General features: G+C 36.8%; 2 protein-coding genes, 1 long non-coding RNA gene and 2 other non-coding genes across 12 annotated transcripts; 3 read left to right on the top strand and 2 right to left on the bottom strand.

Moving 5' to 3' along the window:
- The first annotated feature begins 20,787 nt into the window (after positions 1-20,787).
- Positions 20,788-29,569, top strand: LOC103098357 (chromosome 6 C9orf57 homolog). Its single transcript, XR_008913660.1, has 4 exons — positions 20,788-21,023; positions 21,262-21,328; positions 26,590-26,712; positions 28,496-29,569. It is a non-coding gene; the product is annotated as a chromosome 6 C9orf57 homolog (transcript).
- Positions 26,921-27,022, top strand: LOC130455728 (U6 spliceosomal RNA). The gene has a single exon (XR_008913823.1). It is a non-coding gene; the product is annotated as a U6 spliceosomal RNA (small nuclear RNA).
- Positions 28,848-56,985, bottom strand: LOC103098643 (uncharacterized). Of its 2 annotated transcripts, none has more exons than XR_469997.3 (3): positions 54,112-56,983; positions 51,913-52,052; positions 28,848-31,751 (listed from the first exon to the last, which is right to left on the bottom strand). It is a non-coding gene; the product is annotated as an uncharacterized LOC103098643 (long non-coding RNA). The 2 variants fall into 2 exon arrangements; XR_008913661.1 differs by lacking the exon at positions 28,848-31,751 and adding an exon at positions 33,537-42,692 and having other exon boundaries at positions 54,112-56,985.
- Positions 56,986-76,861: 19,876 nt separating this feature from the next.
- C7H9orf85 (chromosome 7 C9orf85 homolog) lies at positions 76,862-174,574 on the bottom strand. Of its 3 annotated transcripts, none has more exons than XM_001373348.4 (4): positions 174,304-174,574; positions 131,434-131,540; positions 78,904-79,017; positions 76,862-77,350 (listed from the first exon to the last, which is right to left on the bottom strand). In XM_001373348.4, exons 1-4 carry the CDS (start codon positions 174,403-174,405, stop codon positions 77,155-77,157), a joined length of 519 nt encoding a protein of 172 aa, XP_001373385.1. In that variant the 5' UTR covers positions 174,406-174,574; the 3' UTR covers positions 76,862-77,154. The 3 variants fall into 3 exon arrangements, with proteins under 3 accessions (XP_001373385.1, XP_056662230.1, XP_056662232.1); XM_056806252.1 differs by lacking the exon at positions 174,304-174,574 and adding an exon at positions 132,002-132,524; XM_056806254.1 differs by lacking the exons at positions 78,904-79,017; positions 174,304-174,574 and adding an exon at positions 132,002-134,029.
- Positions 174,575-175,266: 692 nt separating this feature from the next.
- On the top strand, positions 175,267-214,771 carry ABHD17B (abhydrolase domain containing 17B, depalmitoylase). Of its 5 annotated transcripts, none has more exons than XM_056806250.1 (6): positions 175,522-175,654; positions 185,748-185,845; positions 201,189-201,250; positions 206,514-206,988; positions 210,814-210,993; positions 213,202-214,771. In XM_056806250.1, exons 4-6 carry the CDS (start codon positions 206,522-206,524, stop codon positions 213,419-213,421), a joined length of 867 nt encoding a protein of 288 aa, XP_056662228.1. In that variant the 5' UTR covers positions 175,522-175,654; positions 185,748-185,845; positions 201,189-201,250; positions 206,514-206,521; the 3' UTR covers positions 213,422-214,771. The 5 variants fall into 5 exon arrangements, with proteins under 5 accessions (XP_007498622.1, XP_056662228.1, XP_016279450.1 ...); XM_056806251.1 differs by lacking the exon at positions 175,522-175,654 and adding an exon at positions 183,119-184,985; XM_016423964.2 differs by lacking the exon at positions 201,189-201,250.
- Positions 214,772-288,358: the final 73,587 nt, after the last annotated feature.

Here is a 288,358-nt window from a genome sequence, read left to right as displayed (position 1 = left end):
ATAAATCAATGTCTAAAATTCTAGGATACATGTGAAACTATTCCCAATACTCTCCACCGTGCACTCTACCTTGGGTATATGAATTTCTCCAGAGATAACTGGATAGTTATCTTTTGATAGTGACAATACTACCCTGCTTCCCTTATGTCCAGTTTGCCCCTTTTTGAAAAGGTAATCCCTTCTATTATCATACTGTATATTTCATTTCCAAGGTAGCTAAATGGTGAAGTAGAGAGAGCACCAGGCCTAAAGTCAGGAAGACTTGAATTCAAATTTGGCCTCAGACACTTAGTAGCTGTATGACCCTGGGCAGGTCACTTGACCCTGTTTGCCTCAGTTTCCCCATGTGTAAAATGAGCTGGAGAAGGAAATGGCAAACCAGTCCAGTATCTTTGCCAAGAATATCCCAAAGGGGGTCACAAAAGTACAATCTGACTAAAAATAAAAATAACAACAATCTGCTATTCCATTGTTGAATATAATGTAACTTGAAGCTCTAGCATCTTTCCTTCAAAATATCTCTGATAATGTTCCCTAAGCCTGTGCACTGCCTTCTCAATCTTGTTTCTGAAACTACTTGTAACCTGGGAGGGGATGTTGCCCTATCTTTCTTCTGAAGGTCATTAAAATCAGAATAACTACAATTGGAGGAGAGTTTGGATATTTCGTCAATGAAAAATAGAGGCTTTTTCTAGAGTCCTTCTAGCTTTGTGATTTTTGCCTCGTAAGGATAAAAAAGTCATCCATTACTTCTAATTATCATAGAATTGCCAACCCACAATACTCCAAATGTGGAATACTCAATGTAGAAAAATATAAAAGGACTCTATTTGTAGAGACACTATCCTTTTATTAATAGAGCCTAAAATCACATTAGTCTTTTCTGGAAGCCACAAACTTTTATTGTTAATTCATGCTAAGCAGGTAGTCAACTAAAACCCCTGGAGAATTTTGCATTGAACTACTATCAATTAATGAAATAATTAATTAATTAGTCCTATGTTCTGTGCTGTTATATTTTATTTTTGATCCAAAAACCAAGATTTTACATTTATGCAAAATTTAGTATATTGATCTAGTCAAAACAACTTAAATTTCATTTCTGCTCTTGAATGTATTGGTTCTCATTATCAATATTATGCCATCCAGAAACCCATTAGGTGTACCATCTAGTTGTCCCCAGGTCCCCAAGCCACAAATAAAAATGCTGAATGGGATAGGGTTGAGGATACAACCATGTAGCATGAGATCTATCTATCAACACTCCTCAGGTAGAAATAGCACATCAATGATAACTCCTAATATTTTTCTCTTCTCGTCAGTCTATGTAGTCAGGCCCTTCTCACTTTCATCCCTTGTTTCTGAAGAGGCCCAGTGACCTCACAGGGCAATCTCTGGACTGACACGTGATCAGGATTTGAAGGAGGCAGCCACACTCTCTCTTCCGGTCATCAAAGTCCAGCGGTAAGACAAAAGCCAGATTGGCGGGCCCCTGATGGGTTGGATGACTGGTGGCTTTGCAGACATCCCCCTAAATGAGGGGTTTGAGGGTTGTCCATCATCCTCAGCCTGATTTAGCCGGTCTGATGAGATGTGGCCTTTGGGCAGGCTTCTCGAAGCCACAGGCAAGAGTTGGGTTAAAGGTGGACACCAAGGATGGACGAGGAGCCCTCACACCAGGGATATTAGTCCTGGAACACCCCACATATACCCCTAGGATAACACTTTGAGTTGGAAGGGACCTCAGAAGTCAGCAATGCCAATCTCCTTTTTTTACAGATGGTGAAACTGAGGCCCAAAGAGATTAAGTGACCCAAGGTCACAGGGGAAGAAGGTAGCAGAGCCAGAATTGGAACTCTGATTAATTTTGATAGGAAAACAAACAGGATTAGCCTCTTGGTGAGTTTTCATCCTGGCATGGAAACCCTAATCAAGTGGCTATCTCCTACTTTGTGATTCTTCCTGGTAACAACCAGGGCAAACGGCCTATTTGTTTGGTCTGTTTGCGGAGAGACCAGGCTCCCAGTTGTCTGGAGAACCGTATGACCTTATTCTCAAGATACTTCCCTAACTCCTTTTTCACTACTTGCTATTTCCAGCTATTAGCAGAATGTTTCCAGTTTCACTTTTCCTTTGTACTCAACTGGTCCTGATTAATCATAAAACCAGAAAGCTTAGCCTTAGAGAAGAGTTGGGAAAAATGCCCCTCTCTCCTTTGTTGTGGAAGTGGACTTTAGGCATGAGAGATTGTGGACAATGTCAGACTGATTTCATGTCTTGGTTGGTTTTGCTAAAGGACATTTTTTCTCTTTTTTAAAAAAATCTTTATTACAAAAGATGGCTTGATTATAGTATATATATGGCCCAGACCACCTCCAAGTGGGGAGAGGGAAGGAAGATAAGGAGTCAGTTTGAATCTTATAATTTTGGAAAACACATGTTGAAAATTATTATTACATGTAACTGGGAAAATAAAATATCTTTGAATATTTTAAAAAGGGATGGCTTGATGGTTAGGGGAAGGGAAAAGGGATACATTTGAAAAAGAGGAATCATTAAAAGAAATCAATAACAAAATTTGAAAAATAATCAGTGCATGTATGGAAAATTTGAAATACTCCACAAGTGCATACAAGTATACATATATGTAGCCATAGCTTTCTATATGTACATGGTAAGCGCACAGTGCTATTTGCTCAGCCAAGGCTTTTCCAAGACCCTTAAGCAATCATTAGACATAGTGCACTTAGTGATTGCAGAAAAAGCTGACCAGAATACTGGAAGATCACTTCCTCTCACCCTTTTCCACCTCTTCAGTTTTCCACTGCTTGCCCAGACTGTTCTCCATGTTGCTAGACTCAAAAAAATACACCTAAAATTTGCAATTAGACACCTATTAATTTGCAAAATTATTGCAAACATCTTGCAATAAATGGTGAGGACCAAATGATTTGTGTCACTGCTAGTAATAAATACATAGGGGGTGGTCTTGGAAAGGGACAGCCACATTTATTTTGCTACCTCCTACTTCTGGCCCAAGTTATAAGGAAAATAGTCATGACAGGGAACAGAGGTGTGGCTAACCCCCCAAGCTACTTGCACCAGAGATACAAACTCTTGTTATTAAGTTGATTAAGCTAGCCAGCCATTAGAGTAATCAAGTTAAAGTCTAGCAATTATCCTCAGTGAGTGAGAACACATTACCACATTCCTTTTAAAGTCAATATCAATACTTATGACAGAATAAAAGCAGCATATAATAACAGATTGTGATTTTCTTTTTACCAGCCCAACTCCCAAATATGAACTAGTCTGACTATATTTTAATTAAAATCAATAAATATCTGTCAGGTACCTACTATGTGCAAGGCTCCCTGATATACAAAAAGAAAAACTATTATCTGCCTTCAAGGAGTTTGCATTTTACTTTTTACTTATTCTTTTTTTTTTAATCCTTAGCTTCTTCTGTCTTAGAATCAATACTCTGTATTGGTTTCAAGGCAGAAGAGTGGTAAAGGCTAGGCAATGGGGGTTAAGTGACTTGCCCAGGGTCACACAGCTAGAAAGTATCTGAGGCCAGATTTGAACCCAGGACCTCCTGACTCTAGACCCAGCTCTTAATCCACTAAGTTACCCAGCTGCCTTGCATTTTACTTGGGCAATGTGACAGATACACAGATAAGTAATTATAAAATAATTTGAGGAGGAAAAACATATTAATAGCTTTAAAAAATTGGGAAGGTTTCATAGAGGAAGCCTTAATGAATCCAAAGTCAGAGTATCTGTCATTTTTTTTTGTCTTGTTTTGTTTTAGCAAGATTGAGTTCAAATATGTTGGAGCACCTCGCTGCTCTATTCTCTTTCATTTCTGTCTCCAGTCACCTAGGACAAAGCCCAATACACAACAGGTGCTTAATAAATGCTGGTGGATCAATTGATTGAACTATTACATTTCTATTTTATTTATATATGTGTGTGTGTATATATATATATATATATATGTATATATATTACCTTTCTAATATTCCTAAGTTCCCATAGGAAAAGCTAATTCCTTGAGAATTTCTCAGTTCTATCCATTTTGAAGACCATTCAAAATCTCCTATTTAGGAAGGTTCGCCATGTAAGCAAGGTGATGGAGCTACCTCGTTAATTCAATGCAGCGTGTATCACTCAAGGTACAATGAAAACGAGAATGGTGGGTGATGGCAAACGATAACACACTACAAACAAGGAGTTACAAAGCAGAAGCCATGTGAACAAAGGCTGTTATAAAATAGTATATGTGAGTTAGGTTGGGCAGATCACCAGGTAAGAGATAATGGAGAGATGATCCATGCCCTCCAATGGCGCTCTCTCCATGCCAGAAAGATCCTCAGAGTGTTGGGACTCCTAGAAGGACACAGACAAGAGTCACACTGACTTGAGTTACGAGTGAGTTTTTCTCTCCATCATGAGAAGGAATTCTGAATTGATGAGACCACCGAATGATTAAAGCATCGTACCTGAGGACGGAGGACAAGCAGAATTGGAAGAGGGGATGATGCAAGAAGTGAAGGTTCAACAGGAAAGAATGAATCAGTCACGTAGTTCTGAAATGGGAAAAAATCTGATCGTGACACCATGAAAACGTGTGCCTATTTTTCAGTCACTGAAGTCTGGTTGCAGCACAGGGGCTGGGGGTGCTCATCTATGAAGTCTGAATACTTTTATACCGGAGGAACCGACGCAATCCAGCAGGCATCCCAATTTACAGATACCCAACGGGCACCATGTTTTGTAAGGAGACTCATCACCGGGGAAGAAGAAACTCCATGAAACCCTCAGCCTCTTTTCCTAGAGGACTCTGGGAAGAGCAGCAAAGGAGATTCCAAAGTGCAAAAAGCCATTCATTCATGCTTAATTTATCTGAGCACTGTTAGATATCAGGATATGGGTGTTTAAAACGATATGGAGACTATCCAAACTCCTTTCTAAGGCATAGTTGGCCACTGAAGTGATGGTGCTGAAGACATCTGCTAGCGGTTAGTGACTGAGAGATGGGGTAAGGATAGCACGTACAATCTACTAACCCTTATTTCTGCCAGCCACGGGTACTGAGGGTCGGGAATCATGGAATCATGGGTCAGACTTCATCTAAGGGAGGAGAGAGCAGAGGATGCTCAGGTGTAACTATCTCTAGAATGCAGCAAAATGGGGCACTCCCTGGGGACCAGAACTTTACACTGGGGTGCTGACTCAAGGAGGCAGACAGTGGAGGAGGAAGAGATGGTTCCATGAGCTAGAGCTAAGAAAAGACCTGAGCTTTTTATACACACAACCACTCACTAAGCAGCACCAGCACACCCACCTCTCAAGCTGCCCTTTTGGGATGTCTTTTCCTCTTTGAGCCTGGCTTAGGTATTCATTTTTAGACTTATTTCATCTACTAAAATGTTAGAAGTAGAGAAAACACTGGCTTACCCTGAATGCACAGGGAATATTTCAATAGGGTGTGTACTCAGAAATTTTATTTTCTAAGGCAACTAGCTATTGGATTTTGTTGTTTACTTGTTTCAGTGGGTCCAATACTTTTCGACCCCATTTAGGGTTTTCTTGGAAAAGACACTGCAATGGCTTGCCATTTCCTTCTCTAGTTCATTTTACTATTAAGGAACCTAAGATAAGATAAGGCAAGAAGGGTTAAGTGTCTTGTTCAGGGTCACACAACTAGTAACAGTTTGACCAAAACTGAACCCATTTGCTAGTTCTACAAATAAAGAAAAGAAAAAACAGAAGAATTTTATGATGATGAGATACAGAATTTGAACTCAGGTCTCCCTGACACCAGACAGCCCTCTATCCACTGTGCCACATAGGTGCCCTAAATATTTATTGGATACGGAATCATAAAGAATATTATTTTTAATTCATCCATTAAATAAAAGAAAAGGAAACTTAACTAAATTTGTTTTTTGATAAATTAATAAAACTTATAAAAAATAAAATTAAAAAAACATGCAGAATACCAAATTTTGTGTGAGGTATTAGGGAATGGTTAGCACAGAGTACACTCTGCATGAATATCTATGTCTGAGTTCAAACTCTAATTGAGGTGGCCTTGTTGAGACTACAGAGGCCAGAGAGACTGAGGCTATTTATTCTAGTTAAGACAACGCAGAGGCATTATTGCCTCGACAAACTCACCCACATATGGTTAGGGCAGTTAGCTGGTACAGTGGATAGAGAACTGGGCCTGTCCTGAGGAAGACCTCAGTGAGAATCGGGCCTTAGATTACTTTCTCAGTGTGTGATCCTGGGCAATTTCCACATCTGTGAAATGGGGCTAACCAGAGCACTTATCTCCTAGGGTTGTTGTGGGAATGAAATGAGATAATTATTGTAAAACAATTAGCATCGTGCCTGGCACACAATAGGCACCATATAAATATCAGTGATGATGATGATGATAATGATGATGATGATGATGACGACGATGATGATGACAACGACGACGATGATGATGATGATGATGATGATGACTATGGCAGCTAGGTGTCACAGCAGTTAGAGTACTAGGCCTTGAGTCAGGAAGACTCATCTTCCTGGGTTCAAATCTGGCTTCAGACATTTTCTGGCTGTGTGACCCTGAGCAAGTCACTTAACCTCTTTGCCTCAGTTTCTTCATCTATAAAATGAGCTGGAAAAGGAAATGGCACACCTCTCCAAGACAGGGTCATGAGGAGTCAGGCATGACTGAGAATGGTTGAACAACATTATTCTTACAAACCTGCTCTCCCCTATTGCTAGGACTTTGTTCATTATTTGCCAGAGGGAATACAGGAAAAATGCAAATTCATTCTGATCTTGGCTTCTGAGGAACATAATACTTTCAATAATTTTCTTTGGCTTGTTTTGAGCCCTAAACTGGTAATCCAGCAATTCAGAAAGAGAATTTCCTTCCCTCTATGTGGATAGCCAAGCCTAACCCATACTTCATGGTGCCTACTTTCCCCCCAAGGACACACATGCATACAGTGAACACTATTTTAGAGAAACTGCTTTCCCCCCATCTTCAACACTTGGCCAATATAGAAAGTCAACACTTCTTTTTTTAAAGGAAACAAGAAATGTAAAATAGATCTCAGTAAGAAAGCCAGGACCAAGTAGGAAATGAGGAGGCAGGCATTTCGCTCTTGCTGTTCCCAACTATCAAGGAGCAGCTACAGTATTTCTCCTGAGGTAACACTGGCTACATACTCACTGTCTAACCTTCTGGCAGATCATCTAATCTCCATCTGCCTCAGTCACTTTATCTGTCAAATGAGGATCAAAATATCACCTCCCTGACAGGGTTGTGGCGAGGTTGAAATGAGATAGCTAGCAAGCATTTGAGCACAATGCCTGAAGATAGTAGGTGCTTAATAATTGCGTGTTTTTTTTCTTTCTGATTCTTCTCTGCTTTTTCCCCCTTACAAACTCCTTTCCATGACATAGCCATGGAGGCAGGCATTCTTCCATCCTCTTCTTTCTTGGTCTCTAGGCAGAAGATCCAAGTTTACCCAGAACATATTGCTTGTCTCTTCTAAGACTGGGGCACATCCTTCCTTCAACATGAAGGGAAGGAGCACATATCTTTTCAAGTATAAACACAGTCCCTCTTGGTTTTCAGGTGCTAGCTAGGGGAGACATCAAAATCCTCTGTTTAACAGAGTAAGGAACTAAATGAAGAGTTTGACTAAATAGGTGAGAATTCTAAATTAATATTGTGGTCACTTATTTAAAAATATTATAGCTCAAGCCAAAATGACTTTTAGTAGCTTTATTTACAAAAAAAGTGGGAAGAGTGAAAGTAGAGGAATATAAAAAAGGTTAAAGAAGATGTCTAGCCTATCAAGGCTTGTTCACCCTCAACCAAAGGACCTGGTATTCCACCTACATGGTCTCCTCCAAGAGGGGAAGGCCTCTCTAGAACTCATCTCTTCAGAAGCCAGGAAAGGAAATCCATCTACTCATTCACCCAAGATGAAGTCTAAGAACCAAGGTCCCAAGTCAAAGCTGAGGTCCAAGTCCAGAGTCACCTCCAAGAGGCAGGTGAAGTTCCAAGCTAAAGATTCAAGCCAAAGATAACTCGAAGACTCAAGCTGAAGACGACTCTCTAGCCAAAGAAGATCAGGACTTTTATAGTCCTTTTTTTTTCCCTTCCCCTTTTCACAGGGGCCAATCACAGCTTCCAATTTGCCTAGCTAGCATTGCCCAGCGGGGCTCGTCTATGGGATACACTCCTCATCCTCTGAAGGTGTAAACTCCTATCAAAAGGATTCACAAGTTACTGACTGAATGAGTTTCTGGGGCTATGAACTTGTGAAATCTCTTACTTGTTGGGTTCTGGAGTTATCACTCATTTTAGCAAGTGACTTGAGAACTCCTTTACTTAGTGTCTGGTGAAGTACTAAGTAGGGGTACCAAAAGAAAGTCTGATTCACACTTCACACCAGTAAAGACTGAATCTAGTGGCCAGCTATATTTTGATAGGTTAGTCTTAGAACTCAGAATGATGGGGCTTGCTAACTATCCAATCTCTTTTGTTAATTACTTAGTATTATTTAAAAATTAATGACTAATTATTGTTATTATTTATATGTCTGTTTATTTTAAACTTTACACCAAATAAGACCATGTGCAAAGAAGAACAATGTGACCACGAAAATGTGGGTTTCAAGACTGTGAATTGCCAAAACTGTAAAGATAATTTTTAGTGTCTTGATTTAAATAAAAAATAAGTGGTCGCCATGGGAAAAATCCCAAATATGAAAATACCCAAGTCAGCTGGGTTTTGTGGAGATTTTAATTAATACTAATGAAGGAATTAAGGGAAGAGAGAGAGAGAAGAGAGAAAAATAGTAGGAAGGGCCAAATGGCCTAGGCCTGAGCCTTAAGAGAGACTAGTCAGTCTTTTATCACTCACCACAAGATCGTCCTAAAGCAAAACTCCTTCACTGAAATCCTCAACTCCTGAACTCAGTTCAGAGACCCAGCTCCTCCAAACTAACTCCAAACTCCAACCTCCATGGCAAACTCCCAAACTGAACTACGAACTCCAACTAGTCCGAACTCCAACTCACTCAATTTCAAACTCTCCTTCTTTTTAAAGAAATTTTCTCTTGTGTCACCTCCCCTAAATTTTCACATCTACCAATCACAGTAGACATTTTCCCCAGGACTGACTATTCTTAGTTCACATCTTCTTTTGTTATCACCTTCTCTGATTAGATTATATCTTCTGAGTATTTCACATCTCTTTGCTAAGCTTGCCCTTTGTAAGTTGCTTGACCTTTCAGTTATTAATTTAGCCTTTATAGGTACTTAGTATCCTTTTGTATTAGATCTAAAAATAGACCTAGCTTAAGGTTCTAGCTTTACTATAAGTATGAGTTAGGGACTTTTTCATTGTTCCATCAGGAGTTTACAACTTTATCTTCCCCTAAGGCACTGTCTGAGCAGGGTGAGGTAATTTTAAAGTTCTCAATACATTCCTGACCAAGTACCTATATTGTTACAATAGGGAAATAGCTTAACCAAATCTTCGAAGGTATAGTCTGAGCAATTTTAAGATTCACAACAACAAAATGGGTTGTTCATCTCATTGTCCTCAAAGAATGTGCCCAGGGGAAGCTCTCACAGGCACTTTTTCCCCTTTCCCCCATGAGAAGAGATTGACAATATCTTTTATTAAAATGACCTTCCAAAATGGGAATTTTATGTTCAGTCAAATCATATCAGAATAAATCATGACAACCAGTAGGGAGATGAAATAAACCTTGAAGTTTTATGGGTTTGACCTGATATTAGTTAGATAAATAGATAAAAAATTAGGGAAAAAAACGAATGGGCTATACATTATACTGTTACTTCTAAAGTATTCAATGCAAAATGAAATAAAACAAAAAAAAAAGTCAAAGTGTACTTAAAAAATGATCTCAATCTCTTTGTCTAGGCTGGCGGTACATCCCTGTAATCTCTGCTACCAGGGAAGTTAAAGCTTTTGCATCATTTGAGCTCGGGAGTTTGGAGTTGTAGTTAAATAAGCCAATTGGGAGTTTGCACTAAATCTGGCACCAATATAGTGAACCTCTAGGAGTAAGGAGCTCAATAAGGGGCCATCACAAGAAGAGCAGCACTAAACTCCCATGCCAACTAATAGTGGGAGTGGGCCCATAAGACTCCTTTCTACTTCTAGTTTGGGTGTGATAACAAGATAGCTTCTGTCAGTGATACAGTAGATAGATCGCTGGGCCTGGAGTCAAGAAGATTCATCTTCTTGACTTCAAATCTAGCTTCAGACACATTAATTGTGTGACTCTGTCACTTAACCCTGTTTGCCTCCGTTTCCTCATCTGTAAAATGAGCTGGAAAAGGAAATGGCAAACCATTCAGTCAGAATCTTTGCCAATAAAAACCTAAACGGGTCACAAAGAGTCCAATACAACTGAACAAGAAGAGATAGGGGAGGGAAGGGAAGAGACTTCTTTTCTTATAATCATACTACTATTAGGCATAATTTATGGGAGCAGAGATGATTGGGAATCTATGCTCTTCAATAAGTTATTGTCTTGGCCAGGATGATTCGAGATTGGAAAGTCTTGACCACTGTTTTATGTGGGTGCTTGCAAAATGACAAATTGTTCATTTTGTCATCCTCCCTCCTGCTTTTAAAATTCCCATATATTCAATTGAATACTATAAAAATATACAACACTATTGAAATACTAATGAAGGGCTCTCTAAGTTAAGCAACAAATAGAAATGTTAGAGTTTTTTATTGTGTCCTTACCTAGATTCCCACCGCCCAATGCTTTCCTTCTCTTTCTTTGCATCTTAGAATCTTTTTAAAGACACAGTTCAGGTGCCACCTCCTCTAAGAATCAATTAATCAACAAGTATTAAATCAGGGACTGAACTTGTCACTAGGGATACAAAAGCCAAAATGGCCTTTGTCATCCAGGAGCTTACATTCTACCTAGGGAAATACCATGGACATGAATGTATGTAGTTTTTGAATATGTTTTACAGACTACCCTTGTGAATGAGGCAAATAGTTTTAACATTAGCTCAGTGTCCTGGTAGATATAGTTCAAGGACTTAATGGAACTAATGAAGACTTCCTTCTACCAGGAAATGTTGCAAAACTGTGAGAAAAGCTTAAATGAAGAGGGAGCTGAGCAATGGGAAGAAGTATTGTGGGGAGGCAGCACGAGTGGAAATAGCAGTGATGACTGGGTTCTTCTTGCTCCCTGCCCCATCCCACCCCTGCCAGCCAGGAACAATAGGGACTAAGTGCTGCCCAGAATGGAGGGACAGTCATGAGTCCTGGGAGGAAGAAAGTTGGGGACTGGAGTAGAGAAAGGAAAATCATGACAGTATCTCCCCTTCCCCTACCCTACTTCAATGTGCCTTCAGTATGGCTTGTTCTTTTGCTGTGACCTAATTGTTTTGGCGTTCTTACCCAGATTTCTTTTAACATTAAACATCTGTGGTTGATCCAGGCAGCATTGTTTCCTATTCTGGTTGTGGTCTTTGGTTCTTTGAACGAAAATGAATGACTAGGAACTTTTCTTCCTGGTTTTGGGGAGAGATTCCAGGCTCTAACAAGGAAAGGAGCCTAGTCTAGGAAGTCAACCAATTATGTTAGCTTATTTTGTATTTTTAAAATAATCCAGTGAACACTTCAAAGAGCCGCCAGAGAATTTTATGTGAATCTGGAGTGAATGATTATTGTGAAGGGGTTTAGCAGATTAAATTTACAAACCCAGCTCCAGGAATGAAGGGAAGGAGACCATGGTCTGTAACCCCTGAGGCTACATGTCTTCATCCTGAAAGGAGGAGGGTGGCTCAGAAAAGACCTCAGCTGACCCCTCGTGGGTAAGTCCTCAACTAAGTGCATTCTATTCTTGCTCTTCTACTGGTTGGGAGGAGGAGCCAGTTTTCCACCATCAGCCCATCTTACTTTGCTCTCCACCAAGACATTCATGGAATTACATATAAGGAAATACAAGATAATTTTGATGGGGGAGATACTAGCATGGGGGGAACAGGAAAAGACTCATGTAGTATATGATTGAGTAAAAAAAGCATTTACAAAGCATCATCTATGTTCTAGGTAACGTGTTAAGCACCAGAGAAACAAATCCAAAAAAGAGACAGTCCCTGCACTCAAAGAATTTGCATTCTAACAGGAGAAGCTAGGTAGTGCAGTAGTTAGAGCAGTGGGCTTGGAATCAGGAAGTCTCATTTTCTTGAGTTCAAATCACTGAGATATTTACTAGCTGTGTGACCCTGGGCAAGTTTCTTAATCCCATTTGCCTCTTTTTCCTCATCTGTATAGTGAGCTAGAGAAGGCAATGGCAAACCAATCCATTATTTTTGACAAGAAAACCCCAAATAGGCACAGAGTCAGACACTACTTAACAATAAGGAGGAGGTAATACCTGAAAGGGAACAGTGACCAGGAAGGGCAATTTTTGACTGGGGAGTCATAGGAATGTCTAGTGAAGGTATGGGAGAAGTTGATTTGTTTGTATCATTTTCAGAAGCAATGATAGTGTTGATTTGATTACTGTTTCTAGAGCAGTTTCTCCCTTTTCTACTAGTAGAGGGCCTTGTACATAGTAGATTTCTAATGAATATTTGTTGAATTAAATCAAATCAAATTGAATTGAATTGAATTGAGATGTTGGGAATTTCTGGCTTGACTAACAAAAATCAAATCAACACACAAGGCTTGAGAGTGGCCCAAAGCCTTTTTTTAACCCTTACCTTCTGTCTTAGAATCAATACTGTGTATTAGTTCTAAGGCTGAGGAGCAGCAAGGGGTAGGCAATTAGGGTTAAGTGACTTGCCCAGGGTCACACAGCTAAGGAAGTATCTAAGGTCAGATTTGAAGCCACAGACCTTCTATCTCTAGGTCTGTCTCGCAATCTACTGAGCCATCTAGCTATTCCCTCCCAATGACTTCTAAACAGCAGATTTCTAAAAGCCTGGAATAGAAAAGGATTTTCTAAATCTGGAATCCAACCTTGAAAATCATCAACAATATTATTGTAGTTCTAAAATCATTTTTATTCATCCTTCAGTGTCAAAAGAAGAGTAGAAGGATGATCTTCCCTCTGCTGAGGAGTATTATAGACTAGATTTAGCCATGCTTTGATCCTTCCAACAAAAAAATGAAGATTAAACACTTAAACATTTTCCAGCATCACCATATCTGCTGGAAAGTATGGGGGGAAGGAAGGAGAGAGCAGCCAAAATGTGACTCACTATCACCATGCTACAGTATGTGAATCTAGGTACTGATAATGGCAGATACACTACATTTTTATTCATGTAGTCATTTTCTTATTTGAGATAAGGAAGATTCCTGGGTTTATAGAACCCAAAAAGGCATTTTTTCTGCTACTGAGAACATTTTCTGGGAGCTGTTTCTAAATGCCTTTTGCTTTATGAACCATTCCTCTTTTCATCTAAAAGCATGAAGTAGGTACACCTAATTCATGGATTGTAAACTTCAAAAATATGAATAGTTGACAATCCTGACTATACAAAATATACCCTGCCATATTCTAGATGAGTCAAAGGAAATAGGGTGCAGTGTAAATTTGGTTAATCCTTCATAATATCCTGCTTTGAATACCTTGAGTGGACTTGTACCTTTGGCCTCCAGTGCCCCAGTGTTGAGAGAAAGCAGGTGGTGGTAAAGGAAGAGAGAGATGGAGGGAGAGAAAGAAAGAGAAAAAGAGAGGCAGACAGACAGACAGACTGACTGACAGACAGACAGACTGACTGACAGGTAGACAGAGACAGAGAAAGAGACAGAGACAGAGAATTGCTTGACAATGGGCAAGTCACTTACACTTTGGATCACAGCAATCTTTCCTGTAAAATGAGGGGAGCAGACCAGTGGGCTTCTTTGGCACGAGCAATATGTACCATGTAGGTTACACAGAAATTAAAAGCATTTTTGAGACTTAAATAACTCCAGGGACTAAAGCTTGGACTATTGACATAGCATCTTGTTGGCTTAAATACAAAAATTCAATACACGAAGAGTCAGAATTCTAACCAGCAAACTAGCATGACTAATGTGGAAGCAGAGAAATGATGCATCTCTGCTAAATATCATTTTCCCGATATGGAGAAGCAGATCTCTTTTTGTTAGCTATTAGACAGTCTTCAACTTTCTTATTTGTTTCAAATTCAGAACCTGAAGCACCGGACTAGAACGAATTGGGTCAGGCCTGTAATTGCTTCTGGGAGCTCTGGTTCTACATCTATTATCCTGTGATCCTTCTACCTCATTCCTCCTAAAGCTGAGCTTGAGGTGAACTTCCCTGTGATACACTTGCTGGTCCCTCCCTCTTTTTCAAGTCTATCACCTTTGCTTTCACTTCACCTCCTTCTTTCAGAGGCAAAATATCTGGGTTCATATCCAGGCTTTGCTATTTACTCCTCGCATGACACTGGGTAAAGTCTTGCCTTAAGTTTCTCCTTGGTTAAATTATCTCTAAAGTTACTTTAGCTCTAAATCTACAATCCTATGAAATGTGTATTTAAACAAATAATGATTTTTAGGGGGCTGAGGAAGAGGGGCCCAGAAACAAAGACTATCTAACGAAGACAAAGATATTGATCTGCGTCAGTGCGTGGAGTACCCATATCAACAGAATCATGGACTAGATAGCATCATACTGTGGAGTCAGAGAACCTGGGTTCAAATACTGATTCTGCCCCCTACCAATCTGATAAATATTACACAAGTCACTTAAGCTTGACAGGCCTTGGCTTCCTCATCGGTAAAATGAAGGCTTGGACTAGATGGCCTTTCAGGCCACTTCCTGCTCCAGGTCTATGATCCTTAAAGTAAATACTAAAGGAATTGACTGTTGCAAAGGTGTTTAATGTACACCACACAGGTGGCAGTATATCCCACATATTCATAAAGCTTTTCATGAATAATCCATATCGGCATAAATAAAAGATAAGTAACCTGAAACAGAACTTGGACAAACCTCAGGTACCAAATGGTTTGCCTCGTCATAATATTGTCGTTTCCAGTGTTTTCAGTGCATTCTTAGAAGAAACTTGGCGTATATGGAGGTGCTGAGGAGGACTAGAACTTGTGGCTTACTGAGCCCTTTTTAGGGCTGCTCATCCATGTTTGGTGTCCACCTTTCATCCAGTTCTCACCGGTGACTCCAAGAAGCTGTAACATGTACAATGGCTAATGTCTAAGTGGAGGGGCTAAACCAGATTGAGGGGAACCAACAGACGTCAAACTCCAAGGATGTGAAGACTTCCCAATGGCCATGAAAACAGCTGAGGCAGGCACTGTGGACCACTTAGAGCTTGGTCAGAGCCCAGAGATACCATGGTCATTCACGGCATCCCTGGCCATCGCCAGTTATCCTGACTTCTGCCTTGCCACTGCACTTCTACTCCATGGCTCTAGAAAAAAGAATGAGGCTAATGACTTTGTGTAATTCAGCTTCACTTAAATCCAATTCCCTTGAGAAGCATCATTCTTTCATGTCATTTGTCCTCTTCAAAAAGTAAAGACTAATAACTAGAAACTTCAGATAATATTCTCTTCTTCTCATGTTTAGTTTTCATATGAATGTTATGATCACGTCATGGTCACAGCGAAAGGCAGTGATTGTCACGAACTCCAGTGACTGTTAGTAACGTACTTATTTCCTGAGTTTTGCTTTTCTGATCAAGCTGCCAATTTTCCACAAAGCAGTTTCCTGTAGCTCTTGCTCCTTCATCTTCCTAGACATGAAGGCCCTTTGCAACACTAAATAGTTCCTGTCTCCAAGGAAGATATTCTACATAAGGTGATATCAGGAGAGGAAATCAAATAATCAGGCTGAGATCAGATTTATTGATACTCATGCCTGACCAATTATTGTTTGGGATGATGGATGGAATGTGGTCCTATACTTTTGTTTTCTGGATAAGACTTATATCCTCCTAATTGTTTGGTGGGGGTGTTGGGATAGAGAATAGGCCTATTATTTCATTGCTTTGGGGAATTTTCAGTGAGGAAAGTCCCTCTACCAATAAAGATTGATACCTTGTATTTAATTGATACTTATAGAGTGGACTAGGGCAATGAGTGGTTAAGTGATATATCCAATGTCACATACTCAGAGTATGTTTTACAAGTGGAATTAAATTTCAGCTCTTCCTGACTCTGAGGACATCTCACTTCACCACACTGCCTCCTTTTCTAAATATTACTATCAGTAAAATTTATTCATATATGAACTCAAGATCATTTGCTGGCCCAGTGGGGGATTGACATGCATGAACTGGGGCTTATGCATAATTGGAATTCTTGGCTTTGAAGTGGGTTATCAATGACAAGTCCCTTGGCTACATGTATGATCTTCAATGACAAATATGGATTGATAATCAACTGACATATATTCTGACTAGCATCGGATTGAATTAGATGGATCTTTCCAGAAATGGGTAATGGCTTGAACCTACCATGATTTCAGAAAGCATTAAAAGATAAGAAAGATGAATATATATGAAATTCTTTGTCTTATAGGACACAAGAATAGAAGAGATGGTACATATGAAAGTAGTGAAAATGACTTGTGAAATGAAAAGAGATGATCCACAATCATATGAAAATTTAGTTGAGAGTCTAGAAGTCTTAGAAGAAAAGTGTGACATCAGTGTCAGGTCCTTTTGTCTCATCTGTCTTTGGGCTTCTGTTGGAGAGAACACTTGAATGAAAGGGTTAAGAGAAGGGATGTAAGTGAAGAAGCTAAAGTGTGACCCTTGAGAAGTCAAGCTTCATTCAGGGGTTCTTGACTTTTTTTGTGTTAGTACTCTTTGCCTGTCTAATGAAGCTTATAGGCCCCTTCTCAGAAAATAATTTTAAAATAGTAAAGGAAACATGAAATTCAATTAGGGATAAATGAAAATAAGGATGCATTTTTCCATTTAAATTCATGAACTTCCTGCAATATATCCATGGACCCTAGGTTAAGAACCCCTGACAAGAGGGCATCTTAATTTTTAAAGAAATGTGGTACCCATTAGAGCTATGCAATAGAATACTATTACTATTACTGTTACTTAAAATATATTACATCTATAATAGTTATTAGGTATCATACGATATTAAAATATATAATTATATTCAACATATCATGCTACAATTGATTCCACAAATGGTAAAAAGAAGAAGTTAATAGTTCTGTTATCTAAGGCATTTCACTCATCATATAAAAAGTCTACATATTGACTTTGGATACTTGGGGTCATTTTGAACACTTGTCTCATCATTGGTCCTCCTGACTACAATTGTATTTCTGCACAGTCAGGACCAAAGAGGGGCAGTATAAGAAAATCAATCTAATTTCTTAATAATCACACTTTCTTTTGCTTTTTTTTGGGTCTCAGTTTGATCAACCCATTTTTTCTTGGACGACTTGGTTCTGAATATCTTTTGCTTCATTTGGAAAGCGACTTCACCTTCAACACCAGTGAAATTATTCAGAGGAATGTGTTGCAAGGTCCAGACCATTCTCCAAACAAAGGATGTCAAAAAGGGTCTGTCTGAACAATGGTAGTATCAAAGCAAACAGTGTGGAGTTCAAAGTGGACAATACTCATTGGAAAAAATAAATTTTGACAGGTTCTTTCACATTATTTTGCTTCTCCATCTTCCTTTCTTTCTTTCTTTTTTTTTTAAATATATTTTATTTGATCATTTCCAAGCATTATTCGTTAAAGACATAGATCATTTTCTTTTCCTCCCCCCCCCCACCCCCCATAGCCGACGCGTAAGTCCACTGGGCATTAGATGTTTTCTTGATTTGAACCCATTGCTTTGTTGATAGTATTTGCATTAGAGTGTTCATTTAGAGTCTATCCTCTGTCATGTCCCCTCAACCTCTGTATTCAGGCAGTTGCTTTTTCTCGGTGTTTCCACTCCCATAGTTTATCCTTTGCTTATGAATGGTGTTTTTTTCTCCTGGGTCCCTGCAAGTTGTTCAGGGACATTACACCGCCACTAATGGAGAAGTCCATTACGTTCGATGATACCACAGTGTGTTTGTCTCTGTGTACAATGTTCTCCTGGTTCTGCTCCTCTCGCTCTGCATCACTTCCTGGAGGTTGTTCCAGTCTCCATGGAACTTCTCCACTTTATTATTCCTTTGAGCACAACAGTATTCCATCACCAACATATACCACAGTTTGTTCAGCCATTCCCCAATTGATGGGCATCCCCTCGTTTTCCAGTTTTGGGCCACCACAAAGAGCGCGGCTATGAATATTTTTGTACAAGTCTTTGTGTCCATTATCTCTTTGGGGTACAGACCCAGCAGTGCTATGGCTGGGTCAAAGGGTAGATATTCTTTTAGCACCCTTTGGGCATAGTTCCAAATTGCCCTCCAGAATGGTTGGATCAGTTCACAGCTCCACCAGCAATGAATTAATGTCCCTATTTTGCCACATCCCCTCCAGCATTCATTACTTTCCTTTGCTGTTATGTTAGCCAATCTGCTAGGTGTGAGGTGATACCTCAGAGTTGTTTTGATTTGCATCTCTCTGATTATAAGAGATGTAGAACACTTCTTCATGTGCTTGTTAATAGTTTTGATTTCTTTATCTGAGAACTGCCTATCCATTTCCCTTGCCCATTTATCAATTGGAGAATGGCTTGATTTTTTGTACAATTGATTTAGCTCTTTATAAATATGAGTAATTAAACCTTTGTCAGAGGTTTCTATGAAGATTTTTTCCCAATTTGTTGTTTCCCTTCTGATTTTAGTTACATTGGTTTTGTTTGTACAAAAGCTTTTTAGTTTGATGTAGTCAAAATTATTTATTTTACATTTTGTGATTCTTTCTATATCTTGCTTGGTTTTAAAGCCTTTCCCCTCCCAAAGGTCTGACATGTATACTATTCTGTGTTTACCCAATTTACTTATGGTTTCCTTCTTTATGTTTAAGTCACTCACCCATTTTGAATTTATCTTGGTGTAGGGTGTGAGGTGTTGATCTATTCCTAGTCTCTCCCACACTGTCTTCCAATTTTCCCAGCAGTTTTTATCGAATAGTGGATTTTTGTCCCAAAAGCTGGGATCTTTGGGTTTATCGTATACTGTCTTGCTGAGGTCGCTTTCCCCCAGTCTATTCCACTGATCTTCCTTTCTGTTTCTTAGCCAGTACCAAATTGTTTTGATGACTGCTGCTTTGTAATATAGTTTTAGGTCAGGGACTGCAAGGCCCCCATCATATGTGTTTTTTTTCATTATTTCCCTGGATATCCTTGATCTTTTGTTCTTCCAAATGAACTTTGTTATGGTTTTTTCTAAATCAGTGAAGAAGTCATCTTCCTTTTTTTTCTTGAGTTAATTTTCTTCAGTTGTCAAATATTTATTTTCTCTTCCACCCTCAATTTCCATTAAGAAAAGAAATAAAGAAAAGTAAAAACTTCATTATACATATAGGATGTTCCAAAAGCCTTACTGTCATAGCTTAAAATTGCCCTTAGAGGTTTGGAACAGCCTGTAGAATGAGTCATGTTATTTTGTGGTCAGGACTGAATTCTCCCTCCTATGGTATAGAATATTAAAACTTCTCTTGTAAACTAAAAATTAATTGTTTTACATGTTGATAAATATAGATAGGAAGGCATGGATTCTAAGAGCTAGTCTTAAAATAAAAAAGACCTTGGTCAAAATCAGACCTTTAATATTTGCAGTGTGGCTATAGGGTTGGTCAATCAAACTCTCTAAATCTCAATTTTCTTATCTGTAAAATGAGGATTATAATGCCTATATGAATTTCTTTTGATTTTTATGGGAATCAAATGAGATATTGTCTATAAAGTACTCTGCAAACTTAAATTGACATATACATTTAATTTTTATTACAGAAAGTATCATGTTAGAACCATGTGATTAAAATAACTTTGCAAGTCAGTATTTTTTCAACCATATTAACACCTGGACTAAAAGGCTTTGTAATTACTTCAATTAGTTGAATCATACTACATATATTTTATTTGATATATTCGCTTCAAAGAGTTGGTGTGTGTAGTGAATGGTTGGAGTGTTGGATTGGGGGTAAAAAAGAACCGAGTTTAAATCTTGCCTCTAATATGTACTAGGTATGTGGTCATGGAAAAGTCAACTGTGCTGTTTAGTATTTACTTTCAAGTCAGTGACTGATTATACAATCTGTTTGGGTGGGGACGGATGTAATGGATATTGGGGACCAGAGTGAAGACAGGAAGACCTGGATTTAAATCTTACCTCCCATACTTACTAGCTATTTGTTTCTGGGTAATTTACTCATGGGCAAAATGAGTTGGGTTGAATTCATTGGCCTCCAAGCCATCTAACTCTAAATCATATCCTATAATCCTTCTGTGTGGAATGTAACCTTTCTGAGTTTCAGGCCACTCTCTTAAGACTGTAAGTGACAGGTAGGGTGTGATCTGCATGGTTGGAGGGAGTTTTGACAACAGCTTCTTAATACATTATATTTAATTGCTAGTTAAAGTATAACTATCACATTTTAGAAGTCCAATGCCTCTGCTATATGAGATACATACAGGTAAAATTTCATTATTAAAAAAAGTAACTTGCAAAGCTGTGTTTGTTACAAAATTTGAAGTTGCTATTTAAATATATAGGTTGTTATTTTATTGAGTTCCCTTGTCAGTTGGTTGAGGTGGAATTTCACTGTTTAAAAAAGAAACAGTTTGGAATTCAACAGCCCCAAGACTGACCTTGCCTTTTTTTTTAAACAGACTTTCTTATAAGGGAGGTTTCATTCATTTTCATTTTTTTAAAGAAACCTAAACGCCAAATGACCTGCAGAACAGCCCTCTTGAGGCTTGCTGCAGAGACAAGCTATGGCAAGAGTGACTGAAATGGGTTCTTTATGAAGCCCCTTGTCAATGCTTTCCCTGCATTTAAATATTTTTTGATCGTTCAACAAACTACAATTTTAAGGTAGCTTGTTAACAAGGAGACCTAATCTTTTTTCTTCAATTGACTTTATTTGGGTTTTCTCTCTAAAACAAACAAAAAAGGGCTGCCTTTATGGAGGATGAAGCAGAAAAGTATAATGTGGTCTATTTCCATTTGAAAACAAACTATTTTAAGAAAAAATTGTCAAAATGACTTCATTTTGACTTCTCTGCAGGATGGAGTCTTATTTGTCATGTTTGGTTTTTTTCCCCCCTGACAGGTTTCAGAGACAAGGATGGGAAGGATAATTTCTGTTACAATCATTATTCTGCTCTGCCTTCTAGTAGGTAAGTGAAATAAAGCATTAAACAGGGAATTTGTGGAGCATTTGAGTAATTCTACTAATAATTTCAAATGACTGTGAGGCAGGTAGAATATGTATCCACTTTTCTTCAGCTTTGTTTTCCAAACGCGGTAAAATTTCAGATTTTATTTCAAGATTTCTTTATTTGCTTTCAAAGGGTGTAACAAACCTCCTCTAAATGGGATGAGTGTTAACAGGGAACTCCCATTTAGAGTATAATCTCTGATTAAGAACAGGATGCATTTCGGTGATACATTTATTACAGGAGAGATTGTAGGATGCATTCTATGATGTCAAATGGCAGGGAGAAGTAGGGAGAGTTAAGGACAAGAAAATGTCATTAAATACACTTTCATACTCAGGACATGTTGTTTCGTAAGTGTAAGAATGACTTCTGAAGATAAAGATAATAGCCTTTCTATACCCTTTCATTCTGTATAATTTCCCCCTGAGACTTGCCATCAGTAAATGATCCGCAGAGGATCTAGTGAAATCACTGGAGGCTTCTCCTCTTGCTTTTTTTATGGCTCTGAGATACCAAGAGAGCTCTTCACAAACCCATCTGTCATCTATTCTGATTACCATGACTAGCCTTCCTCTTTTCCCAATTATAATCACTAAACACTTATTAGGGTTGGGTTAAGGTTATTAAAATAGGAGTGAGGCCAAACCTATGTTCATATAAAGAAAGAAAATGAAGGGGGCAGGAAGCCTGGAGGGACACTTGGTATGTCTGCCTAGGCAGGCTCTTGATTCTAGAAGAAATAATTTTGAAAGAAAATACGTTCCTTCAGGGGAAGCAACTTCATCAATAAATTGGCACTTGTCGTCAGTCCCTGGCGTTTATTTCCAAGAACAAAAGGAAAAATATGGTGGTGAGACATGTGATTTTAGCTCCTTGACTTTCATCACAAAACCTACCTGCCAGCTCACTGGTATCTCTAAGAAAAAAATCTTTCCTATCCCTTCCTCGTTGAGAGGGTGGCAGGAGATAAAGAGAGCAGAAACCACTGGGTTCCTGGAGGACATCCCACCTAGGGGAAATTCATTATTCACCAGATGGATCAAGGATTCATGGGAGAGGTAGCACTTGAAATGGGCTTTCCAATAGGAATTAGATTTCAGTAGATCAGACCAGTTGGACTAGGGCACAGAGTGCTTAGAGAGGAGTAATTTATAATTAGTCTAGAAAAGTGGGGCGGCATCACATTATTAACTGAACTGAGTTGAATGAATACATTGAATGAAGGCCACACATTGGAATTTGAATTTTGCTCTGTAGGCAGTGGAGAGCCACAAAATATTTCTGAACAGAGAATGACCAGATCTCTCCATAAGAAAGATTATGTGGGAAACAGTGTGAAGGACTGATTGAAAAGAGAAAGAATATAGGCAGAAACACTTTTTAGGAGGTTCTTGCAGAGTCTTGGCAGAACCAATTGACGTCTGTAAAATTTAGGTTTACAGAGCACAGAAAAGACATTATCTTATCGGATCTAGTTCACCTAAGGCTCAGGATGGAGAGGAAGAATAGTATATAGCCTGTGCAGGGGTGATGGCCTGGGATTGGAGGTCATGGTGAAGATGAAGAGCAGGGTTGGAAGGATCAAGGCAGAGGTGGAATGACAACAATGTATGATTAGATTATGGAAATTTTGGAATTCATGAACATTAAAGTGGAACATTTAAGGGTTATGACAGGATGAATGGTATAACAATCTACTTATATAGCTGAGGTGGGGTGGAGGTCATGAGAAATAAACTAAGGAACTGGGAGGTTAGAGTATTTGAGAGTATGAATATATGTGTTGAAGCCTCCTAATATTAGGGCAAGAGATAGGAAGAAGAGAAAGATGATGATCCAGGCATTATATTTATTGAGGAAGGAAGAGGGAATTTTCTAGGAATTGGTTGATATTACCAGGATTTTGAATAGGTGGTAAATATGATTGAGTGAGTCCCAAAGGAAGATGGTGGCAGAGGGAGAGCTTAAAAGTGGCAGCAAGAACTATTCCATCACCATGATCAGTGAGATGAAAAGATATGATGATATAAAATTTATATCATACAGTAGGACATGTCAATGTAGATGCAGTGCCATACCAATCAAACTACAAAACTACAAAAGTTAAAGTATTAGGCAAAATTACAGCAAAAAATTTTTGGAGGAAATAAGGTCAAGAATTTCAAGAGCATAATGTTTAAAAAGTGGGAAGGAAGACAGTCTCGACCTGCTGAATATCAAACTATGCTATTACAAAGCACTCATCATCAAAACAATTTATTTTGGTTAAAAAATGGAAAAGCTGATCAGTAGAATAGATTAGTTACAAAAAATACTGAAGCAATTGAACCAGTAGTACGGTTTTGATAATCCCAAAGGCTCCAACTACTAAGCTTGCTAGCTGACAAAAAGTGCTGGGAAAATGGGAAAGTAATCTTGGAGAAATTATTTTTAAATCAACATCTTATACTATATACCACCATAAGCTCTAAGCAGATGCATGACCTAGATATAAAAGGTCATGTCAAAAATCAATAAAAAGAACAGTGTGCATAAGGGAGTTATCAACCAAATAAGGAACAGAAATGGAAAAGATGATAAAATAAACACTTTTGATTATATAAAATGGAAATGTTCTAAACACAAAGTTGATGCAATTAAAAATAGAAGAGAAATAGCAAAACTGAAAAAACCCTAAAATAAAATTTCTCTGATAAGAATCTAATATCCATATTACATCAGAAATTGATAGAAATATAGAATACAAGAGTCATTTTCTTAAGAGTTCAATAGTCAAAGGATATGAACAGGCAACTCTCAAGGAAAGACATAAAAGCTATTTAGTAACCATATGAAAAATACTCTAAATTACCAATAATTAATACTTATATAGTGCTTAGTATGTGCCAGGTACTATGCTAAGCATTTTACAGTTCAATTAATCTTCACAGAAGCCCTGGGAGGTAGGTGCTATTATTATTCATATTTTATAGATGAGAAAACTGAGGCAAACAGAGATTAAGTGACTTGCCCAAGATCACACAGCTACTTTAAGGCTAGCTTTGAAATTGTGTCTTCCTGAACAAGCTATCTGCTGTGCCACTTAGCTGCCTAATAATAATAAGAGAAATATAAGCTAAAACAATTTATAGGTTCACCTCATACCCATCAGATAAGCAAAGATGACAAAAAAAGAAGAGGGCAATTGTTGGAGCATCTATGGGAACACAGAAATACCAATTTACTATTGGTGGAGCTGTGAAATGGTCCAACTACTCTGAAAAGTTTTGGAATTTGGAACTATACCTTTCCTCTGACCCATTGTTCCCACAATACCACTACTAGGTATAAACTTCAAATCAAAGACACAGGTAAAGGCACATATGCACAAAAGTGGTTATAGCAGCACTTGTTGTAGCAAAGAAGTGGAAACAGAGTGGTCATCCATCTACTGGGGAATGGCTGAACAGATTATAGTATACAAATGTAATAGAATATTACTTTACCACAAAAAAAGATTTTTCAGATGACAACTAAAGAAACCTTAGCAGATTTGTATGAATTGACGCAGAGTGAAGTGAACAGAATTAGAAGAACCATAATGCTGTAAAGGAAAACAACTTTGAAAGACTTAAGAACTCTGATGGATTCACTGATCATTTAGGCCTCCAGACAATAATGAAGCATACCTCCTACTTCTTGTGGAGGGGTGAAGGACTGTAAGGGCTGAGAAGATTAAGGCTGATCCTATATCATTTATTTATTGATCCTATTTACAATTGATTACTTTTGTCCTGTAATGGCTTGTCATGGTTCTTTGTCTCTGAACTTAGTTCAGATTTCAGCTAGTCTGTCATGATTTAAGTTTATTTTTATTTTTTAAACTAATTTTTAATTTTTTACCAATTACATGTTATAATAAATTTCCACACGAGTTTTCTTAAGTTATATGATCAAACTTACCTCCCTCCCTCCCTCCTTTCCTTCCCCCATCCCAGTGCAGGCAGGAGAATCAATCTGGGTTATATGTGTATTATTGTGCAAAACATATTTCCATATTATTCATTTTTATAAGTGAACAATCTTATAAAACCAAAGCCCCAAAATATAAACTCAAACAACTGAAAAAAAACATATGCTTTCATCTGCATTCTGACTCCAACAGTTCTATCTCTGGAGGTGGATGGCACTCTTTGTCTTAAGTCCCTCAGAATTGTCTGGGATATTGCTGAGAATAACTAACTATCACAGCTGATTATTCCACAACATTGCTGTTACTGTGTACAATGTTTTCCTGGCTCTGCTTATTTCACTCTGCATCAGCCCATGAAGGTCTTTCCAGCTCTTTTCTGAAACCATCCTGTTATTTCTCGATAGTATTCTGTCATGGTTAAGTGTAGAAATCCAATTCTCCTGCTCAAGCTTGGTGAATGTGTGAGAAAGGAAGGGCGTTTGGGCATGATATCTTTACATGACCAAACTATTCTTCAAGGATGTCCAAAAGTCTGGGCCACTATCTTACACTTGGATTCCAACAAAGAGCACACCTTAGTCTCGGGAAAGAGGAAAGGACATTGCTAGCTGTCCGAGGGATCGTCAGGGTCTTTGGTACCAGTGGAGGTAAGCTACTGACCCATTTATTGACAGGCAGCATGCCCCTGCGAATAAGTGTTATCTTGCTTAGAGATCTACCTCACATTACTCTTTTGTTCAAATTTAATTAAAACAGCAGAGACATTTTCAGACATGACTAATAAAACCCAGATTTGTTTCACCGGACTAATGATTTGTTATAAAGGAGGGCTTTAATTTGGGTTGGGGGGAAGGTTATTTGTGGAACATTGAACATAATGAAGTAAAACAAACAAATGCACAAGACTGTCTCTGAATATTTTTTTAAAAAAAACATGGAAGAGAGCAGGGGACTTTGGTCAGTGTTGGTACTATCTACCACATTAAATGAAATGGATGTTAAAAAAGTAGCTGTATTAATAGAATCTTGGTTTCCTATACAATCTTTTCCTGGCCTTCTTTATATATGGACATTTTCATATTTGTTGGTGGTTTTGTAATTTTCAAGAAAAAAAATTTAAATGAAAAAAACTATAATGTACCATGTAGCACTTTGAAGAGGAAGAGGGTCTGTTATAAAATAATTCCCCAAATACTAAGAATCATATAAATGTCTTTGTTTTTTTCCTTTGTCTTTTCTCTTTTTTCTCCCTTCCTTGTATCCTCAGGTAACATGAGTACAATATGTAAATATTGCAATCTCTCACTCCCCTTTCATGGCTGCATTTTGGATGCTGGCACCTGCTACGTCAAGCCTGGTCAATTTTGTAAACTTGAGTACCACGAGCAAGGTAAGTCTGGCACTGTACCTGGTCCCCAGAGCAAAGGATAATTTCCTGATTCTAGCTCAGGTGCTGGCTGTATGGTTCCTTAGATGGAGAGGGGAAAGGTATCCCAACCCCGAAAACTTCCTCTCTATTCTCCCACGGGGCTGAAAATACGGCCATTTAAAATGGGTTTGGATTAAAGAAGCGTCTGTCTTCAAGAGTTTTCTATCAAGTGCTTGTTTTGGCAGCACATACACTAAAACTGGAATGATTCAGAGAAAATTAGCAAGGCCCCTGCACAAGGATGCACATTTGTGAAGTGTTCCATATTCTTATGAAAAAATAGAATATGAAATATCTCAAGAGTTTTCTGTCAAAATGGCAGTAGCCTGAGAAGACACGACAATTAAAGCAATCATCACCTAAGAACACATTAGCCTGGATTACTTCTTTCATATTTTTCTTTTCCAATGGATGGGGTGGGACTATCAAAGAGCAGAAGAGATAGGTATTTTCTTGAATGGATCCCATCTAGCTCATCATAAAGGTAAACCCCCATGTGTGCCTTTTCTTTTTATCTAGTTGTCCATATTCTTCCTAATATTTTCCACAAAAAGATTTAATCAGAGTATAGCAGAGGCTTTCCTTTAGTTCCTTTTCCATTTAAGGGCTCCTGATTGGAATATGTGGGCTTTCATCATTTTCCTACATTTCTTCCTTTCCTGCACTTCTTCCCTAAATGTTCCTATTCTTTTATCTTGAACTTGACATACATCAACAAACGTTTCATTCATTCACTTATGAAGAAAAAGAGAGGGGCAGTTAAGTGGTTTATTCAGTGGCTAGAAAGCTAAGAGGACCTGGGTTCAAATGTGACCCCCAGACACTTTCAAGCTAAGTTGCCCTGGGCAAGTCACTTAACCCCCATTGCCTAGCTGCTACCATTCTTCTGCCTTGGAACCAATACTTAATACTGTTTCTAAGACAGAAAGTAAGGGTTTTAAAAAAAGAATCAGATATGAAACTGAATATTAAGCATAAACTATTTCTTCTAGAAGTTCATATTAAACTTAACATGGTAGTATAAACACCGTCTTGTTGGTCAAGGCTATCATGAATATTCTGTGTATTAAAAAAAAGTTTCACTGACACTAACACTATTTGATTTCTTAAAAAAAATTTTTTTTAGATCTCTATCAAAATGTTCTCTCCAAAGCTCTTCTCTCCCTCTTTTTTTGCCCCTTGTTCCCACTCTGTCTTTCCCCCCATCCCCTCTCAGAAACCAATGGTATTGCTTTGAGGAAATGTTATTCCTCTCAGATTGAGAAGACCCTGACCATATGCCACAGGGACAGTTAACACATGTTCAACATTGTCTTTCTTTTTTTTTAAAAACCCTCACCTTCTATCTTAGAATTGAAACTGTGTATTGGTTCCAAGGCAGAAGAGCAGTAAGGGCTAGGAAATGGGGGTCAAATGACTTGTCCAGGGTCACACAGCTAGGAAGTGTCTGAGGTCAGATTTGAACCCAAGATCTCCCATATCTGGGTCTGGCTCTCAATCCACTTAGCTACCTAGCTGCTCCCCCACCCCATTAAAAACTTCTAAAAACATATACAATCATCATGGTAGTCATCATTATCAGTGAGAGGTTTTAGAAGGGAAAAGGAAATAAAGGCAGAGATCTAGTTGAAGTGACGGGATTTCACTTGTGGCAGGACTCTGAAGCAGCTGTGTTAGGACAGGTTACATCTCTCCTGGAACATTTCCCTCCCCAAACACACATCTCTCCTTCTGATTTCTTCAGGTGGCATAGAGTGGTTCTCCATAAAAGGCTGCACTACCAACAGAGAGGTATGCCATTCAAAGAGAACAATCAGCAATACTGTGCACGTCATCAAATGCTGCCACAGTAACATGTGCAACATCTGAACTGAAATCCGCAACTGGAAAATCTGGGGTTTGGAAGGGACATGGTTCTATTTTCCCTCGGGTGGGTCAATCAGCGTCCAGGGGTTGATCACAGGACCTGCTAGATTGTTGAGCATCCTCTGAAACGGTCCTTTCCTCTTCTCGTCCTGTGAGGTGGTGGGCAGGGGAGCAAGAAAGGCTTTCTGCAGCCACTCTCCCCACACCTACTCAAAGAATCCCACCGGCCCCCCCATCCCCCTCGAGCAATTCCAAGGGTTTGGGGGAAGGGAAAAAAGACCCAGCAGCAACTCTTCCTCCTGCTACTCTCCCCCTAAAGAGATGGGGGCCAAATGACTAGCATGGGTCTTGGTCTTGGTTGATATCCTTCCATAGATTGCCCAAATCCAGTCATACTACCCTGGTTTCTTCTTCACATTCACAATGGTTCTAATAATGGTAATAGTGCATTAATATTAGTATCTTGAAAGTGTTAATTTGGTTTCCAAAGTGCCCTAATTTATAATAGTTTATACAGTTGAGGAGAATCTCGATGTCTTGAATAACAAGCGTCTGAAAAGGCAAACTCATGGCTGTTATGAGATGAAGCTTTACAGTGGAGGACTGTCACTTGCAAACATGGCTTCTCCCAATGACAAAACACTGCAAAACTCGCCTTTTCCTCTATAATGGGAGTTTTAAACACATAGACTTCACATAAAGGTAGTCGGGCAAGGCAGTCCAAATGAAACAAAGCAGATAGGGATCTGGCCTGAAATCATTTCAGTTTTTTGATAATACAGGTCAGAGCACTGCTTTTGTTTAGTGTTTATATATACATACATATTGTTGAGAGTGGTAGTATCTTTTAGTATTTAGCTTTATATTGTTGTTTTTTTCTGATATAGATCTCACAAGTGCTTGAAAATTTTTTGTTAAAAATAAAAAAATAAACGTTCAACTTTTATTTCTCTTTCTGCTTTCAGACTCCTTTCTTCCTCCCTGGTCCCCATCAATCGCTTGCCCAGAACAACCTTCCTACACTTAGAGAGAAGGAATGTATCAGATCGGGTCTTAGCCCAGCTTTCCTAATCTGCTCGATTATCTCCTTCCACTCTATGCCTGAAAAATGGCTTTCCTCCAGTCACTTGGCTAGGTTGGCCATGTTTTTCATGGTGACAATTAATTAAAAGAGTACCTCTTTTAGAGGTGAAGCATGTGAGGCAGAGGGGAAATGAGATTTGACTAAGGTTCCAAAATAAGCAGATCAAGCCAAAGGAACTCAATCCTATGGTGTGGCTTTGGAGTCAAAAGACCTGGGTTCAGATCCTGACTCTGACCTTTGTTACCTTGTTAGCGAGGACAAGTCATTTTAAGCCCTCGAGGCCTCATTTTATGAGTAAAATGTGGAGTGTGGATTAGAAAGTATCTGAGGTCCTTGACAGCTGGAGATCTATAATCCTACTGACTCCCAATCATGTACCACACGGCACCAGAGTTTCAAAAGAAGACGGCAAGATGAGCAGAGTTCAAGTGGGATGTTGGGTAGGTCACAGCTCTCCTCCGGTTGTACTTAGCTTTCTCTTATGTGAAATATTGGAAGAGTTGGGCCAGATAACGGGGGGTCCTTTCCAGTCCTGGGGCTGTACCTTTATTTCCATTTGTGTCTCAGTGACTGCTGTTGATCTGACTCTCTGCTGTGGCCCTTCTCTTCCTAGGAGACAAAAGGCTTATGTTGAATAAAGCCTGTATTGTGTGCTAGGGAACACCACACAATGAGAGCATGAGTGCTGCCCACACAGCTCTGCAGGCATGGAGAGGGAGAAGAAAAGGAGAAATACAGATGTGGAGAGGATTGGTTTGTTTCTCATCTAGTCACCTGACAGGGCTGCTGGCCTCCAAAGTCCCCGTGGGAATAAAATGGGTCTCCCCACCCTTAGACAGGAAAATGCTATTTTGTTGCCCTCTCTCCCCTCCGAAGATTGCCGTGTCTCCGGGGTCTGGCCTACTCAGGATGGCATTTCAAGGAAATACACTCTGTGTATTTTTACTCGAGTTTTGTTTTTTTCTCTTCAATCTGAACACACAGATGGCCTAGTAATGATGCAATCATATTTCAATTTACACTTCCCAAAGAGGTCTCTGCCATTCAAGATTCTTCTGCTAACACTTTGATACCGTTCCGACCTTTTGTCCACAAAGAGAGGGCAATTTTGTGTTGACTTGAATGCAGCCTCCTTCCTAGCTTGTGCAGACCACAGACCAGTGGATTTTAGGCCATATATAATGCTCTTGTTCATTATTCTGTATCAGTCATTCTTTCCACCACTATCTGCAATTAAAGACTTTCTACTGGGCAGTTAGGATTAACCACAGGTAGGGGGCTGCTAGGTGGATTGAGAGTCAGACTTAGACACGGGAGGTCCTGGGTTCAAATTGGTTATAAAAAAAAAAAAGGTTGTATGATCCTGGACAAATCACTTAATCTCCATTCCCTAGCCATTACCCACTCTTCTATCTTAGAAACAATATACAATATTGTCTCTAGGGTAGAAGGTAAGGGTTAAAAAAAGCCTCCCACAAATGAATGTTTTTTAAAAATAATTATTAGTGATATCTTTTGTTTTTAGACCATCTAAATTTCCCCAAGTACCCCTTCTCCTCATAAAGTGATCTTTTTTTAAAGAAAAAGAATATAGACATTAAAACCAATCAACACAAAAAGTCCGACAATATATGCCATGTTCTCAAAATCTGCAAAGTAGTGGAGGGAGGTCCATTCTCATTTCTTCTTTGGGGCCTTGAAACAAAGAAAACAAGTGAAAATTTCTTTGTAGTTTGAGTATTTCTTGATTCCATCCCTCCAGCATCTGAAGTTGTCTCAGGTTAATTAATGCTCATTTTCACTTAATCACCATCGTGGGGAACAGATATGTTCCTTCATCCTGGTACCAGAGATGACTAGGGCATCCAGGTTGACTGCTAGCAGAGGAACTCGCATCTCCTAGTGGCTCAATCCTAGTGCTGTATACATTTTTAGGGCTCCGAGATACAGACGGGTTTTCTTGGCCTCCTGAGATAGGACGTCTTGTTGCCTAACAACATGAGTTAGGGCCACCCTTCCTGCGTCCTCCTGACCCAGGCACTGGTTTTCCCTAAAAGGAGACAAAGTTGTAGGTGATCAGCTCCTGTTTTGCTGATATGGCTTCCTGGTCATCCATAGGCATAGAAAGTTCTGAAGACTACATTAATGACCATATTCTTCATGTCTTACATCCTCTATCTGAATACTTGCATTTATGAAATAGTCCATTCCATTTTGGGATAGCTCTGCATATTAGGAGGGTCACTCTTGTACTAAACTGAGATCTTCCTAAAATTTATCTTTATTGGCCCTAGTATTAGATAGATAAAGCATTTGCTAATCACTGGAAATACAAATACAAGTTGAAAAAAGGCAGTTCCTACCCTCAAGGAGTTTATATTCTTTTTAAAAAAAACTCTTACCTTCTATCTTAGAGTTAATACTAAGTCCCAAGGCAGATGAGCAGCAAGGGCTAGGCAACTGAGGTTAAGGGACTGATCCAGTGTCACACAGCTAGGAAGTGCCTGGGGCCATATCTGAATCCCGTTCTCCCACCTCCAGGTTTGGTTCTCTATCCTCTGGGCTACCTCGCTGCTCCCAGGGAGATTATATTCTAATAGGGCTTGAAGACAACATATAAAAGGGATCTGAGAAGTGAAGGGAAGTTATGGAGGGAAGGGAAGAGGTAGGAAACTCCTGAGAATTAGGGTGGAAATGATCACTACTGGCTTAGAACTTCCTCAAATGGAGGTTCCAAGGAAAAATTCACAAATCTGAGGAGGAGGCTACAGGGGGAGGTTATAGATATGGAGATGTCGCCATGGTAAGGAGGCAATTGGAATGGAGGTGGGAAAGGAGAGAAGTCATGGGCTGAGCCAAGTTTGAAATCCTGCCCTCTGACCAAGTCAAATTATGTCTATTTTCTCTTCTGCACAGCATTCTCTAAAGTATTTGATGAAGAATGTGTCATATTGCTAGAGTCTACTAACCCATCTGAAAAAGGAAGAATTTCTGAGTATCAGGGATTAAGCTTTTGCTGAACTTGAGTCATGGACTCATCAAATTCAATTCCTTCTAATAGTCAACACTGTCTACTTGACTGATAGAGAGCAGATGTATAAAACTTAACTGGGTTAATGAAATACTCTTCAGGCAACTTGCACATGGTAGTGTATGATTATAGATGATCATTTTGGGTAAGGGAAGTGAGGAGGATCACCTGTTGAATGAAGTACTTTTTTGTGTTTGTCATGGACTCCTTAGGCAGTTTGGTGAAATCTTATGGACCGTTTTTTAGAAATTTTTAAACTCATAAATTAAAATATACAAGATTACAAAGGAAACCAATTATATTGAAATAGGGTTACAAAAACATTTTTTTAAGATCATGAACTTCGGAATAAGAACCCTTATTTTAAGGAAAAAGGAGGCATCTGAATCAGGATTCAATTGAAACTGAAAGTCTGGTTGGGTTAAGAACCTGCATTTCTCCAAAGCACCAAGATCCAAGGGACTTAGATGAGTAAGAAACCAAGTATAGTAGGCATCAGGAATTGAGACAAAGAGATTAGTACCAGATTAAGAGGCAAGATACAACAGGTTCTGGTGATCTGGCTTTACCAGCTTCTGAATGCCTTTATCCTTTTGTGGAAACCCACTTGTGTTCCCCATTCTCACATTAAGTAATAGTTAGAGTTCAGATCCTTATACTCTCTTCTGACTTGGTTGCAAGTAGGTAGGACCTTTCCCTAGGGAAAAGGTGTCGTGACTGGGCACACACACAGAAAAAAAAATAGAGAAGGAACTTGAGAATTTTCCAGACTACCACAGGCACATGATATTATTGACCTGGAGTCCTACCCAGGTCCGTATCTTATTCTCAAACAAGTGTTTCCTTTGCAATCTGTGAAATTGGAATCTGTTATCCTAAAAACTAAGATTCCCAGTAAAACTACAGGAGCCCACTTGCTTCCTATCATTATCTGCTGATGTAGACAGGAGATAAATTGGGTGGATTTCTCTGTCAAGCCTTCTTTCCTTTCTGTTGGCAGTTTTGGTGGAGCAGGCACAAAACTTAGTCATGTGGTTCTATTTTGTCAGATAATAAACTTTATAAAAATAATACTTGAAGTATTTGATATTAATTTAATTCTTACAAGTCATTGCAGAAGTGAGGGTGCTAATTTCAAAATTATAGAACCAATATCACTATTGATAGCATCTTGTAACTTAAATATGTTGGCTAATCACTACCTGGGGAAAACAGCCAAGATCTTTGTAGTAAAACTGCATCTCTTCTATCCTGTTCTCACATATTGTCTGCATCGTTTTCCTTGTTGTTCTAACAGTAATCCCAAGTGGGGTTTGTTGTTATTCAGTTATGTCCAATTCTTTCTGACTTCATTTGGGGTTTTATTGGCAAAGATAATGGAATAGGTTACCATTTCCCTCTCCAGATAATTTTGCATATGAAGAAACTGAGGCAAACAGAGTTTCATGACTTTTCCAGGGTCACATAGCTAATAAGTGTCTCAGGTCAGATTTGAACTCAGGAAGATGAGTCTGACTCCAGGTCTGACACTATCCAATACACCACAGTTCCAAATGATACATCAGTGAACTGGAAATGAAATAAGCCCTGTGGGAGTTCATAGGAGGGAGTGACCTCCATGGAATAACAATATTGGGAGAAACTTTACAGAGAGAGAAGGACTTGCTTCAAGCCTTTAAGGGAAAGTAGGACATCAGTAAATAAGAGCGGGCAGGTCATGCAGATGAGGGGAAGACTCAAGCACAGTATTCTGGAGAGAGATGAATAGCCCAGTTTGGCTGGAGTGGCGAGTCAATGAAAGACAAGAAAGACAAGGTTGGTGGAGTAGCAAGAGACCCGATTGTGAAGACCCCTGAAAGCCAGTTTAAGTGATTCACTTTATGGTAGCCCTCTTTCCCTAGAAGTAGTTGACTCTTTTCAGAGGGTGTTATTTATATTCTTAGAAGGTTCTTCTTTGAAAATAGAAATAGGAAGTCTCAAGACATAGTCTCAGACATATCCAAGATTGTTTTTAAGCAAGCTAGAACTTCATAAGAGCCAACTGGTAAATTTTCAATCTGAACATTTGTACCTTGGAAACTGGCAAACTATAAATCAGGGCATGGTTTTATTTTTTATTGCCTAGACTTAAAAGAGTGATGGAGGAAAAAGTTAATAATGCAAATTACGTGTAAAAATATATTGTGTACACATTAAAATCTTTTTTTTTTTTGGAGAGTAGGTTGCTAAACATTTGCCAGGATACTCGTGGTCACAATCTGAATGAGCTAGGTCTGGGGCAAGTTCTCATCAGTGATCTGATCAGTCCAATTTACCAACTCATTCCATATAAACACATTCAGCTACCCACGAAAGGCTCTTCTCCCAGAAGTTCGTAGTCCCTGCCTTCTCAAAACAGAAGGCTATGCCATGTTTGCCTTGCCTCAGGAGACACACAAAGTGTGTCTACACCAAAGGGTCTGTCGAGGAAGGAATTCCAGACACCATCATGGCTTAACTCTGTCTCTCTCCAAACTCTAGCATAAACATTCTAGCTTTAGAATGGTCCTAACATGACAAACACTTTCCTATACTGATTTCATTTTTCAGGAGTGGCTGCTGGGTGCCAGCTGCTCAGCTGCTATGCTTTGATGTCCCCATTGCCTCTCAGTTGGGATGTCTGGGCTCCCCCGATAACTGCTGATTTGTAGGTGCGGCTTCAGTAGAGCCGGTAAAGAAAGATCTGTTTACACCCTGTTGGGTCAGGACGTCTGGACAGGGAAGCTGTCAGCAGGACTAATCCTAGACTGCTGACACTGATGAGAGGATTTAAGGTTGGGAGGGATTTAGGCCAAACTCCTCATCTTACAGATGAGAAAACTGAGTCCCAGGCAGTTGGCTTGACCAATGTCCCACATTATACACAGTAATGAGATAGCTTGGAAATGACAGATCTTATTTCTATTTATTTCTTTCCTCTTGGAAATTAGAGATCTAGGCTGCCAGCTTTTACATGTAGGGAAGTTTAGGCAAAAATATAATGTGATTTCAGAAGCATCTCGAATAGAATGGGATGATAAGCAATGTCATTTTATAAAGACAAAGGGATTCCCAACCAACATAGCTTCTTTTTAAGAGAAGATAGATGAATAGATTAATGGATTAATAGATAACTTATACATAATATAATTAATAGATTAATGATACTGCATTACACAAAGTCTAAGATAGGAGATAGAAATGTGTCATGGGGCAATCATCTTCAAACCTTTTGATCACATACCTTGTCTCATTAAAAACAGAATGTTATCCTATCTCCAGTGTTTGTTTATTTACTTACTTATAAGTTATAAATACTATAGTTTATTAATAGCTACATATATTATAAAATCCACACAGAAAAAAAATTTTAGAAAGATTCAGATAAAATAAAATGATCTTGAGGCAATAAGGAACAACTGGAATTTACTGAGTAGGGGAAAGACATATTAATACCTGCATTTTAAGAAAATCTTGTTTTAGGGCAGCTAGGTGGCTCAATGAGAGAGAATTAGGCCTGGAGATGGGAGGTACTGGGTTCAAATCATTCAAATTTGATTGGTTCAAATCACTGTGGATATTAGCTAGTGCAGTGTTACCCTGGGCAAATCACTTAACCCCAGCTGCCTAACCCTTACCACTCTTCTACCTTGGAACTGATACTTAGTATTGATTCTAAGACAAAAGGTAAGGATTTAAAAAAATCAGTTTGGCAGTTGTATGGAGGATGGTTTGGAGACAGGAGACGCTTATGGCAGTGATAGTAATTAGGAAACTATTGCAACTGTGGTGGTAGTTTTGTAAGTAGTGAGAAGGGCACAGGCAAGATGTGGAGGTAAAAATGGTAAGATTTGGCAACTGAATGACCAGAAAGATGTGGCCTTTAGCAGTAGTGGTGAAGTCTGGAAGAGAGGTGGTTTTTAGCTTCATTTTATTTTTTCCAATTATATGTAATAATAAATTTCCACCAAGTTTTCCTAAGTTATATGATCAAACTTATCTCCCTTCCTCCTTTCCATTTTCCCTCCCTGTGCAGGCAGGTGATTTGATCTGGGTTATACATGCATTCTCATGTAAAATATATTTTCCATACTGTTCATTTTTTAAGTGAGTAATCTTATAAAACCAAAACCCTAAAACATAAATTCAAATAAACATGTGAAAAGTCATATGCTTTCATCTGCATTCTGAACCCAACTGTTCTTTCTAGGGAGGTGGGTAGCGTTCTTTGTCCTAAGTCCCACAGAATTGTCCTGGATCATTGTATTGCTAAGCCTATCACATTTGATTGTTCCAAAATATTGCTGTTACTGTGTCCAATGTTTTCCTTATTTCCCTCTGTATCAGTGAGAGGTAGTTTTTAGAGGAGAAATAAAGAAACAAAATCTATAATCTGTCACAGTCCATCTATGTCTGTCCCACTCAAAAGGAAAATGAGAAAACAGAGCTCTTACTAGCCACAGGACTTGAAGGGGATCTTTTATTAATTGAAAAATTTTAAATATTTAATTAATTGATAATTGCACGAGGGTGATCATTTAGAGTCTACATCCCCAGTCATATCCTCATCAACCCATGTGAACAGGCAGTTGTTTTTCTTCTGGGTTTCTACTCCCACAGTTCTTCTTCTGGATGTGGATAGTGTTCTTTCTCAGAATTGTCCTGGATCATTGCATTGCTGCTAGTAGAGAAGTCCATTATGTTAGATTATGCCACAGTGTATCAGTCTCTGTGTACAATGTTCTCCTGGCTCTGCTCCTCTCACTCTGCATCAATTCCTGGAGGTCATTCCAATTCACATGGAATTCCTCCACTTTATTATTCCTTTTAGCACAATAGTATACCATCACCAACATATACCACAATTTGTTCAGCCATTCCTCAACTGAAGGGCATCCCCTCATTTTCCAATTTTTTTGTCACTACAAAGCATGGTTATAAATATTGAAGGGCATCTCTTATAACTAAAAGGTGATCTGCTAAAGACTTCGTTGCTATGGTGACTGGGGAAGAGGGTTAGGATTTTATAACCTTTAAACTCTAGAGTTTTGTTTTCATAATCTTTAATTAGCAAAGTGCTTTTTAATTGGATTTTATGATTTGTGAATAATTTAGTTTTAATATTCAACCCATTGTAAAATTATTACTACCAAAATCCATGGCATTATCAAATAGTAATAATTATGATTTTTTTATTTTTATTTATTTTATTATTTACTTTTATTTATTTTTATGGTTATTATTTATGATATCAGTGGAAATGACACTAAAATTAATGCATCATCATCTGCTTTGCTACTGTACCCTAAAGATCATGAGAACTTTCTATCTATTTTATCTATTATTTATTTTTATGTATTATCTCCCCCATTAGAATGTGAATTCCTTGAGACTAGATGGGAAGGTCTTTTCTATTCATATTCACATTCTGCATTTAGCATGGTGTGTTTTGTACATAGTAAGCAGTTCATAAATGCTTTGGCATTCATTTGCAATAAGAATCTGGCACCTAATGAAGAAAGCCTCAGGTGGCATTTTTTTAGTTAGAGGAGAGTGGGAAGCTTGCTTCCTACAGAGTCATCATCCTAAAAATGGAAGTACTTTGTTGTTGTTTTTTTAATAAAGATACATATTTTTACTAATTATATGTATTACAAATTTCCACATAAGTTTTCTAAAGTTATATGATCCAAATTGTTTCCCTCCCTCTTTTCCTTCATATATTATCATGCAAAACATATAAAATAGAGGTACTTGGGCAAGCTTATGGAGTATGGATAGAAATTCTGTAACGAGTTCTAGTCATTTAATTATGACTCTTGGATTGGGCACAGAGTCATTAAAGACACACACACTCACACACACACACACACACACACACACACACACACACACACACACCAGTTACACCTTATCCAACCAGTTACCATTTCTACCTATACAAAACTTCCTGCATGCTTTACATTTCTTTGTTCCTCTGGTCACCCCTTGTTGCCTCCATGTTCTTGTTACAGACAAAAGAGTGGTTGCCATAAACTGTTACAGACAAAAGAGTGGTTACCATAAACTGTGACCGTGAAAATATGGTTTCAAGACTGTGAATTGCCCAAACTGTAAAGATAATTTTTAGTGTCTTGATTTAAATTAAAAATAAGTGGTCGCCATGGGAAAAATTCCCAAATATGAAATACCCAAGTCAGCTGGGTTTCATGGAGATTTCAATTAAGACAAATAAAGGAATTAAAGAAAAGGAGAGAGACAGAGTAAGAGGAAATAATAGGAAGGCTAGGGCCTAGGCCAATGGCCTAGGCCTTTCTTTTAAGAGAGAAAACTAAGTCCATCTTAATCACTCACCACAAGATTGTCCCAAGCAACTCCAGTGTTCAGAGAGACCCTCCAGTTTAGCCACCAATTGACCCCAATTTAGCTTCCTAAGCTGAACTATTCTCAACTCCCTTGAACTGGTTCAGACAGCTCCTTTTAAAGAGAATTTTCTCCTATATCACCTCCCCTAAGTTTTCACATCTACCAATCACAGTAGATGTTTTCCAAAGGACTGACCATTCTTAATTCACATCTTATCACCTTCTCTGGGTAGACTAAAACTTAGCAAAGAGGTATTTCACACCTCTTTGCTAAGGTTGTCCCTTGCAAGTTGCCTGACCTTTTAGTGATTAATTTGACCTTCATAGGTACTTAGCACCCTTTTGTATTAGATCTAAAAATAGACCTAGCTTAAGGGCTTGGCCTCACTATAAGTATGAGTTAAGTACCTTCATTGTTCACTAAGGAGTTTTACAACTTTATCTTCCCCTAAAGTATGCCTAAGTATGGGTGAAGTAATTTTAAAGTTCCCAATACATTCCTGATCAAGTACCTTCATTGTTTAAAATGGGGAATAGCCTTAACCAAATGTTCTAAGATAGAGTTTGAGACAGTTTAAGATTCACACTCTTCACCTTTATTTGATGGTTCTTGCTCAGAGCCATGTTGAAATACAGCTACGTTTTAAACTTACTTTTCTAAGTGGTATAAGGGAGGAAATGTATGTACTTTGTTCTTGCCATAGAAGTAAACAGAGCTTTGTAAAAGCTAATCAATTTGAACTGGATATGGAACTAAGTTGCTAGTCCCAGACCCTCAACAAAGGATGTAACATGACTGGTGGGGGCTTAAGTTTAATAGAAAACAAATACCCTGGAGTTGCTGGGTGGCTCAGTTGTATGGAGAGCCAGGCATAGAGGTGGGAGTCCTGAATTAAAATCTGACCTTAGACCCTTCCTAGATGTGTGACCCTGGGCCAGTCACTTAACCCACTCTTCTGCCTTGGAACCAATACACAGTACTGATTTTAAGCCAGAAGGTGAGGGTTTAAAAAAAAAAGAAAACAAACACCCTAATTCCTCAGGGTACCCCACTGGAACCCTGAGGGCAATGTAGTAGGCTTGGCTCTGAGAGAGAGACTTAGTGTGTACATTATATACTTATTCATTCATATTATGTCTACGATATTTCTCTGACCAATCAATTTCTTCAAAAGAATTAATTCCAAAAAAACTCAGAATAATTACTTGGGGAGAGGAATAAACTCTACTATTTCAAGATGAAGAAGAAGTAAATATGGATGGATAGAAATTACAGAAGATGACTTGTGGTTGTATTCCAAATGAATTATAACCTCAACACGAGTAAAGATAAGCAGTATAGTTTGAAAAGGAGATATGATACAATAAGTGAAACTAATAATTATTAGTCTGGGAATCATTAGGAAATTGACTCATTGGAATAAAAGTGTGACAAATTTTAGCAAAATATTTTGTATGGTTCTGGAAACAATGACTAAAGAGGGATTTTTTTTCTATCTTGGAGGTTTCAGAAGCATGGTACAATACTCTAACAGCAAGATCCAACCCAAGGAAATGTAGAAATAACTGAGATCCTTCTTCAGGGAAGAGAATCTGAGAGGTCATCAAACCATTTTGCTGCATATTAAAAATGCTTCTACAAAAGATGGTGGTGATGTTCTTTATCTCTACTGAGGCCAGAACAAGAGGGGATGATGACAAATTTCCTGCCAGTAAGTCTGGCTAAACACTGGAATAGAATACTAAAAGAGGTCACAGATTCTTCTGAAAAACATTTTTTGAACAAAATAGATTTTTGTGTCTGGGATGGTATAAGCTTGCCTGGTTTGAAGATGGGAGGAGGGGGCTGAATCAGCTCATAAGAGCTTTCTCATAAGAGCCTTTAAGATCTGTGACTCACATTTGAATACACAACATTCTTTTGAGCACAGCTGTAGTTAAGAAGTTATTTGATCCAATCCATATTTATTTTGCTATCATAAGTAGTAAATCAAGTGAGTTTGTTTTGTTTTGTTCTTTATATTTGTGGATGCTTCATACTATATTGAAAGTGGGGTTCACAGAGAAGGATGATCATTTTGCACCCAGTGGAAAGAAAAGATTGAATAGGTAGAGGAGGAAGGAAATAGATGGATTATTACTTTGGATGCAAAATGGAGGGAGAAGATACAAGAATGGGGTGAGAAGTTTGGGAGGAGCTTTCTAAAATCCAGAATCATCTCATTAGACAAAAAAAGAAGTAATGACAGCCTCTATTCTATTATATCCTGGTGACATGATATAGGTACACCCAAATGTGAGTCCTTCCTGGAGGTGAGTTGGCAAAAATCACTGGTTGGTAAATTTTGACCCATAAGTGACCTTATTGATCACCTGATAAATTTCTTTATTTTATAGAAGATAAAACTGATTCTCAGAGAGGTTAACAGATTTTCCCAAGGTTACACAGGTATTGAGTTGTGTACAGAGCTGAGATTTGAACTTCAGTCCTCCAATTACAAAACCAATATCCTTTCCATTAGAACACGTCCTTTCAGTGAAAGTGACTCAGTACCACATCCACTTCTTTCTTTTCTCTTGTTACTTTCTGTTGTTCATTCTGTATTTGGAAGAGAACCAGTGATATCAAGGGTGATGTCCTGACTTGGCTTGAATTGGATTTAAGTAAGGTAGAGTTGCTCAAAGTCATCAGCCTCACTCTTTCTTCAAGTGCCATCAAACTCCAGTGGCAAAACCAAAGTCAAGAGGACTGGCAATGGACCGGGATGCAGCAGATAGCCTCAGTGTCTTCATGTCTGACCAAGCTCTAAACATTACACAATGCTTCTTCAGCTGCCTTCATGGCCATTGGAACAAACCATTGTTATTTTCTCATTCTGACATGGGACTTCTTCACCTAGTTGTTGTAGTAGGTAGACATCCCACTAGCCAATGGGTTTGAGGGCTCTCAGTTATCCTTAGCCTTGGTTAGTCCCTCTGCTCAGGCTGTGGCTGTTGCCACCAGCTTCTTGGAGCCACAGGTGGTCACTGTATGATTGAAAATCTGTTACCCTAAAAAAGAACAACATATCCCAAGAGCCCACTTACTTCCTGTCATTACATACTTCCTGTAGAGAGAGGATAAAGGGCATGGGCTTTGGAGGCTTGCTCTCTCTGATATAGAGTCCGCATTGATGGTGGTGAGTAGCGTTGACTAAAAAAAAAAAAAGGCTAACCATCCATGGGCACGTGGTCTTTATTTTGTATCTTCTTTATTCCTTGATTTCTAATGATCATTAATAAATCTCCTAAAATATTATTATTACGATTTAATTTTAACTTTTACATGAGCAGCCCTGAAAAGTGTTGGGGGTGCAGCCTCAACAAGGCACGTGTGGTCTACTGACCTAGAAGGGAAGCGAGAGGACTGGAAAAAATGATGGGGGAAATCTCAAGGTAGAAATTGTAGGCACATAGAGAAAGGACACACACACACACACAGAATTGTGAAATCAGTCAAAGGGCAAACTGATTCAAAGAAGTCAGTGGTCCAGAGGGTTTATTTAAGTGTAAATGAATCAAAGAGAGCTCAGTCAATCTGCAAAACAAAAGAATACAACAAATGTTTTAAGCATTGATTTACAAGTTCCTTCTCAAAAAAGCAACTAGTCAGGTGACAAAAGAAGATGATTGAAAATGCACTTAGACTTCAGCAAGAACTATCTCTGATTTTTATCAAGTATCTCAGGATTTCCTTTCTACTTAATCAGATAATAGAATCAAGCTTTTGTGATCTCTAGGCACTTTACAGTCTGCCTGTCTCCCTTTCCCTGAAATGAAGTCCAAAGCTCTGGGCCATCTCTCAAAGGTCACGGGAAGTTCACCTCCATAACCAGATAATTTCCGTCCCAAACCAACTTCTCATTCAGTGTAAATCAATCCTGTGAATTATTAATTATATAGATATTAGACTGACCCAAGAACTCCTTGCTCACTGGAATCAGCTTTTGAATGCGTATTTATAACTCCCATGTCTCCTTATGTCTGAACTCCTTCAAAAAGGGCTTGGCAAGTACTCACATCAGAGGTGCTAGTTCTCCCTGAACCTTTGTACACTTGTCACGTACTCCCTACCCAAAACCTTTACTCCTATCAGATGCTGCTCCAGAAACAATAATAAACTCTAACATTCATATAGTGCTTTAAGGTTGGCTTTACATACATTATTTCATTTTATCTCATAAAAATGTTGTCTGATATTCATAGAATTATTGTTTCCATTTTGCAGATGAGAACACTGAGCTTGACATTCACCCAGTATCCTACTTCATACTCAAGTTTTTCTGGGCTTTTCAATGCACCAAACAGTATAACCCATTGGAAAACAGCAAAAAAGGTTTTAGGTTTTATTCCAAATCTTCAAGACTATGCTCCTAAGAAAATTACTTTAATCCAAATCTCAATTTTTTCCTCTAGAAAAAAGGAAATATGACCATTAGTTATCTGACAATCATATTCATTAGATTATTGGTTTACAGGTTTATAAACTTTGGAGTACTTTAGGCCCCTTGGAGATTAATTTTAAAATAAGTTCATAATATTTAGAAGCATTGTTTGTTTTTTGAAATAGAAAAAACCCATATTCTTTACATCATATTTTAGCTCACAGAAAGGGCCTTTAAACTTGGTCAGAATTACTCATCACAGCATCATCTGGTGGCTACAAAGAATTACTGCAATGAGCCTTTTCAGAAGCTCCTTTTTAGCCAACTATTTCCTTAGGTTAGTCAACAAATGTTCATGAAGTGTCAACTGTGTGCCAGGCACTGTGCTAATGGCTGAGGATACAAAGAGTTCTTACTCTCAAGGAGCTCACAGTATGAAAGAGGAAAGTTTGCAAACAACTATGTAAGAAGAAAATATAGATAGGGTAAACTGGAGAAAATCTGAGGGGAGGCACAAGAATTAAGATTTAGGAAAGGCTTCTTCTAGAAGGTGAGATTTTAGCTGGGCCTGGAAGAAAGCCAAGGTCAGGAGGTAGAAATGATGAGGCATAAGCATCTCGGGTGCGGGGAAAGGCCAGTGAAAATGCTTTTTGGGAACTGGGGTATCTTGTTTTCCAGATTTTGGGCAGGGGGTTGGAGGGATGGGGCTCAGGGCAGGGGTAGAGGGCTGTTTAGTTATGAGAAGACTGGAAAGGCAGGTAAGGGCCAGGTTACGAAGAGCTTTGAACACCAAACAGAGAATTTTATATTTTATTCTATAGGTAATAAAGAACTATTGGATTTTATTGAATGGAGGTGAGGGTCAGGGGAGGTGTATGTTTGATATGGTCAGAGCTTTGGTTTGTTTGTTTGTTTATTTGTTTGAAACTCTTACCACCTTCCATATTGGAATCAATACTGTGTATCGGTTCCAAGGCAGAAGAGTGGTAAGGGCTAGGCAATGGGGGTCAAGTGACTTGCCCAGGGTCACACAGCTGAGAAGTGTCTGAGGTCAGATTTGAACCCAGGATCTCCTGTCTCTAGGCCTGACTCTCCATACAACCGAGCCACCCAGCAGCTCCAGGGCATTTGTTTTCTATTAAACTTAAGCCCAGTCATGTCACATCCTTTGTTGAGGGTCTGGGACTAGCAATTTAGTTACATATCCACTTAAAATTGATTAGCTTTTACAAAGCTCTGTTTACTTCTATGACAAGAACAAAGTACATACATTTCCTCCCTTATACCACTTAGAAAAGTAAGTTTAAAACATAGCTCTGTTTCAACATGGCTCTCAATCCACTGAGCTACCCAGCTGCCCCCATGCTCAGAGCTTTGGGAAGATTACAGAGGGCCACAAACCTATGTGAAAGTTGGCATGAGAAATTGTTAAGTGTGTTTTTTATTAGCATTTTAAAAATATGTGAATTTGAGAAATATTCCAATAGGTCTATTATAGCCCACTGTTTGAAGTGTAAATTTTATTGGTATTTAACCTAAGATCTCAGAAGACTGCTTCACATATGGTGCAGTGAAAATTCTAACATGGCCATGAATTAGTCATCTGACATTCTCCCTTCTGCTTAAAATCATTAGGTTTAATAATATATTCTGAAGCATATCGCTGGAAGGAACAGCTTTGCTCTTAATATTTAAGGCACATCAGGAATATGAAGAAACATTAAAATAAAAACTTGGCCAGAGTCAGGGAACTGAAGAAATTATTTTCAGATAAGATTCTTTAGGCAAAAAAAATAAGCGCCAATCATTATTGTCTATGGAACCAATCCAGGAGACAGATTCATACCTGTGTCACTCGAGGGGTTGTACCACCTGTCCTCCCATCCCCACCTTATCAGTGGTTACTGTTATCACAAGCATCCTGCTTTTGTTGCCAGCATTTAATGCCATCCTATTGCTTCCCTCTTTGTAGTAGTAGTCTCTCGGTAACCGAGGATGACGATTGTCTTTATGCGTTTTCATCTATGATAGATGAGTGCGCACAAAGACACTTGTGCATGAAGATTTAAGTGGAAAAGTCGATGCACAGAGACAGTCTTACTCTCTCGGCGTTGGAAGCCTGGGTCCAGTGGCACGAAAAGTCGTTACACCTGGAGACTTCCTCAGCTGCATTGGATGGCCGTGTTGACCTTTGTGCTCCAACACGCCCTAAGCACTCCACAGTGCTTTGCTGTGTTGCCATCTCAGCCGTTGAACCTTCTTGTTGGTTTCTTCCACCTGTCCGCTGAAGCAGTCTTCTCATGCTGGGTGAGCAAAGCCCTGGTTCATCAGGGGTCGACGACCCGATGGCTACCCTCACAAGGTTTAGCCGGCCTGTCAAAGCTGTTGCCCAGGGTGTGGCCGCTGCCACATGCTAGCAGCTACTGGGAGCCACAAGTGAGAGCTGGGTGTCAGATGAGGGTCAGAGGCTGGAGAGGTGCCCTAGAAGGGCACAACAAGCCCTCCATACCAAAGATATTACTCCTCCCTGAGCACCCCATTCCCTCTTTGTAGTAAGTCATTAACAGTACACTGTCATGCAAAATCACTATGATACAGATGTTGAGTTATTACTCCACACAACCAGGAAATTACAGATACAAAATGGAAAAAGTCATGTTTTCCTAGCTTGCTCTTATGTCCTTTAAATCCTCTCCCTGGCTTCTTGAAAAGTCTGGAATTCTCTCTCTCTCTGTCTGTCTCTGTCACTTTCTTTGTCTCTCTGTCTTTTCTCTATCTCTATCTCTGTCTCTCTTTCTTGGCATGTAAGGCATTTGGTGGATAGAGCACTGGGGTAAGAATCATACTTCAGAGACTTACTAGTTGTGTGACCATGAACAAGTCACTTAAAATCTCAGCACCTCAGTTTCCTTATTTGTAACACAAAGGGTTGGGATCTAGGGACCTTTAAGGCCCCTTCCAACTTACAATCTTGCTCCTACCCTATTGTCAGTTTGATTTTGATAATCACTTCTTAATCCTGACCATTGCTTCCTAAGAAGATTACTATCAGAATCATTTGGCTGTTTCTTTGGTGGACCTTCTGTCTTTCCCATTCCAGTCTGTTCTGTATTCTAAGTATGAACTCCACCTATCCTTTTCTTGGCTTTGGCACTCTGAGAACAGCCTGACTCTTGGATTCTTCATATGAAAGGATACTATCCTCTCAAGCAGATTGCCCTCTCAGTCATCCTTCTTCTCTGTGATCTTCAGCTATCTATGGGTTCCTTGTCTATTCCCTTTAAACATGTCCAAATCTCTCCTACCTTAAACAAAATTCACTGATCCTCATCATTCTTTTAAGCTTTACATATTTTAATTCTTTATTTCTGTTCCTTTTCTCAAACTTTGAAAAAGCTTTCTATACTCACCCTCTTCACTTCTTTCCCCAGTTTTTCAATTTGACTTCTGATTTCATCACCCAACTGAAATTGCTCCCTCCAAAAACATAAGTGATCTCTACATTGCCAAATATGATAGTCTTTTCAGTTCTCATTTGGCTGAACTGTCTTTTGAATATGACAGTGCTGAACACCCTTTTCCTCCTGGATATTCTCTGATCTCTGGATTTTTGTGACATTACTCTCTTGATTCTAAGTTTCCATTGCTGGCTCATCATCCTAATTATTTTTGTGTGCCTAAAGGCCCTATCTTGGGCTCCTTTTCTTCATCCTTTATCCTTTCTCTCTTTCTAATCTCATCAACTGCCTAGAGTTTAATGACCAATTCTAAATAAATACTTCTTACCTCCACATATTTAACTCCAGTCAGTTATCCACTTCACATTTGAATCACCATATGCCTGTTGAACATTTCAAAATGAATATCCCAGAGACATATCAAACTCAACAAGTTCAAAACAGAGCTCATTCTCTTTCCCTCTGTAAGTCTTCTCCCAAACTCCCATATCTCTGTGAAAGATATTATTCTGCCAGTTTTCAAAATTCTTAATATTAGTGCTATTCTTAGTTCCTCATCCTCCCTCCCTCTACATATTTAATTGGTTGCCAAACCTTGCTGTTTCTTTCTCCAAACCCTTTCTTGTCCAAAACCTTTTCTCTGCTCCCACAGCTACCACATTGGTTCAGGTTTTCATCACCTCTTGCCTAGACTACCACAATTGGCCTTTTGCTGCCTCAAGCGTCTTCCTGGTCAAATTCATTCTCCACAATTTTTCCTTAAATGCGGATCTCACTGTTTCACTGCTTGCAAAAAAAAATTTTAATGGCTCTTTATAACTTGTAAGGTAAAAAACAAAAAACCCCAAACCAAAAACTCTTCCAATTTTTTAAAAAAAGGATTAAGTGATTTACCTAGGGACAAATAGTTAGGAAGAATCTGAGGTCAAATTTGAATACAGTTCTTCCCAATTCCAGGCTTGGTGCTCTATCCACTGTGTCCTGCCTAGATGCTTCTCTTCTATTTAGTTTTTTTTTTAAAGCCACATGCTAGAGACATGGAATTAGGGGTTCTCTTTACAGTTCAAAGCTGAGACAGACACACATTCTACACTGGGAGAACAAAGAGGCTTTTCTCATTTCTGAAATGTTTTTAATGATCAAATATTATTTCTTTAAAGTAATGACATTTTACACACAACAATGGAGACACATGAAAACAGGAACATTCATACAATTGTGTCATAAGCGGGTAATATGAAGATCACATTCAATTAGAAATTGTTTTCCATCTTCTTTTTCTTCTTGATTGGTCAGCTGGCGAGACAGGACTCTCTGGCCTCTCTTTAGGTAGGGCATTCACAGGATTCTAATAAGTCTTCTTAGGGAAAGAGTGCTCCTGTTCTATGGCATGAGTAGGATGAACTGGCCATAGTGCTGGGAGTTGAAGATAATGTCTATGGCAATTCTCCTATTGACCATGTCCATGAAGACATGGAATTCATCCAGGAATCTGAAGGGTGATTCTGAGATGGACCACAAAGGCAGAATGAAACAAGTGGCTGAAAGTGTTCCCCTCTGGAAAGGGACTGCATATCACTAAAAGCAGCTTCACACCTTCTTTAGCTGGACCATGATGGCTGGTTCTTGTGGTTAAAGAGCATCTTCCTGGAGTAGGTCAGCTAGGAGAGCAGGTTGTCAAAATAGAATTTGTATTGTAAGGTGAGACATCTTCTGAACTGCTGGTCGATTTTGTATCTTTGCATCATGACTTCATCTAGTAATTGAATAAACTTCAAATTTTTCTCTTTGCCATCGAGATCCTGCTAGGTCTTTTGGATCTCCTTGTATGGCTTTCTGATCTTGTCCTTGTCCCTAAGACTGTCATTTTCTGTCTGTATCTTCTATCTTAGGGGAGAAATTTGTTAAGAATTGAGAGAGTTTTCTTAACTTCTATTCACCTGGGGTGGATCCTTCTGACCAGAGCAATCTTCTCCTTGAGTTCTTTCTCCATCCCAACCAGGTCCTTCTTCACCTGGATAGAGCACATATGTTGTTTGAGCCTGCCCTTATAATGGTGTGGGAATTGCTTCTGGGTGTCCACACAGGCCTGCTTAAATTCTTCTTTCACTGACTGCTAATTTTGAAAATGAATGGATTTTCATCTTGAAGTTTTCAGTCTTCTCAGCCTCTGTTCTGTTTTCTTAAATTCACCATTTCTTCCTTTTGAACATTCAAGCCTTCATCTACTTCTTTCATACACTTTTTAATTTCTTTGTCTTCCTCTACCAGAACTGGAACATCCATCAATTGGTTTTCTTCTTCATTCTTAAGATCTTTTATTTTCGGAAGGATTAAATTTTTTTTAATATTTTTTTTTTTGAAATGTTAGTGGTGATGGCTGCTGAGCAATGCCTGATTCTTCCTGAGGTCACTCTTCAGGGAGTATACCTCATGCTATAATCCACCCAAATTGGCTAACTCCTTTTTCCTTATGAATGACTTCTCCCATCTCTATGTCTTTGCACATCCAGTTTTTGTTTTCTTCTCTTCTCTTCCACACAATTCATGTGTGGAAGATGGGATTCATGTAATATTTTACCCCCAAAACCTTTCCTTATTCCCTGCAACTACTACTGTCCTTCCCTAACTTCCTTGGATGTGTGTGTGTGCGTGTGTGTGTATGTGTACTTATACAGGTATATGTAACCTCTGCTAGCATATAAAATTTTTAAGAGTAGGATTTGTTTCACTTTTGGTATTTGTATCCTCTCATCATTTCTCACCTGGCTATTTTCTTGGATGTCATCATCTCAGAAACTCATCATTCTGCGCCCTGCCCTTGGTGCCCTTCCCTCCCTCTGGCTAGAGAAGGTGGTGAGAAGTGGACATGTAGCAGCTCATCCCTAATCCTCCTAATCATTTAAGGATGGCACTCATCTCCCTACCATGCCCCCACAAACTCCCCACCTACACGACTTAATCATGTAGCCCCCAGGCTGTTTAATGAATGTTAATAGACTGGTTCTATAGTGTCCCATTGTGCCTAGGACATCGTAGGTACTTAATAAATATTAGTTGATTGAAAGGGATTTTAGAGATCATTTAATTCGCCCATTTTACAGATGAAGTATCTGCAACTCAGAGAGGACATGACCACAGTTGCTAAGCAGAAAACCTGGGATTCCATCAAAGGCCCTCTAACTCCAAATCAAGTATTCTTTCCTGCTGATGGCCATCAAACCCACGTTGTCTGACACAGTCACATGTAGATACCAGAGTTGCAAAGCGACCTTCTGGAAAGATGGAGACACCCACTCAGGCCCCCTCTATGTGACTTCTCCCACTACCTTCCCTTACTAATGAAATTGTTATGATTATCATTCTCTCCCTAACTTCAAGAAAAATAATATAAGAGCAAAATACTCAGAGGATTAATACACATATCCCATGCTTAATCCCCTCAGAATACCACCTCAGAGATCCACTCCAAAGCTCTTAATCACAGAATTAAAACATCTTGTACCCACTACCTCATCCTCTCTCTCTCTCCCCCCCTCCCTCCCTCTTTCCCCCCCCTCCCACCCTCCCTCCCTCTCTCCCTCCCTCTCTCTGTCTCTGTCTCTCTCTGTCTCTCTCTCTCTCTTTCTCTCGTAGACTTCAGCCTCTAGCAGGATCACATCCAGGTTCTCCACCCCCATTACAAATCAGCTTGTGAAACTTTCCACTATAATTCAACCATCTTAGTCTAATCATAGAAATCATCTGTATTCCTGCCCTCTCTCCTTCAAATGGCAATACATAAAAGGTTCTCAATCGAAAACTCTAATTCATAGATCCTTCAAATACACACATGTTCCTTGGATGCCACACCCTTCTGACCTACGGTCACAGTTAACTTCTGCTGGCAAGGATTTAATTGTGTTAATAGTTCAAAAACCAAAACCATTTCTGGCTTTACAACGTGCTCACTATGTGCTAGGCACTGTGCTAAGTACTTTACTATTATTATCTCATTTGACCCTCACAATAACCCTGGGTGGTAGTTATTATTATTATTCTCATTTTATAGATGAAGACACTGAGGCAAACAGGGGTAGGTGACCTAACCAGGATCATATAGTTAGTGTCTGAGGCTGGATTTGAAATTAAAATTTCATGACTCTAGGCTCAGAGCTCTATCCATTTTACCACCTACCTGTTTCCTAACTCCCTCATTACTTTGTAAATAACTACTTTGTATCTACTTTATTTTCATTCTATATTTACATGTATATCTGTTTATGTGTATATGGTTAAGTCCATAAAATCCTTAAGGGTAGGAAGGGTTTCTTCCTCCCTCTCTCCCTCCTTCCTTCTGTTCTTCCTTCCTTCTGTCCTTCCTTCCTTCCTTCCTTCCTTCCTTCCTTCCTTCCTTCCTTCCTTCCTTCCTTCCCTCTTCTTTCCTTCCTTCCTTCCTTCCTTCCTTCCTTCCTTCCTTCCTTCCTTCCTTCCTTCCTTCCTTCCTTCCCTCTTCTTTCCTTCCTTCCTTCCTTCCTTCCTTCCTTCCTTCCTTCCTTCCTTCCTTCCTTCCTTCCTTCCTTCCTTCCTTCCTTCCTTCCTTCCTTCCTTCCTTCCTTCCTTCTTCCTTCCTTCCTTCCTTCCTTCTTCCTTCCTTCCTTCCTTCCTAGTACTCAGCACATAGTAGGTACTTAGCAAAAGCTTGTTGATTGACTGATTCACTGATTCCAGAGACAAAATCAATTAGCGGTAACAGAAAAATAATGATCAGGTTTGTGACTCAAGCATATGTGCAAATAGCTTGGAAAGAATAATTGGTCCGAGGAAGTGAAGTTGAATTTTGAAGAACAAGATGGTTTTTTGTACGGTCAACTCTCAATTATCTGTGGACACCTTCTGTGACACCACTGTGCTTCAAGCTGCCTGCCCTACCCACCTTGGCTGGAGAGAAGATTTCCATTTTTAAACTTGATTCCCTTTTGTCAAGGATGCTTCTTCCTTGCAGATGCTATTGGCAGGCTCCACTGGTCTGTGTTTGATAGTCATTTTGCTTCTCTGATGACTGAATATTGCCCTCTGGTGGAAGATAAGAAGGAAAGCATTACAGGAAGGAGAAGAAATTCAGTCGTCCCAAACTGGGACATTTTCTATAGACAGTTTCCAGTTTCCTTTTCTGCACTCTATATATGTCTTCGGAATTTGGTAGAAAAGTCCCTGGGTAGATGTTGCATGGCCCATACAAATTTTCTCTACTGCTTGTTCATATAATTGAGCCTTGCCAGAGCTGGCAACATAGTGCACAATTATGAGGAACACAACAATTGGGAGCTGAAAAAAACTGGATGGAACAGGAGATACACATCTAGCAATTAGAAAGATATGCCACATCTCTGGTGTATATGTACCCAGTCTATCTTGTTGCTGTTAGCTATTTATTTTGTCTATCTCTCCTGGATGCGTATATGAATGATTCACGATTTGAATACTGCCCTGTCTGGGCACACAAAGGTGGGAAACAGGTTCCACAGAAATCCAATGTATTATTTATCTCTAGCTACATAATGGATCGTCCTTAGGTCATTATCTCTCTGAATATACTCTATGAAACATAGTCTTGACATTTAACAATAAAAGTGACCTATATTTAGTTATCTGCATAATTTTCTCTATGTCAGTTTATGGTTTTTAAAGAATCATTGTCCAAGATTGCCTCCCTTAAATGTGATTGATTATTCACTAGTTTTCTTGCATCATTTATTCCTAGTCTTTTTAAAAACTTAAAACAAGTTTCTCTGTTTATTCCTTCCCTTCTTCATGTATTTTTTATGATCACCTGGTTCTTTAAGAAGCAGTCTGTTCCCAATATTTATTTCTTTTTTCTTTTTCCAGTAGGAATATTTTCAGAAGAAAAGGAGTCAGGAAACACAGAACATAAAGGCCCTGTGGGTATTGGAGTCTGCTGAAAAGCTCTGATTCATCATGTCCAGACTGCCTTACTAGCCCTATCCCTTTTCTTCTGGTTGACTCCAACTCAGATAGTCTGGCTTGGGACGAAGCCATAATACAACTGAGCCAAAGAAAAAATGTAGCCTGGGAAAAATAGCAGCAGTAAAACAGGTTGGAGATTTGGGGCACAGTGGCTTCTAGTCCCACCAATCCTCCTCCCTAACCTGGGATAACCTCAACATTAGCTGTGGAAGAAGAGAGGGTTCAGAGGATCATGGCTGTAGAATTGGAAGGAACCACAGAGACCATCTAGTTCGAGCCCCTCATTGTATAAATAAGGAAGCTGATATTGAAAGATATGAATGATTTGGCCAAGGTCAGATGAGTAGCATCAGAGATGGGATCTGAACCTAAAATGATTTAAAATAGCTTTGTGGAGTCTTAATAGAGTGGATAGTTTTATAATCTCTGAAATTTAACTATTACAAATAGGGGAGATGAAAGTTTTGGCATCCAAAAGAATTTCTCTCATTAATATTAGAAAACAATTCCTACTTGCAGTTTACACTAAAATTTGTACTCATTCATATCAAAGTCTCACGGTGTCAAGGGGGGATATGTATGTCTTTTTCCATGCTTTAAGATGAGCAATTAAAATCAGGAAGGAGAACAAAAAGCAGAGGTGCAATTTGAAAATAGCAAACAAATCAACAACAACAAAATAATGGAAAGTCTTTTTTTTTTTTTAGTTTCTAAGTTACTTTTAACCCTTGCCTTTAAAAAAAATTTAAACAGGTAAAAGTTTGAAAAAAAAGTTTGAGGGCCCTCAGGGGTGGCAGGGAAGTCTTCTCTACCAGGAGAGGTATGAGGGACTTCAATCCAGGTATGTGCTGCTTTGGGGCACTCACAAGCCTCCCCCTGGAGTCTTCTTGAAAACTGGCAACAAGATGGAGTCTGCCAAAGGGCTTACTCTCTAGATAAAAATAAATGCTATTTTTAGCATTTAATAATGTTTATTTAATTTAATTTAATAAAGCATTTAATAAAATAAAAATGTTGACTGGGGCAAAGGGTTGAGGTTAGAGGGGTTCTGGTTGCCCTAAATCTCTTTCTAAATAAAACTAATTACTGAAGTACAAGGTTTTCTTGTACCCAGGGGAGAGGTAGAATAGGGGAGAGCATTGCTCACCAATTTGAGTCCAGTATCTCAATGGTTCATGGAAATGAAAGTCTTTGAAGAAATTAGGTTTCTTGACAGGAATCCTCGATGCTTTAAACAGGTTCCCTCAATATTAGGATTTCTGTCAGTGACAGAAATCTCCACAGGTATCTTGAATGGCCCCGAGAAACAGCTCCTCCTTCCACTCTCTTCTGTGTCTCAGCTCTCAAGAAACTGCTCCTCAGAGAATTTCCCAGAAGTTCTTGTTCAGTTCCCAACTGTCATTCTTGCCTCATGCAACTGCCAATACTCAACATTCCATTTACCCCCATCAGTTCTCTTTCCTACTCCCCATCATTACAATGGTAAATTATGTGGGAGGCAGAGACAATGTCTTAACAAAACTTTATATTTCATTCAGGGCCAATGCTCTGTACACAAGAGGGATTGAAGTCAACATTTGATGAATGAATGGAATCTAAAAGTATAGCTTTATCCTGACATTGGACAGAAATCATCCCTGTCAAACTTGATAGGAAATTAATGAAATGTCTTTTCTATATGCATAAAGCTTGGGTAATGGTCACTTTTCTTTTAAAAAATAAATTCTAGGAGCAGAACCAAGATGGTGGAGAAGGTACACAGACCCACCTGATCTCTACCAAATCATTCTCCAAAACACTGTGATACAATGCCTAAAAATGAATTCTGGAGCACAATAACCTACAAAAAGATGAGGTGAAATAATTTTTCAGCCTCAAACAACTTAGATGACTGGCATGTCTATTACACCAGAAGTTGAACACAAAGCAGTACACCAAGGCAGACCCTCTGTGGCTTCTGTAGTTCTCAGTCACAGATGGTAAGAGTATGGGGTCAGATAATTGCTCAGAAGGCGATTACAGGGGACTCTTTGTGGCTTTGGGTGCAAGACTCTTGTCTCATTGCACATAACCAGATCTAGGTTACAGTCGTGGTTTTGGTTGCCATTGCAGGGTGAGAAGGAGCACCAACACATACCAGTGCTTGTGGCCACAGGGGAGTAGGGGATTGTGGTCACAGTTTCAAGGCTGAAAAGAGTGTTCGTGGTTATAGATCAGAGCACAGGTTGGAAGGAACATTAAACAAACTTCTCCTTACATCATATCACCTTGGAAGAACTGAAGAAAGATAGATTCCCAGAACTATCTCTGAAAGTATCTATACATAGAACCTCAAGCCTGGAATAGTGCTCTCTTCATCACAGTTATAGAGCTCAATTTAACAGTTTTTTTTTAAATGAGAAGAAAAAGGAAAAGGCTGGAAAACAAGCAAAAAACAATAACAACAAAAGAAATTCAACATAGAATGTTATTTTGGTGACAGGAAAGACCAAAACAGGAAGACAAAGTCAAGCCTCCTACAGTACTACAAAGCCTCCAAGAAAAATATGAATTGCTTTCAAACTCAAAAAGAATTAATGGAGGGGGCAGCTGGGTAGCTCAGTGGATTGAGAGCCAGACCTAGAGACAGGAGGTCCTAGGTTCAAATATGGCCTCAGATACTCCCCAGCTGTATGACCCTGGGCAAGTCACTTAACTCCCATTTCCTAGCTCTTACCACTCTTCTGCCTTGGAACCAATACCAAGTATTGACTGATTCCAAGATGGAAGGTAAGGGTTTAAAAAATAAAGAATTAATGGAGAAATTAAAAAAGGACTTTAAAAAGTCAAATAAGAGAGGCAGAAAGAAAAATTGAGAAAAGAAATGAGAGTGATACAGGAAAATCATGAAAAAAATCTATAGCTTGGTAAAGGAGGCACAAAAATAATAAAGAAATTAATATCTTATAAACAGAATAGGCCAATTAGTAAAAGAGCCACAAAAATCAACTGAAGATAAGAACTCCTTAAAAAGTAGAATTGGCCATATGGAAAAAGAGGTACAAAAATTCACTGGGGAAAAGAATGCTTTACAAAGTAGAATTGGACAGGTGGAAAAGAAGGTACAAAAGTTCATTCAAGAAAATTGTGCCTTAAAAATTAGAATTAGGCAAGTGGAAGCTAATGACTCCAGGAGAAATCAAGAAATAATCAAATAAATACTGCAGGTAGCCAAAAAGAAATAATTAAAATATCATGGAGCTATAGTCAAGATAACACAAGATTTAGCAATTTCTCCATTAGAGGATTGGAGGGCCTGGAATATGATATTCCAGTGGGCAAAAGAGCTAAGACTTCAGCCAAGAATCACTCACCCAGCAAAACTGAATATAATCTTTCAGGGGAAAAAATGGGTATTCATTGAAATAGAGGACTTTCAAATATTCCTGATGAAAATGCCAGAGCTTAAACTCCCAAATACAATATTCAAGAGAAGTATAAAAAAGTAAACAGGAAAAAGAAATAAAAAGTCACTCAATATGGTTAAACTGTTTACATATCTACATGGAAAAATTATTCTTATAACTCCTAAGAACTTTATCATTATTAGGGCAATTAGAAACAATATAACATAGACAGAGAGCAAGGGTGTGAGTTGATTATGATAGGACATCTAAACAAAAGATAAAATTAAGACATGAGAAAGAGGAATGCACTGGGAGGAGGTAGGGATAAACAAAATGGGATAAATTATTACACATAAAGAGATATGAAAGAATTCTTACAGTAGAGGGGAAGATGGGAGAGATGGTGGGGGGAGCATGTGAACATTATTATTTGAATTGGTTCAATCAGGGAAGAACATACACAATCAACTAGGTATAGAAATATATCTTATCCTACAAGAAAGTAGGAAGGGGAGAGGATAAGAGAAGGTCAAGACAGAAAATAGGGCAAAGGATGGTGTAGTCAGAAATTAAACAGAGAGAAAAAGAATGAAGAGCAATACATAGTAATCATAATGCTGCAAAAAAAATTTACAAATCTTTCTAATAAAAGCCTCAACTTCTCAAATACATAGAGAAATGAGTTGAATATATAAGAATACAAGTCATTTCCAAATGTGATATTGAAAATTAATATTATGCCAAATGTAATATGCTAAATGTAATATTTAGAAATTGGTTTGGAAATATAATATTTGCTAAAAATATTGTTGTGGTTGCCATTTATAAAATATGTAACCCTTAAGTCATGAGGATAGTAGCTTTTAACAACTTAATTTTAATATATAGTCTAAGAAAGACATAAGAAGGGAAGGAAATAAAATATTTCTTCCTAGCCTGCCATCCTAATCTTACCAGCCCACAAAAGTGTCTTCCACCCTAGCCACCGAAGCTGAATCACAGAAAGACCCCCAGTCAAAGACCTCCGAGAAGAACCTCGGAGAAGAGCCAGATCTCCTCTATGGTCTCATTTTTTATAATCCTCTTTCTCCTTGTCATTTCCTTTTCCTGTGAGCTGGCATCTCAGAAGCTAGTCAAAGTCTCTGTTTGGAGTGTTCCAGACATGCTAATGGGCTGGCTAGTGGACTTGCTCAGAGGAACAGAAAGTTCATGACTCTGGGAGGAAAGCGTTCCCTTTACACATCAGTTGATAAATGGGCAAAGAATGTAAACCAGCAGTTCTCAGATAAAGTAATTAAAACTCTCATTAATCATGCAAAAATGCTTCAAATCACTATTAATTAAATTTAATCACATTTAAATATAAATTAAAATAAATCTGAGGTACCACCCCATACCTATCAGATTAGTTATTATGAAAGAAAAGGAAAATGGCAAAACTTAGAGAAGTAGGAAAACTGAGACACTAATGCACTGTTGGGGTAGTTGTGAACTGATGCAGCCATTCTGGAGAGTAATTTGGACCTATGCCCAAATTACTATAAAATAGTACATCCCCTTTGACCCAGATAATACCATTACTATATTTTTATCCCAAAGAGATAAAAAACAGAAAGGGGGAGGACCTATATGTACATAAATATTTAAAGCAGCTCTTTTTGTGGGAGCAAAGAATTAGAAAGTAAACCGAATGGCTAAATAAGTTATGATTGCAATGGAATACTATTGTGTTGTAAGAAATGATGAGCAGGAGGAACTCAGGAAAACCTGGAAAGACTTAAATGAACTGAAGCAGGATGAAGTACGCAGAACCAGGAAAACATTGTAAACAGTGACAGGAATACTGTACAAGAAACAACTGTGAATAACTTGACTATTCTCAGCAATACAATGATGCAAAACAAACTCAAAGCACTCATAATAAAAAATGCCCTCTGCTTCTAGAGAAAGAAATGATAGAGTCTGAATTTGGACTAAAGTGAAGTTTTTTTCAATTTTTTTCTTAAATTTTTTTTTTGTTCTAGTTTCTTTCCACAAAAAGGATTAATATGGTAAAATGTTTTACATGATTGCACATGATTGCAAAATGCACAAGATTGTTTGCCATCTCAGAGGGGCAAAAGAGGGAAAGAATTGAAGACTCAAAATTCTTTTTAAAATGTTAGAAACTGTTTCTTACATGTAATTGGGGAAAATAAAATAGAATTTAAAAAGTCAATTCTAAAAAAATAGGAGAATAAAATGATATTAAAAATGTTTTCCCACATTCGTGGAATGACGAAGTAAGCTGTGGTACTTGAATATAATGATATTGCTGTGCTATAAAAATGGAGTCAAATGAACTGATGTAAAATGAAGAACCCCAAAAACAACATGCTGATTGTCTACAACAATGTAAATAGAAATAACAGTAAAAATAAAGAAAAATAATATTATAAAATGATAATCATCAAGCTTGTCCCAAAAGGAAAAAAATCTAAGAAGGCACTTCCTCCATGTCTTTTCATAGGTGAGGGATCAGAAATGTAGGACACTATATATAAATGTTAATATTTTTTCATTATTAGTTTTGCTAAGTTGGTTTTCTTTTCACCTTTTTAATTCTTTATTATTAGGATTGGTTGAGGGTGGGAGGTAAGAGCAGTACAATGGGAAATATAAGTAATATAAAAACAAAGAGAGCAATAAAATGATTTTAAAAAGAAAGAAAATATATGTTCAGGCGCTTTATTATAGCCAAAGTGAGGCATACTTGGATAGAATGATATTTTTTAAAGTATCATCTGCCACTCAAAGAATTCAAAGGATTGATAACAGTCATATCATTAAGACTTACCAGCATTAGCCATATAAGTAGAACTCAATTAGACAGAGCATATGTGGTACAATTTCAGAAATACCTAGAAGTCTTTAGTATTCCTAACTTGCTGGTATCTAGATTTTTGCATTGTTACTGCATTCTTTTGACAAACAAATCAAAGACAATGTAATCAATTAAAATGTTTAGTAGACCATTAAATTTTATCAGTCATGGGACTGTGATTTAGAGCTGGCAAGGATCTTGGAGGTCATCTAGTCCAATTCCTTCATTTTACAGATGAAGAACTGAAGGCTGGGGAGGTTAAATGACTTTAGCCATAATTGCAAAGGTAATAAATAGCAGAGCTGAAATAGCAGGTCTTTTTTTAGTCCTTGTTCCACTGTACCATCCTTCCAGAGCAGGATGATTGGATATGGAGAGAGAAGAAGAAGATGGAAAGAAAATGAGGTCAGTAGGTTTGTTCTTGGTTGAGGAAATAGTGGGAAGAGGGTGACACCAAAGAGAACAAATACTGAAGAAAGCAGAGCTTTAGGCACTCTAAACAAACATTGTTTACTTTAGACTTTTATAATAGTAGACTCTAATCCTCAATGCATCATTCTGAAGGTGAATTTCAGTCCTTTAGAGATCGATGATGTAACTGGCATTACCTCTATTTATGAAAGTTATGACATTTTATGCCTTAATGGTCTTCAAAGGCTGTCAATACTAAAATAAGATTCTTGACAGGATGACCAACCTTATAGTGAAGAGTTTCCTTGAATTTAGCTAAGCTCAGTTGACATAGTTTTTTAACAACTTTGTAAGACCTTTCAGGACTTATGTTTGCTGGCATAGACTGTGAGAAAAATAAGATCATCTCCACACCATAATGAGGAACTAGAAAAGGATGTAAGGGGAGGACTCTAAAGATAGATGGAAGATTTTAACATTATAGGCCAATTAAAATATCTTAATAAACCTTTTGTTTTTATAAAAATATAAGTTCCTTGTGGATTGAGACCATTTTATTTTTTCTCTTGGTGTTTTATCACCTGGCACAATGCCTGTTACATAGTAGGTACTATATAAATGCTCATTCTCTTTTGTCTGGGCATCTTATTACTTAGCACAGTGCCCAGAACATAGTAGTTACTTAATAAATGCTTGTTGACAGACTGATTGTTGAAACAAGACTCCTTTATATGAAGACATACAATTTGAGGGTCACTGCAAAACCCTTCCTAGCTTCTCCCCCTAAATTTCCATTCAATAGTGCCTCAAATGCTGATGAGATTTGCTCAATTCCATTAATCAATTAATCATTCAAAAGTTATTAATGGCACTGCAATATCCCTGAGATTCTTTTATCAGACAACACTCCAAAGAAGGACATCTGTTGATTGAAGAACACCAATGAGTCAAGTATGTTTATTAGATTCCTCCATAACAAAAAGGTCTGCAAATGACCAGCACCATTGGGGTCCTAGGCACAGAGGCAACTGAGGTGGGTGAGTGGGGGCGGAGGGAGGGGATACAGAAGGAAAGGAGGTAGGAGGGGCATAAATTAAAATGGCCTTTTCCTCAGTTTTGTCCATGGCTGGCCCTTTTGTTGTTCACAGGATATTGTCTCTGGGGGAGGGGAAAATTCTGGGTTTCTAGAATTGTCGGATTTTTCATTTTAGTCTGACTAGAAATAAATTAATGGGCAGGCTTCTCCTTTCTTTTGAAGAAATGAAAAATTACTAAGGACCACTTGAATCCTTTCCAAAATATGATGAAAATAATGATTGCTAATAATAACCGCAGTATAATGGCACTCATGACCAACAAGTCACTGATTGGTCAAGGATTATTGTGAACTATTCTTTTTTAGAATGCAAAATGACTCATTTTTCAAGGGATATGATCTCCCTAGCCAGCTTGAAGTTCATTTTCCTGAACTATATATTCCAGTCCTACCAAAATTATTATAGGTAGTCACTAACAACTGTAAGTCCCTTCTAAAAGCTCCTGATACATATGCAAGCTACTCGTTTCCGTTTCTTCTCCAAGTTATGTATCAGGGGGAATTGTCAATATTTCCTCAAAAGTCTCCTTTCCTCCGAGTTTCAGAAAAACCTTTAGACTCCTCTCATTGAATCTTAGCTCTCATCACCTTTTTGCATCTAATTCTGCTTCCCTCAATACCTTCAATGCCTATTCTTATTCCTCACCTTGTATTTCTTTATTCTTCCCTACTCTCTGAAACTTTCCTCATCCACCGTTCTCTACTCCAACTCTTTCGAATCTATTCATTCCAATGCCAACAGAGATGCAACCCTGCTAGCTCCATCTTAAAATTAGAATTTTAGAGCAAAAAGAGACTTTTAAGGATTTTCTAGTTATTAGAAATCTAAACTAGATCTAAAATTTCATTCAACATTTCATTTTACAGATGAAGAAATTGAGGTCCAAGAGAAATAATGTGACTCAAATTAGTTCACTAGGATAACACCAGAGAGATTAAGTAGCTAATTAAAATTACACCCATTCCAAGACTTGGGAATACCCTCTTGTGCCCTATAACTAAGGAAATTCTCAGCAAGTAGGGGAAAAAAGACAAGAAGACGTAATTCTTGTTGCCAACATTATACCAGGGTATCTTAAATTTAAATTTTTGTCAGTTTTTAGGTATTACATAAAGTATTTAAGTTCAAAGTACATGTGGACTGGCCTGGGAATTTAATCATTACAAATAAAGGAATTCAATCTGAATTCCAGTCAACTAATATATAATTTTTAGAATATAACCTGTTCCATTTCTTTTTTTAAGTGCCTTTATGAAATTTCTTTTCACGACTCTTTTACAATTTAATTTCTTACAAGATCAGAATATAATGTCTTTTGATTCCAGCAAATTTAAAAAGTTTCTACATAAGCAAAACCAAATTAGAAGAGAAGCAGAAAGTTAGGGAAAAATTCTTTGAAATAAGTCTCTTTAATGAGCATCTAATTTCCAAGATATATAAATAACTGATTAAAATTTATGAGTCATTCTCTGATTGACAAATGGTTTAAAGATGAGAATAAGCTGTTTTCAGAGGAAGAAATCCAAGCTATCAATAGCCATGTTGATTTGGATAGATTTACAAATTAATTCTATCAAATGCTTCAAAAACAAATAATCTTAAGCTATTTCAGCTATTTGTGAAAACAGAGATATAAGTACACACACATTTATAATCCCTTCCATCTTTCTTTACCCCAAAAAAGTTACCGAAAGGTTTAGGGTTTGAAATAAGGAAGATAAGTTTACTACTGAATCCTGACAATAGGAAAATGGGATAAATTGCTAAACTGTGGTTTTTCATTTAGGGAGGACAGCAAAAATATGGGCTGTTGCCAAGACACAAGAAATAATTACTTATAATATGCCATTGGAAAAAGTTCCTGAAATATAAAAAACCTCTAGGAAAAAGGCCACAGTACATGAAACACTGGACCAGTAAGATGGTCAAGAAGTTGACAACTATAAATTTTTCCCAAACAAGAGAAAAGAAATGTGTACAAAATTTATACTGAATTTTAGACTAAGTAAAAGGTAAATTTACAAGCCAAGACAGAACAAGGAAAAGGTGAAATCCCTATGTAGTCATAATCAAACTTGAATACTTTCCATTCAGCAAACATTCAATAACAATAAAGGCAATATCTACACATAAGCCAGAAACATATGTATGGAATGCTGTGGGGAATGAATGCACACATCCCAGTGATACAGGGGCAAATGCAGCTGTACTAAACTTATTCCCAGAAAATAAGATCATAGAGGGAAAGGTTTCTATCTCTACACAGACAAAAGAGAGTGAAGATGAACAAAAACTTCAGGCTGATGATGGGGTAGAACCTAGGAATTTTAGTAACAGCATTGCATATCTGCAAGAAGCAGTTAACCCCATAACATCAAGTTTATCACCTCAAAACATGAATCTAAAACTTATGGAGAAACAACCAGAAACAGATTTGGGGAAGACAAAAGTCGGTGACATAGGGTTAGATCAACACAGAAAACCAGAGTTAACAACATCTGACACAAGTTTACATGGTACAGAACAAAATCCAATGAAAAACATAAGGATTACAGAATTCAGTGACCCAGAATCAGAATCAGATCTAGAAGAAATACAAGATGGTGTAATAATAATAGACCAAAACAGTGATCAAGAATAAGAACCCTATGGATTTTATAAGCTTTATAAAGAGGTTAACAGGGATGTGTGTGACACAAAAGAGGAAAGTGAATACTTGGAACCAGAACAATCAAAATCTAATGAATATGATGATGATGATGATGATGAGATCTTTGGTCACAGAATAAGTTCTTTATAATTGGAGGAACTCTTTGCTAGATTAGGAGTTGATAATCAGGAAGACTTTATACAGAAATTGAATTACGTGGCTTATACAGATAGCGATTATGAATGAGAAGAAACATACTAAAGAACAAATTGGAGGGGAGATAGATATACAATTTCACATCTATTCTCTAACTTCAAAAACATGAAAAATACCAGCTTTGGAGAAAGATTGAAACCAAGATTAGTTTGAGTTCCATAGGGTAACACACAACACAGAACTTTGTGAGAATAAAGACTAGTCTTGGGTATAAAAAGAAAAAAAAAGAAAAATATTCTGGCAAAGGAACAACTAAGGAATTTAATCACAACAAGTAAAACTCCTAAGCTTTTAGTAGCAAACTCCAACTTCATAATTATGACAAATACAAACCCCTAGGATGCTATTGAAGCATCTGCCCACATTGGAGAAGTTCTTATCAAAGACTTTTACACCAAGTTATAGATGAGAACTGAAACAGGTTACCCATATCTCTCAACCTTCATCCTAAAAACAAATCTCTACAGGGGAAAGGAAGAGAGGGAGGGTATACCATGAAGATATTACCTCATAGTTTCAGATATCTCACAAGACACAGGAATGTGGTCAGGTCATCAATGAAGATACATAAATATGACATCTGACACAAATAGCTCTAGTCATAATCAACAACACAAATAGCCCTAGCAATAATCACCAACAGTCCCTATGAATGGAAACCTATGAATGGAAAGCTATGAAATGAAACATAAAGGAAAGCACATGAGAGTACAAATGAAAACAGAAAAGCACTTCTAAAGCAAATGAAACTGCTCCGGATAGGAACACAGACAGTAAAACAGACAGGAAGAAAAACATGCATTTAAAAAAAAGGTAGCTCCAAGGAAAAGTCTCTACATAATTTATACAAAGTCTCTGTCAACAATATTAACAACAAAAAAGTAACAAAGTTATTTCACATGAAAACATAACTCTATTACCAAATGAAATGCATTATATCAAGATGCTATCTCCAAGAAACTTCAAAAAAGTCAACATATCTTACCATAAACATTAAAGAGAGCAAACAATAAATCCCCTTGTGAAAATTCAAACATCAAAAGATGGGAAAACTTCAAATTCATATTCTTAATATAAATCTAAGAAATTATACAACATTATACATACACCCACTCATGAGATGATCATACGAAAAGCTTACTTCCACACATGAAGAACAACTCATGAACACTGCCAAGCACACATGAAAAATTCATCTTACTTCCATGCACAATGAAAAATTTCAATCTTACATACATGCACATGTAAAACCTTACACATATGCATGTTCCTGATTGTTTCAGTATGTTCCTGAATGTTAAAGGACACAGAACTTCAATCAAGAGTTGACAACAGACAAAACATGGCATGCAGCACAGATGAAAAAAACCAAAACACAATTTTCTACGATCAACATCAAAAGACATGGAAAGACTTTGAAATTTTGGACTTGTGATCATGAGGTCATGCAAGAAAGCGACATACATGTAACTTCACATATATACATAAATATGCTACACATAAATACAATGTGGAAGGTAATCTCATTGACTGGTAAGATGCATAATTGCACACAAAATTCATACTGATATATAAATTTCTGTGGAAAATTCAAAGAAATTTCTTATCTGCATGAGTTTGCACAGAAATCAAAACATATTCTATTTATACATATGTAAATCTGTATAGATATAACCTATGTAGATATGTAAATACTAATGTACTAAGACACTAACTATATTAGAACAATTTATTAATGTTCTAATGACTAACAATAGGGACAGTTTAGAAAATTTGTTAAATGTCTTAGGGAATGTAGGACAGATAACACGTATAGAAGTTATATTACATTATGATTTTGTTAATAGTGATAGAAAAATTTTACTTAGTTGAATTTATAAACATAAGGAGTTAAGACAGTTACATATTCAAAATACTGTTGAAATTGTTTAAAAGTGTTACATGGTTTGTTATTATGTTAAAAAAAACTATATTCATGTAAAATCCTTACTTACCTAAACCATTTTCCTATACCCAAACTTAGCATAGAATTAGGTAGACAGAATAGTTAAGATAGATTAGGATTTATTATTTTGGGAGAGTAAAGGAATGTTAATATAGTATAGGGTTAAGATTTAGATAATTAGAAATTGAGATATACCTAAAAGGTAAGTAATGTCAATACTGGATGCAGGTTGCATCCTTTACAAAGACAAATGGGGGATTGTGGAGGAAAAAAATTGACAAGCCTGCAACAAGGCTGGAAAAGCAAAGACTCCAGAACTGTCATTCAAGGAGAACATTCTATTTGGAATGAGGACTGGAAAAGACAGTTAATAAGGAGGAGTCAAACTGACAGAAAGGAAGAAGAGGTCTCTTTTGCTTTGGAGACAGAAAGGAGAAGGGGTCTCTTGGCTTGGGGACAGAAAGAAAGAAGGACAAAGTCCAGCTCTCTCTGATTTCTCTGCTGTGTTACAGTGACTGAATTTTCAGACCTGTTAACCCATTTTCTCAATATGAACTATATTTCACCATCCTCCAACCTAGGAATTAATCTAGTGTTTAGGGAAACCTCAAAACCCTCTTACCTTCCATTTCCTTATCATTCTCTTCTTCCCAATAAGCCCCTAACTTAATCTTAAAGAAGAGAAATAGCATTTTATTTGAGACATCATAAAACTTACCCTGAGTTGATTTAGAGAGATCAACAGAGGAATCAACAGGAAGGGCAGGGAGGAAGGGAGGAGGGACAAAGAGGGAGGAAAACCAGGGAGGGTAAAGGGAGGAAAAGGGAAGAAGGGAGGAGATTGGCAGATCTGATCTTAAGTTATCATTTATCACTCAAATAATCCTTTATTACACTACCCCTAAACACATCCATAAACCTAAATAAGTGAAAAAACAAGAAAATTGAAAGAATAAAAACTCCTAGGAATATTATAGCCAAATTCCAGAGCTCTAGGCCAAGGAGAAAATATTGTAGGCAGTCAGAAAGAAACAATTTCTTTATGAAACCATAGTAAAGACTACACAGGATTTAGCAGCTTCTACATCAAAGGATCAGAGGAATATGATATTCTGGAAGGCAAAAGAGTTAGGACTACAAAACAAGAATCATTTACCCAGTAAAAATGAGTATATTCCTTCAGGGAGAAAATGGGTATTTAATGAAACAGAGGATTTTCAAACACTCTTGATGAAAAGACCAGAGATGAACAGAAAATTTCATGTCCAAATATAGATGCAAAAGAAACATAAAAAAGGAAACAGGAAAGAAAAACTTAACACATTCAGTAACACACTCATGGTCTAGCTCATTATTGTCTGTGCCAGTGTCTGAGTAAGATATATTTGTACTGATGAACCAGATCATCATTGAGTGTGGACAACAAACATCCATTTGGTTTTCCCAATGTTTTTGTCTTTTCCCAAGATCTAATTCTTGATTATGAATCTCATTTAGGAGGCTCTGCAATGTTTTTAACATTTGTGTTTAAAAATTTTGAGTTCCAAATTCTCTTACTCTCCTCACCCTGAAAAGGCAAGTAATTTGATATAGGTTATTCATGTGAAGTCATGTGTAACATTTCCATATTAGCCATGTTGCAAAAGAAAATGCAGACCAAACATAACTGCCCCATCCCCAGAATAGTTTTTAAAAGTATGCTTCAATCTGCATTCAGACTCTATCAATTCTTCCTCTATAGGAGGTGTGAAGATGGGATTAACAATCCCTGGTCCATTTTTAGATTTAATCACCAGAAGAGTATACACCTCACTTACACTTGAGTGCATGAGGTCTGTGATCCATGTGTGCAATAGTGAGTGATGAATCAGAATTGACTGACCGCCCCCTGGGCAGTCCTAAGAAAAGCTTTAGCTGTAATTGGTACATGTAAAATGGAAGGAATTCACAGGAAGTGATGAAAAGGAATAGTCTTTAAACATGCCAAGAACTTCCTGTGAAGTCATCTTTCATCTTGAACTTGATCCTGAAGGAGCTCCAGCTTGGGATATCAGACTGCTCTTGGATTTTTCCCTTAGAACTACCATGTGGGGTAAGTGAAAAAGGCTGCCTCCTTTACTGGATTTTCTGAAGGGACTAGCCTCAGGAGAGGCCTACCCTCTTGAGAGAGGCTTCATGCATCCCCAGTCCTCAGCTGAAGGCTGAAGCCCCTCCGGTTAAGGACTAATTAGCCGTGCCCGAGTTGAGCCAGAGGTCAGAGCAAAATACTTAGTGTTTTAGGTTAGATATCATACCCTATCCTCTCTTTGATTTTCTTACCTTCACTCTTCCTATATTTTATAAATAAATTGCTAAAAAAAATTATTTTGGAATTGATTAAATTCCTGGAGACCCTATTCTTAAATAATCTAGTCCAAACTCGTAACATTCTGGCCCTTACAGAGGATAGCATTTTTCATCACAAGTCTTTTGTAATAGTTTTGGATGATTTTTTGCTGAGAACAGCTCAATTACTGAAAGTTTTTCATCCTTAAAATATTGCTATTACTATGTACAATATTCTCCTAATTCTGATCACTTTGCATGAGATCGTGAGTCTTGGTAGGTTTTTCTGAACTCATTATTTCTTATAGCATCATATACCACAATTTGTTCTGCCATTCCTTAGTTGATGGGCATCCCCTCAATTTCCAATTCTTTGCTACCACAAAAAGAGCTGCTAGAAATATTTTTATTTGTATGGGCCTTTTCCTTTGATCACTTTGGAGTATAGACCTAGTAGTGGTATTGTTAGGTCAAAGGGTATTCACAGTTTTATAGCACTTTGGGCACTGTTCCAATTACTCTCCAGAATGGTTGGATCAGATCACAAGTCCACCAACAGTGCATTAGTGTACTGATTTTCCCACATCCCCTCCAATATTTGTCATTTTCATTTTCTGATTCAAGTCTCTCCAAGCCACGGTGCAGTGTGAGATCAGGAAAATGCAAGACCGATGGTGGGAAAAAAAGGCAGAAGAAATCCAGCGCTTTGCTGATATGAAAAACTACAAACAATTTTTCAGTGCCCTCAAGACTGTCTATGGGCCATTAAAACCCACCACCACTCCCTTGCTATCCTCTGACAGTGACACTCTCATAAAAGATAAAAAAGGCATCAGCAACAGGTGGAAAGAACACTTCAGTCAGCTTCTCAACCGACCTTCTTCAGTCGACCAAAGTGCCCTTGACCAGATCCCCCAAAATCGCACCATTGAACAACTTGACATCTCTCCTTCAATAGAGGAAGTCCAAAAAGCCATTAAACAAATGAGTGCAGGCAAGGCACCCGGTAAAGATGGGATCCCAACCGAGATGTACAAGGCCTTAAATGGAAAGGCGCTCCAGGCATTCCACATAGTGCTGACCAGCATATGGGAAGAGGAAGACATGCCCCCAGAACTCAGAGATGCCTGCATCGTAGCCCTATACAAGAACAAAGGTGCAAGAGCAGCCTGTGATAACTACAGAGGCATCTCACTACTCTCCAATGCTGGAAAGATCCTCGCCCGTGTTATACTCAACAGACTCCTGTCATCTATTTCAGAGCAGATCCTGCCTGAATTACAATGTGGCTTCCAACCAGATCGCAGCACCATCAACATGGTCTTCACGGTGGGGCAAATGCAGGAAAAATGCCTTGAGCAGAACCCGAGTCTCTACATTGTCTTCATAGATCTGACAAAGGCGTTCGATAAAGTGAACAGGGATGCCTTGTGGGTGATCCTCAGCAAGCTTGGTTGCCCAGGAAAATTCGTCAAACTGATCCAGCTCTTTCATGTCTACATGACAGGGGAAGTCCTATCTGGTGGAGAGACTTCCAATCGCTTCAGCATCTCCAATGGCGTGAAACAAGGCTGTGTCCTTGCTCCGGTACTATTCAATCTATGCTTCACCCAAGTATTACGACATGCTGTGATGGATCTAGACCTGGGCGTCTACATCAAAAACCGACTAGATGGCTCACTATTCGACCTTCGCCACCTGACTGCAAAAACAAAGACAACAGAGAGACTCATCCTGGAAGCTCTCTTCGCAGATGACTGTGCTCTCGTGGCCCACCAAGAAAATCATCTTCAAATCATTGTGGACAGGTTCTCCACCGCAACAAAACTCTCTGGCCTGACTATCAGCCTCAGCAAAACAGAGATGCTGTTCCAACCTGCACCAGGGAGGCCAACGAACCAGCCGTGCATTACAATCGATGGCACGCAGCTTTCTAACGTCAACACTTTCAAGTACCTGGGCAGCACCATCGCCAACGACGGGTCCCTAGACCATGAGATTAATGCCAGGATCCAAAAGGCCAGCCAGGCACTTGGGCGGCTGCGCTGCAAAGTCCTCCAACACAGAGGTGTAAGCACTGCGACGAAGCTCAAAGTGTATAACGCAGTGGTCCTCAGCTCGCTCCTGTATGGTTGTGAGACATGGACACTGTACCGGAAGCACATGAAACAGCTGGAGCAATTCCACCAACGCTCTCTCTGGTCAATCATGAGGATCCGATGGCAGGACCGAATCACCAACCAGGATGTCCTCGACAGAGCCAACTCCACCAGCATCGAAGTCCTGGTCCTCAGAACCCAGCTACGATGGTCTGAACACGTCATCCGCATGGACCCACAGCGAATACCAAGACAGGTATTCTATGGTGAACTGTCAGCTGGACTCAGGAAACAAGGTCGACCAAAGAAAAGATTCAAGGATCAGCTCAAGTCCAACTTGAAGTGGGCTGGAATCACACCAAAGCAACTAGAACTTGCTGCCTCTGATAGAAGCAGCTGGCGAACCCACATTCACCATGCCGCCACCACCTTTGAAGATGAATGACGCCGACGTCTTGCCACTGTGCGTGAACGCCGACACCAGGCCACAACCGCACCTCCCGTAACAACTGGCGTCCCATGCCCCATGTGCCACAAACTCTGCGCCTCAGTCTTTGGACTCCAAAGCCACATGAGGGTACACCGTAGATGAAACTGCACAAAGACAATAGTCATTCTCGGTCAACGAGAGACTATTATATTCACATATCTTAGCCAATCTGATAGGTATGACATGGCACTTCAGAGTTGTTTTAATCTGCATTTCTCTAATCAGTAATAATTAAGAACATTTCTTCATATGACTATAGGTAGCTTTGATTTCTTCTTCTGAAAATTGCCTATTCCTTTGACCATTTATCAATTGGGGAATGATTGGTACTTTTATAATTTTTACTCACTTCTCTATATGTTTGAGAAATGGAGTCTTTATCAGATAAACCCCTTGTAAATTTCACTCCCACCCATTTCCTGCTTTCCCTTGTAATCTTGGCTGCATTGGTTTTGTTGGTGCAAAAACTATTAATTTGATATAATCAAAATTATCCACTTTATATCTTGTAATGCTCTATATTTTGTCTGGTCAGCTTGGGGCAGCTAGATGATACAGTGGATAGAGAGCTAGTCTAGAACCAGGAAAACTAATCTACTAGAGTTCAAATTGGCCTCATATAACAGGCTGTGTAACCCTAGGCAAGACACCTGCTCAGTTTCCTCATCTGCAAAATAAGCTGAAAGAAATGGCAAAACAGTAAACCCTAAATGGAGTCACAAAAGAATCAGACATGACTGAAAACAATTGAATGGCAACAACCAGATAATTTTGAGGATTACCACTCTTTAATACTATTCGAATCTGGTAATGATAAGCCAATTTCCTTAACATTCTTTTCATCTGTTCTCTTGATATTCTTCCAAATGAATTTTATTGTTTTTTCTGGCGCTATCAGTACATGTAAATTTATTGAGGGCAAGTACTGTCTCTCTTTTTGGTTTATATCTCAAGCACCTACCACAGGACCAGGAACATAGTAAGGATATAATAATTACCTAATAAATGTTTTTTTTTCATTCAATTCATTCATTCACTCATTTATGCATTCATTCATTCATTAACCCATGAGAAGGTCTTCTCTGTCCTCTCCCATATTCAGATTCTATTATGTCTCATCTTCCTCTAGAAAAGGTTTCTTGAAGGCAGGGAATTGTCTTTTCGATTATATGTAGCATATAGTATTTTTATAAATGCTCATTGACTTGACTGACTTGTTTTTATGCCTCTCATAGTATTTTATTAATCACTTGATCATTTAGATAGTAATCTCCACTACTTTCTTTTTTTTTTAAACCCTTACCTTCTGTCTTAGAATCACTAGGGTGTATTGGCTCCAAGGCAGAAGAGTGGTAAAGGCTAGGCAATGGGGGTCAAGTGACTTGCCCAGGGTCACACAGCTGGGAAGTGTCTGAGGCCAGATTGAACCTAGGACCTCCCATCTCTAGGCCTGGCTCTCAATCCACTGAGCCATCCAGTTGCCCCCCAATCTCCACTACTTTCAAGGAATTCTAGTCAGTTTTGACACATACACAGCAGATAGCTTGTTAGACCTTTTAGCTGAAATTCTGCTCTATTGAATTTATTTTTTTAAATAGTCAATAGACAATAAGCAGCTAGATTTTGAAATCTCCACACCATTCAGTCAGTGGTATGAATGTAAAGATAGAGGTTGATGTGAAATTTTACTTACAAAAGTCTGCCTTTTCCTTTCGTGTAGCTGTATTGTTTTGGCCTTGAGGCAGAAATAGATTATTTTCAAAGATTTTGTGAAATGGGAAAGTAAGCATATGAATCAATAGGCAATAACATATTCTCCCTCTGTTTCCCCCTCTCCATGACCTATGATCTTTTCCAAGTGTTCAGCATTGTCCTCACTTTCAGATAACTTGAGAATCCATCTTTTAATTCTCCCCCATATGCTATCTCTGGTATGATTTTTTCCATTGCATATGCTTGTACTCCAACAAATCTTTCCATTTTTGTTTCCTTTCACAACCTTACTACTCCTTGTGTTAAAGGCACATTAGGGACAGTGATGTGGGGATTCCACCATGACTGACTAAGCAAATTATGCAACACTTTCACCATTTTATGGATGAGGAAACAAACTGTGGGGAAGCTCAAACAGCTTGAAGAAAACAGGAGGTTAACTAAGATCTTCTGAGTCTAGGTTCAGTGTTCTGCATCACATAGTCTTGAAAAGTCTGCAAAATACTTAGAATCATCCAGGCTGATAAAAAGGAAACAAGTGGCCTCAGGTGCAAAGGCCTGAAAAGCCTGCTTTGAGCTCCACTGTTGGGATGTTGCCTCCCAATTGACAAATGACAGATAGCCTGAGTCACTGCCATTGATAGGTTATAAAAACAAATACAGAAACAAACAACTGTTTCTTATAAATGATTCAGAAACAATTTCAAAATTTAGTTCTTGCCAGAGTTGAAGCCCGACTAAATAACTGATTTATGTGTGGGATGTCCCTGACTAATTGTACTGGAAATCTCTAATGCTGTTGCATCCTTTTTGGTAAAGATGACAGGAAATCCTACAGCAAGTGAAAAGCCCCAAAGGAAGGAAACTACACTGCAGGGACTAGCAGTCTCTGCTGGGTCATAAAGAATTAATCCAAGGCTGGTGCCAAAGGGGTATTGGGGACACAACATTGTGGTGGAAATGGTACCACTGAAATAAACGGGAGACCAAAGAGCAACACAAAGGAAAAAAATTGAAGGCCTCCTCATGCAATTTTGTAGTCATGCTAACATTATTATACTTTTATGGTCACACAGTATCTTCCTGCTGTATAGTTTACTACTTCAGACTTTCACATAGAATAGGGATATTCTAAAGCAGAATTGCAGGTCTTTAGGGCCAACCAATCATGTGTATCTGAGGTGGAATAATCACTCTTCTACCTCCTACTATGTCATAGGTCCTATTCTTTATTAAGGTAATCAAGATCATTTCTACATTAATTACTAAAATTGTGACATCTCTCATTAAATGATCAATCTGAGATGTCTTCATCAATTTATGTTACTTACATATATATATACATATATATAATAAATGTTACTTAATAATGAAATAAATTATATTTAATAAACTGGAGAGATCTCTTTTCCCATAAACATTTGTTCATCTCTAAATATTGAATTCACTAATCTCCTAGGCTTAAATAAACATCAAGGCTATTGGCTATACTATATATTAACAGGGTAACAAATAATATAATAAATGTATAAATAATTATTCACAGTATCTTAGCTGTGAGAAGGATCACAGTTACCTTTAATGATCATTACAAATACAGCCCTCCACAATTCTGGAAACACAGTTTCACCATTCTGTTCTTAGGAAACCAATTTCAAGGCCCCAGAGGCCTGGATTAGTATATTACTGGAAGCAACAAAATGAAAGGATCAGTACGTTGAATAATTAAAAAAAATCTAACATGGTGTAATGGAAAGATGTTTTAAAGGAGGTGGCTGGGTGGCTCAGTGGATTAAGAGCCAGGCCTAGAGATGGGAGGTCCTGGGTTCAAATCTGATCTCAGACACTTCCCAGCTGTGTGACCCTGGGCAAGTCACTTAACCCCCTTTGCCTAGCCCTTACCACTCTTTTGCCTTGGAACCAATACACAGTATTGATTTTAAGATGGAAGATAAAGAGTTTTGTTTTTTTTTAAAGAACATTATCCTCCATATGCAGAGGAATCAATGAATTAACAAAAAATTATTACATCTCTACTATGTGTGTGGTATTGTGGATACAAAGGCAAATATCAAAGTCCCCACCCACAAGGAGTCTACATTCTATTGGGGAAGACTATATGAAAGGGATATATGAAATACTAGATAGATAGTGGTGATTGGAGTGATGAGGGAGAATGTTAGTAGCTGAAGCAAATCAAGAAAGGCTTCCTGTAAAATGTACCACTTGAGCTGAGGCTTTAGAAAAACGAAGGATTCTATGAGGCAAAAGTAAGGCACAAGCATGAAACTTATACAAAGGTACAATGACAAGAACAGGGGTGCTATGTGCAAGGAAGAGCAAGAAAGTCTGTTCTGCTGCACCACAAAAATGTGTAAAGGACAGTAGTGTGCAACAACACTAAGAGGTGAGTGGAGGCCAGATTGTGAAATGCTCATTTCTAAACACAAGTATTTATTAAAGTACCTACTATATATCAAGGACTCAAATGATAACTGAACCTGCTAGCTTAGAATATTGTTTCAGTTAAAAAAACACAAAAAACTCGAATAATATGGAAATGGGTATCAAGTGGTAACAAATGTATATATAACCCAATGGAATTGCTTGTCAGCTCCAGGAGGGGGGAGGGAAGGGGGTGGGAGAGACAATGAATCAAGTAACCATGGGAAAATATTTAAAAATAAAAAAATTTTAAAATATTGTTTCAGATACCTACTTCCAATGTGACTGTAGATAAGTGACTTAAGTTCTCAAGACTCTCAGGAATTCCTTTGGCATATACATTTCATTTGAGTTGCTCCTCTGATAAAAAAAGAAGGCAGTTTTCAAAACCATAGACAGTGCACTAGACTTAGCTTTCATTTAATACAAGTTTGTTGAATTGAAGTCATTTTTTTCATTTGTTATATTTTTATGCTTTTTTCTTTGGAAATGTTTTGATACCTGTCTTGCATAATATAGGCAGCTAAGTTTGTAACTTTAAATCTTGATTATTTATAAATCAAAGTTTCATATGAGAATTAGCTTTGGTCATACAATATATTAGGCACTATGGTGATATTTCAGGACATGCAGTACAAAGCCCTGATGTATGGCCACATAGTGAGCTACCAAAATAAATGCTTAGCCATCACAGTGAAAAGAAAAACGCCTTCCCTCCATTTCTACACACTGATTCACACTCTAGAAAATGGTTTTAGGTCAGGAAAACAATTTCTATATAAACACAACTAAACTAAATGACATAAATTAATTCTAGGTTACTTTAATTTTTGATGTTTTGTGGCATACAACTAAAAGAATTACAATTATAAGAACATCCACTAGGTGATGCTCTATATTAAACTTCCCTTCAGCAGAGTAATCTGTGTAGGAGGAACCATTCTTTAAAAAAATAATGCAAAAAGAAAGACATTTCATAAATTGGATTATATCCTACATGTGTTTTAAATTATTGGAATATAAAGTCATCGCATTAAAACATATTCACGCCTGAATAGAGGGAAGTTGAGAAGGAAGAACGTTATTCCATTAAAATGCTGGGCATATGGCTCCATAAACTTGCTTTTAATTCACAATTTTCATATTTAAGTAATTTTATATTCACAATTATCCTGTAAGGTAGATATCTTGGACAGTATTGGCCTGGGAGAATTCAGGAGACTTTTGTCCTAGTCTCTGGTTCTTCCACTATTGGTTCCATGCAACAGAGGGTAACTCTTACTCCATCCCACAAGAACCTGCTTGTTTATCTGCAAAATAAAGGTATGAGATGAGAGGAACTCTATGGTGCCTTTTGCTCATAATTCAAAGCAGAATAGCTCTTACTAACTTACTTCATAAAAAACTGAAGATCAGAAACACTGAGTTAACCAGCATGTGATGATTTGCATGTGGAAGAACCAGAGCCAGAATCCAGTTTTATTACCTGGCCTCCTTGCCTTAAAGTACTATTTTATGGATGACACAAGATAATATATATGAAAAGGCTTTTGTTTATTGTATCATAAAAGTGTTTGTATCTAAGACCTCTTGGGAAAAGAACTGAGTGATACTTAAGAGACTGTCTTCTGACTTTTCACAAATAATATCACTTTTTTCATGTCAAATATAAATTGAGTTCTTTATAAGAAGGGGAAAAACGGAAAATAAATCGGTATCATTATTCTTATCAAGAAGAAGAATCTTACATAATTCTTATGAATGACTTACAAATCACATAGTTCTTTAAGGTTTACAAAGTGCTTTCTTTATATCAACTCTGCATAAAAGGTATTTTATTCCCATTACCCAGACAAAGAACTTGAAGCCTGAAGAGTTTAAATGACTTGTCAACAAAGTATTATGGGACTTGAACTTTGTTACCTCTTAACTTAATATCCATTGTTCTAACCCCAATATTCTATTTCTATAATAAAGGCAAAATATGAGATTATGACTTTCAATGTGAATTATCTACTTGAGGTCAATTACTATTTACTGAAGCTTTACCTTAATTAGAGCAACTCATTTTACAAACGAGATTAAATATTCCATTAATACTGAATATTGTTCAATCTTATGACTTCTGATCATGTAAGCTTTCTGAATAATATTTGGTTTATAATACTGAAATTACCCAATACTTGATTTGAAAAGATATTGCATGAGAGAAGTCAAAATGGAAGCATGAAAATTAAAAGATCAGTATGTTGAATAATTTTTTTAAAAGTTCTTTTTTATTATTCCAAGAGAAATTTAAACATAGATTCAGTTTCTGATGAAATCCAAATCATAGAAAACTAGGGCAGGAAATACACTTCAGGTCATCTACTGATATCATTTCCAGATGAGAAAAATAGACTCCAAGAATGCAAGTGATTTGACTATGTTTACATAATTGGTTAATAACAAAGGCAAGAACAGAACCAGGTACCCTTAAACCCAGATCAATAAGCTTTCCACTTTCTTGTATAGACTTGCATAGGTCTTTGTACAAGATCTTTAAGTTGGCTAGGTTTTTGCACTTGCAGATTTGTTTTTGGTATAGCTGTTAGGATTAGTTTGCTCTTCATCTTCTGATTCGTTTAAATCAAGATCAAAATCCAATTCATCACTGCTCTGTTCTTCAAGTCTTCCATTTCTTCTCCTGGAGTTAGATATTTCATCACTTTCAACATCTGCTGTCTTCTCTAGCCTGTTACTGATCCTGATGGAGGGAGGGGAAAAAATCTAATTATTTGTCAGGCTTTTATTTTACTTAGGCAGTAAAGGTAGAGGAAACCTTTTCTACAAAATTCCACATTTTTGGTCCTAATCAGCAGGAATTTCAATGAAACAAATATGAATAGAGGTCCCTGAAGATTAAGTCATGAGTCTAGCCAATAATGATGTTTCTGGTCCTATGCTGAACCCAGTCAAATTAGTATAGGACATTTGGTCCAGAAAAACTGCTTAACATAAAAATAATCAAAACCATGAAACCACTACAGTACTTGATAGTAATCTATTTTAGGTTTCTGTTTGTCTACAGGCAATCTAAATTTTGTTTTGATGACAGCAAAATTTTAAAAAGTGATTTTTTTCTAAATATTGTCTAAGTATCATAACTTATAAATTTTTTTTAATATTCTCTTGTTACAGTGAGAGATCCACAGATCCCTACTGTGAAAAATGGGGTTTCTAATTAAAAGCAAATAAAAATAGTATGAGAACTGCATATTTACAAGGAAGTTCTACTTTATTTTATTTTTTTTTAAACCTTTACCTTCCATCTTGGAATCAATACTGTGTATTGGTTCCAAGGCAGAAGAGCAGTAAGGGCTAGGCAATGGGGGTTAAGTGACTTGCCCAGGGTCACACAGCAGGGAAGTGTCTGAGGCTAAATTTGAACCTAGGGCCTCCCATCTCTAGGCCTGGCTCTCAATCCACTGAGCTACCCAGCTGCCCCCAGTAGCTCCACTTTAAAATGCTTAAAGAGGGCTAAAAGTATATTACATAGGTGAGTAACAGATGTAGTCACTGACTGGTTATTTTTTTCCACTTTTGCAAAGGAATTCTGACCTAAAACCTTTCTAGGGAAAAGCAGATTTGACTGGAAGCTAAGCAGGAAAGAGAAGTTGGGACAGAAGAATGGATGATGGGTACCTGGGTTTGATGATGGAAAGTGCTGTATAAAGAACAATAAAATAGAGTAAGATTTGGACACATATTGACTTACCCACTCAATAAATATATAACAAGTAGCAAATGAAATTATAAACCAAATGCTTATACCATAAAGCTTTTAAGTTAGTCTGCATCCCTGGGGGCACCATTACAGGAATATTACAAGGGCAAAAGCCAATATGTTCCAAACAATGACATGTGGTTTTCTATTTATTATAACAAGGCAAAAAATGCATTATATCTAATTCACAATGACTTATTTTCCTTTCTGTATGAGGTAAGCTGATTTTACCTGAATCTGAAAAATGACCTCAGCCCGAGATAAAGGAGGCTTGGCTTGAATGAAATTGTGCTATGAATAAGAAGTTTAAAAAATTCTTATTAGGGCTGATTGATATGAAAAAGATATTGTTGAAACTGATATGGGGAAGAACTACTGAAAAATTTGCAGTCTAAATTCTCTTATAATCTTAGTCCATTGTACACTTATACTGAAATAGAAGCCCTAATTAGTTACCAGAATGCTTCAGAGAAAGAAAACTCATGTGCATCAGACCCTACAAGAGTGAAATAAACTTTCACGGAAATACTCACGGAATAACAATTTCTTCCTTCTTTCCACATTTAGCACAAACTTCAAGTTCATAAGCACATGGTCTACAAATCATGTGATAGGAATCCTTCACTGTCTTTTGTGAACATTTGACACTAAAGAAGGGAAAAAAAACCAAAGCAAAATATTGATACCATTTCGATTTATCTGTTTGAACTTCCTCTTATCAAGTTTTTCCTTTTCCGGCTCCTTCCAATAGAAAACTTCATAAAAGCTAAAATTAAAAAAGGAAGTCTATTTTCACCAACCTCATTTAACAAATGTTTAGGGAGCACATGGAAGGTTAACTAGTAGAGGAGTAATATGCACTAAAATAGATAGTAAATGCAAAGGAATACAAAAAATGATATGAGAATGCCACAGAAATAAAACTACTTTTGTATAGAATGAGAGGGAAGGTTTCAGAGAAGGTTGTCTGAATGGGGCCCTAAAAAGTGGGCTGCCATTCCACAAGTGAAATTAGGAAGAGAAGGAGGGCCTTAATTCCAGACTTAGGGGATAATTCAAACAAAGTTATGGAGGTGCAAGGAGACAGAATGAATGACAATAATGACAAGTAGTCCTGTCCAGCTGGAGAGAAATCATATGAAAAGAAAGTTCATAGAAGGAAGGCTAGAAAAGTGGATGAGAATCTGGCCTTAATTTTAATACACATGAGGAACATCCATTGAGAGGGGGTAAAGTAATATTAGTGGATACAACTTAACTTTAGAATCAGAAAGACCGATTTCTGAAATATATGGCTATATGATCCCAGGACAAATCATCTCTTCCTACTCCTGATAACTCACTAAGATTCTAAGTCTCAGCAGACTTGCTGAACTACATTGGCAGAGGGAGTTCTTTCCCCATATAAATGAAGTAACAGGTCCAAACAAAAAAGGAGGAAGGGGGAACGTATCATTGAAAGCTTCTGAATTTGGGAGTAATGTGATCAGCTCTATCCATTAAGACCATTTACTCCAGCAGATCAAAGCTGGAAGGGCATTAAAGTGGGAAGGGTCTATGAAGAACTACAGTTGAGCATCACCTAAAGAGCAATGAAGAAGCACACAGTAGGCGGGGATGGGCAGGTGCCACACTGTACAAATAAGGAATTATGATGGAGAAGTGGTGGGTTCTTTGTAATGAAATGCTGGGCCAACAGGGATGAGTCACAAGAAGGGCAAGTAAGAATAGGCTCCGATTTGCCTTATTAGAGAAATACCTACAATGGCATAATCTCAGATCCACTGAATATCAAAGTAAGCACTGACAAAGTGCTTTGAAGTTTGCAAAATGCTTTACAAATATTTCATTTGATCCCTACAACAAATTCTGTGAAGCAGGTACTATTATCTCTATTTTCACAGATGAGGAAACTGAAGAGCAGAGAGGAAAAGTGAATTCATGGTCATGAAGCTAGTTAGAATCAGATGTAGAATTAAAACTTTGCTCTTTCTGACCATTTTGTTGTCTACTATTTTTTCCACTATGATACATCATACTTCTTTATTTTATAGAAAAGTAAACTAAAGACTAGTTAAGCTGAGTTGACATTGTCACAAAAGTAGTTAAGAAGCAGAATCAAATTTTAATCTTAAAACCTTCTATTCCAAATTTAGTTCTTTTTTTCAATAAACTATGTTATCCATAATGGAAACTCTGCACAAGTAATTGTACCAGGATTTAAAAAAAAATTCCTACCATCCGTCTTAGAGTCAATACTGTGTATTGGTTCCAAGGCAGAAGAGTGGTAAGGGCTATGCAATGGGGGCTATGTGACTTGTCCAAGGTCACACAGCTAGGAAATATCTAAAACTAGATTTGAACCCAGGATCTCCTGTCTCCAGGTCTGGCTCTCAACCTACTGAGTCACCCCGACGTCCTCTTTTCCTTCATTAGAAATGTCTTTTAAATTAAGCAAATAAAATAAAATAAATTAATTAATAAAAAAGTCTAAATTAAAAAAAAATTTAATTAAAATTAAGATGTACAATTGACCTAATATGTCATGAAATCTGGGGAACATCTTTACAAATATCTTTTAGATTTTTTAGACACAATTAAGAGATTTTTTTAATTGAAAAATATTTTTAAAAAAGAAGAAAATAACAAATTGAGATTTCCTCTTTAAAATACACTAGGATAATGATACAGTGTTTGTATCTAATTTTAATTTCCCTGGAAATGGCCACAATTTGAACTTCTTGCAGGACTTGAATCATTTGTCTTTATCCACTTTGTGTAGTAACCACAAAATAGATCTTTAACATCCACATCTGTCTAACCTTTAAGCAAAAACAATCCCTAAGAAAGGGTAAATGATCTTTTATTTTGACTAGATTTTGCAGACAAATATTAAAGTTGAAGCTATAAAGGAATAAGAATAGTCATTTTTAATGTCATGTACAGAAGCATCACTTAGTGAAGGCAGTGATTATACATTCATAATAAAAATAAAAGCTCAAAGAAAACACAAATATGCCATTTCTCACATGGACACATTATAGACATAAGTATATACATATATGAACATATATGAATAAAAAGGCAAAAATTTAATTAATGAATATGTTAATCTAAATGGTAAAAAAGATAATGATCAAAAAAGACTAACAAATTTTTAAAACACTAGAATATATGTAAATACAATAAAAAATACCAAAGCAATAAAAATTAACCCCCAAACCAAATTAGCTACTGAGTGCCTACTATGTAAAAACACTATGCTAGATTTTAGGGAAAATGGTCAAATATAGCTTACTAGGGGCTAAGATATAAACATATAGCTAAAATATTCAATATTACATGTTAAGTACATTCAAGAGTAATAAAACATTAGATGAGAGAGAATTTATCTCATTACCAACTGTGAACCATGAAAAGTTTCTAGGAACAAGAAGTATTTGAGTTGGACTTCAAAAAAATGGGCAGAAAAATTAATAAGAGAAAGGAAGTAAATCGTTAAAGGATAGGCAGTTTTGATCAACGTAAGCATGGCGGCCAGCTAAATGTGGCTTACTCACTCTCCCCAGCATACACCGATAAGGATCATCCCAAAAGACCTTAAGAATCTTTATCAGAGGAGCAGAGGAGCTGTAGAGCAGGGCTCAGCCATGAAGGTGCATGGGATCGGGGCTTTACCAGCCTATAAGAGGGGGAAAGGGCGAGTGGATCCACCCTCCCCCACCCCCACCTATAGGGCCAGAGCTAGGGCCAGCGAATGCTGAGATGAAGGAGCAAGGGGAGCCTCTGAAGCAAGGAGAGGGCACTTCTGCGCCCTTGGGAGCTGACTAGGACAGCAGGGGACCTCCTGCCTGAAGGCAGCTAGGCAGAAAAACTCACGAACCGAGAAAGCACAGACTGCAGGTGTCCAGAGCCAGCTCGCCTGCCAGAGCCAGGAAGTGAGACAGGAGTGCCTCAGGAACGAACAGGGAGTGTTTTTTGGGTACTCGGGAATTGACTAGGTCTGCAGGGGACCCACCCCCGAAAGTACCTAAACGGGAAAACCAGGAGAGCAAGAGAGTACAGATACTGAGTGCCCCCTGGAGGAAGGTACCGAGAAAAGCTGCAAAGGACTGAGGAAAATCTAGAGCCTGCTCATTAACTCCATACACAAAAAACCTCCTCAGCAGACTCTGATTTCTGACTAAACAGGGAACTGAAAACATCCAGAAAAAATTGCTAACTGTTCACAGGAGCCTCAAAATCCCACCAGAAGATCAAAAAAGAAAGCTGTCACCTCGAAAATTTTTATGGAGGAAAAACCCAGGCTACAGAGGAAATACTGGACAAAACTTAAACAAAGGCAAAACTGAAAAAAAATGAAAATTCTCTACAAGCCCTGGAAGAGTCCCAAATGAAGCTTATCATCAGAAAGATGGAAGCCCTCTGGAAAGAGAAGTGGGAAATGTTTCAAAAAGAAAATCAACAAATTATATTAGAGAAGCAAAAAATTACAGCTGAATGCCAAAAGATTAAAGCAGAAAACCAGGCCTTAAGGACCAGAATTGAGCAACTGGAAACCAATGATCATGCAAAACAGCAAGAATTAATAAAGCTAAGTCAAACAGAGGAAGGAGAGACAACTTGAGAATCATTGGTCTACCTGAAAAACTATGCCATACTACAAGAAATCATCGAAGAGAATTGCCCTGATATTCTCAAACAAGGGGGCAAAATAGAAATAGAAAGGGTTCATAGAACACACTCTATACTAAATCCCCAAAAGACAAACACCAAAAATGTAATCGCCAAATTCAAGAGCTTCCAAGCTAAGGAAAAAATCTTACAAGAAGCTAAAAAGAGGAACTTCAGATACAGAGGACCACCAATACGGATTACACAAGACCTAGTGACGGCCACGCTAAGAGACTGCAAAGCCTGAAACACGATATTCAGAAAGGCAAGAGAACTGGGTCTTCAACCAAGAGTCAGCTACCCATCAAAACTGTCTATATACTTCCAGGGGAAAGTATGGGCATTCAACAAAATAGAATATTTCCAAGTATTTGTAAAGAAAAGACCAGAACTCAGTGGAAAGTTTGACATCCAAACACAAAGAGCAAGAGAAACATGAAAAGGTAAATATGAAAGAAAGGGAAAAGGAGAAAAGTGTTTTTTTTTTCTTTTATTCAAACTCCCTTCTATAAGGGATACAATTAGATCAAATTATATATACTAACATATAGGGGAAATGATATGGGTAACTTTCAAAAATTGTATGCAATAATAGAGTAATCAGAAGAATCACTCATAGGGAAAGATCGGGGCATTAACATGATTTGGAGGGGGAAAAATAAAAAGAAAGAAAAAGGGAGGGGGGAATAAATGATGGTACTAAGATATACTTGAATAAATAGAAATAAATTAAATAGAATAATCTTTGTCACAGAAAGATACACAAGGGAAGGGGAGGAGAAGAATTCTCTTATGAGAAGGAGAGGAAAAGAGTGCTAATTGGTATTACTTAAACCTTAATCTCAGTTAAATCAACTCTTGAGAGGGAAGAGCATCTAGATCCACTGGGATCTTGAATTCTATCTTATCCAACAGGGTAAGGGAGAGGGGAAACCAAAGGGGGTTGGGGGGGGGGGGAGGGAGTACAAAAAGGGAGGGAAGGAGAGGGGGGAGGGGAAGGGAACAAAAAGGGAGGGGTCAGAAAGAGAAGAATAACAAGGGAGGGGACTAGGGAGACTGATCTAAAGTAAACCACTGGTTTAAAAGGTTATAGCAAAAGAAGAAAGGTCAGAATCAGGGGAATATATCAAAACGTTGAGAAATTCACAAATGATAATCATAATATTGAACGTGAATGGGATGAACTCACCCATAAAATGTAGACAAATAGCAGAATGGATTAGAATCCAAAACCCTACCATATGTTGTCTTCAAGAAACACACATGAGGTGGGTAGATACTCACAAGGTCAGAATTAAAGATTGGAGTAAGACCTATTGGGCCTCAACTGACAGAAAGAAGGCAGGAGTTGCAATCATGATATCTGACAAAGCCAAAGCAAATATAGACCTGATTAAAAGGGATAGGGAAGGTAAATACATCCTGATAAAAGGGAGTATAGACAACGAGGAAATATCACTAATCAACATGTATGCGCCAAATGGTATAGCACCCAAATTTCTAATGGAGAAACTAGGAAAATTGAAGGAAGAAATAGATAATTAAACTATACTAGTGGGAGATCTGAACCAACCACTATCAAATCTAGTTAAATCAAATGAAAAAATAAATAAAAAAGAGGTAAAAGAGGTGAATGAAATCTTAGAAAAATTAGAGTTAATAGATATATGGAGAAAAATAAATAGGGACAAAAAGGAATACACTTTCTTTTCAGCAGCACATGGCACATTCACAAAGACTGACTATACACTAGGTCATAAAAACATGGCATACAAATGCAGAAAAGCAGAAATAATTAAGGCAACCTTTTCAGATCATAAGGCAATAAAAATAATGATCAGTAAGGGTATATGGAGAACAAAATAAAAATCAATTGGAAACTAAATAATATGATGCTCCAAAATTGGTTAGTTAGAGAACAAACCATAGAAACAACTAATAATTTCATTGAAGAAAATGACAATGGTGAGACATCCTTTCAAACCTTATGGGATGCAGCCAAAGCAGTACTCAGAGGAAAATTCATATCCTGAGTGCATATATTAACAAATTAGGGAAGGCAGAGATCAATGAATTGGACATGCAAATCAAAAAAACTTGAAAGCGAACAAATTAAAAACCTCCAGAAGAAAAACACATTAGAAATCCTAAAAATTAAGGGAGAAACTAATAAAATCGAAAGTGATAGAACTATTGATTTAATAAATAAGACAAGAAGCTGGTACTTTGAAAAAAACAAACAAAATAGACAAAGTACTGGTCAATCTAATTTTTAAAAGGAGAGAAGAAAAGCAAATTGACTATCATCGATGAAAAGGGAGACCTCACCTCCCTTTGGAACCAGGTCAGAGATGCAGTGAAGGAAACATCAAAGGCAGTCCTAGATCCCAAACAATGCAACCACCAGAACTGGTTCACGAGAACAACAATGCTATTGAGCAAAAAGAACAAAGCCTTTATGGAGTGGCAAAATAACCCAAACTCTGCTCCTAAAAAGGACAGATTCAAGTCTCTCCAAGCCACGGTGCAGTGTGAGATCAGGAAGATGCAAGACCGATACTGGGGGGAAAAAAGGCAGAAGAAATCCAGCGCGTTGCTGATATGAAAAACTACAAACAATTTTTCAGTGCCCTCAAGACTGTCTATGGGCCATTAAAACCCACCACCACTCCCTTGCTATCCTCTGACAGTGACACTCTCATAAAAGATAAAAAAGGCATCAGCAACAGGTGGAAAGAACACTTCAGTCAGCTTCTCAACCGACCTTCTTCAGTCGACCAAAGCGCCCTTGACCAGATTCCCCAAAACTGCACCATTGAACAACTTGACGTCCCTCCTTCAATAGAGGAAGTCCAAAAAGTCATTAAACAAATGAGTGCAGGCAAGGCACCCGGTAAAGATGGGATCCCAACCGAGGTGTACAAGGCCTTAAATGGAAAGGCGCTCCAGGCATTCCACATAGTGCTGACCAGCATATGGGAAGAGGAAGACATGCCCCCAGAACTCAGAGATGCCTCCATCGTAGCCCTATACAAGAACAAAGGTGCACAAGCAGCCTGTGACAACTACAGAGGCATCTCACTACTCTCCACTGCTGGAAAGATCCTCGCCCGTGTTATACTCAACAGACTCCTGTCATCTATTTCAGAGCAGAACCTGCCTGAATTACAATGTGGCTTCCAACCAGATCGCAGCACCATCAACATGGTCTTCACAGTGGGGCAAATGCAGGAAAAATGCCTTGAGCAGAAACTGAGTCTCTACATTGTCTTCATAGATCTGACAAAGGCGTTCAATACAGTGAACAGGGACACCTTGTGGGTGATTCTTAGCAAGCTCGATTGCCCAGGAAAATTCTTCAAACTGATCCAGCTCTTTCATGTCTACATGACAGGGGAAGTCCTATCTGGTGGAGAGACTTCCGATCGCTTCAACATCTCCAATGGCATGAAACAAGGCTGTGTCCTCGCTCCGGTACTATTCAACCTATCCTTCACCCAAATATTACGACATGCTGTGATGGATCTAGACCTGGGCATCTACATCAAATACCGACTGGATGGCTCACTATTCGACCTTCGCTGCCTGACTGCTAAAACAAAGACAACAGAGAGACTCACCTCCAATAAAGAGGAAATTAAGGCAATCATTAAAAACTTCTTTAACCAATTATATGGCAACAAATATGCCAATCTAGGCAATATGGATGGATATTTACAAAAATATAAATTGCCTAGACTAACAGAAGAAGAAATAGAATTCTTAAATAATCCCATATCAGAAAAAGAAATCCAATAGGCCATCAAAGAACTCCTTAAGAAAAAATCCCCAGCCTCATGTATTCACAAGTGAATTCTATCAAACATTCAAAGAACAGATAATCCCAATACTATACAAACTATTTGACATCATAAGCAAAGAGGGAGTTCTACCAAATTCCTTTTATGACACAAACATGGTACTGATTCCAAAGCTAGGCAGGTCAAAAATGGAGAAAGAAAACTACAGACCAATCTCCCAAATGAACATAGATGCAAAAAAATTAGACAGGATACTAGCAAAAAGTCTTCAGCAAGTGATCAGGAGGGTCATTCACTATGATCAAGTAGGATTTATACCAGGAATGCAGGGATGGTTCAATATTAGGAAAACCATCCACATAAATGACCATATCAACAAGCAAACCAACAAGAATCACATGATTATCTCAATAGACGCAGAAAAAGTCTTTGAAAAAATACAAAACCCATTCCTATTAAAAACACTAGAAGCATAGGAATAGAAGGGTCTTTCCTAAAAATAATAAACAGTATATATCTAAAACCATAAGCAAACATCAGCTGCAATGGGGATAAACTAGATGCATTCCCAATAAGATCAGGAGTGAAACAAGGATGCCCATTATCACCTCTATTATTTAACATTATACTAGAAACACTAGCAGTAGCAATTAGAGAAGAAAAAGAAATTGAAGGCATTAAAATAGACAATGAGGAGACCAAGTTATCACTCTTTGTGGATGATATGATGGTCTACTTAAAGAATCCTCGAGAATCAACTAAAAAGCTAGTGGAAATAATCAACAACTTTAGTAAAGTTGCAGGATACAAAATAAACCCACAGAAGTCATCAGCATTTCTATATATTTCCAACACATCTCAGCAGCAAGAATTAGAAAGAGAAATCCCATTCAAAATTATCTTAAACAAAATAAAATACTTAGGAATCTATCTGCTAAGACCAACACAGGAACTATATGAACACAACTACAAAACACTCTTCACACAACTAAAACTAGACCTGAGTAATTGGAAAAACATTAACTGCTCATGGGTAGGATGAGCCAATATAATAAAAATGAACATCCTACCCAAACTTATCCATCTATTTAGTGCCATATCCCTTGAACTTTCAAAAACAAATTTTACTGAATTAGAAAAAAAAACATAACAAAGTTCATTTGGAAGAACAAGGGATCAAGGATATTCAGGGAAATCATGAAAAAAAAATATATAAAGGAATGTGGCCTTGCAGTCCCAAATCTCAAACTATATTATAAAGCAGTGGTCATCAAAATAATTTGGTACTGGCTAAGAGACAGAAAGGAGGATCAATGGAATAGACTTGGTGTAAGTGACCTCAGCAAGATAGTCTATGACAAACCCCAAAACCCCTGCTTTTGGGACAAAAACCCACTATTTGACAAAAACTGCTGGGAAAACTGGAACACGTTATGAGAGAGATTAGGTTTGGATCAATACCTCACACCCTACGCAAAGATAAACTCAGCATGGGTGAATGACTTGAACATAAAGAAGAAAACTATAAGTAAATTAGTATACATGTCAGACCTTTGGGAAGGGAAAGACTTTAAAACCAAGCAAGACATAGAAAGAGTTACAAAATGTAAAATAAATAATTTTGATTACATCAAATTAAAAAGTTTTTGTACAAAGAAAACCAATGTAACCAAAAGTAGAAGGGAAGCAACAAATTGGGAAACAATCTTCATAACAAAAACATCTAACAAAGGTCTAATTACTCAAATTTATAAAGAGCTAAATAAATTGTACAAAAAAATCAAGCCATTCTCCAATTGACAAATGGGCAAAGGACATGAACAGGCAGTTCTCAGCCAAAGAAATCAAAACTATTAATAAGCACATGAAAAAGTGTTCTAAATCTCTCATAATCAGAGAGATGCAAATCAAGAGAACTCTGAGGTATCATCTCACACCTAGCAGATCGGTTAACATTACAGCAAAGGAAAGTAATGAATGTTGGAGGGGATGTGGTCAAGTTGGGACATTAATTCATTGCTGGTGGAGTTGTGAATTGATCCAACCATTCTGGAGGGCAATCTGGAACTATGCCCAAAGGGCGATAAAAGACTGTCTGCCCTTTGATCCAGCTGAGTTTGTATCCCAAAGAAATAATAAGGAAAAAGACATGTACAAGAATACTTCACTCTTTGTGGTGGCAAAAAACTGGAAAATGAGGGGATGCCCTTCAATTGGGGAATGGCTGAACAAATTATGGTATATTTTGGTGATGGAATACTATTGTGCTAAAAGGAATAATAAAGTGGAGGAATTCCATGGAGACTGGAACAACCTCCAGGAAGTGATGCAGAGCGAAAGGAGCAGAGCCAGGAGAACATTGTACACAGAGACTGATACACTGTGGTACAATCGAACGTAATGGTCTTTTCCATTTGTGTCAATGCAATGTCCCTCAACAACCTGCAGGGATCAAGGAGAAAAAAACACTACCCTCAAGCAGAGGACAAACTGTGAGAGTAAAAACACCGATGAAAAGCAACTGCTTGACTACAGGGGTAGAGGGGATATGTCTGAGGAGAGACTCTAAATGAACACTCTAATGCAAATACCAACAACATGGAAATGGGTTCGAATCAAGAACACATGTGATGCCCAGTGGAATTGTGGGGGGAGGAAAAGAAAATGATCTTTATTTCTAATGAATAATGTCTGAAAATGACCAAATAAAATAATGTTTAAAAACAAAAGGATAGGCAGTTTTCAGAAGAAATCAAAGCTATCTAGTTATACGATATAATGCTCTAAATCACTATTGATCAGAAAAATGCAAATTGAACTCTGAGGTACCATATCACATTTAGATTGGCTAAAATGACAAAAAAATGAAAATGTTAAGTGCTATGGGGAATATAAGAAAATTGGGATACTAATGTACTGTTGGTAGAATTGTGAATTGATCTAACTATTTTGGACAACAATTTGGAATCATGTCCCAAGGGTTATAAAGCTAATTCATTAATTAAATTGGCCATCTTTGACCCAACAATAGCACTACTGATGGAATTTAAATTTGATCAAAGCATACTATTTTTCACTTTATTTTCTAAGTTGGTTTTTTTTTAAGGAGTCTTCTTTTACATGACTAATATGAAAATGTTTTTTCATGATTCACATGAATAAAGTATACAAAATTACTATCTTGAGGGGGAGGGAAAGTAGAGAGGAAGAGAATTTGGAACCCAAAATTTTAGAAATGTAGTATTAAAACTGACTACATTTTCTTAAGAAAAAAATAAAATACTGAATGATCAAAAAATTAATAATAAAATGAAGAAATGGAAGACACTGTAAGGCATGGGAAGCAACTTAAATAAACAAAGGTACAATGTCAAGAGACTCTGTGCAAGCTCAGGGAACAAAGAGTTGTTCAATTTGTGGAGAAATATACAGCAGTGAGAGAAAACTGATGAATTCTGAGAGCAAATCAAAGCATTTTTTCACTTTTTTTTCTCTTTTCTTTGGTAATATGGCTAATATGGAAATGTTTCACATGTATAAAATAGATGTTGTACTGATTGCCTTCTTAATAGGGGAGGGTTTGGAAAGAGAAAATTGGGGACTCAATTAAAAAAAAAAAACAAATGTCAGAAGAAAGAGCAGTAGAGGTAAAATGGGTTGAAATTGTAGAGGATCTTGAATGTCAAGCAGTGAAATGCAAAATTTATCAGTAGACAATAGGGAGTCATTGAAGATTTCAAAGATGAGTGATATGAGAAGAACAACATGAAGAAAGATGATTATTACACTGGTATAAAGTCTCAATTGTAGAGATTGCTTAGCTGTATAACTGGAGGCAAGTTAATTAATTTGGATTGTCTAGCCCATGTCAGTCTTCTGGCTTAGAATTGATAAAAAAAAAAAATAACACTTTTAATCAAGAAAATTTTCTGTTGTTCTTTTTTCATATTTCATATACAACAAAGCATTCAGATGTAGTGAAATACAAAATATTATATATAGTAAAAGTTTTGTACTAGATCTGTAATTTCATTGGTTTAGGGAACTCCAAGTGACAAAACTCTGTCTCCCAGTGCAGATTAGCACCTGGAGCAGGAAGCAGGAATTTGAACCCAGGTCTTTCTGATCCTAAAGCTAGTTCTTACTCCATTTAGGTCACAATGACTCACCAAAAAATAAAATATCCTCCAACAAAAACAATTTTTTTTGAAAAAATTTTTCTTTTGGAGAACAAGTACTATCTAGGGAAATAAGTTGCATAATTACATTGTTAAAATGCACAACTTCTAAAACAGAAATTATTTTTTGGAGGATGCGGTCAGAACTATGATTTTCTTGTGTGTACCTAGGCAATGATAAAACATAGAGATCACTGAACCAAGGATTGCTGCTCTTTATACACAAAGTAAATACAAATACAATGGTAGTTTTATAGAGCCACATTTGACCCACTAATGATTCGAGAAACCTACTGTGAAATGACCAAAAGGCAGAGCTTTAAAATCCAAGATGTGTTTCTAATTCTCCAAACAATTTGAATCCAAAGAAATTGCTATCCTCTTCTCTCTGGCCCATCAATTATGTATTTCAAAACTGGTTTAGAATCTGCAGTTCCTTTTTAACTAGAAAAGGAGGCTTAATTAGAATAATTCCTAAAATGTCAGCTATGGAGTAATGACCAAATATTTATTTCGAGGTTATTTTTGGAAAAAATTCAATTGGCATTTTGAGAGGTGAGCTTATAATGAAGGAGCTCACAACTCTAATTAATTCTGAAGAAAAGGAGAATCCACACATAGGTGTACAACTGACTAAGGAAATGAAAGTGTAATTACTTCTAAAATAATTAAGATTCAAGTTTCCTCATAAAATTTCAATGTGGGGTTTATAGTTCTACTACATTGACATAAGCTGTGACTACAAACCACTGTGACTAAAACCCACTAACAAGTAAACTCATATTTCTGGTATGTGGTGAGATAACATTCTTTCCTATCAATGATTAACTTTGAACAGTCTCATCTATTATAAGAAACAGGAGTGCTGGAATTGTAAAGTATAACACAACAATAATGCTTGGTTATCAGGTTGCACAGTTCAGTGAAAAGCATGGATGAAGTGAATGAAAATTAAAATCAGAAAAAATGTTTACAAGTAAAATGTCTAGTAGGTATAAACTATGTATTTAGCATATTACTCATATTGTCTGTGAAAAGAAGTGTAAAAGACCAAAAAAAGAAATAGGAAATAGGTCATTCATGGAGTTCAAGTGCTACTCTGCTATACAAAAAATATCAAAGGCCCAGAGGAAGTATTCCAGCTCTTTGACTCTTTATGGAAGATTTAGGCTACTATATGGACAGGAATGGTAGAGGATGAAGGGACATAAATGAGCTATAATGGGGAGATCTGAGTCTCTTTATCCATGAAATTGTAAATCCATTATTCATTTTGTAAAGACTCTAGCATTGCTCAATCAACAAATATCAACTAAGTACCTAGTAACTCCCAGGCACTATGCTAGAAAGTGGGGCCTCAAAAGCAAAAATCAGCTAGGCTTGGTCCTCAAAGAGATCAAAGTTGATTAGGACAAGTGATATCCAAAGTGGATTGCATGCAGAAGAGCAGAGTACAAAAGATCATCCAATGGAGGGTGGCAAGAAAATACTAGAACTTATATTTGTATTTTAAAAAGAATTTAAGCTTTAATAATAATATATGAATTGACACTGGTAGTATCCTCAGTCTGCATATTAGTCAGTCACATATCATGAATGATACTAGGAACTCCTCAAAAGTAGAGGCTAACAATGGAGCCCTTACTCATTTGTTTTTTAGCATATTGACATATATTACATACCTAGCTAATTGAATTTATAGTGAGAAAGAAGATTTTGGGAAGGCAACATGATTCTATGATGCCGTTGGTATCCTAGCAACCCCCTCTACTCAAAATTCTAACAATAGATAATACCTAGTTTTAACTGAACTAGCTCTCATGACATGGTGAAGTAGCTTTAAATATTCAATCAAAGAAACTATGAATTGAATTGAATACTAAAATGCAAGCAAAGGTGAATAAGAAAATGGCAAAGGAGACCTTTCTACTTCAAGTGCATCTTCTTTGTCAAACACATAAAACAGCACTCTGTTGATTGTCCTTCATATCCAACAAATAATTATATCTAACAAATAATAACTAAAAAGTTGAGTCAAAAAACTGAAAAATTATAAAAATTATTTATAATATAAACTTGTATACACTACTGTTATCACTGAATCTTATCATAAGGATCTATGGTACTGTAAGCAATTGGCTAATAGTGAAGCAGTTATGATTAAGATTAAGACATCTGAAAACTAAGCTTTTTTTTATGAAATTGATGTATGTCACCTATAAAAAATTATAATTTCTGCACACTTGAAAGCTTTGGAAAAAATGCTTTAACCTACTTAAAATCTTCTGAATGAAGAGTTTTAGAGCATTTTAATTGCATTAAAAAATAAAAACGCAATACCTAATTATTTTGCAAGAACTGAAAGACAATAAAACGTTTGAAATTTACTAGTCAAATTTCAACAGAAAATTTTGCAGTGGGTGGATAGGAATGAAAAATGAGAACTGTAATTTAATAAGGATAACTAATAATATACTATCATATGGGTCTATGTAGCTTTATGAAGTAAGATATTTAGATATGATGACCATTACAAATAAGTTAACTTAGAATCAGACCTTCAAGTTACTTTATCATGAGAGGTCACACCAGGATTTCAAAATATAATAAAGTTTATTTGATCACACAGTTCTCATTGAAAATGTTAGTAATTTTTGATGAGGAAAAGTATTTTTGTATTTCAAATAAAATTTTAAGGTGCCACATTTCATCTTTTTCCCTTGAAAAATTCTATTCTGTATTAGAATATATTAGACATTTTAAAATATCTGATTCACAGCAAAACAAATAATGAATCAGAAACTCAATAAGAAAATATAATAATCTACTCTAGCAATTCTCAAAAACCTGCTAGAAACTGACAAGCCAGAGAAAAGAGGACTGACAGCAGTCAGGGCCAGTATAGACCAACAAACTCCAAGTACATATAGTCCAGAGACAAATATAGCCTTCAGGGCACTATGTCCATAATTAGTAAGAATGGAGGGATCTCCAGAGAAAATTCCAAAGGGAATGTTGATTGTTATCACTACTCTTTGATAAAGTGTTATAATAATAACTGAAGAAAAAAGAAATTATGAGAATTAGCACAAAGAACAAACAATTCTCACCCTTTGCAAATGATTATGACAGCTTATTTAAAAAAACCTTAAGAGAATTGACTAAGAAATTACTGATGCAGTAACTTCAGCAAAATTGAAGGATATAAAAGAAAACATTTCTGTAAAATATTAAGAAATACCAGCAGGAAAAAATTAAATTCAAAATAACAACAAAATTTATAAAATATTTGGAGGAGAGACCTCCCTATCAAGACGCAAACTATGGTAAGTAGCATAATGGTTAAGAATTCTGGTGAATTCAGGAAGATTTAAGTTCGTATTCTACCCTAAATATTTATTACTTGTGTGGTCACAAAACCTCTTTGCCTCAGTTTTTTTTATTTGTAGAATGAGGATCATAATAGCATCTACTTCACAGAGTGATTGTAAGGAACAAAAGCTATTATTTTTGATATAAATACAACTCTAAAACAAACTTTATAAGAAAAAATGACAAGGCTAAATTAATTAAAGAAATAGTAATCACTCAGTCAGGCTAAATCAATATACTAAAAGAGAAGATATTACCTAAATTCATTTGCATATTCAGCATCATACTAATTAAAGTACCAAAGCATAGTAACAATCCTCAGAAACTCTACCATACACAAAAAATGCCAAGAATTTGTAGAGAGATCATACCACCTTGGAAGCAGTGAAAAATTTACATATCCCCAGACTAAACTATAAAAGTAGCAGAAGGACATAAAAGACAAGAAACTAAACTCATCCCTGCTCCTCCAAAGTGAGCAAAGTCCAACTCTAACAAAGTTCAGAGTCAAGAAATCTGCCTACAAATAGCTACCCAATAGAAGCTCAAACAGACAATTATTTAAAAATATCTACAAGCAAAGCCTTCAAGAAAGGGTTTAGATATCATATTTCAAGAAGATATAAAGGAAAACTGCTCACATTAGAAATTGAAAGAATACACTGGTCACCTCTTAAAATACTAAAATTAAAACTCTCAGGAATATTATAATCAAAATCAAGAACTCCCAGATGACCAGGAAGAAAATACTGCAAGAAACCAGGAAGAAATCGTTCAAATACCACAGAGCCAGAAATCAGGACCTCACATGATTTAGTAGCTATGACTGAAAAGGAACAAAGGGCTTGGAATATGATATTACCAAAGGCAAAGGACTTAGGATTATAACCAAAAATAACCTACCCAGCAAAACTGAATACAATTCTACTGGTGTGTGTGTGTGTGTGTGTGTGTGTGTGTGTGTGTGTGTGTGTGTGTGAAAGGGACGTGTGTATGTGTGTGTGTGTGTGTGAGTGAAAGGGACATTTAATGAAAGAAACATTCCTGACAAAAAGACCAAAGCTGAATTAAAAAATTGACATTCAAACCCAAGAATCAAAAGGGAAAACAGTAAACAGAGTGAGAAATCATAAGGGACCAAACAAGTTTAAATTGCTTATATTTCCATATGGGAAGATGATATATGTAACCCTTAAAACTTAATCACTAGAATTGTCAGACACAGGGTGTGGGCAGGAATGGGTGAATAAATTATTGTATATGAATATATACTACTGTGATGGAAGAGACCAGGAGAAGGACTATTTGGGAAAAATTTGGGAAGATTTATATGAAACGACACAGAATAAAGTAAGCACCACCAGGAGAATGATTTAAATAATAACAATAACAGTGCAAAGATTTGGAAGGACTTAAGAAATTTGTTCAATACAATGATCAATCATGATTATAAGGAACTAATGGTGAGGTGCATTACCCATTTCCAGATACAGAAGTGATGGACTAAATATGCAAAAAGAAGTATATATTTTTGGCCAAGGCCTCTTTATAGATTTATATAGTTTGACTGCTTATCTTTTACAAGGTGGGTTTTTCTCTCCTTGGTTTTTAATTTGGAGGGCAAGAGGACTGAGAGTATAGCAAATAATGCCAAAAAAAGGGAGAAAAGAACTAAAATATTTTTAATATACAAAAGAAAACAAAAGGAAATTCAGAATATAGTACAGATGAGCAAGAAAAAGTTTTTAAAGTAACAAGTAGAATTTTAAAGCAAGTAATATGAAATGGAGTTTCATATACTTCATATAAAATCTTTTTTATGTTCTATATATACAGAAATGCTCAATGTTTGTGTGTTTTCAACTTTAGTATAAAAAGACATTTTAAAAAACAATCTAAAGTAAACATCAGATGCTCGTTTCTCTCTTTCTCTCTCTCTCTCACACACACACGTAAAAATAATAAATAATTAAGAGATAGCTGTGTTTCAAAAGGAAAAATGTTGAAATACATACTTATACAACATGGCAGAGCATTCAAAGTAGTAAGACCTAGGTTCAAGTTGCCGTTTGGCTGCTTATTAGCTCTGTGATATTGAGTCAGCTGTCTCTTGTAAAGCTCTATTCATTTCACCTGGAAAATGGGAAAAATAATGTCTGGATATTATAGGGTAATGGTGAGGTAAACTTTTGACTACTGTACAAATATGAATTGTACTATATAATATACACAAATATCAAGCACAAGAAGCATTTAAATGACTCTCATTTTCTAATAAAGGGAGGTAATACAATTTAAAGGTTAGAAAACCTAGAAATACAAAGCTTCAAGCCTTCTTTCAGCTGGTTGGTTAACTTTGGGCAAGTTTCTTAACTTTTTGGTATTCTAAAATACTCTCTTAAGCCTATAAATTCTTGAGAAATTATTAGTCTGTATTGGTTGAGGGAGCCTACCTACCCAGAATGAAATCATAGTTCTGATCTCACCCTCCAAAAAATAATTTGTTTTAGAAGTTGTGCATTTTAACAATGTAATTATTCAACTTATTTCCCTAGATATTTCTTGTTCTCCAAAAGAAATTTTTTTTCAAAAAACTTTTTTCTGGATATATTTTTGTAGGAGGATGGGTATTTTATTTTTTTAGTAAGGCAATGTGGCCTAAGTGGACTAAAAGCTAACTTTAGAATCAGAAAGACCGGGGTTCAAGTTCCTGCTTCCTGCTCCAGGTGCTAATCTGCACTGGGAGACAGAGTTTTGTCACTGGAGTTCCCTAACCCAATAAAATCACAGGTCTAGTACAAAACTTTTACTATACATAATATTTTGTATTTCACTATATCCAAATGCTTTGTTATATGTGAAATGTGAAAAAAAAACCCAATAGAAAATTCTCTCAAAAAAATTTTTTTAAACTCTTATCTTCTATCTTGGTATTAATTCTAAGCCAGAAGACTACAAGGGCTAGATATTTGGAATTAATTGACTTGGCTAGGTGCGTACAACAAAGCAGTATCTGAGGCCAGAATTGAACCTAGGTCCTTCCAACACCATGGCTGGTGTTCTATCTACTGTGCTATTTAGATGCCTCTTTAAATAAAAGTTTTAATATGTACAGGTGTTTGTACAGTTCTGCCAAGAAAAGTGGGGGAAAACCCTCCCTAAAATGTCAAAACAACATGTTCTTCCAACAAAAGAAAAAGATGTCCTACTTCTTATAGCTAATTGTACAGCATAATAAAATTTATGGCACGGCATGACTTTTATTAAGTCTTTAAACTATAAACTCAAGATATCATTTAAAAATATTTAATAGTCAGAAATTCATACTGTTTTCAACCACTGAATCTGAGTTGGAAATTACCTGAGAAGCTACCCAGGCCAATCCAAATCTGAACAAGAGTTACCTCTGACACATGGTCATCAGTCTGTTCTTGAAGACCTTCAGTGAGGGGGAACAAATGACCTCTCCATGCAGCTCACCACACTTGTGAGTAGCTCTAATTATAGAAGTTTTCCCAAACATCAAGCTGACATCTGCCTTTCTCCCAGATTACCTACTGCTCCAAGTTCTGCCATTTAGAGCCCAGCAGAACAAGTATAATACCTTTTCCTCCTGACACCACTTTAAGAAAGCTATCATGTCACTCAAAAATCTTTTCTTCTCCCAGCTAAACAACATACCTAGACTTCTTCAGTTGTTCTTGAGATGGCTGTCCCCTCCCCATCTTTCAGATATACTCCATCTGGTCCATAACCCTCCTAAAATGCTATCCTCAGAACTTAATACTGCCATCCAGCTCATGGTCTGACCAGCTAACTCTGGAGAGCCCGCCAGTGTGCAGCACAGATACTGGAGTGGCCATTGACTTGCCCTGTACTGTCTGGCTGGTGCCTTCTCTGTCCTGGACTTCTATTGACTTTTTTTTTTTACATCAGTGTAGGCCTTTGTACTTGTCTCTATTACATTTTATTATGTTCTCCCCCATGTATGGTTTGTTGAAATGTTTTTGGACACTGGCTCTGTCTTCCAGGATGTGCTAGTTACTCATTCCCTAGCCTCAGCATCCTCTCAGAGTGATAAGCACACCATCAATGCCATCATCTGCATCAACTGTGGTACTGTTGAACAATGCAGGGCCATGGGGAGAACCCTAAGACTCTCCTTGAGGAACACATGCCTTCAGGATGATGTTGATAACACACTATACTCCTCACTATAGGAACATGTAGCTCATGTGCAGCCTGGAAGACTTGAGTTCAAATCAGTACTCAGCCCCTTAGAAGCTGGTTGACGCTGGGCAAGGCACTGAGCCTGCCAGCCTTGGTGAACTTGACTGTAAAATGAGGACAATAATTGTACCTAATATCCTGTTGTGAAGATCAAATGAGATATTTGTAAAAGAAGTTACTTAGCACAGTGCCTGGCACATAGGAGACATTTAATAAATGCTTGTTCTCTCTTGACCATAAGGAGGAGAAACTTCAGGAATACTGTGTGCCTCTAGCATTTCCCCGATCTTCTACCTACACTACCTGTTCTTGAAGAAATCATGTTGGCTCTCAGTGACCACTATTTCCATTTTTAAATGCTCACAAATTAATCCACTTTAATGCTACATTCTAGAATTTTGCCAAGTTTTCTGTCCTCAGCTTCCCTTCTTCAAAAACCAACTGAGCATCTGCCCTCCAAGGTCAGTAGCATGTTCCCTCTCTGCCATGATCTTACAAACATCAGGGTCAGCACCAGTCCCTCCTGGGAACCCAAAGGAAAAGTTTCTTTCTTATTATCTTCTCACTTTCTTGAGTTTCAATTCCTTATTTAACTCGTTAATTTTGTTTTTCAGGATAAAAAAATCTTTTCCATAGCTAAGAAATAAAGTTGAGAGTTGCAATAGTTTTGACTTCTCTCTTTTATGATCTTTTTCACTACAGGAACATATCTTAGAACCTCATTGATCTTTCTCTTGAACATAACATGGTTTTTTAATAAGAAACTATTTTTTGATTCTTAACACATTGGCACCAGCTATATATACTTTACATAAACATGGATGCCTACATCTTTCATACATGTATTTTAATTAGCACTTATATTATCACTTTAAGGTTTTAAGGTATTTTATCAACATCACCTCATTTCATCCTTGTAGCAACTCTGGGAGTTATTATGCTCATTTTACAGATGAGGAAATTAAGGCAAACAGAGGTTAAATGACTTGCCCAGAATCACAGAACTTTTAAGGATCTGAGTACAGATTAGGTTTCAGGGTCACAGTGTTTGAGGTGGGATTTAAACTCAGGTCTTCCTGACTCAAAAGTCTAACTCTTTATCCACTGTGCTACCTAGTGGCCTCATGGATACAGAGGCAGTGTTTGTATACAGATTCCACATTAGTGAGGACTGAATTAATGTGAGTTTGTTTAAATACAGGGTACATCCACTGTACATGTGGATTTTTTTTTGCCCTTAGCATTCCTTACTAACCTGATTTTAACTCCATATATATGCATACATGTATATATACATACACACATGTATTAAGATTGAAACAGGGCCAGGTAACTGTAATAAGATGCCCCTAGACTTACATTAAATTGCATTAATTCAAACCCTAGAAACTGGTCGTCTGAATATATACAGAGTTTAGAAAAAGTTATACATGCTTTTTAAGTGTTCATTACTTTATAAGTTTAACAGAGGTTACCACATCTCCCATTTCCTTCCAAAGAACAGTTTAGCATTTAGTTCTTCAAGTCAGGAGTTTGGGTAGGAGTTAAATGACTGAGAATATAAAGTTAAAAGAACATAAAAGGCAAAAGGCATTTCCCCCCCAAATCACCTATACATGGAATGGAAGGGATCTGAAAATATATGTTTTTTCAAAACACCAGGTTTTAATAACTATTTAGAAATAAAATTAACATACAGCTTTTGTAGTTATCTGGTAGATGTGAGATCAGACAGATTGATGAAGCATCAGTATCTCTAAAAGACCTAAGTCTTGAAGTCTCATAAGTGCTTTAACAACTAATTCAACAGCATTTGTAACTAGCACCAAAAAAAATCATCACAACACTAAATAAAAAACAAAATGATATCTGATAAGATTTTTGTCATTATTCAATTATTTCAGTTGTGTCTCTGTGTCTTTGTGACCCTATTTGGGGCTTTCTTGGCAAAGGTTCCATAGTAGTTTGCCATTTCCTTCTCCAAGTCATTTGAAAGATAAGGACCTGAGGTAAACAAGATTAAGCAACTGGCCTAGTGTCAATCAGGTAGTAAGTGTGTGAGGCCATATCAGAACTCAGGAAGATGAGTCTTCCTGACTCCTCCACTGTACCACCTTGCTGCTCCAATGATAAGATTTGGATAGAAGTGTTTTTCTCTTTTAAATACACTGAAGAATAATAGCAAGGCTATTTTCAAAATTTTTTTTAAGTTTTATGATCACCCTGGTGCAAATATCAATAATATAGAAATAGGCCTTGATCAATGACACATGTAAAACCCAGTAGAATTGTGCCTTGGCTACAGGAGGGGGTGGGGGAAGGGAAGGGAAAGAACATAAATCATGTAACCATGGAAAATTTTTCTTAATCAGTAAAATTAAATAAAAACAATTTTATGTTTTAGAGCCAAATATTTAATTGCTGATGCTAATTCAAGCAGTAATATGACTAGAAAAAGAAGTGAAAGGCACATAAAATAAAAAATAAGAAAAAGCTCTTAGACAATTCCACTGGTGCCTTGGTATCCCCAAGATGCTTAAAGAATAAGGGTAAAGCCTCAGACACTTCCTAGCTATGTGACCCTCGGCAAGTCACTTAACCCCCATTGCCTAGCCCTTACCACTCTTCTGCCTTAGCACCAATACCCAATATTGATTCTAAGATGAAAGGTAAGGATTTAAAAAAAAAATAAGGGTAAAACCTGCGATCTATTAGGAGGACAAAGCCTTAAGTATGAGGAAAAGAGAAGCTAAAATCTACATATACAGAAGAAATACCTCTAATGATAAAATGGTGGATCTATCCAAGTATGAAGGCAAGTAACAGAGCCATTAAAATAACGATTTCCATATAATTTCTGTAATTACAACATTTTCTGATTTACTCATCAAAGGAAGAAAGTAGAACAAACCTATATTAAACTTTCATCTGAATCAAATAGTAAACAAAATGACATTTCTTGAAATGCATTTTATAATTGATTTTCTCCTAATCTGAATAAGGATATTGTTGCCTACCCCACACCCACTTCTAAATGGGCAGTATTTATCTGATTATATGCAGCCACTCACATTCTAATCCTGTATTTTCCTTTCACTTCTGTAATTTGCATCTTAGTTCATGTAAGTAAAATAAAAAAACTCAGATTATGGGGAAAAGGTTTAGTGCCAATTATATATATATATCATGGTATTAAATGTATCTGGACAGCTTTATCACAAAGGTGTCATATCCAGGACAATGAGCAATGGCATTGCACTATAATGTTTATCCAAACTTGAGAAACAAGTTTGAGATTCTGATTATGCAACTCCAGAATTTATCTTCAACTAAAGATAATGATGCATATAGTAGAGAGTTGAGTTGAGGCTTGTAGTTTTTTCCACATGTGGGGTAGGGAGTTTAAGAACTACTATCTTTGTTTGATAGCCCCCAATCATACATATATCATTTTTAAGTGATTTGAATTAAAGTACTTGGTTCTGAGACAGCCAAATGGGTTCAGTGGACTGAGTGTCAGGTCTGAAGATTGGAGGTCCTAAATTCAAATCTGGACTCAGACACTTCCTAGCTGTGTGACCCTGGGCAAGTCACTTAATCCACACTACCTAGTCCTTACCACTCTTCTGCCTTGGAACTGATAGTATGGATTCCAAGACAGAAGGTAAGAGTTTAAAAAGTAAAAAAAAAAATAGTTGGTCATGTATTATATATAAATAGCTTAAAATGCTTATTTTTACAAACATCATTTCATTTGCTAAAAACTCCTTTGGAGATGGGCAGTTCAAGTCCTTCTCTCTTCATCTGACAAAGGAAGGGAACCATGGTTCAGAGAAGTTAAGTGATTTGACGAAAATCATATAACTGTCAATTCTAATCTTTTGAAATGATGTGAATGAAAGCATTTGGTCTTTATTTTTTCAGTCTTTAAAGGTAGTGAATAATGCATTTTAATACCTATAAATATGTTAGTATGAACATTAGAAGGAAATCTGAGATCCTGTTCCTTGAATCATGTTAACATTCAATGGACCTCTGTCCACTGTTGGAAACTGGAGGATAGATTGGAGGTGGGAAAACCTGTGTTCAAATTTGACCTCAAACACATCCTAGGTGTATGAACCTGAGCAAATCACTTAACCCTAACTGTCTATCTCTTGTCACTTTTCTGTCTTAGAAGTGATATGAAGACAGAAGGCAAGAGTTTAAAAAACAAAAACCATTATATAGTAAAGGTCCCATAACTTTAGAGAATACAACTTTAAAATGTGCAAAGTCTTCTGGGATATCCTTTACTGTCCTGCCATTTTACTTGTATCAATGTGTGGGGTTTGGCTTTTGCCAATAAGAATAAAATAAAGAAATTAATTTACACATATCATAATCGTGGTTCTTCCCTGTTGTCAGAAATTATCTCTATATACACATAATTTCTAAATGTGATACTTTAGAACTCATGTAGACACCCATCACTAATGATGATCTTATAAAAAGAATGACTCCGAAAAAACACTTATTTGTCCATCTTAATCAATTATTTTTAAACCCTTACCTTCTGTCTTAGAGTCAACACTAAGCATTGGTTCCACGGCAGAGTGGTGAGGACTGGGCAACTGGGATTAAGTGATTTACCCAGGGTCACACAGCAAGGAAGTGTCTGAGGTCAGATTTGAACCCAGGACCTCCTAGCTCTATGTTTGATTCTCAATCCACTGAACCACTTAACCATCCCAAATCCATTCTAATTTAAATATTGAACTATTGTGTGTTGTACTTCTATTCAAAACCTGGGATGATGAAACTTAGAGTACTTATTTTTCCCTTTTTTAAAAACTGTTTTTTCAATCATAAGAGATGAAAATATTTACTACTGAGCTTAATTTAATAGCAGAAAACAGTCTGATTTCTAAAAACTTGTCAAATATAAACAACTATTTTCCTTTGGATGATCTGAAATATTAACTCTTCTAAGAATATGTTTCTATGGACTAGCAGAATGTTATCATGAAATGGAAGTCTTTGTAGCAGCAAACAATATGAGACCATTAAGAGTGCTCAACAGTTTCTTACATGTAATCCAGTCTAACCACCTCTTACTACTTGATTTATCTACCGCAACCCATAATTCATTAATTTGGTCATCTTTGGGCAAGAGAACATGCCCTGTGCAGCGGGTGGGTGGGTGTGAGCATGGGGATGGCACAATTAGGAACTTAAATGGCTGATCTTTCTCCAGATGGCTGCCTTCCTCACTTGACACTACCTCTTAAGGTAATAGCAGGCATTTGGGACAAAGCCCTTGTTCGTTGATCCTGGGACTGTTTCATAGCACAGACTAGGATCCTTTGTGACCTGAGCATGCCCTAGTGTACTCCTACCACCAAAGAGCAAACAAGGAAGAACAGGTTCTTTCCTGTTCCCCAAACTACAATTATATGACAGACACCTTCTCACCTCACCCCATTCCCTCCATCTTATGGCTGCAGTCCCAAGAAGTTAGAATTGTTCCCACATGGGGACACAGAAGCTCTGGGCCACAAAAGCACTGGGTAGGGTGGAGATGGGGGGCACCAACATACCCAGATCTGAGACCAGGCCCCAGCTTCTGAGCCAAGACTACAGCACAATCCAAAGGCTCTGGATTCTCCATGACTAAGTAGTCTAAGTCTACTGTTCAGCAACATTTTTGTTCAGTCATGTATGACTCTTTGTGATTCTGTGGACCATACTGTTCTTGGGGCTTTCTTGGCAAAGATCCCGGAATAGATTGCTGTCCATTCTTCAGTGGGCAAAAGAGGTTCAGTGACTTGCCCAGGGTCATTCAACTCCTCCCTCATCATTAAGCTTGCCATATTCCTACAGAGGAGTCTGTGAAATTGGTATGTATCATCTGCCTCCAAATATCTGGAGAACTGCTCTCATGCTGCCTGTCAGGACGGACTCAGCCCACCAGCCTGCACAGCACACTAATCCATCAGGGGTTAGAGAGAGAGAGGAGAGGGAGGAAAGGTGAGAAACGCTGCAGGCCAAACCTCAGCTCTGACAGAAATAGCCTGTGACAGATGGGTTTGGCTTTGTGTACTTCAGGAGCAGTGGTGTCTATTTTTGAGATAGGAACACTGTCGCTGTTTATTTCTTTGTCTTTCTTTTGGTGGATGAGAAAAGGAAAATCAGATCAGGTCAGGGATTAGGCAAGAATGTTAAACACTCTACAACCTGCCATGCAATCAAGAGATTTCCAGATTGTCTCAGAGGAAGCTGAAGATTAAAGAGTGGACAAGTTAAATACAGAGTTCCCAAGAAGGTGAACTACACACCAGAAGAGGGGCATTGTGGTATAAGACACAAATCTCTCCTTGGCATCAGGGTTCAGGCCATCCATGCTTCAGACGTAAGCAAGAAGACCAGACTTTTACAATGGGCTTTTTTATTTTTTCCAGAGAAGTGAATGCTATTGCTCTTTTCCTCCTACTGCTGCCTAGTTCTTGTCAACAGGCCAGTGTGGTTTGGGAGGCGTCTGAATTGCAGTTAAGAGCCCTGGATTCAAACTTACCTTTGCTACTCACTAGCTCTGGTACACTGGACAAGTCATTTAACCTGTTTATTTTTAAATTTGTAACTCTGTCTCAAATTTTCTCCCTCCCTCCACACTCTCTCTACCTATTCAAAGGGCAAGAAATACAATACCCATCACACATTTGAAGTCATGCAAAACATATGTCTATATTAACCAAATTACAAAACAAAAACAAAATCAGAAAAATAAAAAACCCAGGAGAAAATATGCTTCAATTTGGATTCAGGAAGCTATCAGATCTCTTGCTAGAGGTGGATAGCATTTTTTATCATGAGTCCTTCCTTTGGAACTATAATGGACGATTGTATTAATGAGTAGCCCAATCTTTCAAAATTGCTATTATTACTGCAATAGTTTCAATATTGCTGTGTACATTGTTCTTTTGGTTCTGTTCACCTCACTTTGAATCACTTCATATACGTTTTTCTGAAACTGTTCCCTTCATATTCTCTTACAGCATAATAGTATTTTATCCTATTTGAATACCATAACTTGTTTAATCATTTCCTAACTGAGGGTATTTGCCCAGTTTCTAGTTCTTTACACACACACACACACACACACACACACACACACACAACTTCTAGAAATATTTTCATACAAATGAGTCTTTTTCCTTTTTCTTTGATCTCTTTGGGGTATAGATTGAGCAGTGATATTGCTGGGGCAAAAGGTATGCATAGTTTTATAGCTCTCTGGATATAGTCCTAAATTATTCTCCCAAATATTTGGACTAGTTTACAACTCCAGTAATATATTGCATTAATGTATTTATTTTCTCATACCCCCTTCAGCATTTGTCATTTCCCTCTTCTGTCACTTAGCCAATCTGATGGGTATTATGTGGTACCTCAATAACTTTAATTTGCATTTCTCTAAGTATTAAAGATCTATAGCATTTTTCATGACTATTAAGAGCTTTGATTTCTTTTGAAAACTGCTCGTTCATATCTTTTGGGGAATGATTCCTATTTTAATACATTTTGCTCACTTTTCCTATATGTTTGAGAAATGAGACCTTTAACAGATTATTAGACTGTTGTAAATTTTTTTTCCATTTTCCTGCTTTCCTTCAAATTTTCACTATACAGGTTTTGTTTGAGCAAAATCTTTTTAATTTTATGTAATTAAAATCATGCATTTTACCTCTGAGAACCTCTATCACTGCTATGGTCTTGGAACTCTTCCCATCATCTATAGGTTTGATCAGTGATTTGTATCTGTGCTTGCCTAATTTGTTTACACCATCATTCTTTATGTCAGAATCATGTACTCATTTTGACCATATCTTGGAATTTTGTGAGATATTAGTTTATGCCTAGTTTCTGCCAGACTATTTGCAGTTTTTGTCAAATAGTGAGTTATTGCCCCAACAGCTAGGATCTTTGGATTTATCAAACACCATATTCCTGTTCTCTTTTGCTTCTATATATTGTTTACCTAAACTCTTCTATTGATCTACCACTTTATTTCTTATCTAGTACCAAACTTTAAGGATGATTGCCACTTTGTAGTACAATTGGAGATGTAGGACTGCTAAGGCTTTTTCCTTCATAATTATTTTTCATTGATTCTTTTGGTTTTACTAACCTTTTGCTCTTCCACATGAATTTTACTATTTTTTTCTACTGCTATAAAGTAGTTCTTTGTTAGTTTGACTGGTATGGCACTGATGAGCAAAAAAATTTAGACAGGATTGTCATTTTTAGTATATTGGCTTGGCCTACACATGAGCAATTAATATTTCTTGAATTGTTTAGATCTTTGTCCTGAGGGAGCAAGTGAAGAATGTTTTGTTAATTGAGTTTCTATGTATGCCTTGTCAAGTATTTTATACTATTTGAAGTTATTTTAGATGGAATGTCTCTTTCTGACTCTTCCTGATAGGATGAATTGGTAATATATATTATTTTAACTATTTTTTTTAGTTGAATTGGGTTCCCTTAAGTATACCATTACATCATCTGCAAAAAGTGATAGTTTCGTTTCCTTGTTTCCTGTGCTTATTCCTTCTGCTTCTTTTTGTCTCACTTCTATAGTCAGCATTTGTACAATATTGAATAATAATAGTGATAATGGACATTTTTGCTTCACTGTGGATCTTAATGGAAAGCCTTCTATTTTATCATGAATACAGATAATGCTTGCTCTTGGTTTTGGATAGATACTATTATTTTTTTTTAAATCTCTATTCCTATGCCATCTAGCATTTTTAATAGATGTGGATGTTACATTTTGGCAAAAACTTTTCTGTACCTGTTGATATAATCATATACTTTTTGTTGTTTTCGCTAATGATTCTAAATATTTTTAATATGTAAAAAAGGATGAAGTAACAATACTTGAGTCTACCTATTTCACAGAGTAAATATGTGTTTCTTGTTAAGATGGGTTCCCATGAACCTCTCTCTTTATGATTATGTTAGAGAGTGCTTAGTGAGGTAAAAATTGGATCTAGTCTTATTTCCATTCTCTTTAAAGCTGTCCCTTTGTGACATGACATCCCTTTGTTCAGTTGATAGTCTGAAATCATAAAATTTCTAAAGCTGGAAGAAATCATAGAGATCATCCAGTTTATTTTATCATCCACTTTATTTTTGTATAATAGATTTATTTTGTAGGTCATTTACTGTTCTTGCTACACCAAAATGGACTTTCAAATTATATTAATCCCAACAATTAATCGATAGAATTATAATGAATGAACTTCCATTATGTCACTGAGTAGCTAATTATCTTGGACTCTAAGTAGCACATACTTCTCCCCACCCCAAACATTTATTATTATTTTTTTGTTTTTACATCAGTAATAGCTAGCATTTGTAGAGCCTATTAGGGTTTGCAAATCACTGTAAGTTGTCTCATTTTAGTCATACCAAAACACACACACACACACACACACACACACACACACCAACACAGTGACTTCATCTGACAACATGTATACTTTCTGTTCTAGTAGTCCCCTTCTCTGAAACACTTTCTTTTACTTTTACAATAGCTAATGTTTATATTTAAGGTCCCCAAAGCAATTTATATGATTTCATTTGATCCTCAACAATCCTACAAAGTAGGCCCCTTAATATTCTTGTTTTAAAGATAATAAACTGAGACTAAGAGAGATAAGTAAGTTGGCCAGGTCATACATAGTTAATGAGCAGTGAAATGGAATTTGAACTCAGGTCTTCCCCACTCCAAATCCCAGTGCTCTATAAATGAGGAAAGTAAACTGCTTGATATTTTGACCTAGCACATAAGGACTTTGGAGAGGCCCCATGGTTGCTTTTCCTTTCTAGGTTTTAGGGTCCAGCCCTGGCATCATAGGCAATATTATAGCTGACTAGTACCTGCTTTTTCCTATCTTATACTTACCCTTGCAGCAGAACTGCGCAATGTTATTCAGTCAAGGAATATAAGAGCTGGAGATTAAGGAATCAAATAGTTGGTAACCAGGACTACAACCTCCCTGAGGGCAAAGATTTTTGTTTTTTGCCTTTAGAGCCACAGGGTCCAGAAAACTATCTGATCATAGCAGAAATTTAATAAGTATTTGTTGAACTGAACAGAATCTGATTCAATCCTTTCATCTTACAGAAATAAAAAACAAGGCCCAGAAAGGCAAAGTGAATGATCAACTTGCCCAAGGTCATGTAGCAGAGGCAGTAGAGAATAGTGGTATTAGTAGGAATGGGGATGATGATAGTAGTAGTAGCAATTATTCTCATCATCATTTACATAATGCTCTGAAGTCTGCAAAGTATTTTACATACAGTATCTTATTTGATCTTCATACAAACTAGGATGTAAATACTATTATCTTTACTTTACAAATGAGGAAAATGTGGCAGACAGAGGTTAAGTGACTTGTCCAGGGTCACACAGCTAGTAAGTGTCTGAAGACTGGATTTGACTCAAAATCCAGCACTCTAATCATGGTGAGGCATTGCTGTCTATTGGGGTTAAAATGTAGATATCCCAATTCTCAATACAGTTTCTACTATGCCATATTTTACCTTTGCTGTCAGGATATTAAAAGGTTCTTCCATATTCTATTTATCCAGCCCTAATGTCTCTCCTTAGTTTCAATCCTATATTTTCAATTGCCTCTTTGACACCATGAACTTGTTTTATAGCTATCTTAAATTCAACATGTCTAAAACTGAACTTTTATTTTAATTCTCAAGCCTTCTCCTCTCCCCACCTTTTCTATTACTGTCGATTTTGCCACGATGATCCTAGTCACCCAAGATGCCAACCTCGGTGCTATCCTTATCTCTTTTCTCTTTCAAAATATTTCCCATATATACCATCTTCTCTATTTTCTGAAACTGCCACTACCTTGGTGTAGGCACTTATTGTTTTATACTATTGCAATAATCTGCTTGTCAGCTTCCCTGTTTCAAGGCTCAGCCACAGTCCATCCTCTACTTAGCCTATCTAATGCTGCTGACAGGCTACTAAGGTTTGACATTCTGCCTCCCTATTCAATAAACTCTACCAGCCCCCTATTAATTGCATTCTCAAAAAGAAAAATCCTGTCTGACCCTTTCCAAATTGGAGACCCTTCTTACCTTTCCTGTCTTCTTACACATTACTCCTTTCCATGTACTCTGGGATCCATTTACACAGGCCTCTCTTGGCTGTTTCTCACATAAGACATTCAATATTCTGACTTCATTTTTACTGGCTGTCCCCCATGCTGGGAATACTCTCCCTCCTCATCTACCTCCTAGCTTTCTTTAAGTTCCAGCTAAATTTCCATCTTCTCTGAAATGCCTTTCCTGATACCTCTTTATGCTAGTGCCTTCTCTCCATGACTATCTCCAATTTATCTTGTTTATAACTTGCTTGTATATAGCTGCTTGCAAGCTGTATCCTTCATTATGGAGCGAGCTCTTTGAGAGCAGGGACTGTTTTTTGCATTTCTTTGTATTTGCAGTGCTTAGCATGCATTTGACATACAGTAAGACTTTAATTAATGCTGATTGACTTGATTACAGGTTCAGCATTGTTGATCTGAGCACAGAAAAAGAAATTATACTAATTGGAAAGATAGGAAAATTAATGGAAGATTTGTTTAGCTATATATTTGCCAACTATACTTCCAAGTAATCAGGAGATAATGGAGAGTAACTTATCACCAGGATTGAGTAATGGGGTAGAATTTGAAAAGATGGCACCCCTCTTTTAATTAGTTCAGACATTGTGAGTAGGGATGGGGGCAAGAGAGAGTCCTCTTTTGGTGTACATAATGAGCTAACAGATGACAGCATGCGTTGAACCACAAATAAACCCAGAATTTCTGTCTGATTTGTCAATTGATTCAGGTTCAAGAATGACTGAATGGGAAGCAGTGTCACATGCTATAGGGAAGTTAGTAGGTTATGAGTGGTATTGGAGAAACTAGCCCATGACACTTCTACCTCCTTAGTCCCCAGTCCAAACTTACTATGTGTAATTTACTTCTGTCTTCTAGGTTTTAAAGTGACCAAGCAAAAAGGAATGTATTGTGATGACATTTTTCTTGGCCATGCTTTTCTGCTCTTACTGGAAACCACCAGAGAGTCACATAAGCTACCTGTTCTTTTATGGTTAACCCAGAAAACAAAAAAAAATCTGAAGGACTTAGGTACCTCTCTGATGATTAAATAATCTTTCAACAGGCAAGAAAAATGAATGCTAATTGACTAAAGTAGAGAAAGGAAAATCCATTTACTAAAGCATCTCATTTTCAACAATGGACAATGACTCACAGTAACAAAAATTTAACTTCATTAAATATTAATTAGTTTTATGTTTTAAATGATGCTTCATGATAGCTAATGGACATATTTTAGCTTTCTTGAATGAATAATAACATAACATTGATGCTATTCTAAACCCTTAAAGTGAATTTATATACTTAGAAAGAAAGCATTAAAGTAGTCATGTCCCCAGAGAGTAACTTATTCAGTATTATCAGGAAACAAAATATAGTCTCATAATCTCCAAATCTATTCATGTTACAAATGAATTCCTGAGCTAATTAGGACTAGAGAAAAACTACTTAAACTGAAATTGCTCTTAATTTATTCTAGATTCTCATCATGTCCTAAACTTATTCAGATTAAAAAATTAAACACAATTTATTTTTAAACCCTTACCTTCCATCTTAGTATCAATACTATGTATTGGTTCCAAGGCAGAAGAGTAGTAAGGGCTAATGGCAGATAAGTGATTTGCCCAGGGTCAAACAACAAGAAAGTGTCTGAGGCCAGATTTGAACCCAGGGCCTCCTATCTCTAGGCCTGGCTCTCAATCCACTGAGTCACCTAACTGCCTTGAAAGAATTTTTTTTTTAAGTCCTTTCATTCAGATTCAATAAAAACTATGCTATCTAGATCTGGATCATGAGGGAAATATGGACTTGAACAGTAGCAAATCTCTATCAGGAGGAAGCATGGCACAATATTTTTTTTAAAAATACTCTTACCTTCTATCTTGGAATCAATACTCAGTTCCAAAGCAAAAGAGCAGTAAGGACTAGATAATTGAGGTCAAGTGACATGCCCAGGGTCACACAACAAGAAAGTATCTGAGGCCAGATTTGAAACCAGGACCTCCAGTCTCTAGGCCTGGCTCTCAATCCATAGAGCCACCTAGTTGCCTTGAAAGAATTTTTTAAAAAAGTCCTTTCATTCAGATTCAATAAAAACTATGCTATCTAGATCTGGATCATGAGGGAGATGTGGACTTGAACAGTAGCAAATCTCTATCAGGAGGAAGCATGGCAAAAGAGATAGTTCAAATGGGTGGGGAAGCTGGGAGACTGATACTAATTGTGCCGACTCTCAATTAAGAAAGAGGCTGTAGAACAAACAAGAATTAAGAGTGGATGAAGTCCAGTCTTCCTGGCCTGCCAGAGGGAGGCCCAGGAAATGAAGTGATCTGTCATTTGGCTCGGTAGAAAAGATATCTTTCACTCTACAGTTTATAAATCAATATACAACATGGCAACACTGCTGGTGATCGAGGGCCTGAATTGTTACACCAGAGAGCAAACAGGGGAAGAGAGTAAGAATAAAATATCAAATTCTAATTTTTCAAAGATTGATTAATTATCAAAAATGTTCCTGATTAAAAAGTTTCATTAACAAGTCAGCTATTGCCTACAGAAAACAACAATGGGACAATGACTTCATCAATATGGGCAGGCACTCACTCAAAAAGCACAAATCTCAATTTGTGAATACAATTTTCCACAAGATTCTTATCCGTGTCCTTCCATAAAGGTTCCACAGAAAATCTGCCAAATGTGCTGAAGGGCATTCTATGGGTTAAAAAAAAACCACTATGTAGATACAAATACAACACTCGGGCCATCTAATTTTTATGCTTCTATCTTGCTACATGACTGGGTCTCTCCAGGCACATCTGTCCTAGAAAAACTTAATTTATGCAAAAGTGTATTTATGTCTACTACGTGTCTTTTAATTATAAGTAGGTCACATGAAACTTTAACTCTTCTGAGGCCTCAGTGTTTAAAAATTCAGAACCAGATGGCACTACTGAGAAAATACAGCTTATAGTATAATGCTGTTTCTGAACTGCATTCAGTCAGCTTTCCTCGTCTCATTCAATTTGGGCCCAGGTCATGGTCTACCTGTAGTGACTGCCCAAGACACATGTACTAACAAGACTAAAAAGGGCTGCCTGTTCAACTCTATGTCATAAATATAGGAATATGTAGGCTTCATCTACCAGGTTTGACTCTAGACCACTCTATTTTTAATGGCTGTGGATTACACGGAGGAAACAATATTTCTGAAAAACAAAACAAAACAAAGTTCTGAAACTTGATGTAACATAACACACTAACAGTGCAATGCAACAAACAGAAGCATTTAGAGGCTCATGTTCTATGAGAAATCTCTCCATCATTTGGAATTCCATCCAGACATCCTCTATCAAGGTGGCCAATATTTTTGGTCAATCCTTGTTTCGTATCTTACTTGATAATGATCCTCAGAGGATTGCTTACTAAATTGGCTCTCTGGGTATACCTCTTAAGAAGGTTTATATATAGCTAATATATATAGCAGATGAAATTAACTAATAAACCACAATGTCATTTGTTTGTATTGTTTATAACTTAGTCAACTATGTGACAATGAAAATGTAATCTATTTAATCACTTCTCAATTTTCATTAAAACAACCCTCAAAATACGTTACAGCCTAGGAGTTTGTAAACTTGGTTCTTAAGCATTTTGAAAACTATTTCAAGATAACTGGTTTCTTATCATAATCATATTTATTTTACTTTATACATTTAAAATATTATTCAGAGAAAAGGTACCTACTAGGTTTGAACAAAGATGAGAAATTAGGCAAAGGTCATAATTATGTCATTTCCTCATAAAAACCGGGTACTGAGCTATTATGAGTCCAACTGCAGTAATTTCATTGTTATTAATAACAACAGATCATTATAAAGAAGTTAGCAATTCTGTCCCATTTTGTGTCTGTTTTATTTTTATTTTTAATTACTATTTGAGCCTACTTCGGTCTCAGCTCCTAAATTGTCATTTAACTGTTTTATGAATAATTCTCCCTCCTCTCCCCAATCCTTCTCTACAGCATTTTAAAAAGAACATGGGTTTTGCTAAACCAGCTTTGCATTTGGCTACCATGTCTCTTGGCAAGGAATGATCAAATGTTTCATGGCTAGGGCAGCTGCCAAGGTCTTTTGGCCTCTTCAGTGTGTTGCCTGCTTTACAATCAGCTGACCTTCACTAAGAAATGCTGAAAATCAATTATTACTTTTTTATCTATTACCCATTTTAAGAGTCTCACAGATTATTTTTCCCACACAAGTCAGGTTTGAGATGTAATTCATTGTAGTGTCTTCAGTTTATTCTTCTAATTTGCTATTGATTTTAACCTTTGCTCAACTAATCAATGACTGGCCAGAAACAAATGATTCTGAAATGGCTCCTACATTAGTAAACACTCATTCCCTCTTTGTTTAGATATATTCAGTTTTACTTTTTGTCATGATCAATACTTAACCATATTCACTATCTTCCAAATTATTGAAAAAATTACTTGATAAATTGATCTTCAAGGAAGCACTTCTGGTGCTGAGGTATATGGCTTCTGAGTAATTCACATGTCTTTGGTATCTTTCATTTTTTGTACTCAAACCCTGTTCTCTGAAGTTCTTCACTAATTCCCTTATGCCTTCACAGGGAGGATGAATGACCATAAGACATATATATTGACTTGGTTTGGAGCAGAGATATCAAACATGGGGACTTGCTACCTTCACTGATGCCCCTGCTGTCAAACCACATTAAAACGTAATCGAGGGAGTAGTTAGGTGACTCAGTGGATGAGAGCCAACCTTAGAAATGGGAAATCCTGGGTTCAAATCTGGCCTCAGATACTTCCTAGTTGTGTGTCAAGTCATTTAACTCCCATTGCCTATACCTTGGTACTCTTCTGCCTTGGAAACAACATACAGATTCTAAGACAGTGACAGTTCAAAAAAATTTTTTTAAATGTTAATTGAGACATATTTAACAAAATAAATAAAAATACAAAAGAACATAAACAATATTCACATGTGGTTTTCTAAGTCAATATGTGGCCTATAAGGATACATAAGTATGATTTAGTGGCCCCTGTTTTTCTTTGAGTTTGACACAGTTTCAGAGAATTCTGTCATATTCTTTATAAAGATTTTCTACTTTTTCATGCTCTGCAATGGTATCTAAGCCAAATTCAAGGAGGTCTATTTGCTTATACTCCTTATAAGCATGGCAAAGCAAGTATTTCAAATATTCCAGGAAGTGATGTTTCTTGTTGCCCTAGGGAGCACAAATGAAATCAATGCCATCAATTCATTCATTTTTCTGAGAAGAACCTGTAATCCATCCTTATATTTAGATGTAACTGTTTTATATCTTCTTGTATTATTTACAAAAATAATGTTAATCTGGGTATGACTTTTCAAGTCTGTGTATCCCCAGAGCTGAGCACAGTGCCTGATACACAGCACGTTTAATAAATAATTACATGATGGAATTGAAGTAGTTCAGTTTCTCTAGTCAGCTAAAACAGGGGCTGCTGAAGAGAGGCTGTGGAATGACCTTAAGAAATATCTGATCAAGATGGATGGGAACACAGTTTGCACCCTGACCTTATCCTGATACACCATTGGGATTTTCTTTTCTAACCCTACTATGCTTCTCCCCTCTGGTCCCTCCCACAATGAGCCTTCCCACCAAAGACTGCCTATACAACTGAACAGAAGTGGGGAAATCATTCAACCATTCTGACTAATCAACTACAAATTAATGTTACCTCATTTCAACTGGGCCCTAACTGCTACTAGATAATACTACTATCCCTCCCTTATCAAGTCATTATTCCACTCTTCACAGCAGCTGTTCCAAACCTTTTCATCCTTCCCCTCCACTCTCTCAGCTGAGAACTCTGCCTCCTATTTTATAGAATTAATTGAGGCCAGGACTTCCCTCTTTCCTCTTCTTTCTCATTTCCTGTCCCTCAGGAGCCTTCTGCCATATTCTCTTCCTTTACCTGTTTCACATGATGAAGCGGCTTTATTTCCTTTCCAACTTGTTTGAGTGATCCCATTTCATCCCACCTCCTTCAGCAGATTGCCCTATCATCCCGTTCTTTTCTCTGTCTACTGGCTCATTTCCTGCTGTCCCTGCTAACTACTGTCCTTCTGCCCTTTGGAAAAAAACTCTTCGATAAGGTGATCTACAGTAGATGCCTCCACTTTCTTTCCTCTCATCCCTTACAATTTGGTTTTTGATCTTATTATTCAACAGAAACTGCTCTTTCCAAAGTTACTAATGATCTCTTAGTTGCCAAATCCAATGGTTTTTTTCTCAGTCCTCTTTCTCCTTGACCTCTCTGCAGCTGCTGATCATTCTCTCCTCCTTGATACTATCTTCTCTCTGTTTTTATGACACCACCCTCTCCTGGTTTTCCTCCTACAAGGACTCCTTCTCTGTCTCCTTTGCTGGATCCTCCTCCAGATTATAGCCTCCAACCACAGGTGTCCCTCAGGGTTCTGTATTGGGCCCTCTTCCCTTGTCCCTCTCTACTACTTCACTTGTTATTCTCATCAGCTCCAGATTTAATTACCAGCTTTATGCTGATGATTTTCAAATCTACCTTTATTCACCTAATTTCTCTACTGACCTCCAATCTGACATCTCCAACTACTTTTCATTCATCTCAAACTGGAATTCCAGTAAATATCTTACACTCAATATATCCAGAACAGAACTCTTGAACGTCCCCCCCTAAACCCTCCGTCTCTTACTTTCCCGTTTATGTTGAGGGCACCCTGGTCCTCCCAGTTCCTCGGGCTCTTAACCCTGGAACAACTCAAGATTCCTTACTATCCCCCCCCCCCCCCCATCATATCCAAGTTGTTGTCAAGGCCTGTCAATTTCAGGCAACATTCTTGAACTCCCCATTCTCTCCTCTGACACTGCTCTTTCATTTCTACAATAGCTAACTGCTGGGTCAGCCTACCACAAGCCTCTCCAGCTCCAATCATTCTTTACTCAGTCATTAACATGGTTTTTGTAAAGTACAGAACCAATCATGTCACTACTCTCTTAATAAACACCAGTCATTCTCTACTGGTTTCAGAAGCAAAAACCTGTAGAATTCAAAGCCCTTCATATCCCAGCCCCTTCCTACATGCCTGTCTTCTTATACCTGCTTCCACACACATAGTCTTTTTAAAAAATTTTTATTTAATTAATTTAGAGTAGACACATACTCTTTAGTCTAGTGACACTGGCCTCTTTGATGCTTAACAAACAAGATGCTTCAACTGTTAGCTCTGGGCATTTTCTCTGGTGGTTCTTAATGTTGGGAATGTTCTATCTATTCCTTACTTTTCTCCCTGGTTTCCTTTAAGTCTCAACTAAAATCCTATCTTCTAAAGGAAGACTTCCTAGGGCAGCTAGGTAGCTCAGTGGATTGAGAGCCAGGCCTAGAGATGGGAGGTCCTTGGTTCAAATCTGGTCTCAGACATTTCCCAGCTGTGTGACCCTAGGCAAGTCACTTGACTCCCATTGCCTAGCCCTTACTACTTTTCTGCCTTGGAACCAACACACAGTATTGATTCCAAGACAGAAGGTAAGGGTTTGTATAAAAAAAATAAATAAAGGAAGACTTCCTAACCCCTCTTAATTCTAGTACTTTCCTTCTTTTAATTATTTTTTTACTTATCCTTTCTATAGATTGCTTTGTATATATTTGTTTGCATGTTATCTCTCATTATAAGCTCCCTGAGGGCAGGGACTACCTTCTGCCTTCTTCTGTATCTCCAGAGCTTAGCACAGTGCCTGGCAGATTAAATCAAATAAAAATAAAGGAGCTTAATGTTTGCTGATTGATTGGCAAATCCAACATGGATCCAGTAAGGCAATAATAACTGAAGGCATACACTAGTACACTAGCCTAGATTACTGCAATTATCCTTCTAAGTGGACTAACTTTATCTAGACTTACCCTTTCCAATCCACAGCTATCAAGTCCACATCAGACTATGACACTTCACTGCTCAAGAAGCTCCAGTAGCTCATTATTGCCTCTAGGATAAAATGTAAACTTCTCTGTTAGGCTTTGATAGTCAAAAGTACAACTTGGTTCCAGCTTTTTTTTCCAGGGCTATTACACACGCTGATGCAAGTTATTAATCACTAATTTAAAGCATTCCTTTCTCTTCCTTTTCAACTCTATCCTAAATCGACTCCACAAATTGAACTAAATCAGATATTTATTTTTAAAATAGATTTTGTAAAATCATAGCTGATTAGTGTTGATAATTTTCAGTGATTAGACACATCACCTCTCTTTAGTGGCTTGATGGGGAAAGAACTTACAAAAATACTAGAAAAAATGTTATTTCATAAAAAAGGCAGAATAGAAACATGTAATGCTTTTTGTAGAAGAGAATAGAGAATATCATTGTCTTTCTAAGCGATGAAGCACCACTTAAGAAACTTAAGACACCATATTTTTTTCCTTGACCAGCTTCTGGCAAGCATCAAGACCTATGGGGCCATGGAATGGTGCCAATTATGCATATCTATGTTGCCTCTCAAAAGAAACAGGGAAGGGGAAAAAAAAAAGCAAAGGTTGTTCAGTAGCCAAATAGTAAAATGGGAGAAGAAGGCTCTAAGTTTCACAGGAGTCTGAATAATACTCTTTCATCCCTTAAGAAATGTTACTATAAAATGCTAGCTCTCCCCTTCTTAGACTTCTTCTGATTTCTGCTTTTTATCACCATCATGAAAATAAACACATATGAGGCAGAATATGACTGGATGACAAGCAGTAGTCAAAATTTTGACTATGGTTGGCTTTGGTCCTCAAGAAAAATAAAACATTAAACAAGTGAATATATACTTAGTCATGAGATATGCTTATTATTGAGATAAACTCAGTTTAAAATTTCAAATACCATCCCCAATGAAATTTAAATATAATTTATAAACAATTAGGTAAGGAAAATCATTCTAAATCTCAAAATGATTTCTCTTTCCATCAGTATATTTCACATTTATGTTTCAAATCACTTATTGTTCAACTCTAATAGGATGCAGGAAAAACTAAGTTAGATGGAAATTAAGTCATGTAATTACCACAAAATCTGGAAGTTAAAAGAAAACATTAGGAATGAAAATCTAGATACAAGTAAAATATAGTGGAAAGGATATAGAACAGGAATTTAGGAAGTAGGTCCTACTGCAGGCTTCACCATTAATTAGCCATATGATCTTGGATGAATTACTGAACTTATGTGGCCTTTGGTTTCCTCACCTGTAATAATAACATCTCTAATTAATATATAACTTTATAAAGTGAGTTGATTAAACAATTTTTAAAGTCCTTCACAGCTCTAGGGTCTCTCCTCATTACTTAATTGAAAAGTGTAGTGGTAATAAGGGACAGCAGGAAGCCAGATAGGATTAGGGCTGGATCTTACATCCCTCCCCCCAACTACTTCCTATCCCTTCCCCAACTGATCTAAAGGCTCTTTCTCAAGAATAGTAAGCTTCAAGGGTTTCCCCAATAATCAATCCCATAATTTAGATCTTTTAACTACAGGGGTTTAGTCTTTAAGGTAAAAGAGGTAGGGAGATGGAAGGGGGAAAGAGGGAAATAGGTCTCCCTAATCTCCTAGGATTTCCTGTTGATTGAAGATTTTCACAAGGTATTCAACTCAGGAAACAAAGTTAATTTCTCTGAAGGGGGATATTGACAGGAAAAAGGTTTGACTAAATTCCTTCTGAGCTAGGCTTCAAAAGTCCTCTCAGTACTCAGTCATGGGAACAATCAATGACCAAGAGAATTGGTTTCACCTTCCTCCATTAATAGTCAGAGAGGAAAGACCTAGGTCAAGCATCTGGGCTCCTAACTGCCCACTGTCCAGATTCTATTGGAATCTTATCTTGATCTTGTTGATGGCAGTTCACCAAAATTCCAATCTCTTGCTCACTTGCTTTTTCTTGCAAATCCATCTTGTGTTGCAAATCTCTTCCTCACAAAATCCCAATGAAGACAAACCTAAGTTTTATTCTCTATAAGAGGCAGTTTAGAAGAAAAAAAAATTGTGTCCTCTCCCCCTTTCCTCTTTCACTTCATAATAATAATGATGATGATGATGATGATGGTATAATAAATTTATTACAATTTATGTGAGTTACTTTCCATGGTTAAACTCTGTGGTCAAAAGAGTAATTAAGTGTCTGAGGCAGGACACAAACTCAGGTTTCCTGACAAGTCCTGCACTTTATCCATTATGCAATCTAGCTACTTAAAGATGATACAGAATGAGAGATAGATACCTATTACAAATTAGGTCCTGTCCTCTTACTGGAAAGCTAGAAACTATCATTAGAAGGTCAAATATTTAGTCTGTGTTGACACATATGATTGCTTGCTTGTGGCAGGGTACAGTGTTTGTATTCAGTTTTTGAAATTGTTTATTTAATATTTGCCAATATGTATCTGATACATCAGAATTAGCTATAATTAGTTAATATGAGTAATAATGAACCTTCAGGGTTGTGTGGACAATGAATATATTTGGCTGCACATTAAAATTCCTCAGAAATGTGGTTATTAAACATTACTCTTCACAATAATTTTCTTTTCTTTTGGCTATGCTGAACTCATTGTCTGGTCAGTAAGTCTCTTGCCTCTATAATACATTACTACTACACAAAGCAATAAGGCATACCTCACCTACTAAAATTTCTGGTTAGTCTCTTAGATTCAGAAAGAAGAAAAAAACAATTCTTCTCAAAAGCTGGAATCAGATCATGAATTCTCCAACAACTACCAATATCTTTATCTTTGGGGTTTGTTTTTTTTTGGTACTATGGGAAGCAACAACTTTTTTCACTGTGTACATTCAGAAAAGAGACAAAAAACATGAAGATTGGAAACTGTATTAATGGAAGATTCAAATGCAGGCAATATAAATAGGGCTAGCACATTTTATACATCTTCCTGTGAGATGACTTATACATTTATTAACTAGCTGTGGCAGTTAAAACTGTAAAAATGTGCAATCGATACACTTGAAATAATTTTAGGAAATAACATAAAAAAGAGATGTTAAGATTATGAAAATTTGAAAATAGTCACAGAGGGTTTTAAATTCATTTGAAATACTGAAAATATTTAAAATTCATGTAAGTTCCAAAAATTAAACTAAATGGCCCATAGCAAAACTAGAGTTAAGTACAATGGTATAGAACACAGTTAATTCAGTTATATAAATTTGAAATGGGTATATTTTATCTGAAATGGGTATATTTTACAGAAATTGTTCAATTGACAATGTTAGACAGTGAACATTCATTCCCCAGATTCTCTGGTATCTGTTTCCTTGTGGGAAAAAGTACTAGAGAGTAAGAGAAGTTCTGACTCATGATGAATTATTCATGATTGTAAAATTTCTGAGAATTATCTGAGCATAAAATGAAAATGTACTTGATGAAAACCTCTCATCTCTGCTTTCTGGCCTCCTTTAAGTCTCAGCTAAAGTCTCACCTTCTGCAAGAAGTTTTTAATAATTTCTTCCTAATCTTAATATCTTCTCTCTAATTTACTAAATAGATATAGATATGTGTATGTGTGTGTATGTGTGTGTGTGTGTGTGTGCATATTCTATTTGTACACAACCTTTTGAATGACGTGTTCTCAAAAGCTTGGTGAAATGTCTAGCACATAACAGGTGTTTAATAAATACAAGTTGACTGACTGACAGACTGCATAAGCAGGCTTTTGCAGTTTTTTACAAAAGAACAAAAGTCACTTAAATGAATAAAATGTATAAAGAACAAAAGACTTCATTGTCTCTTTTGTTTTTTGTTTATCTTTAAATGCATTTGACTCAGTAGATCAAAATGCAGCCTTGCTTAAACAAGTTGCTTCCCACACATAAATTCAAAAGACAAGAAGTTCTATGACAAATGTGACTATGGATTTATTTTTATTCAATGAAACACTGAGTAGTACAATCAAGTAAGATATAAAGCAAGGAGGAATATGGTCACCTAGTGTTCAACAGTGTTTTGAATATTTTTTCTCAGAGCCCATACAAGAGAAGGATCCCCTTTAATGATAAGGCTACAAATTTACAGATGACAATGAACTAAATGGAGTAAAGTCTGAAACACTACAAAGTCTCCTCAGGAAAAAATAAACAAAGGGAGCAAGAAGATGAAAAACACCTATTGTCCAGAAGGGCAGATAGCTTATTAAGTCAATCTAGCTAGAGCAATGGCCATATATGCATACACATAGAGATACAGATATATGAATATCTATAAGTGTGGAAATGAAAACTGAATCAAGATCTGGACTTTCTGACACTGAGGTGAAGCAAACAGCAGTTGGAAGGTTAGAGTGAAATTGATGAACAGCGATGACAGTTGGTGGGGGGAAGGGCGACTTGGAGAGAAACAGTGGCTCTAGAAGCTCTCTTTCCTGGCCCTTGGACTGGAAGGAGCACTCTCTCCCTGTCTCAGGATAGAAGTACTTCTGTTCCTGGATTTTCCCTACTGTGTGCTCTACCTGGATTCCTGAGATCTTGAGATTGTGTCATTGAACAAAAGGATTTAAGGGGAGTGTTTTGAAATTGTAAGGCCAGTCCTTAGGGGCAACAGCCCCAAAAGACAGGCCCAACCAGCTCTTAAGGTCAGAACCTTTTCTTCCTCTTGCTGTCTACTGCTAAAGACTTTGAACTTAAGAAAACTAACACAGATTAGCATACACAGGAATAAAATAAACCCTCTACCAGCATTCAACGCCTGGCCTCAGCTCCAAAACTGAGAGAGACTCAAACTCAATCTAGGGAAATCCTGATTCCCTCTTCCCTGATATCTTCCCAATCCAAACTTGTTATTAAATTCATATTGAGTTAAATAACCTGCAGTCAGATAAGAGGACTATCATTTCAGGGGGACATAGAGGGAGCTGAACCTAAGGACAGCCATTCAACCATAAATGGTCCTTATCAGACCCCTGCCAGGCGACCTTGGTCCAGGATGGGGTGTGGTGGGGGAAGGCTTGTCCTTCAGGGGATTCTGTGCTTACCTGCTCTGGCGTATCTTCAGCATCAATCAATAAAAAGGACATCCCCTCAGGTGATTAGAGTTGGCCCATATCTTGGGAACCCCATTTTTTAAAGCTAGCCTCTCAGGAGGGGGGATCTCTCTCCCTTTACCTCATCAGCATCCATATTCCCTCTATCCCTTAAACTCCTCCATTCCGTGTTACAAAACTTTATCTCCTTTACCTTTTCAATCTTCTAATATCCCTTTTAATTATTAGTTTTGGCAGAGTGAGCTAGGTTTTTCCAGCCTATTTTGCCAAAAATTGGGGGTAAAAAGGCAGTTGGAGGTGCCAGAGAAGTTTCGGAGAGTTTGGATCTACACACATTTCAAAATCCTGTGTGTGACTGTGGAAAGTAGCCATTTTGAGAGCAGTATTGAGTGCAGCTAATCTGCCTAGCAACACCACAGCCAATAAGAAAACGCTCCTTCTGAAGGGAGGAGGCAACTCTTAAAGGACCAGACTTAAAAACATTTTTTTTTCCTTTGCAAATGGCTTTTCAAGATACAAGACGGCAAAGAAATTATTACTTGCCATGGGTTATCTAGTCTTGATTGGACATTTCTTTTATATGATTTACAACTTATTTTTTGTCAAGATTCCAGATTATATTTATTTTCTGCTTAACATCTATGAAAGTTTTCAATGGCTGAAGATTAGTTTAATATAAAATTAGTTTAGATCGTTTGATTTCAATTGTTCCCACTTATGCTCAGAGTATGGAACGCAGGCGATGGGGAAGCAGCTGGAGAGAACTGGAGAGAGCCTGGGCGGCCGAGACTTTCCATTTGGCTCTAGTGGCCTCAGAGCACATACAGCCCAACCTAGCTGAACTTAATCTAATCAAAAGCCTCCAGAGTACAGGAAAGTCAACATTACTCCTCCAGAGACTGTACTGAGAAATCTAACAAAGCTCCAAAAGGGGAAACTGACAGAAAGACCCCGACCCCCCCCCCAAATGAGAGGAGCAAGAGCACAGACAAATACGGGGAGTAAAGAAAAGGTAAATAAGAGCAAACAAAAGAAAAAGAAGAAAGAAATGACAATAGACAGCTTCTGTACAGGTAATGAGCAAAGAGCAAAAGAAACAGAGGGGGAGAGATCAGCAAAGGAAAAATCAGAAATCCCAGAGAACTGGATACAGGCTTTGGAAGAACTCAAAATGCAATTCAAAACACAATTAAGAGAGGCTGAAGACAACTTTAACAGCAAGATAAGTCATCTTGAAACAGAAAATAGTGTCTTGAAAGACAAAATCAACCAGTTGGAAAATGAGGCAAAGGAGATGAAAGATGAGAAAAAGGAGATGCAAGACAAGGTACAGAGGATGAAAGATGACGTCCAAAGAAAATCAGACCAGAAGGAAAGGGATGACCAAAAATCCAGGGATGAAATCCAATTTTTAATAACCAGAATACAAAAACTAGAATTAAGTGATCTCACAAGGCAACAGGACACTATAAAGCAAAACCAAAAGAATGAAAAAATTGAGGAAAATATGAAGCATCCCATTCAGAAAACAGAGGATTTAGAAAATCATTCAAGGAGAGCCAATTTAAGAATCATTGGTCTACCAGAAGACCATGACAAAAGAAAAATCCTGGACATCATACTACGAGAAATTATTCAAGAAAACAGCCCCGATATCCTAGAACAAGAGGGAAAAGTGGAGATTGAAAGAATACACAGATCACCTCCTGTACTTAATCCCCAACTGACCACACCCAGGAATGTTATAGCCAAATTCAAGAACTAGCAGACCAAAGAAAAGATATTACAAGCTGCCAAGAAGAAGTCATTCAGATACCAAGGAACCACAGTGAGGATAACGCAGGATCTGGCTGCATCCACACTGAAGGACCGAAATGCATGGAAAATGATATTCCTGAAAGCAAGGGAACTAGGTCTACAACCAAGAATCAACTATCCAGCAAAAGTGACTATATTCTTACAGGGGAAAGTATGGTCATTCAACAAAATAGAAGAATTCCAAGAATTCGTAAAGAAAAGACCAGACCTGAACAGAAAATCTGATGTCCAAGCACAGAACTCAAGAGAATCATCAAAAGGTAAATAAAAAAAAGGGGAAAAAGAAAAACAAAACAAAACAACACACACACACATACACACACAATTTTTCAAGAGACTGAATAAGTTAAAATGATATGTATACCTATAAGAAAAGAGGTCATTGGTAACTCTTAAAAACTGCTGTTATTACCTAGACAGCTAAAAGAAGTACACTTAGAGGGAACAGTGAAAAACTGTATAGGATGAAAGGACAAGATATAAATAGGCATATAGATATATGCATGCATAAATACATACACATATGTATGCATATATATATATATATATATATATATATATATATATATATATAACTAGAGCTAAAAAGTAGATTAATATTAAAAGAAATGGGAAAAGAAACAAATGGGGGTAAATTTATATGTCACAAAGAAGCTCGTGGTGGGAGGGGGGAGAACATCGATACACTGGAATGCTAAAGAGGTCAGAGATAGGAAATACTCAACTCTTATGTGCTTTGAAATTGACCCAAAGAGGGAAGAACAATCCAATCCACTGGGGCAGAGAATAGATTTGCACCCTATAGGGGAGTAGAAGGGTAAAAAATGTACTGGTGGGGAGGGAAGCAGTACAAGGGAGGGAGGGAGCGAGGGGGTAATTTTAGAAAGACTACAGGAAAAATAATGGGGGGAATAAGAAGGGAGAGGGTAGAAAGGGAAGTAAAATAAGGATGGGAACTAGGGGGACTGATTAAAAACAAAAATTGGTATAGAAGGAAATAGTGAAAGAAGAAAATATGGCAGGACCAGGAGTAGAAATCAAAATGCTGGGAAATCCACAGCTAGTAATAATAACTCTGAATGTGAATGGAATGAACTCACCCATAAAATGCAAGCGAATAGTACAGTGCATTAGAATCCCAAACCCTTCCATATGCTGTCTACAAGAAACACACATGAGGAAGTTAGATACGCATAGGGTAAAAGTAAGAGGGGGGAGCAAAATCTATTGGGCATCAACGAATAAAAAACGGGAGTCACAATCATGATATCTGACAAAGCCAAAGTAAAAATAAATCTAGTTAAAAGAGATAGGGAAGGTAATTACATCCTGATAAAAGGCAGTATAGACAATCAGGAAATATCAGTATTATGTATGTACCAAATGGCATAGCATCCAAATTTTTAAAGGAGAAACTAGAGGAGCTCAAGGATGAAATAGATAGAAAAACTATACTAGTGGGAGACCGGAACCTTCCTCTATCTGAACTAGATAAATCAAACCAAAAAATAAATAAGAAAGAGGTAAGAGAAGTGAATGAAATCTTAGAAAAATTAGAGTTAGTATACAAGTGGAGAAAAATAAATAGGGACAAAAAGGAATATACCTTCTTTTCAGCAGCACACGGTACATTCACAAAACTTGACCATGTATTAGGGCATAAAAACATTGCAAACAAGTGAAAAAGAGCAGAAATAACAAATGCAACCTTCTCAGATCACAATGCAATGAAAATAATAATTAGTAAGGGAACATGGAGAGGTAAATCAAAAATTAATTGGAAATTGAAAAAATACAATTCTCCAAAACCAGTTAGTTAAAGAACAAATTGTAGAAACAATTAATAACTTCATTGAAGAAAATGACAAATAAGACATCCTTTCAAAACTTATGGGATGCAGCCAAAGGAATACTCAGGGGGAAATTTATATCCTTGAGTTCATATATTAAAAAATTAAGAAGGGCAGAGGTCAATGAATTGGGCACACAAATTAAAAAATTAGAAAGCGAACAAATTAAAAATCCTTAGATGAAGACTAAATTAGAGATCCTAAAACTCAAAGGAAAAATTAATAAAATAGAAAGTCAAAGAATCATTGATTTAATAAATAAGACTAGAAGCTGGTACTTTGAAAAAACAAATAAAATAGACAAAGTACTAGTCAGTCTAATTAAAAAAAGGAAAGAAAAAAAAACAAATTGACAGTATCCAAGATGAAAAGGGAGACCTCACCTCCAATGAAGAGGAAATTAAGGCAATCATTAAAAACTACTATGCCCAATTATATGGCAACAAATATGGCAATCTAGGTGATATGGATGAATATTTACAAAAATATAAATTGCCTACACTAAAAGAGGAAGAAATAAATTACCTAAACAACCCCATATCAGAAAAAGAAATTGAACAAGCCATCAAAGAACTCCTTAAGAAAAAATCCCCAGGTCCAGATGGATTCACAAATGAATTCTATCAAACATTCAAAGAACAACTAATCCCAATACTACACAAACTATTTGATAGAATAAGCCAAGAAGGAGTTCTACGAAATTCATTTCATGACACAAACATGGTACTGATCCCAAAGCCAGGCAGGTCAAAAACAGAGAAAGAAAACCAATCTCCCTAATGAATATAGATGCAAAAATTTTAAATAGGATATTAGCAAAAAAGACTCCAGCATGTCATCACAAGGGTTATTCACTATGACCAGGTAGGATTCATACCAAGAATGCAAGGATGGTTCAATATTAGGAAAACCATCCACATAATTGACCATATTAACAAGCAAACTGACAAAAATCACATGATTATCTCAATAGATACAGAAAAAGCCTTTGATAAAGTATAACACCCATTCCTATTGAAAACACTAGAAAGTATAGGAATAGAAGGGCCTTTCCTAAAAATAATAAACAATATATATCTAAAACTATCAGCAAACATCATCTGCAATGGGGATAAAGTAGAAGCCTTCCCAATAAGATCAGGAGTGAAACAAGGATGCCCATTATCACCTCTATTATTTAGCATTATACTAGAAACACTAGCTGTAGAGATTAGAGAAGAAAAAGAAATTGAAGGTATTAAAATTGGCAATGAGGAGACCAAGCTATCACTCTTTGCAGATGACATGATGGTCTACTTAAAGTGTCCTAGAGAATCAATCAAAAAGCTAGTTGAAATAATCAACAACTTTAGCAAAGTTGCAGGATACAAAATAAACCTGCGTAAGTCATCAACATTTCTATATATCTCTAACCCATTTCAGCAGCAAGAATTAGAAAGAGAAATACCATTTAAAATCACCCTAGACAATATAAAATACTTAGGAATCTATCTGCTGAGACCAACACAGGAACTATATGAACACAACTACAAAACACCCTCCACACAGTTAAAACTAGATCTAAACAATTGGAAAAACATTGATTGCTCATGGGTGGGTCAAGCTAACATAATAAAAATGACAATCCTACCCAAATTAATTTACTTATTTAGTGCCATACCCATTGAATTACCAAAAAACTTCTTTACTGAATTAGAAAAAACCATAACTAAGTTCATTTAGAAGAACAAAAGATCAAGGATATCCAGGAAAATCATGAAAAAAAAATGCAAAGGAAGGAGGACTTGCAGTCCCAGATCTCAAACTATACTATAAAGCAGTGGTCATCAAAACAATTTGGTACTGGCTAAGAGATAGAAAGGAGGATCAGTGGAATAGACTTAGGGTAAATGACCTCAGCAAGACAGTCTATGACAAACCCAAAGACCCCAGCTTTTGGGACAAAAATCCACTATTTCATAAAAACTGCTGGGAAAATTGATAGACAGTGTGGGAGAGATTAGGTTTGGATCAACACCTCACACCCTACACCAAGATAAATTGAGAATGGGTGAATGACTTGAACATAAAGAAGGAAACTATAAGTAAATTAGGCAAACATAGAATAGTATACATGTCAAACCTTTTGGAAGGGAAAGATTTTAAAACCAACCAAGACATAGAAAGAGTCACAAAATATAAAATAAATAACCTCTGAAAAAGGTTTAATTACTCAAATTTATAAAGAGCTAAACCAGTTGTACAAAAAATCAAGCCATTCTCCAATTGATAAATGGGATAGGGATATGAATAGGCAGTTTTCAGATAAAGAAATCAAAACTATTAATAAGCACATGAAAAAGTGTTCTAAATCCCTTATAATCAGAGAGATGCAAATCAAAACAACTCTGACGTATCACCTCACATCTAGCAGATTGGCTAACATGACAGCAAAGGAAAGTAATGAATGTTGGAGGGGATATGGCAAAGTAGGGACATTGATTCATTGCTGGTGGAATTGTGAATTGATCCAACTATTCTGGAGGGCAATTTGGAATTATGCCCAAAGGGCGATAAAGTACTGTCTGCCCTTTGATCCAGCCATAGCACTGCTGGGTCTGTACCCCAAAGAGATAATAAGGAAAAAAGACTTGTACAAGAATATTCATAGCTGCCAAAAATGAGGGGATGCCCTTCAGTTGGGGAATGGCTGAACAAATTGTGGTATATGTTGGTAATGGAATACTATTGTGCTAAAAGGAATAATAAAGTGCAGGAATTCCATGGAGACTGGAACAACTTCCAGGAAGTGATGCAGAGTGAAAGGAGAAGAACCAGGAAAACATTGTACACAGAAACTGATACACTATGGTACAATTGAACGTAATGGACTTCTCCATTTGTGTCAATGCAATGTCCCTGAACAATCTGCAGGGATCTAGGATAAAAAACACTATCCACAAGCAGAGGACAAACTGTGGGAGTAAAAACACCGAGGAAAGGCAACAGCTTGACTATAGGAGGAGAGACTCTAAATGAACCCCCTAATGCAAATACCAACAACATAGAAATGGATTCAGATCAATGACACATGTGATACCCAGTAGAATCACACATTGGCTATGGGATGGGTGGCGGGAGGGGGGGGAGGAAAAGAAAGTGATCTTTGTTTCCAATGAATAATGTTTGAAAATGACCAAATAAAATAATGCTTAAAAGTAAAAAAAAAAAAAGAAAAGAAAAGAAAACCTGCAATTTACTAATCTAATCTAACTATCTAATACTACAACTGCTAAAGTAACTTCTGCACATAAGAGAACAGGAAAACTAAGAACAGGTATAAATAGCATAAAGCCCATTGCTAATACTAATATTCAGGTGAAAAGTGTCAAAAAAGGTATCACTGAGAATACTGGAAAAGAAGATGGAATGATCATGTAGTGAAAATAAGAAACAAAAGATTGACAGCCTAAGGACTACATGGGCAAACTTAAGATAATAAAAGAATAACAAGAAAGTTTCCAGGAAGTCCAGGATTGTCTCTATGGAGGAATTTTTGAGAAACATGAATAAGAATCCCAAAGAGATAGTACCTAGGACTAGAGAAGTAATAGGTCCACTGTACTCTGTCCTGGTCAAATCTAGAGTCTGAAGTACAAGGTTTAGTTAAAGGGACCATGTTTTGGATTAACAATAATAAGTATGAAAGCACCCAGATGAATATGATCATGATGGATAAAGGCTTTCAGATGAAGGTATACAAAGACAAGCTGACAGGAACTAGTGATAATTAGACTGGAGAAAGGAAGATTTATGGGAAGCATGATAGCTGCCATCAAGTATTTATAAAGGGTTGTCACATGGAAGAAAGAATGGGTTTGACGTAAGGAAAAATTCCTTAGCAAAAATTAAAGCAATTTAAAAGTAGAATGGTGTCTTGGAAAGGAGAAGATTCCTCTTCTTTGGAAGTCATCAAGCAAAAGCTACACAACTTATTAAATATGTTGCAAAAGTAATTCTTAGTCAGATAGATTGGGCCACAGTATCTTTGAGGTCCCTACCAACCTTTAAAGAGCAATTATTCAAAAAGCGTTGTTAGAACTGGGTCTTTCTTTTGCATATGATTTTAAGTTATTTATATTTGTGTCTTATCTCTCATTAGCTTATAAGGATAAATTGTCAAGTATATCTATATTTCTTCCAGTGCTCTGCACATAACTTATATTAAATAAAAGTTGGTTGGTTGAATATTAGTGCTTTGATTCACTTGAAGCAATTTGGCAGTTACAACTTCCTCATTTCCAGTTTCTAATCTGACTCAGTGCTGTACAATGACTTATAGTAGGCACTTAATAAATGCTTCCTGACTCCATTTTCTGAATTTCCTTTTTAAAAATAAAAGATTCAATAATAAATTGTGAGAAACAATACAATGGATATTGTATCAACATCAGTCAACGGTCCAGTCCAACAAATCTTTCCAGATTAATTTTCCATTACTCTCTGATATGTACTCAGCATTCCAGCCAAGCTTGTTGGATGCATGCTGGCAACTTGCTATGCCTTATGACATCTTACTTCCTAGCTCCAAGTCCCCAACACCTGGAACAATGTTCTCTCAATCCCTTTCTCTGTTCTTAGCTAAGTCCAAATGCTTTTTCTAAGCATTCTCCCTCTCCAACTACTATCCTGCCCCCAAAATTGTTAACACTTTGCATTTCTGACATTACTTTCTGTTTACTTTATATGACTTTATATTTCTCTGTGAATGCTATTATCCTGCCTCCTCCAACCCTTAAAAGGCACAGGCTCCTTGATGACAAGTGGATTATTTTTGTCATTGTATTCACAGTATGTAGCACACAGTAAGCACTTAATAAATATTTGTGGAACTAAAATGAACTAAATCTCAAGACCTGTTAACTCACCATTTTTTAGGTTTGGACAGTGGTTTGTACTTGCTGTATTTTACTCGCCACTCCAGAACTTCTTTACAGTGCTGACACACTCCTTCATGAAGCTTTGCATTTATTCTCTTAAGGAAAAAAAGACAAATAGTACATTGAGAGACTATACTTACATAAAAGGAAAAGAGAATCAGACCATTTAAGTCTATGGAAAAGCTCATTATTTAAATTTAAGGCACTTCAATCATTATCAATAAGTAAAAGCACTTATGGTGCACTTTAAAATATCCTCATTTCTAGTATCCATTTATCAAATTATTTCAAAAGCAGCGGTAAAAAAGTGACATTTTCAAGTAATTAATATAAAAAAATATTTAAAAAATTCAATTCAGCCAATCCTTTAAGATCTTAAGTACTCAATTTCTTGTAAAGATTAAAATTTAGGAATATGGGGAGACTGAGGCAGGTAGAAATTAGTTTCTCTGCAAGAAGTATTATATTTTTAGAGGTTTATTAAAGATTAAGGATTAAAGAATATACAAGTAAGAAACATGTGCCTAGGCCAGAGGCCTAGACAAAATAACCTCACATCATGGAAGAGATGCCTCTGCTCCAAAACAGAAGTCCAAAAAAGAGAAAAGAGAGCCCCAAAAACCTTTGCCACCAGCTTAAATCCTTCCTCAATCTCGGCCCACCTCAGAATTCCCGTGAGATTACAAAGCATTTTGGGGAAGTGGAGCAAAGGCTTGTGGGGATTGTAGTCCTGTATTTGAGTCTATTTTTTACATTCTTAACCACTGAAATCAGGTGTTGGCACTTTGAAAAAGGTGTGTCAAATTCCTTTCCATATGCTATGCCAGGAAAGATGGCCTAAGGAATCCAAGGCAAATTATGAAACAGACTTCACTGGGTTCACTTAGGGATAGGGAAGTAATAAACATATGTAAGTTGAAGAGTTCTAAAGCAGGTGAGATGGAGTTCCTTCACCAAGTGAGAAGGGAAGTTTTACTTTCTATACTTGCCAATATTTCATCCAGACAACAGAGCTATCACTGATATTAAGGACAGAGCCAGCAACAACTGTGTGTATATGTGTATATGAGTTTTTGTGTATAGGGGAGTACTTATCATCCCTGGGCTAGGTCTTTTATATCTACTTTGTGCTTCTCCATCTTTTATCCCATTTACTTCTAATCAACAGTCCAAGAGGTTGAGCATAACAAAGGAGATGTGATAAAATTCAAATGCAAGAAACTCTTAATAGATAAATCAATGAGGAAAGGAATTAAAACTTGGGAAAACTGATAATTGAGATGATCTAACAGTTACAGTTATCTAAGGCTATACTTCATAATCACTAATAATTACAATTCACTTAATTTCATTTTAGAAAATATACAAACTGTTGATGGTGTTGATTATGTTCAGGGTTCTTATCTGTGAGCAACGCGACCAAGCTCAAAGTGCATAACGCAGTGGTCCTCAGCTCGCTCCTGTACGGTTGTGAGACATGGACACTGTACCGGAAGCACATGAAGCAGTTGGAGCAATTCCACCAACGCTCCCTCCAGTCAATCATGAGGATCCGATGGCAGGACCGAATCACCAATCAGGAAGTCCTCGACAGAGCCAACTCCACCAGCATCGAAGTCCTGGTCCTCAGAACCCAGCTACGATGGTCTGGACACGTCATCTGCATGGACCCACAGCGAATACCAAGACAGGTATTCTAGGGTGAACTGTCAGCTGGACTCAGGAAACAAGGCCGACCAAAGAGAAGATTCAAGGATCAGCTAAAGTCCAACTTGAAGTGGGCTGGCATTACACCAAGGCAACTAGAACTCGCTGCCTCTGTCAGAAGCAGCTGGCGAACCCACATTAACCAGGCCGCCACCTTTGAAGATGAAGGATGTCGACGTCTTGCCACTGCGCGTGAACGCCGACACCAGGCCACAACCGCACCTCCCGTAACAACTGGCGTCCCAGGCCCCATGTGCCACAAACTGTGCGCCTCAGCCTTTGGACTTCAAAGCCACATGAGGGTACATAAATAGATAATAATGCACAATAGTCATTCTCAGTCACCGAGAGACTACCACTGACTGACTCTTATAACACAAGGGTCTCCCCAAAAAACCATAGCCACTCATCACCCTTTGTGCCAACAACTGTAACAGCCTCCTAAATGGCTTCCCTGCCATTGGTCTGTACCTATCCAACCCATCACCACAAGGATACTAAAATGATCTTCCTCAAGCACAGGTCTAACCTTATCATAACCCAATTCAACAAGCTCCAGAGGACCCATCTTCCTTACTACACAAAATACAAACATCTGTGTTTGGGGCCATAAGGGATACTTGCTACCTTTACAAATACATCTTGCATTACATCCTCCTCTATATCAACATTACAGGTTAAAATGGCCTATTTGATATTTCCTGTATATGACATTCTATCCTGCCATCATGTTTTTGTGCAGTCTACCTATTATTCCCCATTCCCTCTTTACTGACCTAGGGAATCACTATTCAGTTCAAGTACCCTCTCCAGTGTAAGGATTTTCTAATTCCTTTTTCCTCATCAAGGCTCCACCCTCCCACACCCACTAACCCCTTGTCTTTTCCTAGTACTTATAATTTTGTATTTGCTTTTTATATATTTTACATTTACTTCAAGTGGGTGGGTCATGCAGAAAGCAGGATAAATGATCTAGCAGGTCTATATATTATATATACATATATAAAGTATTTATAGTTATATACTTGGATTTATACATGTATGTAAATGTATATAAATATTGTCTGCTTCACTGATACCCACAAGATACTGAACTACATAAAGGAAGATTTCCATCATGTTATCAAGACTCCTTGTGGAAGATTCAGGATCTTGTACAGATTGAAAAAGCAAATATGGGTGGTAGTCAATAAGCTTAAGCAACAAGTATGTTGCTTAATAAGTTGCACTGTTGCAAAGAGAATCCATATTTTTTTTTAACCTTTATCTTCTGTCTTAGAAATTGGTTCTAAGGCAGAAGAGCAGTAAGGGCTAGGCAATGGGAGTTAAGTGAATTGCTCAGGTTCATACAGCTGGGAAGTGTCTCAGGTCAGATTTGAACCTAGGACCTCCCATTGCTAGGCCTGGCTCTTAATCCACTGAGCCACCCAGTTGTCCAAGAGTATCCATACTGATTAAAGACCCATATTTAAAGTGTGAAATGTATGAAAACAATTTCTACATGGTACTTCGCCAATATTTCTTTGCCCTAAACTTGAGTTACAGAAAAGCAGATGCTCTATTTAAAAACAAAAAAAAACCACACCAAATAAGAGGACCCAAGTGTAGAAAGGAATTTAAAATGATTTAGTCTAATTCCTCTCATTTTATGAAGGAAGAAACTGAGAGCCAGTGAGGTTAAGTTGCTAGCCAAAATTACATTACTAGTTAATACTTTCTCTTTTGCTCAGTCTAGCTCTAGCAATAAACCATAAGTCCCAACAGGGATAGACTGCATTTGATAACTATATATTAGGAAACACCTATAATTTGGTATGAAAATAGGATACCAACAATAAAGGTTTCATTATCAGGGCATAGAAGAGTCATTACTTGACTAGGAAGTGGAAGATCTAGATATTCTAGAAGTCTAGACATAGCTATTTCATTAACTAGTCTTTTGTTTTTGTTTTATCTTGGAAGTTATTTAACTTTTCTGGACTTCAGTTCCCCTATGTACAAAGGACTATATCTACGAATATATCCAAATATTTATGAGGTAGGTAGGTAGTAAAGTGGATAGAGTGCTAGTGCTGAGCCTGGAGAGAGAAAAAACTGACATTCTCAGACACTAGCTGTGTGAGCCTGGGACAGTCACAACCCATTTGCCTCAGTCATTTCAATTTTAAAATGAGGATAATAACAGTATCTATTGCATGGGGTTGTTGTAAGGATCAAATGAGATAATATTTTTAATGCACTTAGCACAGTGCCTAATATATAGCAAGTGCTACAAAAATGCCTATTCCTTTTCCCCTATAAAAGGGATTTTAAGTAATTCTAAATCCCATTCTAGCTTTAAAATGAAAAAAATCCTGTAATAAGATTCCTCTATATATCTTTTAAATGTTTCATCATAATTAGGTTCTAGTGGATTAAATGTGAAGAAAACACTAAGTTGACTATTAAAATAAGAGTAGACATTTTTTGAAAATAGCGAAGTGATTTTTATAAATCTGAAAACATTTCCTGCTAACACAACCATAACTCCTCCCCAATGTTTTCACTCTAAAATAAGGAAGGAAAAACATTTTCCAGTCAACTGCATTATAATATGTTGCTACCCTTGGCAACTTTCATTAATTTTTGAGAATCTCAGAAATTACAGTAACTATGCTATTCAGTGGCCAAGTCAATTGTCATCTGGGTTTCCTAAAACTTTTTTTTTCCCAGCAGTTCCTCATTTCTGAAAAACAAAAACAAAATATCTTTTAAAGTGAAAGAATACTTAAAGTAAGGCTAAAAGGATTGGTGTTAAAGGAAAAGATCTGAATTTTATCTTTTGATTTTCATACTTTGTTTCCTCTTTGTTTTCAAATTTCAGCTTTAGGTTTTTTTTAGTACCTTTGGCCTCAGAATTAAATAAAGATAAAGCTCCCCCTGTAAACATAATGCTTTCAAGTGTCCCAAAGCACCTTTGGCCCTGTGAGGGGGAGAATCTACCTATTAGATATAGTTGTAATGATAGTTTAGTCTGTTACAGTCTGGTCTCCTGAAAAAAGCTTCCCCAGTCCTTAATCTTGGTATCTTCCTTCTGAGATTACCCCCAGTTTGTCCTGTCTCTATCTTAAATATACATAGTTGTTTGCATCTTGTCTCTCCCATCAGACTGTGAACTCCTCAAGAACAGGGACTGCCTTTCTTTGTGTCCCTGTATTTAGCACAGTGCCTGGCTCATAGTAGATATTTAATAAGGGTTAGTTGATGTGACAGGTTTTTTTAGTCTACATATTTCTCATGAGAAAAACATGATAAAAGAATGGGAAATTCTTTAGAAGATTATTTGATGCCTTATTGAAACCTGACAGTTTAGAAATCAATCTGAGAATAAAAAGGTTTTGAGTAAAGCTTGATGTTCTATGGTTTTAAAAAATTGATAGAATTTTATAATTCATTCAAAGATATCTCAAGAGCATTTTTGAAAACTAACAATTATGCTGGGAAGTTATTATCTCTATGTAAATCTATTTCAATTTTTTTTCAGGCATTCTTTCCCTCAAAATTTACTTGTAAAGAGAGAAAACTTGATATAGAGGAGAGATCCCTGAATCTGGTCAGAAGGCCCAGTTTCATCAGTTACAAGCTATGCTACTTTTAAAGTCCCTTATACCTCTCTGAGCCTCAATTTACTTAGCTGCAAAAATAGGGAAAATAATATTTCATCAAATATCTCACAGGATTGTTGTAAGGAATGCAGAAAAATTATAAAGAACTGTACAGTGGCTTACATGTGTATATATATGACAGGCTGGCTTTGGGCTATTTGGGGCCGAGTAGGTTGCTTAACAGTGGGGTGGGTTTAAAACATTTAGAAAAGGAGAGGATATTAGAGATCATTTGATGATGAGAAAAATTGACACTCATGAAAACAAGATGATTTGTCCAATGTGTCTTTATGTATTAAGTAGCAAAAGTCAGATGAAAATCCAGGTCTCTAATTCCAAGTTTAGTGCTTTTTTCATTATATCATGAGAAATCCTCATGCCAACAAATTTCAGATCCCTCCCCAGTGACAGCAGCTGAATAGGGGCTGGGGTTTGGGGAGAAGGAATGAAAAAAGATAGTTTCTTAATGCCAGTGAGTCTAACTATTATTATGGGTTACCTAGACTTTTGTGACCTGACACAGAAACCTAATAACCAGGGGTAACATTCATTCTATCAGAAATGCTTTCAAGGGCTAAACAACTTACCCATAGGTTTTTGAAATATGACATTTTTATAGGTGGAGAAGTACTTCTTTAAGAGGCAACATCTCAGGTAGTTATGACTGTAGTTTGCCAAGTAGTGCCCAGGAACAGATTTCTTCTTTATGAGCCCTGGACTTGGATTCAAGAGGGATCAGTGTAAAAACCCCATTCCAAAACTTATTAGCTTTGTAACCTAGCAAGTTACTTAACCTCTCCTAGTCACTATTTCCTCATCTGCAAAATGAAAGGGTTTGATTCTTTTCATGGCCAAATTAATCGTTCTATGATTATTTAAACCAGAAGTGTCAAAAGATGTATTGCTGCCTGGAACACTCCTAAGTGCTTGCAGGACTAGATTAAAATTTAACTGGGAAATATTTGATAAAATAAAATGCAACAGAACACAGATAATGTGAATATGTGGTTTTATAGGGCAACATGTGCCCATAGATATTCTTATGTATGGTTTAGTAGCCCCCTGTTTCTGTTTTGAGTTTCATACCAATTCCTACCTTTGTTCCCTCACTCTCTTACTAAATATTGTACTTATTGCTCTAACACAGAAAGGAAAAGGATATGACAACTCTTTTCATATCAATGTTACTATGGCATGTAGTTTCACTGCTATAAAAACATGTGAGCCAAACAACCAGAATAGCTCATAATTATAACTCATTTTAAGATTTAGAAAATGAGAAGCAACCTTTACACAAGTCAGTGAAATAAAAGTGCAAGGATCATTGCTATCCTTCTTAGAGAAGAGGAAATGGGATCAGAGAGGGTAAGCCATTTTCCCAAAGTCAATCAGCTAATAAGTAATACAACAGGAACTCAAACACAAAAAGTCTCTTTGAATAGAAATCCCATGTTTGGTTTGGCTCTTTGCCTATACAGTGTTCTATCTTCCTATTTATTTTGACATCCAATTAGAGCCCAAATGTTCACCTTATTTTATAAAACCCAACATCACAGTTTGGAAGCTAATTCTTTGGAGTTGGATCAATGGCAGAACAAAAAAGTCTGCTATGGAAACCAATCCTATGAGAATGGTGTGAATTTCTGTGAAAGTGTAACTGTTTATGTTGGGCAGTTTTCATGTGATTACTCTAACAAGAAAAGTGCTTAAAGCCAAATAGAATTTTATTCTTTAATAAATGTCTGTGGGTAGAGACTGGGAATAGGGGAAAGAATTCATTATTTTTTGAAAATCACTGTGCTATTTTTAAAACTTGTGAAATTTATGATCACTTGCTTTTCTTAAAAATGCATTTTGCCAAACTAAGGAAGGACATTAATTCCACAGACATGAACAGTGAAAAGCGGAAAATAGGTTCTAGGAATTGTCAGTGTAGGGAAAAGAAGATGGCTGGAAATTTTGCCTTTGTCTACATTTGTAATTGAGCATGTTTTTACAACATCCTATGCTGATTAGTCTTAAGTTAATAACTCTAGTGTAAGGAGGCTAGGGAGGGAAGAAGATAACATGGGAGCAAACAAATGAATAAATGGAAATGGAAAAAACAGTTTTAAAGCCTTAAGAATCTTAGCTGTGACATATATGTAGATGGAAGGAACCTCAGAGATGTATTTTCTATAGTCTAAACATTCAACTTTTACATATACTTAAGGTAAAATCTCTGGTGGAATTTTTCCCCATAAAGGGAGAAACTCAAGCCATGTACTCTTGATTTGTATAAGGCTGACAGAAAGTGGTATATACCACTATAAGTGTTACTAATATAGAAAACAACATTTTAAAAATTTGTCTCAGTCATTCAATATACATTTTAAATAAATCAGTAACATAATAACCTCTAGAGATGAGGTAGCCATATTATTCCTGATTTCCATTCAATTTTCATTATACTAGACCCCTGAATTTCAAATACCAAAAGAAATCTGGAAATGAGAAAAAAAAACAACCACTAAAAGGGAGTATATCTTACAAGTGAAACATTTTAAATTTGGATATTGAAAAATTAGTTTTAAAATATTTATTAAAATAATCATCATAGCGCCTAACTGTGACGGTCGCTGTGAGGATAAAATGCGATTATATTTGTAAAGCATTTTGTAATCTTAATAAATTAAGCAAATGCTATCTATTATTACTATAGTTACTATCTCTACTATGTGAAAGGCACTGTTTCTGGGTAATGGATTCTTTAAAGATTAAGATTTTAGATCAATAAAAGATATTTATTTTAAGGAAGCAAATAGCAAAATGCCATTTTTAACCAAATAAAAGTGACTAGTAAAGAAAAGACAAAGTATATTTATTTAATTCAACACAATAAATATCTACTAAGTACTTATTACAAGTAGAATACTGTGATATGTAGCATCTGGGGATACAAATAAAAAAGTGAACCAGGCAGATAGGTGGCTCAATGGATAGAAAGCCAGGCCTATAGTTAAGAAGACCTGGGTTCAAATTTGACTTCAGACACATCCTCACTGTGTAATCCTAGGCAAGTCACTTAACCTCAATCATCTAGCCCGTATCTCTCTCCTGACTTAGAACAAACACTTAATATTTATTCTTAAGACAGAAGATTAGGCCTTTTAAAAAAGGGGACAGTCTCCACCATCAAAGAAAATATATAAATTCAGAGAGTAAAGGCATCTACTCAAATAACAATGTATTACAATATAACTGCAAAGAAGTCATACTGAAAAGGATGAGAAATTTTACTAGGGAAAGATCTCTTTGATACTTAGGAACTTTCAAGTAAATAAGGTTTTATGAACAATAGTTGAAAAAGGTAAAAGGAGAGATAGCATACTTTACAACTACTTCTATTATATGTGAATAAGGTTGGATTTTTTCCCCCTTCAAATAAATTGTCAATTTTCATTACTACATGAAATCTGCTTTGATGATTCCATGATGGCCCTCACACCAATATAGATCAGCATCCCATCACATTTCACCCTATGTACAGAAGACAAATTTTGTGGACATCCATCTCTGTGTTTTTTACATGTAATATATCCTACTTGTGTCATTTCATTGTCCTTTGGATGATGTGCATTTTTAATTCTTGTAAGTACAGGTTAGACTAGATGGATTCTAAGATCCCTTCCAACTAAATTCTGTAAAGACTGGTGTTAAATGATACCACTGAGAGAATACAGATACTGAGGAGATAAGCTTTTGGAACTGCAAGCCATTAAGAATCATTGAAAACACTGTCCAGCTAATATTTGTCCAAGAACTACATATTGATGTATTTATGTGTCAATGCTTGCCATCTGGATGCATGATGTGAGCTGGGTAAAATGTGTTTATCTCATACTACTGATGCAAAATGAATGATTGTATCAATTTAATTTGCATTGCTTTGAATATCACTGAAGAAGCTTTTCAGTATACTAGGGCTGGATGCAATTAATAAAATATCACTGGGAAAAAGCATTTGTAGAACAACATTATCAATAGGGAACTTTTCCTTTCTTTGGATTTTATATAGGACATGTGCCATGAAATAGTTTTCCAGCCTACATAACACCTTACTTGATATCGATGCTCAGGAGATTGTTTAGGGGGGAAAAAAATTGTAGATATATCCATCATAGAACTTGGGATGATTTTAATGGAGACACTGGAAACCTTCAAGGGAAGGTTTGATTAAATCAAATACTTTTGAAAAAAAATCAATCTTGAGAAAAAAATAAACACATTTGGATCTTAACCTGAATTATCTCTCTAAGTCAGTGGCTGTTGAGGAAAACTGTCGTGTCTGTGAAAGTCTGCCTATTTCTTTCTTATGTTTTACATCAAGGACACATCCCTGATGATGCTTATGGAAATTTTATTGAAACAAAAAGGCAGGCATATTGGTCAGTCATGGAAATCTTTTTTATTGAAATGTGGCATTAAACTAAATACCTATGAGTTTATTCCTTTGGAGATATTTTTAAAATATTAGATATTTTATTAGAAATAATATGAAAAATAGGTAAATGATTAAATTCTTGGTAATAATTTAAATTTAAAGTATTTAACTTGAACACATGAGGCATTAAGAGATTTTTAAATCACTATTATTCTATTAAAAGTCTGAAAATATTCTCAATATCCTTTAAATTTGGGGGTTCTGGAGCAAATCCATGAGAGGCCCATTCCAGTTATGGCTGTTTACCACTTTGATATGACAGTCTTACTAATGTTACCTATAGGTATTATGCATGAAAAAGAAATAAATATTTAGCAATAAGAACTTCCTCTATTTACAGAAGATATGCTTGCATGTATCAAAAATCTGGGATATACAAACTAAAAAAACCAGAGTTGGATAAAATATAACCCATGAAGTATGTATACATATATCTCTCTTATCAAGAGAAATCAATAAAGAAAATGCCATTTATAATCAGAAAAAAATATTTAAGTATGAACCTTTCAAGACACATAGGAGGTCCATATGAACTTAGCTTCAAAATGATTTCTTTTTTTTAAAATTTAAATTAATGTATTTAATCAATTTAGAACATTATTCCTTGTTTACAAGAATCATATTATTTCCCTCCCTCCCCTCTCCCCACCCTTCTCATAGCTGACGAGCAATTTCACTGGGTATTACATGTGTCCTTTATCAAAATCTATTTCCATGTTGTTGGATGTTCATTTAGAGTCTACATCCCCAGCCATATCCCCTCGACCCATTTATTCAAGCAGTTTTTTTCCCCCTCTGTTTCTACTCCCACAGTTTTTCTTCTGAATATGGATACTGTTCTTTTTCATAGATCCCTCCAGGTTGTTCAGAATCACTGCATTGCCACCAATGGAGAACATTTGATTGTACCACAGAGTATAGGTCTCTGTATACAATGTTCTCCTGGTTCTGCTCCTCTCACTCTGCATCAATTCCTGGAGGTCATTCCAGTTCACATGGAATTCCTCCACTTTATTATTCCTTTGAGCACAATAGTATTCCATCACCAACATATACCACAATTTGTTCAGCCATTCTCCAATTGAAAGGCATCCCCTCATTTTCCAATTTTTGGCCACCACAAAGAATGCAGCTATGAATATTCTTGTATAAGTCTTTTTCCTTATTATCTCTTTGGGGTACAAACCCAGCAGTGCTATGGCTGAATCAAAGGGCAGACAGTCTTTTAGCGCCCTTTGGGCATAGTTCCAAATTGCCCTCCAGAATGGTTAGATCAATTCAAAACTCCACCAGCAATGAATTAATGTCCCTACTTTGCCACATCCCCTCCAGCATTCATTACTTTCCTTTGCTGTCATGTTGACCAATCTGCTAGGTGTAAGGTGATATCTCAGAGTTGTTTTGATTTGCATCTCTGATCAAGAGATTTAGAACACTTTTTCATGTGCTTATTAATAGTTTTGATTTCTTTAATTGAAAATTGCCTATTCATGTCCTTTGCCCACTTATCAATTGGAGAATGGCTTGATTTTTTGTACAACTGGTTTAGCTCTTTATAAATTTGAGTAATTAGACCTTTGTCAGAGATTTTTGTTATGAAGATTGTTTTCCAATTTGTTGTTTCCCGTCTAATTTTGGTTGCATTGGTTTTGTTTGTACAAAAACTTTTTAATTTGATGTAATCAAAATTATTGATTTTACATTTTGTGATTTTTTTCTAGCTCTTGCTTGGTTTTAAAGTCTTTCCTTTCCCAAGGATCTGACATTTATACTATTCTGTGTTAACCTAATTTGCTTATCGTTTCCTTCTTTATATTCAGGTCATTCACTCATTCTGAGTTTATCTTGGTGTAGGGTGTGAGATGTTGATCCAAACCTAATTTCTCCCATACTGTCATCCTATTTTCCCAGAAGTTTTTATCAAATAGTGGATTTTGGTCCCAAAAGCTGGGATCTTTGGGCTTATCATACTGTCATTTGCCCCAAGTCTATTCCACCGATCCTCCTTTCTGTCTCTTAGCCAGTACCAAATTGTTTTGATGACCACTGCTTTATAGTATAGTTTGAGATCTGGGATTACAAGGCCTCCTTCCTTTGCATTTTTTTTCACATGATTTCCCTGGATATCCTTGATCTTTTGTTCTTCCAAATGAACCTTGTTATGTTTTTTTCTAATTCAGTAAAGAAGTTTTTTGGTAGTTCAATGGGTGTATGGCACTAAATAAGTAAATTAATTTGGGTAGGATCAAAATGATTTCTTAATAGAAATTAATGAAGATAGCTGAGCTTTGTGGTAGCAAAAAACTGAAAAATGAGGGGATGCCCTCTGATTGGGGAATGGCTGAACAAATTGTGGTATATGTTGGTGATGGAATACTATTGTGCTCAAAGGAATAATGAACTGGAGGAATTCCATGAGAACTGGAACAAACTCCAGGAATTGATGCAGAGTGAAAGGAGGAGGACCAGGAGAACATTGTACACTGAGACAGATACCCTGTGGCACAATCAAACATAATGGACTTCTCTACTAGCAGCAATGCAATGATCCAGGACAATTCTGAGGGACTTATGAGAAAGAATGCTATCCACATTCAAAGGAAGAATTGTGGGAATAGAAAAGTAGAAAAAAAACAACTGCTTGATCACATGAGCTGACGGGGACATGATTGGGGACATGGACCCTAAATGATCATCCTAGTGCAAATATCAATAACATGGAAATAGGTTTTGATCAATGACACGTAAAACCCAGTGGAATTGCTTGTTGGCTATGGGAGGGAGTGAGGGTAGGATAGGGAAAGAACACGAATCTTGTAACCATAGAAAAATATTCTAAATTGATTAATTAAATAAAGTTTTTCAAAAGTAAAAAAAAAATAAATTAATGAATAACTGAACAAATGGAACGATCTCTTTCTCCATGTTTCAGTTGAGTAAACAATGTTAAAATATAAAAAATTTTCAAACCAATTTGTAAATTGAATATAATAATAAACACCAGTTCTATAAAATACAAAATTCAATTAAACCATAACAAAGTTCATATAGTAAAAGAGATGGTCAGGAATATAAGAAAGAAGTATGAAAAAAGGTATAGTCAAAAAGGAATTTGCCTTATAAAATCATTTGAAGCATATTATAAAGCAATTATGATGAGAATTATTTGGGGGGGGTAAGAGAAAATAATTTTAAAAGTAAATTCAGAACCTAGTAATAGAAACTTATGTGTATACTGGGTATCCCAAAGGTCTTAGTGAAGTTTCAAGCTTTAATAGTTAAAGCTTAAAATGCTTTTTAAGACTGTATGAAGACTATACTAAAAACTGTACTAAAACTTTTGGGAAACGCCATATAAAGGATTAACATTTCAAACCTTTAATTTAAAAACACTAGAGAATTAATCATATTAATTAATAATTAGTTGTGAAAATTCATAAATGCATACAGACCAAACTTTAACCAAAAAATTGCTTTAATTCTGAATCTAATTCAATAAAATGTATCAATTATGTAAAATCTTAAATTGAATTAAATGTGTAAATACAATGTAAAACAGGATGAAAGGAGTATACTTAATCAGAGAATATGAACATGTTTATGAAGCAAACAGATTAATAAAATAAAATAGATGAGTTTTAGTTTATAAGAATAAAAAGTTTTTGCATGATAGCAGTATTTTTAAAATTAAAAAGACACAACAATCTGGATTCAATGTATAAGATAAGGATTTGCCATCACGAATTTATAAAGACTGATACATTTACTTTCAATAGTAATACATATTTGTCACTGGAGAATTGATCATGGTACTCAAGAAGCCAATATTAGAAGAAATATGAATTGCTTATAAAAGTTGTTCAAATTTCCTCATGAAGAAATGCAATTTTTAAACAATCTTAACATCTTACTCTATGCCTACAAAACTGCAAAAATGACCAAAACATGATAAAATAAAAAATTGTCAAAGTTGTGGGGGGATAGGTATCTAATAAGAGTCACAAAAGTGATTACATGGACGAGCATGAGCATGACCAAAGATCTGAATTCTACTCTAGAAAGATTCCCACCCTACCCAAACATGTTTTCCTTTGGTAGTTCTGAACAGTGATAATTTGGATGCCTAAAATTTTCAGAAATACCTTATTTGGATAAGTCAGTGAGTCTTACTATTTTTATATATTTTATTCTTTCACAAATAAACCAGTCATATAAATAGATATATCAGAAACAATTTTAAACTGAGTTCAAGTGGTACAGAGAACAAGAACTTTCCTCATTTTTAGGTAAAACAAAATATACAGTAATTACAAACATTCCATTTGTAGAAAATAAGGCTACAGAAAAGCTTTCAGTGTAAAATATTAAATTAAGGATTGATTAGACATATTACAAAAATACTTTTTATGTTACAAAAGGATTGCATAGTATTAAATGTAGTTACTAGAATTTGATTTATACCCAACTGTTTTTAGTCCAATATTAAATTCAAAGTATCTGGTTTAGTGAAAATATCAGCGAATTTGGAACTAAAAGACATGGATTCAATCTATAGTTTGACTTTTGGCAAGTCAATTTACCTTTCTGGGTCTCAGCCACCTCATCTGTAAAATGAGGGATTTGGAATAAATTATCTTTAAGATCCCTTCCAGCTTTAAATCTCTGGCACTGTGATCTCTATTATAAACCTAAAGATTTGCTTTTTTCCACTCTTCTAGCTCCCTTCCAAAATCATCAAAAGATTTTGAAAATCCTTGAAACACCAAGAGCAATAGAGGAAAGACAAAAATCTGGATAGGAATCAGAATAGTCTAATCTTGCTATCTTCCTTAACAACTTTCAATATGGGCTTTTCTATTTATGAAGCAAAAGGTAGTAGTATTTTGTTTGTGCTTTAACTCCCTCCCTACTACTGCATTAATCTTTTAACAAAAACATCTGCAACAATAAAAACAATCAAATTTCTATCCAAAGGCTGAATAGCAACTAAGTTACAGTCCCCTAGAACAGAGGCCTATTATATCAGGATGCATCTTGCATCTATTGTCATTTGTAATTACACAGAGAGAGCCTATGCCTATAAACCTCCTTGGCGATTTTATTCTGGCAGTACAGCAAAGTGCCCACATGAACACAGATTTTAAAATCATTACTGGAGAGAGCAGCCTGGATAGCTACACCTGCCTACAGGCAGAGACATGCTTTGGGGCAGAAGGCTATGGGAACAGAAAGCCTTCTTTAAAAATACTCAGAGAATTCATAGTTTTCCTAAGGACAGAAATTGCAGATATATGGCTGTTGTCCGTTTCAAAAAGGAAACAAAGCCTAAAACTAACTAAAATATTGATTTGAAATAAATAGTGCAAATTTCAAGAGAGGTTTTTCTGAATTTCCACAAAGAGCACTTTGGTACAGTGGAAATGTGCATTTCTTTCTGGTCTGCTTCCAAAAGCATTCTAAGGAGAGAGCGTGTTTAGCAAGTTAAGCCGCATTTTCGATGAAAGGGAGACAAGGACAGTTAGGAAGATTCTAGACAGGAATCCCAAGGAGACTACTCCTGAGGTCAGGGGAAGGAAAGCGCCTTCCCAAATAGAACTTAAAAGGGTGGCTTCTTTTGCCATTTGGGATTAGTTATATTATCAATTCTCTTTAGATGTCGTCTTAATGGCGGGAAAGCCTTGGTAAAAAAGAGTGAATTAGAAACATTTTTGCCATTCTCTTTCAACAGGAGGCACTTCTCAATTATGCTGACATTGAAACTTTTCTCCTTTTTGTTCAAAATTCTACTCCAACAGATATAAAGGTAGGTCACCTTTCTACCACATAAACCAGGCAACTACTCTATTTGGTACAAATACATTATGAAAACAGTGTGAAATGAAATTTAATCAAAGAGATAGCTGTTAGGACCAGAAATACTTTTGTTTCTTATCCTCCATTAGCTTTTCGCTTTGATACTGATTTTTTTCTTTTCTATTATGTTCTTTTGGTTATCTGTGCTTTAGATCCTTTTTTATTCTTGTTTTCTTCTCTTCTCTGCCTAAGCCTGCTAAAATTAAACTTTGTACATTTTCTTTAATTCTATATCAGGGCAGCATATTTTGCTCATATTTTATATCTTATTTGTGATTTTTGTTTGCTTTTTTTAAGATTTCTTCCATTTTTCCCCTCAAAACTTTCAGTGAATAACTAACAATAGGAAGTAATTGTTCAATAAAAACATAGCTATCATTCATGTAGCACTTTAAGCTTTACAATGCCCTTTACATATCCTACTTCATTTGATACTCCAATCAACTTTATGAGGTGGTTGTGTGACAAGGAAATCACTTTAAAAGACTGATATATATTAATTTAAGGTCGCCAAGGAATTCAGCTATGTAATTCCTAAATGAAAACTCAAATCAGCAGTCAACCTTTTATGGAGTTTAATTACAAACAGGAGGAAGAAAGGTATTAGAGATAGAGAGAGAGAGGGAGAGAGAAAGGGGAGAGAAGGGAATAGGGCTTAAATACCCCCTCTGTTTAGGCTGGGCCAAAAGGCCCAAGCCCTTAGATAGCTGAGGCAAAGGAAAGAGATCAGTCCCTATCACTCACGTGACCAAAATGGAGAAACAGTCTCAGGGGCCTCCACCTCCAGCTTCCTTCAGAGCAAGCTTCTCAGAGCACCTCTCCAACCAACCACCCCTCAGTCCTCAGACCCTGCTATCTTTAAGGAAACCATCCAAGTTCCCTCCCCTCAGTTCTCACATCTACCAATCACTGTCCATGTCTTCCCTGTGCCAATGGTGGCTCTACCTTAACCCAGGACCGCCCAGAGGTCTGTGGCTTTGCACATGTCTGTTGAAGGTCATATTCTCAAATAATTAAATCTTGATCCTTTGCTGCAGCCCTTTCTAAATCCTGTTAACCTGAGTAGGGTAGAGATTGGAATAATTAAATTTTGATCTAGGCTGCAGCCCTTACTCAATCCTGTTAGGACTGAATAGGGTGGAGATTGATTCCAAGTATCTCCATTGTATCAATTCTAAAATCAATCATGACTCAAAGAAATTCCTGTTCTATGCTTAAGCATAGGTCAAAGCCCTTTCCATTGTTCAGCAAAAGGTTTCTGTCCTAAAGTAATCTTAAGAAGGGAGGAGGAGGAACTTCCCTTGCCAATGGGGTTCACATTCCAATGGTGAAATTTCCAACATTCACAAGTCTAAGAAATTTTAAGGTTTACAGTTGTTAGTCCTAACTCTTCCTGACCCCATTAGGGGTTTTCTTGGCAAAGATTCGAGTGGATTGTCATATCCTTCTCCACCTCATCTTCTATGAAGAAACATTGGCAAATGGGGTTAAATTACTTGACCAAGGTCTCCATCCACTGTACTAGCTAGCTCTCCAACCTTATGAGGTAATTGCTATTATTTTCATCTTACAGATAAGGAAACTGAGGTTGTAATTGGATCCAAGTTACCAGCTAATGATGCCCAAAGCATGATCTAAACTCTTCTTCCTGACTAGAAATCCAAAATTTTGTCCATTCTGCCTTTAGCTTCTTGGAAAGGCTATTAAAAAACAATAACAATGACCCAAATAAACTAATGGGCAGAAACTCTTCTAAGGTTTGACATCATCTCATGTGAATTTTGTCCAATTCATCATAAAGAGGGATACTGAGTCAAATTTTTGTTTCATATACAGAAAAACAACATAAGTCTCACTGACTTTCTGGCCAAAGCCAGCCATTTCTATAAAGCATTGGGTCAAGTTTCCATAAGGTTGAACAGTTGAGCAATTAAAAATCTGTTTGGTGACCAAATTGTTATCTTGATTATTGAAATAGTCACCATAAAATGATAGCTCACATTTACATAGCTTTTTAGGTTTTGTAAAATGTTCTTGGTTATATTATTTCTTTAGATCCTTACAACTACCTTATGAGGGGGATACCTACAGGTATTATTATTATGCCCATTTTATAGATAAGGGAACTATGGCTTAGAGGGGTTATGTGATTTGCTCATAGTTGCAAAGTGAATACACTTTTAATGAGAGGTACATTTTGAAGCTAGGTCTTCCTTATTCCAAAAGCAACACTAAATACACTATACTGTGCTATTTCTCTATAAGACCTCAATCCATGTGATTCTAAGCACTCATATTTACTGAGAGGATGCTATGTTTGCAGCTTAGTATAATAAAGGTTTGGGGAGATACCATGAAGAATAGGACAGGGTTCATGATACCATGGAATATACAGTCTTCTAGAGAAGAGGAAACATATACTTTGTTAATACAGATCAGAATGTAATAGTAACACTAACTTTTATAGATTGATTTTTTTCCAAGGACTTTACATATTATTAACTCAATTCTAGTTTAGGTGCTATAATAATCCTAACTTTATAGATGAGGAAAAGGAGGCTGAGAGAAGTTCTCAGGTCATATTGCTAGTATCTGAGTTGGGATCTGAACTCCTAACTTTCCGACTGCCCATTTAACATACTATTCACTGTGGTGATATAACTGCCACAGTATTCCTGCCACCTAGCTGTCCTAATATGGTAAATTAGAGGGGGGAACCCAGAAGCAGGAAAGACAAATTAGAAGCTGATTGAAATGTTCTAGACAAAGGCCTGAATTGGGGGGACAGTAGTGACAATAGAGAAGGTAAAAAGATATTAAGTATGCAAGGGAAGTAAAAATGTCAGAACCTAGGATGTGGGAAGTGAAGGGAAAAGAGGGACCAACAATTTTCATGGTTTCAAATTTAGCAGACTGAAGGAATGGTGTCATCAACCATTATCATATAAATCTAGAAGAATGTAGGAAGAACATGCTTTGGAGTGAAATAATTTTGGAGATGTCTAGTTCACTTGAAAAAGGTTCTAGAATCAGTGAGCATCAAATATATGCAGGTTTATGAAGGAATGAATGAATGAAAAACATTCATTAGGTGCTTCTTATGTGAACACTTTCAATGAGGATATCAGTGGTAAAGTATGGCTTTGTTAGTAACTACCTTTTTAATTCACCTTCCACCTGGACTATTGCAATAACCCACTACTGGTGGGTCTACCAGTCTCAGGTCTCTCCCCATTACAAACCATCTTCAAACAGCCTCTAATATTTTCCTCAAGTGCAAGTTCAATCATGTCTCTCTTCCACACTCCCTTAATAAACTCCAGTGGCTCCCTATTGCCTCCAGGTGCAAACAAAAACTGTTCTACTTAATCATTTAAAGCCCTTAAGAATTACTGTCTTATTTAGTCTTCTTAAAACTATGCCCCTTCCCCCCCCCCCTTTTTATTCAGTAATACAGGTCTCCAAGCTGTTCAACTATTGAACAAGGCACTCCACCTCTCTGCTCCAGGCATTTTTGTGCCACCCCCTCCAACTGATTTCTTTGGCTCTCTTTAAGTCAAAACTAAAATCCCAGCCTTATATAGGAAGCCCCAACTCCTCTCAATTCAAGTGCCTTCTCTGTTAATTATTTTCTATATAACTTGTATATAACTTATTTTGTCTAGGTACCCCCTCCACATTGTGAACCCATAAGTTTCGATGCATTGCAGATCGATATAAGAAATTAAATGATAATTTTTTGAGAGTCTTGTGGAAGCAGCAGATGACCCAAAAAGTCTAGAAATTATATAGCCTATAACCAAGTTCTTAAACCAAATTTTACAATAAGGTGAACACCCCATAAAAGATAAAGAAAAAATTCAGACTACTTCTCTGTTACAAAGAAAGGGTCAAAAAATGTATTGCAAGGGGCACCATGCTCCTAAACCCCATGATGTAGAAGGGATACCTATATTTATGTCCATGTTATTTCCCCTATCACACTGTAGGTCCTTGAGGGCAAGGGATGTCTTTTGCCTCTTTCTGGATTCCCAGCTCTTAGTGCAGAGCCTGACACAGGGCACATGCTTAGTAAGTATTTGATGACTGGCTGATCCTATATGAACCATTCATTAGTCCAGTGTTCATAAATTAGAGAATGTTTAATGGCAAAGCACAGGGTCCTATGGACTGCTATTTGGGTTTAAATTCAATCTAGACTGGCTAATTTAAGACTCAAAATAAAATATGCTTAGCTTAAGTTCTACAAAGGCAAAAAACACTCTTTGGTGGGTTTTTCAGCTTATATTTCAAAAGTTCCTATGTTAAATATATAAATTCTTGCACATGTTTTTCTATAGAAACAATGCTACACAGAGTGGAATAAAATGAGTGGCATTAGTGGAGAGTGTAGCCAGATGGGTGAAATATGAAATCTTAACAACCTTGTGCAAAAGTGTTTCCATGGAAACATTCATCTAAGGTGCCAATCAGTGATGCACATGTTTCCCCCTCCCCTTGCAATGGTATCAAGGACTTCCTCCTCAAATCCCAGGTCATTAAGGAACTGGGATATTCTCAGCTCTAATGGAGCTTCATTTCAAATAAAAAGATATTGGGAGTAGAATTTGGGAAAGGTAGCAGAGAAAAATATTTCATAGGAGCAATTCTATTTAAAAGCCCCTCAAATTCAGAAACTCAGCAATGCCAAGAAAAGTGAAAGAAGCTGATCAACCAGCTCTCCAACCATCATGGCTGCTCCAGTTTTAGGCCCCCAATTTTCAGGCAGTTCTGCATACTTAGAGCTTCTGAACATCCCATAAATCAAGGAGGCTTGTGTCCTTTCCAGCCTTCTTCATCCATTCCAAAGTAATTGCAAGGCCCCACAACACTTCTGGGCTTCTGAAGCTTTAGGTACTTGGCTTCTGGAGCTGAACCTGTGGGATTGTCCTAGGTAAAACCTCACTGCTAATAGGAGTTGAGGTCCATGTATTAACATTAAGCTTATATTGAATCTTAAGAAGAAAAGATGGTTATGGAGTATGATTCCTGGGGACAAGAAAGTGGAAGAAGGTAGAGACACACTGTCAATTAAAATTAAAATAGCACAGGAAGAAATAAGAAATTCAGACTAAAGAGTGGGAAGATGGAAAATAATCAAATTACAAGGGCTTCTTTTTGTTTAAACCCTTAATTTCCATCTTAGGAACAATATCAATTCTAAGGTGGTAGAGCAGTAAGGGCTACAAAATTGGGATTAAGTGACTTGTCCAGGGTCACACAGCTAGGAAGTATCTGAGGCCATATTTAAACCCAGATCTTCCCAGCTCCAGGTCTGGTGCTCTATCCACTGTGCAACTTAGCTGCCCCTTAACAAGGGAGCTTCTTGGAACACCCCTTTCATTAGTGTCTCAGGAAGTTGTTACCCATTTCTGTGACCAGCCTACAAGGTGAGCAGGAAAAGCCTAGAAATTATGGAAAGTCAGTTGCAGAAATAATGATAGAACCTACAAGAAGGGATATAGGAGCAGAGGGTTTTTTTTTTTGGGGGGGGGGGGTTTAAGGACAATGTAGTCCAACTCACTTAAGTCATCTGATCAGGTTTACAAAGGTGGGATTTGAATGGATTCTCTCCCTACAGAGTTATCATGTTACCTCTCTCTCCCTCTCTCTCTCTCTCTCTCTCTCTCTCTCTCTCTCTCTCTCTCTCTCTCTCTCTCTCTCTCTATATATATATATATATATATATATATATATATATACACATATATACCACGATGGAAATTTGGAGTGCCCTACAGTACTGTCTTAGCTGGCCACCTTCAATTTCGGAGGGAAATCAATAAATTCTAAGAAACAGGAGAGGCAGCAGCAGTGTTTCAGGGATCTGCAATTTCATCAATTCTGGAGTTCCCACTAAAATGCAGATGAGAACCCATTCATGCCTGCTAATCTGACATGTGCTCCCTAGGAATTTGCCCCAGGGGGCCTAAGCAGTGTGCTGGTGGCGAGCTTTGACTTCTCCTAACATTACAAAATTAGCAGCAGAGCACTCTACTCTGGCTATTGGGCTGCCATTCTTCACTCTCATAATGAGACCAGCCCATTTTTTTCTTTGTCATACAGTTTTTGGTTAACATCCTTGACTCCTGTACATCTTTTGAGCTACTCATTGGTTATAGATTGCAATCCTCAACAGCCATAGGAATTACAGCGTATACCACCACATCCAGCATCTTATATGTTTTGTATATGCATATTTATGTATACATTGTCTCCCCCAATAGAATAAAAGTTTACTGAGGTTAAGGATCATTTTATTTTTGGCTCTCTCTATATACCCTAGAACAAATAAAGTGCCTGCCACACAGTGGAAAGGAAGGAAACGAGAATTTATTAAGTACCTACTATGTGTCAGGTACTATATTATCTCATTTGATCCTCACAACAAACCTGGGAGGTAGGTACTATTATTATACACATTTTATAGGTAAGAAAACTGAGGTAGAAAGAGGTTAAGTGACTTGTTTGGGTCTCAGAGCAGTAAGTATCTAAGGCAGAATTTGAACTCAGATCTTCCTGACTCTAGGCCCTGCACAATAGCCATTGGGCCACCTAACAGCCATAGTAAACACTAAAATGCTTGTCAATTGACTGATAAAACTACAAGCTAGCAATTTCTAAAATGGAAAATGCTAGAAGCTTTCTTGAATTTCAGTGGTGAAATGAAGGAGTTAAGAGAGAAGTTTACTATGGAGGGAATCCCAGGAGAATTATGTCACATATAACAGCGTGCCACCATCCCAACACTTTTCAATCCTGGCCCACTCTTCAGCTACATCCCTCTCTGCTTCTCTAAGCCCAAGGACTGGCCCACTCTTCTTCTACTGCTACAATCTACCATCTTGAGAGGAAGCCCACTGTCAAATAGCATGTAGTTTTGCACAAAATCTTTTTTGTGTTTTTGCTGCTATTAACTAAGGGGAAAAAGAACAAGTATTAAAATGGCTGCTTCCTAGTTTACTAGTCCATAATTCTTATTTTACTTGGATGCATAAGGAAAGAGCTTACACCCAGAAGTAAAATATTATTTTATACAGAAGGCTGAAGTAAGGTTGGGATAGGATAGGATGGGATAGGAACTTTTAGAGATTGAATGCTGGGTCCTGCTCCTATCCCATTCCCCTGTCCAAGTGCTGTCCCCCGCCCCCCCCCACTGAGTGTTGGATACCCCCAGGCCCTCTTACCCCACATAGGGGAGGGAGAAAGCTCCCACTGGGCTGCTGGGCAGAGGGATAGGTGAAATGAGGAATATCCTCAGTGAGTGTAGGGAGAAAAAGGGGAGTGGTCCCAAGTGCTCTGCTCCCCTCCAGCTCTGCCATCTGTGAGTTGCCTACCTTCCCCCCTTGGGCTCCCACTGGCTGCTGGGCAGAGAGGTGAAGGATGTGAAAAAATATCATCAGACACCATGAAGAGGGGGGGAGGGGAGCAGCCCCACCCAAGTCCTTTCTAGTAATGAACGTTTAGAGGGGAAAACGGGAGTGGCAGCATGCCCAAAAAGAGTATTCTTGTTTTGGAGGCTCAGTGGAGATTAAATAATGTGCTTAAGGTCACACAATTCATGAATGAATGCCAGTCTGAATCAAAAATCATAACACCTAACTGTCTGGTGCTCTTTTTATCCAACTTATAGATGAAAAATATTCCTAGTTCTTTTGAAGTTTCCTAAATAAAGTTTTTAAGACTCAACATTTCCTTCCGTTTGAGTTTCTATATTTAAGACCAACTCACATTAACTGGCATTCAGTAAGGCATAGTGGATATAAAGCCAGACTTAACACTAGCAAGATCTGGTTCTAGCACTACTTCTGACATATACTGGTTGTATGATCTGGATGAGTCGTTTGATCTCTCTCAGTGCTACATGCAATCATGCAAAGCAAGTGCCAAACAATGTATTGTTTGGTTAAGGGACTTTCTTCACCCTAGAGTTTCAAGGCCACAGGCCCAATTCTTAACCCTTACTGATTATTAAGAAAATGGTAACAATGAGGCTAATCTAGTCATTTGTATTCCATCATGATAAAAATGTCATTTAAAAAAATTATAGAGGCAGCTAGGTAGCATAGTGGATAGAGCAGCAGGCCTAGAGTAGAGAGGATTTGGATTCAAATCTGGCCTCCAAACACTTCCAGTTGTATAACCCTAAGCAAGTCACTTGATCCTGACTGCCTAGCCCTTGCTACTCTTCTTAGAAGTGATACTAAGACCAAAAGTAAGGGTTAAAAACAAAATTATAGATTAAAAAAGCACAAAAGAATAAAGTATTAAAGATAAAATAAAATTGGAGGGAAAAAAGTCACCACTGATAAGCAATATTCCTTTTTAACAAAATGAGTCTTGCCATTTACAAATACTTCATGGATTTGCAATTACATTCTGCATACATTCAAATACAAGGAGGAACAAGTACTAATAAATAATGACCAATTTGGGCTGAGCTGTGTATAAGGAACATGGAATGCAAGATCCCTATTCTTAATGTCAATTAAGTAGTGTCATAAGGAAAGATGCATGTTTTCATAAGTATTCATTAAGAGTTAGTCATAGTTAAGAACTTGTCTAACAGGTATGGTATTATGCCCCAAGTAAAGACAAACGATTGACCTTCGTTCAAAAATTTATTAAATGAGACTGATATTCGTATATTCTTTATGCAGATTTTTTCTGGAACTTATCTTCAAGCACCTTAAGTGGTAGTGACCAAAACCCAACTAATTATAGCATTCTTAGAAGTAACAAATGATCCAAATCATTCATTTTGAACAAATACAAAGAAATATACTGAATCTAGTTAATAATTTCAAAGCAGGTATACAATCCTGGGCCTCTTCATCGAAAACCATAAGAAATACAAACTTAATTGGAGATTAGGTTTAGCCAGCTGAGGCAGGTAGGTGACACAGTGGAGAGGAAGCTGGAAGTAGAGTTAAAAAAATGGGAATTCAAATCCTGTCTCAGACACTAGCTATGACACCATGGGCAAGTCATTTAAACTTCACCTACCTCAGCTTCCTCATATGTAAAATAGAGATAATAGGATCTGCCTCTCAATTTGATATTATAAAAATAAAATTAGATGTATGAAGTGATTTGCAAATCTTAAGGTTCTATAAAATGAAAGCTATTATTTTTCTTTCAAAACTTCAAAAATCTCTGATGTTTATAAAGATCAAAATGTAGCACCATACAGAAAGATCACCAAGCTTGGGGTCAGAGGGCTATGATTCAAATCCAAGGTTTTCTATTTTTAATCCCTATGTGACCCTGGACCTCAATTTCCTCATATATAAAATGAGAAGTTAGAGAAGATGGCCTCTAATGCCTCTCTCAATTCCACATCTATGAATTCCACTACAATTCAGCAGATGGTTTCAAGAGTTGATGGGCCCCAAAATGTAATGGATCTGTAATCAACCTTATAATAGGTCTTAGAATGTAGGCAGACTAAATCAAAACAACTCTGAGGTATCACCTCACACCTAGCAGATTGGCTAACATGATAGCAAAGGGAAGTAATGAATGTTGGAGGGGATGTGGCAAAGTCAGGCCATTAATTCGTTACTAGTGGAGTTTCGAATTGATCCAACCATTCTGGAGAGCAATTTGGAACTATGCCCAAAGGACGATAAAAGAATGGTAGGTCTACCCTTTGATCCAGCCATAGCACTGCTGGGTCTGTACCCCAAAGAGATAATGGACAAAAAGACTTGTACAAAAATATTCATAGCTGCGCTCTTTGTGGTGGCCAAAAACTGGAAAACGAGGGGATGCCCATCAATTGGGGAATGGCTGAACAAATTGTGGTATATGTTGGTGATGGAATACTATTGTGCTAAAAGGAATAATAAAGTGGAGGAATTCCATGGAGACTGGAACAACCTCCAGGAAGTGATGCAGAGCGAGAGGAGCAGAACTAGGAGAACATTGTACACAGAGGCTGATACACTGTGGTATAATCGAACGTAATGGACTTCTCCATTAGTAGCGGTGTAAGGTCCCTGAACAATCTGCAGGGATCTAGGAGAAAAAACACTATTCATAAGCAGAGGACAAACTGTGGGAGTAGAAACACCGAGGAAAAGCAACTGCCTGACTATAGCAGTTGAGGGGACATGACAGAGGAGAGACTCTAAACGAACACTCTAATGCAAATATTAATAACATGGCAATGGGTTCGAATCAAGAACACATGTGATACCCAGTGGAATCACGCATCAGCTATGGGGGCTGGGGGGAGGAAAAGAAAATGATCTTTGTCTTTAATGAATAATGCTTGGAAATGATCAAATAAAATATTATAAAATTTAAAAAAATAAAAAATTTTTAAAAAGTAAAAAAAAAAGAATGTAGGCAGACTGGCCCTCAGACAACTAATGTGATTTATGCTAGGCCTCATGCTAAAGTCTTCTCAGCACTGACCGGGCAGCTGAATTTATGCCTCTCAAGAACCCAGAGTTAGTTCCATACCACTAACTGAAGCACTAAAGAAAGACTATAAGTGAGTCAGTCACATTTTTTTTTAAATTCAAATCTTAATTGTCAGGTGTGAATATGTATCTAAATCTATCTCTGATTTCAGGCAATCCATCTACCAGTGTGGTCTGAATTCCTTCATTTTCTAAAACAAAGGCAGGAGAAAAGGATATGAAAGCAAATGATGAATTAAACACTGCCATTGCTATTGACTTAATGGATGGGAATCATTCATAATAGACTAATGATGAAATAATACCTTATATTTATATAGTTCTTTTTATATCTAAAGTGCTTTCTAATAAATCATCTTATTTCATCCTTGAATTATCCCTGTGAGGTAGGTGAGTAGTATCATTATTCCAGTTTCTCAGAGAGATTACATAAATTGACCAGGAGCAAGTATAATGAGTCATTAGAAAAGCCAGGACTCACTTCTCAGCCCAATATTCTTTCCAAGATTACAAGGTAAAATATCTCCTGGGCCAATAGTTAGTGAAAGTTGTTTTTATATAAAGTAGCATAAGTTAATAATTTTAGTAAGACTTGAATAGAAGTTTTCTAAGAACACAACAGTTTCTTTCTAGAAATAACTGTGAAAAGGCAGAAATAAGGCATTTCTGTATGTAAAATTAAAAGTCCAACTATTGCATTAATTTCCTCACAAAACAGCAACTATGCAAGTTCCTTTTTCCTCTAGATGAATAATGTTTGATCCTTTGTTCCTCTGTTCAATGTCAGTCCATAGAAACCCAGGGGGAAATGACCCATTACAGTGCATCACAGTATCTTTGTTTTCATTCTCTTGTCAATAAGATACATACCTGCCTGCTTCTACTTCCTGCTTAAGCCCATTTGGTGACAGGACACAGAAATCATAGAAACTCAAAAGTTAGGAGGGATCTCAAAGTTCATTTAATCCAAAAAATACCTGAGGTGATAATCATCCCTACAACATCCTTAAAGAAAATTCAGTTAGATTTTGAGCAAGTTAAGAGAATTTACTAACTCCAGAGGCAATCCATTTAAATTCTGAACCACTTGAAATGTATGTAAGAAATTTCCTCTATATATTTTGCAGTTACAGCTCCTAATTTTGGCCCAGGAGAACATTTCATTACAGTCCTTTAAGTCCCTGAAGGTAGGAACCATACATTAGTCCTATCTCTTTGCCAGATTAAATATCCCCAATTTCTTCAAGAGATTCTTGTGGAGAAGAGCAAGCCCTGAATAGTCAAAAGACTTGGGTTTGAATTCTAAAAAGTACTGTTGGAGCATCAGGCAAGTCACTTAATATTTCTGAACCTCAGTTTCACCTAAGTTTCACCTAAGAGGTTCAATTGAGATGATATCTGTAAAATGTTTTGCAAAACCTAAAGCTCTATAAGAAAGAGATAATGTGGTAGAATGGGGGGAAATGGCCCTGGAGTCAAAGAAATTAAGTTCAAATTATTTGACACTTAGTACCTGTGTAATTTTGAGAAAGTCACTTATTTACTCTGGGCCTTAGTTTCTTCATCCATAAAATGAGAGGACTAGTTTAGATAATCTCTGATGTTTTATCCAGCTTTAGCACTACCATGATCCCAATAATACTTTTATTCCTTATTTTATTCAGCCTCCTCCAAATCTTTCAACTTACAACAAAACTAAAATTCTATTCCTCAGTAATAGATTTTGCCATCTTTCATTCTGGCCTTCAAAATAGAGGTGGCCCTTTCTAGCTGAGTCAACTCCTCTAAAAAAACCCTTGAACCCATCCCCTCTCCAGCAAATTGTCCCCATTGTCATCCCTACTCCCTCTCTTCATTCTTTTATCTATTGCAAACTCTTACACCTCCCTAACATAAAAAAAAAAGAACAAAAACAAAAACCCTCAATTTGATCTGAATATGTGCGCTCAGTATTTTCCAAAATCTCTCTACAATGTAAACAAAATGTCAAATCTCTCCCGAGTTCCAGCAAGAAATCTCTTTACTGATTTTTGGACATTCTGAATTGGATATCTCTTAGGCATTTAAAATTAAACATATCCAAAACAGAACCTGTTATATTCCAAAAATCTAAGGTTTAGACAGAACTAATAGCCTTTTCATAATTCTCCTTCTTGTCTCTGACATAGTCAATGACAGCTTCTCTTTCCTCCTGAGGTCTCCTTTTCTGGATCTTTATTCAATTCATGTATACTAACCATGGAGGTCTCCTGCTACAAGCATCTCAAAACTCAACATATTTCCCCCTTCCTAACTTCCCTATCACTGTCAAGAGCACAAGACCATCATCCTAGGATCAACATGGAATTTAGGAATCCCAAACTTGTGGCCTAGTGGGATTTGATGAACCCCAATTTTAGATTTAGCTTGTAGATTGGAGACCCCAAAGCTTGTCCTTGTTCCCTGTTCCCATGAGAAATCTACCCTGAAGGGAAATGATGACCCTGGGTGAGATAAGCATATGCTAAGGACCCTCTTTGTTTTAGGTAGCATCCCCTATTGTATTAGAACCTTTCTCAGGAGGGTCAGATCTGGGCATGAACCATCCTTTAGTAACCATTGTAAGCAGCCCCCTTCTCTTGCACCCTAGCTTCTAGCTATGATTGTATCTTGTCAGTGTAGTTTGAACACTCCCATTTTCCTTGTAGCCATAGTAATGTCAATCATCTCTCCCTGCCCTTGGACTCCCCAAAGGGTACATAGGTTCCCCAAGTTCTTTTGTTCCCCGGAGTCCATTCTGAGTCGGTGGCACTCCCAGGGACTGGTGACCAGGGCGTCTTGACTCTGTGTAGTCATGGGAAGCAGCTCTGTTGTCGTATTAGTAGCGCTAACCCCTTTTCCCTTGATTAAAGAGTGATTTTGACTATTTAACAGTTCTATGTTTTTTCTAGTTGACACTAGTCACCCACATTCATAATTTCTATGTCATCCTCAGTTTCTCAGTCTCCCCACAAATCCAAACCACTGTCAAATGTTCTGGTTTCCACCTTCACAGTATCTTTCCTATTCATGTGCCTTCCTCTCTATTCATTCAATACCAGCCTAGTTCAGGTCCTCATCAACTCTTGCCTGAACTATAATAACTTTCTAACTATTCCCCTTGCTTCAATTCTCTCCATTCAGTTGCTAGGGTGATTTTTCTAAAGCAGAGGTTTGGCCATGCTACACTCCTCAGTGAACTCCCTTGGCTCTCTATTATCTCTGAAATCAAACAAAGTCATCTGTATGGCATTTAAAGCCCTCTAAGCTAGGTCCCTTCATTAGACAATAAGATCCTCAAGAATGGAGGGAGGGTGCTGTTTTTTGACTTTGTATCTATCTCCATTGCTTGACACATAGTACATGTGTGCTTGTTGATTTGAGCTAACTTCCTGCCTTTCCAATATTCTTTTACTTTATTTCCCTATATACACTATAATCCAGTGATGCTCACCTACTTGTTTGATCATATACCACACTCCATTTCATTATCTTTCTCTTTCTCTCTGTTCCTTTGCACAGTCTGTCCCCCTTTTCTGGAATGTTCTGCTCCCTTAACTTTGCTCCTTAGATTCTCTGATTTCATTTAAGACTCAGGTCAAATTCCAAGGCCAAAAGGCTTCTGAAAGAAACCTTTTCCAAGTCCCACCCCTGCTCATTAATGCCTCCCTTCTCTAATTTCCTTCTATCTACTCTGTATATATCCTATATGTAACTAATTAGTTGTTGATTTTCTTTGTACCACAGCATTGCACAATGCCTGATACAAGATGTTAATAAATGCTGATTATCTGACAAGTCAATATTAAAGTATGACACATAGAACTGAAGCTATGCAATGTAGAAGAAAAAGTCTTGGAATTTAAGTCAGAAGATACCTGAGTTTGAATCAGGCAGGATTCTTAATACTCACGTGACCAGGATGTAGTGGAAAAAACCCTGGAATTTAAGTCAGAAGGTTTGAACTTAAGTTTGAACTCTGCCTTTGACATTTAATACTTATAAGAAAACATGCAAATCACTTAAGATCTTTTAACTCAGAATGGAGATAATAATACTTGTACCTATCTCAAAGCATTATAGCAGGATCAAATGTGATACAATTAAAATGTGGATTCTAAACAATGAGCATTCATTAAGTGCTCTAAGCATGCTAGGTACTAAGTAAGCAATTATAAAAAGAAAATAAGGGGCACCTGGGTGGCTCATTGAATAGAGAGCCAGGCCTAGAGATGGGATATCCTAGGCTCAAATCTAGCCTCTGACCCTTCCTTGTTGGGTGACCCTGGGCAAGTCACTTAACCCCAATTGCTTAGATTTTATTGCTCTTCTGCCTTGGAATCAAGCATTAAAAAAAAGAAAAGAAAAGAAAACTTTCTTTACCCTTAAGAAGTCTACATGGGGGAGGGGTAGAGGTGGGAGAAGTGGGACATAGTATATAAAATAAAAAATAATTTGAAGGAGTCTTGATTCTTCAAGCCTGCCTCCTCAAATTAGGATTTTGACAGGCAGAGCTGAGGAAGCAGCGAATTTCAGGCTTGGGAGATGATTTATGAGGCAGCAAGGAGAAAGGAGAATGAATGTGAGTTAGGACACAGCTGGTAGTTGTCCAGTTTAAGTGGAACATAGAGTACATGAAGTGGGAATAATGGGAAATAGGGTTAGAAAGGTTGGCTGAAGCCAGATTGTTGAGCTGAATTTGTAGTTGATCTTAAGAGACAATTAGGCAGTAAAGAATAAATTGGTAGATAACTACCTAAGATAAAAAAGAGAATGGGCAATAGGGCAAACTCCTAGAGGAGAGATAAAGGGCATGACTAGCCTTAGCAAGGAGAAGGATCTTTCCCAGACACTGAAGCAGGCTTAGATGTAGAGGAGTTTGGTGATGAAGAGTAAGGAAAATATTAGAACTCGTTAGACTTATCTTCCATTTTGTTCATTAAAGTAAAAGGCACTGCCCTCTGCTGAGAGAGGAGAAAGAGAAGAGTTAACATACTGGCCTTGAGAAAATTTGCAGGCAATGTGACAGAAAGTCGCCATGAAGTAATGAAGAACCAACAACATAAGTCAGTGGCAAACCCAGTCACCAAATATCTAATAAGCTGGCATATCTCACCATTTCTACATTCTTCTACTCTGTCCCCTTCTCTTCATTCACTAACCATCCTGCTGAACTACTGACTGCCCCCGCCCCCCCCCCCCCCCACACACACACACTATTAATGGAAAGCCCGGTTTTCCTTCACTTCCTTCTTTTCACAGGCCACCTCTAAAACCTCAACCACCATCTATCCTTCTGGCCAAACCCTTTCCTCCCACTATCCCTTCTGATTCTGTAATCCTGAAAACAAGATGAAATCAACTCTTCAATTGTTTCTAGATGAATGGTCTCTATTCTATTCATAACCCCACATACCACACCAGTAACTTTCTGGACTGAACTGATACATCTGGGGGCCAAGGGGTCTCAGATGCTACCCAGGCCAAACCTCTTATTTCACAGAACAGACAAATGAGGCCCAGGGAGGTCAAATGACTTGTCCATGATCAATACTTGAGGATTATACTTCTAAGTTTGCTTGGGGTATAGCATGAATACAGCATAACTATTTTATACTTTAAATCAATTGTAACTATGGCACTGCATATTATACTATCTTGTGAAAAAAAGAAAAAATGCATTGAATGTTCATATAGGTTAAGTTTGTATTTTGATAAAACAATATTATTCCATTGATGACCTCAATAATGTCTGAATAATTTCAAAATAAACCACCCTGCCACCTGACAACCAAGCTAAATATGTATAAGTACATAAGTCTTCAAAGGACAAGGAAGCATTTTAAATAATCCCTAGCTTAAATTAATATATTAAATCCAAGGTGCTGTGAATGGCTTCTAAGAAAACTAGAAAGTATTGTTACAAAATGACTTTTTAAAACTCTATTTGAGCAATATAATGAATGAAATTCTAGTACTGATGAATCAGATAACAGAGGGATCAGTTCTGGCCCAAGTGATAATGTAAGTTGCATGTCTAAAATGGGCCTAGAAGGTTAATTAATCTTATTAAGATTAATCAGGCATGTTTTAATAGAAAGTCTCAATAGTTTGAGACAAGAACATATATGTATTTATATAATTTGGTTTTTTTTAAAGCCAAAGGAATTTTAAAATATCACATAGGTAGTATATGAAGGTAATAAACATTTTAACTTAAAAGATTTCTTAAAGTACTTTTCCAAATCAGAGTTTGAATTAACATTACTGAAATTTCAATCCCTAATTCAGGAAAGCTACAAAATACATTTGGTCCATTAAAACTATCCCCTTTAGCAAAATGTCTTAATTGCTTTGATTATTCTTACTGGACAACTCATGTTAAAAGGACACCTTTAATTGAGCATATTACTAGATAATTGATACCAAAACTTTTTTTTCAAGGTTATAACTTCAATGAATAAACGATATGTAGAGTTTGTAGCAAACAGAATGATCTGACTATAGAACCATAGTTCTTTCAATTGAGTAGTTACTGCATAGCCTGCAAAAATCAGGACTATAACCAAATGTCTTAAATGATAGCTTTATTAACTTCTGAGAGATGGTTTTGTAAGACACCAGAGCTACTCAGTATCTTAAAAAGAGATGTCCTCATTTAAGTCCCAGTTATCTGTGGTATAATTTTATTCAACATGATAATGGGAGCAATAAAGATGAAAAAGAGCCTGATGATTTCTGAAGAAAACCATACATACTTTTTCAGAACATTCTCCCATCAATGTTTTCTAATATAGAATCAAAGGAAAATTATGTAGGGATCCCATATCTATATTCAGGTACCAAATATTTATTGAGCATCAACACACCCTTGAGCTGACTGGCATACCTTCCAGAAACTTGCCTAACAGCTGCAAATAAGAACTATACCAAAATAACTAATAACAGGAGACAGTACACTAAAGGAGGAGATAAGTGTGATTGGAAGTTACTGAAGGAGGCTTTATGCAGGAGTCTTATGGTTTCTATTCACCCATTTTATCTCAATTTCAGCCTTCCACAGAAATCAAGGTTCAGAAAAGTACTCAAAGATCAGTAATGGATTGAGGTGGCAGCAGATTGCTCTGATGAAAAAAAGAATGCCTGTATAGGGGGCAGCTGGGTAGTTCAGTGGATTGAGAGCCAGGACTAGAGATAGGAGGTCCTACGTTCAAATCTGACCTCAGACAATTCCCAGCTGTGTGACCCTGGGCAAGTCACTTTAACCCCCACTGCCTAGCCCTTACCCCTCTTCTACCTGGGAACCAATATACAGTATAGATTCCAAGACAGAAGGTATGGGTTTAAAAAAAAAAAAAGAATACCTGTATATCTGCTTGTGGACTGTGGTCCCAAGACAGAAACATTAAATAAAAAGTCCCAAGGGTTAAAACAATATTGTAGCCAACACCTACCAGCCTTGAGTTTCTTGACTTTACTTTGGGGAACACTGCTGTGTCCCTTCACACTACATTAGCTTCTTAGGATGATCTGACCTTTGCTCCTAAAAGGAGTGCAGATAAATGAGAAAAAGGGCATATAGAGATGCAAGTAGGAACAAAAGAGACTCATCTGCTGGATGAAATACTCTCAGGATACTTTGAATTTAATCTCAAAGCACTCTTCAATGAAATTGGTGTCTCTATATAATGTAAAGTTACAATTTTTTCAGTTTCATGATAATTCAATTAACTATGTGAATATTAATTAAGCAATAATAAGTGTGATAAAGACTAGAAGAATGCTGTATGGTTAGAGTACTGCACTTGGAGTCTGAAAAGACCTGGCTTCAAATCCCACCTTAGATATTTATTAGCTATGGGACTCTGGCCAAATCACTTTAATCACTGTGCCTCAATTTCCTAATCCATAAAATGGAGTTAGACACAATGGTCTCTAATGTCTATGACCAAATGTTACTTCTGAGTATTACTAATTAAGTATAAGTTAAACCAAATGTGACATTCCTAACATACAAGACTGACAAAATAATGAACTAAATGTGTGTTTTCTAGAAACAAAAGCCTAAAGTAGACATTTTAAAGTTGTAGTATATCCCCATTATTCAAGAAAGATATTGTAGCCAGGGCATATTCATTTATTTTAAATACTGAAACAAAATCTAGAAGAGAGAAATAAAGTAAAAATGGTAAAATTGATTTTGATGTGAGAATAGGTAAAAAAGGTAAAAGCCAATGGCAGAACTAAGAAACTAGAGTTGGGAAAGTACTAACTGAGGATAAGTGAACACCTGTATAAAAACTAAAATTCAAAAGCATAATGCTTCTATTATTCTAGGGTACCCAACATGCAGTTAGTAAGGCTGCCAATCATTGTAACCCCTTTCTAATAAAAAGCTTTCAGCTCAATTCAGTTAGGGATTATTTCATCATGGGAATGCATTTACCTTTTAGCAACAGAATGAGAAAATGTTATTCATTTCACAAATATTTAAATCAAACAACAAACATTTATTATTATTAACACACTAGAAAGTACAAAGGTGGTCAATAAGTTTTTTAAAAATCTATAATTATCTTTTCTCCCCACCCCTACAAACTATCAGATGGCCTAGCTTCCTACTTCACTAAGAAGACTAAGCATATCCAACCTGAGATCTTAGTCCTCTTCTCCCTCCATTAAAAAAAATTGATTTATTGATTCAGAATATTTTTCCATGGTTACATGATTTATGGTATTTCCCTTCCCTCTTCCCTTCTCCCCTCCTGGAACTGACAAGTAATTCCATTGGATTATGCATGTATTATTGCTCAAAACCTATTTCCATATTATTCATGTTTGTAACAGAGTGATCTTTTAAAACCAAAACCCCTAATCATATACCCCTAGAACCATGTGATGCCATATATTTTTCTTCTGTGCTTCTACTCCAAAATTCTTTCTCTGAATGTGGATAGTGCTCTTTCTTCTAAATTCCTCAGGATTGTCCTAGATCACTGCATTGCTGAATCTATTACATTTGATTGTGCCACAATGTTTCACTTTCTGTACACAATATTCTGGTTCTCCTTATTTCATTTTGCATCAGTTCATGGAGGCTCTTTCAGTTCATATGGAAATCCTCCAGTTCACCATTCCTTATAGCACAATAGTATTCTATTACCATTATATACCACAATTTGTTCAGCCATTCCCCAATCGATGGGGAATTTTTTTGCCACCACAAAAAGTGCAGCTATAAATATTTTTGTACAAATATTTTTATTATCTCTTTGTCTCCCTCCACTTCTTAAAGGTCCATTTCCTGGATCCTCATCTACTACCATTCCATTGCTCTTCATATTTTCACTGCTTATCTTTTTGAAATGGCTATCTGTACTGATATCTCTACTTCATTAACACCCATTTTCCATATCCTTTTGTAATAGCATCTGCCCACACCCCTTCATTGAAACTGCTTTCTTCCATTGTATCTGAAAGCCTCTTTTTAGTCTTCATTCTCTGACTACTCTCTCCTACTAGATATTCTCTCTTATGGCATCAGAAATAACATATCCTCCTGGTTCTCTTACTACTCCAATTACTCCTCTCTCATCGTCTTCTAGAAAATCCAACACAGGTGTTCCTCAAGTCACTGTTCCATCTCACTTAGTAATCTCATTCATTCCTATAATAACTTTAATCTCTACATAGATGACTCCTAAATCTATATCAGTTCTGAACCTCCCTGACTCTTCTGGCAACAGATTCACATTTCCAATTGCCTGCATCATAACTCTACTTACCTGGCAGCTTTAAACTTAACCCATCGAAAACCAAATTCATTATATTTCCTTGTAAATCTAGCTCCTCTTTTCAAAATTGCAATTTGTCAGTGAAACTACCATTCATCCATTCTCTGATGTTTCTGGTATACGTGCCTCACAATCACATTTCCTAACCAGTTACAAAGTTCAGCTGATTCCAACCTCTACAACATCTCTTCCATTGACCATAATATGCCTGGAAAAAAGTAGGTGTCTACTACTTGTCAGTAGATTGACTCTAGCACCACAGCTATCATTCTGATACAGGCTCACTTTACCCCTAAGACTATCTGTAATAGTTTTCTAAAAGATTTTTCCACTTTAACTTTCTCCCCATCAATCTGTTCATTGGACCACTACCAGAATAATCTGGTTTTTTTTTCTCCATATAGTTCTGGTTATATCATTCCTTTGCTCAAAAAATTTCAATATCCGTAAAGTTTAAAATCATTTACCTGATAGTCAAAGCTCTCTATAATCTTATGCTATCCTACACATAAAGTCTTATATTGCTCACCCCAGAACACCCATGCTCTAGCCAAACAGAACCCATAATGGAGGAAGGAGTGTTAGGATGGGAAGAACCCATGTTTTCAGCACTAAGAAGCTGCAGATGAAAACCTTTTATCAAAGTAAATCCACAACCTTCTCCAAAAATTAACAATTTTAGAGAATTGTCTGTAGCACTGAGAGATTAAGTGAATTGCCTTTGGTCACATGGCCAACAATTTCGGAATCAGAATCGAAACTCATATCTTCTTGCTTGCCAGGTTCTTTGATTTATCTCAATCCTTCTGAATCATGAGAGTATACCCGGAATGCCCTCTCCTCTTCTGACTAAATTTGTATTCATAATAAAAGAAATAGCAGCTAACATTTATTCAGAACTTTTAAGACTTGTATTTTACATAAATTATTTAATCTGATTTTCACAATAACCCTTAGAGGTATTATGATCTCCATTTTCTTCCCACTAAAGCTGATAGGTAAGTCTTTGCCTTACCTCAGAACCAAGGCTACCTACTTGTTTGTTTCCAAACTAAGCCAATAGGTGCATGCTAACTCCCTCCCCCTTCTAATTCTGGTTTGTCTACCCCTAACTAAAACGAGCTCTTTGAGAGAGGAGACTATCTTTCTCGTTTCTATCTTTCCAAAGCTCAAGACAGTTTCTGAAACACATTAAGCATTAAAATTTTTTTTTCTTTTTATTTCCCATCTATTTCACTCTTTTTGGACCTTCTTCTCTTCCATATCCTAAGAAACTGTTTCATTGAGATATCTCTGTCCCTTTGATTGGGAGGTGAATTTCGTGAACTTCAAATCTTCCATTTAAGGAAGGGGTCCAAGATGGTCTTCCTCATGCCCCACTTACTGCACTCCTTTGACTCCTCTATTTGTCCCTTCCCTTTTCAGCTTTGTATCATTATTAGTTAAGCTCCTTGAGGGAAAGGGCTATCTTTTTCATTTTTGTATGCCTGATCCATAGAAAGTGCTTAATGTTTATTGACTAACTGGTTCGGTCAACAAGGAAAATCAAGGCTCAGAAAGGTTAACTTGCAACAACTAAGTGTCAGAGGAGGAATCAGTCCACAAGTCTTCTTGACTTCAAAACTAGCCCTCTCACATTACATAATGATGCCTTATCTTTTTAGAGCTTAACTAAAATGCTACCTCATCTTAAAGGCCACACCTTTGTTCTCATTTAGTAACTATTTCCCTAAAAACTCACATGATACCTTTTTTCTTTTTTGCAACTCTCTATGAACCTGCCATGCAATGCTGAGTAAACTTGTATCTGTTTGTGTCTTGTCCTAATATTAAACCAAAAGTTCTATTTAAACTTTGCATCTCTCCTTTGCAGTGCTTTGTACATCACAGGTATTTAATCAATTAAATGCTGATCCAAGATCACACAGAAACAAGATTTCTTGAAAACTCCAGTGGGGGACAACTTCCGCTTCTGCCATATAAGATGGCAGAGTAAAGAGCATTCAGTACACATTCAAACACACCTCCAAACATCCAGAAAAGAAAAAAAAAAGCCTCCAAGCAAATTTTGGAGAGAGAACCAAGAGAAGAACGAGTCAAACAGGGTTTTAGGCAAAGAAAACATAGAAGGACAGCAGGAAGAACCTATGCTGGGGTATGAGAGTAAAGTAGTAGAATCAGCAGTGTGAAGAGAAGTTAGGTGCAAGCAAATCCAGGGGAACCTTCAGTGGAAGGAATAACCACCACTCACAATTCTAGGGGAAGATGGAAGCTAAGGAGTGGAATCTAGCTAAATCTTCTGTACATGGCACTTGAGAGAACCTAGGGATAGTATTCCCTCCATCCCAAAAGTGGAGCTGAGTTTCAATATAGGCAAGATGTCAAAAGAAGTCCTCTCAATGAGCAAAAGACAAAGAAAAGTCCAGACCTTAGAAAACCATTTCAGTAAAAATCAAAACATCAACTCAGAAAGGAACGGCAATACCAAAACAGAAATGTGTGAACCCTCAAAGGCAAATGTGAAAGGATGTCAGGTCCAAAATGAACTCTTAGAAGATCTCCAAAAGAGGATTAAAAAACAAATAATAAGTGACTTAGAAGAAAATTTAGAGAAGAAAACGACAGAAAAAAAATCAAAGAGGGCAAAAACTCTCTGAAGAAAACAACTTCCTATAAAAGTAAATATAAAACCTCAAATAGGAAAATAACTTAAAAAAAAAGGAAATACAAAGTCTTAAAGAAGAAAATGGTTTCCTAAAAATCAGAATTGGACAAATGAATGCTAATGACTCCATAAGACAGCAGGAAACAAAACAAATTCAAAGGAATGAAAATATAGGAGAAAATCTGTACTATCTCACTGGAAAAACTGATGTGGAAAATAGATCCAAGAGAGATAACTGAAGAATCACTGATATAGATGAAAGCCACGCTAAAAAAAAAAAAAAAGAGAGGCTGGATATCATATTACAAGAAATTATCAGGAAGAACCACCCTGATGTTCTTGAACAACAGGGGAAAACAGAAATTGAAAGAAATTACTGATCACTGTCTGAAAGAGATCCCAAATTTACAAATTCCAGGAACATTATAGCCAAATTCCAGAACTCCTTGGCCAAGGAGAAAATACTTCAGGAAGTCGGAAAAAAAAAAAAACCTCAAATATCCTGGCGCCACAGTCAGGATTATATAGGACAAAAAGACATGAAATATAATATTATAAAAGATCTAGGACTACAACCAAGAATCTCTACTCAGTGGAACTGAGTCTAATACCCCAGAGGAAGAAATACAAATTTGAGGAAATAAAAGACTTTCAGGCATTAAAGTGAGGAGAGCTGACCAGAAAATTTGATGATTAAATTCAATACATAAGAGAAGCATACATAAAAAGGCAAAAAAAGAAAAACCTCAAGGGACTCAATGGAATTAAACTGATAACATTCCTACATGAGAAAGTGTTAACTAGGTTACTTAATATATATATTAAGGTACTTAAGGGAAACAATGGAGTTAAAGTGACTACATTACTACATAAAATGATAACTAAGATATCTATGATACTTAATACCTAAAGTACTTTGACTTAAGACACAGAAGATACTAAAAACTTTACCACTATTAGAGTAATGAATAGAAGCATACATAGTTAGAATGGATTAAGTTAAATATGATGAAATGATATCTGCCCCCCCCCCAAAAAAAACAAAATCAAGGCATAAGAAAGAGGAATACACTGGGAAAAGAGAAAAGGAGAGAAAACTGGGGATAAATTATCTTACATGAAGTGAGAAAGAATCAAAAGAGTGGAAGAGAAGATGGACGGTAAAGCTTATTCTTTCCTGGAATTGGCACAAAGTAGGAATAACATTTACACTTAAGCCCATCTTACCCTATAGGGAAGCAAGAATGTATGGAGAATAAGAAAAGAGGGGAGGGGGCAGCTGGGTAGCTCAGTGGATTGAGAGTCAGGCCTAGAGATGGGAAGTCCTAGGTTCAAATCTGGCCTCAGACACTTCCCAGCTGTGTAACCCTGGGCAAGTCATTTGACCCCCATTGCCTAGCCCTTACCACTCTTCTGCCTTGGAGCCAATATACAGTATTGACTCCAAGACAGAAGGTAAGGGTTATTAAAAAAAATTGAAAAAAGAAAAGAGGGGACAGAAAAAAGGGAGGGTGACTTCAGGAAGGTGGTAGCAGGAACAAAAATATTTGTGAACAGAGAAATGTCTCTTCATTCACAACATGAAGAACATAAAAATATATATTGTATAACATTTGTACAACCTATATCATATTATCTGCCAACTTGGGGGGAGGGATGGAAAGAAGGGAAAGAATATGGATCACAAAATATTGAGACATTATTGATAATCATAGAGATATGTAATCTGGAAAAAAAGAAAAAAATCTGAAAAAAAAAAAACCAGCAAACTCCAGGGGGCAGTTAGGTGACACTGTAAAGTGCCAGGCCTGGAGATGGGAAAACCCAGGTTCAAATCTAGTCTCAAACAGCTCCTAGCTATGTGACCTTTGATAAGTCACTTAACTGTTTTCCTAGTTCACACCCTTCTTGTTACTAAGACTGAAAGTATGGGTTTTAAAAAAAAACCCTCCTCAAAATCTTCAGTAAGATGTTACTATACTCTTAAGAATTTTGTTTATTTAGGAGTTAAGCTTCCTTTGACATGCCAAAGTACTTTTTTCATTGTATAGGATTTTCAAAGTTGGAAATCTTCTCCAATTCTAGAACCATAAATCAGGGTCAAATAAACATTGCCATACTTCACAGGAGTATGCCAGCCTCCTCCCTTTGAGCCCCATAAATCAATATAATAATCCAGAACTAAAGTGTCCTCCTAGGCCACCATACCTCAGTGAGTTGTTTGCCTCATTAAAATGTAAGGCCCTTTGGAATAAGTATTGTCTTGGCTTTTGGATTTGAATCCCCTGTGTTTGGCACCTGGTAAGAATTTAGTAAGTGGTTTTTTTCCTTGCTTCCTTCTTTCATCTATCCCAACCTTTTATTCAGTGAATAAACAGGTGACTATTCAACAACCAAAACATTAAATTGATTATCTCTTTCAATAAATTATTACTTTTCTGTACAATTCATTAAACGAGCTCCCAAAAACCTTCCTTTTGAAAATATTTATTCCTGGAATACAGACTGTTCCATTCATGCAGTCAGTCAATAAACATCAAGAACTCATAATGTGCCACAAACTGTGCTGAAGTGCTAGGGATACAAAGAAAAGCAAAAGACAGTACCTACTTTGAAGAAGCTCATAGTGTAAAGGAGAAGATAGACAACATAAAACAAGCTATTTGCTGGGTAAATTGAAAATAACAAGAGGAAGGCATTAGAATTTATTCATTCTATTTACATCCCCAAGACTCAGGGAAGCATGTGATACATAATAAGCAATTAATAAATGCTGGTTGTCTGAATAACATGTTTCAATACAGCCTAAGATCTCCTTAGGTTTTTGTGGCTGCCATAACATATTAACTCATATTGAGCTGGCAGCATATTTTTTTCAACTGATATATAATCCACCAATCAATCAATCAATCAACATTTAAGGGCCTAATATGTGCCACACACTGTCTTCCATCTGACAGCTGTGAAACTTTTTTTAAACCAAGTCAGACTTTATACTTATCCCAAAAGAGAATGCTATACTCTAGTAATTCCTAGGTTAGTTCCCCTTGGGGGTTGAAGGGTAGGTCAGGAAGAGAGATGGAGAGACGAGGTAGTTAACTATCAATTTACCAATAAGCCTAATAGTTTATAAAGAGATCCCTGGAAAGAGGTGGTGAGAAGGGTGTTTGACTAGTGTTTGGGGTTTTCAGAGGGAGAGGGATTAACCAATCCCAGGGCTGTCTTGGGAAAGGTAAGGCTCACAGCAAAGAAAAGAGAGTAGAGGTGGATGTCTATGGGCTTGAATGTTCCTTGTTCATGGGACTTGTACTATATTCCACATATTGAAAGCCCCTTTCCTTTTGCCAGAGAAATCAAATTCTTGTTTCCTGGGAAATCCTGAGTGAAAGACAGAAAACCAAGCAGAGATGCAGAAACTTCTGAAGCTGTCTTGGGCATGTCATTTAACTTCCTTGGGCCTGTTTCCTCCTTAGATTAGAAATTTTCTGAACCAAGTTGGGCATTTTTTGAAGGCTGACAAATATCTATCATTAAGAATAATAAAATCTTTGGTTCAGGGCAATTCGATATTTACAAAGTACCTAATTTCGTGTAAGTTACTGTGATAAAAGAGCCCAAATCATCAGAGCTTACAATGAATGGTAGCTAGCATTTATATAGCACTTTAAGGTTTGCAAAGAGCTTTACAAATTTATCTCATTTGATCCTCACAACAACCATGGAAGTTAAATGGTATTATTATCCCCATTTTACAGATGAAGAAACTGTAGCAAACAGACTTGCCTAGTGTCACAAGTATTAAGTGTTCTAGATCAAATTTGACTGCAGATCCAAGGGTCCATTGTGATAGCTATCTTCCATTAATATTCTTATAAGTAAACTCAAGGTGCATGACCTGGATCATCATCCTGGGGAGTTCAGTACAGCAGCAAACTCCCTATTCCTTTGGACCTGTATCATGGAATGTTAGTGCTTGAGGATCATCTACTTCCGACCCCTTATTTTAAAGTGGACAAAATGGGCCCAAGGAGTAAGTAACTAAGCAGATCCAGGCGTTCAGAGCCAACTTATTTAAGACTCCCAAGTTCGGTGGTTTTTTTTTCCATTCCACGCCACCCTCGGAGGTCCTCCCCCGTTGACACCTCTCCTTCTATTTCGGTTTCTCCCCCATTCCTCCGATGTAACTTTTCCTGACTTGGAGCAATGGCGATTGGCCGGCCCCTACCTTCGTCTGAACACTGGTATCGAACTTGTCATTTTTGAAGCTAAACGCGTTCTGGTGCCTCTGAGGTCTGGTACGAGCCACGTTTCCCTTCTGGGAACTCATTTCAGAAGATGCCTGCTCCAGGGACTGCGGAGAAGGCCTGGAGGACGGAGTTGGGAAGTAGGGGGATGAAGGAGCCAAAAAAAGGCACCCAAGTACTTGGACAGAAAGAGCCACAGAGCTGCAGGGAATACACGCGGAGCTCACAGAAACTCTTGGGCTGACCCGGAAGGAAGCGTTTTTGCATTTCCTCCAACGCCCACGTGACTCTGGAGGCAAAGGAGGGAAAAAAGGTCCGGAGAATCTCCCCAGTCCCTTAGCAACACCCAGCGCACAAGAACCCACCTCTCCACGAGGGCGAACCACCCTCTTTCTCTTTCCCAAATCCCTAGGAGCCGACCCGCTTTCTTCGAAATGGAAATGGTCCCATTGGCTCGACCTCAGACGTCTATCAAAGCTAGGGACCCACAACTGCCACTCTGATTGGTTCTGCTTTTCCGCAATCCCCGCCTCTTGCCGTCACCGCACAGCCGCTCCGCAAGCCCCAGCTCCCCTCGCTCAGCTGGGCGGCTCCTGATTGGCGAGAATACAGAGCCAGGATGGGTCGCTCCTCCCCCGCGCAGACTGAAGCCCGGAGTTGTGTGGGACCCGGGCCATCAGTCAGTCGGTGTCTTAACAGTGGTTTACCTTGGATTGGGTTGGTCACCCCCAACCCCAACATACATATATACACTTTCGTACGCTCCACTGTCTTCCCACTCGTTACGTGAGGGAGCCCAGGGGCCAGACCAGAAGAGACCTGACCTGGTCGATTCTCCGCCGTGGCCGAGTATCAGGAGAAAAGAGGCGGCGGCAGCCAACAGGACCACGACAGAGACCACGAGGGACGTAAGGCCCCACAGCAGCCTCTCGCGACCGAGCCGTTACTCAGCAGAAGACTCGCTCGAACCAGTCGGCGCGAGGCGGGCCCCAGGCGCAAGGCAGCGAGAAAGGAGTACGCTGGGGCCTCGACTCCCCTCTGCCGCCTGCCTTCATCTCCCTCCTCCCCCCTCTCGCCGCCGCGGTCTGATCTTGTCGGTCCTCCTCCAGACGAGCGCTCCTTGCTTCTAGCCGGGCGGGAAGAGAACCCGCCGCCATAGGAAGGGGTCCTCCGACGGCGGCAGCAGATTCCTTCGCTCCGGGAGGGAGGCGAGAGATCTGGAGTGTGTGTACTTGTGCTAAGTGGGAGGGGGACGGACGTTCCCGGTGTGTCGGGAGAGAAAGGCTCTCCCCGCCCTCGGCTCCTTCAGCCCAGCCCTTCGCGGAGGTGCAGGTGGGTTTACGGTTAGGAGGTGGGGGTGGAGAATGAGGACCGGGATGGGGGTGGGGGAAGCGGGGGCTATTCCATCCTTCTGCTCTTCCTGCTGTAGTTGCAGCTCCGCCTAGGCCCGAGAGCTGCCGGGGAGGCAGAGCCCGCCGGGGCTGAAGTGAGAAGAGGAAGGCGAAGGCCAGGAGGGAGGTGTAGGGGAGGTGCCTTTGTTGTTGGGGATACCCGGAATCCCGGCCATGTGTCCCGGGGAGTGGAGGTGGGACTAATCTTGGGGGAGGGGTGAGATGGGGGGGGGGGAACCTCTGCATTAGTCCTGTCACTGCGGAAACAGCCACGATGGAGCCTGTCCCAAGGTGGGGGGAGGGGCCTCGGACAACCCTCGGGGAGATAAAGGGGGTGGGGGGAGGTCTGGAGAAGGGTTTTCTTTTTTGCTTATTCTTTGGAGAGGAAAAAGAAAGGTTGAGGCGGAGGGGACTGCTGGGGATGCTTCAGCCTTAGGTGACCCCAGAGGACTCTTAAATAACCTTCTTCGAGTCGGCTACAAGATTGGATTTCTAACCTGATCGATTCCTAGGCAGGAGTTTTGGATCTGGGTGTTCTCTGGGGTGAATAGGGGCAGTATCTTGTTTTTGTTTTTGTTTTCCTTTCCTTTTTTTTGTTTTGGAAAGTCTCTTCCGTTTTGAGGACTTGATCTCTTTTTCTTTTAATTCTTCCAAGTGAAAACCCCTTTTTAAATTGGAAAATTGTGCATTTTAAGGAAAAAATAAAACTCCATGGTACTCTGAAGTCAGATCATGCTATACATTTTCATGTGGATAAAAATTTATGTTTGAAGGATTTTTGCCGCCCATACTTTAAAAAGTACCCAGTTTGATTCCTCTCTCTCCCCAGTTTTGTCAGTAAGAGAACAAAAAATAGATTTAAAGTTGGAAGGAATTTTTATAAATAATCTGGTTCCGTCCCCCGGTTTTAAAGATGAGTAAACTGAGATTCATAAAGATTTAGTGACTTGCTACCGAGGTTGCACAGCTAGTATCTAGAGGAATTTGAATCCAGGTCTTAAGTTTTCCTAAAGTGAATTTAGCAAATGTTTTGCAGGAAAGGCCCCCAAAAATGTTTACATAATGTTTATGAAAGACATTTTAATATACTTGTCGCAGGTATGATGTAGCCTATTTCATGGTTTTTATAGTATATTCTTTAATCTCCCTGTATTTGATCGGTAATGACATGAGAGAACCCCAATATTTAACAATAACTGACATAAATATAATTCTTCAAGTTTGCAAATGCTTAGCATTTATTAGCTCATTTGATCCGATATAATAAACACTGATGTTATTATCATCTCATATAAAGCACAGATAGGGAAACTGAGGTTCAGAGGTGTTACCAGTGGTCACACAACTGGTGTCAATATTTGGGATTAGAACCTTTGAACAAGTGTGTGGTAGGTAAATTATTGTAATAACATTCAGATCTGATTACGTGAGTTTGACAAATTCATACTTCATAAAAGCCAGATTTAGTCTCTTCTGATGTCCATACCATAGTAACAGTTATCCAGAATAGAAAATTATGGCTGATTCATATGCTGATCTGTTTTCTTTGCCTTCTTTTGGGGGGGAGGAGTGGAATTCATGGCATTAATCCAGCACAGCAAAACTAACTATATTTCAGGATTTATGAAAACACTTTTAGAAAATCACACAAGTATAGTTGGACTGATCTTTAAAGCTCTTTCCATTACTAAAAACCCATGACAATTCAAGGACGTTAATATTCCATCACCTATCATTTTGACCTTTTGGGCATTAGTGAAGTTAATTGCTGAAGCCAGGATTAGACTTTTTAGTAGGCTAAGTAGGTTTAATACTATCCCTTGCTGTGAAATATTCTAGTTGGTCTGAGGCATATGTTTCTGTTAAAAATGTGTACCTATTTTGAAATTTTATGTGAAATGACTCTAAATCATCTTACTGTGATCAAAATAACATAAAGGATCTTACTAAGTAAATTCTTTCCTTGCTTAGTGAATAATGAAGAACTGAGCTCTTGATTTGAGTTCCCTGACTTGCTTTACAACTTTAGTCAAGTCATCCACCCTTTATATAATTCAGTTTCTCCACACCTTTTAGATAAGAATGATACAATTTTCTACCATTTGCTGACTTTTTTTTTAACCCTGACCATCAGTCTTTAAATCAATACTAAATATCTGAATTGTTGGGTTAAGTGACTTGTCTAGGTTCACACAGCGAAGAAGTATCTGAGGCTAGATTTGAACCCAGGACCTCCCATTTCTAGGCCTGGCTCTTTGTCCACTCACTGAGCCATCTATCTTCCCCTTAACAAAACAAATTTCCTTTCTCTTTCTTCCTTAAAAAAAAAAAATCCTTACACTTCTCTATTAGTATCAATTCTAAGGCAGAAAAGTGACAAGGAATAAGTTGTGTGCCCAGGGTCACACAGCTAGGATGTGTCTGAGACCATATTTGAACTTTCTTCGGAAAGACAATGAGAATGTAGAAATAATTATGTTGCATTGTTTTGAAAGACATTTTTCAATTCAACATTAAAAATAATATTTCAGTTTGCTCTTATGTTTGAGGAGTTCAAATTGATACCTGAACATTTAGTGTTAAGGAATTATGGTTTAGTTGGAACATTTATGGAACCTAGCTATATGACCTCATTTTTTAGTTTTTGGTTTAGTTACTGAATTTGTATCTTTCCTTGAAGTTTTCTGTAGGTGCTGGAATTTATTGAGTTAAAACATTTTTATTATATATTTTGTGATCAAAAAGAACTTTTCTCAGGTGAAGATTTCTATTGCTTTAACTGATGACAAGGAATAGTTAGAGAATGGCAGGTTGCTTTACTGGTAGGTTTCATTTCAGATTCCAAGATTTTGAGATTAATCATTAAAGTCACCAGGAATGAATGCTTTAAAATGCTACTTGTTCTTCCCTCTGCAAGATTTTTTTTTTAAGTTTACAATTTTAGTACTTTCTGTAGTCTTAACTTTTATAACATAGAATGTGTACTTTTTGTGATTGAATTAATAGTATCACTATAAGGGCTGAATTAATTTCTTGCGAGAGCTTCAGGTTTCAGTTTTCCGGGAGCCTGAAACTAGAATGGTTAGGTGGCAAATAACATAAATAGTTAGTGTTAGATAGGAAGGAAGAGTCGAAGAAAAAACAACTTGGAAATTGCCAAATATTAAAGAGAGTGGAAAAGGGAAGTATAATGGAATATCTTCTCTCTACTTCTTTAGTTGTTTCTTGGGCACTTATGTGGTGTGAGATACCTTCTAGTGAGCTCAAATTACTTTATAAGCATTACCTCTTTAATCTCACATCTCAAAAATAGGCATCGATTGAGCATGTATCATTTTTCAGTTGAGAAAACTAAAGCAAGTCAGGGACAATTATATACTTAACACCACTGCCTATACCACCAAGTACCATAGCTAAAATCTTGTTCCTTTGCATATCATATACTATTCCTTAAATTGATTGTCCCTGAATATAAAGACAAAAAAAGTAGATCTCCTAAATTGAAGTGTTAGATCTGTCTTGAGGAAATTATTATTAAATTAATATGAAGAAAAATCTATATGGAAGTTGAGTATAATTGTAGTCAGATGGTGATATAAAAATTGCCACGGGGAATTTATATTTTATTATGGTCTTCTCATAGCATGTAACCAACATGTATTTGATTTTTAAGGGTCTAGACATAATAAGAGATTGCAGCTAAGAAAATGTGTACCCAAGAAATCTTTTTAGTTTCCATTAGTTATTTTTCTCTATTGTTTCCTCTTTTCACTATACTTGCAAGCAAAACCAGGTCTTTACTTTAAGCTGTAAACTGAATGGTAGATTTATTAAAATTTCCTCTTTTCCCCTTTAATCAACTAAAAATTGAAGGAAGTTAGTTTTATAACATATTACAAATACAACTTGAGAAGTGTTACCTACAGTATCTCATAGACATAGAATTTCTGGACTGGGAGGGAACCTTAGAGATCATCCAGTCCCGCCTCCTTATTTTACAAATGGGAAAACTGATGTCCAGAAAAATGTCATCTTAGCTATGATTGGGTAGTTATTGTAGTATAGAGTTGGAGCAAGAAACTATGTCTCCTCATTTATTGGCCTCTATACTTTCCAATATACTGCAGTGATCAAAAACATGTTTCTGATTAAGGTCCAACTTGAAAAACAAATTAATTCTTTCTTCTCCAGCTAACCCCTAAAGTAAAAATTACTATAAGCACATCATTTGCTAGTGAAGGTTTTTAACACTTTTACATATGTAATTTTATAGTTCTAATACTGTATTAATATTATGTTTCTTATACCCTTTAGTAACTCCTGTAATGTAGAGCTTTAGAACCTAACTACTTGAAACTAGTTTTTGTATTATATTTTCTTCAAAGACTTGAATGGTGCTAAATTCAGCTTTTATCCATTGAATAGGAATTAGGAAGATCTTGGAAGGAAATGACGGCAATTGCTTATAAACATCATTGTAAGAGATAACAAAAAATTATATCCCATTTATACAATAGTATAGGCAGTGAATTGAAATTGGAGGAAATTATCCTTGTATAAACAGTGTTAATTTTAAATCCTATTCTCTAATCTTTCCATTTTTAACACTGGTTTAATTTTACTTAAAGTCTGTGGTTTGGGGGAATAGCTAGGGGGCTCAGAAGAGGATTGAGAACCAGACCTAGAGAAAGTATGCCCTGAGTTCAAATTTGGCTTCAGCCCCTCTTAGCTGTGGCCCTGAGCAAGTCACTTAACCCCATTTCTAAATCTTTACTGTTCTTTTGCCTTAGATTGATTCTAAGAAGGAAGGTAAAAGTTTTTATTTAAAAGTAAATGAAGTCTGTGGTTTGTGAACCTATCAGATTTCAACATAGGTTATTATTTATGTGCATACCCATTTACCTCTGAGATTTAATATACACTCTATCCAATTGCATTTGCAGGGAGGTAATTCAGGTGGATAGAACTCTGGGCTCAGAACCAGGATCACTTACTTGAGTTCAAATTTGACCTCAAATTCTTACAAATTTTGTGACCTGGGCAGGTTTGTCTCATTTCCCTCAACTATAAAATGGGGATAATAATATCTCCTACCTCCTTAGCAATACCCTTTCTCCTAGGTTTGTTATGATAAGCAGAATGCTTTGGGAAATTATATAGTGCTGTGTAAGAGTGATATTTTTTTTTCTTGTTGTGGGACAGCCAGAACAAAGGCACAGAGTCAAGAGGTGAAAGTTCCCTGGGTGAAGAAGTGTAAATAGGTCAGTATAACTGGATCATAGAATTCAAAGAGTGTAAGGTGGAAGAAAACTAGAAAGGCAGTAGGGGCTAGGTTGTAATGAACTTTAAATGCTGGATGACTTCATATTTGTTTCTAAAAGTGACAGGGAATCACTAGAGTTCATTGAGCCAGGTGGTGACATGGTCAACCTTGTGCTTTAGAAAAGTCATCTTGGCATCAAAGTGTAGGGAAGAGACTGGAATCAGGAAAACTTAGAAGCTAGCTATTGAAATAATCCAGGTGAGCGATAAAGGCCAGAACTAGCATTGTGACCAAATTAGTGTAGAGAAAGAGATGTTTAAGAAAGTTACAGAGGTTGCAGACCTGAGTGCCTTGGAAGATGGTGATGGACTATAATGGGACAATTTAGAGTGGGGGAGAGTTGGGCAGGGAAGATGATAAATTCTGTTGTGGACATGATAAATTTAAGATGTAAAAGTCGCTTAGAGATGTGGAGAGAGAGAGAGAAATTAGAACTGAAAACAATCTACTTAGAAATGATAATTGAGTGGAATTGAGCTAAAAAAGGTCACCAAGTAAGAGACTACAGTGCCAAAAAGAGAAAGAGACCTAAGGTAGAGCCTTGGGGTATGCCTACATGTATAGGACATTTCATGGGTGAGGAATCAGAAATGGAGACTGAGAAAGAACACTTACACATAGGAGAATAACCAATAGAAAAGTTAGAAAAGTGTCCAAAAACCTTTAGAGGAGAAAGTAACTAAAAGGAGAATATCTCCATTGTCATGCTTCAGAGAAGTCAAGATGATGAACAGATCGTTACACTTGTTAATGAAGAGATTGTTAGTAACTTTGAAGAAAGCAGTTTCTATTGAATATTTAGGTCAGAAACCAGATTGTAAGGAGATGAGGAAAAGGAGAGAAAAGAAAGTGAAGGCACTTTTTTGTAGATAGTCTTTTTCAAGCAGTGTAGTCACAGAAGGGTAGAGAGATAATAGTATAATATCTATCTGGGGGATGAATTGGTCAAGTGAGGGCCTTTTGAGGATGGAGGAGATATGGACTTGATTGTAGACAGGAGGGAAACAGTCAATAGGCAGAAAAAATATTGAAGATAAGTATGAGAGTGGGAATGATAGAAAGGGCTGTCAGCTGCAGATGGTTTGGAATCTGATCTTGTGCATGAATTGGTTTTTGCCTTAGCAAGAAGGGCCACTTCTTCCTGTGTGGTGGGGTAAAGGAAGTAGCAGAAAACTTTTGTTAGGTGAGACAAGAAAAGAGAGCTCTTTTTCAATAAAAGACAGGACTTTCAGCCGAGATGGTGGAAAGAGAGCCATGGGACATTTGAAGAGGAATGAAAGCATTTGGAAAATCCACCAGGAAAGTTGGATAGTAAGTTAATTAGGGAGAAGTAACAAGAACTGAGCTAATTATGTGACTACAGCCTTACTGTAGTGAAAGCCCATTTGAGATGATGTAACAAAAATTTCTGGCGGACCCATTCAGCATGATTTTATAATTTTTTTTCTCCAGGTTCAGTAGCATATGTGTAAGAGCAAAAACAGTAAATGGTGGGAGAGCTCTAAGGCTAAGACTTGTTAAAGGGCAAGAGTGGGGGAAAGGGACTCAAGAAGAAAAGTTGAACTGATTGCCAAGTGATTAAGATAGGGAAGAGAAGAGAGTGAAGGTATTGTAGAGGGTCATGAGCCTAGGAAAGAACTGACGGATTGGAGATCCTAGGGTTGATGAAGAAAAGAGTTTGGGGTTATAAGGCAAAGGAAGAAGTGATCATGATCAGCTAAGGGAATTTCAGAATTCATAAATGTGTAAGTGATGAGTTTGCAGATGAAGGCAAGATCAAAGGTATGAATATCGTTCTGTGAAGTTGAAGTGAGGAGCAGTAGTTCTTGTGAAATAAAGTAAGTTGAGAAACTGAAGTTAGGATATTTGAGGGAGTATCAATAAGTATCTATTAAAAGGGCAAGGGCTTGAGAGACTAAGCCAGGCAGTGAACTCTTTGGAAGTACAGAGTATAAATAACTTTCTCTTAAGAAATTTAACTAATGAAAATTAGACCATAATAAGCTGGGTGGGGGGGTGGGGGTCAATCAAATGAGGATTTTTTTAAAGGACACAGTAGATTAGGAAAGAGTTAGAATAAAAGAATTGAGATAATGAAAGCGCTTTATAAGAGATTTGGTGGTGTGGGGAGAATGACATCTAGGGTACACTAGAGGAAAAGGGTTACCTTTTCCACTGAGAGTTTAGTAGTAAATGGGGTATCTGAGTGATATGATAGGAAAGGATGGTGATGGTGGCTGCTGAATAATTGTTTCAGGTTTTTTTTTTTTCTGGAAAGTATGAGTTTGACATTCTTAATTGAGGAATTTTGTTGGACAGAGGGCCAAGGTTTGGAGCAGCCAAGATCGGAGTGTGGGCTCATGAATCAGTTAGGGATCAATAGATTGTTTTCCTATCTGCAGTGTAGGCTGAGTTAGCAGTTTTTTCATTTCCTTTACCTCCATTCAACAGTTAAATGAACAAGAACAAAGTAGGCAAGTGGTAGTAGTAATCCAGGATTGGGATTTGGCAAAGCATGACCACTGATAGGACAAAGGGCCAAGGGAAACATAGAAGAAGATTGTGTAAAATTGTTTGGTCTACTATTGGTTAAAAAAGGGAAGAAAGGAGAGTATCAATACTATGTTGATGGGTTTTTATTTTATGCTAGAGACATTAGGGAGCAGTTGAAAGTTTTAGAGTAGAGTAGTGACTTAAAAATAATACCTAACATTTACATAGCACCTAACTATGTGACTGAGCTAATAAGCACTTTGCAAATTTCATCTCATTTGATCCTCATAACAACCCTGGAAGGTAGTGATATTATTCCCATTTTGCAGTTGAAGAAAGTAAGGCATATAGGGGTTACAATTGAGAAAACTGAGACAAATAGTGATTAAATTATTTGCCCAGAGTCACATTTAAGAAGTATCTGATCTTGGATTATTAACTTGAGTCTTCCTGACTCTGAGCCCAGTGTTTTATCCACTGTACCACCTATCTGGTTAGACCTGTGCCTTAAGAAAAATTTATTTTAGTAACTGTGTGGAGGATCAATTGGAGAAGGGAGAGATCAGAGGCAGGGTGATCGAACAGGAAAATACAACAATTAATTGTCTGGTGAGATTATAAGAGTCTGAATTACTATGAGAGCTATGTTAAAAAGGAGAACAATGTAAAGATGGTTTAACACTAGAATATATTAGACATGGAAACTAATTTGATATGTGTAGTAAGAGAGAGGAATTAAGGGTAACTTAAGTTTATAGACCTATGTGACTTGAAGGATGGTAGTGCTCTACAGAAATAGGGAGTCAGTTTACTGGAGGAAATGATGAAATTATGAAGCATGATGAAAATTAAGCAAGTTTTCACTTTATAGATTTTCTTTTTGATGTGCCTCTTCCGCAATATGAGAAATATGGTAACACATTTTGTGTGATAGCATATGTATAAACTTTATCAAATTGCTTATTGTCTCGGGGAGGTGGGGTTGAAAAGAGGGAAGGAGAAAATTCAGAATTCGAAATGTTAGTAAATGTTTAAAATTAGATTTACTGGGGAAAGTAGAATATCACTAAACTAAAAAAAAAAAAGAAATGTGCAAAAGGGAGGGGGGCAAAAATGATAAATTTAGTTTTAGATATGTTGTTAGAGATGTTAATACTATCTCCAGATAGAAGGGTCCATAAAGAAGCAAACATTGTGGGTCCAGAATTCAGAAAAGAGATTAGAATTGGATATATAAATTTAGAAGTTGACCTGTGAAGAGATGATAATTGAACCCATGGGAATAGATGAGATCACAAAGGCAGAGAATTTAGAGAGAGAAGAGGACCTAGGATAGAGCCTTGGGGGACATAAATGCTCACTAGCCTAGAGATGGGTGACTATCAAACAAAGGAGACTGAGGAAGGATTAGAGAGGAGGAGCACCAGGAGACTGCAGTGCCTTGAAAGCCAAAAGAGTAAAGAAGTTTTGAGGGATGGGGAGGAGGATCAACAGCTACTAAGAAGTCAAGCAGAATGAGGATTGAAAAAAAGGCTAGATGGGATTTAAGGAGTTTGGTTATCTTTAAAAGCATGATGTCTGAATATTGAGAGCATCAGAAGCTAGATAAAGGGTTGAGGAAATGGAGCCTTGTGATGTTGAAGACTTTTTAAAGAGTTTTTTAGTGAAAGGAAAAAATATAGGGCAAAAAATTCAATTAATTCACATTATCACAAAAGTTCAAAGTTGTAAAGTTCCTGGAGGCCATCAAGGCTAACATATTTGATGAATGCCCTCCTCAGCATCTTCAGTAAATGGTAACCTAGCCTTCATTTGAAAACTTTCACTGAGGGGCAATACACTACCTCTCCACTCTACTTTTAGACTTCTAATTATTAGCCACCTTTTCCTTATGTAGCCCTGAAATCAGATTCTCTATGGCCTGTTGTTACTAATTCTCTAAATTTTTTCTTCATCAGGGTGAAAATCCCTTTTCTTCAATCAGTCCTCATATGGCATGGTCTCTACATCCTGCTCACATTCAGTGCCCTCCCTAAAATTAGGTACCCAGAACAGTAATCTTGATATGATCTTATCAAAGTAGAGTACAGTGTGTGGACTATCATCTTCCTTATTCTGTAATTATTCTTCTCAGCATACCCTTAATGGTACTGAGAGTTGCATGGAGCAGGCCCTCAAGCAAGCACCCTCTGCATGAGCCTCTCTTTTTATTGCTTAGGCATTCCAAGGCAAAATGGCAGATCTCTGGGCAGAATCCAGATCTGTTCTATCTCAAGGTCTAGAACTAGAACAGAGGGCAAAAGTTGCACTTAGCAGGTAAGACTTGCTTCACTTATTCAATATAGAATCTGTGCTTGTTTGATAATGAGTTAAGAGGAAGTTCAACTTTGTTAAACATATTAATCTCCTCAGCCTCTCAGAATGCTAATGTTAAATGTACCTAAGTAATGTGAAATTTGTATTTGTTCTTTATGGCTCTTCTTCCCTTCTTTTAGTGACTTGCTGACTGAAATTTTCTTAGAGGGGAACTATAAGCATACTCACATGAGTTTGGGGAAGGGGGCTGTTTTTAAAGCTGTCAAGATGTAACAAATTAGTTACAAACATACTCAATCATTTGGTTTGGCATCTCAGAGGTTGTTTTGAAACACAAACCATCAATAAAATTTTAAAATCGTAATCAGAGATAACAGTTGTGGCAGAATCTATTTTCCTTAATGGCTTGAAGGATTATAGCTTTGGATTTAGAAAGCATCATCATGATAACATTCATACACTGAAAACTGATCTAATTTTCAAAAGGATCCTGTAGCCACAGATCTAAGGGCCTTGTTGCTTCATTAACCATTATGTTCTAAGTAAACTGATTCTTGTTCATTTAATTGTGAAAAGTAAATTGTATTTTGTGTTATGTTTCTGGGTCTCTCACCTCCCCTTTAAATAATTTCTAGAAACTAGCCACTTCTACAGAACATTAGGAAATTTCTATCTTAGCAAGAAGGGGACCTGTCAGTTTTGTTCATCCTGTGTTGGAGGGAAAAGTAATAGGTGAGAAGTTCAGTGCAGTTACTTTTTTTGCTCCCCTCAGTGTTCTTTTCAGTTAAGCTTGCCCACTTTATTTTTCCTTTATACCTTTAAGATAGTTTGCCAAACAAATAACTACTTAATGTAGTTTCCACTTTATTTTTCCTTTATACCTTTAAGATAGTTTGCCAAACAAATAACTACTTAATGTAGTTTTATAACCTAAGTATCATTGGTAGTCATAATTATAGTTATTCAACCATTGCTACAATCCCAAGTAATTTTTCTAGCCATTTTCCCCTGAGAAAACACATTTGTAGGTTTATAATCACTTAGTGAAAAATTTATTATAGAAGTCAAATTTATAAGCAATTTTTTCATTCAGAAAAATCATAGATATGGAACTATAGGAACCTTAGAAGCTATCAAGTCCAAACTCCCTTATTTTATAGAGGGTCACATAGCTAGGAAGAGTCTGAGTTAGGAATTGGATCTAGAAATTTGTGGCTCTACATTCAGTATTCTATACACTAAACCATGCTGGGTTTTTTCTCTCAATTTTACTTAACCTTCTAGATAGGGAAAGGAGAAATTTAAATAATTTTCTCAGGATTAGTGACAGTGAGAATCATAATATCTGACTTCAAATCTTGGCTCTGCCACTTTCACAGAATCATTTATCATTCATGGTCTTAGTTTCTTCATCTCATGAAGGGTTATACTAGATGACCTTTGAGTTTCTTACCAACTCTAAAATTCCATGTCACTAGGTTAGTATTGCATTATATATTACATTGCATTATATTATATCTTTACTGTGAGTTAATTCAGGGTAATTTTTGATTCTATATGAGAATACTATGAGGTTGGTAATTGTACTTTCATAAAATTTTGCAATGAATAATTCCCATAGCAATATTTGTATGGTGTTTTGTCAGCTTTTAAAAATACCTGTGAGCCGTGGGGCAGCTTAGTGGATTGAAAGCCAGGCCTAGAGACAGAAGGTCCTAGATTCAAATCTGACCTCAAACACTTCCAGCTCCATTGCCTAGCCCTTAGCCCTTACCACTCTTCTGCCTTGGAATCAATTGATTCCAAAACACAAGGTACGGGTTTTTTAAAAATGTGTAAAGTGTGTGTGTGTGTGTGTGTGTGTTTGGATTTAAAAAAAAAATGTTCAACCAAAATTCAGTTAAAATTATATTGATCATCTACTGTGTCCAAGGCATAGTATGCTAAGTACTGGACTTAGTCCATTTTCAAGTTGCTTAGTGAAAAATAGATCTAGGATCTCAATGATACGGGTGTTAACCTCCAGTAATACTGGTCTTACCCATCCATAATTAGCCAGCCTATTCAGCTTAACTTATGTTCTTCCATAAGTTGATTGCAAGGAATCCACCCAGCATTCCAAGGACTTTCCTTGTCCCTCCTTCCCTCCCTTCCTCCCTTTCTTCCCTCCCTTCCTTACCTTCTGTCTAAATAATCAATACTTGTGTTGGTTCTAAGGTAGAGTGATTAGGGCTAAGCTAGTACCTCTCATTTCTAGACCCAGCTCTATCCACTGAGCCACCGAGCTGCCCCCTTCCTTGTTTTTTTCTTGATATAACAAGGTTGCTATTAAAGCACATAGGCTGCCCTTCATTCTTGCCACATTAACAGCCCATCTTATTTTCTTTTTGGCTCATACATTTCTTTGATGCCCTTTACACTACTTCTTCATAGTTTATTGTTGGTAATGTGTTGTAGCCTAATCATGTCCATCATGCACCTCTCCATTCCCTTTCAACTAATCCTCAATTTTAATGGTTCAGAGACTAGTGGACCACAGCAAACAGTCATATCAAACCACCAAAAAATTTTAGACATAAAACATAATAAAACTTCATTTCATGTAAAAGCATGAAATCATTAAAAGAAAGAACTTTCACTTTCCCAAAGACAGTTTAGATCGCTGCTTATTCTTACTTAAATCTCTACTGCTGCATATTTCTGGACTCAACACATTGTCATTTATAGTGTCCAAGATATATATTCTGATTTGACAAACTATGCCTTGTCTATCTGTGCTAATCTGTCCAAGATTGTAAGTCTTCTGTTTATTTTGATTGTTAGCTCAAACTCTTTAGAGTGATTATAGATATCATATAAAATGTTTCAATGCAGTCATCATGGTGCCATACATGAATAACATCAGAGAAAGACCTGGAAATTTATATTTTCTATTGGATCTGCTTCATGGCTGTCAAATGCTTACAGCAAGTATATGTCTTTTTGATGCCTTCCATGGTATGAATCGTCAGAGATTCATCAAATAAGCTTTATCTTTTTAAGATTTTCTTTCAAGGAATCTAAATATATAAGAAGTCTTTGACAGTGAGCCTTCAAGGTAGTATTTAGCTCTATAGGATCACTTGTTTTTGATAGAAACCACAATATTCTCACATCTTTGAGTTAGTTCTGTTATGATAAAGATGTGGTCTAGTATCCCTTGTGAACTGCCTGTTCTCTTTTAATACCTTTATCAAAAATTCCCTTGATTATTGTTATCCTTAATTCCTCTCTCTTACTCCACATATCCAATTAGTTTCCATGTCTAATATATTCTAATGTTAAACCATCTTTTCATTGTTCTCCTTTTTAACATAGTAATTCAGACTCTTATAGCCTCACCAGACAATTGTAGTATCTTCCGGTTTGATACAGGTGATGTAAAAACAAAAGCTATATTAAAAAATTTATTGGGAAGTATTTTTCAAGCACATGGAACGAGAAAAGCCAAAAGATTTATAGACTAAAAGAAATTTGCAACTACTTATATATTATGGATACTTTCTACATCATCTCTATTTACCCTTTTATTCTTCTCTTCTTTCCTGGAGAGTGGTACTCTTGGGAGGGATAGTGGAAGGAATCATCCATTTTGACTTAATAGTTAATTTTGTATGTTACTATCTTGTACCACAATTTCTACTTTATTTGAAAGTAAAATATTAAATTGTCATCTATTTCCTACACTATGAAAAAGGGTACTGCTCAAGATACTGTTTGGAATGATAATGTTCAAGTCTTTGGGACCATTATTTCAGCTTATAAAAGTAATTTCCACATTCCCTCAAGAATTTTGCCTATGTGTTTAACTATTCTATAATAATTAGGAAATTATTACCAAATCAGAAGTTCCAGTCCTGAAATAGTTTCTAAGTTCCAAAAATCCATCATGTCCAAAGTCAAGCTTATCATTCAACTCAAATTGTTCCATTTTTTTAAACATCTTTTAAAAAATTTTTAAATTGTTTTAATTTTTTCTAGTTCTTGAATACATTTATTTAGTCAATTTAGAACATTATTCCTTTGTTACAAGAATTATATTATTTCCCTCCCCTTTCCCCACCCTTCCTGCAGCTGACGTGCGATTTCATTGGGTATTACATGTGTCCTTGATCAAAACCTATTGCCATGTTGTTGGTGTTTGTATTGGGATGTTCATTTAGGGTCTACATCCCCAACCATATCTCCTCGACCCATGTATTCAAGCAGTTGTTTTTTCGTCTGTTTCTACTCCCACAGTTTTTCCTGTGGATAGTGTTTTTCCTTCAAGTTGTTCGGATCACTGCATTGCCACTAATGGAGAAGTCCATTACATTCGATTGTACCACAGTGTATCAGTCTCTGTGTACATTGTTCTCCTGGTTCTGCTCCTTTCAATTCCTGGAGGTCTTCCAGTTCCCATGGAATTCTTCCACTTTATTATTCCTTTGAGCACAATAATATTCCATCACCAACATATACCACAATTTGTTCAGCCATTCCCCAATTGAAGGGCATCCCCTCATTTTCCAATTTTTGGCCACCACAAAGAGCACAGCTATGAATATTCTTGTACAAGTCTTTTTCCTTATTATTTCTTTGGGGTACAAACCCAGCAGTGCTATGGCTGGATCAAAGGGCAGACAGTCTTTTAGCGCCGTTTGAAGAAAAGTTCCAAATTGCCCTCCAGAATGTTTGGATTAATTCACAACTCCACCAGCAATGCATTAATGTCCCGACTTTGCCACATCCCCTCCAGCATTCATTACTTTTCTTTGCTGTCATGTTAGCCAATCTGCTAGATGTGAGGTGATACCTCATAGTTGTTTTGATTTTCATTTCTCTAATTACAAGAGATTTAGAACACTTTGTCATATGCCTATTAATAGTTTTTATTTCTTAAACTGAAAATTGCCTATTCACATGAGTCCCTTGCCCATTTATCAACTGGGGAATGGCTTGATTTTTTTGTACAATTTATTTAGCTCTTTGTAAATTTGAGTAATTAGACCTTTGTCAGGTTTTTGTCATAAAGATTGTTTTCCAATTTGTTGCTTCCCTTCTAATTTTGGTTGCATTGTTTGTTTGGATAAAAACTTTAATTTGATGTAATCAAAATTATTGATTTTACATTTTGTGATTTTTTTTCTAGCTCTTGCTTGGTTTTAAGGTCTTTCCTTTCCCAAATATCTGACATGTATACTATTCTGTGTTCACCTAATTTACTTATAGTTTTCCTTCTTTATATTCAGGTCATTCACCCATTCTGAATTTATCTTGGTGTAGGCTGTGAGATGTTGATCAAAACCTAATCTCTCCCATACTGTCTTCCAATTTTCCCAGTAGTTTTTACCAAATAGTGGATTTTGGTCCCAAAAGCTGGGATCTTTGAGCTTATCATAGACTGTCTTGCTGAGGTCACTTACCCCAAGTTTATTCCACTGGTCCTCCTCTCTGTCTCTTAACCAGTACCAAATTGTTTTGATGACCACTGCTTTTTAATATAGTTTGAGATCTGGGACTGCAAGGCCCATTATTTCCCTGGATATTCTTGATCCTTTGTTCTTCGAAATGAACTTTGTTATGGTTTTCTCTAATTCAGTAAAAGAGTTTTTTGGAAGTTCAATGGGTATGGCACTAAATAGATAGATAAGTTTGGGTAGGATGGTCATTTTTATTATGTTAGTTCGTCCCACCCATGAGCAATCAATGTTTTTCCAATTGTTTAGATGTAGTTTTAATTGTGTGGAGAGTGTTTTGTAGTTGTGTTCATATAGTTCCTGTGTTTGTCTTGGCAGATAGATTCCTAAGTATTTCATATTGTCTCGAGTGACTTTAAATGGAATTTCTCTAATTCTTGCTGCTGAACTGGGTTGGAGATATATAAAAATGCTGATATGTGGGTTTATTTTGTATCCTGCAACTTTGCTAAAATTGTTGATTATTTCGACTAGCTTTTTGTTTGATTCTCTGGGGTTCTTTAAGTAGACCATCCTATCATCTGCAAAGAGTGATAGCTTGGTCTTCTCATTGTCTATTTTAATAACTTTAATTTCTTTTTCTTCTCCAATTGCTATGCCTAGTGTTTCTAGTACAATGTTAAATAATAGAGGTGATAATGGGCATCCTTGTTTCACTCCTGATCTTTTTGGGAAGACTTCTAGTTTGTCCCCATTGCAGATGATGTTTGCTGATGGTTTTAGATATATACTGTTTATTATTTTTAGGAAAGACCCTTCTATTCCTATGTTTTCTAGTATTTTCAATAGGAATGAGTGTTGTATTTTGTCAAAGGCTTTTTCTTCATCTATTGAGATAATCATGTGATTTTTGTAAGTTTGCTTATTAATATGGTCACTCATGTGAATGGTTTTCCTAATATTAAACCATCCTTGCATTCCTGGTATAAATCCTACCTGGTCATAGTGAATAACCCTCGTGATCACTTGCTGGATTCTTTTTGCATCTATATTCATTAAGGAGATCGGTCTATAGTTTTCTCTCTGTTTTTGACCTGACTGCCTGGCTTTGGAATCAGTACCATATTTGTGTCGTAAAAGGAATTTGGTAGGACTCCTTCTTTGCTTATTCTGTCAAATAGTTTGTATAATATTTGGATTCATCGTTCTTTGAATGTTTGATAAAATTCATTTATGAATCCATTTGGACCTGGGGATTTTTTCTTAAGGAGTTCTTTGATGGCTTGTTCAATTTCTTTTTCGGATATGGGGTTGTTTAGGTAGTCTATTTCTTCCTCTGTTATTCTAGGCAGTTTATACTTTTAAAAATATTCATCCATATCGCCTAGATTGCCATATTTATTGCCATATAATTGGGCGTAATAATTTTTAATGATTGCCTTAATTTCCTCTTCATTAGAGGTGAGGTCTCCCTTTTCATCTTGGATACTATCAATTTGGTTTTCTACTTTACTTTTTTTAATTAGATTGACCAGTACTTTGTCTATTTTCTTTGTTTTTTCAAAGTACCAGCTTCTAGTCTTATTTATTAAATCAATAGTTCTTTGACTTTCCATTTTATTAATTTCTCCTTTGATTTTTAGGATCTTTAATTTAGTCTTCATCTGAGGATTTTTAATTTGTTTGCTTTCTAGTTTTTTAATTTGCATACCTAATTCATTGACCTCTGCCCTCTCTTAATTTGTTAATATATGAACCCAAAGATATGAATTTCCCTCTTAGTTTGGCTGTATCCCATAGATTTTGAAAGGATGTCTCATCATTGTCATTTTCTTCAATGAAGTTATTAATTGTTTCTGTGATTTGTTCTTTAACCGATTTTAGAGAATCGCATTGATTTGCCTTTCCATGTGCCCTTACTAATTATTATTTTCATTGCATTGTGATCTGAGAAGTTTGCATTTATTATTTCTGCTCTTTTGCACTTGTTTGTGATGTTTTTATGCCCTAATACATGGTCAGTCTTTGTGAATGTACCACGTGCTGCTGAAAAGAAAGTGTATTACTTTTTGTCCCTATTTATTTTTCTCCACATATTTACTAATTCTAATTTTTCTAAGATTTCATTCACTTCTCTTACCTCTTTCTTATTTATTTTTTGGTTTGATTTATCCAGTTCTGATAGAGGAAGGTTCAAGTCTCCCACTAGTATAGTTTTTCTATCTATTTCATCCTTGAGCTCCATTACTTTCTCCTTTAGAAATTTGGATGCTATGCCATTTGGTACATACATAATACTGATATTTCCTCATTGTCTATACTGCCTTTTATCAGGATGTAATTACCTTCCCTATCTCTTTTAACGAGATCTATTTTATCTTTGGCTTTGTCAGATATAATGATTGCAACTCCTCCCTTCGTTTTATCAGTTGATGCCCAGTAGATGCGGCTCCATCCTCTTACTTTTACCCTATGCTTATCTACCTTCCTTATGTGTGTTTCTTGTAGACAAGCATATGGTAGGGTTTTGAATTCTAATCCACTCTGCTATTTGCTTGAATTTTATGGGTGAGTTCTTTCCATTCACATTCAGAGTTATGATTACCAGCTGCGTATTTCCCAGCATTTTGAATTCTACTCCTAGTTCTGACTTTTCTTCTTTCACTATTTCCTTCTACACCAATTTTTGTTTTAATCAGTCCCCCTAATTCCTACCCTTATTTTACTTCCCTTTCTACCCTCCTTCCTTCTCATACCCCCCTTATTTTCTTTTACAGTCTTTTTAAACTACCCTACCCTCCTTCTTCCTCCCTGGTACTGCTTCCCCTCCCCCCCCCAGTCTGTTTCTTACTCTTCTACTTCCCTATAGGGTGCAAATCAGTTCTCTTCCCCAATGGATTGGATTGTCCTTCCTTCTTTGAGTCAATTTCAATGCATGTAAGACTTGAGTATTTACTATCTCCAACGTCTTTACCCTTCCAGTGTATTGATGTTCTCCCCCCCCCCCCCCGTGTGCTCTTTTGTGACATATATATTTATCCCCTTTTGTTTCTTTTCCCATATCTTTTAGTATTAACCTCTTTTTTAGCTCTATTTATGTGTATATAATATGTATTTATGCATATCTATATCTATATACATATTTATGTCTTGGCATTTCATCCTATATAGTTTGTCACTGTTCCCTCTAAGTGTAATTCTTCTAGCTGCCCATGTGATGATAACAATTTTTAAGAGTTACCAGTGACCCCTTTTCTCATTGGGATCATATACTTTTAGCTTATTGGATCTCTTTTAAAAAAGGGTTTTTTTTTTCTTATTTCCCTCTTTAATTACCTTTTGATGATTCTCTTAGAGTTCTGTGGTTGGACATCAGATTTTCTGTTCAGGTCTGGTCTTTTCTTTACAAATGCTTGGAATTCTTCTATTTTGTTAAATGACCATACTTTCCCCCTTAAGAATATAGTCAGTTTTGTTGGGTAGTTGATTCTTAGTTGTAGACCTAGTTCCCTTGCTTTCCGGAATATCATATTCCATGCCTTTTGGTCCTTCAGTGTAGATGCAGCTAAATCCTGTGTTATCCTCACTGTGGTTCCATGGTATCTTAATGACTTCTTCTCTTAGCGGCTTGTAATATTTTTTCCCTGGTCTGATAGTTCTTGCATTTGGCTATAACGTTCCTGGGTGTTATCAGTTGGGAATTAAATACAGGAGGTCATCTGTGGATTCTTTCAATCACCACTTTTCCTCTTGTTCTAGAATATTGGGGCAGTTTTCTTGGATAATGCCCTGTAGTATGATATCCAGGCTTTTTCTTTTGGCAGACCAATTATTCTTAAGTTATCTCTGCTGGAACGATTTTCTAAATCTTCTGTTTTGTGAATGAGATGCTTCATATTTTCCTCAATTTTTTCATTCTTTTGATTTTGTTTTATAGTATCCTGCTGCCTTGTGAAGTCACTTGCTTTTAATTGTTGTATTCTGGTTCTTAAAGACTGGATTTCATCCTTGGCTTTTTTGGCCAACCTTCTCCTTCTGGTCTAATTTTCTTTGGAGGTCATCTTTCATCTCCTTTGCCTCATTTTCAAACTGATTAATTTTGGCTTTCAAGACCCTGTTTTCTGTTTCCAGATGACTTATCTTGCTTTTAAAGTTGTCTTCAGCCTCTCTTAATTGTATTTTGAGTTCTTTCAGAGCCTGTATCCAATTCACTGGGTTTTCTTTTTTTTTGTTTGTTTTTTGTTTTTTGTTTTTTGTTTTTGCTTGGAGTTCCCTCATCCTGCTCTGTTCTGTTTGCTCTTTGTTCATTGCCTGTATAGAAGTGGTTTATTGTAAATTCTTTTTTCTTTTTGTGTTGTTTGCTCATAGTTAGCCATTCTCTCTTTCTCTCTCTCTCTCTCTCTCTCTCTCTCTCTCTCTCTCTCTCTCTCCCTCTCTCCTTCACCCCCCTTCCCCACCCCCCCCCCTTCTGCCTTCACACTTGGAGTTTTGTCAGTAAATCTCTCAGTGCAGTCTTTGGGGTAGGGGTGTTGGAGCTTGAGCTTCTCTGCCCTCTGGAAGCTGTGATGGGATTGAGTCCAGCAGTCTTTTGCGAAGGGGTTTTGGAGCTTGAAATTCCCTGTCCTCTGGAGGCTTTGATATGCTTACGTCTGGCTGAGTTGCTGGATGTGCCCTGGGACTGAATCATGGGGAGGAGTACGGGGATATGGAGTGTCTCCACTGCTGCAACTATGCCTCACTCTCTGCTCTCTGTGTTTCTCCTCTATCTGCTTCCCCACTGCCTGTATTGAACGTTCTGCACCTGGCATAGGTTTTCCAGCAAGGTACTCCCTCCAGACCAGCTCCTTTGCCCACCCAGAAGTTCCAGCTGCTGCTGGAGGCTTATTGCTCTTGGTGGGGGAGTGGTGCCGGGACCTTCCTTCCCTTTAAACTGGAGTGTTCTCAAATTCAGGCTTTTGGGGGTGTACCTTTTAAATTGAGTCCAGCAGGAGGGTTCCTTGGCTCTGTCTTGTTGTTAGGTTAGATTTTCAGTCCCCTAGGAGCATTCAGTTTGTAATTGGTAAGGAAGGGTTTTCAGAGGTCTGAATGGTTGCTGCTTCTATGCTGCCATCTTGACTCCGCCTCTTCATTAATTTTTTAACTTAAGTGTGGTTTTGATTCCACTATTCATGAAATCTTCCAATATGACAATATTGAATTTTTCTTTGACTCTTCCCTTGCCTTTCATATCTATCCCATCAGTTATCAAGTCCTGATGATTATTCTTTTATAACATCCTTCCATCTTCCTTTTATCACTTGAATGCTTGCCTAGACTACTATAATAGCTTGCTCACAGGTCTTCCTTCCCACACCATTTTCTTCTTTCTGACCAACTAATCATTCAGCCCATCTTTCACATTTCCTTGGAGAGATCTAAGTCACCATACAGCCATTTGAGTAAACTTCAAACTTTTTCTTTTATTCAAGGTCCTTCACAACCTATCACTGTATCTTTCTAGCCTTATATTATTGTTTTAGATTACTCTACCCCAAACATACTCATGGCTTAACCTGTTTCTTGAAATACTCTATCCTTCTTATATGCCTATTGAATTAATATCTATTCTTTTAAAGCACATTTCAAATACCACTTTTTATGAAACCTTTCCATATCTATTCTATGTAACTGTGATAATGTACTTGTGTAGTGTATTACTATAATAACTATTGTCCGATTTTATCACAGGACTGTCCAATGAATGTTTATAGATAGTTATATATTCTACCCCAGTCAGATCACTTTTAGGATATTATGTTCAGTTCTGGGCATCAAATATTAGGTAAGAAATTGATAATTTGAAGAGAATCCACTCTTATGGCCAAGATGGACAAGGTCCCCGAGTTCATACCATATGAGGATCAGTTAAAAGAATTGAGGATATTTAGACTGGTAGTGGTGTGTAGATAAAATAAATAAAATATAGATTTCCATCTATATTTTAAAATATCTAAAATAAAATTATAGATTTTCATGTTTCTGAAGAGTCTTAAATTAATTTACTCTGTTTCCAAAAGGCAGAATTAGGAGCAATGAGTTGCACAGAGACTACTATAGATATCTAAAAGTGGAATGAGCAACCTAGTATAGTAGTACATTCCTCCTCATTGGTGTTGTTTGTGATCAACAATACTTTCAGAATGAGGCATATAATAATATGATTTTTAAATTGGTTTTGTTTTTTAATATGGTCTGGTACATTGGTAGTTAAAATAATATTGAATCAATCCTGTTTTCCATAAATCCAAATGAGTTATAGTTTATATTTCTGATGTCACTATATCCTTTCTACTAATGTTTTATTTTAAATTCTTATATTCCTTTTCATTAGGTATGTTAGAACTATAGTTTTATCTATTTTGTCTCTTCCTGCCTTAGAATGTATTGTTACCATAGAAGGAATTTGGCAGTATCACTTCCTTATTATAAACAGTTCATTTAGTATCATTATTCTTTGAATGTATAATATAATTCACTTGTAAATTGAGCTGACCCTGGATTTTTTCCTCCTGGAGTTTGTTTTTTAACTTTTTCAGTTTCTTTTGGCCAGGGAGTAAATGCTATTTAAATTCTCTACATTTCTTCTCTTAATCTGATTTTATATTTTTGAAAACATTCTTTTCATTTGAATTGCCAGGTTTGTTGGTCTATAATTTGTAAAATAAATTCAAAGAATTCCTAATTTTCTTTGTTCTTTGTGGTACATTCTTTTTCTTTTAATTTTTGATGTTGACAATTTAGTTTTCCTTCCCATTTAAGCTTGAAACTTTTCATCAAAGGCCATTTATTAATTATAATTTTATTGTAATAGTAAATGATAGATTTAATATCATGCTTTTTTTGCATTTGTTTATGAAGTTTGTCCTAACAATTAGTCATTTTTCCACAAATGTACCAACCTCAGCAAAGAATTATGTGACCCTTTCCATTCTCATGTAGTAATTTCCAAAGATCTTGTCTATGTTTTCTAAAATCCTATATTCTAGTTATTAATATTCTCTTTATGTTTATCTTTGTTAGATTTTTCTAATTCTGAAATGGATATATTATGGTCCCAAATTCTTATAATTTTCCTTTTTTATTTAATTGGCTTGGAGGATACCTGTGTTCAGATCTTTAAAACAGTGGGTTACAAATCAGCTACTGATTTGCATTTTCATTGGCAGAGGTGCGATAACCAGGCAGGTTAATAGTGTGTCTCCCTTTCTCCATCCTCTTCCCTCTCTCTCTCTCAACCCCCCTCCCATTCTACTGCCTATTTTGTCCATTCTGTACCCTTCTAATAAAGGATGCATTTCCGTGGCCAAGTTATAATTCATATCCTACCAAGTCTGTGATCCTTATTATGAACTAATGTTTTCTCATTTCATTAGAATGCCTTATTTTATCCCTTCTTGGATGCATTTCTGAATTGACATATGATGCTCTGAATCCATAATCAAATTTTATGATTCACTTATAATCAGCTCTTCACTTCTCCAAACCCATTTTTCTTTTCAAATGCTCCTACCTTCATTCAGCATTAATAATACTAGCAGTACCCTTAAATCTTCCATTTCTTTCCAGGTCATAATAATCCCTAGCAGTATATTTTTATGGGAGGTTTAATTTGACCACTTAATAGTGGGTTATTTGTAATAATTGGATCATAGAGTTAGAATTGGAAGGCTGCAACATTTTTCTGATGAGAAAAATGGAACAGAAAAGTTGTGACTTGCACAGTCAGTCAATAAACATTAAATGCCTGCTATATGTCTGATACTCCATTAGAAAGTGTTTTACTTGAGATTGGAACCCAAACCTTTCTCTATGCACTATTTCAGGTTTGAAGAATCTGAGAAAACTGCATGATATCTTAAATAATATACCCTAGGCTGCCAGCAAAATCTCCATTCTTTTATCAGGGCAACAGATAGCAGGAAATCACTAACTCACTACTTTGATGTACCTTCTTCCTCTTAATCTTAATGAATAATGTCGCTCTTGATGGTAGTACCTTTGAATCCACTTATTTTTCCTTAATACTGCTTTTTCCTGAAAAGGTTCATATGGATAATACTTTTATTGCCTAGTTCCAGGCATTTGGCAGTCTTCCTTTATTTCTTTTGTCAATCTTACAATAATATCCACTTCCTTAAACAAGGTAGCAGTCTCTTTTGCCTCTAGATTGTTTTTTCCCCTCCCTACTCTTGAAGTGTTTATTTTTAGAAGCATTTATTATATTAGCTTATCTTATCTTTGAACAATTCATATTAAATCTGTCTTTGTATAAAAAAGTATTTTGTAGTGGTTGTGATATAGATCCTATGTTTCTTTTGGCAGGCAGACTCTTAAGCATCCATTCTCACATTTTAAGTGAATTTTCTCTTTTTCTTTCTGCTTAGTTTTATCAGTATACAGAAATACTGAGGGTTTGTGTGGGTTTATTCTAAATCCTGCAACTTTACTGATGTTATTATTTCGATTAATTTTTAAAATAAATCTTTTAAATAAAGTTCTCAGTAAATCATATCATCTGCAAAAGTGTCTTTTGATAAAAGCTATGCCTTTGACTGTTAGTGAACAGATTTTCAAGCGCTAATATAAACAAGGAACAATAATTTGTGAGTTAATCTCAAACAGAAGTACAATTACTAATTGCATAATCTATCTACATTTTTCTATGTCAATTTCAAAGAATACTTTATCACCTGGGACATCTGTGGTGTAACATTCATTTATTTCACTCATTCACCTATCATATATTATGTTCCAACCAGATTTGATTACTAACTCTCTGTTCTTGTGTTGCTATCTTTGACTTTTATATATTTGCAGTTAGTCCTCACATGAAGTATGGTCTCTGTCTATTCAAATCAATCTTAAAACATAATTAAGGTATCCCCTCCTCAACTTAAATTACTTGTTAACCAAAGTTCTTTGCACTTATCACATTGTGCCTTGTATCTTAATTTTCTGCACCTTATCCCTTCCAAGGCCCAGGGCAAGGACTAAGTTGTTGTTAAGTAGTACCTAACCATGTTTTATTCATACAGCTAGGTTGAGATTAATGCAGGTTCGAATGTGAAATTTGATATAGTACAAATTATAAAATAACCAGATTGTATTTAATTCAAACCAAAATTCAGTTACTATGATACATGTAAGCTAAAGAGTCTTGTTATTTATTATATTAGAACAAAAATATGGTGTAATTAAATGACATGAATTTGATCATGGTAAATTCTTAAAAGTTAAGATGTCAGAATGCCTAAATCTATGATATAGAATATTATACAGTGCATATAAAATAAAAGAAAAAAGCAAAGTTGCATCAGCTTTTTGTGATTTGCAAACAAAAGGGAAAAAAGCGTTACAGTGATGGATGGGATAGAATGAAGATTGCAATAAAAAATGTGGTGTTCTTAGCAACGTAACCAATTCTTACAGAAGCTTCAAATTTATATAAGACATAAGAAAATGGAAATAAAATGAATAGTGAAGAAACTTATTTTACTTCAGGAATTTTCATTCACTTAAAAAATCATGTACATTTGATTACCTTTACAATTACCAAAGAAGTGGCTTGTATAAATAATAGTGCAGTAGCTAAATATCCCAATGTAAATGAAATAGTTTATTCAGAAAAAGAATGCCTTCTAGAACTTAAATTTCTAAGGGGAAAAAAACTACATTGATTGTAAAGTGTCTAAGGATCACTTGTTAGTTTTGTTGAGAGGTGGAATGGAAGAAGCACAACTTGAAAATGATAATTCAGTTGAAGTAATTGAATCAGGAAGGGAGTTTGGGTATGAAGATATGGGATAGGAAAATAGTTCGTGAATAAATTAACAGGACTTATTAAGTGATTAATCTGTCTTTGATAGGCATTGTGTTAAGTAATGAGGATACAAAGGCCCCCCCAAAAAATGTCCTGCTTTCATGGAAGGTGAGTTCCTAAATTTTGTCTAACAATAGAATTATTTTGCTTAATAGTTTTGATTTGGCTTTACTTTGCCAGAAGCAAACCTATTTTCAGGTAAATTAAGGGTTGAAATTGACTTTTATTACAGAAAGTGAGATCACTTATAAAAAGTTTTTGTCCATCTATTGCTTAATTTAAGCAAATATTCAAAGATGTTGGAAATGTTAAGATCAGATTTTCCCATGATTAAAATTGGGTTTTATGGGAGTTCATCACATTAGGCACATAAAGATAGCAACCCTGTTTTTATTTTTTATTGATTAATTTAAAATATTTTTCCATGGTTACATGATTCATGGTCTTTCCCTCCCGGAGCCAAGGAACAATTCCACTGGAGCAACTCTCTTTTTTAATATGAGGATACTTGTTTAACAACTCTAAACAGGACTATCTTTTGTTTTCACCTTGCCTTTTCTTATCAGGAGTGGTCATATGAGATTTTTGGATTTAGTTCAGGAAGAGATTATGTATATCACATTACCAATAGTACTTCATTTAATAGACTTTATTCTCAGATATCTCAACCCTTTCCCTCCCTTTCCTGCACCAGAGAAAATACCACCCAACAAAACAATGTATATATAAATTGTATCTTTCATGTTTCAGTTTTTCAATTTGTTCTCTAGAGCTGTACATTCACAAGTTAATCTTCAAATATTTCTATAGCTGTATATAATGTTCTCTTGGCTGCTCATTTCACTCTTTATGCCTTGATGTCAGTCTTTCCAAGTTTTTGTTTTATTTTTATTACCTGCTCATCACTTCTCAGTGTACAATCATATATCACAATTTGTCTAGTAATTTCCCAATGATGGACATACCCTCAATTTTCTTTTTCTCTCTTTAAACCCTTACTTTCTGTCTTAAAATCAATACTGTGTATTGGTTCCAAGGCAGAAGAGCAGTAAGGGCTAGGCAGTGAGGGTTAAGTGACTTGCCCAGGATCACCCAGCTAGGAAGTGTCTGGGGTCAGTTTTGAACTTAGGACCTCCTGTCTCTCAATCCATTGAGCCACCCAGCTGCCCCCTGTTTCCAATTTTTTTTTACCAGCACAAAAAGACCTGCTCCCCCACTTAGGGACTTAACTTCTTAATTCATTGGTGTAAGGAGCACCCAATGAGGAATTACTGCTATAAATCTGTTTTCTCTCCATTTTTCAGAGAATTTTCTAGATTTGCTCACATTCAGTATGTCAGAAGCCTCAAATATGCTATCTTCTGTAACAAAAGACTTCTATAAGTTTTTTTAAAAATTAAAAAAAAAAGTAGTATACAGGTATCCCTTTGACATCCCAAATTTTCCAATCATGTTTTCAGTATATTAAGGGTCAGCATAAGAAATTAAATGTAATTTTAGAGGGAGTTTTACAGAAGCTATAGATGATATGTGAAGGCCAGCAGACAACCCAGAAAAAGTTTAGAAAATATATAGCCTATGAGTAAATACTTAAGCCATATTTTACAATAAAATGCTGTAAACGCCCAATAAAAAAAAAGGTTTGGACTTATTCTCTGGTATGAAGGTAAGGGAGGGACAAAATATTTTACATAGATTATCCAGATTTTGGAGCATCACGCCTCATAATCTCATATGGAAGGGATACACAAGTGGAATACCTTTACTTCTGGTGTTTTGGTTTGTTAGGTTTTTTTTGTTTGTTTTGTTTTAAAACTAAAACCACCAGATGTCATTGTAAAGTTTTTATCAAAACCAAAGTATCTTCTTATTCATACTTCCATCAATCACTTTGAGTGCTTAGATGTACAAACACTTTTATGCAACATCTAATAATCTAGGGTCATATTTTTCATATGCATTAGATGTTATTTAATGTAGAAATGGAAATAACTGCTCATCATGAGTAACCAAAAATAGTCCTTGGATAAATAGCTTACTATTTGGATGTTCCTGAGCCAAAATAAGTAGCTCTAACCTTAGAGACATTGGAACTTAAAAAGAAAGCTGCAGTACCCTAGGGCCTATTTCATCTCATTGTTTGCACACAGTCTTGACCTTTCTAAACTGCCTAAATTACTGACCAAACTTTGCTTACAGGATCAGTAGAGATTTTAAGGAACTTGTGATAAGATGGAGCCAAGGTGTAACTCAAATAGAAAACTTCCAAGAGTGTTTTTGCCAATGATTTCATTTTGCTGCTGCCCAGAGGACTCAGGGATGTTTTTTTAATTAAAGTTACCTTTCTCCACTTTCACTTTTCCTATGATACTCCTTTTATAATTTCTCTTTTTATCTTGGCTCTATCACTGGCATTCAGCCAGCCAGTTAAGAGTACTACTTTACTATGTGTGGAAACCTCAAGGTATAAACTATATAGAGAGATAAATTACAGGTTCTTAAACCAGCTAAGTACAACTTGCTTATTAATTAGGCTCTTTATAGGCTAGTGCTGTTATAGGTTAAGGTTGCTACCTTTGGCATGCTAACTAACATACTACAGATAATTTTGAGTCTAAAACCACTTCTAGAAAAACATTGTGTTTCTTAATATTTATCTTTGGCCACATTTTCTCTAAACTTGTTCTTTCCTTCCTTTTTCTATCATCTTCTAAGTTACTTTCTTGACCTTATCGGGTGTTATTCTTGAACCTTTTCTTTCTATTTTGCCAGTTTATGTTTGCTATGAGCATAGTTAGTAACCCTTTTTAGCAGTACATTCAGTAGGAAGAACTGTGTCCTCAGTCAGTAAGACTTAAGTCTGTCTGTGTCATCTTGAATAAATGACTTAGTCAGTCTGGACCAGAGTTTATTAATCTGTAAACTGATATGGGTAAACAAAGTGATTTCTAAAATCCCTCCTAGCCCTTGCAGCTTAAGCTTTTTTACCCACATATCCTTCATTTATTCCCTTTAGGAAAGGTAAAGTAGGCTACTATAAAGTTTGGGTAAATTTGCCTGAACCCAGAATTGGAATTTATGAGATAGGAAGAAAAGCACTTTTCTTTGAACATGGGATTATCACATAACATTCTGGTGGTGGGGAAGCTAGATGACTCAATGAAGAGAGTGCTGGACCTGGAGCAAAGAAGACCTGAATCAAATTCAGTCTCAAGTTATGTGACCTTGGGCAAGTCACTTTACCTCATTTTGCCTTAGTCCATTGGAGAAGGAAATGGCAAACCACTCCAGTATCCTTGCCAAGAAAACCCTGTGGATAATAGGGTCCTTGGGGTTATGAAGTTTCAGACACAACTGAACAACAACAAATTTGGGTGGTGGTGGAGATATGGCATAGCTCAGGATCAGACCTGGGAGTTCAAAGTCAAAGAAGACTTCAAAAAAAAAAAAAAGGTCTCCACCAAACCTAGCAGCAGTGATACACCAACTTGGTTAATATCCAACCTGCAGTGAGTTGAAGCAAAAGAAAGAATAGGAGTGGAGGTGCCCTATAATCCACAAATTAACCAATCTGTAAGTGGACTTAATTTAAAAATATTTACTCTTGTCAAGTTTTTCTTTACATATATTGGTAAGTCTTGAGATAAGGAACAGGAGTCAGTGAAGAAGATACTTTTTTCTGTAGACTCAAGATTTATTGTAACTTTCCCTTTCCTTTTTTTTCCCTCCCAGACCTCTTTCTCCTTCTAATCTCAAAATCCTTGGAAAACTCAATGGTTCTGTGCTTATTCATTCTGATGAAGTGAGAAAGTGGAAGAAAGGGTGGATGACAGTAGGAAAAAAAGACCCTTAAAATAAGCCCTGGGGGCTATTAGGGAGAAAAGAAAATTGGGGCACCAATCAATCCATCCTAATATATAGAAATGTCTTAGAAGCTTCCACAGCTACCAACTCTGGCCTGACCAGCTTAGGAGATAAGATTCCCCACCCCCCACTCCCCCACGCCTCCTTTTCTTTCCTCAGATGGTTATTAATTTGAAGCTTTAGAGTGTTTCCCTTGGGGAGTCCTGTGTATCTGTCTCTTGATGGTTTAGGAAGATCTTCTTACACCAGATAAGCATGGGAGAAGAAGGAGGGACAGATTTAGAGAAACACTGGGGGCTTCATATGGCCTGATGTGAATTGAAGCAAGCAGAACCAGAACCATTTATATCAAGACAGGGATTGATAAATATTTCCTTGTTGTCTTTCCTAAGATCTTCCTTTACTTTACATACCCTAGGAATATATAGTCATTCCACAAAAGTAGTTTTATTGGTTTCAGAACAAATAGTATCTTTTAAGGCATGCTTCTTAAAGGTAGGCTATAGTACTAGAAATATAAATTATGTAGTTTGTGTGGTGTTTTCAAAGTTTACTTTTTAATGCTTCTATCCTGTGCATGATACGTAAAGGAAGGATCAAAAAGAGAGGCCAAGGAAAAGTTTTCATTTCTGTTCCTTAGAAAGTTATGATTTATGTGATAATTAAAATATTGTTATATTTAAACAATTTTAAAATTTCTCCTTTTTTCTTAATAGAATTGTCTTCTTGATCTAATAACGCATTTAATGTATCTTGTCTTCCTTAGTATAGCTCCTATTTTCAATACATTTTGTTATCCATTTGGCACAAATGAATCTTAGACTAAAGTTATAGGAGGATCTGCCCCATCTGAAATGGACAAAATTTTAAACGATTGACTAAAGTTGTTGATTCTGTATCCTTTTGATCCTATCTTTCTTCCATAGGATTCTGAATATTTTACTAATGTTAAAACTATAAAATATATTAAGGATTTTCTATTATGTCCATTATACAAATGTGGCTTAATGAATAGGGTACTAGAATTGGAGACACATTGGCTTTGTGACCATGGGCTAGTTGCTTAACTTCTCCTAGCCTCAGTTTCTCTTCATCTAAAAAATAGGGGTAATATCTTTAGTGTCTGCTTCACAAAGTGTGGTGAGATTCGTATTTGATAATGTTGAACTGACAAGCACTTTGTAAACCTTAAAGCTCTATGTAAATATCAGTTACTATACATGAGGTTATTGTATGTTATTTCCCACATTTGTGGAGTATAGTTATCATTCATTTCATTTTGAAATTTCAAAGAGCCATGTACCTTTTTTATTAGTTGGATGTGACTTTTCCTAGGGAACTTGCCCAACCATTGCTTTACAGAACTTTCACGTTCCAAAAATCACACCTGTCTTGATCCTTAAAAACCATAAAACTTGACCATGTCTGTATAAACTTCTACTATATAATGATGTACAAATCCCATATTTGGTGATTTGAAAGTCAATTGTTGCCTTTTATTTTACAGAATAGAAGATGAATAATCTTTCATTTGGTGAACTATGTTGCCTCTTCTGCTGTCCACCCTGCCCAGGGAAAATTGCTTCTAAACTAGCATTTTTACCACCTGACCCTACTTACACTCTGATGTGTGATGACAGTGGAAGTCGATGGACCCTACATCTTTCAGAAAGAGCAGACTGGCAGTACTCTAGTAGAGAAAAAGATGCTATTGAGTGTTTTATGACTAGAACCAGTAAAGGTAACAGGATTGCCTGTATGTTTGTGCGTTGCTCACCCAATGCCAAATATACTTTACTCTTCTCACATGGAAATGCTGTTGACCTTGGTCAGATGAGCAGTTTTTATATAGGACTGGGTTCACGGATTAATTGCAATATATTCTCATATGATTATTCTGGATATGGAGCAAGTTCTGGGAAACCAACAGAGAAGAACCTTTATGCAGATGTTGATGCAGCTTGGTTGGCTCTTAGAACAAGGTAAATTTGAATTATTTGTTTACTCAACCTTTGAATGCCATGAACATAACCGACAAGTTTAATGAAATATTTATTTAGTTTTAAAGTTACCTTAAAAACACTTAAGAAGCCAGGGATAGTGGCACGTGTATGTTGTCCTTGCAACTGGTGGAAGCTGAAGTTGGTGGATTATTTGAATTTGAGAATTCAGAGCTCCTGTAATCAAGCAGGAATTTACATTAAGACTGGCGTCAATATGATGGGTCTTCGGGTACAGAAAATCACCAAGCTGCCTAAGAAGAGATGGATTGGCCCACATGGGCAAGTTAGAAGAAACTGAGAACTGATCAGTATTTATAGAGTAGGGTTGGGTCCATAAATGGCCATAGCAGTTTAGTTTGCTCAAGATAAAGAAAACAGCCTCAAATAACAACAAAATGAATAAAGTTCCTGTGATTTACACCTTCACATATATTACTGTACTCACATTCAAAAGGAAATGAAATTTAAAAGTTTTGCCAAACATAAATAAAACTTTTTCTTAATGATTAGATTTTTACTGTTTAGATAGAAAACTAAAATAAAAGTCAAATCTCAGTATTTCTATGAAAATATATTTAGGTACTGAGAACTCTCATATATCCTAAGTTGTGGCAATGTTTATCACATATATTTTATCAAGCTACATTGCTCCCTAATTATTTAGTAATATTACAATATGACATATACCTTATGTGTTAGGGATGGAAACTGAATCTATGATTTCATTGGTATAGGGAACCCCCAGGTGATGAAACTCCTTTTACTTAAAGCAGATTGGCATCATCTCTGCAATTTAGAGTCTTAGAGAGCTGCCTAGAATACTTGAGAGGTTAAGTGACTTAATTGCCCAAGGTCATACACCCAGGAAATGTGTCAGAGTTATGACTTTGAAACACATCTTAATGTTTTAGAAGCTAGCTCTCTTAAGTCACTATGTCATAATGCTTTTCTATGTATAGGGAGGAAAGTTAGATGATAAAATTATAAGTTCACATTTTGAGTCTTCAGCAGTGAATTTTCATTAACTTCTGTACTCTATACATTGTATTGAATTAATTTATTCCCTAATATAGAAGATTCATTATTAGTGCTTTATAATTTACTTTCAGCCCTTAGAATCATAAAAATCAAAGGATTTTATGGTTAAAAGGGACCTCACAGATCATTTTCTCCTATGAAAAAATAGACCAAGATATATGTATATATATAGGTTAAGTGCTCTATTGCTCTATTTATTGCTCTATTGCTAGTTAGTGGTAAAGGTGAAACTAAAAACCCAAGTCTCCTGACTCCCAAACCAATTTTGTGTTTTTAATTTTTTTTTCCTCTCCCACTGTTCTTTCTGCAATGGTATTTAAAATTGTACTTCATAGTTAATTTTATGTAAAAATAACAAAATGGTTCCATTAATTAGCACACTGAAACAAGTACAAATTTTGATTCTGTCACTGATATTTCGGGCAAATTGGATATATATGCCACAATTTTTTTTGGCTAGATCTGAACCTGAAAGGAATAAAGTTGGAAGGAGATATGAGATATCATTTGGTTCAATAAGTGTATTTGTGCTATCATTCTATTAAAACCAAAATTTTTTAAAAGAAGAAACTCTCTTGTTTGGGCACTACATAGCCAGATATAAGTTGCTTTTCCTTTCTTCTGCATTAATATATTCAACATCCTATGATATCTGGAAAAATAGTAGTTGAATTGTAATATAGTTTCAATCCTATACATCATTATTTACTCAACTTGAAATTTAAACTTTATCAACTGAAGGATTTGGGGGGAAAATCATTCCTTAATTTATAAAAGCAGCTGGTTGAACTTCTTAATACTAAAATAATCTTTTATGCATGCCAAATTAAAACTAGCACTTCCTTTTGTTTTTCTCTAAAACCCTTACCTTCTGTCTTAGAATCAATACTATGTATTGATTACAATGCAGAAAAATGGTAAGCATTTGGTGATGAGGGCTAAGTGACTTGCCTAGGATCACACAGCTAGGAAGTATCTGAGGCCATATTTGAACCCAGGACCCTCTGTTTCCAGTCCTGGTTATCTACTGAGCTACCTAACTGCCCCCAAAACTAGCATTTCTGGTGAAGCAATTACCTAATTTAGAGAACATATTGGTGTAGAAGTCAATATTTTATAACTAACCTACCCTTTCTCCTTTTTGTAAACAGTTAATATTTCCTCACTTCAACCACACATCAGATTATATAAAGCCCCAAAAAAGCAATTTACAGTTATTTCTACATCTTTTAATATTTCATCATCAGTGACAAGGGCTATCTGGATAAATCAAGTATTTTAAAGCATTTGATTGAATAATTTTAACTCATTTCCACTGTCTTTCATACTGTTTCCATAAAGGCAGTTTGATATAAGGGAGAGTGTGCTTGACTTGACTATAAAGTTGGAACCTGAGTTGTAGCCTAGAGCAAATCACTTAACTTCTGGTTCTGAGTTTCCTCATTTAGAAAATGAAAAAAGGGTGAATTGGATGCATGTATAAATTTTCTTCTGGCTATAAATTTCCTTTTTCTAGTAAAATAGATATTTGCCTTTCATTTTCTCTCCCATCTTACTAAAAAGGATTTGGGTAATCTAGAAAGTATTTCCCTAAGTAAATTGTGTCACCTTTATCATGTGATTTTCTTACTTATTGGAAAAGGAATCTCTTTTGGCTTTCAGAGTCTATAAAGATTAAAGAAAAAAAGTTATTTGAGCATTCATTTACTATTTGCCAGAAAATTAATTTTATTCATTTACAATTAGAATTGTGTCAGATTTATACACAAATTAATGACAAAAATCAAGGGGTTTTATATTCAGTTAATTATTAAATCGATAATCTAGTTTAAAATAAGCAAGCAGGATAGTAATATGAATTATTTTAAGATAAAATAATGACAACTAGCTAAGTGTTTTATGATCCAGAGTAAGAATGGTGACTTTATTAAGTGCCTACCCTAAAATAGGCAGGAGGCTAGGCAGTGGAGATCCACAGACAAAAACAATTCTTGTCTTCACAGAACTTGCCTTTTGTTTTAGGGATACATTTATATGAATAAGTTATCTGAGGTCCAGGTTGCAGTAGGGTTAAGAGAGAGTATTCTATTGAAGGAATCAAGAAAGGCTTCATAGAGGAGTTGTCCCCTCATCTGAGAAAATATAAAAATTTTGAAAGATTTGTAGGAGAATACCTTCCTGAAATGAGAATAATTTCTATAAGTGGATACAAACAGAAAAATGTCATGTTTTGTTAAGGGAATTGGGAGTAGTGTGGTCTGTTTTATGGGAAGAGAAAGAAAATAAGATTAGATTTGAAAGGTAGGCAGGTTTGGAACTAAATTGTAGAGGATCTAAATTCTAGGGTATGGAGTAATATTATATATTAGAGACAAAGGTACTAGAGGTTTTTGACCAGAAAATATTGTCATCATAGCTATGCCTTGGAAAGATGATTTTGATAGTTTTATGGAGGATAAATTGGAGGAAGTGGGGAGCATAGAAGCTGGGAGGCCAATTTAGAATGCTGTTACAAATAGTCTAGTTGAATAGTAATAGAGGATTGAACTAAAATAGTGACCGAGTAAGAATAGAAAGAATTTCAAAGATGAGGAGGTAGACAAGACTTCTCAATTGATTAGATATGAAGAAAAAGAAGAGTCAAAAATGACAGGTTCTATAGCTAGCATTTATGATATTCTTCCTATTGATAGTACAGAGTCTTAAAAGATCAACCGTTAGTTCTTTTTAAATAATCATGTTTTTATAAACATCTGTATTTTATAGGTATGGTATCCGCCCTGAAAATGTGATTATATATGGCCAGAGTATAGGAACAGTACCATCTGTGGATCTTGCTGCTCGGTATGAGAGTGCTGCTGTCATTCTTCATTCCCCTTTGACCTCAGGAATGCGGGTAGCTTTTCCAGATACTAAGAAGACCTACTGCTTTGATGCATTCCCAAAGTAAGTAGCAATATTCAAATTATTTAATATTACATAGGAAAAATTGAAGGGAAAGTAATATAAAATAAAAATTCTGATTACCTTAGATAGTCACTACATTTAGTATGAAAGGTGGGTAAGTTGGGGGAAAAGTTAATATCGTTCCTCAAAGGTTACTGATGAAGCAATAAAAGAGTTTTGTAGGAATCCAAATATAATCTCTTTGACTTCTCTGCTGTCTTTTAGACTTTCAAAGGAAGAATGCTATTTCCTACTTGATCCTTAGAACATTTAAGAAAAATTTGTAGCTATTCATGAGAAAGATTTGTTAAAGAAGAGAATTGTCACATTTCAGTTAGTTTCCTTTCTTCTGTTGGTAATAGCTCAGTATTTTGGAAACGACAAGCCAAAAGCCAATGACTGAGAACAGGATCACTCAAAAAAAAAAAAAGATCCTTTTAAAAATTAACCATCTAGACAAGTGGCTTGAAGGAGGGGAAGCTGATTGGATATGAACTAGACCCTTAGATAGTAACATATTAGATGCCATTTTGAAAGAGCAGTGGAACTAAGCATATGTGCTATTCAGACAAGGCACTGTGTAGAGGGACAAAGTCAAGAAGACACTCTTGTTCTACTTAGGCCAACTTATTCATACAACTAGAGAATATTTAGCTTTTTCTTTTGCTCTTGGCTCAGCAGTGGATAGTTGCCCCAACCGGCAAGAACGTAGATTTCTGTCCTAAAACTTGAGAGCTTTAAAACTTCTTTTGATGAAGAAGTGGTATGTCATAGTGGAGAGAAAGCTGACCTTGGATTTAAGAAGATGTGGATTCTGCCTTTTTGTAACTCTGGGCAAAGGGATAGGGATGCCCTGGACAACTCTGTATGGTTATGAGTTGCAGAGAAAGTACCAGTCTGTATTGGTACACTGATTATAGCAAGTTGGTATAGTGGACAGCCCACTGGGCTTGGAGTTAGGATCTCCTGAATTTGAATCCTGTTACCTTGAGCATGTCCCTTAACCTCTCTCAGCTTCAAGGGCTAATAATAGAACCTCTTAATAGGATTGGTATGAGGGACAAATGAAATGGTATCTTGAATGCTTTGCAAACTTTAAAGTACTATAAATATCAGCTGTTACTATTATTATGATACAACAGGTTTTGGTTAAAAAAAAAAAAGCTTGTTTTGGAACATTTTTTATTCTCCTGAGTACAGTAAAATCAAACAATTCACAGTATAAATCATAATTCACATCAAAATAATTTTGTGAAGAGATGTGATCTAGCTACTAAGTTGTTGCTTGTTTTTAAATAGAAAATATTATCTGTTTATACTGTTTGATAGTTTGAGGGAGTCCTCAGCAGTGGTGATCCATAGAGGTTTAAAGTCTCTCAGAAATATTGCTTTACTGATTTATTTCCTACCAGTAGCTCTGGATATTGTATCCTAGTACCTTTTAACTGCACAAATTGGTTATGGAGACTAGATACTGTAGAAGAGAGAGGACAGGAAATAAATGTCCTTCCTATTACATGAGTTGTTTCTCTGTCCACCCCACCCTATAATGTAGAGTACATGATGATTTGGGTTCCTTGCAGAGAAGACCATTGCACTACTGTAACTCTGCTAGAGTGAATGATCTCTCAACAGCTTGTGCAAGTTCTGTGAGACTGCCTTTGATCATTATCACCAGAAACTTAGTATGGTAGCAACTTTTATTGAGGGATTCTCTAGGAATATACATAAACTCATCTTCCTCATCAAGCTCAGATTTCCCCTTGGTGTTTTGCTTATTCTGCAGAGAAAAAGTTAGATTCTAACGTAAATTTTTAATGTAGGAATCTAGTTTGGGAAATTTTTAGCATAACTTTATGTAGTTTTATTTCAGTCACTTGTATTCTGTTTTTCAACAGCATATTAGAGCTGAGCGGAATTAGATCTTTTATCTATTTCCTTCACATTTTATATCTGAGAGATACTAAGGCCCAAGGTCACAAAGCTAGTAAATGGGAATGGCACGACCCTAACCCAGGCCTTCTAACTCTTTATTCTTAATGAGTGATCTTTCCACAATACCTTGATTCTTAATCAAGAGAAAACAATCTCTTCTGAGCTGATTCAGAGACATTTTTAATGACTGAATAATCTCAGATCTTTCATTGCAAAAAATTCATGGTTCATTTGTATAGCTAGTTTATTTTTCCTTTCCCCTTTTCCTCACAGCATTGACAAAGTCTCTAAAATAACCTCACCAGTGTTAATAATTCATGGGACTGAAGATGAAGTCATTGACTTTTCACATGGCCTCGCATTATTTGAACGCTGCCAAAGACCTGTGGAGCCTCTCTGGGTTGAAGGAGCAGGTCATAATGATGTGGAACTTTATGGACAGTACCTCGAACGATTGAAACAGTTTGTATCACATGAACTAGTGAATTTGTAAATTGCTTTGTAGATTTACATACTGTGTTTTGTTTTGATGCTGAACTGGACACCTTGGTAAATAACATAAAACCTGAAGGTTTTGTTTGCAAATCATGTTAGTTGCCTTCATAAATGTACAGGTATGATTTGTTAACAGAATTAATGAAGGTTTTAATTACCAGTATAAGAAACTGGAAATAACAGTATCATGCAGTCAAGCTGTGTAATTTATATATTTTATGTGATTTTTTTTTTAAAAAAAAAGACGAAAACCACCAAGATGAGTACTGTATGAAATTTTAATTCTGTAAAAATCAAATGCTGTAAAAATATTGCCAAATGCTTTCACATACCAGAAACAAATTTATAAATATTTTTTAAAACATCTCAATGTATTAACCCTTGTTGCACTAATGTAATATTCTTTTTTTTTTAAATGTACATCTAAAAAAGTGCAAATAGTCATGTTAAAATAAATTGTAGTAAACCATGAGAACATGCAAGTTCTGAGAGTTGACCTAAACCCTGTTGTGCAGGGTTAATGGTTAAAAGTTATTTTATTTCCATTTTTGTATCCATATCCTAATGGTTTATCTTACATTTTCTCTTTTTGTTCATGACAGTGTTAAGACTTCATTTTTGCCCCTTAGGTATTCATTTACCAACTGGTTACTTTATAAAGGGAAAGTCACAAATAACACTGAATTTTAACTGACTTTAAGTCATGAGGTCAGTACCATGAGGCAACTATTTAAATTCTCATAGTAGAAATTTCAAAGATGTTAGAATCTCTAGAGTGATTTTTGTGTGCAGCAATTTTTAAACCTTTGAATGATTGTGTAGAAATGCAGTACTCTTAATAATACTGGAAACCTGAAAGTTTATTTAGTTTTCTTTTAATCAGCATCACATGCATATTTGCTGCTGTATACATTCAGGTTTCCTTTGGCTGTTTTTAAGTATAGAACCTCTTGGTTTTGGCTGCCATCTGAGAATCTTACTAATTTACTCCTTAGAAAAGAAAGAAAAGTGAGAACAATAACATTTTGTATTAACTAATGTAGTTTTAAAAAATGCAGAAAAACAAAACTGTAAGTTGCCTTTCCTTGGATGAATCTTGCCTGAATAAAACTATGAAAGAAAATTACAAATAAAATGAATGGTATGTAGTCTAATTTGTAAATGAATGACTATTGAAATAATACACTGTGGATATATTTTAAGGCCTTCTGTAGTTTTACTTGTTCTGCTTGTTCTGTGGTCATGTCTAAGACTATTGTATATGATTCCCTTAAAAGTATATCAAGTATTGTGAATGCTTTGGTTTAGATGTGTCAGATTAACAGTAAAACAGCAAATATCCCACCCAGCTATGATTCTGTGTTTATATTTCCTTACTTAACCTCCCACCCCTACTGCCTTCTACCCCCAAAACATTTTGAAAGGAGGTAATAGTGAGGGATTAGTGTTATAACCTTTCTGCAAAGAAAAATTTTCCTAAAGCTCTGGTTCATATTAATTTCCTTTCTTTTATAGCATACTACCAAGAAGTTGGATAAATGATTACTATGGGAACTGGTTTGAAAAAATTCAGATATTGCCGAGTAAAATAGAATGAAGTAGAGATTAGCCTTGGCAGCAGTTAATACTAGACTTATACTCAACTAAAATCAAAGATTAGAGAGAAAAGACAAAGGTGGACTGCAAATAATGGGACATTTCATTTCAAATCCCTTTATATTAATCAGACTTGTTAGTTTTGGGATTTATAATTCTCTTATACGTAAGGCATGGTATTGTTGCCCACAGATTTATTAAGTCATTGATCATTAAATTAAAGTTTAGCTGATTTGTTTTTCACTATTGTATATACTATCCTTTTACATGTAATGGTTTCCAAATTCTTTCTGCCACAAGATGATCTTTTCCAAAGTTGATGAAATATTAATGGCTATCAATGGTGTAAGCAGTTGTTTAGTTGTTGTTTAACAACAATTATGCATTGAGCATCTACTCTGTTAGATCTGCTAAGTGCCAAAACTCTTTGATTCAATTATTTTTTAATAACTTGCCTAAGGATTCTACTAGATTCTTTATGGTATATATCAAGTAGATATTTTAAAATATACTTTTGTTATAAGTATAATTTATTTTCCTAAAGTCAGTAAGTGCTATTTGGGTATATTAAAAGCTTCCAAAGATAGTAGCTGCTAGTTAGATGAATAAATGGTTCATTTAAACAAAATAGATATAATTTACTAATTTGTTCTAATTTGGTAGAATTGAGCTTGTCTGTCTGTGAGCTTATATAGTGATATAAAACAAAATAGAATACAAAGCGAAAAGATAACAATGATTTCCAAATCAAAGTTAAAACATAGCATTTGTATCCTGAACCATAGAACTGTAGACATTTATCTTGATTAATTTTTTAAAGCATCATTGTTGTTCAGTTGTATCCACCTCTTCAGGACCTTTTGGACCATGAGGTTTTTTTGACAAAAGTACTAGAGCAGTATTCTATTTCCTTCTCCAGTGGATTAAGGCAAATGGGTGAAGTGACTTGCCAGTGGTCATACAGCTAGTATGACCAGATTTCTGAGGCCAGATTTCAACTTGGGTCTTCTCTTCCTGACTCTTAAGCCCAGTGGTCTATCCACTGAGTCACCTAATGCATTGGATATTCTATTTGAACATTTAGAGTTGTTTTATATAACCCACATAGAGGCCATAGTTTTCTACAGTGCTCAGATAACTATAATGTAGAATACCAAAGACTTTGCAGGAGCTCATTCTTGACAATTCAGTGGCCTCCAGAATATGTTAAAAGTTAGTAGGAAGTACGAACAAAGTATTTGCTTAGTCTGAGTGATGAAAAATTGTCTTCTGGTGGACAAGGCTTTTCAAATCATATCTGCTATTCATGAGCAACAGAGGCAGACCCATGCATTTTGGAGGTTTAAGTCTTGGTCCTGACACTTGTATAACATAAACTTCATTTCTCTAGAACTTAGTTTCCTCATGTGCCAAATGGAAATAATATTTGTACTACTTATATCACAAGGGTATTATGAGGCAAAATGCTTCATGCGGTGCTACATAAGTGTAAATTCATACAATGTTTTGTATACATTTGAACATATGAAAGCATGTGATATATTTAAATATTTTTAAGGGAAAAGTAATGAATGAGACTTATAGAAGCTATAGACACAGAAGACTAAGTACCCAAATTGAAATTCCCCCAAAAGCTCAGTCAGGATAAGCTTAAAACTCCAGTCATTTCCATAGCAAAAAGCATGAAAACTAAAGTATTTGAGAGTTTTTATTTTCTTCCTTTGCAGTCTTTCTCTTTTTAATTCATATCCCCAGTGCCTAACATAGGACTTGATATACAATACTAACTTAATAAGTATTTTAATTCATTCCTCTTCAGCTGATTGTTCTATTTAAGAAGGCATAAGAGCTTGAATAATGCCCATTTTAGAATAAAGATAGAGTTGCTGGAGAAGTAGGAATTGTTACTTGCTTGAATGATGCTATCCAAAGACTACTGGATTAATGTCAATTTAAGGGGAGGTCTCTAGAGGCATTCCATTTAGTTCTGTGTTTAGCCTAATCTTGTTCAATGTTTTGTTTTATGAATGATTTAATGCTATAGATGGTATGTTTATCAAATTTGAGTGGCATTCTTTTCAGAAAGAATTGGAGTGAAATAAGGAAGTCTATTATCACCACTATTACTCAGTATTGTACTAGACATGCTATCTTGTAGCAGTAAGACAAGAAAAAAATTGAAGGAATAAAATAGGCTATGAAAATATGAAACTATCACTGTTTGCAGATGATATGATAGTATCCTGAGAGAATCCTAGAGAATCAACTAAAAAACTTGTTGAAACAACTAACAACTTAGGCAGAGTTGTAGGATATAAAATAAACCAACATAAATCATCAGCATTTCTGTGTATACCAACAAAATCTAACAGGAGGGAAGAAATTCCATTTGAAATAATGACAGACAATATAAAATATTTTAGTCTATTTGCCAAGAAAAACCCAGGTATTATATTCAATTATAAAACCATTTTCATGGAAATAAAGGCAGATCTAACAACAGGAGATATTTTAATTGCTCATGTGTAATCTGAGACAACATAATAAAAATGACAATTCTACCTAAGCTAACTTACTCAGTGCCATACTGATTAAACAACCAAATAATTTTACAGAGCTAGGAAAAAAATCATAACAAAATTCACCTGTAAGTACAAGCTCAAGAATATCAAGGGAATCAATGACCAGCAGTTCCAGATTTCAAATTATATTACAAAGAAGTAATCAAAACAGTCTGGTACTGGCTAAGAAATAAGATTAATGGATCAATGGAATTGGTTGGGTGGCCAATACATGATCATAGTAATCTAACATTTGGATAAGAATTCAATATTTGAGAAACGTTGCTGGGAAAGCATTATCCTCACTGAATTGTTGTGATGAAAGCCCTTTGCGAACCCTACAGAAGAAATACAAGCATTTATATAATGCTTTATGGATTTCTGACTCAACTTTGGATGTTGAGTGGGGTATTGTTTGGGACACTGGAGGCAGGAAAATAATCTGGAGGGATTTTACAGTCATCTAGGCATGGAACAATGAAGACCTTCACTAGGGTTCTAGTTGTGTGAGTTACTACAACAGGCAATGCCACAATGGGAAGATGGAAAAAATAACAGCAAAGAAACTAAATGCTATGTAATTAAATGATCAAGCATGGCTTTGGAAAGAGGTGAGAAAAAATATTTCCATTGTACAAGTATGGGATCATAAATGTGGAATATTGCATATATTGTCACAGTTGGTTGATAATGTTGTTTTTGCTAAATTGCCTGTTTAAAAATGTAATAATTTGTTACAAGAGATGTCCGGATGAGGGGTAATGCCAAGTGTGTGTTGTGAAAGAACATGTTCTGCAATTATTTACTGCTTAGGAAGCTTCATACATCTATTGGCCTAAAACAATGACTAGCTGTGAGTTAGACTATTAGAAGTTTTTTATTTTCCTTTCTCCAGTTATTAGGGATTCAATGCATTTTTTAAAATATTGCTGTTAATCCTTTTGATTTCTTAATTTAAAAATTTTGTTTATATCCTTTGAGCATATGTCTATTTGAGAATGGTTTTTGAATAAGTTCCTTATATACCACATATGTAAAACTTTATTAAGGAAACTTGCTACAAAAGTCCTCCCCCTCAAGATTCTCCCTTTTTTCTTAGCTATATTGGATTTTTGTGAAAAACAAACTTCAATTTATGTGATCGAAATTATCCATTTTATCTTGTGACCCTCTATTTCTTTTTCACTTCACTTATCCATATATCTGAGAAGTTAATTTCTTATTCCTCAACTGTGCTTATAATGTCACCTTTTTGTCTCCTGTTTGAAGCTTATGGTGTGAGATATTGACCAATTTGTAATTTCTGCCAGACAGCTTTCTGGTTTTTCCAACTTATTGTTTGTTTTGTGTGGTTGCTAAATAGATTTCCCAATAATTTGGGTCTTTGAGTTTATTGAACATTGTCATTATTATGTTCATTTGGGTCTGTGTGGTGTATCTAATCTTTTCCATATGATTGACTCAATTTTTTAACCCTAACTATCAGGTTCACAATTGGCCAGGCAACTTAGTGTTGCAGTAATCTATCAAGTGTTAGACCTATAGTCACTAACAGTCCTAAGTTCAGATATGGTTTCAGTCGCAAGGTAGTTATGAAAATAAAATTAAGATAATATATGTAAAGCTCTTTGCAAAACCTTGAAGCACTATATAAATGCTTATTAATGTTAGTGTCATCATCATGGCATTGTACTACATTTTGAAAACTGGTACTGCCAATTCTTTCCCATTTTTATTATTTTCCTTTGTATCTTTGAACTTTTGATTCTTTTAGATATATTTCATTAATTTTTTTTCTAGCTTTATAAACTTTTTGGTAGTTTGATTGACATAGCACCGAATAAGCACATTAATTTAGAGAGTATTATGTCTTCAATTAAATTGGCACCACCTATCCATGATCACTAGTCACATAGTTCTGACTTTGTGTAATGTTACATGGTTGTATAAGTCATGGATATATTTTGATAGACAAATTCCCAAATATTTTGTACATTCTGTGGTTATTTTGAATGGAACTTCTCTTTCTATAATTTCCTGTTTGGTTTGATAAAACACAGGAATGCTAAATTATCTATATTTCTTTTATATCCTATAATTTTGCTGATGTGTAAATTATTTGAATTAATTTTTAGTCTTAATTTAGGGTTATTATAGATAATGATACTTTTGTTCCTTCTTTGCATATGTTTATTCCTTCAATTTATTTTTCTTATAAAGAGATATTACTGTAGTAGAGAAATTTCCTTGTGCTTTATAATGTTTTAACAGAAATATACTGGATTTTGTCAAGCCATTTTAATATCTATTAGTACAGTCACTTTAAAAATATTTTCATTATTAATGTGGTTTATTATGTTTATAGTTTTCCTTATATAAATCCAAACTGATCTATTGTATATAATATTTTCAAAGTGTTGTGTTGGCTTTTTGCTGATATTTAAAATTTTTTCATCACTTTCCAGTTTTTGCAAGCAGTTTATGTAATACTGGAATTTCTTATTTTTTGAGTGTTTGAAAATATTCACTCGTAAATCCAACTGGTTCTATATTTTTTTCTTTGAGAATTCATTAATAGCTTATTCAATTTATTTTTCTGATAATTGGGTTATTTAATTCTTTTTTTGTTATTCTAGATATTTTAGAAGTATATTATATTTTGCTTCCTTTCCAAGTATTGTGAATTTTTTTTTCATTTTAGATATGTAATTAAAGGTTTTCCTCCTTTTTCAAAAACATATTAAAAGGTCTATTTTCTTAATTTAAAAAATAGCCCTTAGTTTAATTTATTAATTCAGTGGGCTTTTTTAGTCTTTTATTTTCAGAACTTATATTTTGTTGCTTAATTGTGCTTTTTTATTACTTTTCTAGTTTTTTAGTTTATTTCCAAATTATTGATTTGTATTTTTTTATTGATGAAAGCACTGAGAGGTATAAATTTTCCCTTAAGAATTATGTTAACTGAAGGGGCAAGCTAGGTAGCTCAGATAGAGCCCCAGGCCTGGAGTCAAAAGGACCTGGGTTCAATCTGACCTCAGATACTTCCTAGCTTTGTGATCCTGTACAAGTCACTTAACTCCAGTTATCAAGTCTGTCCCTTACCACTCTTCTGCCTTAGAACTGATACTTAGTATTGGTTCTAAGACAAAAAACAAAGGTTAAAAGAAAAAGAATTATGTTAGCTGCATCATAATTGGGAGATTGACTCATTGTTATCATTTTCTTTGAAATTTTCTTCCATTTGTTTTTTGATACACTAATTCTTTACTATTATTTTGTTTCTAAATATTTTACATTTTTTCAAAGGATGTTTATTGACTTTATTATGTTATGATTAGCAAATAGTATATTTACTATTTCTACTTTTCTGCATTTTTGTTGAGGGAAACTTTTTTATGACCTAATAGATAATAGTTTTTATAAAAGTGTAACACATCCTAACAATATATAAATGCTTTTCTGTTCCCATTCAGTTATTGTTAAAAGATATATCACACCTAGTTTTTATAAGGTTCTATTGTGAATTTTCACTTTTGAATTTTTTTAGATTTAGATTTTGATTATGATATTTTTGAGCATATATAGTTTTCCTGTTTATCTCATTTGCCTTATCTGAAATTATGAATGGTAATCCTACTTTTTCAAGTTCACTTAAGCAAAAATAGATTCCATTCCAGCCCAGTATTTTGACTATGAATCTTTATATTCCAAATGTGTATCTTATAAACAGCTTATTGTTATATGCATATTTCTGCTTTCAAACTGTTATGCTATTTTTCCATTTTATGGGCGAGTTCATCCCATTCACACTCAGAATTATGATTATTGTGTATTTCCTTCCATACTATCTTCTTGTACTTTTTCCCCCCTCTTTCTCCTCTCCTTCCTTCTTTACAAATAAGGTGGCAAAAGCTTCTCTTAGGTAAGAGAAGCTTACCTAACAAATCTGATCTATAAATGAACTCTTTTGCTTCTTTTCTTCTTGTTCTGTCCCAATCTTGTTTGCACTTTTTACTTTCCTTTACATTCTCTTTACACTTCTTCCTCCAACTTGAGTTTGTTTTGTTCCCTATTACTCTTACATATCCTTCCTCTTTCTTACACCCCCTTCCTTCTCTCTGTACCCATCTACCTCTCTGATGAGTTTAATATATTTTTGTGCCACGATCTCTGTGTGTATATGATTTTATTTTATCTTCCTTTTTCTTATTCACATCGTAGTGAGGTTCAGTAGGTGCCTATTGTCTCCACCCCTTCTTATTTTCATACTTGCCAACTTATGTATCCTTATATGAAATAGTGATTTCATCTCCCTTCTTTCCTCTCCAGTATAGTCCCTTATTCTTCCCATTTCCATTTTCTTCCAAGATCTTCAAAATTGAACAGATCCACACCTTCTCTTTTATGTACCTATCCTCTATGATGTTGAAATTCTTACCATATACTTTTCTCAGCACCCTTTTTAAGCATGGAAATAACACTCCTAACATAATCCCTTCCAAATTGATCAAATGTGCACTCTATTTTTCTCTTGATCCCTACATTTCTATTTCAAAGTTTCAACTCAGTTTTAGCCTTTTATTAGAAATGCTTGATATTCCTCTTATTTCATCAAGAATCCATTTCTTCCCTAAAGGATTATATAGTCAGTTTTGTATGATAAGTTATTCTTAGTTGTAAGTTCCAAGCTCTCCTCCTTTATTGTTACAGTTGCCATGTTTGTGGTAATGTGTCATCTGTAGCTGTGGTTCCCTTGCACCTGCACTTTTTGTTTTTGATTTGCAGTATTTTTTTTCTGTGACCTACAATTTTTGGATTTGGGTTATTTTATGACTGCCACCTCGTTGTAATGGATCTGGGGAGTTTTCATTTATGGTATCTTGAAATATTGTATCCAAGCTTGTTTTGTTTGATTTTGTTCTTAGTTTGATATTCAGATAATCTAGTGATTATATTATCTCTACTTGGTATATTTTCCAAGTTGGTAGTTTTCTAAATATATTCCTTTTATTCTTTTTTTTTTTGCAAACTTTTGATTTTGTTTTGATATTATTGCTTCATCAATTTGTTTTTATTGGAGCCTCTTCTAATTTTCAAGGCATTTCGTTTTTGAGTAAAATTTCTTACTGTCAGTTCTGAATTAATTGTATTTACTGTTCTTTTCTCCCTAGCTATAACATTTTGGATCTTTTGTCTTTTTTTCTAAATACTTGCAAAGTCCTTGTGACCAAGACATTTTTTCTCTGAGACCCTAATTGAATTTGCTGTGGGTTTATTCCTTGGGCATTTCTCAGTCCAAGGTATTTCTTCGTTGTGTTTGGCATTTTCTTTTATTAACATATCTCTGTTTGGGTCATACTTGGGGAAACATTGCTTGGTGGCTAAAGTTATGACTCACCTTCTGGAGGAATTGTCCAATTTATGCCCCAATTTGTTTCAGGTTCTGTGTCCAGGTTTCTGGGACTGCCCTCCATGCTGTTTGGAGCTTTGTGCTTTAAAAACTAGATAGAGAAACTTATATTTGATCCCACAGGCAATAGAAAACCATCAATTTATTGAGCAGGGGAGTGACATGGTCAGGCCTACACTTCAGAAGAAATCCATGCTCAAAGAGATTTGTTTATGTCCCTCTTAAAATTAAGTTTTTTAACCATTTTCTAGCCACAGCAGTGGAAAGAGATCTATGCCAACTATTTGTGCATTCTGTAGTAGGACATCTTGGAACACTCCTGCTTTGTGGATCAGTTTTTGGAGGACTTGGATTCATCTACCTGGAATGAATTAGCTTGGGTGAACATGGCTACCACCAACCTGCCAGCACTTGTTGATGAGCTCCATCCAAGGGAATACTGTCATGAGTTAGTAATTAGGGAAATCCTTGGGCAGGGAACAGGTTCATTCTCAAGATAGGTAGCAATCAGTTTATGAATGAATGGCCATAACACACAAATGAAGCAGAGCTCTGCTGTCACACTCATTGTGGGTTACCAATATCCTGGTGACAGACAGGAATGAGGATAATGACCAGAGTTCAAAAGTGAATGAAATAGAACCACTTAGAGCCTCAGAGGACACAAATGGCAAGGAGAGAAGTGAACACATTTTCTGACTTAAACTGCTGAAAGATTTTTCTTCTGGAAGATCATATACCATACATTGGCTAGCACTTCTTCCTGCTTGAATGGTCCCACACATCACATTACGGGCTCACATTTCATGATTATCTCTAGACTAAAGTGGTTTTTGTAGACCAGTATTGGCAGAAGAACACACCAATTTTAAGACATTTTCATTATATCTTATGTATTCTCATGTCCTCTCCTATTATCTTGTGCTGGAGAAGACTTAGAGTTCCTTGGACATCAAGGAGGCCAAATCAGTCAATACTTAAAGAAATTAATTCAAAATATTCTTTTGGAAGACAAATATTGAAGCTGAAGCTTAAATACTTTGGCCATATGATGAGAAGATGGGGCTCACTGGAAAAGACCTTAATGTTGGGACCTATTGAAGGTCAGAGAAGAAGCTGGATAGTGTCATAGAAGCAATTGGGAGGTAGGAGCTAGAAGGGCCTGGTGTGCTGTGGTCCACAAGGTCATGAAGAGTCATGTGATTGAATGACTGAATGATAATTCCTTGTATCTAATGACCTGCCAATCCTCTGATTGAGGAGATACATGTCACTTCTGAGAAAGGACATAACAAACTCAATATTAGTCAAGTCTAATCAGGGAACAACAATAAAAAAAAAACCAGTGTCAACAAGTACTGATTAAAGTTCTCTTTGGAATAGTGGCTACTTTTGCATAAGTGAAGCAAACATTTAAAAGGCTACTTTTCAGCTGGGTTGTAATGGGGATTTCTGAACTAATCCAGATCAAGGGGCCCACAAATGACAATTCACAGGCCAAATCTGCTCACCACCTGCTACAAGCTAAGAATGGTTTTTACATTTTTAAATAAGTTGCCATACCAACAACTGGCACACCATTGAGAAGGATCGTTCCAGCCACTTTGTTCCCAGTCTCAAGAAATGACAAATGATAGAATCCAAGACTTGTCCATATACATAGGTTGAAGTTGGGTTTCAAAACCTGCTCTCTCCTATGCTCCAGAGCTCCAAGGAATGAAGTAACCCCTCATTTGTTTTCAGCTTTGGCTGCATAAAGGTTATGCTACAAGTCAGCCTGAAGCTCTCCCAGGAAAGGATTGATGACAAGGACTATTGAGTATGGGATGAGAGTAAATTTTTAAAAAGAACATATTCCATAGGGCTGAGTAGCCCAAAATGTTGGAATGCCTTTATGGTACTAATTATCAAACTGGTTTTGCTCAGTGAAGTTCACCTAGCAAAACTTGGGAGTCATACAATTGGGCCTACCCCTCTTGAGAATCCCCTTTGAACTACAGGAAGTGGACAGGTCAATCGTTAACAGTATTGCCTGCCTGTTCCTGAAATAGAGCCAAGTTATTAAGTTCCACCTCACCTCTCATTTTCAGATGGAATTGGCAAGAGTCACAGCCAAACCACTTGGTCTTTGACTTTGTAGGAATGAATATATTATCTAATGCCATAGCCTTGTCATGAGCGACGGGGTTCGGAAAAGTTCTCCTTGACCTTACTCCAGATTTTCATGTCAGAAATAAAATGCTGTTTGCTATACTTGCTAGGAAGAACACGAGCAAAGATTTGGAAATCCAGTATGAACATTCTTTGCTCACTGGGAGTGTCAAAAACTGGTCCCCTAGTTCCTACCACTATTAAATTAGGTTTTTCACCAATTGAGATCTTCTGAATGTAAATGTAATCAACGAATAGCCAAGCTAACCAGGCAAATAGCCAATATTTATTTCTCTACCTTTAAATGTGCTTGACTACTGGTAAATTATTTTTGAGCATGAATCGCCCAATACATTTATGTACATGTATTTTATATACATGTACTAATAACTAGCATTTATATGTCTAAAGTCTCTAGAGCATATATAAATATATATGCTCTAGAGACTTTAGATCTGATCCTGATAACCCTGTAAGGAAGGTACTCTTATTTTCCTGTTAGGGAATCTGAGTTTGAGAGGGTGAGTGATTTAATCAGATTTACACAGATAATAAGTGTCTGAAGCACAATCTGAACTCGGGTCCTCCTGATTCCAGGTCCAGGAACCTACTTGCTCTTCTATCTATGTACTATACGTACCATTATATTACTCTACTAGTAATTGCACATATTATAAAACTAACATAAAGGATGAGAGAAAGATGAATTGGATTCCGGGCTCATTAGCAACTAGTAAGTAAGCTTCTAATATGATCCAACCTGATACTAAGAAAAATCACTGGCTGCACTACCTGGAGAATGGTTTGGTTTCTAATTCAGAGAAACAATGCAGAGAGATTAGTTATGGGACCATTGCAATAATAAGGCAAGATGTGATGAAGGCCTGAACTAAGTTGGTGACTGAACAATTGGGAAGAGGATGCATGCAAGAGATGCTTTGGATGTAGAAATAATAATATTTCACAAGTGATTAGATATGTGGGGTGAGGGAGAGTAAGAATTTGAGGTCAATACTGAAGTTACAAAACTGGAAGGCTGGGAGGTTGGGTAGTTCCCTCAGCAGAAATAGGGAAGTTCACTAGGATTGGGAATTAGAAGCAAAAATAATGAATTCTATTTATCACATGTTCAATTTTTTTAATATTAAAAAAAAAAACAACCCTTACCTTCTGTCTGAGACTTGATCCTAAGTATCGGTTCCGGGGCAAAGAATGGTAAGTAAGGGCTAGACAAGTGAGGTTAAGTGACTTGCCCAGGGTCACACAGCTAGGAAGTGTCTTGAGGCCAGATTTGAACCCAAGACCTCCCATCTCTAGGCCTGACCTTCAATCCACTAAGCTGCCCCTGACATGTTGAGTTTGAAATAACTATGAGACAACCATTTTGAAATGTCTTGGTATTGCAGGAAAGACAAGGGCTCAGGAGAGAGAATGGTTCTGGATCTCTGAGTCATCTACTTAGAGCTGATACTTAAACCCAGAGGAGTTGCTGAGGTCACCAATCAATCAAATATTTATAAAGTACTTAATATATACCAGGCACTGATTCATACCAAAGTGCTTTTTTTTTAAAATAAGTGCTGATGTGAAGACAAAAGTGAGAGTACAAAGAGGAGAAGAAACAGAATCTTGGAGTGTCCCCACCATTAGGAGGGCATGAAATGGATAATTATTCAGTAAGGATGGCTAAGAAGGAACTTGGAAATACTCAATGCTCATTTCTTGGTTTTGTCAGTATAGTAAAAAATAGGATTAATCAAATTAATCCATACATTTAATCAAATTAACAAGGGGATACTTTGTAGAATTAAGCAAAATAATAACATTATTATTTGGGGGTTGAGGTTGGGAGTACTGTTGTGAGTGATATGGTAAAATTGCCATGAGAAAACTCCTACCAGTACAAATCAACACCTCCTCTTCCACTTAAATTTTTAGACAGTTACCCCGAAAACTCAAAGACTGGGATTTGCCTAAGGATATACATAACCATTATGTGTCAGAAGTAGAATTTCACCAAAAGTCTTAATTCCAAGCCCATGATAGCATTCCTATGGAGTCACTTGGCCCCATTGCCTATCCTATCCCTTTCTGCTCTTCTACCTTGGAACAGATATTTAGTACCAATTCTACATCAGACAGTAAGGGTTTAAAAAGGGGGGGGGGGGAATAAAAGGAAAAAAGGAATGGAGGAAGTTGTGTTAGCAAATCTTAGAGTATATTGTAGTCATTATCAAAGCTATCTGGCCTCAGGTAAAAAGAAAAAGCTGATGAGTGGAACAGACTCAGAAGGAAGCATGTGCGCAGCCTAATTTTCCATAAACTCGATCACCAGCTACCAGTGAAATAACTGGAAAGAATTGCTCCCAATACCACGTGACCTTTGTCAGGAAAAAAAAAACCAGTAACTTTGTCAGTCGCATTTGGAAGTTAACTTGGTGTGTGTGTAAAAAGGAAATTCATTGTTCAGGCTTTCACCCTGATTAATGAAGCAAAACTCAGGACAAAGAATTAAAAAAGGAGTTTGTTTAAAAATATGTCAAGGTAAGCAACACCGCCAGAGATCAGGAAAGGATTCAAGATGGAACCAGCTTTTATCAGTCACTTTTGTAAGGAGAAAAAGACAATCTGGATGGGGCATGTCAGTAAATGGGGATGGATCATCTCAGTTCTCCAATTGCTTGTAGGTGTGCAAACATGACAGACAGGAAGAAGTCATGAAGAACAGGCAATGCAAAAGCTAGAGACCAAATGAGGCCTTTCCCTTTACTGATTTACAAGCAAGGACAAGGAATAGATCACTGAGCCAGCATCACTTTCAATAAGCGAATGCTTTTTATTAAGCACTACAACACCCTAGACCAGGGTGATAGAAGAGAGAGGGTACCCCTAATTCAGGAGGAAGTTTTATACTTTCATCCTCGCTATAATTTCTCAGTAAATATTCTTAAGTAAGAGTTAATTGGTGTTAAATAGTGGAATTATAATCACTGGCAAATCAGGTGCCTAGGGCAATACTACATCTTCCTTCAGGCCTCTAGGGCTTTCTCTAAGGGGCTGGGTTTTCTCCCTAATGCTACAGACTTGAGGCCTTTTCCTTATGTCAATCATCAGTGATTAGAACTCTAGAACCAAGGGGCAGCTAGGTGGCACAGTAGATAGAGCATGGGGCTCAGAGTCAGGAAGGTCTGAGTTCAAATCCACCCTTATATTCTAGCTTTATGATTGTGGATAAGTCACTTAACCTTGTTTGTCTCAATTTCCTCACTTGTAAAATGAACTGGAGAAGAAAGTGGCAGACTATTCCAGTATCTTTGCCAAGAAAACCCCAAAAGGGGTCACAAAGAGCCTGGCACGACTAAACAAATCAATAGTCAGTTAACACAATTAGCTTTTACAAAGGCATATTTTACCAAGGGTTCTGAGGGTTCCAGTATACAATTTGAAAGTTCACAAATGACTTCTGGGTAAGCATCAAAACAAAGGACTAAACATTTTCTCTGATCCTCATAACCTCTCACATCTACATAATAAATTATGCACCAAATATAAAGCAACTTGAGGAGTCTCCATAGAATTCAAAAGGTTTAAACAAATAATCATGAACGGATTCTACCTGCACTTGTTCACTCCCTTCCCTTATGGGCAGCAAGGCTGCACTAGCAGATCCAAGCCCATGGACTTACCTTAGCCCCACCCGCAGTATGGCATCTCCCCCCCCCCCTTTTTCTGGGACCATGGAGACTTCAACTCCGTTTGCTTAGGTCTTAGACATCCATTGTGGCAGCAAAAGCATTCTGGGAGAAGTGAGAGCCAACCAGCCCCGTGGCAGAGTGTAACACCATAACACCATTGCAAAGCTCTCAATTACAAGTGCTGGGGCAATGGGCACCTTACTACCAACATGACAAAGCTCTGAGCTTCCAGTACTGTGACAGAATTGGGGAGCAGAGGGAGAAGGGCAGGACACTGTGCCTCTTGAGGACAGTATTTTCAAGGAGCCTTGAAGCACTCCATTAAGCCTGACAGAAGGATCTCAGCATCCAGTTGGGGCCAGTTCTGACCACCCGAAAGTTAGTTGGGGCAGAAACCTAAGCTGGTAAATCATGAGACATCCAGCCCACAAAGAAATCACCATCAAAGGGGTTTTGTTATTGTTTAGCTGTTTCAGAGACAAGAGGTCCCCAGAATGTGCTTGGGTCCTTCATATCAACAGAGAGGCACCATAACAAGGGTTGTGACCTATTTCAAAATATGATAACTATCTAGATTAGAGCTATCAAATTTTGTTTTAGGTTTTTTAAATATTCAGATTGTGATAGGATGTTCCTGTAAATTCACAACTATGCCTTCATACCTGTTCATTTATGTTATTGAACAATGATGTTAGGAAAAGAAGTCTCAGTTGTTACAGAAATATCAAAACACTAAAGATGTTGCAGCAACTCCGACATTTAAAAAAATAAGTCTGGGTTATAACTTCATTTGTAGTCACTGCTCCCAGAGCTGTAATCCTTCTTAATGCCCTCTGGTGCTCCTCTGTGCCATATCATTAGCAAATTAAATAAACTATGAAGTATAATGCCTTGTAACTTTTGCTAGTTCAACCTGGTCAGATTTTCACTGGCTACATCCTTACAACCATGACAGGATTTTGTGTGGCCTAAAGATTCAGTTAGTCCAATTTGCTATGGCTTAAAATGGCCCTAAGAGTAATAAGACCAGTATTTCTGGAACTTCCTTGTGGCTTTATGGGTGTGTAAAGTCCAGGCATGCTAAATGAATCTGTTAGTCATGCCCAATACTGCCTTGCTATTAGATACACAGCTGTCCTGCACTCAGGGCATAAACTTTATCAGCATGGATCATGGTTTGCTTGTTTTGTTCAGTTCTGTCTGTTTTATGTTAAATTCTGGGAGTTGAGTTACAAGAGAAAACAACTTGGACAGTTTCAAGAGCTCTGATTAACCCAATGATCAGCCAAGGTTTCAGAAGTCTCATGAAGATGCTCTTAACCTAGAACTGATGGAGTCAAAGTGCAGAATGAGACCTCTGTTTTTAGACATGACCAATGTGGGAATTGGACAACAAGATAATACAGTGGATAGAATGCCAGGCCTGGAGTGAGAGTCATTTTCATAAGTTTAAATGTGGCCTCAGACACTTCCTGACTATGTGATACTTGGCAAGTCATTTAACCCTGTTTGCCTCAGTTTCCTCATCTGTAAAATGAGCTGGAGAAGAAAATGGAAAACCATTACAGTATCTTTGCCAAGAAAACCCCGAATGCGGTCATATAGAAGACACAACTAAACAACAAAAATAATTGGGGAATTGATTTTGTTCATATATTTGTTTCAAGGACTTTCTTTTTCTTGTAGGGATGAAGTCATACAAATTAAAAAAAAAGAAAAAATGGTAAATTGGGGTATTTTTATTATTTTTTAAATAAAATTTTTCTCCCTCCTATGCTTCCTTCTCATTAAAAAGAAAAAGGACTCTTGTAACAAATATGCATGAAAACAAAGCAAATCTTCACATTGGTCATATCCCCACCCCCAAAAATGTCTCAATCTACACCCTGCAGGAGACAGGTAGAATGTTTCATCATTGGTCTCCTAGAATTGTGATCAGCCATTTGAACAGAGTTCTTAAGTTTTTCAAAGTCAATGATTTTTATAATATTGTTATAATATAAATTACTCTCCTGATTCTGCTCATTTCACTTTGCATTAGTTCAAGCAAATCTTCCCTGGTATCTCTGCAACCATCCTCAGGGCATCTTTATAAAAAAAAAAAGACTAGAATAGAACAGAAAAAGGACTATCTGAAAGCTACAAGTTGATCTTCTATACTTTTAAAAGAAAGACAAAATTATACATAATGGAAACTTAGACCTCCAAATTAAAAAACAAAATTCCAAGGTTTGGACTAAAAAGGATAAGACAAGGCTGAGGAACACTGTACGAGAACAATAGTTCAATAGGACTGTGTCTTGGGATAAAAACAAAGCAAAGCCGACTCATGGGGAGTTCAGTGGCACAGCTGGAAATGAAAGCCTGTGATTTCCTATAAGAAGATTTAGTTTGGAGGTGCCCATTTATTTTTTTAAACCCTTACTTCCATCTTAGAATCAATACTGTGTATTAGTTCCAAGGCAGAAGAGAAGCAAGGGCTAGGCAATGCAGGTTAAGTGACTTGCCCAGGGTCACAGAGCTGGGAAGGGTCTGAGCTCACATTTGAACCCAGGATCTCTCATCTCTAGACCTGGCTCTCCATCCACTGAGCCACCCTGCTGCCCCTAGAGATACTCATTCTTAATCAAGGTTGAATGGGATTAAGAAATCCCTCAAGGAAGGGAAATGGCAAATCTCCAAAATTCATGACAATACATTTTGTAAATGGCAGGTTTAATTCAATTCAAAAGATATTTATTAAGTGCTTACTATATGAAAAATAATGAGCTAGGTGCTGAAGCTTCCAAGATGAAAAAATTAAGAGTCTCTGCCCTTACAACCTAATTGAGGGGACTGGGGGTGGGAGGGTGAGAATAAATCTGAAATAATGTAGACTCCAATAAGGTATAATTTAATTTCTATATCCTCAAAGCTTACAAGATACTTTCCCCACAATAGAACAATAAAAAGTTTTCTGAGTATTATCACATCCATTTTACAGATTTGAAAAGTGAAATAGAGGAGTCAAGTGCTAGGCAATCCATTCATTTTGCTCTCCCCTTTGTTCAAACTTCAGACTCCAGGAGTACCTTGCTTGTACCTGGAGAGTCACTGAGTGCTCAAACACTGCTGAATTTCTCACTGCAGTGGGTTCTAATGATCATTTTTGAGGAAAAGGGTCTTGTGGGGAGATGGTTTTTGTTTTGTTTTTGTTCGCTGAAGCAGGGTAAGAGAGGAAAAGAGAAAGGAGGAGAAAAAAGGAAGAAACAATGGATCTGGAGGCTGAGCTGAATGAGAAAGCCTGATGGCCCAGTTTCTGGCATATTATAGACAATGAAGAAATGATTCTTAAATGACTGACACTGGTTACACTGATGTGTAAGCCAGATATGCACAGACAATGACAGAGCTTATGTGGGAAGCGTCATCGGTCTTTCCACTTAGAATGCTCACTCTCTCCTTTCCAAGGCCATCCTTCCAAGCCTACCTTTCATGCCACTCCCTTCAAAAAGGGTTCTCTGCTTTTCCAACTCCATCTGAAAGTGATATCTTCTGACCCTTTAGGACACTGTCAAAGAAATTGGACCCGTGATTTCATCGATAGAATTCCTTGTGAATCAATTCCCTTTTCTCATATAGATTAGCAATTGTTCAGCAACATAGTTTTTTTTTTTAAAAACCCTTACTTTCTGTCTTAGAATTGATATGTATTGATTCTACTGCAGAAGAATGGTAAGGGCTAATCAATGGGGGTTAAGTGACTTGCCCAGGGTCACACAGCTAGGAAATGTCTGAGGCTATATTTGAATCCAGGTCCTCCTGATTTTATCCCTGGTGCTCTGTTCACTGTGCTATCTAGTTACCCTTGCATAGACTCTTAAAGAATTGCCTGACCAAAGTTTAATGACTTACTCAGGGTCACTTAAATCCCTGGTATATGTTAGAAGTGGAACTTGAATCCCATTGTGTCTGACTCTCAGGTTGGCTCTCCATCCCCTGCACACTCCTGCTGCATCTTTAAACCTCTAAATTACTTGTTGACCTTAATTTGGCACCTTAATGTTTACAAAGTACATTATGAACATTCTCATTTCATTCTCACAGCAATCCTGGAAAGTACAAGGTGTTTAATAGCCGAAAACTGCACAAAGACTTTTGGAACTCCCTCTATTATTGTTTCCATTTTCTAGATGAGGAAAGAGGCTCTGATGGGTTGTTACTAGTGGTGCCCCGATCACATGTTAAAGAAGTGGAGAATGTGGAATCAGTTCCTCCTGACTTCAAGTCCAGAATTCCTCCCACTATACCACTTCTTTCTAGTAAGACCTATCAGAACCCTTTATAAGCACTGACTATGTGCTAGGCAACACTGTGAAAGGCAAAAATGCTCCCTGCTCTCAAAGAGGTCACATTCTAATGGGCCAGACAACATGTAAATAAATGGATCCTTAAAAGCTACATCCCCAGTGGATGTAAATTGATCTCAGAGGATGAGGCACTAGCATGGGGAAGGCTTTCTTAAAGGGAGGGTTTAAGTTGCCCTTTTTTAACCCCTACTTTCTGTCTTAGTCTCAATTCCAAGGCATAGAGTGATAAGGATTAGGCAAACAAGACTATTATGTGACTTACCCAGGATCACACAGCTAGGAAGTGTCTGAAGCCAGATTTAAACCCAGGACCTCCCATCTCCAGGCCTGGCACTCCATCCACTGCACTACCCAGCTGCCTCTTAATTCTTGAAGGAAGACAGGAAAGATGAAAAAGGAGAATATTTTTGTGGGGAACAGACAATGAAAAGGCATGAGGAGAGGGCCATAAAGCATCAGATTCAAGGAATACAAATAGGTCAGTGTAAACAGATGGTAGGATATGTGAAAACAAGTAAATCGGAAGAAAATTGGGAATGTTGGAAAGAGTCAAGTGATGCCCCTGATAATAGGAAAATTAGAAAGAAGGGAGGAAGGGTTTGGGGGAAAGATAATTTTATGCAGACAAGTTGAGTTTGAGATGCCAACAGGACATCTAATTCAAGGTATTCAGAAAGAATTGGGTCAGCTGGAGCTCTTGAAAGAGAGAGTAGGACTAGATATATAGATATTGGAATCTACATAGAGAGGATAATTTACAAACCCTTGGAAACTGATGCCATCACCAAGTGAAGTGGCAATTGAGAAAAAAGAAGAGCGCTCACAACAGAGAGTTGGGAGACACGTAAATGTCACATGGATGGAGAAGCAACAAAGGAGATGAAGAAAGAACGCTCATTATGTTGCCATACTTATTTCTATATGCTGTATAGATGATGGGTTATTGAAATTCAGAGAATCCCCCCATCCTTCCTGTAATGACAGGAACACTGGACCCAAGTTCTCTCAGAGGGCCTAGATTTAAATTCTGGCTCTGCTATTTACTGTTGTTCAGACATGCCCCTTTTGGGGTTTTCTTGGCAAAGTACTGGAGTGGTGTGCCATTTCCTTTAATTCATTTTACAAATGAAGAACCTGAAGCAAACAGGGTTAGGTGACTTCCCCAGGGTCACATAACTAATAATTATCTGATGCCAGATTTGAACTCAGGAAGATAAATCTTCCTGACTCCAGACCCATTCACTGCACCACCTTACTGCTCATTTACTACCAAATTTACTACTAAATAGTACCAAATTATTACTACTATATTTACTAACAAATTATTTCACATCCTTTGTGCCTCATTTTCTTCCTTTGTAAAATAAAGATGTTGAACTTGATCTTTAAACTCTTCTAATTCCAAAATGACATTAGGCATATCTTTATATTATATTATTTATTTATATTATATTATTTATAAATTATTAGGCATATCTTATTTGGTTATTAATTTTTTCCATGTATTTTTCTTCTTAATTAGTTAGACATTTTTCTGCCATTTTTTTTTGCAAATAGTTTTGTAGACCTTAAAGAACTATATTATTGTTGTTCTTTTTCTTATTAGCTATATTCCTTAGTAGCAGAGACAGAATTTAAACTGAGGTGTCCTAATTTTCATTCTCCAGTGTTCTTACCACCATTCAGTTTCCCTTAGGTGAGCTATTTTAAAATCACACCTTGAACCCTGGAAGCAAAATAATAAGTTAAGAACTGAGTCTATAAGGTAATGATTGACTTTAAAGAAACAAACACAAAGGACCTTTCCCCCTTATACATAAATGAATATCTTGCTTTTCTACTAGGACACTAGGGCAAGAGTAGAGCTCCACTGTGGGAAAGGACAGAAGCAGCTGCATCAACATGCTTGAGGTCCACGCCTCTCTTCCTCACTGTTTTTGTTTGTCCTTTGTTTTTAAAGCAGGCCAATGAGATGATATCTTGACTTGTGCATGAATTGGATTTAAGTGAGGCAGTGTGACCTGAAGTCATTGGCCTCACTCTCTCTTCCAGAATCTTTGAGGTCAAGTAGTGAAACAAATGTCAAGATGATTGGTGATGGCCTGGGATGCAGTGAATGACCTTGACTTTTTTGATGTCTAACCAAGCTCTGAGCTCTCCACAGTGCCTGCTCCTTCCACCATGATGGCCTTTGGAACAAATTATTTGCACCCACCCTTTCCATGAGGGGAAGTCTTCACCTGCCTGGGGTAGACACCTCATTAACTCACAGATGGTTTTTAAGGCTATTGATTATTACCCTCAACCTGGTTTATCCCAGCTGCTGAGACTGTGTGGTCACTGTGCATGCTACAGCTTCTGGGAGAAACAGGTAGGAGCTGTCCAGAGACAGCACTTGAGGACTGGAAAAACTGGATTTTCACTGCTGCTGGTGTCAAACTGTTTTTGCTGTTGCAGAAAGATCTTTGTTCAAGGAGAGTATGAAGAGGACTGGTGGGAAGGGATGGGTAGAACAGCAACATGATTGCAGCGGTCAGAGTGTTGTTGGGCAATGGTGGAGAGGATAGTTGGGAGTGTCAGAGGGCAATCTGTGATTGTATTGTTCTGGACCAGACTCTGGACCTGTAATCTTTGCTATGTTAGGTGCTGGGTGATAATGTCCCATGTCCCAAGATCCATTTAGAATTTCATGTCTGACTTTACCAGCTGAGCCTACTACCTCATCTCTGAGAGGAATGCTGGACTGGAACACTGGCCTATGACACCTTCATGATAGTTGAAACTATAGGAAGCTAAACACTTATTCCAACTTTTGCTTAAAACCTTTTAAGAATTGCCTGTGTAGTCAGTTTTTCTCAAATAAACATAATAATTGTATTTTTCTCCTCACTTTAACTTTAAATTCTTTGAAGCCAAGGACACTGACAGATACATATTTATACCCCCTACACTACCTAGCACAGTACTTTATATATACCTGATTCTTAAAAAATATTCAACAATTCTTTTTTTTTTTTAAGGTCCAGCTCAAATCTTAACTCTACCCTTCTGTAACCACCCCAGCCCAAAGTGATCTATCCTTCCTCTAAATTCCTATAGTATGCATGCCTGGAAGATTCACTCTAGTTGGTTATGTGTCTTCTTTATTAGGCATATCTTATTTGGTTATTAAATTTTTTCCATGTATTTTTCTTCTTAATTAGTTAGACATTTTTCTGCCATTTTCCTCCTTGATAGCAGGGACAATGGTATCTTTTTTTTTTAACCCTTTCCTTTTTGAATCAATACTTAGGAATTGGTTCCAAGGCAGAAGAGCAGTAAGGGCTAGGCAATGGGAGTGAAGTGACTTGCCCAGGGTCACACAGCTAGGAAGTGTCTGAGGCCAGATTTGAACCTAGGATCTCCCATCTCTAGGCCTGACTCTCAATCCACTGAGCCACATAGCTGCCTCCTAACAATGGTATCTTCTTAAAGCACTCAGCTCTGTGCTTTACTCTTACAAGGAGCTCCCTGAATTTTTGATTGATTAATATGTTTGTGGCCAAAGCCATGCTGGAAGATTTGGATGTTAATGCTTATTCTATGATTTAGGAACTCCCAGGCCTTTGCTCAAGTTCCTCATTCATCAATGGCTGTAAAATGAGAAGATTGTAATAGATGATCATTAGGGTCCTTCCTAGTAGCAAAATTCTATCACTTCTCATGTGACAGATCATGGGCACCTCATATAGGAAATCATGCTTAATTCCCCCCAGGTGTCAGTTCTCTCTCCCTCCTCAAAAGATCACATATTTTCCTATCTGTTTAAGCACCAGGTGGGGCTACTAGCCACTAACCTGATCCTAATTGTCAAAAAAAATTTGCCACAGAAAATCCCATACTTACCTTAACAGTTATATTACTTAATAGGTTCGTTTTTCTTAGGGAATGCATGACCTTCTGTCCCATAGTTCTAACTCTCTAGACGGCTGAAAGGATTTGCTATTTGAGTCACTCCCCTGCCTCTTCCTTAAGTTTACTAAATATCTATCTGAACCCTGATCATGTACCGTTGACATAATAGAGTCAACTCTTCCACAGGAACAGATAAAATGTACTTAGAACCAGAAACAACCTTTTCCATTTGGCACAGAACCAACAAAATCAATAATATCATGCATAATAAACACTATCTTTCAGCTGTGCACACCCAATCTCTTCCAGAGAGTAACCCAGGCTGCTGCTGCTTTGTTGGGTTTTGAGAGCCACACCTCTTAAAGCAGACAAAAGAGTGTAGACAAAACACCACAGTTTGCCACTGACACAGCATCCAGTCTGATTAGCCTTTAGCTGAAGATAAAGGAACTATGGGACCTTTGACTCCTTAACCTTAAAAGGCAAGGAGCATGACTCAGGATCTGGCACAAAACGAAGCTCTTACCAAGTCTTTCTGTCCAGCAGCATGTCCTGATAAAAACTTCTGACTCTTTCTCACTGCAGCTGCATCATGTGAGGCGCCAGATAATGGACGGGTCCTGAGATGAGAGTTTGCCACCATTCTACCTTTGAGTTTTTCTGCCTTTGATTTTGGAACCTCTCTGTAGCTATTAAATATTTGCTTTTCTTTACTCTTTCACCTAGGGCTGGCTGCGTGATACAGTCAAGGAAGCAGGCAGGGAACAATATAGATGTTAAATCTGTTTAAATTTCCCAAGGAGAGAAGGGGAATGATTTTCCTTTTGCCTTTATATCCCTTCGCTCAGGGCCTTCTACCAACTAGTCCACATTTCTTAAGCACTGTACTGTAAATACTTGCTGCTGTATATTTAATATACTCCAGCAATCCCTATCATTGTATGTCTGAATTGTCGATCAACTATCAGATCAGCCAGTCATGGTTTTAATATGATATAATGATATGATGGTGATCTAAATGATGTGATGATAATTCACGTTTCCAAAGAACTGTAAGGTTTGCAGTGCACTTTGTTCATAGTAGCCCTTTAAGGAAAAATATCAATATCTATGATTTATAGATAAGGAAATGGTCTCAGAGAGAGAAGCTTCCTCGATCCAGCAAGAAGCCTCAAAGTAGGAAGATAGAGGAAGGATAGAAGTTCTGTATGCTGCGAGGGGGGTGGCGGAGCCAAATTAGAGATATGAGGTGGCAGGAATGAGTCAGAAATCCAGGCCTTATTAATTATCAAGGAGCCATAGCAAAAACTCCGATCAGTGGACTACTCAGAAGGCTTGTACCCATCCAGTGATCCAAATTTAATACCACACAGGGCGGACATATGATAGAGAAAAGAGAGTGCCTGGCCAAAGGCCAGGTCCCAGGTGGGAGAGGTAGATCAGGAAAGGAATCAAAGATGGAGCTTGGCCAGAGGCCAAGCTCTAGCAAGGACAGGCATCAGTGAGAGCTGAGATCCAAGTGAAAGAGAGGGGAGGAGCTTGCTGTGGCTTGGTATTTAATCTCTTTGATACGCAAATATACACAATACATAGGGATGATTATCATTGGTCAATGACAAGGTATAGGTGTGGTTTCTCTTAGCCAGGTGAGCACAAAGAAACCTGTTTTCCCACCTAACTTGGGGGAAGCTGGGGTCAAGGGTCAGAGGCTTTCCTAGCCATGCTCAAGACTGAGCATGCTCTCTTCTAAGCCACTCTGTACATACTAACTGTTCCCCTTGCCCATAGCTAGGGGTGGACTGCTACAGAGAGGAAAAGAGGATCTTGGCTGTGGACATGTGCCTAGTAAGCTTGGGAGTTAGGATGCAAACCTAGGTTTCTTGATGCCAAGCTCAAGGTTCTTTCATGACTATATTATGACTTCTCAAATTTATTTATTTTATTTTCATAACAAATTTCCACATAGATTTTCTGAAGTTATTTGATTTGTGTTGTCTCCCACCCTTCTTCCCTCCCCACTCCCGGAGCTGACAAGCAATACAATCTGGGTTATACATGTATTATCATGCAAAACATATTTCCATATTATTCATTTTTGTAAGCAAATAATCTTATAGAACTGAAATCCCAAAACATATACCCAAATAAACAAGGGATAAATCACATGTTTTCATCTGCTTATGTCTCTTATAATAATGGGTAGCATAGCCAGCTAGTGATTTGTGTAGAGGGAAAGGGAGCTTACACTGTCCTAAAGCTATAATACTTGCCTAAACCAAATTGGGGTAGGGATGGGGGTGGGGGAGGCAGAGAGGAGTGAATTGAAAAAATATTCATGGTTTTTGTTTTTTTGAACCCTGATGGTGGTTGAGATCCTTGAGAATAGTGTTTTGAAATCTGTTCATTTGTTTTTACTCAGTTAAACATCAACTACAAGTTGAAATTTTTATCCAATAAATTGCTCTTTTCCTTGTTAGTTTGAAGTTTTATCAGTGCCTTTTTTTGCACTTAAATTCCCCAATCTAACCCGACACACACACATACACACACACACACACACACACACACACACACACACACACCCAGCCCTCTGAGCAGAATACTTTCTCCCGCCCTCAAGACAAAGAAAAAGTTAGGCAAAAACAACCGACCCAGCAGCCATATCTGTCAGCATGTAGAATGTTCCACACCTGTTCTGCATGGAGGAGAATTAGGGGTTGTTTGCATAGCTCAGGATGCTTTTGGAGTGAAGGAAGTTTTTTGTGGTTGTAAATTCCAGCTTGGGGTTGGTTTGTGTAGAAAGCTTTCTTGTGGACAACTTTCTGATTTAAAAGAAAATATTCTGTTGAAAATAAGTCTTGCCTCAAGATGTACCAATATTGCTCTAGGCAGGGATTTGGGAACTCTGCTAAAACCCATTCCAGACCAGCAACCCTTAAGAAATTTTAACAAGTGTTGACTGAATCTTACTCCATAAAACAGACATGACTTGCCCAGAGAAAGAAAGGTATGTAAGGAGAACTACTGAGCATGGTTTGAGAGACATTTCTAAGCTGATACTCAGGATGCAAATCCATTAGAAGTGGCTTAGAGATGAAATTAAAAATTCTTTTTTCATTATAAACCCTTATAGTTCACCTTAGAATCAGAAAAGCAGTAAGGATTAGGTGATAGTGGTTAAGTGACTTGCTCAGGATCACATAGCTAGGTAGTGTCAGAGGCCAGATTTGAGTCCATGGACCCTCCATCTCTAGTCCTGGCTCTCAATCCACTGAGCCACCTAGCTGCCCCAAAATATATATAATTAATAATAATTCTGAAGTCACAAACACAAGAGTCCTGCAAATAGAATGGAAATTAGATCACCTTTCCCGGGTCCAGCTGCTACTCTGCCCACCAGAAAAAGGAAAAAAAAAGAACATTCCTCCAAAAAGAGTTCCAGTCTAGGGTGCACATTTCATTTCTTCTTATTCTGTCTTTATAACCATCTCCTCAGCTCCCCCTGAAAGTTGGAGATGAAATCATGCCTTCTGCCCAACAGGCTCTTTGTAGGAGTTAATACTCATAGAGTCCTTACTCCTTTGTAAGGAATGTCAGTTTTGAATTGAGAAAGTCTAAGCTTGTTTGCAACATAAAACTTTCTGCCCAAGTGACTCAGGGGATGCTATGGCCATACCTTATATTTGTGAGTGAGTGAGCGTGTTTGTGAGAAAGAGAGAGAGACAGAGAGATAGAGAGAGACACAGAGAGAGAGAGAGAAAGAGAGAGGGAGAGGGAGAGACAGACAGAGACAGAGAGAGACAGAGAGAGACACACACAGAGAAAGAGAGAGAGAGGGAGAAAGGGAGAGAGAGGGAGAGAGAGAGAGAGGGAGAGAGAGCTTATGCATGCTTATTCTTATACTGTTTCCTAGTAAATAGAGGGTAACTTAGTGCCACTCAATTACAATAAAGGACATTTCCATTTCTTAACAGTGTCCTCACTGGCACAAATAGTAACACTTGAGTGCTTTCTTTTTTTTGGAAAATGCGATCAATTTGATAAATTATAACAATTATTCTTCAGTATAGTTCATAGGGAGTGGGTTTGGAACAGGGCGTGAATTTCACTGTTATGGGGAACTTCAGAATAGGGAAATTCCTTTTACCAAAGCAGGGCAGTACCTTCTCTGCAACTTATAGCCTTAATATGGGGTCCATGAGCTTAAACAATAAATAAATATTTATTTATATTTTAATATCTTGTATATATATAAAATATATCTTGTCAAGTATTTCAAAGTAATTTGGTTCTTTTGCAATCCTGTGTGCTTTATTTCATGCACTTCAAAACATCATTCTGAGAAGGAGTCTATAGGTTTCACCAAAATTTTGAAGATATCCAGGACATGAAAATGATTAAGAACTCCTACATTAGAGTGGTTCCTAAGTACTATGAGATTAAAGTGACTTATCCAAAGTCATCCAGGTGCCCATTCCAGAGGTAGAATTTGAACCCAGATCATCTTAGTTCTAAGGTCAGCTCTCTATCTACTTGGACATCTTGTCTTGCCACATGATAAAAAAAAAAAAGAAGATAGTCTTTGAACATGAGCTTAGACTTCAAGAACCGAACCAGATATTTCTTAGTAAACCAACTCTCAGACTGCTGCCACAATGTATTAAAATGTAACAAAATTTGAGTCAATGTTTAAACGGCTCTCTAATTCATTGGTTAGATACAGCAAAGTAGAGTAGCCTTGAAACAGGCAAAAACTAAGTTCAGATTCAGCTTCAGATACTTACTAGCTATTCCCGTCTCAGTTTCCTCATCTGTAAAATGGGAATAATAATAGTACCCTATCTCCAAAGTTTGTTTTGAAGATAAAATGAGATAGTAAAACCATTTGCAAACCTTAAAGCATTATATAAATGTTAGCTACATAATAAATTATTCCAAAGGCACAAGTTGTGGAGGTGACAGAATGTCACCAGGATTCAGAATCCATGATGATGTTGATGACGACAGCTAACATTTATATGGCACTATTTGCCAGAAATTGTGCTAAGTGTTTTATAATTATTATTTCATTTGATCTTCACAGCAACCTCAAGAGGTAGTTGTTATTATTTCCATTTTATAGATGAAGAAACTGAGACAAACAGAGGTGACTTGCCTAGAGTCCCACTGCTGGTAAGAATCTGAGACTGAATTTGGTATAAGGAGGAAATATCTCTTACTAAAATACTTTGTGTCTATTGATAAAAGTTGTCTGTACTCTCTGCAGAATATTTCTTCCTAAATGAGGATCTGGGGCCACACAGCCTTTCAATCAGAAGTTGTGAACAGTGAGAAATTGCTCTTGAGCTCTTGAAGGCTACAAAGCATTTAAACCACATTGCTAATGAAAAAATGTCATTGCAACAAGATATTCCTGGGAAAGGAAATGGCAAGTCTTAATGGATAGTTCAACCCTGTTAATTGTGGAACAAGTTACAGAGAAGTTGACAGATACTTTGACATACTTGTGATCACTTCTGTGAGAGTATGCCATCCATTGGGTGCAGATTCCACCCATACCTTGGAATCCTTTCCAATTCTTGTCTAAGTTCTACTCTATTCAATATTTTGGATTCTCTCTTCTAATTTTAACCCCACTTGATGAATGGTCTAAGGATATAAATACACAGTACTTGAGGGAAGAAATCCATACTCATTTGAAAAAATGTTTCACATCATGTTATTCGAGAACAAAACTTGAAACCTGAAATAGTTTTTAGAAAGAATTTTATTAGTTCATCAGAGGGAAAAGAGCTGGAAAAGGTATGGCCAGCTCTTCCCCCATAAATCTCACATTCAGAATTCAAATAAGAGTTTAAACTGAGGGGCCTAAACAAGGCAGTTTCCAAAAAGGATGTGTCCAGATAAGGCACATAAATTGCTTGAGTGAATTGTATACAGGTAAATACATATGCTTGTGTATGTATATATAGATACATAAAAGCAGGTAAATATATATGTATAAGCAGGTACACACACACACACACACACACACACACACACATATCTACAGTGATTCTTTTTCACCCGAGTTTAATTCCTACTGTGGCCAAGCTTGTACCTCAATTTGCTAATGTGTCAAATAGAATTTCCCCATTTAAATGAATGAAAATGCAATTGATCTGCTCTGGCACCCCAAAAACCATACGAATTTTTTGTTTACACATATGCTTTTAAATACAAAAATGTACTTTATAAATAAATAAACATATTTGTAGATAATAAGAAAGAATGTGTAATATTGTATAATAATGTATAATAAAGAAATAAACTTGCTTATGAAATATTATTTACCTTCCAGGTCAGGTAAAGACACTGGCAGAGGTTTTCATTTCGTGCCCTATATGCAAACTTGACCTTACTCATTACTTATGATGTGTAACTTTATTGCTAAGCTTAATGGCGGTTTTTTTATTTTGCTTAATTATCATCCTTTTCTTCATTGAATTTTGGCTATTTTGCCACCCTTTCCTTTTCACTTGGAAACCGTTTCAACAAAAACCTTTGCCTGGAAGTTGTCCCTTCCTCCCTTTCAGACTGTGAAAATGGTGGCGCCTTGAATAAAAGAAAGGTGTTGCCCACTGATAAAGGTGGTGTATCAGTGAAGCAAGAATAGAGCTTCTGGAACAGGATCAGCTTGAGAGGGAGAGAGCCCAAGCTTGTGAGGATTTAGTTCCCGCCTTTCTCTGTACCCTGAGTGAGACAGCTGTCAGTTATAGCACTGGGTTCCTTGAGGAAATGGCTGAAGGGGAACTGAAGACAAGCTTTCTCTTATCCACTAAATCTGAGGATGTCCTCAGTACCTCTCCCACAGGGAGGATCTAAGCCTCACCCTGGTAGGGGCTTAGCCTCACAGGGGGGTGGCTCAGAAGCCCCCCAGCTGTTCTTGACTCATGAACCATCACAAACTATACTGAGAGGCTTTACAAATCTGACTGCTTGTAATATTTAATAAAGGATTCTTTAGGTAATTGGGTAATGGAAAGTGGGGTAAGGTCACCCCAAAGTTCCCTATTTCAGTCCTTGGCCTGGGGAGCGAGGGTATCACAATCCCAGGTTTCTTTGACCTGTCCCCAGCGATAGAAATAATCCCACAACTAGTCTTTATAATTATCTAACAGGCCTAAGATTTAACAGGAAGGCAGGTGCTAAGATACAGAGACAAGGAAGCTGGGCCCCCTCCTCCGGGAGTCCACAGCCCCCTTTTGGGGTTTGAGATATCTTCTTCTCAATTAAGAGATGTTTGGAGGTGTCTGATTGAGGAATGATCTCTAGGAAACTAGATGTTAGCACAGGATATTCTCTCTCAGGTAGCTTTCTGTCAAGTCCTCACCCCCAGAACAGGTCTTATCCAGTCCAGGATCCAGATCGATCCAGATCGGAAGCCCAGAATTCTCTGTAGCTCTTCCCCAGGTTAGTTTTCCTTCCCAGAAACCTTTGCTCTTCAACCGATGTTCTCCTTTCCTCAGTCCTGATGCCAAAGTTCCAAATCTGGCCCTGCCACCATCCTTTGCAGAACGTTTTGATAATGTGTGAAACAAGTATGGTTACACAGCTCCAAGGCATGACCTGTTGCAACTTTTTCTGGGTGTGTCTTTTCAATAAACTGTTTAATTTTTCCCCACATCCTCAACATTTCCTTAATTTCACTTGTACTGATTACCTCATCCACCTTGGGCTCCTCCCCACTAATTTCCTGCAAAACCTCCATATACTGCTATTGTAACTCCTTCAATTCCTTGTTGTTAGGACCCATAGTCAAAAGTTAAACAATTTACCAAAAAAAACTGATAATAAAGCAAAGGCAATTCAATGCAGATGCTCACATGGTCAGATAAACACTGAACTAAACAAGACAGACTCCTGTAACTTGTGAAACTGAAAGTCCAGCAGGCTATCTAATGGAGGGTGGTGGAAGCTTGTGATTCAAATATCCACTTGAGACTTAAAGCAAAAAATCCCAATGGTGACTGCTTGTATCTCAAATTGCTCGTGACTTGAGGTGCTTGTGAATCATGGTACCTCTATACATAAAAGCAGAAAGTCTAAGCATTCATTCAGCAAAAGGTGGATAAAGCCCAAAATGCAAGCATGCCCAAAACATGCTTTTGATGGGCCCCCAATCATTCCTTGTAGTAATCTCTAGCTTCCCTGGATACTTTCCCTAAATTAAATAATATCTAGTCACAAAGTTAGATTCAAACAATACTAATAAATACAATATTTTCCTTACAGTTACTACAAATTAGAGGAAAAAAGTAAAGCAAAAAATGAAAATGGTAAGTGTAGGAAATGCTATAGGAACACAGCACATTGATTCACTAGTGGTGGACCTTTGAATGGATATAACCATTTTCCAAAGTATTTAGAATGAAACAAAAAAGTTATCATTCTCTTTGAAATGCTGTACCATGTTTATTCCCATGCTATAAAGAGAGCAAAGAAAGGGGTCATTTATATACCAAAATCTTACTAGCAGCTCTTTTCTGGTGGCAAACAACTAGAAAAATTTCTAATAGGCAAGAAATAGCTGAAAAGTTGTGATACATGAATGGAATAGAATGCTATTTTGTGTGAAAGAAGAAAACAGATGATTTCAAAAAGACATGGAAAAACATATAAAGTAATAAGAGTGAAGGAAGCAGAACCAGAATGGCAATTTATACTGTGACATTAGTATCATAGGGGAAAAAAACCTTTAAAAATTGAGGACTTTTATAAACTGATATAGAATGAAATGAACAGTTTATACAATAACAATATATAACAGTAATGGGAATAATTCATTTAAGAACAAATTATGCAATAAAACACTAAAAACAAGCAACTTTGAAAGCTATAAGAACTATGATCAATACAATGACCATTCATGATTCCAGAGAACCAGTGCTCTGTTCTGCTTAATCTCTCTGCAACTTTTGACATTGCTGATCACCCTCTTTTCCTTCATACTTTCTTTTCTCTAGATTTTTAGGCTCCTCTCTCCAGGTTCTAGTTCTACCTATCAGATCACTGTTTTTATTTCTTCATTTCCTCTGCTGAATCCTCATCCAGGTCATACCCTCTAACCCTAAGTGTGCCACAGAGTTTATAGACCAGTTTATAGACCACTCTATAAATTACTTCATTTGATGATCTCATCAACTCCCACAAATTTAATTACAATGTGTCTACTCTGACAATTCCCAAATCTACCTATCCTGCCAAACCTCTCTTCTGATCTCTAATCATGAATTTCCAACTACCTTTCAGACATATCAAATGGGATGTCTAGTGGACATCTTAAACTCAACATATCCAAAACTGAATCCATTGCTTTTCACCCTAAACTCTCCCTGCCTCCCATCTTCCCTATCTCCATAAACAGCAATACTGTCTTTCCAGGCCTTCTGACCAGAAATTTAGGAGTCATCTTGAATTCTTCACTATTTCTTATCACCTCTCCCCTCCTGTATCCAACATTTCTCAACTACCTTCCCCTCTGATACTATTACCCTGCTAGAGACCATCATTACCTCACACTTGGACTACTACAATAATCTGCTGGAGGGTCTACTTACCTTAAGTCTATCCCCACTCTAATTGATCTTCCAGTCATAAAGTGATTTCCCCAAAGTAATAGTCCAATCATGTCACCACCCCCAACCACACATACTCTCTCTCTTTCTCTCTCTCCTTCTCTCTCTCTCCCTCTCTCCCCTTCCCCCTTTCCCCCTCTCTCCCTCTCTCTCCCTCCCTTCCTTCCTCTCTCTCTCTCTCTCTCTCTCTCTCTCTCTCTCTCTCTCTCTCTCTCTCTCTCTCTCAGGCTCTGTCTGTCTGTCTCCCTCTTTTTCTCTCAGGCTCTGTCTGCCTGTCTGTCTCTCTCCCCCCTCAATAAATTCCATTGACTCCCTATCATATCCAAGATCAAATACAAAATCTTCTGGGGGAGGGGGGAAAGTCCTTTATAACCTATCCCCCAACCTATCTTTCCATTTGTTTTATGGGTCTTCATGAATAAAAAAATTCATTACTTTTTGCTCAACTTTCTGAAGACAAGACTCTCTGTATTTAACTTGAGGGGTCCTTAGCCAACACCAGGTTTATACTCAAAAGCCAGTCTGTTACCTGGCAGAGCTTGAACTTCACTGGCATAAAATCCATGGCTAGCTCCACACCACAATGAGGCACTGGAGTTGGACTTGTGTACAGTGAGTGTTGGACTCCATTCTATACCCCCACATTGGGTCAATTATGATGGCTCCCTGTTGCTTCCAGGATAAAAGTGTGTGTGTAAAAAATGTATAACAATATAAATATAATAAAATAATAAATCCTCTGTTTTTCTTTTTAAAGCCTTCTATAACCTGGTCCTTTCCTATTTTTCAATTCTTCTCACATCTTTCACAGTTCCATCTCTCCATTGACATTGGCTGTTTCTCAAGCTAGACACTCCATCTCCTGATTTGTGGCTGTTTCCCAGGCCTGGAACTCTCTCTCTCTCCTTATCTCCCCCTTCTGACTTCCTTCAAGGTTCAGCTGAAATCTCACTTTCTACAAGAAGCTTTTCCTAATTGCTCTTAATGCTAGTCCTTTCCCCTCATGGAGATCTTCACTTTATCCTGTTTACATCTTATTTTTTTAAAATATATTTTATTTGATCATTTCCAAGCATTATTCGTTAAAGACATAGATCATTTTCTTTTCCTCCCCCCCCACCCCCCATAGCCGACGCGTAAATCCACTGGGCATTACATGTTTTCTTGATTTGAACCCATTGCTTTGTTGATAATATTTGCATTAGAGTGTTCATTTAGAGTCTCTCCTCTGTCATGTCCCCTCAACCGCTGTATTCAGGCAGTTGCTTTTCCTCGGTGTTTCCACTCCCATAGTTTATCCTTTGCTTATGAATAGTGTTTTTTTCTCCTGGATCCCTGCAAATTGTTCAGGGACATTACACCGCCATTTATGGAGAAGTCCATTATGTTCGATTATACCACAGTGTATTAGTCTCTGTGTACAATGTTCTCCTGGTTCTGCTCCTCTCGCTCTGCATCACTTCCTGGAGGTTGTTCCAGTCTCCATGGAACTTGTCCACTTTATTATTCCTTTTAGCACAATAGTACTCCATCACCAACATATACCACAATTTGCTCAGCCATTCCCCAATTGATGGGCATCCCCTTGTTTTCCAGTTTTTGGCCACCACAAAGAGCGCAGCTATGAATATTCTTGTACAAGTCTTTTTGTCCATTATCTCTTTGGGGTACAGACCCAGCAGTGCTATGGCTGGATCAAAGGGTAGATATTCTTTTGTCACCCTTTGGGCATAGTTCCAAATTGCCCTCCAGAATGGTTGGATCAGTTCACAACTCCACCAGCAATGAATTAATTTCCCTACTTTGCCACATCCCCTCCAGCATTCATTACTTTCCTTTGCTGTTATGTTAGCCAATCTGCTAGGTGTGAGGTGATACCTCAGAGTTGTTTTTATTTGCATCTCTCTGATTATAAGAGATTTAGAACACTTCTTCATGTGCTTGTTAATAGTTTTGATTTCTTTATCTGAGAACTGCCTATCCATGTCCCTTGCCCATTTATCAATTGGAGAATGGCTTGATTTTTTGTACAATTGATTTAGCTCTTTATAAATATGAGTAATTAAACCTTTGTCAGAGGTTTCTATGAAGATTTTTTCCCCAATTTGTTGTTTCCCTTTGTTTACATCTTATTTATATATAGTTGATCCATGTTGTCTCTCCCATTGGATTGTGAGCTCTTTGAGGACAGGGACTATCTTTTGCCTTTCTTTATATCCCCAGTTTATAGAATAGTGACTGCCATATAGAAGGTGTTTAAAAATGCTAACTGACTAACTTATTTGAAGTAAAGAGAAATGGTGGAATAGAGAAACAGAGAAGTTGCATTCAGACAATTTATTTAGCAATGCATGCTGTTACAGAAACCAGGGTGGAGGTGCCAAGGACGATTACCACTGGTTTCTTTGCAGTTAATATACAATTTGGAGGAAGTGAAAAAAAGGATTATAGAGATTAACACACCTGGTTTCTTATTGGTAGAGGTTTGGAGACATGAAGGTTAGAGGGCTTTTTTGACATTCCTCAAGTCAAGTAACCTTTGGAAAGAGGAGTAATTTTGTGAATTTTCCAAAAATAGGTCACTTATAAGCAACTGAAACATAGTTTCACAAAACAGTAAGTAAAGGGAAATGGAGTCACTAATGTTATTTTTAATGTAACACTCTCCTCTTTCATCCTAGGGGTTCTTAACCCCTGGGATACTTGTTTACATGTTTTGTCTATTAGATATTTCTGAAATGAATGATGGTCCACCTTAAGGGGCATTAAAGGGGAAATGTGAAAGGCACAAAGAGTAAAAGTAAAGTCCTAATTTCATATATTTCCTAAGAAACAAACTTTATTAAATAGACTTTATAGGTAAACTAAGTCAGGTTACAGATCAATCTACTCAGAGAGCTTAGATGAATTTGAGAGGGAAGATTTACATGTCACCAAGGCAATAAAAAAAATCAGCAAATATAAATACGGTGAAACAAAAAGACCAAAGCAATGCAATAATGATAATCAATATTAAATAACAATAAGTCTCCCTGTTACCTGGTATCTCACTTCCAATAACTATTTAATCAACACATATTATTGAGTCCTAGATGTCATGAGTAATTGTCTGATCCATAGAAACATTTTCCTTTGGGCATTCTGGCATTGATCTCATTCTCAGGGCAGTTCTGAAGGGAGTTCTTCCTAGTAGATCCACTTCTCTGATTCCAAGTCACTTCCAGAGATTTCTAGGTAATTCTACTAAAACTCTTTCAGAAATTAGACAATACTATTTAATATGACTTTCTAAATTTGGTTTTCTAACAACTAGTTCCTATGGTGAAAACTAGATTAAGGCTTCTATTTCTAGTCCTATTAACAACTATAAGAAAAGCATCAAATTAGGAATCCACAATTCACCTAAAACTTCAGAGAATGTCAGTTTTTTTTTTTGCATATCACTTTCTCTTTCTGTCTTTACCATAAATCCAGGATCTGATATGAATAATGTCATCAACAGGCTGAAGGAAGACTCTTGAGAATTCATGAGGGCGTGGCTTGGAAAATGAGCCCTTCTCTGTCTTTTAAAATTGTCAGAGTCTTCAAAAACTTTCCTTACAATTATCAATGTAATTTTATAAATTATCAATGTACAATATCAATGTAATACAATTATCAATGTAATATAACTAAAAACTACTCAAGGTTGTGTAAAGATTAAAAATTTAGGGGATACACTGAGGCAGGTAGAAATTAGTTTCTCTCTGCAAGGAGTATTATATTTTTTAGAGGTTTATTAAAGGTTAAGTATTAAAGAAAATACAGAATAAGAAAACACGCACCTAGGCCAGAGGCCTAGACAAGAGACAACCTCACCTACATTACGAAAAGAGCCACGTCTGCTTGCAAGCGGAAAACAAGCAAGAAAAGAGACAAAGGGGCCTTTCCAATCAGGTTAAATACCTTCTCAATCTCAGCCCACATGAGAATTCAGTGAGATTACAAAGAATTTTGGGGAAGTGGACCATGGGATTCTGGGGATTGAAGTCCTGGATTCTAGTCTACAGTTGGTATATCATATTGAAAACATTTGGAAACCAAACACTGTAAGGAGTGGAGGAGTGTACACACACATGTATATATCCTAGTTCTAAGAGAAAATTACCGGATCCTGTTGATTTCTCAAAATTTACTACTCCATTTGATTAGAAAACCTTTACATTTTATCTAATAAACTTTTGTATCTTTGTCTTATTCCCACCTTATGAAAATATTATCCCCATATCAATCTGAATGACTGATTTCAAGGAACCATTCTTACATAGGAATATATAACTTTAGCAAACAAATGACAAATCTAAGACTTCATTTACTTTATTGCTCAGATATGAAATTGATGGCAAATTCATATGGAAAATAGTAAGATCTTTCATTTTTATATTCTATTATATAATAACTCATATGTCTCAGTATTAATCTATTAATTAGTAGATTTATTATTGCAATGATAAAATTTCTACCACTCACCTGCCCTGATTATAGAAATTTATAATGAAAAGGAAAAGAGAAATATGATTATATGATGTGTCAAGGCTGTTTTCTCAAGGGCACAGATTGACCTGACATAAGCCACAGTGGGAGGAAAACTCCATTAGCTCTGTTTGATTCCAGGAAAGAGTCAGAACTGATAGCCAATCATATAGTAAAGTTCTATAATATTCATAGAGCATCAAAATCCAGCTTCAGAATCAAACAGGTGGGGAAAACTCCTATTCAAAAAAGAAATTGTACAATGAGGAATCTGAATCAAGAGAATACTACCTTACTCTTGTCCACAATCATCCCCTAAACTTTCTAAGATACAGATAACCATCTATAGCAGTTCTCAAACTGTGTAATTCAGACTGGGGATCCATGATATTTGGATTGTTTCTTTCTGGTTGTTTGGAGTATTTTCTTCTTGGCTTAAGAGTTCTTGAACTTAGCTATAACATTCCTGGAAGTTGTCATTTGGGGATTTATTATAGGAGGTGATATGTGAGTTCTTTCCATTTTGATTTTATCTTCTTGTTAAAAAAATATCAGGGCAGTTTTCTTAGATAATTTCTTGTCATATGATGTCCAAGATTTTTTTTTTGTCATGACTTTCAGGTAGTCCAATAATTCTTAAATTGTCCTTTCTGGTTGTGAACTGACCCAACCATTCTGGAGAGCAATTTGGGACTATATCAAAGGGTTATAAAATTTTGTGTACCCTTTCATCTGGTAATACCACTACTGGATCTATATCCCTAAGAGATAATAAAAAGGGGGAAAGGACCTACTTGTACAAAAATATTTATAGGTTCTCTTTTTGTTGTGGCAAAGATTTGGAAATTGAGGGAATGCCAATCAATTGGAGAATGGATAAACAAATTGTGGTACATGTTGGTAATGGAATACTCTTGTGCTGTAAGAAATGATAAGCAAGATGATTTCAGAAAAAGTTGGAAAGATGTGGGAACTGATGCAGAGTGAAATAAGCAGAAGTGGGAGAACACTGTACATAGTAACAGCAATATTGGATGATGATTATCTCTAAAAATTTGGTTATTCTCAGAAATGCACTGATCTGGGATAATCCTGAAAGACATGATGGGGAATGCTATCCACCTCCAGAGAAAGAACTATTAGTATTAATTAGAAAAAACCAAATGACTCCAGCTACCCAGAATTCCCACCACCACTCTCCCCAAGATTCTGTCTGGTCTTAAAGAAACCTTACCCACTATTCTTTACCCTGTCCTTAGCTGCTAATTAATCCTAATAGAACTGTGGAAGTTGTCTTTCGCCTCAGTGTATTTATGGTTTTATTTTGGGTTTGGGTTATGTATGAATGTGCTGTTACAACAATGACCAATATGGAATTGTGTTTTGTATGACAATAAAAAAATGAAAAAAAAAAGTGTAAAAAAAAATCCATCTCTCCTGGATCTACTTTTCAACGCAGTTGTTTTTCCAAAGAGAAAATTCATATTTTCTTCTATTTTTCCATTCTTTTGATTTTGTTTTATTGATTCTTGATGTCTCATGAAGTCATTAACTTCTTTTTGCCCAATTCTAATTTTTAAAGAATGAATTTCTTCCATGACCTTTTGTTCTTCCTTTTCCATTTGGTCCATTCTTTCATAGCACTCTTATCTTAATTGAATTTTTTTGTTTATTTTTCCAGTAGGTCAATTTGATTTTTATTTTTAAATAAACCTTTACCTTCTGTCTTGGAATCAATACTGTGTATTGGATGGTAAGGGGTAGGCAATGGGGGTCAAGTGACTTGCCCAGGGTCACACAGCTGGGAAGTGTCTGAGGCCAGATTTGAACCTAGGACCTTCCATCTCTAGGCCTGGATCTCAATCCACTGAGCTACCCAGCTGCCCCCTCAATTTGATTTTTTTTAAAAAATTCTTTTCTTTATTGGATTTTCATACCTCTTTTTCTAGTTGACTGATTTTGATTTTTAAGTTGTTATTTTCTTTTTCATTATTTTCATTTCCCCCCCAATTTTCTTCAGCCTATTTTATTTGATTTTTTAATTTCTTTTTGAGTTCTTCTAAAGCTTGAGGCAAATTCCCATTTTTCTTTGAAATTTTGCATATTATTGCTTGGATCTCATCATTCCCTATTGGTTCTGTGCTTTGCTCTTTGTCTCCATAGACATTCTTAAGGGTTAAGTGTTTTTTTTTCCTGTTTGCACATTTTCTTAGCCTTATTTTCTTCTTTTTTTGGTCTATAAACTGCTAATTCTGAAAGCTGCTTGCTGAATCTGTCTCCTCTGCTACTGGCTTCCACAGTGTGAGCTATTTTTGCCTCGGGGCTAGGTCTGTACTGCAGCCGAATGGACTTGAAAGGGCCTAGTGCTATGGACTTCCTGGCCTCACTGTGGTCTGGCACCAGGGTCTTGAACTTCAAAGGCTGAGTTTGAGATTCCCTTTTGTTGGTATAGCCTACATCCCAGGATCCTAAAGTTAGCCTATGCCCAATTGAGGAACCTGGTGCAGTAGTTTGGGGAGTGGTTGGCTGATGCTCCTTGTGTGTAGTTTTGCTTCTGGTACCCCCCCTTATCCCATGAAAATCTTTTCCCTCTCACTATCTTTCAAATTGTCTTCAGTGGGAAAGGCCCCTCACTTTACATTGCTGTTGGTTTTGGACTCCTGTCATTGTGAGGTGCTTTTTAAAGTCTTATTTAAAAGAACTGTCACCGTGGTTTGAGCTTTCACTGCTACTAAGGGATTATAGAGATTAAAACATCTGGTTTCTTATTGGTGGAGGGGTTCAAGAGACACTGAGATGAGAGGGTTTTGCAACATTCTTCAAATCCAGTGACCTTTGAAAGAGGAAATAATCTTGTTAGTTTTCCAAAATCGGGTGATTTACAGGTAGCTGAAACTTATGATGATAGTGGCAAAATGGAGTCACTAATGCTATTTTTAATATAATAGGATAAATCACATAATTTTATTTTTCTTGTCTATAAAATGGTGATAATATTTCATGTGGATCCTGTTTAATGGTGTAAGTTTTTTATTTTCTACCAGAGAGATGATTTTAGAGGCATAGAAAACTTCAAAAGAAGAATTCCTTCTACCCATGCAGATCAGCGCCTGTTCTATAACCATGATCTTAGAGAATTACTTAAAGCACTAAAAAGTTATAACTTACCCATCACCAAACAGCCAGTGTTGGAGATGGGACTTGAACATATGTCCTCCTGATCAAGGTCACATCAATGCCACATTTGCCTTTAATGGTATTTTTATAAGGATCAAATGAGATGATTCATGTAAAATAACTTGCAAACTTTAACCCTTTGCAAATGGTATTATTATAGTAAAATGATTATTTTCAGACAATAATAATGTATTCTGTATAACTTAACCAGCTTAGAGAGATATTACTGGAGTCAGACAGACTCCAATATTCACTGGCTATATAACAATAGCTAGTAGCTAGTGTATATAAGGCACTTTATGCAATATTTAAATTTAAATAAAATAAGGAGCAATATTTAAATAAATGTTTATCTTGCTTGATCCTTATAACAACCCATTATTACCCCAATTTTACATATAGAGAAACTAAACCAGAAAGAAGTTAAATGGCTTGTCCAGGTTCACATAGCTAGCAAGCATCTAAAGGAGTATATGAACCTTTCATAATTGAAGATCCAGCATTTTATCTACTGCACCACCCTGGACAAATCACTTAATTTCTTAGTGTTCTAGGCAACTAAGATTATAAATTGCAAAAAAAAAATCATCTGATTTTTTTTGTAGGGAATTTACTTACCTGGAAAGTTCCCCTGTCTTCAGGCCATCACAGATACAATCTTTACTATTATAATTTTTTCAGGAAGCATCAACCTTTTATGGAGTTTAATTACAAACAGGAGGAAGAAAGGTATGAGAGAGAGAGAGAGAGAGAGAGAGAAAGAGAGAGAGAGAGAGAGAGAGAGAGAGACAGAGAGAGAGAGAGACAGAGAGACAGAGAGAGAGAGAGAGAGAGAGAGAGAGAGAGAGAGAGAGAGAGAGAGAGAGAGAGAGAGAGAGAGAGAGAGAAGGGAATAGGGCTTAAATACCCCCTCTGTTTAGGCTGGGCCAAAAGGCCCAAGCATATAGCTGAGGCAAAGAAAAGAGATCAGTCCCTATCACTCACGTGACCAAAATGGAGAAACAGTCTCAGGGGCCTCCACCTCCAGACTCCTTCAGAGCAAAACCTCTCAGAGCCAAACCTCCTCAGAGCCAAACCTCTCAGAGCAAAAAATCTTTACTATTATAATTTTTTCAGGAAGCATCAAACTAGTGTTAGTTATCCTGTGGTATATCATAACCTTTCTTTGAACAAAATAGGTACTTATCCATTGCTACCCATATGGTGAACAATTTTGAAAAATAATATTCTCAATTATTTTTCTAAGCCAAACAAATAAAATATGTTATCTGTTCCCTTAAAGCCTCAAAATTAATATACCAGCATTAACATGCAGATGAGCACACACTGATGTTATATATACAGCTATTTAAAAGCAAGATATCACACTACTAACCTCACAGTGTTTTGAGACAGAAGCTTTGTAAACCTTAGTGTTTTCCAATCTAGTGTATATACATTCAGAATGTGAGAGAAACCTGTGAGAGAATATTTGGCACATATTTATACTCTCCTAATGAAATATTCCAAGAATTTCAATTTGATTTATTTTTTATTTTTATTTAAGTATTTTTTCATGGTTACATGATTCATGTACTTTCCCTCCTCTTTTGCCCTCCTTCCCCAGTCGAGAAGCAGTTCCACTGGGTTATATGTATTATCACTCAATATCTATTTCCATTTTAATCATTTTTGTAGTAATATTTAAAAATATTTAAAAAACCCAAACCCCACATTGTGATATCGAAATCACTTTAAAAGACTGATATATATTAATTTAAGGTTGCCAAGGAATTAAGCTCCTCCAGGCTCAAGTTCCAGGATCGAACTGGCGCCCAGCCTACTGTGACAAGGAAATCACTTTTAAAAGACTGATATATATTAATTTAAGGTCGCCAAGGAATTCAGCTATGTAATTCCTTAATGAAAACTCAAGTCAGCCGTCAACCTTTTATGGAGTTTTAATTACAAACAGGAGGAAGAAAGGAATTAGAGATAGAGAGATAGAGGGAGAGAGAAAGGGGAGAGAAGGGAATAGGGCTTAAATACCCCCTCTGTTTAGGCTGGGCCAAAAGGCCCAAGCATATAGCTGAGGCAAAGAAAAGAGATCAGTCCCTATCACTCACGTGACCAAAATGGAGAAACAGTCTCAGGGGCCTCCACCTCCAGACTCCTTCAGAGCAAAACCTCTCAGAGCCAAACCTCCTCAGAGCCAAACCTCTCAGAGCAAAAAACTCCTCCCTCTCCTCAGACCCCGCTATCTTTAAGTCAACAATCTAAGGCCCCTCCCCTCAGTTCTCATATCTACCAATCACTGTCCATGAACTTCCCTGTGCCAATGGTGGCTCTAGCTTAACCCAGGACCGCCCAGAGGTCTGCCCCCCTTTGCACATGTCTGTTGAAGGTCATATTCTCAAATAATTAAATCTTGATCTTTGCTGCAGCCCTTCCTAAATCCTGTTACTCTGAGAAGGGTGGAGATTGTAAGTTCCAAGACCTGGTTCTGTTATTCCAAATATCTCTATTGTATCAATTCTAAAATCAATCATGACTCAAAGAACTTCCTGTTCTATGCTTAAGTATAGGTCAAAGCCCTTTCCATTGTTTAGCAAAAGGTTTCTGTCCTAATGTAGTCTTAAGTAGGGAGGAGAAGAATCCTCCCATGCCAAAGAGTTTCACATTCCAATAGAATTCTTACTATCAGTAGGAAATTTTTTCAAGTATGAAATTTCCCAATGGGGAAATTTCCAACATTCATAAGTCTAAGAATTTTAAGGTTTATAATCCCCCCTGATGATCATTGGGAGACTAGTCTCCCCATTGATCATTTAACATAATTATTTTGTAGTTCTAAATGCACTTCTAACTATAGATATACACAATATTCAATTTTCTAAGAGAAATTAGAATAGTGAGAGAAGAAATAGAAAAGAAAAGAAAGCAAAACCAATGTTTTGCTAGGCGCATTGACAGAAAGCCAAATTAGGGGCAGTCCCTTTTGGCATAAATGTGTACAATTACAATAAATGTTCAATCAAAAGTTCAGTCCAATCAATTATATCCAAAGTTCATTCTTGATCTTCTTGATGAAGTGTAGGTTTTCGGCATCTTTCTGCAACAGTTCATTCTCTGGATATAAAAGTTTCAAGCTTCTTTCTTGAAGATCTTTTCTCAAACAGAATCAAAATCTTTGATTTTTTATAACAGTAAAATCTTAAACAAAATTCAAAATTCTTGGATTTTTATAAAAATACAATCTCAAACAAAAAAAAATTCAAAAATAAAAAAAATTCTTAGATTTTAAATTAAAATACAACATCCAAAACCCATGTAAACAAGTGAAAAATCAAATGTTTTCCTTCTGTGTTTCTATTCGCACAGTTCTTTCTCTTGATGTGAATAGCATTCCTTTTCATAAGTCTCTCAGGATTGTTCTAGATCATTGCATTGCTATCAGTAGCAAAGTTGATTACATATAGTCAACCTGCAATATTTCAGTCTCTTTGTACAATGTTTTCCTGGTTCTGCTCATTTCACTCTGCATTAGTTCGTGGAGAACTTTCCCAACTCATATAGAAATCAAGCATTTTATCATTCTTTATAGAACAATAGTATTCCATAACCATCATATGCCACAATTTGTTCAGCCATTCTCCAATTGAAGGGCATTCCCTCATTTTCCAATTCTCTGCCACCACAAAGAGAGCAGCTATGAATATTTTTGTAAAAGTGTTTTCCCCTATCTTTGGGGGATACATACATAATAGTGGCATTGCTGGATCAAAGGGCATGCGTTCTTTTAGAGCCCTTTGGACATAATTTCAAATTACCTTCCAGAATGTTTAGATCAATTCACAACTCTACCAGCAGTGTATTAATGTCCCAGTTTTGCCAAATCCCTTCCAACATTCATCAAATTGATTTCTAATCAATAAAAATAATACCTTTGAAAAAGAAAAAGTACTTAATTCCCTAATTTTAATTTTTATGTGCATACATATGGTGAACTCTGTGATTTATTTCTTTTTATATTAAGGGAGTGCAGGAAATGTTACTGAAAAGAGGCATATATGATGTAAAAACACTGAGAACTTCTGCCTTATTATGTAAATATAAGTAGATCATCATATAATCTTTTGTTTTTACCCCATGTAACTAACTGCACTATTGAGCAAAGAAATACATTGAGAACTATTGTCAAGATTGTACATCTCTGTATGTATATTTTGAAAAAAAATTAGGCATCATCTTTGAAGCAGGCATGCCAAGTATTCTAAGACAATGACTTTTGTTGCAAAAATTTATCACACCAATGCAAAAACTCCAGGCTAAATAGGTTTATTGAGAGGAGGCCAAACTCCCAATAAAGCCAGACCCTGGTCAAGCTCAGAACCAGAGACCCTAAGTCTTAGGAGATAGCCTTTTTCATAGAAATCTGATGATATCTTGTCATAAACAACAGACTGATTACAAAATTTTTCACATGGACAGATTGTGCAAGTGCTGAATAAGTCATAAAGTATATGAAAAAATAATCACTATGGATGGTAACTTTATGTCTATTATTACTGACCTTTTCAATAAAGGGTCAGGATCTAATGTTTTTCCACTGACAACTAGGAGTCAGCAGTTAGATGGATATCATTTATAACTGACATTTGCACCAGAGATACATTTGGACCCAGGAGCAGCCCTCTACCCCCTGTCTTATGATCTTGCAACAGGGTCTGGGTGGGTTTGGTTGGAACTTTTGATTTTCAGGCTGAGGGTCAAAATATTTGTTAGCAAGATTTGATGCCACCCTTAAGCTGTAATTCATATGAAGCAAACTATATCATCTGTGTTATAAACATAAAAGCTAATGCTATTATAATTATAAAAGAGGGTAGGGAATTTCACACTCACACTTTGAAATTGGCATTGGGAGAGGGAAGAGGGAAATGAAAAGCAAGAACACAATGGGAGAATTACATAGTTTAGAGCTGTTTTTGAGGGAACAGTGAGTCAATATCATCTTTGCACTTGTAGCCTTGAAAAACAAGTAGGCTACAGAGAGGGAGAAACAAAGGTGCAATTACTGGACTGAATGGGTATGGTGTTTGGGAGAAGATAGTGAAGGGATTCACCTGATTAGCATAGATCAGTGATGGAGAACCTTTTAGAGACTTAGTGCCCAAACTGTAGCCCTCCCAGACAAGGGAGGGAGGAAATGCTCCTATTAGGTGGCTGGGCAGAGGAGCAGGTGATGATAAAAATGTCCTCAGGCAGGTGTGGAGAGGGGGAGGGGGCAGCCCCCTCCAGCACAGGCATAGAAGATTCCTATTAGGAAGTATTTGAAAACAACACATTTTTGTACAGCACTTTTAAAACCCCTGGACTTTGATCACCAGACTATGGAGTTTAGATTTGATAAAAAAGAGGGAGCTTTTGTAAGCTTTTGAACAGGTATCTGATGAAAATAGTGCTTTGGGAAGAAGGTTATTTTAGCAATGTTTGCTAGACTTAGAGTTTAGGTTTGATAGGAAATAGGGAGCCACTATAAACTTTTGAGCAGGGATCGAATGTAAATTATTTTTTAGGGGATAAGAGTTATAGGAGCAGTATTTCCTCCAGGAGGGGTAATGGAATAAGCCTTTATTAAGTGCCAGGCACTGTGACACAAATGCTAAGAAGCCTCTTGTTCCTTGATTTCTTTTTTGGGGAAAGGAAGTAGAGAGGCAATTTCAAAGCAATGGTTAGTTTGGCCTTTATTCCTTCTTGAATTTCACCTCCCTCTCCTCCCCCCAACCACCTTGCCTTACCCCTCAATATATGACTTGGAACTCTTTCTCTCTCTCTGACACTTCCTGAGAGAAATGTTTCTCATCCAATTCTCGAAGAAATAGTGACTGCTTACGTGTGGCTAGAAAAACACATCTTTGTCCTGTTGGCCCCCAGTTGAGATCTCCCAATCTTGGCTATTTCTTCTGCTTTATGTTTCTTTGCTTGGGAGACTAAACTAGAATCTTGAGGTGGTCATTTCTAACCTCTGAATCCACCTTGTGAGTTTAAAATGTTAGGAACCATTTGGCACCTCAATGACTGCTTGCTGCTCTATGGAAGATGTCCCATACAGCTACTATGGGGCTCCTTAGAGTAGGGGCTCATCACTGACAGGAGGATATAGCCATCACCTGAACTGACTTGCCAGAAGAAATGGACTTGGGAGGAATTGTTCAAAGAATTCAGAGGCCAACTGAAGCTAAAACACTTAGTAGTCCTACTAAGTGCTTCATCTTTTAATTTTTTATATATCAACCTCTTGGCACAATATACAGGTATTTGTGCTATTGTTTCACGTTTAAGTCTTTGGACATGGCCTTTTGGGAGTCTTTTTGTGGTTTAAGCATTTCTTTTATGCAGAAGAAATTTATAGCTCTTCTATGTCTTACTGACATTGTACACTTAAGCCCATTTTGGGGCTAACTTGGATATGAGCCAAAACCAAGTGTTAAGAGATTGTCTCTGGGGCTCTTGGTTGGGAGGGAATAAAATATGCAAAGAGTTTGAGTCTGACCCTTCAGACTCCAGGAAGACTAAACCCAATTTGATCTCCTGGGTCAGAGGTAGGGGCCACCTTAGAATAAGAAGGTAAGTGACCCAGCTCCTTTGTGCACAGCTCAGTTCTCTTTTGCTACAATTGTAATGGAGTAGTTGGGGCAGGGATAATCCAAAGTAATGAATGATTGGCAGTTGGATGGTGCTGTGGATAAAATGTTGTACTGATCCTAGAGTCAGGAAGGCCAGAGTTCAAATCCAGCCTCGGACACTTATTAGCTATACAATTCTGGGCTCAGATACTTAATCTTTGTCTGTCTAGATTGTCTACATTTGTTTCTTTGTAAAATGAAGGAAATAATAGCACTTTCCTCCCAGAACTGTTATAAGGATAAAATGAGATAATATTTTGTCAAGTGCTTTACAAACTTTTAGTACTATATAGCTGCTAGCTATACTTGCTATTCCCAGATGGATTTTTTTTCACATTACATATCTATAAATTTATACTTTGGCAGATTTACCATCCTAATTATATTTTGCTTTAGGGCGATGTATTCTCTCTATACAGATCAACTGAGGGTAGTAAGTGACCCTGTGGCTTATAGTGTGTGTGTGTGTGTGTGTGTGTGTGAGAGAGAAACCAGATTGGGATTAAATATTGGTCACAGATATCACATAAAGAAGGGAAATTAGAAATTTGCTATTTTCTACTGAAATAGTTACATGAAGATTATTGATCTACAGATAGGAAGACATAATAGTCTTCTAGTTTTTCCATTGCATCAACAAGAAAATATTTCACCAATAATCTAAGCCTTTGTAATTCCATGTATATGGCTACTCCTTCAGTTAATGCAGAATACAGCTCCTCTAGTCTCACAGGATCATGAGCAAATGGTGGCCAACTTCTTGATGATTAGCCTCTCCAAGTTTCATTAAACTGGGCCCAAGATACCCAATCTGTCACCAAATCATAACTGAAGACTACAAGAGTTTAGATTTCACAAAGCTACCCTTTGAGAAACTAGTCTTATTTCTCCCTGTACCCCACTTTTATTCTTTCATAGGCACCCTTAGTTTTTTGGAATTTTTTGTCTCCTGAATATTTGTCAAGACAATTTTTACCAAACTTCATTATTACTATATTGGGAAAAATGAAAATGAATACAAACTCCCTGTTCCTCATAGCACTTAGAAAAACAAACCTCAATAACTATCAGTAATGAAATCAGCACTATGAAAAATGGACTGATTTGTTGATTAGATATGAGGCATAATAGAATCTAAGCTGCTCTGGCAGAACTGGGTTGACTTTGTGGTACAGTGTGATAAACGGTGTTTTAGTTAATTAAATTAGCTGACCTGATTTTTTTAGGTACCCAGGGAACTAACTATTCTGAGATGTATTTGGCACCTTTTTAATATACTGACAGAGGGGAAGAAAAGAAGGGCATATTTCCCTGACCAGCAAATTCTTCCTCAAATTTAATGCAGGTGGCCAAAAAAGGGGGACTAAAATATGCATAGCCTCAGAAATTATTTAATACAGTGCTAGAAATGCTAGTGGTAGCAATTAGAGAAGAAAAGCAAATTGAAGGAACTAAAGTAGACAATGAAGAAACTAAACTATCACTCTTTGTGGATGATATACTTAAAGAATCCTAGAAAATCAACTAAAAAACTAGTAGAAATAATAACTTTAGCAAAGTTATAGGATACAAAATAAACTCATATAAATCATCATCATTTCTATATATTTCCATCAAAAATTAACTGCAAGAGTTAGAGAAACTATTTTAAAATCATGCTAGATAACATAAAATATTTGGAAATTTATCTGCTAAGACAAACATAGGACTTATATGAACATAATTACAAAACACTCTTCATACAAAACTAGATCTAAACAATTGGAAAAACATTAATTGCTCATGGGTAGGATGAGATAATATAATAAAAATGACAATAATAACTAAATTAATTTACTTAGTGCCATACCTATCAAATAACCAAAAAACTATTTTATAGAACTAGAAAAAAAATAACAGAATTCATTTGGAATAACAAAAGATCAAGAATATCAAGGGAACTAATGAAAAAAAATGCTATGGATGGTGGCCTAGCAGAACCAGATCTTAAAATATATTACAAAGTAGTGATCATCTAAACAATCTAGTACTGGCTAAGAGATCGAAAGGTGGATCAGTGGAATAGAGTAGGGGCAAATGACTTATGCAAGCTAGTGTTTGATAGACCCAAAGATCTCAGCTTTTGGGATAAGAACTCACCATTTGACAAAAATTGCTGGGAAAACTGGAAAACTATCATGGCAAAAATTCGGTTTAGTTCAATATCTTATACACTCTACCAAGATAAGTTCAAAAATGGGTATATGACTTAAACATAAAAAATGACATTATAAGTAAATTAGGTGAACATAGAATAGTCTACATGTCAGATCTATGGAGAAAGGAAGAGTTTATGACCAAGATAGAGAACATTACAAGATGTAAAGTGAATAATTTTGGTTATATTAAATTTAAAAGTTTTTATATGAACAAAACCAATGCAATCAAGATTAGAAAGGAAGCAACAAACTGGGAAAAAAATTTATAACAATAAATTTCTCCAATAAAGGTCTCATTTCTCAAATATATAAAGAACTAAGTCAAATTTATAAGAATATGTAAGAAACCAAATCATTCTCCAATTGACAAATGGTCAAGGGATATGAATAGGCAGTTCTCAGAGGAAGAAATCAAAGCTATCAATAATCATATGAAAAAATGTTCTAAATCCCTCCTGATTAGAGAAATGCAGATTGAAACTACTCTGAGATACCACTTCACACCTAACAGATTGGTCAATATGACAATAAAGGAAAATAATAAATGTTGGGAATGCAGCAAAACTGGGACACTAATACATTTCTGGTGGAGGTGTGAATTGATTCAACCATTCTGGAAGGTAATTTGGAATTGTGCCCAAAGGGTTTTAAAAGAATGCATGCCTTTTGATCCAGCAATACCATTACTAGATCTGTATCTCAAAGAGTTTAAAAAATGGGGATGGATCTGCTTGTACAAAAATATAGCTGTGCTTTTTGTGGTGGCAAAGAATTGGAAACTGAGATGTCCTTCAATTGGAGAATGGCTGAAAAATTGCAGTAGTGATGGAATACTATTGTTATATAAGAAATGATAAAATGGTTGACCTATAAGAACTGGAAGGAGTACATGAACTGATGTAGAGCAAAATAAGTAGAACCAGGAGAACATTTTACATAGTAACTGAAACATTATCAAATGTAATAGGCTTTGCTATTTACAGCAATGCAATTATCCAGGACAATTCTGGGGGATTTATGAAAAGAATGCTATTCACAACTAGAGAAAGAACTGTTGGAGTAGAAATGTAGAGGAAAACATATGATTTAGCTCCTGTTTACTTTGGCATATGATTTGGGGTTTGGGTTTTAAAAGATTACTCTGTTACAAAAATGAACAACATAGAAATAGGTTTTGAGTAATAGTACATGTAAAAACCAGTGGATTGCTTGTCAACTATGGGAAAGGGGAAGGGAACAACATGAATCATGTAACCCTGGAAAACTTTTTGTTACTGGCATAAAATAAAGAAAAAAAATAATTTAGATTAAACACATCAAAGAAAATTTAAAGAAGACAGAAAAAATTTGGATCAGTCTAATATCTAATTTTTTTAGATTATTCTGTACTTGATAAATGGCATCATATAAGTTTATTTTCATATGTACAGAACAGAAAAAGCTATACATGTAACCATGATTCTATTATAACCAGCTTGTGTGTTTTTTTTTAAACTCTTACCTTCTGTCTTGGAGTCAATACTGTATATTGGCTCCAAGGCAGAAGAGTAGTAAGGGCTAGGCAATGGGGGTCAAGTGACTTGCCCAGGGTCACACAACTGGGAAGTGTCTGAGACCAGATTTGAACCTAGGGACCTCCCATCTCTAGGTCTGGCTCTCAATCCACTGAGCTACCCAGCTGCCCCCTTGTGTTTTTTTTTAAAGAATGTGATTAATTCAATATTTTAATTTCAAAGCTATCCTGATTATCTATGTCTCCTAAAACTCCTTCTGATTGCTTCTGTAAATTAAAAAAAAAAACCTATAATGACTTTTTTCCTTTCCTCTCCTCTCCTCTCCTCCTTTCTCTTCTTCTTCTTCTTCTTCTTCTTCTTGTTCTTTCTTTCTTCTTTTTTCTTTCTTGTCATCCCTCTCCCTTTCCAAATTCCTATTTTGATTAAAAAAACAAAAACACAACTTTTCTTGTAACAAAGATAAAGTCCAACAAATTACATCTATGTATTGATTATCTCAAAAATGTCTATTTCAGACTCCCCATTGAATTTCCCACTTCTCTAGTGGGTGACATAAATGAGAGTTTCAGAATTTGTCTTCTGAAGTAAGTGTTCATCACTGAATCATTGAGAATTCTATTATAGGTTTTTACAATGTTGTTATTGTATAAATTGTCCATTTTTACAAACATTAATATATGAGTTACAATTATTACCTTTTCTATCTTTGCTTAGTACCAGATGGTTTTGAGCATTGTCTCTTTGTAGTATGGTTTCAGACTTGGGCCTACTAGACTCCCTTCTTGTCACTGCTTTTCATTGTTTTCTCTTGAAATTCTAGTTTAATAAATATTTTATTTTACCAGTAACACAAAATAACAATTTTCCACATAAATTTTCTGAAGTTATATGATCCAAATTGTCTCCCTTCCTTCCTTTCCTCCCCCTTCCTGGAGCTGGCAAGCAAATAGATCTGGGTTATATGTGGATTGTCATGCAAAACCTATTTCAATATTATTCATTTTTGTAAGAGAATAATTGTATAAAACCAAAACTCCAAAATAAAAAACCCAAGTAAACTAAAGTAAAAAAGAGTATGCTTTGATCTGCATTCTGGCTCCAACTGTTCTTTCTCTGAAAGTGAATAGCATTTTTTTATCATAAGTCTTTCAGAATTGTCCTGGATCATTGTATTGCTAAGAGGAGCTAAATCTTTCACAACTGATCATTCCACAATATTGCTATAACTGTGCACAATGTTTCCCTGGTTCTACTTATTTTACTTTACATCAGTTCATAGGTCTTTCTAGCTCTTTTTGAAATCATCCTATTCATCATTTCTTACAGCACAATAGTATTCCATCACGAACATATGCCACAATTTTTTCAGTCATTCCCCAACTGATGGACATCTCTTTAATTTCCAATTTTTTGCCACCACAAAAAGGGTTGCTATAAATATTTTCACACAAGTAGGTCCTTTTCCCCTTCTTTTTTAAATCTCTTTGGAGTACAAACACAGTAGTGGTAATCCTAGATCAAAGGGTATACACTATTTTATAGGCCTTTTGGCATAGTGCCAAATTGTCCTCCAGAATGGTTGGATCAGTTCATAACTGCACTAGCAATACCTTAGTGTCCTAATTTTGCCACATCCCTTCCAACATTTATCACTTTCCTTCACTGTCATATTGACCAAATCTTCCACCAGATGGTGGAAGACAAGGTCAGAATCTCAAGAGAGTTCTGTTACCATTTTTAGAGAACCTTAAAGTAATCCTGTGGTAGTTTGATAGAGATGGCAGTATTAAAAAATTTAATTTGGTAATTTTAAAATTTCATATTATGGTTATTAACCGTTTCTAGCTCTAAAAAGTAATTCTTTGGTAGTTTGATTGGTATAGCATTGAATAAGTAAATACATTTAGGTACAATTTCCATTTTTATTCTATTGACTCAGTTTACCTACTGGCAATTAATATTTCTCCAGTCATTTAGATATATCTTTATTTGTTTGAAGAGTATTTTATAATTGTGTTCATATGTATAGTTTCTATGTGTATCTTGGCAAGAAGACTCCCAAGTAATTTATACTCCCTGTAGTTATTTTATTTTATTTTTATTTTTATTTGGTCATTTCCAAACATTATTCATTGGAAACAAAGATAATTTTCTTTTCTTCCCTCCCCACCCTCCCACCACCTTTCCCATAACCCACGCGCGATTCCACTGGGCATCACATGTGTTCTTGATTCAAACCCATTTCCGTGTTGTTGGTATTTGCATTAGTGTTCATTTTGAGTCTCTCTTCAGTCATATCCCCTCCACCCCTATAGTCAAGCAGTTGCTTTTCATCCGTGTTTTTACTCCCACAGTTTATCTTCTGCTTGTGGATAGTGTTTTTTAGATCCCTACAGATTGTTCAGGGTCATTGCATTGCCACTAATGAAGAAGTCCATCACCTTCGATTGTACTACAATGTATCAGTCTCTGTGTACAATGTTTTCCTGGTTCTGCTCCTTTTGCTCTGCATCACTTCCTGGAGGTTGTTCCAGTCTCCATGGAATTTCTCCACTTTATTATTCCTTGTAGCACAATAGTATTCCATCACCAACATATACCACAATTTGTTCAGCCATTCCCCAATTGAAGGGCATCCCCTTATTTTTCAATTTTTGGTCACCACAAAGAGTGCAGCTATGAATATTCTTGTACAAGTCTTTTTCCTTATTATCTCTTTGGGGTACAAGCCCAGCAGTGCTATGGCTGGATCAAAGGGTAGTCTTTTATCGCCCTTTGGGCATAGTTCCAAATTGCCCTCCAGAATGGTTGGAGTTATTATTACTAGCTATGTATTTCCCAGCATTTTCATTTCTGCTCCTTTTCCTGCCTTTTCTTCTTTCACTATTTCCTTCTACACCAATGTTTGCTTTTGAACAGTCCCCCTTGTTCCCACCCTTATTTTACTTCCCTTTCTACCCCCTTCCATATTTATCCCCCCCTTTTTTTCCCTGTAGTCTTTCTAAAATTAACCCCCTGCTCCCTCCCTCTCTTGTACTGCTTCCCTCCCCACCAGACCATTTGTTACCCTTCTACTCCCCTATAGGGTGCAAATCTATTCTCTGCCCCCAATGGATTGGATTGTTTTTCCCTCTTTGAGTCACTTTCAAAGCAAGTAAAAGTTGAGTATTTCCTGTCTCCGACCTCTTTACCCTTCCAGTGTATTAATGTTCTCCCCCCTCCCACCATGAGCTTATTTATGACATATAAATTTACCCCCATTTGTTTCTTTTCCCATTTCTTTTGATATTAACCTATTTTTAAGCTCTAGTTATATATATATATATGCATACTCATGCGTATGTATTTTTGCATGTATATATCTATATACCTATTTATGTCTTGTCCTTTCATCCTATACAGTTTGTTGCTGTTCCCTCTAAGTATACTTCTTTTTGCTGCCCAGGTAATAACAGCAGTTTTTAAGAGTTACCAATGACCTCTTTTCTTATAGGGATACATATCATTTTAACTTATTGAGTCTCTTAATTTTTTTTTTGTTTTTCTTTTTTCCCCTCTTTTTTAATTACCTTTTGATGATTCTCTTGAGTTCTGTGCTTGGACATCAAATTTTCTGTTCAGGTCTGGTCTTTTCTTTAAGAATTCTTGAAATTCTTCTATTTTGTTGAATGACCATACTTTCTGCTGAAAGAATATAGTCAATTTTGCTGGGTAGTTGATTCTTGGTTGTAGACCTAGTTCCCTTGCTTTCCAGAATATCGTATTCCATGCCTTTCTTTTTTTCAGTGTGGATGCAGTCAGATCCTGAGTTATCCTCACTGTGGTTCCTTGGTATCTGGATGACCTCTTCTTGGCAGCTTGTAATATCTTTTCTTTGGTCTGATAGTTCTTGAATTTGGCTATAACATTCCTGGGTGTTGTCAGTTGGGGATTAAGTACAGGAGGTGATCTGTGGATTCTATCAATCTCCACTTTTCCCTCTTGTTCAAGGATTTTGGGGCAGTTTTCTTTAATAATTTCCTGTAATATAATGTCCAGGCTTTTTCTTTTGTCATGGTCTTCTGGTAGGCCAATAATTCTTAAATTGTTTCTCCTTGAACGATTTTCTAAATCCTCTGTTTTGTGAATGAGATGCTTCATATTTTCCTCAATTTTTTCATTCTTTTGGTTTTGTTTTATAGTGTCCTGCTGCCTTGTGAGGTCACATGATTCTAGTTGTTGTATTCTGGTTCTTAAAGACTGGATTTCATCCTTAGTTTTTTGGTAGTCCTTTTCCTTTTGGTCAGATTTTCTTTGGAGGTCATCTTTCATCTTCTTCACCTCATCTTTCATCTGCTTTGCCTCATCTTTCATCTCCTTTGCCTCATTTTATAGCTGGCTTTCAAGACACTATTTTCTGTTTCCAGATGACTTATCTTAGTTTTTAAGTTCTTTTCCCAATTGTCTTCAGCCTCTCTTATTTGTGGTTTGAATTGCATTTTGAGTTCTTCCAAAGCCTGTATCCAATTCGCTGGGATTTCTGATTTTTCCTTTGCTGATCCCTCCCCCTCTGTTTCATTTGCTCTTTGCTCATTACCTGTACAGAAGCTGTCTATTGTAAATTTTTCTTCTTTTTCTGTTGTTTGCTCGAGTTTACCCCTTCTTTGCTCCCCGTATTTGGCTGTGCTCTTGCTCCTCTAATTTTGTTTTGGTTTTGGGGCTGTCAGTCTCCCCTCTTGGAGCTTTGTCAGATCTCTTGGTGCAGTCTCTAGGGGAGGAATGTTAGCTTCCCTGTCCTCTGGGGGCTTTTGATTGGATCGAGTTCAACTGGGTCAGGCTGTATGTGGTATGAAGCTCTGAGGCTCTGAAGACTCCTGGAAGGCTGGGCTGCCCAGGCTCTCTCCAGTTCTCTCCAGCTGCTTCTCTGCTGTCTGCAAGTGCCCACCTCCCTAAACTCTGAGGAGTTCTGATGGAATTAGGTTCAACTGGATTGGTCTGTATGTGCCCCGATGCAACGGTGAGACTGGAGCCCGATGGAGGGACCCAGCCACGCCCCATCTCTCCCTGGCTTCCTCCCCACTGTCCAAGCTGGATGCTCTGAGCCCGGCACCCCGCTGCTCACAAGGTAGACCCTCCAAACCAGCACCTTTGCCTGCTCAGAGGTTCCTGCTGCTGCTGGGGGCTCAGCCCTCTGGGTTGTGGGGGAGGGGTCCTGGGACCTTCACTCTGTCTTCCCCTTAGCCCTGAGTATTCTCGGATTCCAGCTTTTGGGGGGCGTACCTTTTGATTTGAGTCCAGAAGGAGGGTTCTCCACTTCTGTCCTGTTGTTCAGCTTGAATTTCGGTGCCCTAGGAGCATTCAGTCTGTATCAGTAAGGAAGGGTCTTCCACGAGGTCTGAACTTTTGCTGCTGCGCCAAGGCGCCATCTTGACTCCATCCCCCTCCCTGTAGTTATTTTAAAAGGAATTCCTCTTTCTTTTGAGTTTTTACTTCTCTTTCTATCTTTTTCTATTGAACATTATTAATAATACATAGATGGTTTTTGGTTGTCTGGATTTATTTTATATCCTGAAGCTTTGCTAAAATCATTCATCATTTCAATTTGTTTCTTAATTGACTCTATGGTTCTAAAAGTGAGTTTTACTTCCTCATTACTTGTGCTTATGCTTTTAATTTTTTTCTTATCTTATTGTTATATTCAGCTAGCATGCTGAATAGTAATGGTGATAGTGGATATCTTTGCTTCACCCCTCCCCTTTCTAGGAAGGCCTCTAGCCTAACTTCTTTCCAGATAATGCTTGCTCTTGGTTTTAAAAAGGTAATATTTTTTTTAAAGAAAAGCTCTTATTAATCATTTCAAATAATTATTAATTGAATATTTAGGATTCCCTGAGTAGACTACCTTATAATCTGTGAAGTAATTTTATTTCTTTCAAGTCTGTGTTTATGCCTTCAATTTATTTTTCTTGTGTAATTACTATTGATAGCAATTCTAAAATTGTGTCAAAAAATTTTAGTGATGGTAATAAATTTTCTTGTTTTAGTCTTGATTTTATTGTAAAGGCCTCAATTACATAAATAATACAGACATTGGGTTTTACATAAATATTATTTACCACATTTAAGAAGATTGAATTAAAGGGATCAGGACAATAAGTGGTTAATTGTGGGAATTGAGTGAACCACACTGAATTCATCTTGTGACTCACTTCTGGAGCTAGCTCAATTCTCTTTTCATTCAATTATGGACCCAGTCCAAATTCTATTCTGTGAAAAAAGTTTTTTCAATTGTGGGACTTTTGAGAAAACATTCTATTTTTTGAACCTAACCCTACCTAGTGGGGAATCTGGACCACCACCTGTACCTGCTGTTTAGAGACCCTTAACCAAGGACCTAAGTTATGCCAACCAGAAATACAGTCAGATCCTAAGATTTATGTAAGGCATTTTCTCATAAGCAACTCATATATCTTATTTGAAAATTGTCCCTATACTGTTTGATTAGTTATTGTGTCCATGTTCTTGTGATTATTTATAGATACTTGAGGAGGAGGGGGTCACCTCTTTTCTTAAATTCAGGATATCCTATCTGTTTACTATTTAGAAAGTCCCTACTCTTTCATTTAGTTAAAAAATCAAATTACCTAATGTCATATTTTTCTTTTAATTAATTGATCTTATATGATTGTTTTTAATGTATAAAAGTTTGTGTCCTCCTATTTTGGGGGTCCAGCCCTAAAATGAGGAAGGGGCTTGGTCCTAGTTTGTTGGACAATAGCCATGCACTGCTTAATTAATTGACATGCTCAAAAGATCAAACCTTTGTTTCCTCAGACAATGTCTTTTGTTCATTATACATATTAAGGAGAGATCCATTCATTACCATGATTTTTAGTGTTAACAGAGACATATTTTGTCCACATTGTCCACACATCCATTAATAAAACACGATTTCAATTTACTTTCTGTTTATAAATATGATCTGTTTTGTTTATAGTTTTACTAATATTGAATCAACCCTTCATTTCTAGTATAATTCCAACTTGCTCATAGTGTATAATCTTTTTAATATGTTTATGTATCCTCTTGCCTAATATTTCATTTAAGGGGAGATGGAAGAGAGGAGGGAGAGAACATGAATCATATAACCATGGAAAAATATTAAAAAAAAAAAGATGAGTCCCCTAATATTTTCTTTAACAATCACTAGAGATATCGATCTATAGCTTCTTCCTCTGCTTTGTCTGTCCTTGATTTGGTATCAAGACAATATTTATATTGTGAAATGAATTTTCAAGAATATCTTTTCATATATTAGCTATTTATTTAAAGTTGGACTTAATTGTTCTTTGAATTTTTAGTGGAATTAACATATAAATTCAAATTGTCCCAGCTCCCACCCCTCTTTCTTCCCTATCATGGGAAGTTCATTTATGACTTGTCCAATTTATTTTTAAAATTCTCCATTTCTTGTTCAGTTTTTATTCTTCTGAATTGTGTATTTTTCTATAAGTATTAATCTATTTAATTTTCTAAGTGTTTTAAAACTAAGTAAAATAGTTTCTAATAATTTCCTTTGTTTCTTCTTCATTTTTGTTAAATTCTCCTTTTGTATTTTTGATATTGACAGTTTTCTTTTCCTATCACACTAATTGTTTTGAATCACACTGTTTATTTTATTAGTTTTTTTAATCTCTCAGATGTATTCAGTGTAAGTTATTTTTGGTTAAAATTTTGTTAATTTCTTATTTAATTTCTAGGATTTGTATTGATTTTTAGTTGAGTTTTTGATTTGTTGCTTTTGTAGCTCTTTTTTTGAATACTTAATTCATTGATCTGTTCTTTCTTTTGTTAATGAAAAACTTTTAAGTTATAAATTTGTACTAACTGCTTTGGCTCAATTCCAACAAAAGATTTTTCATGGTTTCTCATTCTTTTCATGTTCTTTAATGACATTATTTTTCTCTGATTTATTGCTTGACCACCAGTTCTTTAGTATTTATTTATTTATTTATTTAGCTTCCAAATAAATCTGAAATGTTTTGTCACAAGTTTGAAATGCTTTGCCATAAGTCCTTTTTTTCACTAGAATTTTAATGTCTTTTGATGAATAAAGGGTGTTTAACATTTCTTTTCTTTTTTTAATGAGGTTTTAATGTCCTAATATAAGATCAAATTCTGTAATGGGAGCAAGTATAGTTGGTAAATATGTAAACATCCTTTCTGTTCATCATTCAGTAATCATCAGAAATCTACTATCCTAACTTTTCTTAATTTTTATTCAGATTAACTTCTTTCATGTTTATCTTCTTGCTAGATTTGCTTGGTTCAGCAAGGGGATACATTGAAATCCCCAGCTATCATAGTTTTGCTGTCTATTTCTACCTACACTTTAATTAATTTGTCCTTTAAGTACTTAGCTATCAGGCTATTCAGTCAGCTTTAGGGAATCTTAATATTTTAGGGTCAGACTACTTTAGCAAGTACACAATACTCCCCCAGTTTCCTGTGGTCAGTAGAAGTCAATGCTAGAAATCATCGGGGCAAACTTGAGCAATATGATTTTTAGGGAGGAGAAGATGTCAGAGAGCCAAAGGTATAAAATGATCTGTTTAGAAAGATGGAAAGTATAAGACTATAAAGATAAAGGAGAGGTCACTGTGGTATAGAAGGTGACATGGGCTGAGGTTAGACCATTCTGTGAGTTAGAAAGATAAAGTAAGATCTCATAATGTTGTTTGATGGGAAAAACGCATGTCAATACTCTGGATAATAAGCCATGGATAATCCAGTTGATTTTAAGGCAAAGGGATATATATAAGAAACAGAATCTGTAGCCATAGTGTATGTTGAAGAAGGGAGGGAGAATGGGGTGGTGAGGAAAAAAACTATGACAAATCCCATGGCCAATAAATGGCTTTAAAAATGCATGCAAAGATTTATTCGAGTCCTTAATTGCTCAGTTGAAAGCATTTTAAAAAGATCCTAATCTCGGGGGTTAGGGCTAAGTAGGGAGGGAGGGAAGGAGAAAGCTGGGATGGCTGACACTAATTGCCAAGGGAGGATGGAGAAGGTGGCGAAAAGGGAGGAGTCAGGAAGAAAGGGATATAGGTTATTAAGCAATACTGCCTTGCCACAGGTGCATGAATATCTAGGCACAGCTCTGATTAGGCAAAGAATTCCTAGAGTAAATAGAATCAGATAAAGAAATAAACTTGTTGGTAGGAGGCAAAACTCAGGAAGGGAAATCATTACTGTCCAACACTGGTAGGCAGATTTGGGATATAAGCATATTTGGAAATATGGGACTGATAAAAACAACAACAATAACTTAGCTATTAGCTACTTTTTCCATGTAAGTTGATGGACAAGAGGTGATGCCAAACATTTCTCTAAATGAGAAAAGGACCCATTTGCTCAAATTAACTTTCAAAGTCTAGAATCAGAACAAGTTTTCAAAAGTACTTTTTTTTTTTTTTGCAAAGTGACAATTCTTTTGGTACACTGGATTCTACTGTGGAATGAGGAGTAACATTATTTTTGATACTTAAAAAGGATGTTCCTTCTGAGTCTTGTATAATGAGGATGTGCCCTCTGCTGACACATCTCAGTATTACTAAGAATGGATACTGTCTATTCTGTCCCTGCCAGAAGCTAAAATCACATCTCAGCTTTTACTAAGTAATCAGAACAAAAGGTAATTCTTACTTCCAGAAATGAATACAGAGAGCAGCCACAGTGGTGGATGGGAAAGGTGGGAGGGAACAAGAAAACTGTCTTCAAGTACTTGAAAGGCTGTCATATGTAAGAGTTGATTAAATGTAATCATATCTGGCCTTGATCTAACACTTCAAGGTTTACAAATATAAAGTCCTTTGAAATTCACCCCCAAAAGCCATGAAATAAGATATAACTCCATATTACCTATAGCTAAGTTGAGGTTGAAAGAGGTTAAGTGATTTTCAGGGAGTGATTTCACAAGTAGTAAGTCTTCCTATTTCTCTAACTAATGTACCACCCAGCTATCTTGTTCTAGTTGATCAGAGAAGATAGAACAAATCAGTAATGGGTGGAAGTTGTAAAGAACATTTATATGTTAAGAGAAATTCCCAATAATTAGGGTGAACCAAAAGTGGAATTGATTAATTTAGGGGATAATGGGATCTCTCTCATTGGAGGTCTTCAATTAAAAACTGGATGACCAGCTATGAGGTATGCTGAAGAGGAAATTATATTTCAGGTATCAATTGGACTAGATGGTCCCTGAAGTTCCTTCCATATCTGGATTACTGTGATCTCTCATTCCTTCTTTTCATTAAGTTTTTTTTGAGACATTTCAGTCATGTTTGACTCTCTGTGTCAAGCCCCATTTGCAGTTTTCTTGGCAAAGACACTGGAGTGGTGTGTCAAGAAAGTTTATCCCCTCCCCCTCCTGAGGAGCTTTACCTGTCTATCAAACATTCCTGAGATAACACAGCTGTGCCAGGGTTGTGTCTGTGTACGTTCTGTACATCAATAAAAGTTGTTTTATTGATGCTTGGGAGAACCAAGAAGAAAGAAGTCAGGATGCAGAGCAGGCAGGTGAGAGGGAAGGAATGAGGAAGAGCCTGGCACGTTTAGGCACCATGAGGTCAGGTTACTTAGGAACAGTTGTGTACCCTTCCAATAAGCTTTATAAAATATATATCTGGATAGAAATATGATTTGATTCTTACAGTGGTTTGCCATTTCCTTCTCCAGATCATTTTACAGATAAGGAAAGTGAAACAAAAAAGATTAAGGAACTTGCTCAGAGTCACACAGCTAGTGTCTGAAGCCATATTTGAACTCAGGTCTTCCCGGCTTGAAACTTGGCATTCTATCAATTGCAACCCCTGGCTGCCCTTTCATTTACTCTACATTATGGGGAAAATGGCATATTTGTGATTTCCCATATCCAACATTCCCACTTCCACCTCTAGTTTTTGAACAGATTGTCTTCCATGCTTGGAATCTATCCTCCCTCCACCTTGGCTCCTTCTATCTCTTTAATTTCCTTTAAAGTTCAGTTCAGGTGACAACTTGCTATAGGAATTCTTTGCTACTCTGCCTAGGGGCTCCATCCTTCCTTAAATAATCATGTGTATATTCATCCCTTTCAATGTTATAGCCTCATCAAAAGAATATAAGCTTTTCAGAGGGAAAAGACTGTTTTGTTTTTCCCTTTTTATCTCCCAATTTCAAAGAGACCATATAGCTTAATGGATAAAGAACTGGCTTCAAGTCCTGAACATCTGGGACCAAGTCCTTGCTCTGAGCCACACTGGCTCTGTGATGTTGAGCAAGCATTTCAAGACTACAAGTTGCAAAGAAGGTGATGATCTACAGTGGTAAAGGGAATTTGATCACCTGGGAGCCTAAAATCACAGATCCCTATCCTCAGCTTCTAACATAATGCCTTGAACACAACCAATGCTTAATCAGCATTTGTTGAAGTGAACAGAATGCATTTTTAATATTTTGCACATTTTTGAGGTTGTAAAACTGCATCTTGAATTAAAACGGGTGAAAGTTCTGAAAGAGACCAAAATGACATTCAAAAAAGCTAGTCTTCCTCTCCCCCATTCAACCTTTCATAGAATGGTTAATTACTTGGTCACTAGACAAGTTTAACTGGTCTATACCATCCTAGAAATCAATTGGTACAGATTGATTGAATGCCAGTTACATGTAAAGCATTGAGCTGTGTGATATGACAGGAATTTATGTGCTTTGGACATTCTTGGAAATACACAAATGACTAATTCCACATCCAAAGAATAGTATACATTTATTTAGAGCTTTATTTTAGATAAAAATGCTCATAAAATAGTAAAGGTGTTATTTTCCTGAATGTGAGGGCTTCCCAAGGCTCTTGTTAATGTCACCAGCATTCATGTACTTAATTATCCTCTCTATGAATATGAAATAATTAACTTTATCCAGATTAAGTTTCTCCCTTGAGCTTCAGTCCAGAATCACTGACTGCCTATTAGACATTTTAGCTTGTGTATTTAGAATCAGCTCCCCAGGATTTCAATTCCCAGCATCCCATTTTCCTTCTCACATTACACTGACATAGGGAGGATATAAGTTTTGTGGTGTGAGGTGAGTGGCAGGAGAATGTACTCACATGGTCTTATTTTTGTTAGATAATTATAGGTTTTTATTCCTTCTACTTCAAGTGATTATTAATAAACTTTATAAAATTAATACTTGGAGTTATTGCACATTAATTTAAATCTTACAAACTGGATATCCCAGAGACATGTCAAACTCAACATGTTCAAAATAGAATTTGCTGTTTCTATTCCCCAAACCCTACCTACCCTTTTCTATTGAATTTCATCATTTCTGTTGGGGATAACACCAATTTCCTAGGTTCCTAGGATCACAAATTTAACTCCTTATACCTTCTCACTCCCATAAAATTAATCAGTTGCTGTTTCTACTTTTACAATGTTTCTGCCATCAGAAGACAGCATTAATTAAGTCCTCTATCACCACCTTATTCCTAGACCATTGCAATAGTCTTCTCATTGGTTTCTGTGCCTCAGTTCTCTCCCCAGTCTTCTCTATTCTGCAGACAACTAACTGCCAAATTGACTTTCCTTAAATACAGATCTGATTGTTCAATAAACTTCAAAGTCTCCCTATTGCCTCTGTGATAAGCTTTAGTTTGGCTTTTTAAAATTCTCCACAGCATGATGCCAGCTTAGCTTTCTATCCTCATCATATATTACTTCAGTTTTAATGCCCTCTGGTACAGCCAAACTGACCTTTCGGTATTCCTCTTACAGAATCCTCTTGTCTCTTATCTCTGGGCCTTTGCAAAGGCCATCCCTTGTATCTGCAATGCATTCCCTTATGACCTCTGCCTCATAGAATCCCCTACATCCTTCAAGATATGACTTAAGCATCATCTTCTACGTGAAGTTCTTCCTGGTCTCTCTAACTGCTAGTTGTACCTATTATAAATATGCTTATTTTATATGTATATACATGTTATTTCTCCCAATAGAACATAAGTGCTCTTGAGAGCTTGGGCCATTTTGTTTTTGTAGTCTTGGTGTCTAGCCTATAGCTGAACCTAAGTAAATATCTATTGATTGATTGGTCCCCATTTTATGGATGAGGAAATGAGTCTCAGAAAAGTAGAATGACATTACCCATGATAACATACTTAGAAAGTGACAAAGCTAGTACTTGAATTTAGGTTCTCTAGATTCCAAGTACATTACTCTTTCTAATATAGCATGTTCCATCTCTAAGGTCATGTAGCTTATTATATGCATTTGATAAAAAAAAAAATTGAGGCCCATTTGCCAATGGACTGAACCAGCCAATTTTCATCTAAAGATCTTTTTATTGGCAGTGCTTCTTTATGAAAAAGAATTAGTTTGAAGCTCTCTGGAGGAAAGGTGTTACATATAATGCCATATTGGACTCAGTACTTTGAGTAATTGATGGTTCTGGGCAAAAATGATTTTATTCACGTAAGGTTTGTGCCTTCCCACACATAGTCTTTCCATGTCTATAATTCAATTTGACCTCACTTCCTCCGCTTAGAATCCTAAGCTACTTTCCAAGCAGCTTTAAAAAAAAAACAAAACCCTTTACCTTTTGTCTTAGAATTGACACTAAATATTGATTTTACGGCAGAAAAGTGGCACTATTTGAGTAAATTGGATTAAGTCACTTGCCCAGAGTCACATAGATAGGAAGTATCTGCAACTAAATTTGAACCCAGGTCCTCTTGTCTCTAGGCCTGGCATTCTATCCACTGAGCAACTTCACTGCTCCTCCAAGAAGCTTTAAGTATCAATTCCCTTAAACACAGGCCTTTCAGGATCTCACCCATGCATCAATAATTAGGTCTCTTTCTCTCTTGGAATTACTTTGTATTATGTTATATAGTTACTATACACTTTTTATTTACTCATTGTTTCTATGTTGTATCTTTTTTTTTTTAAACCCTTACCTTTAGTCTTGGAGTCAATACTGCATATTGGCTCCAAGGCAGAAGAGTGGTAAGGGCTAGGCAATGGGGATCAAGTGACTTGCCCAGGGTCACACAGCTGGGAAGTGTCTGAGGCCAGATTTGAACCTAGGACCTCCTGTCTCTAGGCCTGGCTCTCAATCCACTGAGCTACCCAGCTGCCCCCCTGTTGTATCTCTTTTGAAGAATATAAACTCTTTGAGGGCAAAGCCTGCTTTGCTTTTTGCTTTTTGTATTCCCAGTGCCTATACAGTGCCTTGGATGAAGGAGATGCTTAACAAATGTTTGTTGACTTGAAATAAAGTGAAATCTAACTTTAAAATGTTGGTCTATAGTCTTGATAATTCTCTAAGGTCAGGAACTATTACATTTTTGTCTTTACTTTGAAGATAATAGGTGCATAATAAATGATTGTTGATTGCTTGTCTTGCAAGATATAACTTACTTTGCTAAAACCCAGGTCATCCTATAGGACCAAGCAAGTTTGGTTGACACAATTCAGAGAAACAGATAAACTGAATCTTATTTTATAGTCACCAGTCACTTTCTTTCCACTGTAGTATGATAATAGCAGGAAATATTAATGTGGAGACAATATAATGGATAAGAGAGTTGGATGTGGAGTCAGAAGACCTGAGTTTTAGTTCTACATCCTAGTCATGTAGCTCGGGCCAAATCAGATTTCCATCTTTAACCATTAAAGGATTCTTTAAAAATTTTTTTAAATTTAGAATATATTTCCATGGTTACATGATTTATGACTCCCCACTGTAATAGTTAAAGGAATTTTTGAAGATTTAAGAGGTACAAGGGACAAGGAAGGTTTTGTAACAGGGAATGGAGGAGTTGGAGGGATAGAGGGAATGTGGATGCTTGTGAGGTAAAAGGAGAGAGGTACCCCCTGCTGAGAGGCTGTCTTTGAAAAATGGGGTTCCCAAGAAATGGGCCAACTATGATAGCCTAAGGGAATGTTTTTTCTATTGATTGATGTTGAAGATACCCCAGGGCAGGTAGGCAGGGACCCTCCTGAGGGACAAACCTCCCTCTGACCAAGGCCACCTGGCACGGGTCCGATAAGGACCATTTATGGTTGAATGGCTGTCCTTAGGTTCTGCTCCCTCTATGTTCCCCTGAAATGATAGTTTGCCTTTTATCTGACTGGGTTATTTAACTCAAGATGAATTTAATAACAAGCTTGGATCAGGAAGGTATCAGGGTAGAGGGAATAGGGATTTCCCTATACTTTGACACAGATTGGGTTTGAGTCACTCTCAGCTTTTGAGCTGAGGCCAGGCCTCACAGGCTGGTGGAGAATTTCTTTTGTTCCTGCTAATCTATGCTAGCTTTCTTAAGTTTAAAGTCTTTAGAAGTAGATAGCAAAAGAAAGAAAAGGTTCTGACTGTCAGAGCTGGTTGGGCCTGTCTCTTCAGGCTAGCACCTCTAATGACTGGCCTCAAGTTCAAGCTGCTCCCTTAAAATCATTTTGTTCAATGACACGATCACAGGAATCCAGGTAGAGAACACATAGGGAAAAATCTAGGAATAGAGAGGTACTTTTATCCCAAGACAAGGAGAGAATGCTCCTTTTAGTCCAAAGGCTGGGAAAGAGTTCTCAAGAACAACTGTCCCTCTCCAAGTTGCCCCTCCCCCCACCAACTGTCATCACTGTCCATCAATCTTCACTGTCACATTCCAACTGCTATTTGCTCCACCTCAGAGGCAGAAATGCCAAAGCTTGATTCAGTTTTCCTTTCCACACTACCCCTGCCCTTGTTCTTTCTTCCCCCCCTCCCAGAGCTGATAAGCAGTTCCACTGGGTTATAGATGTGTCATTGTTCAAAACATATTTCCATGTTATTCATATCTTCAGTAGAGTGATCTTTTAACATCAAAACCCTAATCATGTTTCTGTTCCCACAGGTTTTTCTCTGGATGTGGATAGTGTTCTTTTTCATAAGTCCCTCAGAATTGTCCTGGAACGTCGAATTACTGCTAGTAGAGAAGTCCATTACATTCAATTGTGACACAGTGTATCAGTATCTGTGTACAATATTCTCTTGGTTCTGCTCTTTTCACTCTGCATCAATTCCTGGAAGTCTTTCCAGTTCATATGGAATTCTAAAGGAGAGATTCTTAACCTTTTATGTGTCATGGATCCCTTTGGTAGTCTGGAAAACTCTTTGAACCCTTTCTCAGAAAAATTTTTTTAAATATATAAAATAAAAAATAACAGAATTACAAAAGTGGGAGAAAGTAATCAAAATATTTAAAAGAAAGATTTTATGGACTCCAGCTTAAGAATTCTTACACAAGGGAAAGATTTGGTGGTGGCTGGAGAGTAGTCTCAGAGTCAAGAAAACTTGAACTGAATCTTGCCTCTGACATATACTGATTTACTGTGTGGCCTCTGAAAAATTTCTTAGTTTCTCAATGCTTCTGACATTTCCCTAAGGCCATACATAAGTTGCTGAGAAGGTATACAATCTGCAGAGGGAACTTCCTCATTGAGGCTTCTAGATACTAATAAAACACAAGTCCTATCCTATCCTATCCACTAAGGTAGTGTGAAGATTGGATTTAGCTCTCCTCTGATTGTAACAATGAAGGTACTTAGCTCTTCCTTTATTGTAAAGATTAAATTGTAATCCCCTGTCTCTTTTTAGGTTTTAATCCCAAAAAGTGTTAACACAGTATTTAAATAGATCTACCCATTTTATCCACAAAAAGGTGTGAACTAACCACAAAAAAGTGTGAACACCCATTTCATACATTGAGTGGGAAGTCTGTGAAAGAGTGGGAAATACTGGAGAGGAGTGTCTGCTGTGATTGGTAGATGTAAATTTTAGGGGAGGTGACACAAGAGAAAAAGGTTGTTAAATAGTGGAAAACAGAGACAAGATCATTCAGTCACTCAGAGTTGGAATGGAAGACAGTCACTGGGACTTGGAGTGAAGACACTTGGCTATAGAACTGGACCCCTGGAGGAGCTTGTGCAGGAGACCTCAGACTGCTTTCCTTTTAGATGGTCACTATGGTGAGTGTAAAGGCCTTTGTTCCTTGCCCTTTCTGGAGGTGTGAACCTCTGAGAAAGGCCCATCATCTGGAGACTCCTTTCCCCTGATTGGTGCCTAACTGTTTCAGAGTAAGTCAGAGTTGTCTCTTTCTCTGTCTCTGTTTCTGTCTGTCTGTCTGTCTGTCTGTCTCCCCTTTTCTCTCTTCCTTAATATCTTCCCTCTATTGTAAAATAAACTAACATAATTCCATTTACTTGAGTAATTCATTTTGGGATTTAGAAATTAAATCACTGGTGACCACCAATTAACAATATTAAGTCCAAGCAATAAAATTTAATAGTAGCCAAGCCATGAACCCCCACTGGGACAAATATCCATGAATGTTCCCAATACACCATGATGAAAAGGTGAAGACCCAGGACAAATGTTAAAGAATTTTCATTAGATTTTTCCAGTCTCTTCTATTCCTTCTGCCTTCCTCCCTAGTCTTCTCCTTTCCAGTAAACCACCTACCCTTTCTTTTATAGATACCTAACTCAGTAATCCATTTTCTCTCTTCACCTAGATTAATATCAATCATGCTTTGTATCAAAGGCCAACAGGTTAGCCTGATTTCCTGGAACTCCTTATGGACCTGTAATTAATTACTCCCCTCTCCATCTGCCTTTGCAGGGTGAGAGCTTTGGGGATAGACCTTTCCCACCCTTGCCAAATTCAATGCCTCTCCTTTCAAAGTCCCCAGGGGGGTTCTAAATTTCCTGATATCAGAACACTGGAACAAAGTAATACATAGTTTTACAGAGTTTGCACAGAGGTATGAAATCTTCCATCTCCCAGTTTGCTTTGGGGGAGAAGGAGGAATTTTTCCAGAAAATGACATAATCCACCTTTCCGGTCATTTAGGAAACTTATCTTACCCAGACTCAGAAATGATGCATCAAATGGCAGTGAATGGGAGTGACCTTGCATACAGTACTGGCACCATGGGTCATATTTTCATTATTTATTCAAACTTTTACCTTCCCACAACCCAAGTCTTTATAAACTCAACCTAATTACTTTAAGCCACTGGGCCTACGGCCCAAAGCTGATGCACTGTGGCTTAGCTCCAAAAAGTTATTCACTTTGTGCAGTTTAAAAAAATGTCCTTCAGAGATGAAATTGTCAGCAGAGGAACATGTATTTAGACATATATTTAGTACTTTTTCCAAGAGGGGATTTTCAGCGTGCTATCCATATCCCCTGACTTGGTCCTTGTTTTGTTCTTTATAAAGTTGATTGCTATTTTTGTTGTTGTTCAGTTCTGTCTGGTTCTTTATGATCCCATTTGGGGTTTTCTTGACAAAGATACTGGAGTGTGTTTCTGTTTTACAGATGAAGAACTGAAGTGAATAAGGGTTAAGTCACTTGTCCAAGGCCACATAGCTAGCAAGTGTATGAAGCCTCATTTGATTTCAGATCTTCCTGTCTCCATGTTCTGTGCTCTGTCCACTATAGCTGCCCCATAAAGCTGATAGCCTAGTCTATAGTCATGGAATAAAGTGAAGCTAACTGGCCTATATATAGCTCATTAGCACCTTGAATTTGCAAGCTGACCCAGCTAGTTACAAAGAATAGAGAAGGAAAGCAACTACCACTAATTGAAATTCAATAAATGCTTATTAAATGTCTATTATGAGCAGCAGAATGCCTTAGAAAGTAGAGTGATTTGAACTCGAGAAAAGTTGGGTTCAAATCTTGCCTCTGTCAATTGAGGCTGTGAGCAGGGGCAAGTCTTATAATTCTCTGAACCTTGGTTTTCCAGTCTATAAAATGGGGATAACAGTCCCCATTGTACCCAGTACACAGGGTTATTTGTGGTTCAAATAAGATAATGTATATGAAATACTTTGGAAGTTCTGGAAAATCAATCAGATCTATATTCACATTGCTACTCACCCCCAACACTTAAAAAAATTACATTTTACTTTTTGAATAAACAAAAATAGTTTTCCTCTTTCCTATCCCTGCCCCCTCTTACTATTGAAAAAGAAAAGAAAAAAAATTGAAAATGTGCATGCTCAATCAAAACACATTCTTACAATGGCCATGTTCAAAACATACATATCTCATTCTGTGCTCTGAAACCATCATGTCTGTCAGGAGGTGAGTAGCATTTTCTCATCATTAATCTTCTGGAATCCTAACTGGTCCTTCCTTATATTGCTCAGAGTTCTTAAGGCTTTCAAAGTTGTTTATTTTTATAGTGTTAGTGTTATTGTATAAATTATTCTCTTTTTTTTTCTAGTCACTCTACATCACTTCATACAAGTTTTCCCTGCTTTCACTGAAACTGTTGATTTCATCATTTCTTTTATTATAATAGTATTCCATTAAATTGATATACCATGATTTGTTTATCTATTCCCCAACTGATGGGCAACCTTTAGTTTCCAGTTCTTTGATATTACAAAAAAATCTGCTCTAAATATTTTTGTATATATGGGTATTTTTTTATTCTTTGGTCTCTTTGGAGTATAAACTTTATAGTAGTAACAGTAGGTTAAAGGTTAAATTCTTTAGTGACTGCATAGTTCTAAAATGCTTTCCAGAATAGTTGGACCAATTCACAATTCCACACTGTGTATTAACAACTCCTCTAATAATTGACATTACTCCCTCCCTCCCCCCATAGATTGGTTGCTTTTGTATTCATATCCCTAGGGCTTAGCACAGAACTTGACATGGAGTAAGCACTTAATGAGGAAGCACTTCCTTCCTCATTCCCTTCTCTTCCTTCCTTCCTGCCTATCTTTTCCTTATTTCCATCCATTTATCCAATTTTATGGTGCAGTGAAGAGACTGTTCAATTTGGAATATCAATATTACTCAGTCAAGAAAGAGGGTACAAATTCTAGTTCTTCTATTTATAATTTATGTGATTTGGGGCAGGTTTCCTAACCTGCTGTGCCCCAATTTCCTTATCTGTAAAATGAGGGAGATTATATTAAGTGACCTCTAATATCTAACTACAAATCTCTGATCCTATTAGTTATTATTACCAGTTCAATATATAAGGCATTTTTCTAGGTTCTGAGCATTGAAAAAGAAAAATAACCTAGTTTCTCTTCTCTTTATTTGCTAGGGAACCACTGAAGATATTTGAGCAGAGGAGTAATGTAATCAGATCTATGTGAATATGATAAGGGCAAAGAAAGGGTCATGACAAGGTGTTATAAAAAATAGAGAGATATTATTTAAGCTGAAGGGGATGGAGAAGGGCTTTATGGGGGAGATGACAACTCAGTTGGTCAATAAATATTTATCAAGTACCTACTACGTGTAGACACTAAGCTAAGTGCTAGGGATACAAAGAAAGGTAAAAGACAATCCCTACTTTCAAGGAGCTTATAGTCTAATGTGGGAGACAACATATAAGTGACTATATACAAATAAGGTGTATATATATATGTATTATTGGATAAATTGGAAATTATCAACAGAGAGAAGGTACTAGTTTTAAAGAGGTACACAGGAATTAGGAAAGACTTCTTAGAAAAGGTGAGATTTTAGCTGAGACTTTAGGGAAGTCAGGAAAGCCAGAAGAGAGGAAAGGGAATCTGAACTGGACATTCAAAAGTAGAAGAGGATTGGCCTCATTGAAAACTGGGAAAACTTGTATGAACTGACAGAATGAGGGGAAAAAAGAGAACAATTTATGTAATGACACTAATGCCATAGAAACAATTCCTAGATTCATTCCTGGGTGTGTGACTTACTCCCAATTGCCTAGCCCTTACCTCTCTTCTACCTTGGACCAATACTTAGTATTCATTCTAAGACAGAAGCTAAGGGTTTTATTTGATTTTTTAAAGAGTATTTTAACAAATAAAGAAGTGGGAGGAGGACCCTAAAATATAGAACTAGCTTTGTGTAAGAATGCCCTGGAGTGGGCACAAGCACTTTCTTTAAAAAAGCCAATCAAATCAATCTCTCTTAATTCTATGAAGCACTGCATACTTCATATCAAAGTGGGACATAGAGCAAGAAGAACCACAATTTTCCAGTTTTAATGGGATCTTACTGATTTTGATTAAGGAATAGATTTTAAAGGAAATTTGCCAGAAACAGTTAAGTTTTTGATCCTGTCTTCCCCCACGACCAAGTCCTTGGTGTCGAGCCTTAACTCTGAAAACTCTGGTTTCATGTTTCTTTTTCTTTTAAACCCTTACCTTCCATCTTAGAATCAATACTGGGTATTGGTTCCAAGGCAGAAGAGTGGTAAAGACTAGGCAATGGGAGTTAAGTGACTTGCCCAGGGTCACACAGCTAGGAAGTATCTGAGACCAGATTTGAACCCAGGATCCCCCATCTCTGGACCTGGCTCTGAATCCACTGAGCCACCCAGCTGTCTCCTGGTTTCATGTTTCCAAGGGAAAAGAAGAGATATTGTCCAACTGAGCATTTATGTTGCTTACAAATTCTAGTGTTGTGTCACTGGAAGTTCTCTGAAGATCCCTTAAGTAATTTCTTGACATTCTGCCAGGTTATTTTTCTTTGTGACTTAGAGATTTAATAAAATATCTCAAATTATTCCATCGAGAGAGGAAGAAATAATAAAGAATGCATAAAAATGCATTAAATCATGAATGACTATTGTATATCTATATGGTTGAAATATTTCCCACTCAGGGTGAATTTTTTTTTCAGTCATAGAACACAAACGGAATGGATATTTCTAAATATAGTAATCTATTGGAATCTTGAAAGAGATAAAGAGATTTTTAAAAAGAGATGAGGCTAACAGCATATCCTTTGTTCCATATAGCAGATAGGTCCTTAATTTCAATGGCAGCAGAAGAAAAACTGAGGTTGGGTATCAGATAGAATTTCTTGGTCCTGGGTTTAAGGTTTATACTCATGCTTGTAGAGTGGGTTCCTATACAGTATCAAAAGACAGCTTTTAAAAAATTTCTGGGGAGCTATAGCTATTTTCTCCTCTCCCTTCCTCCTCTTTCTCTTCTTCCCCTTCCCTTTCTTTACTTCTTCTCCTTCCTCTTCCTGCCCTTTCTCTTTCTCCCCCTCCTTCTACCTATGTGACTTTAGGTATATCATTTAGCACTAGCCCTTGAGTAAGGAAGATTTGAGTTTAAATCTGACCTCAGACACTTAGTGGTTTTTTGTGACCCTCCGCAAGTCATTTAATCTTATTTACCTCAGTTTTCTCAACTGTAAAATGATGTAGAAAAGAAAATGAAAAACCACTCCAGTATTTTTGCCAAGAAAACCCCAAATAGGGCCATGATGAGTTTGACATGATTGAAATGATCGAACAATAACAACTTAACCTTTTGGGGTCTGTTTCCTTGAAATTAAAGTGAAAGAATTGGACTAGATAACCTCCAAAGTTACTTCCAGTTCTATAATCCATGGCAAATTTGAATTCAGATCAATGGTAACTACATGAGCAAGTAGATAGAGTGCTGGTCTTTGAGTCAGAAAAACTTGAGTACAAATCCTGCCTCAGACACTTACTAGCTATGTGACACTGGGCAAGTCATGTAATCTCTTTGCCTCGGTTTCCTTGTCTATAAAATGGGAATCATAATTGTATTTCTCTCCGAAGCCTACTCTGAGGATCAAATGAAATAACATTTATAAAGCACCTTGCCTACTTTAAGGCTCAATTATAAATACTTGCTATTATTATCATTATTATTATTATATTACAACTACACATTCAGTTCTCCAAATTCAGCACCCCTTACACCAGACCAGGATGAGATAATGAAATGAGGTAATGTATGCTAAATATTTTTCAAGCATTAAGTCACCATATAAATGGCAGCTATTATTCTTTATGGAAGTGCTGGGTCAAGTATTCTCTTAATGCAGTTGATATTAGACTCTAGTAGCAATAACATCTTACTATTTACATGCTACTTGACCATTCAAAGAACTTTAATATAGAGTCTTTAGCTCACAATAACCTGGTAAGATAGGCCAGGACTTAGAGGTGACGTCAAGAGCAATCAAAAGTGCAATGGTCAATGGAAGTAGGCTGTACCACATTGTATCTGCAAAATGTCACTAATGCTACCCATTGTATAGGGAATGGCTAACCAAACAGAGTTGTTAGGCAGACAAGACATTTATTTTTTCATGTTTAAACCCTTTATTCCTTTCTTAGAAACAATACTAAGTATTGATTTCAAGGCAGAAGAGTGGTAAAGGCCAGGCAATTGGGATTAATTGATTTGCCCAGAATCACACTGCTAGGAAGTATCTGAGGCCACATTTGAACCAGAATTTCCCTTCTCTAGGCCTGGCTCTCTTTCCACTGAGCTACCCAGCTGCCCCTAAAAAGCATTTACCAAGTGCCAGTTATGTGCCAGGCACTGTGATAAGTCCTGGGAACAAAAAGAATGTGTTCTCTGAAGGAGCTCACAGTCTAGGAGACATCATGAAAATATGCACAAACATGTAGTCAAGAAAAATTACAGATAATCTCACAGAAAGGGTGCTAGGAAAGATTTCTTGAAGTAAGTGGGACTTTAGCTGAGACTTGAAAGAGGCCAGAAGCTAGGAGGAGGAGATGAGAGTT

The sequence above is a fragment of the Monodelphis domestica genome, chromosome 7, assembly GCF_027887165.1.
Source record: "Monodelphis domestica isolate mMonDom1 chromosome 7, mMonDom1.pri, whole genome shotgun sequence".
NCBI lineage: Eukaryota > Metazoa > Chordata > Mammalia > Didelphimorphia > Didelphidae > Monodelphis > Monodelphis domestica.
This window is presented reverse-complemented; position numbering and strand designations above follow the sequence as displayed.

Coding starts and splice junctions, on each gene's coding strand:
- C7H9orf85 (XM_056806252.1), bottom strand. CDS start 132,136: ATGCTTTGTAATCTCACGGGAATTCTGAGGTGGGCCGAGATTGAGGAA. Junction 79,018..131,433: donor CTGTCCAAACCTAAAAAATG/GTGAGTTAACAG, acceptor TCCCTTCTTTAG/TGTCAAATGTTCACAAAAGA. Junction 77,351..78,903: donor AAGGAAGAAATTGTTATTCC/GTGAGTATTTCC, acceptor TCCCTCCATCAG/GATCAGTAACAGGCTAGAGA.
- ABHD17B (XM_007498560.3), top strand. CDS start 206,522: ATGAATAATCTTTCATTTGGTGAACTATGTTGCCTCTTCTGCTGTCCA. Junction 206,989..210,813: donor TGGTTGGCTCTTAGAACAAG/GTAAATTTGAAT, acceptor TGTATTTTATAG/GTATGGTATCCGCCCTGAAA. Junction 210,994..213,201: donor TGCTTTGATGCATTCCCAAA/GTAAGTAGCAAT, acceptor TTTTCCTCACAG/CATTGACAAAGTCTCTAAAA.